Below are 215,344 nucleotides of genomic sequence, written 5' to 3' on the forward strand. Positions count from 1 at the left end.
TTTACACTCTGATGTGGGGAAACAGGCAAAGGAATATTTACAAAAAAGTGTGAAGAGAAGAACCACATAGCAGCTGAAAATACTGGAATGGGTATAAATGAATATATAAGGACTTGAGTTAACTGGTGGATTGCTACCACTTGGAGTATTGGAAATTAATCAGGAAAGCGTGTTGGAGGAGGTGGAATTTTAGGAGGACAGATGTGTGGGAAATGAGGGATTTATGGTTGGCTGGGAGAACAGCAAAGGAAAGAGTAACTGCTGCTGTGGTCACTATGCTGAGATTTTGGGGATTCCTATAGACTAAACTCCTTGTGGGCAGGGATTGGGTTTACAAATCTAGTGACGTGTATTTTCAGGAACTGAACAGGCTCTCAATATATGAATCTATTGCTTGAGTGCTTACTGTGTGCAGAGCTCTGTACTAAGCACTTGGGAGAGTACAATATAACAGGGTTGGTAGACATTCCCCACCAACCACAAGCTTCTCTGTTGTTATCTGCTCTGTAGCAGAAACTCTGAAGAGGAACAACAGTGGCATCCCCTTCTACAAGGGCAAGGAACCAGGCTACTTGACAGAAATGGGTTAAGGGTGCTCTGCCATGTTTCCCTCCTATTGCTGCAGCTATTTTCAAGAGGAAAATCATCTGGCTAAGTGCTTATATACATGTGTGTCCGAGTTGTGTTTCTGTCTTGTCTGGGCCTCTGTTGGTGCCTGTCTCTGTGCCTCTCCCTCTGTCCTGTTACCTCTTTGTGTCTCTTGTCTGTTTGTCTCATATATATCAGTGTCTCTTTGTCTCTGCCTGGATTCTTCTTCCTCCTGTTCTTGGCTTTCCATCCCAGCCTTAGGCCTGCCCAGCAATATTCTTCCTGCAACACATCAATAGTGATAATTCTACCCACTAATATGATGTCCATTTGTCTACTTAATGATATGTTAGTCTATCTTGCCTTATGCTGTCGAGTCACCTCCGACCCATAGTGGGACACATCTCTCCCAGAACGCCCCATCTCCTTTTGCAATCATTCCAATAGTGTATCCATAGAGGTTTCTTGGTAAAAAGACAGAAGCCTCCCTCCAAGCAGTAAAATTGAGTCTCCGCCCTCGAATCTCTCCCATGCCGCTGCTACCCAGCACAGGTGAGTTTTGACTTTATTACATATTAAGTATTGATATTAAAATATTGCCATCAGTAGTAATTATTATGATTAATAATAATATTTTTGGGTTCTTTGGTTTTTTATGGTATTTGTTAAGCACTTACTATGTATCAAGGAATGTACTAAGCCCTAGGGTAGTTATAAACTAGTCAGATTGAACACAGTCCAAATCCCACATGGGGCTCATGGTCTTAATCCCCCTTTTTCAGATGAGATAACTAAGGCCCAAGGTCACAGAGCAGGCAAGTGGAGGAGGTGGGATTAGAACTCAGGTCCTCTGACTCCCAGGCCTTGCTCTACCCATAAGGCCATACTGCTTCCCTGCTTGTTAACACACTGTTGTTTGTTAACAAACGCATTGGTGTTTGTTAAGCTCTTATTAAGGGCCAAGTACTGTGTTAAATGCTGGGGTAGAGATACAGTACAATCTGATAAGGCACAGTTTCTATACTGCTCAAGGTTCACTGGGTAAGAGGGAGGAAGAGCAGGTATTCAAACACATTTTCCAGGTGAGGAAATGGAGGCACAAAGAAATCAAGTATTTGTCCAAGGTCACACAGCAGTCAAGTGACAGAATCCAGATTCTCAGCCAGGCTGTTTAAAAAGGCTTTTGCAGCTTTTTAAAGGGTGGAACACATTTAAATGTGGAAATATAGGCACAAGATAACATGTCTGCCCTGGACTCTCTGCCTAGAAGTCTGATTTTAATGATGCGGTAGCAATCAGCAAAAGACTGGGAATCAGGCATTCTGGGTTTTCTATCTGGTTCGCCCACTGATCTCTCTGTTGCTTTGAAAAAGTCAGTCTCTTATTCTTTTAGCCCTTCATGGAGAATATGTAGGAATGATGAGCCAGTGATGAAAAGTAAAAAAAAACAACAAAAAACAGGTGACACCTCAGTGTTATAGAATATCCTATTGTGAAAAACTTAATTACAGTGAGCAGAAAGAAAGACACCATGGTAATCTATGGCCTTGGGTTTACCCCTGGATATAATGAACAAGGCGTAGGCTTGTCGAATGTCAGAGGGCCGTAAGGCAGGCAGGGATGGAGATGTGACATTGACAGCTGCGGTGGGCATCAGATGCTGCTGAAGAACAAGGGCAGTGATCTGGCAAAGGAAGTAAGGAAGCCATGAAAGGGTGGGTGGCGTGGGAATTGCTCCGGGTGGAAGAGGGTGGTATCCAGAGCCATGGTGGCCTTCCTAGACTAAGCCTCCCTTTCCTCTTCTACACTCCTCTGTGTCACCCTGACTTGCTCCCTTTATTCATCTCCCCTCCAAGCCCCCCAGCACTTATGTACATATCTGTATTTTATTTATATTAGTGTTTGTCTCCCCCTCTAGACTGTAAGCTTGTTGTGGGTAGGGAATGTGTCTGTTATATAGTACTCTCCCAATTGTTTAGTACAGTGCTCTGCACAGTCACAATAAATATGACTGGTGGGAGCAGGAGGAGAGGTGGCTGGAGTCAGGCGATGTAGAGTATTAGCTCATTGTGGGCAGGGAACGTGTCTATCAACTCTCCCAAGCACTTAATATTCAGTCATTCAGTCAGTCATATTTACTGAGTGCTTACTGTGTGCAGAACACCGTACTAAGTACTTGGGAGAATACAGTGTAACAATAACGGACACATTCTCTACCCACAATGAGCTTAGTCTAGATATTAATATCAATAAATAAATTACAAATATGTACATAAGTGCTGTGGGGCTAGGATGTGGGGAAGAATAAAGGGAGCAGGTCAGGGGGATGCAGAAAGGAGTGTAGAAGAGAAAAGGGGGGCTTAGTCAGAGAAGGCCTCTTGGAGATGTGCTTTCAATAAGGCTTTGAAGGTGGGTAGAGTAATTGTCAGTCGGTCTGAGGAGTAAGCGTGCAATAAACCCAATTGATTCATTAGGGAAGTTGTGGAAAGTAGTATGCGAAATGGCTGTCCAACAATAGACTGGCTTCTGGTTGCTTTTTGTTAACCACAAAACACCCCTCTACCTTCTGAAGCTTTCCAGGATCTGTTGCCTCCTCTCCAGGAAGTAGCAGGATGTGAAATGGCCAGAAATTCCTTCCCAAGTGCATAAATGGCTCATAACCTACATTCTTTAGGCATCAGGGTGGCAAGAGCACGGGCTTGGGTTCCAATCCCAGATCTACCCACTTTGCTGGAGGCCTTGGGCAAATTACTTAACTTCTCTGTGCCTCAGTTACCTCATCTGTAAAATGGGGATTAAAGACTGTGAACCTCAGGTGGGATGGGGACTGTGTCCAACCCGATTAGCTTGTATATACCTCAGCGCTGATGACAGTGAAGCGTACATGGTAAGCATTTAATAAATGCCATTTTTAAAAATGGTATTTTTCTAGGCTGCGATGGATCACCATGCGGTATTGAGAGGTGTACTGTAGATGGCAGTGCAGGATGAAAATTGGGGAAATGCTCGACTTGAAATAAGGGATCAGTGGTGATGTCACACCTGCCAGTCCAATTGCAATAGTTGAGTCTAGCCAGAAACTATGTCTTCGAGTCTCACTCGCATTTCCCTTTCTGTTTAATAAATGTTCCCATCAAATTTGAGGGCCACCATAAAAGCTCACTGCTGTGAAATCATCTGAGTCGTCTCAGAGTGCAATTTAATTGCTACCTTATAAAGAAAAAAAGCTAGAATTTTGAATGTCCTCTACTGTAAGATTCTTTGATTATAATAAAAGACTGGGAGCCCCTTCATAGATTGTGAGGCCTTCGAGAGACAGAGTCCATGTTAATTCCCACCTGTCTACTGTAATAATAATACCACTATTATAATTATTACTCTTTCCCAGTGCTTGGCCTGGAACTCCCTCCCACTTCACGTCTGACTGACCACCAGCCTCCGCACCTTCAAAGCCTTATCAAAATCATATCTCTTCCAAGAGGCTTTTCCCAACTAAGCTCTCATTTCTCCGACTCCCTCTTCCATCTGCGTTGCACTTGGATCTGTACCCTTTGGATCTGTACAACACTTATGTACATATCCATAATTTAATGTCTGTTTCCCCAACCAGACTGTATGCTCACTGTGGTCACGGAATGTGTTTACCAATTCTGTTGTACTGTATTCTCCCAAGCGCTTAGTACAGTGCTCGGTTCAGAGTAAGTGCCCAGTAAATACCATTGAATGAATAGTAGCAATAGTATTTAATATCAATCAATATCTATTCTCCCTCCTACTTAGACTGTGAGGCCCATGTGGGACAGGGACTGTCTGACCTCTATCTACCCCAGCACTTTGAACAGTGCTTCATTCATTCAATCATATTTATTGAGCGCTTACTGTGTGCAGAGCACTGTACTAAGCGCTTGGGAAAGTATTATACAGTAGTATAGAAAGACAATCTCTGCCCGCAATGAGCTCACAGTCTAGAGGGAGGATAATAATGATAATAATTATGGTATTTTCAAGTGCTTACTATTTGCCAGGCTTTGTATTAAGTTCTGGGGTGGATACAAGCAAAGCAAGTTAGGCATAGTTCATGACCCATATGGGGCTCACAGTCTCAATCCCCATTTTACAGATGAGGTAACTGAGGCACAGAGAAATTAAGGAACTTGCCCAAAGTCACACAGCAGACAAGTGGTGGAGCCAGGATTAGAACCCATGACTTGCTGACTCCCAAATATAATCATAATAATGATAATTAATGACAGGGTGGCGGGGAGCAAGAGGATGGCCAGGCCTCATCTCTATTTTATGGAAATAGACAGGAACTGGAATGTACCTGAGATTTAACCACTTTTGTGGTCAATTTCTGCAACTCTATGTTCTCCCTATTTGTGTCACTCTAAAGCTGAGTCAGTGGTTCAGGGACCACTTTCTTTCCTTCAGATCTACAGATCTCCCTCCAACGGCAGAAACTGTGGTGAAAGAAAAAGGTTCTGGGAAAGGCACCTTGTTTAGGTTGTTCAAACTTCAGTGCTTCGGTGTATATCTTTGATGCCTCATTTTATATCACTGCTCTAAGCCTCCATTTCCTCATTGGTTAAATAGGGATTAAATTCCTGCCTCTCTCTTAAATGTTCCTTGTGGAAAAGGGATTTTGCCTAATCTGATTGTGTTGTATCTACCTCTGCATTTGGTACAGTGCTCGACACGCATTAAATGCTTAATAAATACCACAATTATTTTATGATTTGACAATCAAAAATAATTTGAAGCTACTGTTTTTAAAAAATCTTAATTCGCTGAAGCCCATTTAGTTTTTAACCCCATAAAAAGGGATTTTAGTTGTTTCTCTACCTGAAAATTTGCAGTACTCTTAGTTCTGCAGACTTCCCAGGATTGCCACTGAAACCTCACTATGGAAATTCCACCTTCCAAGGCTAGAAAGTATTGAAAAGGACCAACATAAGCAGAGTCCCATGGAATGCCACAGCGGATCTGGACAGATATATGGGATAGAATATTCCCCATTGAGTACTGCATAGAATATTACTGAAAACAACAATAATAGTGGTGTTACGTGCTTATACCATGTCTGATGCTGGATGTTATTAAAAGTAGCTGAAATATTTTATGCATTTCCCATTAGATTAAAGCTCTTTGAGGGTGGGGGCTATGCAGCCTATTTCCTTTGTAACTTCCTGGACTCCTAGCCCAGTTCCATGCATATTGTAGATACAGGATTCTGATGTGATTGATTGTGATGATAATGAAGATAAGGTTCAGGGCTGGCTTGGTCTTAATAGAAAAGGAGGGGGACATCCCTCCTTCTCAATCTCAGTGGATAATTTATAAATGCACTTTATAGACTGTAATGGGGAGAAAAGGAAGAGTGAGAATAGAGTGAGAATCTGAGGGAAAGGGAAAAGGATGGGAGACGGAAAGCTCCTATCTTCATCAAAATTTGTCAGCTGCCACTCACTTTGTCAAGTTTATCTTCAACTATTGTTCCTTGCAGAGAGGAAGGACTCTGCTCATCATAAATAGATCAGCTGGGTTTGGCATGAGAGATTAAAAAAATGTACTTCAACAGATGCCTGTAAATGGAGGTCACCTTGAAGAGGGTATGTGATTTCTGAACTAAGAAAAAGTCTCCATCAACTAATGCAGGAATGTTAGGCATGGGGAGGTGAGTCATGTCAGTAGGAACCTTGGGGGGAAAAAAGAACAGTTGAGGAAACTGAGGCCCAGAGAAGTTAAATGACTTGCCCAATGTCACACAGTGGGCAAGTGTGGACCAGGATTAGAATCCAGGGCTTCCTGACTTCCAAGCCCCCATGCTCTTTCCATGAGGTCACACTGCTTCTATTAAGCTATCTGTTAAATAAATTCTATTAAATCTATCAATTCTATTCACTTCAATTAAATCCAATTATCTGAGCAATTGAGGCAGTGTGACCTAGTGGAAAGAGCACAGGCCTGGGAGTCAGAGGACCCAAGTTCTAATTCCACTTCCTCCACTTACCTGCTGTGTGATCTTGGGCAAGTCACTTAACTTCTCTGTCCCTCAGTTCCCTCATCTGTATAATGGAGATTCAATATCTGCTTCCCTTCCCTCTTAGATGTGATTATCTTGTATCTACCCCAGCACTTAATAGAGTGCTTGGCACAAGATAAGCACTAAATAAATACCCAATTATTATCCTTATTCTTATTGAGACCTCTATAGGTTTGTGTTCTCTGAAGGCGGTGACTCGAGGAAGGTAAACAATATTGAAGTATTTAGAATTTGTTTTGATTGTATTTTTTATAGTGCACATTCTAGAAGCCATTTGGTAGAAAACTTCTTGAACTGGAGCAGCGAGCCTTTTGGGTCACAGCTCCAAAGCTTCACGGAAGAGGGCAAAGGCCAGGGAGAGATATTAGAGAAGGAACAGCTTCATTCACAGAAAGTGTCAGCCTGCATCCTTGAGGCAAGTATTCATTGGATATCAATGGAAATCTGATTTTTGATTGCAAATCAAGTTGCCTTTCACTACCCAAGCAGGCATATCAATCAGTCAGTCAATCATATTTGAGTGCTTACTGTGTGCAGAGCACTGTACTAAGTGCTTGGGAGAGTACAATATAACAATACAAACAACACATTCCTTGCCTAAAAAGAGGTTACAATCTAGAGGGAGAGACAGACCTTAAAATAAATAAATTACAGATATGTACATAAGTGCAATGAGGCTAGGAGGGGGATGAATAAAACAAACAAGTAAGGGTGACACAGAAGGGAACTGAAGATAAGGAAAAGAGGGCTTAGTCAGGGAAGGCCTCTTGGAGGACATGTGCCTTCAATAAGGCTTTGAAGGTGGGGGGAGTGATCGTCTGTCAGATTTCAGGAGGAATGATGTTCTAGGCCAGAGGCAGGGTACAAGCAAGGTGTTGGTGGTGAGATAGATGAGATCGAGGCACTGTGAGAAGGGGAGCATTAGCAGAGCAAAGTGGGTGGGCTATGTTGTAGTAGAAGAATAACAAGGTGAGGTATGAGGAGGCAAAGTGATTGAATGTTTTAAAGCCAATGGTGAGGAGTTTCTGTTTGATCTGGGGGAGGATGGGCAACCACTAGAGGGTCTTGAAATCTCCAGTCTCCAAATGTCAGGAAGTCAGAATGTGACAAAGGAAGGGGCCTGAAAACTCCTGGAAATCAGTGGAATGGATGTGTTCCTGAAAGGGAGAAAAAATAGCTGTTGTTTTTGGAAACTAAGGACTCTTCCTTTAAAATGGGGAAAGTCAATCCATTGTTTGGGAAATTCACTTACTGGAAAAAGTTCCCTTCAGACATCAGAGAGAGTTTATGAGGTTTAAGTGTAAGACAACTCTCCAGTCACCGGATGCTCATAATACCTCAAAGAGAATGAGAATCTCCTCCCCCATCCCACCATGAGTGAGATGCTCATTATGTTAATTTGCTTAGACAAAGTATTTCACATAACGCAAGAGCTGGAAGACCAGTTTGCAGCAACTGGAATGAATATTAACACAGCAGAGATACACATGGTGTAATGACCCTGGCAGGTCTGAGTTTCTCTATATTGCTGATCCAATTTTTTGCTTTCACAGGCTGTTGCTTTACCTTTGTAGTATTTGGTGAATCCCTCCTCACCTACCATGCAAAACTCTTCTCCTGTTTAAAGGTAGTACAAGATTGCCCACAGATCTCAATCTGAGAACAGTTGCCTTCTGAATTTCTGTCTTGGAAATCCAGTTCCCAGGACCTTCAACTATGATCCCAAAGAGCTTGGCGAAGTAGAGGAAGATATGTGACAGGATCACATCTTTGGGGCACCAATGGATAACTGAGGAAACTGCAGTGTTCTGATGTTTAAGGACTTGCTCCTGAACGCCTAGCAGTGTTAGGTTACTCTGAGGACCTCTCTGGGGGTTGGAGACAGCCTTGGGCACTGGAGGCTTGAGTGAAACCTGCTTTGGGCAGCGAGAATAATAATAGTGATGGTATTTGTTAAGTACTTACTATGTGCAAGCACTGTTCTAAGCGCTGGGTTGGTGTCCCAAATCAGTAAGTGTTCAAAAAATACAAAAGATTGATGGATTGATTGAACAGGCTAGGATGGTTCCCAGGTCTCCAGTTAATAATAATAATAATAATAATAATAATTGTGGTATTTCTAAAGTGCTTACTATGTGCCAAGCACCATACTAAGCTCTGGGGTAAATACAATTTAATAATTGCAGTATTTGTTAAGCACTTACTGTGTGCCCAGCACTATACTAAGCACTGGGGTGGATACTAGCAAATCAGGTTGCACACAGTCCCTGTCCCACATAGGGCTCACAGTCTTAATCCCCATTTGACTGATGAGGTAACTGAGGTACAGAGAACTGAACTGACTTGCCCAAGGCCATATAGCAGACAAGTGGCAGAGCCGAGATTAGAACTGACTAATTTAGAACTGATTAGAACAGCCCTTCTGACTCCCAGGCCTGTGCTTTATTTATTAAGCCATGCTGCTGCTCATTCAGGGGTCATAGTTCCAGAAAACGCAGAGCATTTTCCTCCATTTTCTCATCTGTTAAAAGGAGATTAAATATCTACACTTTTGCTGCATTCCCAGGCAGGACCTTGATAGCTCCCAAGGATCTACTTAAGATTTGTTAGACTTAAAAACTAAAGTATGGAAAGTGTTTCTTAGACCCTCAGAAGCAAGTTCTCATAGGTTTGCAAATCCTAAAGCCTAGAGGCATTCAACCTAATCCCACATAACAGAATGGGATTCTCTGGATACTGGAACAAAAGTGATTTTGCTGATTTTGATCATTTATGAATTTTCTACAATGGTAAAGTCTCAGTGAAAATAACATGCAATTCGAATTAATTATTATTCCCCATTTGATTAGAGGCTGCACTGTTTTTCGGTAAAAATATTGGATTATCCTAACCTGGTTAGTTTAGTGCCTTTTTTGAGGGAAGTTCCTGTATTTAAATGGAATAAGGTTTTAAAAATACTGTATTGGGATAAAGCAAGACCATATTGAAGCAAATTAATGTGGTTCCTTGAAAACCCATTTATCCAGTGGGCTTTCAGTGCCTGAAGAGATGGGAGAATCACACAAACCATCTTTAGCTGGAAGTGTATAAAAGTGCTCAGCAAACACAGAGTGGGTTTTAGCAGGACAAGCACGGATTATTTTAAAAAGTCTGTACCTGGAAATTGCACTTGCTGAAGTTGTGGCGGTCTACCATTCCTGATGGGAATCTCTATAATGACTGTCCATCAAAAATAAAATAGGCATTTTTCTCAGCAACATTTGGGTATAATAAAGCAAAGGCCCAAGAAGTTGCCTCAAATACGTTTGTCCTACTTTCATTTAGTGAATGGAAAAAATTATTTGCAGGAATCTCATTACATGACACTATGATGTGACCAGTTATGGCAGTGAAAAGTTGTTTCCAACTGTGGTTATTTTCCTCAACCAATCAATCAATTGTGTCTATGGAGCGCTTACTGTATGCACAGCTTTGTACTAATTACTTGGCAAAGTACAATACAATAGAGTTGCTAAACATGCTCTCTGCCCATAAGGAGCTTACAATCTTCATAGGTAGACAGATGATAAAATAAATCCTCAAATGATCTTTCAAACTAAAATGACTGACTTTTGGTCACCATGTGGTGAAATGTATGGCATTACTGTGAAGTACCTAACTCAAGTTTTGGAAAACAAAATGATCTTAACTGCAAGGTAGTTGTTTTCTGAGGTGCTAACATGAATAACAATTTTAGTAGTGCCACAGATAGTGTTAACACTTTCCAAAAACTAAATTTGTTCTTTGATGGAAATTTGATAAATTTTGAATTTATCAAATAACATTGTCATCCAATGCAATTCATCTTGTCCTTGGCTCTTTACCAGATAACACAGACCATGTCATAAAGTAGAACTAACTAATATTTTTCTGTACTGTTAGAGGACAAGAACTAATGAAATTTTGTGAATTTGTTGGTGTCAAATACTTGCTGGAGTAAATTATAGGTAACACACTTCAGTTGAAGGGATTTTAACATTATATCTTTTGAGATCAATTTTTTCAGTATGGACATCTGTCTAGGGACACTGAAATCTTTTTTTTGAAAACCTACCTTTTGAAATGTATTTCTCTTTGCTCACAGTCAAGCAGCAACATTTGAGCAAGCTGTTTCAAAAACTGAGGTTGAAAACATTTCATTTGTGGAAATGTATGGGGCACTCAAAGATAGAAAAGAAAATCTAATGTACAAAAAATGTATTATGCTCCATTTGGCAAAGTTAAAGTTGCTTATAAACAACTGTAAAAAAGCAAGGTTAGGTGACGAGGCTACAGTAATGAGCAGTCTTAAGTGTTTTTTATAAACTAGCTTGTGAGCATTTTTAGGCATTTTGTGGTCCAGAAACTTTAGAAACCTTGAGACTTCAAAGTGACTTGGCAATAGGGGGATTCTAGTACGGTCAGATGTGGACAAAACTATTGATTTTGTGATAGCAAAAGGTTTTTTTGAGCCAAACAGACATTACCCTGTGCTGTGAGTTTTCAAGTTTCACTAAATACTTTAGTCAAGGGAAAATGCCAGATATGAATGAATCAGAAGTGCTATAAGACAGCCCCTGGGTAGCATTTTAAGTCATAAGGGGCCTAAAGATTGCTTTTTATAAGCAAGACTGGAATAACATAGGGGCTTGGCCGGGTGCGAAGGGGAGGCTGGGGCCCAGGAGCTTTAGGCTAAATGGGGCTCCAAACACTACACGTGCATGCCCAACTTCTCCCCAGTCACTCCCCGCACCCCAGAGGAACTCATTTCCCTCCCTGCAACTTGAGCTGTTTCTGGGGACAGCATGCCAGAGGAGCACTGTGGCCTAGGAATCAGAGGACCAGGCTTCTAATCCTGGCTCTGCCAGTTGTCTGCTGTGTTACCTCAGTCAGAGTCCCTTAACATCTCTGTGTCCCAATTTCCTCATCTAGAAAAGGAGATTTGATGCCTGTTCTCCCTCCCACCTAGACTGTGAGCCCCATGTGGGACAGGTTTCTGACCTGATTAACTTTTATCTAATGGCCTGGAATGCCCTACTCCTCAAAGCTGCCAATTACTCTCCCCACTTCAAAGTCTTATTGAAGGCCCATCTCCTCCAAGAGGCTTTACCAGACTAAGCCCCACTTTTCCTCATCTCCAGCTGCTCCCTATGCCCTTCCCCCTACTCCCAGCACCATAGTGCTTATGTATGTATCTGTAATTTTATTTTTTATATTGATATCTGTTTATTTGTCTTATGTCTCTCTCGCCGCCTCTAGGCTGTGAGCTCATTGTGGGCAGGGACTGTCACTGTTTATTGTTGTATTATACTTTCCCAAGTGCTTAGTACAGTGCTCTGCATACAGTAAGCACTCAATAAATATGACTGACTGAATATCTACACCAATGCTGAGAACAGTGCTTGTAGTATTTCCCCTCTCCCTCTGCCCCTCCTTCCCTCCCCATGGTCCCTACTCCCTCCTTCTGCTCTACCCCCTTCCCCTCCCCATAGCACTTGCATATATTTGTATATATTTATTGCTCTATTTATTTTATTAATGAAGTACATTTGTCTATGGTTCTATTTATCTATCTTGACAGTACTGATGCCTGTTTACTTATTTTGTTTTGTCATCTGTCTCCTCCTTCTAGACTGTGAGTCCGTTGTTGGGTAGGGATTGTCTCTATCCGTTGCCGAATTGTACTTTCCAAGAGCTTGGTACAGTGTTCTGCACACAGTAAGCGCTCAATAAATACAATTGAATGAATGAGTAGTATTTAACAAGTACAATAGTAATAATAATCATTATAAAGGAGATATGCAGGTCATCAGTACCTAGCATTCTGGGGGCAACAGCCTCAGTCAACTTAGCTCAGAAGACCCCAGTTTAGCCTCAGTAAGTTGGGAAAAGGAGAGAGACCCCTGACCCACAGGGAGAGAGAAAGGGGGGTGGGGAATCACCTGGTCATCTGACCTCTCCTTTCTTTCCTCTGACCCCAAAACCCTTGGCTGTGAGGGATTTGACCTGGGCAGACCCGCATTAGCTGTGGCTCTGACAAAGTACTGGCCCTGACCAGTCCCGCCCAGCCCCAAAGGTCAGACTGCCAACTGCCATTGTTAATAGGAGTGACACCTGGAACATACACGGAAGCAATTAATCTCTGCTGAGAGGGGAGACTGCAGCAGAGGAGCTACTGTGGGAGAGCTACTGTGGGAATAGAGGAGGCCTGTCACCAGACTTGAGAGATGTCTCCAATGTCCTCACACACTGATGTAAGAACGTGTATCACGTGGCGACCCTATAAATTCAATTAACTATGGGCCCATGGGAGATTAACCCAGCCCTTTCTCTAAATACTATTGGTTATTTCTTTTCATGCTTATAGGTGGATGGTTAAATTTTAACTCGCTCTAACTGTTGCTTACAAGTTATTCATATTGTTCTGTATGTCTGTTCTCTCCTAATTAGACTGGGAGCTTTTTTGTGGGACAGGGACCATATACCATTCATTGATCTTCTTATATTTATTATTATTAATAAAAATAATAATGGTATTTGTTAAGCACTTATTATGTACCAGGCACTGTACTAAGTGCTGGGGTAGATACAAATTGTGTTGGACATAGTTGCTGTCCCGCACAGGGGTCACACTCTTAATCCCCATTTTATAGGTGAGGTATCTGAGGCACAGAGAAGTTAAATGACTTGCCCAAGGCTGCATCGCAGACAAGTGGTAGAGCCAGGATTAGAACCCATGACCTTCTGACTCGTAGTTACATGATCTATCCACTATGCCACGCTTCTTCCCATGTCCTTAATTAATCCAATATTTAACTTGGTATTTAGTAGGGTATCTGGCACAAAGTATGTTTTAATAAAGGTTACTAATAGTAATAGAAGCAGATAGGGTGCAGGTGTTTCTGTTCATCATGGAAAAACATTTAATTCTCAACTTCTAGACTGTAAGCTCATTTTGGCCAGGGAATGTCTTTAACAACTCTGTCATATAGGACTCTCAAGCTCTTCATACAGTGCTTTGCACACAGTAAGCACTCAATAAATACCACTGATTGATGAAACACTAAAATAGTTCCCAAACATTAGCTAATTTTGGGGGTGGAGCAGAGGTACATTTTTGACAGTTGATGATGTGTCTGTACACTGTCATATTGGACTCTCCCAAGTGCTTAGTACAGTGCTCTGTACACAATAAGCACTCAAAGATATGATTGATTAATTGATGATTCAGAAGAAGAGAAGTGCAGGTGAAGAACCCAAGATAGGGGGGTAAAATAGTGTGAGGGTCTTAGGTGGAGACCACAGTGTTTCATCCCATCATCTCTTGTAGATATGATAAATAGATACTTCTGCAGAGCATCAGTCCTCTGTCAGAAATGCAGAACATCCAATGAAAAAAATCTCTGCTGAGCATCCCAGCTGCACTAGTTTAGTATTGAGTCCCTCCATTGATACAAGAAAGAATAGAAATTGATTTTTTTCCCTCTCTCTACACTCTAGTGCTACAAGATATTGGGACGGGATCCATTTCTCAATGCTGGCTGAAGGAACACTGTCAGCCGTGTTCAGCCATATTATTTTCAACCTCTCAGGCGTATTTCATGCCACATTTAATTTCTACATCAGTTCCCACCTTTCAACTCTCTGGCAGATTCTCTGTACCTTAGCTCTGAGGATAATCAGAGGTGACTCTAACGCCATTTGTGTTACTCAGAGTGTTACAGAATCCTCCTTTTCCTCCAGCTGCTTTCTGTTCATGGATCCCCTCAAGATTTTCACCCAGCTCAGTTGTCTTCTATATTTAGGAGAGGTGTCTTAGCTTCTTTCCTCTTTGTTGCTCCTTGGTTATTTATTTTGGAAAGAAAAGTTGAGTCCAGGGGATATAAGTTAAATTTTGAGGTTTCTCCCTACTTTTTCTTGGTAATATTTTGGAATTCTAAAGTGGCAGGAAGCCTTCGCCTTATGCTAATTTTTTGTTTGTTTGTTTGTTTTGTTTTTACGTTATTTGTCAAGCATTCACTATATGCCAGGTACTGTACTAAGAGCTGAGGTAGATACAAGTTAATCAGGTTGGACACAGTCCCTGTCCCACATGGAGCTTACAGTCTAAATCTCCATTTTACAGATGAGGTAACTGAGGCTCAGAGAAGTCAAGTTACTTGTCCAAGGTCACAGAGCAGGCAGGTGACACAGCAGGGATTAGACCCTAGGTTCTTCTGACCTCCAGGCCCATGTTCTATCCACTAGGCCATGCAAATTTCATCACTGGATTCTCTGGCAATTTCAATTCTCTGGCAAATTCAGTGTTCTGCTCACAGTAAGTGCTCAATAAATACCACTGATGGATTGATTCAAAGCCTTATTAAAATAACATCTCCTCCAAGAGGCCTTCCCCAATTAAACCCTCATTTCCCTTTCTCCCTCTCCCTTCTACACTAACACTACAGTTGACTCTGTACCCTTTAAGCAATTGGTATTCAGCCCACCCTCAGCTCCACAATACAAATGTCTGTATCAGTTATTTAAATATGTCTCTCCTCCTCCAGACTGTAAGTACCTTGTGGGTAGGAAGCAAGTCTACCAATGCTGTTGTACTCCCCCAAGCACTTATTTCAGTGTTCTGCAGATAGTAAGTGCTCAGTAAATACCATTGGTCGATTGGCGTAGATACAAGAGAATCAGATCGGACACAGTCCCTGTTCCACATGTGTTCACAGTCCATGGAGGGAAGGAAAACAGGTATTATAATTCCCATTTACAGAAGAGACAATTAAAGCTCAGAGAAGTTAAGTGACTTTTCCCAGGGCATGCAGCAGACAAGTGGCAGAGGTGATTTAGAAGGAAAGATGCTTTGGGTCACTTGACTTGCTGGGACTCAGAATCTGCAGATCAAAGATGTTAGATGACTAAATAGGTTATTTCTAACAATATAAGAAGCAATTTAGCTGAACACCTGAGATGTTTGCCTCCTCTTAAGTACTGACTGGGATGTCAGCTGCATCATCCACTCAGTGCTCAAAAGAAATTCCTTATTAAGCACTCAATGGCTCTCTCCTGATGAAATTATAAAGTGGTGATAGTGTCCTCAAAGCAGTCAGAATTTACTGAATGAAATCAAAGAGACTTTCCAGAGCTATGATGAGAAAAGACAGAGTTATCTATCTCCTTACACTTATGGAGGGCATCTGTACATCACCTTGCCCCCTCCTACCTCACCTCTCTACTCTCCTACTACAACCCAGCCCTCACACTTTGCTCCTCTAATGCTAACCCTTCTCACTGGGCCTCAATCTTGCCTATCTTGCCCACATCCTGCCTCTGGCCTGGAAAGCCCTCCCTCCTCAAATTTGACAGATGATTACTCTCACCCTGCTTCAAATCCTCAATGAAGGCACATCTCCTCCAGGAGGCCTTCCCTGACTAAGCCTCCCTCTTTCCTTTTACCCCACTCCCTTCTGTGACACCCAAACTTGCTCCCTTTTTTCTTCCCCCCCTCCTGGCTCCACAGCACTTATGTACTTATCTTTAATTTATTTATTTATACTAATGTCTGTCTCTCCTCCTCTATACTGTAAACTTGCTATGGGCAAGGAATGTGTCTGTTTACTGTTGTATTGTACTCTCCCAAAAGCTTAGTACAATGCATTTCACACAGAAAATGCTCAATAAATACAACTGAATGAAATGAATTAATCTATTCACTGTGTATTCATCCAGCTGTCCAGAATTGGTAAACTGAAGCCTTCCTTGGGACAGGGGGTTGAAAAGGATGACCCACAGAAGGCCCTTCCAACCAATGGGTTCTCTATGACTACAGTTCAGTCACCAGCCCCACTGCCATCTTAGCTGGTTATAAATCTTTTTACTTTTTTTTTTGTCATATAAAATGGAACTTGGCCATCACAGGGATCAGCAAGTTTAAATCACCCAAGGGGACTCAGCTCCGTAATGAAGAGGATCATTCACCAAGCTACTAGAGTTACCGGGGTGTTGCCCTAAAATTGACCTATTGGCACCATCCTGCCCAAGATTGTTCTTGTTCAAGTATTGTTTTGTCACAGTGATGATTCTTATGAGCAGAACGATGCTTTAAGTTTGGCTGCATGCTTCCACACAGAAGGCGGAAATTGGGCCGTGGTGATCTCAGACAAGTCCATTCACAACCTCAGTGAGTCAATTCCTTTAACCTGTAAATTGCTTGATGATACTTCCTGTCTTCTATTGATGTTGTCAGGATATATGAGGTCATGCTTCTAAACTCCTAAGACTAAAATGACTAAAAAATAGAAGCAGCTTTGCCCGCTTCTCCTCCTCCCAAGAGGTGAGTTGTCTAGATTAAGAGCTAGAGGAAGTGGATTTGCACGGCAGAAGGACACTAGTGCAGTTATCAAAATACCCTGTCAGTCTATAGCAGGGTCACTCAGTCTTGAAGGTATTTTAGGGAATTAAGAAATGGACAGAATCAATGATGCTATTGGTAGGACTTGATGGGTCTCAGAAAATAGTGGGATTAATAGTAGTGGAGGAGCATTAACCCTTCTTCAGTCAGAGGTTAGAACCTATGGGGAACTTCCTTAAACATCTATAATGTAATTAAAATTAGATTTCACCTTATCGCATGACTTTTAACATTTGTGCTTAGTATCACAAGTAGGGCTAGATTAACTTCTGAAAGGAGCCAGGAAAAATGTTCATGCCTTGGGCAGGAGATTTGCAGGGCTGGGGCTTCCTCAGGTTGGAGCAATGGTCAGTGAATTTCTGGGGTGGGTAAACAGGAGGTGTAAAATGCAGGAAAACAAGGGAGGCACACAAGACAGCTACCCCTGACTCCCTTGCCTGGTGCCTGGTGCTGCTGCTACTTTTTTGCAAGGAGGGAGAAGACTGGCCTAGCTCTGGGAATGGAACTAGGAGAGCTGGTACACAAGAAAAAGTTGGTTCCAGAGAAAAATGGACAAAGAGCTGGGAGGGTGCAGCTGCTTGGCACCACTGAGAGGTTATCTAGCCACAGATGGTTGGGCTCAGCCTCTGAGCAGCAGTCTGGCTTAATGGAAAGAGCATCGGTCTGGGAATCAGGAGACCTGGGTTTTAATTTTGGCTCCACCACTTGCCTGCTGTATGACTACGTAGGGAAATCACTTTACTCGCCCTGACTTGTCTCTTTGTTCTTCCCCAACCCCTCCCCAAGCCCCACGGTACTTATGTACATATCTGTAATTCATTTATATTAATGTCTGGCTCCCTTCTAGACTGTAAGCTTTTGTGGGAAGGGAATGTGCCAGTTACATTTTTATATTATACTCTTCCATGCTTTTAGTTCAGTGCTTTGCACATAGTAAGCTCTCAATAAATACAATTGACTGACTGGTGGTTTTCTCATCTGTAAAATAGAGGTTCACTGCTTATTCTCCTACCTACTTAAACTGTGAGCCCTTGATGGATCAAGGACTGTGTCTGATCTTGCTTGCATTTACACCTAGTAAATACTTAACAAATACTCAAATTATTATTGTATGGCACCTCCGGAGAGCTCAGTTCTCAACTCAGGAAGTAGAAGGGAACGGAAGCCCCAGCCTAAATTCCCAATCATGGTAACCCTCCATCCCCTTCCCCGCCTCTGACCCTTACGACTGCAACGGTTTGGACCAACCTGAGTTGGATAATTTTTTTTAAGGTATTTCTAGAGCACTTACTATGTGTTAAATACTGTTCTAAGCGCTAGGGTAGGTACAAATTAATTAAGTTGGACATAGACCTATCCTACATGATGCTCTCAGTCTAACAGACAATAGAAGAATTTGGAAGAATTACGTGCTGCATAGTTGAGAAAAGAGATAAATTCATAATCAAGTAACGTGAAAAAGGATCTTCAGAGTGGGTCTGAAAAAAGTCTACATTCATAATTTTAAATCACTCCATGCTGCTCATGAACCTACTTCGGTTTTCATAAAGGCTCAGTGACCTTTGGACATAAATGCATAGCAAATTAATACCTAATAGGAGAGGCATGAAGGAATGATCTGTATATATGAGAGACCCAGTTGACTACTTTAAAATGAGCACATTTGTTCCTGGAGAACTTCGAACCCCTGGAGATCATATTAGGCTGTGCCTTTTGTGAAGCGTGTCATAAACTCCCCACCCTGACCAAACAATCCACTGACTGATCACTAAACAGTGTCTACAAGTCTCAGCCAGTCAGTGAGTCATGAGAAGAGGAGAAAGGATGAATCATATGTAAACTTTCACTTCCCCAAACTCAATTAGCCCTGGTATTGCAAGGGAAGCAACAAAAGCAGGAGGCAGGCAGGATATAATCAATCAGTTAAGCAAATACTAGCATTTTTGAGCCCTTACTGCATGCAGACCACTGTACTAAATGCTTGGGAGAGTACAACAGAGTTGGGAGACATTTTCCCTGCCCACACCAAGCTTAGTCTAGAGGGAAAGACACAATCTAGAGGGGGAGATAAGGAAGGGGAAAGTGAGAAAATGAAAATGAGCTTTGATGCAAGTTTTTCCACAGAAACTCTGAGATGGTGCTCTTGCTAGGGTGGCCATGGACGACCCTCGTGGATATCGGATGCAGACACACGTGAATCACATGTTTTATGCCAGGCACACGATGTATCAGGATGATGTCACAAATAATATTTTGCAGAAGTCCGCTTGAGTCTGCCCAAACCTAGAATATTTCTCCAGAGGAGACTCTGACCTGCCCACTTGCTCCATAGCTCTTGTGTTCCTCTCAGAAGTCCTTGTTAACATAGGTGCCACCTCTGGGCCACAGAATTCAGCTTCAGGAGCAGAGGTGGAGAGAGGCTAAAATAAAAATTGCACTTCTAAAGTCATCTAATGTGAAGCAATGTGGCGTAGTGGATAGAGCATGGGCCTGGGAGTCAGAAGGTCATGGGTTCTAATCCTGGCTCTGCCACTTGTCTGCTGTGTGACCTTGGGCAAGTCACTTAACTTCCTTGTGCCTCAGTTACCTCATCTGTAAAATGGGATTATGAATATGAGCCCCATGTAGGACAGGAACTGTGTCCAACCAATTTGCTCATATCTACCCCAGCACTTGGTACAGTGCCTGGTATATATTAAGTGCTTAACAAATACCATAATTATTATTACTGTTATTATTAGTGCCATATCTTTACTGGACAGAGGACAGTCCAATTGACAGCTGGGCTCCTCTCTATAAAACCAGATAGTAAACACAGCTGTTGCCCTCTTTCTCCTTCTCCCATTCAAGGTGAGGGGAGACTTTTTGTTTAGGGAGATGGGTGGGTCAGTGACTAAACTGATATTTTAACAAGACCGTACTTGCTTTAAAAAAAAGATGGCATGCTAAATGCAGCACTTACCAAACATTGCCAAACAACAGCTGGCTGATTGACTCTAAGGTCATAACTTTTTTTTGTTAACAAATTTTGTTTCCACAGCTGCAGTTCAGAAGCAGCACTGAGTAGTGGACACAGCATTGGCCTGGGAGTCAGAGGGTCACGAGTTCCAAACCCAGCTCTGTTACTTGTCTGCGGGGTGTGGCCTTGGGCAAGTCATTTCACTTCTCTGGGCCTCCGTTATATCATCTGTAAAACGAGGATTAAGACTGAGAGCCCCATTCGGGACAGGGACTGCGACCAACCCGTCTTGCTTGTATCCACCCCAGTGCTTAATACAGTACCTGACACACAGTAAGCACTTGACAGATATCACAGTTTTATTTTATTTTAATTTAAGTGCTGCATTCAGAGGCAGAGACAGAAAGACAGGGAGGTAGGACAGGTGGAGAGTCCAATTCCCAGGCCCGGGCTTTTTCCATTATTATTTTGCTGCTCTCTCTCTCTCCCATAGGACACTTGAGGACAGAGAACAAATGCTCCTATAGCACTTCCCCAATTACTTGGGATGTTGTGTTGCATTCAGTAGGTGTTTAAAAAATACCACTGATTGACTTGTAAATTCACCGGCCAGACACTGTAGGCATTACTTGATTTAATATTATAACCAGCACATTGTTGGGCCCCCTCTCAGGATCATACCCAGAGAGTTTCCAGTACTCTACTATGGATACACCACCAGAATGACTGCAGGTGGGGAGTGGGGTGTTCTGGGAGAGATGTGTCTAAGGCATCGCTATGAATCGGACACAACTTGACAACATAAGACAAAAACAACAACCAGTCTCACCTACATGAGGGAGAGTCAAGCAGAGGCATTCCTATTCTATTTCTACCTTGGGCAGTGGCTAGCGAATGGAAGGCAATCTGTTACATGTCAAAACTCACCTGTGCCGGGCAGCAGCAGCATGGGAGAGAGTCGAAGGTGGAGGCTCAAGATTACTGCATGGAAGAAGGAGGTGATAAACCACTTCCGTATTTTTACCAAGAAAACTCTATGGATACACATACCAGAACGATTGCAAATGAAAGTGGGGTGCTCTGGGAGAGATGTGTCAATGGAGTCGCTATGGGTAGGAAACGATCAGACAGCATAAAACAGGACAAGAGATTGTTGGGGTATAAGAACTATTCATACTGTGTTAATATAGTTAACACAGTACTGTAAACGATAAGGTTCATAAGTGGGTAGCTGATCTTTTCAGCATTGTAGGCCTGTGGTTTGTAAAGAGATGACTACATTGGAGAGAGTACCAGACCTGTCGACCAGCATGCCTGCAAAATCATCTGAGCAACCCTGCCCACCCACACTATACTCCTCCAACATGAACCTCTGCCTCCCTCTTGTCTCTCACTGTTGATTCCTCCTGTCTGGCAATCCCTCCCCCTTCACAACTGACGTATCACCAGTCTACCCACCTTCAAAGTCATACTAAACTCACAGCTCCTCCAGGAAGCCTTCCCTGACTAGTCTCTCATCTCTCCATCCTGTTATTCCCCTCTACTGCATTACCTATCCACTTGATTAATTCCATTCCGGCCCCCATCCCAACTGCACTTCTGTAGATATACTTGGTTGCTTCCCCGATTTATTTATTTTAGGGTCTGTTCCCCCCCATCTATATTGTCAGCTCTTTGAGGACTGAGATGTGCCTACTTACTCTATTGTGCTCTCCCAAGCACTTAAGTTCAGTGCTCTGCAAAGAGTAAGCAGTCAACAAATATTACTGATCAATCATTTGCTGCAACAGTCACATCCAATTCTAAGCAGCTCCTTGCTTCTGCTCTTGTTAATAGCTAACTCTCCAGAGAAGAACTTGAGAAGCAGTATGGCCTAGTGGAAAGAGTACAGGTCCGAGATTCTGAGGACCTGGTTTCTAATTCTGGCTCTGCCACCTGCCTTGCTGGGCAAGCCTGGGGTAAGTCACTTCAATTCTATGTGCCTCAGTTTCCTCTAATGTAAAATAGGGATTAAATTCCTGTTCTCCTTCCTACTTAGACTGTGAACACTATGTGGGACAGGAACTATGTCTGACATGATTTTCCTGTGTCTACCCCATTGTTTAGTACAATGCTTGGCACACAGTAAGTGCTTAACAAAAGCACAATTAGGTAGAATGGCAAAATTATTTTGAAGTATTGGGTTCAGGAGGAATTAAAATAGATAGGTGAACAAATATGCTAAAATGAAATTACAATAAACAATTTACATATATACATTTGCGGTGAGGATGAGTATAAATAGGTGAGGGCAAAAGGCAACTTTTGGGTTGATATAACTTGGGGGGTTGGTCTAAATCAAATACACTCTAAATAAAGTATTTATTTTTGGCCCACAGTTTCCACATATTAAGTGCAGTTTAGTTGCTCCTGGCCAACTAAGGCTTTGAGATCCTTTTAGTTGCATCATCTTTGCCACGGCTGTTTGGCTACTTTCCAAATCCTTCTCGACTTTTGCAGACTGCACAGATCCCCAAGGAACTATGGAATCTTGGACAAATCCCTTGCATTTGTTTAGAAACAAGGCTTAACGTATTAGAAAGTGAGTGTGTCAAGATTCCTGCTCCCTCCCAAGCTAAACAATCTCACGTTCTCAGTCCTAATTCTGATTGGGTGGGGCCCTACCTAAACCAATGGGATTACCCATACCAAACTCCTGCACTTCTCGTGCAGGGCACACCTGTGTTCTCCACTCTTCCTCACCTCCCCCAGGCATAGTAATAATAATAATTGAGGCCTTTGTTAAGTGTTTACTATGTTCCGGGCACGGTTTACTATGTTCCGGGCACTGTACTGGGATAGATACAAGATAATTGGGTTGGACACCCAGTACCTGTCCCTCATAAGGCTCAAAGTCTTAATCCTGAATTTAGAGATGAAGTAACTGAGGCACAGAGAAGTGAAGTGACTTGATTTGTTTGTGTGGTGAGCTGAGGCCGGTGATCCGCCCTCTCTGGCATGAAAGCACTAGGGGCCTCGGTTGAAAAAGCCCTCAGTCACATTTCATGTACAAATGACCTCTTTTATTTAACCTTAGCTAGTTACTCAGTCACTGAAAAGCAGTGACTGACAACACTACTTATATTGTCTTTGGTCATTTTCTTTCTGATTTTGGGATTGCATTAAAGCACTTTACATCAAATCTTAAGGCAAACTATTCTTTGTTTAATGTTATTTTTCTAAACACCCAATTTTCATAGACCCAGAATTCAGAATGCTAATTGAGGTAACACTGAATAACCACTGTAGCCTGGAGAACAAAAGGCTGAGGAATGACTTTTGTGTCTACAAAGAATCATTACCTAGAGGCTGTTGACTAATTGTCCTTTACTTTCTTGGAGGTCAATACAGGAAGAAATGAGCTTAACCTGCCTCTAGAGGGGTTTTTAGTCCATTAGGAGATGTCACCCTGGTAGAAGGTCTTCAGATGAGATATTTTATCATCCAAGAAGGTAATCACTCTTTACCAAGTAGCAAGTTTCAACTGTACCTTAGAATGTAATTATTGGTCCCCACTGCTTACAGTTGGAGGGATTGAATTGGGGTTAAACCACAGCATGGTTGTTCAGATCAGACAATTTGGAATTATATGCTCTCCCATAACCTACAGCACTACTTGAGCACCTTCAACATGCAGAGCACAGTTCTAGGTGCTAGGGAACATAAACAGACGTTAAAATCCACAGTTCCAGCCCCTCAAGGAGTTTATAGTCAAATAGTGTAGACAAATGCATATAGATTGACAAATATACACTAAGTAAAAAATTAAAACACAGCATCAAATGATAAAAACAATTTAAGCAGATAAATAAATAAGTAGTAAATAAATAAACACAACACAGCAGTACTAAGGGGTTTAAGAGATGACATGACCAGGAAGATGGGGAATTAGTTAGGGAATGTGTCTTATAGGAGGTTCCTTTTAAAGAAGGCTTTGAAGGTAGGTAAGAATGTGGTTTGGATCTGAGGAGGGTGTGCCATGTACATGAAAGGTGAGAGCACTGGGTCAGAGACGGAAAAATTGTGAGCGAGGTAAAGATCCCAGGTTATCATGGGAAGAGCGAAGAGTGAGAGCAGGGAGGTAGAGGAAGAAAAAAGCCGATAACTATGAAGGAGACAGCTCGTGGAGAGTGATGCAGCCAATGGATAGGGGATTTATTTTTATGCAGGAAAAACTGAGTAGTCATTGAAGATTTTTTAGGTGTTGAAGTAGTGCGTACTCATTGTGTACTCAGTAATGACTGAGTAGTCATTGAAGAAGGAGGGAAATGATGTGCTATAAAGTGTGCTTTCAAAAATGATATGTACAGCTGTATTCAGGAGAGACCAATGAAGGGAGAGGGTTGAGCCAAGCAGATCCATAAGAAGGCTGCTAAGGCAATCTAGTCAAGAGATAATAAAGAGCAAACTAGGGTAAAGATTGCCAACAGTGAAGAGGAAGGAGTGAATCCATGAAACATTACAGAAGAACTGGCAGGATTGAAAGACCATCTGAACATGGCAGGTGAAAGTCAGAGGGGAGTCAATGATGACACCAAGGTTGCAAACTTCTGTACAGGGCAGTGACCCAAGAGTAAATGAAACACAAAAATAATAATAATAATTATAAGCACTTACTATGTGCCAAGCACTGTTCTAAGTGCTGGGGTAGGTAGAGGATAATCAGGTTGTCCCACTCTTAATCCCCATTTTACAGATGAGCTAACTGAGGCACAGAGAAGTTAAGTGGCTTGCCTAAGGTTACACAGCAGACAAGTATCAAAGCCAGGATTAGAACCCACATCCTCTGACTCCCAAGTCTGTGCTCTTTCCACCAAGCCACACTACTTCTCTGATCAGGATGATCAGATCAGGGAAGTTGCTGGCAGCAATAGACAGGCAAGAAGAAGGGTCTTTGAAAGAAAAATGGAATGGACAAGAATGTAAGATGATTAGATCATCTCCCAAAAGAGCATCAAAATCAAGAACATGAGGGAACTAAAGGGAATAATAATAATAATAATAATAATGTTAGTATTTGTTAAGCGCTTACTATGTGCCGAGCACTGTTCTAAGCGCTGGGGTAGACATAGGGGAATCAGGTTGTCCCACGTGGGGCTCACAGTTTTCATCCCCATTTTACAGATGAGGGAACTGAGGCACAGAGAAGTTAAGTGACTTGCCCACAGTCACACAGCCGACAAGAGGCAGAGCTGGGATTCGAACTCATGAGCCCTGACTCCAAAGTCCGTGCTCTTTCCACTGAGCCACGCTGGAATGTGGCGGATCAATCAAAAGTCAAAACTGTGGAATGACAGGGAAAAATAAACCACCGTGAATGGTCAAATATGAGAAGATTTCCAAATATGAACTGGCAGTGACCTATTAAAGACTGGTTTGAACCCAGAATTATCTGGACGTACTTCAGAAACACTCTGGACCACCAGACAAGTGATGTCAGAGATAGGGCAACCCATCTCCTGGATGAAACTGGGGAGAAGCATAAAATATTGGAAGGGGAAAAAGGTAGGCTTGGGGATAGTGAGGGCTACTGACCTCGGATGGATGGCTGTGTTCCAACACCCCATCTTAATCCATCAGTGGTATTTATTGAGCACATTAGAGTTGGTTGATTCCTGTCCTTGAGTCTCCAGTAAATGACACTGTTTCAGACCCCTTGAAATAATAATAATAATATTAAAATGGTATTTGTTAAGTGCTTACTGTGGACCAAACACTGTGCTAAGTAAGCAAAGGGAATATACAAGATAATCAGATTGGACACAGCTGATCAGCTGATGCAGTGTGTTGGCTTCTTCCTTGGGTTACTATGCTGGAATGCTAGACTGGGGGGGGTGTCTTTTTAAGTGGGAGGGGATTTGGTACATTGCTGAAGGAAGGTGTTGGCAACAGGAGGAGAGAAGAAATTTTAAATCAAGGGAAAGGACAGGATTGGAGATATAAATTTGGTTAGTCATCCTTAGGAGATAGTAGCCGAAGTAATGTGAATTATCTCTGAGATAATGAATATGTGGTGAGAACAGGGAAGCCAGAAAAGACGCTGGTGGAACACACACTGTTAAAGAGTGAGGAAAGGATAAGGAGTCTGAAAAGCAAACTGAGAGAGGGCTAGGAAGAGAAGGAAGTAAAGCCAAAGCCAGGGAGAGTTGTCTAGAAGCAATGTCTGCAGTGCCAAAGAAAACTGAGAGATGGGGGGAAATGGATGCTATAGCCAGAAAGGGGCCATTGGAGACCTTGGTGAACATATTCTCAGTAGAATGAAGAGAGCAAAATCCAAATTTCATGGGGTTGGAAAAAAGAATTCAGGGAGAGAAAATGAAGAAAGAGGGGGTATATGTGCATCCATAATTAATCAATCACATTTATTGAGCTCTTACTGTGTGCAGAGCACTATACTAAGCACTTGGAGAGTACAATATAACAGAATCAGTAGAAACGTTCCTTGCCCTCAAGGAGCTTACAGACTAGATACATATGATAAGCAGCTTGTTACTGGCCAATGTCCTAAGATTTCTTCGGCCCCTAATTCAGCAGTCTGAATGTAGCAGGCACTTAATAAATTCTGTTTATGTTGATGATGAGAATGTTAATAATGTCTGAGAAGCTGTTGCACCAAAATTGTTCTCATGTAAAAAGTTGCTATCCGGGCTCCAAGCCATCTCTGCTGGCTGTTTTGTAAAATTGAAAACCTTTAAAGTAAAAAGTTCTCAAAATAGGTGAGTTTTCCTTTGGTTTGAACAGCCCTGATAATAAAATATCTTACAGTGGAGGAACTTGCCTGATGTCATCTATAAATTTTTCCAGAATGCCTTCCATGACCCTCTAGGCTGTCTGATCATAAGGCTTTTCTTCTGTTATTTTCCCATTTCTGGAAAGGAATGGGAGGAAGGTGTTCGGGTGATTATTGGAGGGTGTGGTGAGGGTTGAGGGACTTTTTCTGTGGGAGAAACTTAGGCATGTTTTAAGGCTTGGGGGAAAGGGTCAGAGAATATGAAAGGGGAAGAGGATGATTGTCAAGTATTTTTAAGAGATGAGCGGGGAAGGGGTCCAAGGCACAGGAAAAGGAGTTAGGATTCAAAATAAGCAATAGAACTCCTCTTGAGTGATGACTGAGAAGGGGGAGAATGAGGGTAATGGGGGCAAGAGGGGACACCGAAGAGGTGAAGATGTTTTTCAGGGAAGCTGGGGAAGTTAGGGAAGGGATGTTGGAGAGTGCAGTGCCAATGAGCTAAGGGAGCAGAAACTAGATTATATCCATCAAGAAGGAAGTTACAGGAGAGGAATTGGAGACAGCCGGTCGATGTGGGAGGAGAACAAATTCCAGAAAACTCTCAGTCAAGCAACCCCAACGGATCCTCGCCATTTGAAATCTCTGTCCATTTTGTAATATTCCAGAATAGAACTGGCGTGAAGTTAAAAGGTCTTCTGGATAGATTCAGAGATTAGAGCCTTTGGAGTTGGATGTTTCCATCCCACTCTGACTTGATCTGATCTTAAATTGTACTTTCTAAGTGTTTTGCACAGTGCTCTGCACACAATAAGTGCTCAATAAATACGATAGAATGAATGATATCAGTGCTGGTCATGTTGGCTTGACCAGTATGACCCCTGGCACCATTTATCTATGACCTGATTCCAGATGGGCCTAGAAAAGGTTATATGTTTCAGAAATGTGACCTTGTGGAATGTACTAGGAGTCAGGAGAAACTGGGTTCTAGTCCCGGCTTGGCGACTTGCCTGCTGTGTAGCCTCAGGCAAATCATCTAACCTCTCTGTGTCTCGATTTTCTCATCTCTAAAAGGGGGATAAAATACATGTTCTCCCTTCCCTGGTGTTCCATCTGGTTATCTTGCACTTATCCAGCCCTTAGGACAGTGCTTGGGAAATTGTAGGGACTTAATGGATACCACAATTTTATCTGGAGTCTTATTCTTATCTCTATTAGCAGCCCACAGGGGGACTATTGTGCAGGTCTGCTGACCCATTCTTGTCTCTGGAGGAAGTGCTCCTCAGGTTGTTGTTTTTTTTTAAATGACATTTGTTAATCTCACTATATGTGCCAATCACTGTACTAAGCACTAGGGTAGAAACAAGATAATCAGGTCAGACACAATCCCTGTTCCACAACAGGCTCACATTCTAAATAGGAGGAAGGAACAGGTATTGATTGCTGATTGTACAGATGAAGAAACTGAGGCACAGAAATTAAGTGACTTGCTCAAGGTCACACAGCAGGCAAGTTGCAGAGCCAAGATTAAAATCCAGGTCCTCTGATTTTCAGGCCTGTGCGCTTTCCATTAGGCCACACGCCTTCTCAGCGCTCGTCCTCTAGACTGTCAGGTCATTTTGGGCAGGGAATGTGTCTACCAACTCTTTTATATTTTACTAACCCAAGTGCTTAATACAATGCTCTGCACAAAGTAAGCACTCAGTATATTGATCGATTGATTGATTGCTGCCTTCTTGCTCTAAACTGAGGGCAAAAGTCATTGGTTAGGACTTCTCTGCTGCTTTCAGACTTGCCTAGGCCTGCAGTTTAACTCTAGCGGGAGATAAATAGGTTAAATTCCAGTGATCTTGGGAATTCAGTTGGATCTGTCCTAAAAGTGTCTTAACAAGATCTAAATGCAGTTCACTTCTGCTGCACTTGTAGTGTAGATGGACTATGGATAAGCTAGTCTCACAGTCAGAAAAGATGAAAGCAGCTTGGATGAGTCACTGAAAGGGATTGGAATGAGGACACAGAGGTCACAACAACACTGGGAAGCAGCATGGCTAAGTATATAGAGCACAGGCCCGTGAGTCAGAAGGACCTGGGTTCTAATCCTGGCTCCTCCACATGCCTGCTCTATGACCTTGGGCAAGTCACAAAACTACTAAGGGTCTCAGTTACCTCATCTGTAAAATGGGGATTAAGACTGTGAGCCCCATATGGGATAGGGACTATGTCCAACCTGATTAACTTGTATCTACCCCAGTGCTTAGAACAGCGCTTGGCACATAGTAAGCGTTTAACAAGTACAATAATAAAAGCAATAATAATTTCAAGAGATTGGTAAATGGGGCAACTCTAAGCTCCTTGTGGTCAGGGATCATGTCCACCAACTCCACTGCATTGTACTCTCCCAAGCACTTCACACAGTACTCTGCACATAGTAAGTACGCAATAAAAAACATTGATTGAGATCAGAGGAAGGGAGAGATGGGAGAACAAGACAGAGTAGAAACCTTGCACTAAGTGGAAGTTCAATAAATAGCATTTCTAGTCAATCATATTTACTGAACACTTACTGTGTACTAAGCACTTGAGAGAGTACATTATCACAACAGAACAGACATATTCCCTGCTCACAGTGAGCTTACAGTCTAGAGTTCGAGCTAGAAAACTAAAAAGGATGTGGCTGCAGTGGTATCGAGAATTCCTCAGGTACAGATAGAGGCCATTGTTATCACACAGCATACAACGCCATGTTGATAACATTAAATGATCTGATTGCTTTTCCACCTTACATACTCCCCAGGTTGACTCTCTAAAATGTTAAACAAGGAACAAAAATGCTCAAGTTCAACAGCAATTTGCTTCACAATCATGTGGCTTGATGAATATGTGTGAAAACAGGGAAGAAAATAAACTCAGCAAATTCCAGAAGCACATGCTAAGGTTTGACTGACAAAGCTGGTCATGAGAAGCAGCACGGCCTAGTGGAAAGAGCATGGACTTGGGAGGCGGAGGATGTGGATACTAATTCCAACTCCGCCACTTGTCTTCTGTGTGACCTTGGGCAAGCCACTTAACTTCTCTGTGCCTCAGTTATCTCCTCTGTAAAGTGGGGATTAAGACTGTGAACCCCACGTGGGACAATGTGATTACCTTATATCTACCCCAGATCTGAGTACAGTGCTTGGCACATAGTAAGCGCTTAACAAATACCATTATTATTATTTTTATTATGTCCATCATTTAATTTAGGGAATGAAAAGAATGTTGCCTGAAGATACTACCCCAGCAGATAATAATAATAATGATAATAATCATGGCATTTGTTAAGCACTTACTATGTGACAAACACTCTTCTAAGCACTGGGGGGGATACAAAGTAATCAGGTTGTCCCACATGGGGCTCACGGTCTTAGTCCCCATTTTACAGATGAGGTAACTGAGGCACAGAGAAGTTAAGTGACTTGCCCAAAGTCACACAGCTGACAAGTGGCAGAGCTGGGATTAGAATCCATGACCTCTGATTCCCAAGCCCGGGCTCTTTCCACCAAGCCACACTTCCTCTCTCCTTACCTTCCCCAGTTGCTGTTCTGCAAGAGAAAATGCATCCATAAAAGCTTGTGAAATTACCGACAAACAGTCATCTATGTGAGGAGTCTTTTAATATCAAAAACAAACTGAGGGTTCTTCAGAATGTTTACCCAGAAACGAAGGGGAAGACTATGGGTTGAGATGATCCTAATGGGGATGTTGGAAACAGCTTTAGATATGGAAGATTTCCATACTTACTGTGCAGGGGAGACACCACGATCATATAAGTGCTTTACCCAGGGTGAGGCTAATCCATTGCACCCCGAATGAGCTGACCCCTGTGACTCCCCCAAATATGGGAAACTCATCTGCAAAATCTGTGGTAGTGGGGGACTGTGTAGAGAAGCTGGATGGCCTAGTGAATAAAGCCTAGGCTCTGGAGTCAGAAAGAGCTGAGTTCTAATACCAGTTCTGCCACTTGTTGGTTTGTGTGAACATGGGCAAGTCGCTTAACTTCTCTGTGCCTCAGTTACCTGATCTGCAATGTGGGGAATAAGACTGTGAGCAACACATGGGATATGGACTGTGTCCAACCTGATTAGCTTGTACCTACCCCAGCACTTAGTATAGGGCCTGGCACATAGTAAACACCTAACAAAAACCACTAAATAGGGATCCATTCAGTTAAGTATCAGTGAGATCATGGTAATTTTGGGGGGTGGGGTGATGCTAGGTTTGATTACTATCTATCCAGGTGTCACTGGGATTGGAGCTAGGTGGAATGAGCCCTGGATGGTGAGGATTAGGATTTAAATGATATTATATATATAGCCTGCAGTCAGCTGTGAAAACTCCTTCTTCGACTTTAACCCGATGACAAATTAATTGGTGCGGTTCCTAGATTTTGTGAACATAGGTGATAAATTGTGGGTCCCCAGGAGGTCCTGGGCCCTTCATTCATCAGTCAGAAATTTTCTCTGAGTATAATGAACAAGAATCTCCTTGCAAATTTAGGGATATCTTCCTAATCTATAGGTGGAATTTAAGGGAACGGCTATGGAGCCCATCTAAACCCACCCTCAGAGTTAATCATGAAACACTTCTTATGGCACTATGTGACAGAAACAGACAGCTTGAACACAGACTGTCCCACAGAGCTCACAGTTCTAAAATACAAAACTCTCCCCATTCCTCTCCTTGTGCAGCCCTCAGATTCTAAGCCCATAAGGAGGCCTAGTTCATAGACTTCCCTTCCCCAGAATCCATATCTGGTTCACATCTCAATCAAGAAATGTTTGATGAACCCCTTCCCTTCCTCCCTTCCCATTCCTAGAAGGGAATGTAAAGGATAACAGGGAGCCCAATGGCCTGTTCCGAGGTAAACAGTTCTCTACCCAATAGACAAGCATCCCTGAGGAGTACGCAGCGGTTTGGGGAAGGAAAGTCTCAAAGAGTCTTTTAGGTGCTTCTCCCTAAATTAATATCCAACACCGTAGCCAATCTGGTCAGGAAGAATGGAAGGTGATCTAGAGAGACACACCCACCAAGAACCAGGATAGAGACCCTATCTCCCCAGGATCCTATGCTTTTTATTGTTGACCAGGCCTGAAGTCGCAATACCCAAGGCATTGTAGAATTTTTTTTGCTTATTGCTTATTTGCTTTCTGGTAATGGCTCCCTGGTAGGGAGCCATGAAAGGGTGTATAGTCTCCGCCAGTTCTCTCAGTCCCTAAACTACTGCATGGCTACTGGTGGCAAAACTATGACCGCATTGAGTAAACCAGCAAGAAGCTCCTCACTTCGACAAGCTGAGGGTTAATGCATTTTCATTCTCCAAAACTTCCAACAGCCCATTTTCCCAAGTCCGCATTTTGATAACAACAACTTCATATCACAGAATGATTGTCCACACATCGGAATTAGTTGTTTACAGGTCCACCTCCATCTCTCATTATTTACTTGGACTCAGTCTGTTTTCTCCAATTATCTTGCCAGTTTGGCTCTATGTTGCCAGCCTCTACCTCTTGGGAATGTGGTTCACTTCTCAGCATATGGCTCAGGCTTTTATATTTTAGCCATTTTAACCATTATATTTTAAGGAGAAACAGTGTGGTCTAGTAGATAGAACACAGACGTGGGAGTCAAAAGGAGCTGGGTTTTACTTCCAGCTCCTCCACTTGTCTGCTGAGTGATCTCTGTCAAATCACTTAACTTCCCTGTGCTTCAGTTACCTCATCAATCAATCAATTGTATTTATTGAGCACTTACTGTATGCAGACCACTGTACTAAGTGCTTGGGAAAGTACATATAACAGAGTTGCTAGACACATACCTTGCCCACAATTAATCTGTAAAATGGGGATTAAGACAGGAATCTGCATAAGCGACAGATTTTATCTAACCTGATTAGCTTGTATCTACCCCAGCACTTAGTAAACACTTAACAAATACCATAACAATAATAATTATCATTATTTGTGTATGAATGCCACTGAAGTGTCTTGGAAAAACAAAGAGATTCATTTACATTATTTTGAATTGTCTAAATGGCATACTGATAGGGTCTGCCTTTCCCCTGAGGTTTATTTATTAGGAAATATGTAACAGTGAACTGTGTGGTTACTTGCTGAACTTGTTTCATCTTGAGAGAAACTAACGAATATTACAAGTGCAGTGTTTGAACTAGGTCCTGAGTTTATGCTCTTAGAATTTTGTGCCAGTGGGAATAATGAGATTCGATGTCTCAAATGCGGGAGATGAGCAGTGGATAAGGATTCAGATTGTGCTGTCTCTGACCTTCACCAGTGGGAAATCAAAGAGGTAAAATACAGGAATTTGGTGCAAAACACTCCTGGAGTTTATCACTGGGGAAATTGACTCCTTTGGTTTCTCTGTTAAAATATAATTATCAGTCAAATGAATTTGAAATACCTATAACAAGGAGAGATTTTTTTTCCCCTTTCAATCCCAGAAAGAGGAAGAAGCTTTGTTTATAAATATGCACATGTGTCTCAGGAGAAACCAGACTATTTGAAGCCAACAATCCTCACACTTATCTTCTGAATTCTGGTTTGGTTTTCAGATGTTTCCCATTATAAAGAGATATGAGAATGTTTGAGTGCAAAATGTTCGCAAGGAAGCAGACAAGGGAGAGCTTGTGTCAGTGAAAGAGTAAGTATCTGTCAGATTCACTCGGGCTCAGCCGGCTTGGATATTTGAAGGGTGAAGGCCAAGCCAGGCAAGAGGGAATCTAACAAGAAACTAAAGAAAGTTTCTGCAGACGTTTTAATGGACATGGTTGTTACTCACAGTTTTGAAATCTGATCCAGATCCTGGGTGATATTGAAAATATGCAACTCTGTTCTTTCCTCCACGGGCTTGGGAAGTGACCCTCGGATTTTCTGATAATGGGTCCTGGAGCAGCCTGGAGACCCAAGACTAGGAATAACTACCAATTCCTTTTCCTCCTTTCTCTCAGTGACTTGGGTGCTTTCAGCATAGATGTGATCACCACCACTTCATGTGGAGTAAATATCGACTCCTTGAACAACCCAAATGATCCGTTTTTTAAGGAGATCAAGAAGATTGTGGAAGATCAATTTGCCCTTTTCTTGATATGAATATTCAATACAATTTAGATTTAGATTGTGGTTTTGCTATTAGCCACAGAGGATGGTAATTAATTAATGTGTCAGAAGAATAATGAATTTGACTCTGAATTTCTCTCAATCATATGGAACACGTCAACAGGACTGCTGTTGGCATCTTCCCTGCCACTGACTTTTAACTCCAGTAACTCATTATTTTTCTGGAAGAGTGAGGAAATGAGGCCCCTGGGGTTTTAGTGAGGAATGCTCAGGCCATCTAGTAATGCCTCGCTCCTCCAGCCAAATTCTAAAATTCCAAACCTACACTTTCTTCTCCAATTTACCAGTCATTTACATTCCAAAAACGTTCCTATTTGCCAACTAGGGGACTCCGGAGACTGCACTCCTGGCAGGTTCTGAAGCTGAAGCAATTGATGTGACTCAAAGTTCCAGCTCTAGTCATCTGCTGGCAATGGTTGAGCAGATCACTTACCACACTGATGCCAAGTGCAATGTGCTTTCTCTGCCTTTCAGTTGTGTTCCTGTGCCTGGAAATTTTTGGATTGTTCAGTTCATGATTCTAAATCAATATTTAATAGTTTTCATTACAAAATCTAGAAAAGTAATCTCCACCCCTACAAACTTTTGGACTAGAATTTGTCTCTGATATAGAGTATGGGGATTGCGGTGCCTTTCACAGTCTTGGGGCTCTTTGCCCAGTTTTAATAAAGCCATCAAACTCAACTCCTGAAACATGCAAACCTTGGCCCCGCTGACAGTCCACCTGCCTTTTTGACCTCTGAACTCTAATAGGTCATCTGGGAATCTAGGGCATTTGCCACATTTTAATGTTAAATTTATTTTCTCTTTTTTCCTCCCAGTTGTATTTTCATTCCTTTCTCCTCTTGACAAGTTCAATATATCTCTGTTCCCTGAATTATTCACAAAAACAATAAGCAAAATAAAGAAGAATTGAAAGAAGGGCAACCAAATGGTAAGGAGGATTTCCCACTGTTTAAGACCAATATATTCTACATTTGATGTTTCAGTCTTGGTGATTTAAGACACATCCAAAATCTGTTTCAAGTGGATTCAACAACTTGTAAAGTAGTGAGTTGAGGCGGTCTCACAAAACCTTTTAAAGTTGTAGCATTATCTTTATAAAGGTTGGAGCTGACATCAAGTCCTCTGAACCTTGAAAGTTCGGATAGCAGACTTAATTCTCTAGATATTTCTTTGTTTGGGCCAAAGACATATGTTAGCCTTAGTCCTGAGTGGTGCAAATTGTGTTGAACTCAGAGCTATATGTTTTGGCTTCCTCCCAATTTAAAATTATTGGAGCACTTTCCTTTCCTCACCTTTTTAATATGTGAGCACTCTTAAAAAGTACAGTGAGAAGCAGTGTGGGAAAGAACATGGGCCTAAGAGTCAGGGGACTTGGGTTCTAATCTTGGCTCAACCATCTGCTGTGTGACCTTGGGCAAATCATTTAACTTCTTTGTGCCTCAGTTTCCTAATCTAAAAAATGGGGATGTGGGGACTATGTTTGACCTGTCTTGAATCTACCTCAGCACTAGGCACAGTACTTATCACAGAGGAAAGCACTTAACAAATGACACAATTATCATTACAGGTATCATTTCAATTATTTTATCAGAGCAATAATTCAGTTTCCCCTCAAATCATCATCATCTTTTCCCTTAAATTTTGCCCCTTTGAGGAATCAAGGGAACTCCAGCACCTGGTTTTAAATAGCTTCATGAGCCAATGAGGCTGAAGCTTCTGGTACTGGCCCATCCTTGGGAGAAGTGGTGCCACACTGGACTCTGACCCTGCTCTAGGCAGGTGGTCCCTGAGTATCTCTGCGAATATTAAGTGCTGGTTGCTCTATCTTGCCCTGACAGATTCAGCTGCCATGTACTACTCCCAGGGTAATGAGCTTCCATCACAGGAATTCTCAATCAGCGGCATCTTAAGTTCACTTAGGCAGGCCGTGGTGCAGGAGGCATGCTGGGAGCGGAACTCCAAGAACTGCAGTGGACCATCTCTGTGTGTGCCCAGTGTTTTATCATTAACTCTCTCTAAACAAATCCAAAGAAAACAAACCAACCAAAACAACCACTTTTGTTGCTCATTTGTTGGCCATCTTGTTGAACCTTTTCAAAATCACTGGAAAGATACTAGAATAAACGATCTGACTGATCAGACAATTTGCCATCCCCAGAAAAGCATAAAACCACTGGTCCCTCTAGACTATAGGCTCGTTATGGGCAGGGAACGTGAATGCTAATTCAGTGGTACTCTCCCAAGTGCTTATTCAAGTCCTCTGCACACAGTAAGCGCTCAATAAATACGACTGATTGATTGGGTGATCATCAGCCAACATGTTTTGGTTGAGCACAGAGAGTCAGAATTTCATTTCCTTCTATGATAGCTGGCAAGGGGCTGGCAAACCATGGAGAAACAAGAGCTGTAATTGATCTGGACACATGGGAGTCTGGACAAGTTGGGAAAAGAGGTAATAACAATAATAATAATAGTGGTGTTCGTTAAGTGCTTACTAGGTGCCAGGCATTGTACTGAGGCTGGGGTGGAGACCAGAAATTGAGTTGGACACAGTCCCTTGTCCCACGTGGGGCTCACAGTCTCAATCCCCATTTTACAGATGAGGTAACTGAGGCCCAAAGAAGTGAAGTGATTTGCTCAAGTTAATAACAATAATAATAATAAAGGTATTTCTTAAGTCCTTACTAAGGGCCGGGCACTGTTCTAAGCACTGGGGTAGTTACAAGGTAATCACGTTGTCCCATATGGGGCTCACACTCTTAATACCCATTTTACAGATGAGGTAACTGAGGCACAAAGAAGTTAAGTGACTTGCCCAAGGTCATATAGTAGACAAGTGGCGGAGCGGGGATTAGAACACATCTCCTCTGACTCCCAAGCCTGTACCGTTTCCACTAGGCCATGCCGATTCTCTATCACTCAGCAAACAAGTGGCAGAGATGGAATTTAAACCCATGACCTTCTGACTCCCAGGCCCTTGCTCTATCCACTATATCATGCTGTACGAGTGGACAGTAAACATTTTCAGCAGTCAATCGCTGGCACCTCCTCCCTGGATTGGCATCCCCACCTTTGAAGAGGAATGTACTGCAGTGATCTTCAAAAGTGTTTTGCCACAGAGACTGCAGGCCCTTTAGGTAGTGGCTCTCCCCATCATAAGTAGGTATGGGGAGTTAGAACTTGGGGAAACAGCAGCAATTTAAAGAGGGTCACCGCCCATTGAGATGGCCCTTTTGAATAGCCACTGACAGTTGGATAGGAGAAGCAGCACGGCCTAGTGGAAAGGGCATGAGTCTGGGAGTGAGACTAGAGAACCTGCAGTGAGCCCTTGGGCAAGTCATCCCTAGTCTGTAAACTTAATGTGGGCAAGGCACTTGTCTACCAACTCTGTTGTGTAGTACTCTCCCAAGCCCCTAGGACAGTGCTCTGCCCATAGTAAATGCTCAGTAAATATTACTGATTAACTTCTCTGTGCCTCAATTTCCTCACATAATAATAATAAAAATAATGTTGGTATTTGTTAAGCGCTTACTATGTGCTGAGCACTGTTCTAAGCGCTGGAGTAGATACAGGGTAATCAGGTTGTCCCATGTGAGGCTCACAGTTAATTCCCATTCTACAGATGAGGTCACTGAGGCACAGAGAAGTGAAGTGACTTGCCCACAGAGCTGACAAGTGGCAGAGCCAGCATTCGAACCCATGGCTTCTGACTCCCATGTCAGATGGAGATTCAGTACCTTTTCTCCTTACTACTTAGATTGTGAGCCCCATGTGGAACAGGGACTGTGTCCAATTTGACTGTCTTGCACCTACCCCAGCTCTTAGCTCAGTGAGTGCTCAACGAACATTATTATTATTATTTCTACTTGGCCCCATGGCAGTCGTTGGGTACTATTGCAGCATCCTGGGATCCTCTGGTAACTAATTTTGGGCCTGTTCCCATTGGGTGGTTATCACAGTAGAAGCTGCGTGGCTTAGTGGAAAGAGCACAGGCTTGGGAGTCAGAGGTCACGGGTTCTAATCCCAGCTCCGCCACTTGTCAGCTGTGTGACTTTGGCCAAGTCATTTAACTTCTCTGTGCCTCAGTTACATCATCTGGAAAGTGGGGATTAAGACTGCAAGCCCCACTTGAGACAATCTGATAACCTTGTATCTATCCCAGCACTTAAAACAGAGCTCGGGACATAGTAAGCACTTAACAAATACCATCATCATTATTACAGCTCAGCACCAATCTAGGTGGATGTATTATAGTCTCTTTCAACGACTGGGCCTGGGGCTGTTACCATCTAATATCTTTATCAATGGTTTGGGTGGAAGTAATTGAGTGTGTGCTTATTAAACCTTCATATAACACTAAATTGATTTGGGTTGCCTAGAAAGACACAAATCCAGTTGATAAATTAGGGAAATATCTATAAGAGGATGAGACAATAGAGACAAATGGATTGCAGTAAAGTACACTTAGGGACAAAAAAGAAAATGGTACAAATATGGACTGGAGAATGACTAGTTAAGCCCTAGCCTTCAAGATCAAAGACCAAACAAAGAATTTGACTTCAAATTGCAGTGAGAAAAAGTTTGATTATGACTAGGATACAAACTGCTCAAAGAATACCCTTGATTGAGAGATAGAACATCTTGATTGTAAGATTGTTAAAACACAGAGTGGATTATTGAGGAAGTTATAATAATAATAATAATTGTGGTATTTGCTAAGCACTTACTACTTATCAAGCACTGTACTAAGCACTAGGGTATACTCAAAATAATCAGGTCCCACATGGGGGTCATAGACGAAGTAGGAGGGAGGACAGGTATTTAATCCCCATTTTGCAGATGAGGGAACTGAGGCCCAGAGAAGTTAAGTGACTTGCCCTCTTTTCCTGGGCTCCCTCTCCCTTTTGTCTCATGTAGGAGCTGGGATCTGTGACCTTAGAGCATTTGGTATTCGCCCCACCCTCAGCCCCATGGCACTTATTACCCATCTACAGATTACATATTAATTATTTATTTCTATTAATGTCTGTCTCCCCCTTTAGACTGTAAGTTCAGTAGTAGCAAAGGAAAGTGTCTACCAACTCTGTTGTAATGTCCTCTCCCAAGCGCTTTAGTAGAGTGGTTTGCAGCTGTGGCTGATGCTCTTAGATGCTCTTGTCATTGGTCCGCTCCATCAGGGCTATGATGGCTCTAAAGAGAATGGGCCTTTGTGTGTCTGAGCCTGAATGAGAAGAGGCAGGGAGCTGAGTGAAGCGTGTATGTGTCAGTGCATACCTATTTGTGTAGCTGAACGACGTGGGTGTGCGTGTGAGTGTACCTGGAGTGTGTGCTGGCTGAGTGAGGTGTGTCTTGTTTGGGGTGGGAAGGCTGTCTTCGTTCTATCTTCCTCATCCTGGGTTAGACAGTTCTGTTAATATATTTATATAACAGTTATCACGGTAGAGACTGCTCACCTTTAATCAACCTGCTCTTAGTAATTACTCCAGTATATATCATGTTTTGACCAAGACACTAACTTCTTGCTTTCCATTAGTTTTGGTATCTGTTAAATCTGGAAAGCATAGTGCTAAATGCTGGAGTTAATAAAGGATTTTCCCCATTAATTAGACTTAATTTTTCAGTGGCAATTCTTGAGCACTTATTGTGTTCAGGGCAGTATTTATTGATAAATTGATTATATATATAAATTGTGAATCTTGTTACTCCAATCTGTAATTCAAACATGTAAATTCAAATGTGGTATATACAAATTTGATGAAAAAAATTGAATGGTAAAATGCATGCATTCCCTGGGTAATCAGATTTCCAGGAGCAAAATGAGGCAGAAAAAAGAAACAGTTATCAGGAAAATTCAGGTAAAATGCTGTTGCACTTCAGTTATCCAGATTAAGGTGATATTAACTTTTTCCCTTGATTTACATACAAGATCAATGTAGCCCAAGTGTTGGTTAGTGATTATGAACATGTGAATAAACATGTCTAATTAGTTCTCTTTTGGCTACTCAGAGCCTGTGAGGGCTCTGGCCCTAGCAAACTACAGGGAGGAGCTGTTCCTCCTGCCTGTTCTCTTCAGGTTCTTCTAGTCCTCTGTCCTCACTGCAGTTTCCACCACTGCCTCCAAAGTCCTTTCTCAGCCCCAGTGTCACCTGACCTCACCAGCCTCCTCTCTTACCCTCTCCAGTCATTTCTGCCAATGTCCCACAGTTCCCAAACTTCATTCATTCATTTAATAGTATTTATTGAGCGCTTATTGTGTGCAGAGCACTTTATTAAGAGCTTGGGAGAGTACAATATAGCAAGAAACTTGGCCACCCCTATCTCTCCCTGCCCTCTCCACCCACTTCTTCCACCTTTTATCATTGTCTGTTAGACCAGACCATTCTGTAGCTCCTATTACTGCCCTCAAACCTCTATCTCATTTAACCCCTAGCAATCTTGTAAATTTTTCTTTGACCAAGTGGGACATGCTATAGTAGTGGGGAACACTGATGCTTATGGTATCAAATGCACCCATTTAATGGATGAGCTTTCCTGGAGTCAGGGAATGGTTGTGCTTAGAATGTTTTTCTTTGCCAATACAAATTGTATAGTATTTTTTAAAAGAAGATTCATTATAAGGACACAGCAGAACAGAACTTCAGGCAATGCTCCTCAGATGAAAACTGGGGGTCAGTTGCTGAGAATAGACCTGAATGGCAGAACATTATCAAGGAGGGAGTGGCTCTCTTTTAGTGAAACCTTGGCATGGAAAAAGAGACAAGGAGGCAAAAGAGAAAACCAAACAGGCACTGTAAGCATTAAGAACACCACCAAAATACGAGACCACCTTTTTTGTGCTTATTGTCGCTGGGACTGAGGATTCTACATTGGCCTTGTCAGCCACACTTGCCCACAAAGATGAATTTCGCCATCAGGAGTGTCTTCTTCAAATATGAAAGATGACTCTACCTATATGTGTGTATTATATATATATATATATATAACAAATTTCAGGTCCATAAAGGATTATTTGGGAGAATTTTAAGAGATCGTAAGAGGTACCTATTAGCCATCAGGATGGATGTGAGGAAAATAGCTCTCACTCTTTCTCTTCTTTGTTGCCATAGTCAAGATGGAATACTGGAATTAATGGACCGTTAGACCGAGATGGCTTTTTTATGATTTTTGTTAGGTGCATACTCTGTGCCAGGTAGTATTCTACGTACCGGGGTAGATACAACCTAATCAAGTTGGACACAGTCCATGTCCCACATGGGGCTCACAGTCTTAATTCCTGTTTTACAGATGAAGTGACTGAGGCACAGAGAATAATAATAATGTGTGGTATTTGCTAAGCACTTACTGTGTGCCAAGTACTGTTCTAAGTACTGGGGTAGATACAAGGTAATAATGTTGGACACAGTTCCTGCCCACATGGAACTCACACTTTCAATCCCCATTTTACAGATGAGGAAACTGAGGCAGAGAGAAGTGAAGTGACTTGCCCAAGGTCACACAGCAGACATGTGGCAGAGTTGGGATTAGAACACAGGTCCTTCTGACTCCCAGGCTCATGTTCTATCCACTAGGCTATGCTGCTTCTTTTCTTTTCTTGTGTTATTTTTTTTTGGAGGTTCTCTGTTCTTAGAAACAAGAACCCTGCATTTCCACCTCATAGTCTCTTTGTCTCATACATAGATTTGAACGCTGAGGCCTGGGCTACTTCATGTGTGCAATTCAGCCAGTGTGGAAGCCATTACAATTTGGTCATTCATGTGTATTTACATCTTCTATAGAAGCAACATGCTGGGTGGCCAAGCTTCATAAAGTGTAAAGTTTTCAGGAAGAGTTCCCCAAGGAAGAGTATGTGTTCTGTCACCCAGAATTAACTAGGTGACCAACCTTGCTAGATCACTGTAAGTCTACTCTCATACGTGCTCTGCAATTACAGTTGGGAAAGGGAATTCTTTGTGTTTTACTCCTTCTTGCTGGCCTCAAAACTTTCATTTTCTCTCTGGGCCCTGGAGATTAATTTTCAGAGACTGCCTGATAGGCTTCATGAACCAAAAGAGAACGTTGAACCCACTCTATTTAAATGCTTCTTTTCCTTGGATTAAAGGGGGTGGATTTAGTGTTTTGGTTAGATTCCAATTAGGTTGACTGTGTTCTGTGGCCTCCATGAAACTGAAGTTTGTCAAAGTTAAACGGATTATTTAATTTTTCATCCAAAGAGTGGTGAGCCATTGCTCAGAGGGGCTAAGTCTCAGGCAGTTGTGGGTGACTGGCTTTCTATAATAATAATAAAAATAACAACAACAATAATTATGGTATTTGTTAAGTGCTTACTCTGAGCCAGGCACTATTCTAAATGCTGTGGTAGATACAAGCTAAATAGATTGGACATAGTCCTTGTCTCATATGCAGTTCACAGTTTTAATCCCCATTTTACAGATGAAGTAATTGAAGCACAGAAAAGTGAAGTGATTTGCCCAAGGCCAAATAGCAGACAAGTGTCAGAACCAGAATTGGAACCCATGACCTATACAGTTTTTTTAAGAGCAGTTGATTTCCCTCTGCCCAAGTATAGAAAACCTTTTTCTATACCTTGAAATGATTATAATAATTGCTATGACAGGCTGGGATGACGATGGCTACATGAGCTTATTGTCCGTACAAAGTGTCGAACTTATTGGCTCAGGCATTTTAGTAGATACAAGATAACCAGGTCTTCCTATTCAAACCCTTTTGCCCTGAATTGACTTGGAGGTGATTTCTACCATAAAACATTATGTAGAGGTTTCAAAATAGAAGATTCAGAAGGAAGTGGAAAAGGGTAAGACTGTGACCATGAAAGAATAGGTTGTGGCACAAAACCTACGGAGCAGGAGGACACAAAGTGGAAGGGATGGGGCCAAACCATGTTTTTTCTGGTTGATTCCTTTCTAAGGAAATTTCTATTTCATATTGAATCTCCTTTGTTACACCACAGGTTGCCTATAGGCTGATCTAGAAGACATTGATTCTGAGGTCTGAATTTGTCCCAGTAAATGATTTTTGAAAATTTCCAACAGTGTTGAGTGAGTACTCACCTTACCCATAAAACACTTAAGTACATATCTTCAAACTCTGTTCTTTCCCCCTATCTGTAATTTTTTTTGGGGGTCTATTTCTCCTGCTAGATTGGAAGCTCCTTGAAGGCAGGGATTCATTATTGCAGTCTCCCAAGTCCTTGGTACAATGCTCTGCACAGAGTAAGAACTCAAGGAATGCTATTGATTGATTTACTATTTTTTGTTTTAAGAATTTTGGAACCAGGCTAAGGAAAGACAGCGGACACAATTAAAACGCACACACACGTCTGCCTTTTGGCGCTTCTGCCAGACTCTTGGTTGGCATAAAGTTTGCTCTTCTGACTATGAAATTTGCCATCACACCTTGCCTGCAGAACTTCTCCTCCAGTTTTGTAGAGAGACTTAGGTCAGAAAGCAAACTGTATGCCTAAATAAATATTCTATCTGCACTTGAAAGTGATTTTCATTTTAATTTGGGTACATTTACTGCTCTGAATAAGTATGTAGCTTTCCTTTATTCTCAAACATGATGCTTCTTATGGCAAGATCCTTTCCTTGCAGGTGAGTGTGATAGCAAAGACTCCTGCCCAATTGACACCCACTCATTGTTTGCACGTAAAAGTACATCTTTCCTAAGTTAATGGTTCTCAGTCAATCAGTGCTATTTATTGAGCTCTTGCTGTGTGCAAATGTTGTTTCCAACCTGTTTTGATTCTGTTTTCGAGTTTGTCTCTTGACATTCCAATCTTCATAAAGTATTTCCACAAGGAGAGAAACTCCTCTCCTATTTCTGCCTGGTCTATCTGCTATAGTGATCATCCATTACTGGATTTCACTGTTAGAGAATAGGCTTCACCATGTCTTCATTCTTTCCTCCCCACTCGCATACGAACCCCTGAAATTCACCAGATACCGACTGCTTGGCTATACCCCTCTAGATTGGAAGCTCCCTGTGGGCAGGGAATGTGTCTATCAACTCTGCTATATTGTACTCTCCCAAGCATTTAGTACAGTGCTTTTTGTACTTTAAGCAATAAATGCCATTGATTGATTGATTGACCTCTTCTTCTCAAATACCCCGTCCCGTGTTGCTGTGAGCACTATTTCAATTCTACCTATATTCCACTTATTGTATCCTCCCCTTGACTATTAGAGACTCTCTCCTGGCTCTCTCCTCCCAAGTTCATTCTTTGCTCTGCTGCCTGGATCTTTTTCCTAAAAATATCATCTAGCCCATGACTCCCTACTCCTCAAAAACCTCCAGTGGTTGTCGATCCTCACCTGCAGCAAGCAGAAACTCCTTACCCTACCTCCTATCCAACTTGCTGGTCTCCTACTACAACCAAACCAGCTCTAACATCAACCTACTCACTAACCTCAATCTCATCTACCTCCCCAACATGTCCTTGTTTATGTACCCCCTTTCCTGGAACTTCCTTCCCCTTCATATCTGCCAGACCACCACACTCCCCACCTTTAAAGCCTTAAAATCAAATCTCCTCCAAGAGGCCTTCCCTGCCTAAGTTTTTATATCCCCTATCCACCCTCCCATTTGTGTTGCCTATGAAATTGTATCTGTACCCCTTAAACATTTTATATTCATCCCATCCATGCCCCAAAGCACTAATGTACATATACTTTCCCATTTCACCCATTCATAATTTAATTTAATAGCTGTCTTCCCATGTACACTCCCCAACCAACCACCTCTGCATCAAACAGAAATTCCTTACCATAGGCTTTAAAGTACTCAATCCCCTAGCTCCCTCCTACCTCTCCTCTCGGATTTCTTACTAAAGACGAGGCTGCACACTTCACTCCTCTAATGCTAACCTATTCACTGTATTTTGATCTCATCTATCTTGCCTCCGACCTGCCCACATCTTGCCTCTGGCCTGGAACACCCTCCCCCTTCATATCTGACAAACATTCTGCCCACCTTCAAAGCCTTATTAAAAACACATTTTCTCCAAGAGGCCTTTGCTGACCAAACCCTCATTTTCTTTTCTCCCACTCCCTTCTGTGTCACCATTGCACTTTGATTTGTACCCTGTATTCACCCCTCCCTCAGCCCCACAGCACTTATGTACCTATCTGTAATTTATTTTTATGAAGGTCTGTCTCCCTGTCTAGACTATAAGCTTGTGGTGGGCAGGGAATGTGTCTACCAACTCTGTTATATTGTACTCTACCAAGTGCTTTGTACATAAATACATACATAAATATGATAGATTGATTGACTGCTCTGTGTGTGTAGACTGCTCCTTGTGTGTAGGGATCGGTTCTATCAACTATTTTGCATTATACTTTTCCAAGTGCTTACTACAGTGTACTGTACACAGTAAACACTCAATAAATACAATCCCGATTAGACTGTAAGCCCGTCAATGGGCAGGGACTGTCTCTATCTGTTGCCGATTTGTACGTTCGAAGTGCTTAGTACAGTGCTCTGCACATAGTAAGTGCTCAATAAATACTATTGAATGAATAAATACCTGGAAACCTGGTCGGTGGTCTGGGGGTGAAGTGGTTGTGTAACCTGTCCCAAATTGGCCAGGCAGTTGGTAGGAGAGGCAGTGTGGCTTAGTGGATACAGCATGGGTCTGGGAGTCAGAAGGACCTGGGTTCTAATCCCGGCTCCACCACGTCTGCTGTGTGACCTTGGGCAAGTCACTTAACTTCTCTGTGCCTCAGTTACCTCATCTGTAATATGGGGAAAGGAGTTTGTGCCTCATGTGGGACAGGGACTGTGTCCAACCTGATGAACTTGTATCTACCCCAGAGCTTAGAACAGTGCTTGGCACATAGTAAGTGCTTAACACGTAGCATAATTATTAAGTATTGTTATTATGTGGCTTAGGGTTAAAATGGAGACCTATTTCATCCCCAACCTGATCAATCTGTCTAGAGTGGCCTCTGGGGCTCCTCTCCCCTTGGCCTAGGTGTGAAATCCAGGGACAAGTATGATTTCACTATCATATTTGTGCAGGGGAACTAATTTTACATTTTGAGCATGAGTGTAAACTGAAGATGGGGGGAGTCGGTGGATAGGGAGCTTGGAGGTGGAGAGCAGCAGTGCTGACCCCTCCTCCAGAGATTCCATTAGGAAGGTAGGATTACTCTGGAACCAAGGCAGTAGGGCCACAGTGAGGCAATATCAAGAAAGTTCAACAAGGAAAGTATTGCTGCCTTGTCAAATCCAATAGTTCATCAGATATATGTGTGTTTAGAACTTCGTCAAGCATGTGAGTACTTCTGTTTATATTTCTGGAGCTGCATGGTATGGACTACTTTGCCCTTCTAAGAATTCCATGGTGAATCAATAGATACGTATGCACTTGGGAAACAACGCTTCTGTGCAAACTTGTCCGTGAACTTATGATAAATATATTTGTGCATTTATGGCTTTACTGTATTTGCGAGCACCCTCTGTCCCATTCATTTTTGAGCTACTGAAATTGAACCTGCTCTAGGACCCAAATGGGAGGAAAGGAAGTACACTGAATCAAGGGCCAAATTGAAAGAGGAAAGAGCGTGGGAGATTGCATGTAGTAAGAGCGTTTTTGACAGGATTTTTCCAATGAATGACCCTTCTCTAACCGGAATCTAACCCTAACCACCAGACCAATGACTGAGGAAAGAACTCCAGTAAGGCAGGGGTGATGTTTATAGAACCATCTATGACTGGTTCTGCTCTAGAATTGCCCTCCCTGTCCCCAAAAAAGCATGTCATCAGCACCCCACCTGATGGCTAAAGAGCAATTTGGGTTTTACCAGCCTAAAGCCTTATTTACCTCCCCAGTATGTTGGAAAGGATTGGGAGGATCGTGATGGTTCCAGATTCCAGAAAGACTGATAACTGAATGGGGGAAGCTCTGAAGACTGCAGCACCCTAAAGTGGTGGCTGTCAGTCAAGTGGACTCCTGGACCAATTTAAAGAAGGGCTGAGAAGAAGCGTGGCCTAGTGGATAAAGCATGTGCCTGGGAGTCTGAAGGACCTGGGTTCTGGTCCCAGGTTTGCCACTTGTCTGCTGTGTGACATTGGGCAAATCACTTAGCTTCTCTGTACTTCAGTTACCTTATCTGTAAAATAGGGATTAAGACTGTGAGCCCATGTAGGACATGGACTGTGTCCAACCTAATTACCTGGTATCTACCCCAGTGCTTAAAACAGTGCCTGGCACATAAGTATGCGCTTAACCAAAAGCATAAAACAAAATAAACATATGGTCAAAATTCCACATTGGGCTCAATCAGTTTTCAGCAATCTGGAAAAATGAAGACAAAAACCACTAGTTGTAAATTCTCCTTTTGCTGGACTGAAAATGGGGCTACTTCCATTTACTATTAAGAAATGTAGGTGTGAGATTTCCTTATTTCCACATGAGGATTGGTTTTGCTTTCTTAAGGCTTAATTAATAGTTCTTTGGAGGATCTTCAAATCTTTCTCTGACACCTACAATTATTTGAGATAAAGCCCTAATTCCCTTACCCTGTAGCCAAGAGAATAAAGTTGTTTTTAAAGAACCTGCTGCCCAGGGTTTGATGTGAATGATTGATCTTAGTCACGTCCAAAGTGGAACATGAAAATCATTACCACACTCTATGAGTGTCTATTTTCCTCCCTTAATAAATCTTTTGGGGTTTAGGTTTTGAGCAGAGAGCTTGGATTATATATTTTCCTTCAACAAAAAAGGAGAGTCAGTATTATTAACTCCAATTCTGCAGGGGTTAACCCCTCAGATCGCTTATTCTTTCCATTTGGGGATTTCAGGTGGAAGATAGACAGAAAGTTTAAGTTGTTCCCAGTTTCCCAAACATAACTCTAACTCTGGAAAAGGAAACATCTCTGAGTTATTACTTGCAGATGAAATATGTTATTCTTGTGGGAATTTTGGCCTCAAAAGGATTAGGGTTTTATAATATAAATGTTCTTTTGCATATACCCTTTGCATATAGTTTTTTTCAGTTGGGCTTCGTGGGTTGTCATAACCTCATGGAAGAATAGAAATTAACTGTAATGCTCATTCTCCTCCCCTTTCTGGTAATAAAGTCCAATTTCACAGAAAACCTTGTTCTCAAAATAATAATAATAACTGTGGTATTTGTTAAATACTTACTATGTGCCAGGCATTGTACTGGGGTGGATACAAGCAAATTGGGTTGGACACAATCCCTGTCCCATGTGGGGCTCAGAGTCTCAATCCCCATTTTACAGATGAGAGAACTGAGGCACTGAGAAATGAAGTGACTTGCCCAAGGTCAAACAGCAGACAAGTGAGAGCTACGATTACAGCCCATGACTTTCTTACTTCTCGGTCCATACTCTATTCACTATGCCATGCTGCTTCCCCAGAAGGGCTTTTGGCCTCTGCTGTTGTCACTGTTTCACAAATCAATACAGCTATTGATAATAATGATGGTATTTGTTAAGTGCTCACTATGTGCCAAGCACTGTTCTAAGCACTGGGGTAGATACAAGGTCATCAGGTTGTCCCAGGTGGGGCTCACAGTCTTAATCCCTATTTTAGACGAGGTAACTGAGGTCCAGAGAAGTGCAGTGACTTGCCCTAAGTCACACAGCTGACAAGTTGCGGAGCCGCGATTAGAACCCATGACCTCTGACTCCCAAGGCCCAGGCTCTTTCCACTTGAGCCTTTTCTTACTCAGGTGTTGCTGTCTATACAATCCAGCAATGAACCTGCTGATGGTAATTTTTCATCCCTGGGTGGATGTGGTGGGGGGTTGGGGAAAAGAGACTCTTCCTCACTGAATTTCAGCTGGACATGCATTCAGTTGTTTTCCTGGTGGTGTTGATGAGAAATGTGGAGCTCTATCCAGGTTATCTCTCTCTGTCCTTGCGACAATAATAGCACACATTGTGAAATAGCTGGCTGGAGGAGTAGGTGAAGAACAGAAGAGCTCTGTGTGACCTCCATAGGATCAAAGATAGCTAAACGATTACCTATTTACAAAGCCATTATCGAAGGTGGTTCTTACCTGGCTCTTAGAAAAAGCTAGGGATTTACTTCTTACTGAATTCCACTGGTTTTAACATTTGAAGTCACTAGGCAGAACAATAGGACACAGGGATTGAGAAGGACTTCAGCTATTCATGATATCAGTTATTTGGAGAATTTGAGAAATGAGCAAAAGATCCAAGAGAAGAAAATAATAGAAAAGGAAAAAATAATAATAATAATGATGGTATTTGTTAAGCGCTTACTATGTGCCGAGTACTGTTCTAATTGCTGAAGTCTCATAGGATTCAAAAGGATGGGTTTCCCTACCAAAATCTCCCTTCCCATACAGTCAGGCCATTCGGACTTCCTTCCACCCACCCCAAAGAAACAAACAAATCCTTTTGGAGGAGACTTTCACAGAGACACAGACCAACATTATCCACTGTGGAGGACACCAGGAAAATGTCTGCTCTCTGGGGCTCCATTAATTATTGATGACCTCTGCAGTGATTAGGAAATTGCTTTTCTTTGCACTGATTTTCAGCAGGAAGGGTACACCCCACCAAAAGCAATCTCTCAACTCCCACATCTTGTCCAATACTCTCTCCTAGCTTTGAAGAGCTACTTAAAAGGAGCAGATTGGCTGCAGCTGCTGAATGTTCACTTAGGGAAAGGTAAAAAGGTTTTTTGGAGCCAGAGAATGTGGCCACAGGAAGCAGCATGACCTAGTGGAAAGAGCATGGACCTAAGAATCAGAGGACCTGGGTTCTAATCCTTACTCTGGCACTTGTCTGCTGTGCAACCCTGGTCAAGTTACTTAACTTCTCTGGGCCTCACTTACCTCAGCTGTAAAATGGGGATTGAATCCTCCTCCCTCTGACTTATATTGTGAATCCCATGCGAGACAGGGACTATACCCAACCTGATTATCTTTTATCTACCCTAGAGCTTAGTACAACTTAAAACATATCATTTAAAAAAAAATGAACCTAGAAATCAGGCCTCATTAGTCTCTTCTCATGCAGATTGCTTTCCTTCTGTTGCCCAAACTGGAAACTGAAGAAGAGGAAAGGAAATAAAAGTTGGCAAAAAACAGAAGTTAGAGTTGTGAATCAACTGTCCGGAGCTGAGCTGCCAAAATCATATTGTGACTGCTGGTGCCAATGACAAAATACTCATGTTCAAGCCAGTCATTGATATGAAAAATAAAATAATTAATTCCTGATCTCTTGCACATGTTACCCTCCCCCTTAAGAAGCAGTGTGGTCTAATGGATAGAGCATTGGCCTGGGCATCAGAAGGACCTGGGTTCTAATCCTGCCACCTGTTTGCTCTGTGACCTTGGACAAGTGACTTAACTTCTCTGTGTCTCATTCATTCATTCAACAGTATTTATTGAGCACTTACTATGTGCAGAGCACTGTACTAAATGCTTGGAGTGTACAATTTGGCAACAGATAGAGATGATCCCTGCCCAATAACGAGTTCACAGTCTAAACAGTTACCTGATCTATAAAATGAGGATTAAGACTGTGAGCCCCATGTGGGTCAGGGACTGTGTCCAACCTGATTATCTTGTAATCTACCCCTGCGCTTAGTACAGAGCTTGGTACATAGTAAGTGCTTAACAAATACCATTTAACAAAAACAAAAATCCCTCTCTAGCAGGAAAGACTGGGTACATTAGCTGAGGAGTTTTTCTTAATATGGTACAACCTCTCCCCAAGCCTTTCCAATCACAAGCATGAGATAAGATTTGAGATTTTAGCAGGGTCTCCAGGGTTCACATCCTTCATGTTCAGGGATCACCCTGGAGAAACAACAAAAGACAACAGTCACCCTCCATGTCTCCGTCCAGGGTGCAATCCTTTGGGGAACTTACTCTCCCACAGTTTTAATCACCACCTTCATGTAGATGACTCCCACATTTACCAAGTTTGCTCTGACCTCTCTCCTTCTCTACATTTCCTCCCTATCTCCTGGACACTTCTGGTTGAATGCATTGGCAGCACCTCAAGATCAATATGCCCCAACTGAACTCCTCATCTTCCCTCCCTACTGCAACTCTGCTCTCTTCCGCTTCCCCATCAACCACCATCTTCCCCATTCCTCAGCCTTAGTATTATCCCTGACTCCTTCCTCTCTTTCACCCTCGTATTCAGTTTGTCATTAAATCCAATTGCTTCTTCCTCCTCAGCGTTTCCAGGATTGGTTCCTTATCTCTATCCAATCTGCCACCAAATCAGTTCAGGAACTTGCGTACCAACTCAACTACTGCATCAGCTCTGCCTTCTGTCTCTCCCCTCTCCAGTCCAGATTTCAATCTGCCACCTGGATCAATTTCCTGAAACATGTTCGGGGCATGCCACTCCTCAAAAACCTTCACTGCATCAAGCAGAAACTCTTCATCATTAGCTTTCAAATCCTGTCATCTATATTCCTCCTCCTTTTAAGCAGTCTTCTCTCACAAGTCAGCTCTCACTGTTGCTTTCAAGCTAATCTACTCACTGAGCCTCATTTCCTTTCTCCTGCCACAGATCTTTTGTTCCCATCCTCCTTCCTGCCCTGAACTACCTCCCTTTTCATAGGCAACAGGGCAGAGCTCTCCCTGTCTCCAGAGCTGTTCTAGGATTACACTCCTCCTCCTTCTCTAAGTAATCACTAGATTGTAAGGTTTTTAAAGGTAGGGCTTTTGTTGACCAATTCTATTGTATTGTCCCTATGGGCAGAGACTGTCTTTTTTTATTGCTGAATTGTACTTTCCAAGCCCTTAGTACAGTGCTCTGCACACAGTAAGCACTCAATAAATACGATTGAATGAAAGGATTTAATATAGGGCTCTGCCATCAATGAACCATTCAATCAATGGTATTTCGTGGCTTTGTGGATAGAGCATAGGCCTGGGAGTCAGAAGGAACTGGGTTCTAATTTTGGCTCTGCCATAGCTCTGCTGTGTGACCTTTGGCAAGTCACTTAACTTTTCTGTGCCTCAGTTACCTCATCTGTAAAATGGGGATAAGAGCATGAGCCCCATGTGGGAAAGGGACTGTGTCCAACCAGATTCACTTGTATCTACCCCAGGGCTTAGAACAGTGCTTGGCACATTGAAGCGCTTAATCAGTACCACACTTATTATTAATATTATTATTATTGTTATTTACTGAGTGCAAACTGTGTACAGAACACTGTACTAAATACTGGGGAGAGTAAAATACAACAGACTTGGTAGACACATTTCCTGCCCACATGGAGCTTACCATCTAAAGAGGGAGACAGGCATTAATATAAATTACAGATATGTACATAAGTGCCATGGGGCTGTTGGGGGAAGTATCAAGTGCTTAAAGGATACAGATCCAAGTGCATAGGTGATACAGTAGGGAGACGGAGTAGGGGAAATGAGAGCTTAGTTGGGGAAGGCCTCTTGGAGGAAATGTGATTTTAATAAGACTTTGAAGGCTGGAAAAGTGGGTCTGTTGTACATGAAGGGAGAAGGAGTCTTAGGCCAGGAGCAAGACGTGTAGGTCGGTGTTAGAGGATAAAATGTGTGGGTTCGGTTGTAGTAGAAAAGCAAAGGTACAGTGAGTAGGTTGGTGTTAGAGAAACAAAGTGGGTGGAAGTAGTAATAATAATAATAATGATGATGGTATTTGTTAAGCGCTTACTATGTGCAAAGCACTGTTCTAAGTGCTGAGGGGATACAAGGTGATCAGGTTCTCCCATGTGGGTCTCACAGTCATAATCCCCATTTTACAGATGAGGGAACTGAGGCAGAGAGAAGTTAATTGACTTGCCCACACAGCTGACAAGCAGCAGAGCCGGGATTAGAACCCATGACCTCTGACTCTCAAGCCCGGGCTCTTTCCACTGAGCCACGGTAGTAGGAAGTAGTAGTAGAAAGTCAGCAATTTAATGTAGGATGGGGAGAGCTGAATGAAGTGTTCAATAATCAATCAAGAGACAGGAGGTAGGAAGTTCAACAAGGAGACTGATAATCATAATCAAGGAAGGATAGGATAAGTGTTTGGGTCAACATGGTAGCAGTTTGGATGGAGAGGAAAGAGGAGATTTTAATAATGCTGTGAAGAGTGAATTGACAAAATTTGGTGTCAGACTGAATATGTGGGTTGAATGAAAGAGTCGAGTTGAGGACAATGTCATTGTTAAGCACTTGTGAGACAGGGAGGATGATGGTGCTGTCCACAGTGATGGGAAAGACAAGGGGAGGACAGACGATCGGGTGGGAATATGTGGAGTCCTGTTTTGACATATTAAGTTTGAGGGGTCAACAAGACATTCAAATAGAGATGTCCTGAAGACAGGAGGAAATACGAGATTTAAAGAAGGAGAAAGAACAGAGCTGTAGATGTAGATTTAGGATCATCCGCATAAAGATGGTAGTTGAAGTCATGGAAGCAAATGAGTTCTTCAAGAGAGTGGGTACAGATGAAGAATAGAGTAAGCATCATGGCCTAGTGGCTAGTTCATAGGCCTGGAAGTCATAAGGACTGGTTCTAATCCCGGTTCCTTTGCTTGTCTGCTTTGTGACCTTGGGTAAGTCACTTAACTTCTCTGTGCCTCAGTTACCTCAACTCTAAAATGGGGATTAAGACTGTGATGTAGGGCAGGGGCTGGGTCCAACCCGATTTGCTTGTATCCAGTCCAGCACTTCGTACAGTTCTTGGCACATAGTAAGCACTTAACAAATACCACAATTATTTTTATTATTACTTTTATTATTATTAGAATAGAAGGGGACCAGAACTGAGTCTTGAGGGATTCCCATAGGGGGTGGAAAACAGGGGAGGAGCCCATGAAAGAGACTTAGAATGAGCAATCAGAGAGATAGGAAGAGAAACAGGAATGGACAGTGTCAGTGAAGCCAAGGTTGGGTAATGTTTCCAGGAGAAGGGAGTGATTGACAATATCGAAGGCAACCGAGAGAGGTTGAGGAGGATTAGGATGGATTAGAGGCCACTGGTTTTGGCAAGAAGGAGATCATTGGTGACCTCTGAGAGGGCAGTTTCATGGAGTGAAGGGGAAGGAAGCCAGGTTGGAGGGGTCAGGGATAGAATTCATGATTGATTTTCACTTTAATTTAACATTTGTTACTTTAGAATTTCCTCTTGCCTGGACTTAGTAGCAGGGTTTAGGGGAGTCCCAAAAGGGACCTTTCCCAAGGGGAAGGGGAATTAGGAGGCCCCAAAGTCTTGGGGGTGGGAGGGGTCCCTCCGGTCAGGTCTTAAAGGGGAAAGTCTCATGGGACTTCATGTCTGAGTGTGCAGTGTAGGACATAACCAACATTGAGATAGGAGTTGTGGGTTCTGAAATTGAACCTAGACCGTACTTGCTGAGATTCTGTACTGGTCTGGTCTCTTGGGAGTTGAAATATCAAAAGTTTTTCACAGAGATCTGCACCTAAATGGTTGCAGTCTGGAAAGATTGAGCAATATTTTGCCATTAATAGGAAAAAAAGGAATCATATCCAGTAACCTCGTACAAGGGCATTTGAAGATAAAGATTGGGGCCATTAAACCATAACCAGAAAAGACAAGTTAAGGTCTTTCCCTTTTAGAGGGTCAGAGGGTCAGAAAATATGAACCATTATTAAAAATAATAAATCCAGTTATCATCTTGATTTTTGAAACCAAAATACCTGGTGCACTTTGAGTTCTAAGAGATAAGACTAATTATCAGAAAATAAGTGCACATTAGCTTGCCTTTTTGTCTTCTAATTTCACTATTATGAAAATTCCTTCTTTACTGAAAATATAAACAATCAGTAATTCAATAGTTTTAGCCACTTTCCAGAGTGCTGACCATAAAACAAAGAGCAATGTACAAGAATGAAGAACACCAGACAGTGAGTAAGAGGAGAGAAGGTAAGGAATAAGTACAGGAAGGAGCAAAGATGAACATAACTCTCAATTTTATTATGGAAACCTGGATTTTTCTTGGTTCCTTCCTGGCTCACCTGATACTGTAAGTTAAGCTCTGTCTTTTAATATGTTCTTTTCCCCACAGGAATTTGGGAAGAATGGATATTTAGCATGCATATTTAGCAGTCTACCTCTCCCCACTGCTCAAGAACTTCCACTGGTAGCCCATCTACCTCAGTGTTAAACAGAAACTCCTTCCCATCAGGTTTAAAGCATTCAGTCAGCTCACTCCTTCCTACCTTCACTTGTTTATTTCTTCCTACAGCCCAATCCACACATTTGGCTGCTTTGGCAGCACCTTGCTCACAGTTTGTCACTCAACTCTCTCACCACCCATTCCTTTCTTGCCCCCTCTGACCTGGAATTCACTCTCCACAGCTTCAAAGCCTTAGTAAAATTGTACCTCCTCCAAAAAACCTTCCCCAATTAAACCCTCTTTCCCTCTACTCCTTTTGCTTCTGCACTGTCTGAGCATTTGGATCTGTACCCTGTATTTACATACATACCCATAATTTATTTATTTATATTAATTAGGATTAGGAAGTTGAATAAAGTGAAATGAGGACTTTGTCAGGGAAGGCCTCTTGGAAGAGGTGTACTTATAATTAGGCTTTTAAGGTGGGATGAGTGAGTGACTGTCATATTTGAAGGGGGAAGGTGTTCCAGGCCAGACACAGGATGTGGCTGAGGTATAAGATTGATGTACAGTGAATAGGTTGGCATTAGATGAGCAAAGTGTGCAGGTTGGGCTGTACCAGGAGGGGGCAAGGTGATTGAGTGGCATAATGGAGCTGGATAGACAACCACTGGAGGTTCTTGAGGAGTGGGGAAACATGGACTGAATGATTTGGTAGAAGAATGATCCAGGAAGCATAGTGAAGTATGGACTGAAGTGGGGAAAGACAGAAGGCTGGGAGGTCAGCAAGAAGGCTTATTGCAGTAATCAAGGTGGGATAGGATATGTGCTTGGATCAGTGTGGAAGCAGTTTGGCTAGAAAGGAAAGAACACATTTTAGCAATGTTGTGAAGTCTGAATTCATTCATTCAATAGTATTTATTGAGCGCTTACTATGTGCAGAGCACTGTACTAAGCGCTTGGGATGAACAAGTCATCAACAGATAGAGACAGTCCCTGCCGTTTGACGGGCTTACAGTCTAATCGGGGGAGACGGACAGACAAGAACAATGGCAATAGAGTCAAGGGGAAGAAGTATGAACCGACAGGTAATTTCCAAAACAAACTTTTCTGCTTGCTAAGAGAAATCCCGTTGGCTGGCTGAGGCTGGGCAACTTAAGTCACTCCTTTCTGATAGCAAGACTGGATAAGGGAGAAAGAATGATGGTTCAGGCAGACTTCTAATTCCTGTGCATTCTTATGTGGTTTTTTGAGGGGTAAGAGGAGGGTGGAGGCAGAAGAAAGAGATAGGAAGGATTCTGCTGGGTCTGAGCCCCACACTCCACTCATCTGGAATCAAAATTAATCTCTTTCCCTGGCACCCAACTTTTCAACCCCAAGGGAGTAAATTAATTTACAACAGATGTGGAATCTGCCGTGGCCATTTTTGAAAATCGCTGCTTGTTAGACATCTCAAGGACAGGAAAAGGACAGAAAAAAACTTAAAGCTGATGGGAAGAAATTTCAGAAACTAAACATTCCATTCCAAGGGCAGCAATTTTTTAAAATTTACTATAGAACACTAAATTTTTTTTTTCTCATGGAATTCTGGAAAAATTAATTACCATCAAACCCAAATGTAAACCAGAAATATTTCTCTCTCCTGCCTCCCATCCAGAGGAGTAGTGAGATCAGAGTGAGAAATAGAGGATCTAAATAACAGGGTTGTAATTCATTATAAGGGTAATCTTTAGGGGAACCTAAACAGGCTTTCCCTCTTAATATAAAAGGGAGAAAAACAACTCTAGTTGAAGAAATGTAATTGTAACATTTGGTAAAATCATAAGCAGTATTGAACGGGCTTAGAGTAGATATAAAGCAGTAGTAGTTTAAATTGGTTATAAAGAGGTTAAAATCAAATCCAGGCCCCAACATCAATCTCTCCTCAAATTTAATCCAGACCTAGAGCCCGGGGTTCTAAGTCTTTCCAAGTCACTTCTCCATCCATAGCATTAACTGGCTCTTTTCCATTTGCCATCTGTCCCTCTCCACAAGGCTGCCATTAGCAACCCCAAAGCTGATAATCTTAGTCAATCAATCATATATATTGAGTGCTTACTATATGCAGATCATTGTACTACGAGCTTGGGAGAGTACATTATAATAGAGTTGATAGCCCACAAAGAGCTTGCAGTCTAGAGAAGGAGACAAACATTAGTAAAAATAAGTAAATTGTGGATATGTAAATAAGTGTTGGGCTGAAGGTGGGGGGAATAAAGGGTGCCCAAGCACAAGGGTAACTCAGAAAGGAGTAGGAGAAGAGAAAATGAGGGCTTAAATCAGGGAAAGCCTCTTGGAAGATATGTGCTTTCAATAAGGCTTTGAAGGCAGAGAGAGTAATCGTCTGTCAGATATGAAGAGGGAAGACCTTTCAGGTCGGCGGCAAGATGGATGAGCTTGAAGTACAGTAGGTTGGCACTGGAGGAGCGAAGTGTGTGGGCTGGGCTGTAGTTGGAAATCAGGGAGGTAAGGTAGGAGGGGGCAAGGTGGTTGAGTGCTTTAAAGCTACTGGTAAGTAGTTTCTGCTTAATGCAGAGGTGGATGGGCAACCACTGGAGGTTCTTGAGGAGTGGGAAGATCCCATTATGAAGATCAAGAAACTAACAGAAACTAACTTTTCTTCTCCACTTTTTAAATGTATAAGTATTTAGGAGGATGGCTCCATCAATACTGTTATTAGAGATGGCAGTGGGTTTTACTCTTTGAACCAGTAGGGTCAGAGTGTCTTTTTCTAAGGGATTTAACCCTTTCAGTTGCGTGTTGACAGAGTCCTTTCCCCCAGTAAATTCATGTACCTACTCCCTTTATCACAACTGTTGGCTTGGATTCTATCTTTTTTTAAACCTAGGGAAAATGAATTTGAAATCTTCCACATAGAATATTTTTGGACCATTCTGGGATGTGGTGGTAAATCATGACTCTAGTTGATTTTCATTTCCAGGAATTTTACCTCTGCTCATATTAACCTCACAATACTTCTGGGAGCTTCAGGAGAGGATTCAGAACCTGTACAGAGGTACAACCATAAGAGCAGTCTGCAGCTAAATATCAGGAAAAGAGCATCCGTTCCTCCTCCTTGTATTCTCCCAGAAACATGGGAGATTTTTTCATTGAGTTTGAGAGCATTCTCCCTCCCCACTCTTCTTACTCAGGTGGCAGTTTCCATTTATGACCTTTCCTGCAACATTGTCCCATAGGTCATAGTAACAGATGGCCTTTGTAAAAGGCCTTTGGGAAGCAGGCCTTTGGGAAGCAGCGTGGCTCAGTGGAAAGAGCCCAGGCTTGGGGGTCAGAGGTCATGGGTTCAAATCCAGGCTCTGCCATTTGACAGCTGTGTGACTGTGGGCAAGTCACTTAACTTCTCTGTGCCTCAGTTACCTCATCTGTAAAATGGGGGTTAACTGTGAGCCTCACGTGAGACAACCTGATTACCCTATATCTACCCCAGTGCTTAGAACAGTGCTCTGCACATAGTAAGTGCTTAACAAATACCAACATTATTATTATTATTAAAATAGAACATCAATCATTTCATGTGAGGGTTGTTTGCAGTTTGCTGAAAATATTGTAATATAACTCCAATACCATGAATGGCATTAAGTGATAAAGTATTGTTATCCAGGCCTTAAAGAATGTATGTTGAAGAGGCAGCCTGCTAAATAATGAGTTCTAAGCTCTCGTCAAAGGAACAGCCTAAATTCCACCTCCTATCCCGCTACTTTGGTTCCCTTTCTCCTGGCGTCTCAGAAGGATTTACATTGGTCATAAGAAATTGCTCATCATCGAACCAATAATCAATTAATCAATCAGTGGTATTTATTGAGCACTTACTGTGTGAAGAGTACTGTACTAAGAGCATGGGAGGGTACAACAGAGTTGGTAGACATGTTCCCTGCCCACAACTGTATTATTTTTATCTAATCCTGCTCTTGAAAAATTAAAGCCATATCCATTAGTTTTTAGAAGGCAGTAGAAAACAACATTTGGCAGCTTTCATTTGGAATAACTTTATTTGGGCATAGAAAATAAGGGAGCTTTCTTGACTAGTCTATTTAGCGTTAAAGGCTGTCCAGTCAAATTCTACTAGTTCTGATGATGCAACTAAAGTTTTTGTCTTTCTCCAGTTGCCTCTCACCTATGATGCCTTAGTAAAGATGGAGTATCTCGACATGGTTATAAATGAAACTCTAAGATTGTAACCAGTTGGACCTCAACTTGAAAGGGTTTGCAAGAAAACCACGGAGATAAATGGATTGACCATCCCTAAAGGGATGTGTGTTATAATCTCATTTTCTATCCTATAGCATGATCCAAATTACTGGCCAGATCCTGATGAGTTTTGTACTGAAAGGTACAGAATGATTTTGTCTGCAAAGGACAAGTATATTTTGTAGAGGACATAATTTTCTCTATAGAGAATTCTTTTTTTTTGTTTTGCCTTAATCTGCACAGGGCAAGTCCAAGTTTAGGTGGCAATCTAAAATTTGTAGGAATTTTAATGTTCAGTTGTGTTTTTGGAGTCACAGTTCTGCCTTCGAATAGGTCCTGGGAATCATGGCCTCTTCCTGAAGACTTTTTCATTTCCACAGCTTTACCTTTCCACATTCTTCCTCCCCTTGTATAATGGGTAAGGGAGGGGACAGGGAAATCCCCTGAGTTCCAGCAGGCTGGAGATAGACTGAGGAGTGCTTTAGCACTACCGGGTAACATCTATTCAAGTGTCTCCCAGGCAATCTGGAGGCACTCTTAAGAACACACTTTCAGAGCAAAAAATACCCTATGTCCACCAGCTTAGTCTAATGCTTTTGAGTCTTACCATGCTGACTTGTCACAAAGAAATGCTAGAGTCAAGTCCTCCTCCTAATTTGTGTGATGTGGGTATGTTTGCTAAGATTTTTTTCAATCTGAATCTATTTTCAACCTGCCACTAGACTTGCCTTTAAAACTTAGCCAATTTATTAGTTGGTCTGCTCATTATGTAACCTTCCTCATTTACACCTGGGCTTGGGAGTCAGAGGTCATGGGTTCTGATCCCAGTTCCGCCACTTGTCAGCTGTGTGACTTTGGGCAAATCATTTAACTTCTCTGTGCCTCAATTACCTCCTCTGTAAAATGCGAATTAAGACTGTGAGCCCCACTTGGGACAATCTGATAACCTTGTATCTAACCCAGTGCTTAGAACAGTGCTCTGCACATAGTAAGCACTTAACAAATACCACAGTAATAATAATAATTTGCCCAAGAGTTAAAGCCTCAGCCATCCCTGAGCTTTATTTTATCCAATCTCATTCTGGTTTCACTTGATTACCAGGATTATAGTTCACCAAGAGGGGAAAGATATCTTTTTACATTGGTAGGAGTTTTCTCGACCCTGTGACTAAATACAGTGACAGTTTGCTTTACATGATGATAATAATGATAATAGTCTTTTTGTGGGGCTGGTTAACCAGTATGTGCTTATCTAGGTGTCTTGCTTTGCCTCCTTAAGCTAGCTTCTGAACATTTCACTTCTGAACATCTCACTAGCCCAGTAGCTAGCAATGGTGGTATTTATTGATCGCTTATTATATGGTAAACACTGAGATAAATAAGTTATAGAATCAGATTGGAAACAGCCTCTACCCCACAAGGGGTTCACAGTTCAAGAGTTAAGGAGATGCAGATGAAGAAGGGAGTGGAAGAAAAGGAAAATAGGGTTTAGTCAGGGAAGGCCTTTTGGAGGAGGTGTAGAGGCTTTGAAGAGGGGGAGGATAATTATCTGTCGGCTATAAGATGGTCAAAAAATAAACAGTAATGAAATGTTCAAAAGATAAATAGCAAGAGGAGGTGAAGTCAGGCACTTGGATATCTACCTGGTGGTTAATCAACGCCACAAAATTAAGGTTTAATTAAATTGCCATAGATACATGTCAGCCTCATTTTTCAGTCTCCATGAGAATGCACTTGGTGAAAGGTATTTCAGTCCGAGTATTTATTTGCAAGCTAATTTTCCTTTTCAATCGATTAAATGAAAAACAGGTTTATTAAAGAAATGGGAGAGAAGGGGGATATCTACACTTTCATGCCCTTTGGTGTTGGCCCCAGGAACTGCATTGGAATGAGATTTGTGCTCCTCAACATGAAAGCACTGGGGTAGATTCCTGTCCCACCTGGTGCTCACAGTCTAAGTAGGAATTTGTGGCTTGTGCTATACCAAGCAAACAATTGTATTTATTGAGTACTTACTCCGTGCAGAAGACTGGGAGAGTACAATAAAGTAAATAAGATCCCTGCCCTCAAGGAGCTTGCAATCTGGAGGGGGAGACTGACATTGAAATCACAACTAGAGGAAGCTGATGAAAACAAAAACCTGTTCATAAATGCTGTAGGGGTGGGGTGAATAAGTACTTAAGTATAACTGAATAAGTGGGTAAGGACTCAAGTGCATAGGTAATACAATAGGGAGGGGAGATGAAAGATTAATTAGTGAAGAGTTCCTGCAGCAGATGAAATTTCAATAGGATTAGAAGAATGGGATAATTGTGGTCTGCTGCATGTGAAGGATGAGGGAGTTCCAGGCAGGAGGGAGGGTATTAGCAGGCATGACAGTGAGGCACAGGAAATCAGTTGGTATTCAAATGATGATGATAATAATAATAAAGAAAATAATGTGCTTACTATGGGCCAAAGACTATTAAACACTGTGGTTTAATAAGTGCCTAAATAGTAGAGTATATAAGTCTATATGCACAGAAGTGCTATCTGTAATTGTGAATGCATAAGTGCAAAGTGTCAAAGTGACACTTGGGAGGTTGTGGGAAAATGAAAAATGAATTAGGGAGAGCCTCACAGAGGAGGTGGGCTTTCAGTAGGGCTTTGGAGATAGGCAAAACTGTGCTGAGGTGGATTTGAATGGGGAAGAAGTTCTAGACAGGGGGAAGAGCATGAGCTTGGTTAGAAGCAAGGCTTGGTCAGAAGTGGGAGAAACAAGAAGAGACAGTAAGTTAGCATGTGAAGAGTGAAGAGTAGAGCTGAGGTATATGGGAGAAGAGACTCCTTGAGCTCTTTGAGCACAGGAAATACGTCTACTTACTCTATTCTACTCTTCCAAGCACTTAGCATATTGCTTTGCACAGAGTAAGTGCTCAATAAATACCACTGATTGAGAGGAGGGAGAGAACCCGAGTTCTCTGAAGTCAGTAGTCAGGAGTTTCTGTTTGATGTGGAAAAGAATGGATAACAGGCTGAATATGGGCGTTGAAAGAGAGTGATACATCAAGAACCAGGGTTGCAGGTTTCAGAGACAGAAAAGATGGAAGTATTATCAAGTGGGAAGGGAAAGTTAGGCGGAGGTGAGAATTGAGTATATGAGCATTCTCAATCATATTTTTTAGCCACTGCCATCAGTGGTCTTAAGTAAGTAGTAGTTATAGAGAGATGTTAAGTCTTCATGCCTCTCCCACGTTTTCATGCAATTGTATTTACTGGGTGCTAACTGTGTGCAAAGTCCTGTATTAAGCGCGTACATACCTTGTGTATGTATTCTCACTTTACTGGCCCACCCAAGACTGTACTGTTATATAGAGCACATCTGTCACTCTCAGAAAACCGACATCTGCTAATATGTCATACTTGGGCATCCTTAGTGCAAATTTTTTTGTTCTAAAATTTGTATGAAGTATACTTTGTCCCTTTTCTTCTTAATATGTTTGCTTTTAAATATTATCCCTCTTACCATAGATTCCTCTGGAACTGTTAACAAAGGGACTTTTAATTCCTGAAAAAACCCATCGTTCTGTGGTTCATCCCTAGAGCTGGCACCACGAGTGACGACTGAAATAGAAAAATTTCCCCTCGGGTCTTCACAGAATCCTGCATCCGATGCTATCAGAAATCTAAAACCCCACATAGAGCTACACAAAAATGGCATGATCTTTTTTAATGTCTCGATTGTTGAGGAATGAATAGTAATATTGTACTAGCCAATAAATACCTTATTGTTATCGAAGAAAAACATGACAATAACTGTTGAGTGGCATATTTCCAACTTATCAAGTTCTTGCACTAAAATTGCCTAGTTCTTTTATTGAAAAAACTCATTTTTGAAATACTAATTGTAATTTTTTTTTGCCATTTTACAACCTGATTATCGTGTATCTACTCCAGCCCATAGTACATTGCTTGGTAAATAGAAAGCACTTAAATACCATAATAAATGAAATACATAATTCCAGTTCTGCCTCTGGTGTGCTGTGGAATTTTGGGCATATCATTTAACTACAAAGGGCCTCAGTTTCTTCATCTTTAAAATGGGGGGGGGGGAGGGTAGATACTTACTCTCCCTACCCCTTGATCTTGAGCCCTGTTTGACCTGGATTGGGTCCAAACTGATTCTCTTGTATCTACCTCAGCTCTCAGAACCAAGTAAGCCCTGAATGAATGCTGGTAAAAAGAAATATTCTCTACTATCTAGGGAAGTGATAATTGTTGATTTTAATACAAGAGAAGTGATATTGATGAGGAAAATGTTCCTAGACTAGAACTTTTACAAATGAAGTTTTCATTGTTCAAATATACTCATCACTCACCTCCAGCTACCTCAGAATGTTTTCTTTGTTGGTTCCTATTTCCCCTACCGGTAATTTTTTTTTAATGTGTGTTTACCCCTGTAGACTGTAAACTCTCTGTAGGCGAGGATCACGTCCACCAGCTCTATTGATATTTCCCCTATCCGTAACTTTTTTTGATGTCTGTCACTCCGTTTGGCCTATAAGCTTTTTGTGAGCAGGGATTTTGAGTACAACTTTATTGAACTGTACTTACCCAAGCACTTAGATCAGTACTCAGTACCCAATAAGCACTCTATAGATGCCATTGATTGATTGGGCCTATCTTGATAACCAGGAGTGTCTTGTTGCTGCCCCTGACATCCTGAACAAAACCTAGAAAGATGCAATCTAAACTACGTAATTATTAAGCTGGTAAATTCCCAACAGTGTCAAGCATTCAGACACAGTTGGAACAATTTAAAGCAGCACTTTTTCCCAGAGATATTCATTAACAGCACACATTCCAGATTATTACCCTTCCGTGGTTATTTCCCTCATTCATAGGATCAGAGCCCTAGATTGTTCCTCAGTCTCTTTAAAAGAAAAAAAACCTAATTGTAAAGATTAATACCATCTAGACCATTTTTCTTATTTACATATGTCCTACCCATAATTTGTAGTGCTCAACAATTAAATCTCTCCCTTGTGATCCATCTGCCTAACACCTCTTGGGTAAACGCTGACTCTGTAATCAATCAATGGTATTTATTGAACATTTGCTATGTGCAGAGCACTGTACAAAGCACTTAGGAGAGTACAATAAACAGAATTAGCAGGCACATTCTCTGCCCATAATGAGAAGATTAAGAATTTAATAGAAATTCAATCAACGGTACTTAGAGTGCTTACTGGGGGCAGACCACTGAAATAAATGCTTGGGAAAGCACAATGTAACAGAAGTTAGACATATTCTGTGTCCACAAGGACCTTACATTCCAGAGGAGGAGCTTACAGTCTAGAGCAATTAAAATATTCATTCTGCTCTTCCTTTTTGTGGATATGTTGTGCATGTAAAATGGGGATTGAGATTTTGAGCCCCATGTGGAATGGGGACTGTGTCAAACTCAATTTGCTTGTATTCACCCCAGTATTTAGTACAGTGCCTGGCATATTGTAAGCACTTAACAAATACCATAATGTATATCACTGAACAATATAGAAAGGGGAACAGTTTTCCGGTGTTGGTTTGTAGCACTAAATAAAACTGGCAGTTTGAGATTCCTGCCTTTTGTACCTCAACCAATCAAAGACACAGTTGCAATCTAAATTTTTTCATGTGGCCTGAGTTCAGGGGACCACATGGTCCTGTGATGTTGAGCAAGGGAAGTTGAAGTCTTGTTTCCTGTGCTGACTTCCATCTATCACAGCACTGGAAGTAATTTTGGTCCTGCTGCCTCTCTCCTTCTATCCCATCTTCTTTCAAGCGGTTGTGAGGGATTAAAGCTTCATGTGGCTCTGGGCATCGAGTATTAAATGACTCTTGGAATGTTAGTGTTAGGACAGAAGAGGAATTGTTCCTAAATTCCACTCCATGATACCAAAGAAGGATTGCTGAAGCTTACTATTTTGAGGACTAATCCCTCACTGTGGTAATAAACTGCTGCTTATATGGTTCTGGAATAATTACTTCCCTTTCATTATTTTTTCTTGGATGTCTCTGCTTTCCCTGTCTTTTAGACTGGGAAACTCCTGTGGACCAGAGACTAGATTTGACACTGGCCTGAGAGTTAAAGCAGGATTCTTCTGATCCTCTCAGTTTTGGTCTTGAGGAGATGGGGGAATCAAATTGACTATATAATAACTGAAGGGTTAAGTGCTTACTGAGTGCCAAGATGCACTAAACAGTGGGGTAGATACAATTTAAACAGATCAGAAATACATACATACATATATATATATATATATGCTATTGAGAAGAACATAGGTTCCTCCTCCCCCATTTACCTGGAGCAAAAAGAAAAACAAAAACCCATGACATATCAATGAACTCTGAACCCCAGAGATGAGATTAGTTTTATCTTCCAGATCATTTCACAAGCACTAAGTGAAAATAGAATTAGTCTAACCTCAAATTTCACTGGTTATTCTGGGTATACTCTAACTTTCTTACGCTATAATTCATTAATGAGATTGCCAACATCAAGCCAAAGAGTCGATGAACCCTAAGAATTTTGTACCTTATAAATCACGTCAAGTGAGAGAAACCAACGGAAAAGGCAAAGACACCACAGGGGCAATGATTAAAAGTAAGAAGTAGCAGAAAGCAACATAGCCAAGATGAGGGGCATACTAAATTTCTCCATAGAAACCTGGATCCTTCTTGGCAGTTTCCTGACTCTGGTGATACTGTAAGTAAAACTCTGACCTCAGCTTTTTCCCTATAGTCAATTCTTCTCCACCTTTTCATCTTGATATTTAATAGGCCTCTTGATTCTCTATATAAATTCATCTTAAGACAGAGTGACGAACATGCAAAGTTCATGGTTTAAGACTTCTTCTTGCCCCCAGTTTGGTAGCAGAGGGGCCGGAAAAAGTAGCTGATATCTAACATGGTTAGAAGGGGCACCCACTGGGTGGTAGGATCCTAAGGCTCAGGGAATCCAGTGCAAACACCTCCGCTCCTCTAGGGTGAACTAAATATTCTGACTTCCAGGAACAAAGCAAGAGAAAACAGGAGCTAGTCCACAACACCTTTATTTTCATAAACATAGGTTGGGATACATGGCATGAGTGGGAAAAATGAGTTCCTCTTATCAATCAAAGGTATTTACTGAGCACTCACAACAGTTACAGAGCACTGAACTAAGTGCTTAGGAGAGTACAATAGAGCAGAGTAGCATCTCCAGCCCTGATTTCTCTCCCTCTCTGCCATCTCGCATTTCCTCCTGCTCTCAAGACAGCTCTACTTGGCTGTGCTCCCCTCACCTCAAGCTTCACAGGTCCAAAACAGAACTCCTTTTCTCCCTCCCAAACCTGGTCCTCCCCCTGAATATCCCATCACTGTAGACGGCACCACAATCTTTCCTGTCTCACAAGCCCATAACCTTGGCATTATCCTTGACTCCTCTCTCTCATCCAACTCACATAGTCAATCCATCACTAAATCCTGCCGGTTCCACCTTCACAACATCATTAAAATCTGCCCTTTCCTCTCCCTCCAAACTGCTATTATGTTAATACAATCACTAATTTATGCATTCTGGATTACTGTATCAGCCTCTTTGCTGACCTCACAGTCTCCTGTCTCTTCCCACTCCAGTCCATACTTCACTCTGCAGCCTGGATCATTTTTCTACAAAAACATTCAGGGCATGCTCCCCACTCCTCAAGAAACTCCAGTGGTTGCCCTTCACCTCCACATCAAACAAAACCCTCACCTTTGGCTTTAAAGCACTCTTTCACCTTGCCTCTTCCTACCTCACCTCGCTACTCTCCTACTACAATCCAGCCCACACACTTGGCTTCCTCTAATGCTAACTTTCTCACTGTACCCCAATCTTTTTTATCTTACCTCCGATCTCTCACCCATGTTCTCCCTCTGGCCTCCTTAAATCCAACAGACAATTACTCTCCCCTTCCTTCAAAGCATTATTGAAGCCACAGCTCCTTCAAGAGGCCTTCCCTGACTAAGCCCCCCTTTCCTCTTCTCCCACTCCCTTCTATGTCACCCTGGCACAGCCCCACAGCACTTATGTACTTATCTGTAATTTATTTATTTATATTAATGTCTGTCTACCTGCTAGACTGTAAGCTCGTTGTAGGCACAGAATGTGTCTGTTTATTGTTATAGTGTACTCTCCCAAGCGCATAGTACAATGTTTTGCACACAGTAAGCACTCAGTAAACACGACTCAATGAATGAATGAGCTTACAGTATAGAAGGGGAGACTGGGTCCTCAGCTCCTTCATTTTTCCTCCAAGTTGGTTGCTTTTGTCTCAGGACCAGGGCAGAGAAGGACTATCATATTTATCCACACAATTACTCCATTTTTATTTTTTAACAAAATCTGTTTGGTGGGGGTAGAAATCGTGTTGGGGGGCGTGGGGGAGGGGGGCAAATATGTGAAAAAATACAGTAGGTGGCTCTTCTTTGAATCTTGTTATTGTGTTTCTCAAGCCCATTTTCAAAATGAGCATCACTGCTCCCAGCTACTCAGGTGAATTTTTGGTCTGTATTGATATCCAATGTCTTTGTAATACCTCTTTCATCACTTTCCAGTTCTTATGGTAGTTTCTGAGTAAGAGATGGGAGAGTCACAGGAAAAAGGTCTATGCTCTAGGTCAGCAGCATATGTTTTTTCTCCTCTAGCAACTCCATGTTTGGATCAGGAGTGGGCTCAAATACCCCGACACTTCTCTGAATCCTTCAGCTCCCAGTCTGGATCTGGCAGATATTACAGTATTAGCCACCCGACAAGATGGATGGAAAGTCAGATGAGCCTGGGATCTAACAAATACTCTTTATAAGCATTTTTCAGGACTTAATGATCTGTTATATTGGGTTTCACTGTACAAATTTACCATTCCCAAGATAATCAACTTTATCCAATTTTACCGGGGCTGATCTCTTGCTATCTTTATTCTTCTGCAAAATGTTTAGGCAACAAAAAATTCCAAACAATTAGGACAGTAGCCAAGCATTCTTAATGTCCTTTGCAGTGCCATTTTAACACAGTGAATAGGAGATTAGCGGGGCAATTTCTGTTGCAATTTCTATAGGCAAATTGAACTCCAGTGATTGAGGAACTAAAATGCCAGCTTCTTTCCTCCTATAAGAGGAAGTTGTGATTCCCATTTGGCCTGGGAGTCTGTTTGACTGAATCTCTCCTGGAATGCTAATTCTTTCTTACCTTATTTTCATTTGTGATTTTCCAGGGTCCTAATTCTTCTTATAATAATAATAATAATAATAACAGTGGCATCTGTTAAGCATTTACAATATGCTAGGCACTTCATTAAGCACTAAGGTAGATACAAGATAATTGGGTTGGATACAGTCCCTGTCCCACAGAAGTCTACAGTTTTCATCCCTATTTTACAGATGAGGTAATTGATAAGTGACTTGCCCAAGTTCTCCCAGAAAATACATGATGGAGGCTGGATTAGAACCCAGGTCCTCCATGATTTTTCCATCAGGCCAAACTGCTTATCTGCTCTCATTTGCTTTTTCCTGGATTCTACCAAGCCATGGACAATTTGCTTTTGTGGAAGTTCTTTCCCTTCCTTTTCCCTTCCCGTCATTTTCTCTTCCTTGATTTATTTTTAACAGTATTTGTTGAGCACTTGCTATGTTACAGGCACTATACTAAGTGCTGGGGTAGATGCTACACTGGACACACAGTCCATGTCCTATATGGAGCTCACAGTCCTCATTTTACATGTCAACTGAGGCAGAGAGAAGTTTTATGACCTACCTAAGGTCACACAGCAGACAAGTGAAGGAGGCCAGAATTAGTACCCAGGACCCCTGACTCCCAGGCCTGTGTTCTTTCCACTAGGCCATTTCATTCCATTTCCATTAGTCTACTTAAAAATATTCAGAGACATTCTCAGTGTCTCAGGGAATGTTCTCAACTTAGAGAAAGTTGAAAGTAAAATAACCACCACTACCAATTAGCCACAACTAGACAGTCCACTTCAATTTGAAGTTTCAGGAGAATGAGCTATTGCAAATATCAACCTACACCCTTTAGTGTATCCCTACTTTAAATGCTAGACTTTATTGGGGCTCATCAATGCCTCTACATATATGAAATATGTTGCATTTAACATTGAAGTCATGATTCTATGGTTGATAAAAATGATGGACTTTCATAGTGTGAACCTACCACTCAAGGGTTTCCGATTGCTCAGCACCCCATCTTTTCTGCAGGAGATGTCCTTAGATCTCCTAAAGGCCAGAAACTATGCTTCATTATTGGACCACCCTCCACCACAGGAATCCCAAATCTATGCGGGGAGAAAGGGCCTATCGCCCCCATGGAACTGGCACCAGCATTGAATTGGCCTCTACAACTTTTCGAGATGGTCAGCTCGAATATCTTTTCTGACCTCAGAGATCAGCCTGGAAACCTGGTGGGTGTTCCTAGGGGGAGGTGGATGCCTAAATTGCCCCAGACTGGCCAGGAAGTTGATAGGTAATCTAGGGTCCAAGTGAAGGCCTATTTCATCCCCAGCCTGGCCAAGAAGTCCAGGTTGGCCTTTGGGGCTCTTCTCCCCTTAGCCTGGCAGCAAAACCCAGGAACAAGTACTGTTTAACTAGAGTGTTATAGACCTCGATCACCTTGTTCCCTTTTACTTCACCTCACTGCTCTCCTACTACAACCCAGCTTCACACTTCGCTTCTCTGGTGCCAACTTACCCTCTGTACCTGGATCTCATAATAATAATAATAATAATAATGTTGGTATTTGTTAAGCGCTTACTATGTGCAGAGCACTGTTCTCAGCGCTGGGGTAGACACAGGGTAATCAAGTTGTCCCACGTGAGATGCACAGTCTTCATCCCCATTTTACAGATGAGGTAACTGAGGCACAGAGAATTTAAGTGACTCACCCACAGTCACACAGCTGACAAGTGGCAGAGCCGGGATTCAAACCCATGACCTCTGACTCCCAAGCCCAGGCTCTTTCCACTGAGCCACGCTGCTATCTTGCCACTGACCTCTACCCCATGTCTAAACTCTGGCCTGGAATTCCCTACCTTCTTCATACCCAATAGACAATTATTCTCCCCACCTTCAAAGCCTTATTGAAGGCACTTCTCCTCCAAGAGGCATTCCCTGCCTAAGCCCTCCCTTGTTTTCTCCCACTCCCTTCTGCATCACCCTGATTTGCTCCTTTTATTCACCACCCCCCTCAGCCCCACAGCACTTATGTACATATTTGAAATAAATTTATATTAATGCCTGTTCATTCATTCATTTAATCATATTTATTGAGCGTTTACTGTGTGCAAAGCACTGTACTAAGCACTTGGGAGAGTTCAACTGAACAACAGACACATCCCTGCCCACAACAAGCTCACAGTCTAGAAGGGGAAACAGACATTAATATAAATAGATTAAATAAATAAATTACAGATATATACAGATGTATACATATGTGCTGTGGGCATGGGAGGGAGGATCAATGAAGAAGTAAGCAAAAGTGATGCAGAAGGGAGTTCACTCATTCATTCATTCATTCATTCAATCATATTTATTGAGCACTTACTGTGCGCAAAGCACTGTAGTAAGCGCTTGGAAAGTACAGTTCAGCAATAAAGAGAGACAATCCTTATCCACATTGGGCTTACTGTCTAGGAAATAATGATGGTATTTGTTAAGCGTTGACTATGTGCCAAGCACTGTTCTAGGCACTGATACAAGGTAATCAGGTTGTCCCACATGAGGCTCACAGTCTTAATTCCCATTTTACAGATGAGGTAACTGAGGTACAGAGAAGTTAAGTGACTTGCCCAAAGTCACACAACTGACAAGTAACAGAGTCAGGATTAGAACCCATGACCTCTGATTCCCAAGCCCATGCTCTTTCCACTAAGCCACACAGTGGGAGAAGAGGAGAGGAGGACTTAGTCAGAGAAGGCTTCTAGGAAGAGATGTGCCTTCAATAAGGTTTTGAAGTGGGGGAGAGCAATTATCTGTCTGATATGAGGAGGGAGGGCATTCCAGGACAGAGGTAGGATGTGGGCGAGAGGTTGGTGGCAAGATAGACAAGATCGAGATACAGTGAGGTTAGCATAAGAGGAACAAAGTGCGGGGGCTGAGTTGTAGTAGGAGAGTAGGGAGGTGAGGTAGGAGGGGGTGAGGTGATTAAGTCCTTTAAAGCCAATGGTGAGGAATTTTTGTTTGTGCAGAGATGATTGAGCAACAATTAGAATTCCTTGAGAAGTGGGGAAACATGACCTGAATGTTTTTGAAGGAAAATAATTTGGGCAGCAGAATGAGTATGGACTGGAGTGGGAAGAGACTGGAGGCAAGGAGGTCAGCAAGGAGACCTATACAATAATCGAGGCGGGATAGGATAAGTGCTCGCATTAATAGGGTAGCCGTTTGAATGGAGAGGGAAGGATGGATTTTGGTGATGTTGTGAAGGTAGACTGACAGGATTTGGTGATGTTTTGAAAATGTGGGTGGACTAAGAGAGTGGAGTCCCGAATAATGCCAAGGTTATAGGCTTGGGAGACAGGAAGGATGGTGGGGCCATCAAAAGTGATGGGTGAGTGGGAGAACAGAGTTTGGGGTGTGAAGATAAGAAATTCAGTTTTAGCCATATTAAGTTTGAGGTGATGGGAGGACATCCAAGTAGAGATATCTTGAAGGCAGGAGGAAATGCGAAAGTGCAGAGAGAGCGAGAGGTCAGGGTTGGAGATATAGATTTGGGTCTCATCAGCATAGAGGTGATAGTTGAAGCTGTTTGAGTGAATGAGTTTTCCAAGCGAGTGGGTGTAGATGCAGAACGGAAGGGGACACAGAATTGAACCTTGAGGGACACCCACAGTTAGGGAATGGAAGGCAGAGGAGGATCGTTCCTCTGTCTTCCCCTCTAGACTGTAAACTCACTGTGGGCAGGGACCATGTCCACCAACTCTGTTATACTGTATTCTCCCAAGTGCTCAGTACAGTACTCAATAAATATAATTGATTGATTGATGGTGCAGAGACTAACATTTTACTTCAAGCCCAAGGGTAAACTGGGGGCAGTTGAAGAGGTGTTGGGAGTAAAGTGTCTGGAGGTAGAGGTGTGGTTTCAGCTTCCAGAGCAGCACTGCTGAAATTCCCTCCAGAGATAATTCCTGCTTGGTTTGGGATCCCTTTAGGGAGGTAACATTGCTCTGGAACCAAGTCACTAGATTCATGTGGGGAGGGGATGTATCTAACTAGGCCCACCAGAATGACACTACTGCCTTGTCAAATCCACTACTTTGTCAAGTATTTGTAATAATAATAATAATGTTGGTATTTGTTAAGCACTTACTATGTGCCGAGCACTCTTCTAAGCGCTGGGGTAGACATAGGGGAATCAGGTTGTCCCACGTGGGGCTCACAGTCTTAATCCCCATTTTACAGATGAGGGAACTGAGGCACGGAGAAGTTAAGTAACTTGCCCACAGTCACACAGCCGACAAGTGGCAGAGCTGGGATTCGAACTCATGAGCCCTGACTCCAAAGCCCGTGCTCTTTCCACTGAGCCACGCTGCTTCTCCTTTGTGTGTGTGTGTGTGTGTGTTTTCAAAGGTTTGTCAAGTATCTGCATACTTGTATTCATACTTCTAGACTTGGACTACTTTGCCTTTCTAAGAATGCTGAGGTGCATCAGTGGATGGGGGTGCTTGGGGAACAATGCTCATCAATCAATCAGTGGTATTTATTGTGCGCTTACTGAGTGCAGATCACCGTACTAAGCCCTTGGGAGAGACAACAGATTTGGTAGACATGTCCCCTTCCCACAAGAAGTCTTGTCCATAAGCCTGTAATAAGTGTATTTGTGCATTTGTGGGTGTACTATATTTACAAGCACTCTCAGCCCCATCCAACTTGAGCTCTTGAAATTATCAGGTTGAAATGGCTTAATTGGGAGAATGTTTGCCTGAAGATCTAAAGGTCTCTAGTTCAATCCTGGATTTCAGCAAGTTGTTGGGAAGCAGCATGGCCTAGTGGAAGGAGCACAGGCCTGGGAGTTAGAAGACCTGGGTTCTTATCACAGCTTAGACACTTACCTGCTCTGTGACCTTGATCCAACCATGTAACTTCTCTGTGCCTCAGTTCCCTCATCTGTACAATGGGGATTAAGACTGTGAGGCCCAGGTGGGACACAGGCTGTAACCAACTTGATTATCTTGTTTCTACCCTCGATCTTAGAATAGTGCCTGGCACACAGTACGTCCTTAACAAATACCATAAAAGGCCACTATTATTATCATCATTATTATTAAGAAACCTGCTGTAGGACCTATATAGGAAAAGAGGAAGTCACTGAATCAGTGGCAGAAGCAAAAAAAGGAATGAAAGCATTGTAGTCTGCATTAGGCAAGAGGGTTTTTGAAGGGATTTTTTTCAATGGCATGACCCATTTCTGACCTGAATCTAAGCCTATGCATCAGACCAGTGATTGAAGAAAGAACTCCAGGCAGTCAGAGGTGTTGTTTATGGAGCCATCTAAGACTAATTCTGTTCTAGACCTTTCCTCCCTGCCCCTGAAGAAACATATTTTGGGCTTTTCCGGCCTATACCCCTATACCCTTCATCCCTGCTTTGAAAGGAGCTGGGAGCATCATCATGGTCCCCAGAGTCCAGGCAGACTGGCAGTGCATACCTTCATACTCTCAGGTGATGGCTGTCAATCAACCAGACCCCTGGGCCAATTTGAGGTGGTCTTAGAAGGCAATCTCATGGACAAAAATTCACACTAGTTTGGTCTTATGCAGCTTTCAGCAGATCTGGAAAAATGAAGGCAAGAAGAGATAGTTGTAAATTCCCTCTTTGCTGGATTGAAAATGGGATTACTTCATTTTAAGATGAAGAAATGTGGGTTTGAGATTTCTTTTTTTTCCACACGAGGATTGGTTTGACTTCATTAAAACTTAACTAGTAAGTATTTGGAAGGTCTTCAAATCTTTCTGTGTCACCTACAATTATTTTAGATAAAACCCCAATTCCTTTACACTGCAGCCAAGAGAATAAAGTTGGTTTTTAAGACCCTGCCGCCTAGAGTTGATGTAAATGATTGATCTTAGTCATGTCCAGAAAGGAACATGAAAATCATTACCGCACTCTATGAATGCCTCTTTTCATCCTTTAATAAATCTTTTGGGGATCAGGTTTTGAGCATAGATCTTAGATTGTTTATTTTCCTTCACCAAGCCAGAAAAATTGTTTTTGCTAACTCCAGGTCTGCAGGGGGTATCCTCTCAGATCTCATATTTTTCCATTTTGGGATTTAACGGGGAAGGTGGACTGAGAACTCAAGCTATTTTTCAGTTTCCCCACGATAAATATAACTCTAGAAAAGGAAACATCACCGAGATTTTATTTGCAGATGAAATGTGCTATTCTTTTGGGTATTTTGGCCTCAAAAAAGTTACGGTTTTAAAACGTAAATGTAATTCTCTGTTTTAGCTATTTTCATTCTCTTTTGCAGTGTCTCTAGTTTTTGTCAAATTGGCTTTGTGGATTGGAATAATCCCAAGAAAGAATGCAAATTATCTATATTTCCTATTCTCCCTCATTTTCTGGTAATAAAGTCAGATTTCACAGAAGAGCTTGTCTACACAAGGGGTGCCTAAGTGGCATAGACCTAAATTTACAGTTGTACCCAGCTTATTGGCTTCTGCTGTTATAAATCAATACAGCTACTAATCCTGGGTACTTTTTCTAACTTGGTCTTGACCCTTTACCTATACGATCCAGCTCCTGTTGGATTTAAAGTGATTTTGTCAGTGATTTTTCATCACTGTGTGGAAGCTGCACTATCCACATTCTGTTACTTTATCCTTGTGATAGCAACAGCACACACTGTAAGGCTGGGGAAGCAAGGGATGAACCAAAAAGATTCTGTTTGCTGTGGAGGTTGTTGGGAACCTATTGGAAGTTCTGGAAGAATGGGAATACATCGATTGATTTTTTTTTAAATTATCTGGTTAATAGAGTGAATTAAGGACTGGAGTTGGGAGAGACAAGAGGCAAGGAGGTCAGAGAGGAGGCTGATGGAGTAATTAAGGTGGGATAGGATAAGCACATGTATCAGCATGGTAGCATTTTGGTTGGAGAGGAATGGTGGGATCTTAGAGATGTTCTGAAGATAGAACCAACAGGATTCATGATAGATTGAATGTACGGGTTGAATAGGAAAAAAGAGTTGAGGATATGGGCTTGTGGGAGAGGGAGGATGGTAGTGTTGTCTATGGGGAAAGGAAAGTCAGTGGAAGGATGGGGTTTGGGTGAGAGATGAGGAGTTCTGTTTTGGACATGTTAATCTTGAGATGTCAGTGGGATGCCCAAATAAGGTGTCTTTAAGGCAGGAGGAAATGTGAGAATATATAGAAGAAGAGAAGTCAGAGACGGAGAGGTAGATTTGGATGTCTTCCAAATAGAGATGGTAGTTAAATCCATGGGAGCGAATGAGTCCTCCAAGGAAGTGGGTATAGATGAGGAAGAGAAGTAGATTCAGTACTGAGCACTGAGGGAGGGATTCCCAAAGTTAGAAGGTTGGAGTCAAAGGAAGAAGCTGCTACAGAGAATCAATTTGTAGAAATCTGGATTTTTTTGGTACCTTTCTTGCTCTCCTGACACTGTAAATTCAGCTCTCTTGTAATATGCTCTTTTCCCTATAGGACAGGAATTTAGGTGGAATTGATAGCATACTTTGGTTTGTGCTGTAGGTCTTAACAAAAGTTTGTCTGAAAATTGGTCTGCTTAGGAAAAATACAATTAAGAAAAAATTAACTGCATTTAAATCATTATTAATCATTATTTCCTCTGTGCTTGCAGTGTGAAGATAATTTATGGTGTCAAAAAAAAACTAATCCCCAACCTAGAGGAGATGACAATCTAAGAATTCTTTCCCAAAATTAAGTTTCTGAGATTCAATCTTGGACAAATTTCTAGTTGGGTGATACTTTTCTCATTCCTCAACTCTCTCCAATCCCTTAAAGTATCTAAATTCTTCACTTTCCCTAGAACAACTGGGTGTCACCTCTCAGAAGGGACTGCTTCTCCACTGTGGGGAGTGGACACTGACTTTTTCAACAGTCACTGAGACTTTAAAGCCCTTCCTAGCATAACAATTCCAAACACTGGTCATTTCTGCCCTGGGGAAGCATACTCTCTGAAGCAAATGTCTAGACCCAGATTTGTATAGGGCAAACCCCAGTTTAGTATGCCTTAAAGACAGGCCCACAGGTTTTGGACTTTTACATATCAGTAGTCTGAGCCCGCAGTATGAATATTGAAATCTTTGTGTTTGTCCCCTTCAGGCATTTCCTCTTCCCAGCTTTGGACACCTTGTCTTGTGTGGGGGCTGGGATGGCACAATGGCTCCCCAAGAGATCACCTGACCTGTACCAACAGGTAGGAATTTCCCTAACCCTAACTTCTGCAGATAATTATGATTTCAGGGGTCCTTAGCCTTTCACTTCCCCAGGGAAGACTTCCCAACTGGAGCACCAAGAGTTAATCAGGTAAGTCACCACCATCATTCTGGTATTTAGAGATTTTCCTTAGGATTCATAGGGGTTGGTTGGGATTCTGCTAGGGCAGATGGCTTGGGGAAGTTCTCTGAATCCCTCTCTTGTTAGAGTGGATCTGTATGGGGCTGCCGTGAAAATAAGACACTCAGATTTCCCCTCTTTATATAAAGGTGATTGAAACAATTCAACTAAAGATAAAGGACGTGTAAGTAGTAAATAAAATCATAAACAATATTGTACAGACTTAAGGAAGATATAATTGGTTATGAAGAGATACAAACATAAATCTCTCTGGCCAATTCTGTACAACTCTAGAACTAGAATCCAGGTTCCTAAATATTTTAAAATTACTTCTCCATCCATGGCATTAACTGGCTCTTTATTCATCATCTTTACCTCTCCAAAGGGCTTTCCTCAGCTCCTCTAAAGTGGAGAGTCATGGTAGTTTGTCCTTATGATACTGAGACAGTCATGACAAAATGCACCTCTTTTCCTACTTGGGTCTTTTTTGCCCTCACTATCCCTTTCCTCTTTGACTGGTACTGGTTCAGTGATGTAATTAGATCCCGCCAGGGGAGAAGACACCTATCTACTTTGCCTGCTTTAATCCTTATTCAGTGACAGGAGGTGGCCTGAAAACTGTGAATATGCAGGAGTTGCTATTCCATGGACAGAGAACATTGGTCCTAAGAGACTTGACCAGCCAGGTGGTCTTAAAGAAGGTTCCAGAGCCCGGGCAGACTGGCAAAGGGAACACTGGGGAGGAAAAGGCTAAAGCAGCTGTCAATCAGGAGGACTCCGCATGGCCTAATGGTTAGATTCTAGTCCCAGTCTGACACTAGTCTGGAATATGACCTAGGGCAATATGCTTCTTTTTTCTGTGCCTCAGTTTCCTCATTTGTAAAATGGGGATTCATTAGTCGTTCTCCTTCCCCTTTAGATTGTGAGGCCCATGTTGGCCAGAGATTGGGTCTGATCTGATTATACCATATCAATCCCAGCATTTAGCATATATTAAGTGCTTAACAAATGACACAATTATTATTATTACCTGGTGAATGAAGGCCCCGTGGGGTATAAAAGATGGTCCGACAGCGCAGCTCTTCTTAGCTAAATTGGACAAAAATTTCTAGTTATAAATCCCCTTCTCATTGGCTTTCTCAGAAGTCTGGAGCAGAATGGAGCCGTGAGGTGAGGTGGGCTCCCCATTAAAGATGGGTTAGCTCCCTTCCACCCCTTCTCTTCCACTGCCTCCCCTCCAATCACTCCTCTCCTTTAAAGCAGCACTTAGGGAGTGCAGTCTAAGAATTCACCCATAGATGCGAGGATAAATTCCTATTCTAACCCTGAGGCAGAATTATAAACTGGGGGTAGACTGCAGTGGCCACTTCACTCTCTAGGCTAGAAGAAGTGTGCCCTCGTTAAAACAGCATGGGCCTAGGAGGCAGAGAATCTGGATTCTAATCCTTCGCCCCACTTGTCTGCTAACTTTGGGCAAATCACTTAACCTCTCTGTGCCTTAGTTACCTCATCTGTAAAACGGACTGCGAGCCCCATATGGAACAAGGACTGTGCCCACCCTTATTTTCTTGTATCTCTACCCACCACTTAGTAGAGTGACACACACCTAGTAAGCACTTAGCAAATTCCATTGGTTTGACATCAATCCTACATGGGAGCCCAAAGGTAGAGCTAAGACTGTCTTTGGGAATTTGGGGAAAGAGGGACTGAGGTTGCTTCAAATCTCTGAAACCTGGTGAATCTGTCCCCTCACTCCTTAGAGATCCTGAGACTGGAGCTGTGAGCTTCAGCTACCATCTCTTTGTGGATAATACCCAAATCAACATCTCCAGCCCTGATCTCTCTCCCTGTCTGCAGTCTTGCATTTCCTCATGCTTTCAAGACATCTCTACTCGGATGCCCTCCCATCACCTTAAGCTTAACATATCTAAAACAGAACTCCTTATCTTTCCACTCAAACCCTGTCCTCTCCCTGACTTTCCCATCACTGTAGAAGGCACCACCACACTTCCCATCTCTCAAGCTCATAACCTTGGCATTATCCTTGACTCCTCTCTCTCATTCAACCCACATATTCAATCCATCACTAAATCCTGTCAGTCCCACCTTCACAACATCACTAAAATCTGCCCTTTCCACGCTTCCCCTTTTGTTAAAATAACCTGTCCATGAGTTACCTTATTAGACTGAACCTTTTGCCAATATCATCATCTTTTTAGTAGCTCATTTGTAATCTGAGACCTACTTTAACTTTGCAGATATGGGATTTGGCCGTTTGGAGTCTTCACGAAATTGGGGATTCCTGGGCCAAGGCCCATTCCTTTCTTTGGAAACATTCTGGAGTATGCCCAAGTAAGTGTTTGAGGGTTCCTAGGGACGCTCAAAGTATATTAGCACACTACAAGTGCTCTTCTAATCTTCAAATTCTGCTCAAAGGCCAGTTATTCCCAGAACAGTAAAGACTGGCCTAAATGCTCTGCCATGAATTGTACCCAGTAAGTACTCAATAAATACAACTGAACGAATGAATGAATCTTTAGGATTCTGTCCTTGCCCGTGAGAAGACTGGAGCCCTCTTCACGCATCACATTTGTATTCATTTTCCCAACTCCCATTTTAATCAGCTAGGGCAAAACAGAGGGATGATTAATATATTTGGGGAAGGGCTTGTAGTATGACCTCCATGAATTCTCATTTTGCTACAAATTTACGGTGTAATAGAAATCACTCCAATTTGAAATAGTTTCTATGCAGGGTTGCAAGTAGGTGGGGCAGCAGCAGGGAGGGCACCCAGGATGTGAGTCGAGTGGCTTAGAAATATTGGTGGCTCTGGGCTGGAACAAACAGACTAGGTTTATAGAGCCAATCTAATTGCTGTTGCAGGAGTTCTGTCCTTTTAGAAAACTTCATCGCAGACCAAATCTGGATCAGTGTAGGACAACCCACCCTAGGTATCATGGGCTTAGTCTGCAGAAAAGGCAGTTTAAGGAGGAGAGCTAAAGCTGCTCTTTGATTCCTCTTTTCCCCATCTCTCCTTTTCACAAAACGCTAGCTCTGGTTTCTAAAACTGGCTCTGGAAGCAAGCACTAGTTTTCTTTCTTGACCTCAAAAGCTAAGAGCTCTAGTTGAGGCCTTGCTTATGGGGGAACCTTACTTATAACAGTGAAGATAAGCTTGTTTACATCTCCCCTCTATCAAAGCTTCACTGAGGTGATTGATCACTAAGAGCTCTTTTGCCACAGGCCTGTCAGACTACTCACTCAGTTAGAATTGCCCCTGTTCTCCCAGGACTTTGGGGATCAACCAATATGTCAATCCATCAAATTTATTGAGCACTTGCTATGTGCACAGCACTGTACTAAGTGCTTGGGAGAGTACAGTATAACAGACTTGGTAGACACATTCCCTGCCCCAACAAGCTTACAGTCTAGAGGGTGAGACAGACATTAATATAAGTATGTAAATTACAGATAGGTACATAAGTGCTGTGGGGCTGAGGGAGAGGTGAATAAAGGGTGCAAATCCAAGTGCAGGGATGGATTGTATCACACTGAAGTATTTGGTAAACAGGAATTTGTGGCAGGTGAAGCGGACTGTCCCCAGACACTATAATCTCCAAACTGAAATCTGCCCATCTTTCTCTAATATTGCTTTGTTAATCAATCATAGAATTCTCAAGCAGGAATAGACCTCAGGAGGCAGTCTAGTCCAGCAGCCTTGAACCTTCAAGAATTACTGAAATATAACCACACATCACAGAGGATTGTTCTATTCAGTTTTTCAACTTGACCCGTCCCATTTCTGAAGAATGGTGCAGGTTGAGAATATTAACGTTTGTCAGAGAAGGCTTGAAATTCCAGAGTCCTACTTTAGAATTTGTCATTTTCCAGGCATGTCCACTCTGTCAGTCAATTAGATTTATTGAGCACTTACTGTTTGCAGAGCACTGTACGAAGCACTGGGGAGATACAATATAACAATAAACAGACACATTCCCTGCCCACAATAAGCTCACGGATACTTCAGCCAAAGAAAGATAAATTTGATCTACTTCATCCATTTTATCCAGTCCCTGGTTTGATTCCACTGGAAAAATCTCTTTTTACAGGGTACGATGCACTTTGACAAGAAATGCTTTCAGAAATATGGAAAAATATGGGGGTGAGTGTTATACCCAAAGTTCATATTTGTGTCCCAAGTCAATCCTCAGGAAGTGCATTAAGAAGACTATAGTTAGTGGTTTGAGCTGCTTGCCATTTTTATAGTACCACTATTGAAATTTTGCTCCCACACACTCAAAGATGCCAGTTCAGACAATCATTGTTCTATAGATTCCAATAACTTAGGGTAGCCATCTCCCATATCCAGAAAATCCCTGCAAAACAATCCATAGAAGAAAATAGTTTCTCCAAGGTGTGATTTAAATTTGGAGAATTGCAAAAAATCCTGCAATTTTGGATATAGGTTGCTACAGAAAAGAAAACTCTCAGTCTCAAAAGCTGATTCATGCAAGACCAATATCACCGCATTCACAGAGCCCAGTATTCACTTTTCTCCAAAACTCAAATTCTGTTGAGTTCAAATAAGGAAAGAGCCTACCAATTCCCTTTGCCACACTCCTGCCCTTTAAGATACTGAGAAACTTGAATGAACCATTTCTTCTCAGATTCTTGTATTTTCTAACTTCCTGCAACTATGAATCTCTTCAAATTGGGACATAGGTTTTATGAAGGCTGGAAAGCCAAAATAGCTGTCCTGGACCTAGACATCATTAAAAGGGTACTGGTGAAAGAAGTGTTCACTAACTTCACCAATCGGCAGGTAAGTTCCTTATATGAAATAACCATTTGGTAATTTAAAGAACTGAGTCAACTTCATTCATTCATTCAATCATATTTATTGAGCGCTTACTGTGTGCAGAGCACTGAACTAAGTGCTTGGAATGTACAATTCGGCAACAGATAGAGACAATTCCTGCCCAACAAGTCTCACAGTCTAAAAGGGATTACTCTTAAGGAACTTTCGAAATGGAAATACATTTCTTCAAACTTTTAATATCCCCAGGACAGAGTTAGAAAGTATCCTGGCTTTGTTTGAAAAATTGTTCAAACAAGCCACAGCTAACAAACAGCAGAAAGACCCTGCAGGCTTGTTCAATAGCACTTGTATTGCTTTTAGCAACACAACTCACCATATAACTCATAAGGCAATTATGCAACCGAATGTCTCCGAGGGATTGATCCGACCACCCCCCAATCCCATAGGGACTGTTAACTGCCTGAAGAGAGGGGGTTTCCTCATTTCTAAAAATGCCATAAGTGTAGTCATGACTGAAATCAGAAGGATGGGTTAAGTGGTCATTGGATATTACTTCAGCCCTATCATTTATTCTGTTACTTTAAGGGTGAAATAGATCCCAGTGGTAATATCTGTTCCCTAAACTAAAATTACAGACTATAGGTGAAGCCTTTCCCTCCAATGTTTGGCTCTACTGCTATTATGACTAATTATCATTATGTGGATTGAATGTGGACCTGGACTTCTACTTTTCAGAATTCAGGTATTGAAGAGATACTGAAGCATTCTGTTTTCGCTGCTAAGGACAAACACTGGAAGAAATTACGCACATTGATATCATCCACCTTCACCAGTGGAAAACTAAAGGAGGTAAAAACCAGGAGGTCTGGGACAGCCCAAAAGAAGGAATGGCCAAGGGGAGAAGAGAGAGTGGGGCTAGAGAATAAACCCATTTAGGTTATTTTTATTTTCCCCATCAGTCAATCAATCCAATTTAGTCAGTCAAATCAATTAGGAGCAGCATGGCCTAATCGATAGAGCATGGGCCTGGGAGTCAGAAGGTCCTGGGTCCTAATACCCGCTCAGCAGCTTGTCTGTTGTGTGACCCTGGGCAAGTCACTAAACTTCTCTGTGCCTCATTTTCCTCATCTGTAAAAGGGGGAATAAGACTGTGAGCTCCAAATGGGACATGGACTGTGTCCAGCCTAATTAATTTGTACCTATCCCAAAGCTTAGTACAGTGCCTGATGCATATTATGTGCTAAACAAAAGTCATAAAAAATAGTACTGGCTGAGGGCTTATTCTGTGTAGAGAATCAGTTAAAATCCAGTAATACGACAGACTGAAATTTCTTAATATGACATGAGACCAAGACTCTATGTTTTTAAAACTTAGAAACAGGAATGTATTTGGCTATTAAAACACCTTTCCTAGGATGGGAAAAACTATGATTACTAAATAGAATTTATATCAGGTGTTTTCATTTGGGTTTCAGATGGTACCAACGATGATCCACTATGGGGAGATTTTAGTGAAAAACATCTGGTATAAAGCAGAAAAGAACCAGAATGTGACCGTCAAAGAGTAAGTACTGCTTATATACTTTACATGTCTGTCTAAGCAGCAGATTTATTTCCTATGAAAAATAGGGGAACCATAGAACAACCAATAAATCACATTTATTGATCACTTACTGTGTGCAGAGCACTGTATTAAGCACTTGGGAAGGTACAATAACAGAGGTGATAGAAACATGAAGTCACTAGTGTTGCCTAATGGAAAGAGGAGTCAGAGGAACTGGGTTCTAATTCCACCTTTGATACTTGTCTGCTGTTTGAACATGGTCAAGTCATTTAACTTCTTTGGGCCTCAGTTTCTTGGCCTAGAGCCTCCTGTTTATACTGAGCACCATATGGGACAGGGACTATATCCAACCTATTTTGTATCTACCCCAGTGCTTAGTAAAATGGTTGGCACATAACAAGCACATAAAAATAAGAATAAGAATAGCAATAATTAGGCCATTACTAGGCTTTCAATCAGTCCAGTTTTTTTTTTCGATTTACCTTGACTAGCTTCACTTCAGTGTATTTACTTACTATTTGCATCTGTTTTCATGTTCTTTTAACGGCTGCATTTTCAGCAGTAGATGAATCCTTGTTACTGTGATTAGATTATAAATTCCCGAGGGCAGGCATTGCATGATATATTCTTCTGCAAGTCATCCACTAGCTATTAGCATGCTCTTCTTAGAGTGTGCACCCAGTAAATACCAGTTTTGATTATATCCGATATTTGCATCAGTGGTTCTCATGCAATAATGCAAAGGATTCTAGAGCCTGAAGAACATCAATTTTGATTCTGTTTGCTTTCTCTTCTCAGTTACTTCGGGGCCTACAGTCTGGATGTGATCACCAGTACTTCATTTGGTGTGGATGTTGACTCCTTGAACTAAATGAATGACAGATTTGTGAAGGAGATCAGGAAGTTATCATCAGTTGATTTTTTTCCTCCCATTTTTGTTTTGATAAGTATGTGGAGGAACAGCTCCATCAGTAATAATCTTAGAGATGGTACTGGGTTGGCTTTCTGAATTATTAGGGTCAGATTGACTTTTTCTAAGGGAGCATAGTGTGTGCTGACAAAGTCCTTTCCTAAATGAATTCACATAATTATTTGCTATACGACGCCTCTATTAGGCTAGAGGTCTGCCCTTTTTCTAAGCCTAGTGTATGTGAATTTGAACTTCTTCAGGTAGATCAATTTTGAGCCATTCTGGGATGTGGTGGTAAACCATGCCTCTTCAGTTGATTTTCATTTAAAGGAAATTCACATTTGCTCACATTAACCTCACAATACCTTCGGAAGCTTCAGGAGAGAGTTCAGAGTCTATAGAGTCGTGCAACCGTAGGAGCACTCTAAGCCTAAATATTCAGGAAAAGAGTACGATTGGTGTTCCTGCCAGTTTTTTCATTCATCACCTACCTCTTTTACCCATTTTCCAACCTTTCTGTTCATCCTTCACCTTCTAAGGGGGAAGAAAGAAAGATGGCTTTTTCTGATGCCATAGTTTGAGGAACGGGCCACTCATACTTTTCTTCTATTCTGCTTCCATCATTTGGATTGTAGGAGCCCAGGTTTCATAATGGACCTGAGCTTGAAACAGGGCTGGTGTTGGAGAGGGAGGGGAGCCAGCAAAGTGATTTCCCAGGGCTCTAACAATGGCGGGGACCCCTCACTTTGTGCTCCCAATTTTATCTTGTCTTATGCTGTTGAGTCATCTCCAAACCATAGCGATGTCATGAACACATCTCTCCCAGAACATCACACCCTCCATCTACAGTCTTTCTGGTAGTGTAACCATAGAGGTTTCTTGGTAAAAATATGGAAGTGGTTTACCATTGCCCCCTTCCACACAGTAAACTTTAGTCTCCGCTCTCGACTTTCTCCCATGCCACTGCTGCCCAGCACAGGTGAGTTTTGACTGCCCAAGCTAGGAATGAATGGATATGCCTCTGCTTGACTGTCCCTCCCATAGTTAAGACTGGTAGAGTACTGGAAACTCTCCAGGTGCGACCCTGAGAGGGGGCTCCCAATTTTGGAGTGTGGCTAATTGGAGAAAAATCTCATTTGGGACCCCTGTGGTTTCAGCTGGGTAGATTATAGTGGAGAACTCCGTTCTGCACTTTTTCAGTTAAGAGTGGCTCCTTTGGCATTAAGACTGGGAGATCCAACTTTACAATTGCAACTGGTAAATTGCTCTGTACTTATCTGCAAAGCTACAAATAGTTTAAGAAGTGCACTGAAAGACAACATATTTCTAATAGACAACCTCAGAATCCACTGTGTATCAGTGCCAAAACCTATTTTGTTTAGAGGCTGGCCTAGATAAGACACAAACATTATTTTGTACATTTTGAATAGAAGAAATTAATCAGTTTCCAGTTTGGTAAGGCATGTCCTTTCATTGACAAACAGAAGCAGCATGGTCTACTGGATAGAGCACGGGACTGGGAGTCAGAAGGACCTGTGTTCTAATCTCAGCTCTGCCTCTTGTCTGCTGTGACCCTGAGCAAGTCGCTTAACTTCTCTGTGCCTCAGTTACCTCATCTGTAAAATGGGGATTTAAACTGTGAGCTCTGTGTGGGACAGGGACTGTGTCCAACCTGATTAGCTTGTATTTGTCCCAACACTTAGAACAGTGCATGACGCATAGTGAGTACTTAACAAATACCATTACCATGATCATTGATTTCCAAAAATCTCTTGCCATGATGATAGAAAACTGATCTTCTGATTCATGGATAGCTTTGTGATATCTGGTTACCTGAGTCCAAGCTAGTTAGGATGAACTGAATTTATGTGCAGAATTAGCCTTCGTTTTTAAGTTCAAAGAGTTAACTTTAAAACTGCAGTTCTATATTCATGACCTTTGTTCTTTTTCCCTTCCAGGTGTACTTCCATTTATTACACCTCTTCTTAAGCTTCTAAATATTAATATATTCCCCAATGATTCTGTGGAATACTTTAAAAGATTTATGGATAACATAAAGGGAACGCACCATCAAGGCAATCAACAAGTAAGTTAAGGACTCTCAGAGGATGAAAAGAAAATGTTCTTCATCCAGGGGATTCATATGAGAGTGTCATTTTCTTATTAAGACTGAAAACCTAGTCAAGAAAATGACTAAAGAAAAATATGTGTGAGGTTATCCATGAATATTTGATTTCATGACTTCAAACTGGGAAATAAAGTCTATCACAGTTGGGATTGCCAAATCAAAGCCAATGCTATGAAATGAAGGTTTTATTCTCAAGACGTCTAATCTCATTATTCAACCAAAACCTTAGGTACAACTAGCAGAGGTTGGGGCAACTCCAGAATAAAGCCCCATGTGGTCCAAAACTGTGAATTTGCAGGTTGGAGGGAAGAAGGAGTAAAGATCCTGGTGCACAGTTCAAATCGGATTCAATTCATGATGATATGAAATTCAGAAGTGAGGCTCGATTTTGCAATAAACAGAAATCTAATATGTGAAATGGAAATGAATGTAAACTTTATTCTTTCCCAAATGGTCTCCTACTGTATGACTTTGTCCTTTCTAGTGCCCACCCACCCCCAGCCCTCCTTCGGTAACTGTGATTCAGGCACTGTTCTGACACCAATCTCTTAACTTTCAGGGAGCCTCGGGTCAAAGATGGGTTTTAGCATGATCTCAGAAAGGGAGCTTCTTTAAGCTGAGTATATAATTTCACCCAGGGCTCCCCTTACCAGATTAAATTGTTTGTCTAGGATTACTAGCTCTGCGATAAAAAAATAATGAGCAAGGAAACTCTTGTAACCGCCCAGAAGTAATCATCAGATAATGTTTTCTCTCCTGGGGAACCTAACTTAGAAGTAATACTGGTCTTCCTGAATGTCATCTCCTCTCAAAAACCCTCAACTTCTCTTTCATTTCCAGCAGCAGGTGAATTTTTTGCAAATGATGCTTGATACCCAAAACCCAAAGGAGGGTTCAAAGGCCAAAGGAGGCGTTAGCTTTGGAAAAGGTAGCCCAGGAGTTCCTCATTGGCTTGTTGAATTCCTGAAACATGGGGGAAAACAATCAGGGGAATTTGGGGAGGATATATGAATAATATAAGTATTAGTAGAGGTATTTGTTAAGCTCTTACTATGTGTCAAGCAATGTACTAAGCCCTAGGGTAGACACAACATAATCACGTCATATGGGACTTTCTGGCTTTTTACGTGTTCTCCTTGTAAAACTTCCTTAGCCCAAACTGAAACACAATGGAAAATCCTTATTTTCTGTGATGTCTTTTTTTGGGTGAATACTTCACAGTAGTTTCTTTGGATTGTTGTTCACAGAAATTGACCTAAAATTTTCCATTATTCATGAAAAACAAAGCCAAATAAGCCAACAAATATTGTTTTAACTTGGAAAATACTTTTCCTAGATCACTTGGTTTAAGTTCAAAAGCAATGTTTCCCCAGCCTGGGGACAAGCTCTGAGATTTTCTCTATGAGAAGATGTTTTCACTGCCTGCAACTTACCCAAGCAACACAATGGTTGGAGGGCTCAGAAAAAATTGATGCCAGTCTAAATGTGTTATTTCCTCAGTATTTCTGGCTTCCTTAAACCAAGGATTGGGACCAAAGATACCCTGAAAGATTTAATCTCAAATCTATTTGGAGCATAGTTGTCTCTGCAGATTACAGAAAGTTGTCCCAACTTCTGTAATCCCAAATGGAACAGGGGGTTGGGCTTCCAGAAGGCAGAATCAGTGCTTGCTGGTGTTTGCTGGTGGTGTAAGATGCTGAGAAGTAGCATGGACTAGTGGATAGAACATGGCTTTGGGATTCAGAAGGACCTGGGTCCTAATCCCAGCTCCACCCCTGTCTGCTGTAAGATTTGGGGCAAGTCACTTAAAGTCTCTGTGCCTCAGTTACCTCATCTGAATAAGGGGGATTAAGACTGTGAGCCCTATTTGGGACAGGGACTGTGTCCAACATGATGAACCTATATCCACCCAAGCACTGTTCTAACAGAAAAGTGCCTGGCACATAGTAAGCACTTAAGTCATGATGATCATAAGCTGTCTGATTCTAATTCATAGTGACCCCATGGCCACATCTTCTCCAGAACATCCTATCTTCAGTAGTCATCCTGGTATGTTTATCCAAAGAGGTTTTTTGGGTAAAAAATACAGCTGTGGTTTACCCTTGCCATCTTATCGGCAGTAAAAAAAACTTGACTCTCTGCCACTATCTTTGATCAACATTTTGATCACTTGATCATGCAATTTTGACTGTTCCCAGGCTGCTACTGCCCAGCACAGGCTAATAACTTTGTCTGATGCTTTGGCTTAGACCTTTCCATTATGGCTAACCCTAGCAAAAGAATATCTCTCAGTGGCAAAGCTCTAAGCTTCATTGGCATTTGCAAACTCTCCTGCCACCATAAGGTGTTGATTCAGAGGAGAGATTTAAATGCCATTAAAAACAAAAACAAACAACCCCCCCCAACATACAGTTTTTTTAAAAAAGAGGAAAACGTGGCAGAGAGGGAGGGAGAGAGAATGAGAGAGCAAGAATGAGTGAGGGAATGTGATGGAAAAAAGGGAAAGAAGAGAGAAGAAAGAGGGAGACAGAGAAGACTTATAGACCTACAGAAGGGGCTTTAAGACACGAAGGCAGGGACAATTGATGACACTATGGCAACAATTTGAAGTTTAGAAAGAAAGTCAACCCTTGCTATGTTGTTTCTGGGGGACGGGGGTGGGTGAATAATAGGGAGGAGAAAGCTTTCCTGATTGAACTGGTAAAGTCAAAGTTGCTTTTCAGTATTTTCTCCAGATAGAATCATCTGTTTGTTAGCTAGCATTTATACTCCAGGTAGCATTTATACTCTATTACTCCCCCTAATTTAAGTGTCTGCCTCCCACACTAGATGTTAAGCTTCTTGAAGGCAAATATCATGTCTTCTAATCCTTTTCTACTCTCTCAAGAGGTTACTACAGTGCTCTGAATCAGTGGGGGCTCAATACATGCTAATGATAGATTGGTTTTCTTGTGTTTGTGCATCTAAAGCAGAGGCATCATATATCCTGATAAAAAATCTCACCATTAGTAATAGGATTTTTGCACTCTAAAGCTCACAAGTGCATATACAAAACAAAATAGAAAACATATTTCTATTTCAATTCATTCAATATATCTTTTGAATTTTGGGGGATGACCTATTAGATTTCTGATTATGATCATTATAATTAATAGTATTTATTAGCCCCCTTTTTAATAAATATTACGAACAAATATTAATCAGTGGTATTTACTGAGCACTTACTGTGTTCAGAAGGAATGTATTCAGAGCACAATACAACGGTCAGTAGACATGTTCCTTGCCCATGATGAGCTCACAGTCTAGAGATAGGAACCAAAGTTCCAAAGGATGGCCAGTGAAGACATGCTGTGAGGACCAACAAGATGTGTATTCAAGAGTTAATGTTATTATGCCACCTCTGTATTTCCTCTTCAAATAGGTCTGAGTGATGCTGAGTGATGCTGAGATCCTGACACAAGCATTTGCCTTTATTTTTGCGGGCTATGAGAGCTCCAGCAGTGTCCTTTCTTTCATTGCTTATAACCTTGCCACCCATCCTGATGTCCAGCAGAAATTGCAGGAGGAGATAGATACAGTTCTACCCAATAAAGTGAGCTGCTTCTTGACGCTCAGGGAGAGGGGTGGAGCCACAAATGTCATAGCTCATTTGTTAACATCCCTGAAAGTTGCACTATGTCTTCTTTCAAAAAAGCTTTCAAGACTGTTAATGAAATAAAGCTCAGAGGATAAGACTGTACTTTTACAGGGATATGGGGGGCCTTTTAATTGACAAATTTCAATTCCTAGTTGAGTTTGAGAGCATGCACTTCTCCCCTTTTCTCTCAGAAGGCAGTTTCCATTTTTGACTTTTTCTTTATTGTCCTATAGGTTATTGAAACACATGGTTTTTGTAAAATTGAATATCAATCATTGTTGATTTTTTAATGGTATTTTCTAGGCGCTTTCTATGTGCCAGGCTCTGTACTAATTTCTGGGGTTCATATAAGGTAATCATATTGGACATAGTCCCTATCTCACATGGGGTTAGCAGTGTAAACTGGAGGATTAATCCCCATTTTACAAGAAATGTAATGTCATTCTAATATCATGAATGTCATTCAGAGACAAAACCAATACAGTGTTCTGCATATAATAATGCTCAATTAATACCACTGATTAACTGATCAAGGCTTCATAGAACGTAGGCCAAAGAAGCAGGAAAGTCTGCTAGTGTTCCAAACTCTAGTCTAAGCAATAGCCTTTACTGCAAGTTCATCTTCCCTCCTACCTTCCTTCGAGTGTGCTTATCTTTCTCCTTTGTGTCTCAGAAGGATTTATGTTGGTCATAGGAAATTTCACATTTGTCAAACCAATAATGATTTCAAATTAATTCAATCTCATGAAAAATTAAAGAAATGTTCACTAATTTTCAGATGTTTTCAGTTGAACTGTGGAGAACACTGTAAGGGTAGCTTTCATTTGGAATAACATTTTTTGGAAATGTAAAATAAAGGAGCTTTCTTGACCAGTCTCTGTAGTCAATTAAAGACTGTCCAGATAAATTTTACTGGTTTTGATGATGCACTGAAAATTTTCGTCTTTTCCTAGTCGCCTCTCACCTATGAAGCCTTAGTGCAGATGGAGTACCTCGACATGGTTATAAATGAAACTCTAAGGTTATACAGTGTTGGACCTCGACTTCAAAGGGTGAGCAAGAAAACCACGGTGATAAATGGACTGACCATCCCCAAAGGGATGACTGTTATGATCCCTCTTACTTGCCTACATAGAGAGCCAAAATACTGGCTAGAACCTGACGAGTTTCATCCTGAAAGGTACAAAATGACCTTGTCTGCATGGGGAAGGTATAACTGGGAGCTGATGCTTTTCTGTAAAATGTTTCTTTTTTTTCTTTGCCAGAATTTGCACAAAATAAATCTAACTTTAGGTGGCAACCTAAAATTTTTGAGGATGCATTTTTGGAGTTGTTTTGCAATTCTGCCTCTGAGTGGGTCTTGGGAATCCTGAAATCTTCTTGATGAATTTTCCAACTCCACAGCCCTATCCTTCCATAATCTTTCTTCCCTTGTGTAAGGGGCAAGGGAGGGAAGAGGGAAGCTCCCTGAGTTCCAGCAGGATGGAGGTGGAATGAGGAGTGCATTAGCACTCCTGAGCAAACTCTATTCACCAAGGGTCTCCCAGACAATCTGGAGGCCCACATGAAAGTATAGTTAGGCATAACTATCCCATGCCCCTTTTTGCCCACCCTGGGCTGATGTCCTGGGTGACAGAAACTGTGCAATATCCCAGGTTAATCCTCAGTCACAAAACTTGTGAAGGGCTAATAGGGAAGTGAGAAAGAGTAACCATGTCAAAGGAAGGGGACAGGTTGATGGCTATGGAGTGAGGGAAACAGAACAAGGAAAAAGGACAGGATTTTCCCAAACACTATTCTTCCACAAACATTTTGTGTTAAGTACTATGCTTATGAAATACTGAGACTGTGAGAATATAACCCTATATTTCTTTTTTGACTTCATGACACAAAATGTGCAATTTCATCAGAAATGAAGTTTTCACAGAATGCATCTGGCCTAATGGACAACAGATGGGCCTAGGAGCCTGGGTGTCTGGGTTCTAATTCCTGCTCTGCCACTTGCCTGCTGTGTGACTTTGGGCCTTCTCTGTACCTCACTTTCTTCATTGGTAAAATGAAGACTAAACATACCTTCTCCCTCTTGTGAACCCTATGTGGGACAGAGACTATGTCTGACCTGATTGTCTTCTTTCTACTACAGTGCTCATTTCAATGCTTGGCACATAGTAAGTGATTAACAAATACCAAAGTTATGTTTAGAGCTAAGCGAGGTTTCAGTAATGTTCAAAAGATAAACAGCAAGAGGAGGTGAAGCCAGGCACCTATCTACCTGCCACCTAATCAGCTGGTAGGTAGATATTCAGGTGTCTGGCTTATTAACCTTACAAAATTAAGGCTTGTTTTAATTGTCAGAGAAATTCCATATCAATCTTCCCTAATAAGAGATCTCATTTTTTAATCCTTGTGGGAATACATTTGCTAAAAGAAAGCTATTTCAGTTTATTTACTTGAAGGTTAATTTTCCCTTTCAATTGATTAACTGAAAAACAGTGCAGTGGTGGATACAAGCAAATCGGGTTGGACACAGTCCCTGTCCCAAGTGGGGCTCACAGTTTCAATCCCCAATTTACAGATGGAGTAACTGAGGCCCAGAGAAATGAAGTGACTTGCCCAAGGTCATTTGGCAGACAAGTGGTGGAGCCGGGATTACAACTCATGACCTTCTGACTCCCAGTCCCAAGCTCTATCCACTATGCCATGCTGCTACTTACCCTGCTCTCTCAAACCCCTTAGCACATGATTCTGCAAACAGTAATTGCTCAAGAAATACCACTAATTGGTTGAAAGAAGGGAAGGACATTTGATGGAGTTCCTCTAAATCAATGATCAGGAGAGGAATGTGTATCAGGATTCTGCAACGGACTGACTATGGGGGTTGAAAGGTCAATTAGTCTAGAATAACATCAAGGTCATGGACTTGAGAGACAGAATGAAAATATTGTCAACTGTGATGGGAAAGTTAGGTGGAGGAGAGAATTAGGAGGTATGAAAGTTCTCATACATGTAATATTTTAACCATTGTTTTAGGTAAGTAGGAGCAAAGGGATGTTTGCGTGGCTGTTGCCAACCTTTTGTGCCTCTTCCTCCTTGTGTTTGGACCCTCACTTTACCCTGATTTTCTGGCCCACCTAGCAGAGAAAGGGATGCCATGACTGTAGCAATTGGGTATTGTATAGTGCACATCTCTTACTCTTGGCATACCAATGTAAAGCAGATGCACTGGGGCATCTTTGTTGCTAAGCCTTTTTGTTCTTGAAATTGAAATATATATATTTTATCCCTTCCCATCTACATGTATTTGCTTCTAAAAGTTAGTGTTCTCCTCTTCCAACAGATTCCTCTGGAGTTGACGGCAAGGGGATTTTTAATCCCCCAAAAACCTATTGTTCTGCAGTTCATCCCTAGAGTTGAAATCAAGAAGGGCTGACATCAAAGCACTATGTATATTTCTTCAAAGGATCCTGCCCAGAACCTTAGCCTTATCCTTCACTCCTCTTTCTCATTCAATCCATTTTTTCAATTCACTAAATCCTCACAGTTCCACCCTCACAGTGTCACTAAAATCTGCCCTTTCTTCTCCATCCAAACTGCTACTACTTAATCCAGTCACTTACCCTATCCCGCCTTAATTACTCTATCAGTCTCCTCTCTGACCTTCCCCCCTCCTGTCTCTCCCCACTCCAGTCCATATTTCATTCTGCTGCCTGGATCATTTCACTAGAAAAATGTACAGGCCATGTTTATACCTCGTTCAGTAATAGCTAGAAGGAGAAGTGGAGGTGGCAGAGGAGAATGTTGAGGAGGTGATGGTGTTTCTTGAGGAAGCTCATATCTGATGGCTTCCTGGCTGCCAACAAAGTCATTAGACAGGTCACTGGGGTTTGGGACAGAGGAGGTGAGGCCAGTAGAGGCTTCAAGAGGGAGTTAAAGGTTGGAATGGTAGGTGAGGCTTTGGGGGAGGGGGTCAGTGTGGTGGGTAGAGTTGCTAAGCGGATGAAAGTGAAGAATTATAGCAAGGAGGATAATTTGAAAGGGCAGTGGTACACTTGGTTTCTGAATTTATATCACCAGTGCTCAGCTACATGGGTGCAAAGTGGAGGAGGTGGAGTGTGGATGTGAACTGGGTAGGAGATTTAGAGTGTAGGAGTGACACAGGGGCAAAGACCGTGTTTAATTTTGTTGAGAGAACAGTGCTGAAGGAAAGGACCTATGCTCTAGGAAAGAGAGGATATCAAAGAGTTCAGCAGAGACATAATAGCTAGGGACAGGTGGAAAGGTTCCTGAGGAGGTTGGGGCAGAGGAAGGTTGGGGCAGAGGACAGTTTTGGAGGGTATGGAGAGGGGGTGAGTATTAGAAGGTTAAACTAAGGTTGAAAAGGTACAAATGTACATAACATAAACAGTACATTAAGTCTAATGGCCAAAACTAATTATATTACCATGGGATCAGCAAACGTTTTTGCAAAAGAATCCAACACCAGCCACTCCACCTGGGGACCTCTATGTGAAGAAAGTAGAGGCTCATGTCCAGAAGACCACTGACCCAGTCCTCTGCCTCAGGGTCCCCTGGGAGGCTGGAGAGGCCCCAGACTACTCTGAGGAATCTCCTGTCCCTTCCCTGGATTCCCTCCCCTAGGGAAGGGGTGTATCCCCCTCCACTCAGCCAGCAGGAGGAGAATCCCTGGTCCACCCAGGATGCACCTGTCTGTGCTCAGCAGGCCCTGCTGCACCTATTCCCACTCCTGCACACAGGCCCTTAATTCTTCCCTTTTCCCCAGATCAGGACTAGCAGTCAAGTAGGCAGGCTGGTACAAAAATGGGTTTGAGCGTATGTTGCTATCCCTGCTCCCACCCCCCACTGCTCCTACCTGACCCCCAGGACCATTTGGGGGGAAACCTCCCCTCCTTGACATTAGCGGCAGCAGTAGAAACTGGTGAGAAGTGGGGTTTGGTATGGCTAATGTCGATCTAGCCCTGCTAATGAAAAGGATAACAGAGGAGAGAATTAAAGGGGGAAAAAGAGATAGAGAAGTGAACTTACACCTGGTTGTTTCCTTCCACCTCTTCTTCCCCCTCCTCCTTCACAGCAGCCACCACTGTCATGTAGCTTAGCTACCCCCAGACCTGGCAATTTTGGAAGCCTACGATAAGTGTTCATGATGCTCCACACAGCAGCTGAAATCATCCCCTGCGCTGACACTTACTGCTCAGTGTTTAGCTCACTCAAGGTCATTATTCCAAGCGCTTAATACAGTGCTCTTCATCCAGTAACACTCAATAAATACGAGTGAATGAATGTCAGCATGTGTGGTATCCAGTGCTTATCAGGAGAACTGCTCTTGGCCCCTGCTTATTCAGTAGATGCCTGGTCCCCATCCCTGCCTGGCCTGGCCATCCTGCTTCATCACCATTGCTGTTTGCTTCAGGTGGGTGGGCAGCCCACACAGCGAACCAGGGTGAAAGAATTGTTGCTTGAGCTCACCTTCCCATCTGGGTGAGATATGGTCCTGCCACCTTGCCTCCTCCTCAGCCTCTTTTTGGTTTTATTCACTCAATAGTATTTATTGAGAGCTTACTATGTGCAGAGCACTGTACTAAGCACTTGGAATGTACAATTTGGCCAGAGAGTGACAATCCCTGCCCATTGACGGGCTTACAGTCTATACAGGGGAGGGCACCCAGCTATTTCCTGCCCAGGTTCCTGGATTGTTATTTGAGGTAGATTTCACGCTGATTAGGTTGTAGTCATAATGTTGAGTACACAGGTGGGCTCCTATGATTGCGAACCATATTCACTACCAAGAAAAGCCTTAGTTTAGACGAGTGCTGGACCCAAAGATCCCAGCTCTGCCACTTGTCAGCTGTGTGACTGTGGGCAAGTCACTTCACTTCTCTGTGCCTCAGTTCCCTCATCTGTAAAATGGGGATTAAGACTGTGAGCCCCACGTGGGACGACCTGATTCCCCTGTGTCTACCCCAGCGCTTAGAACAGTGCTCGGCACATAGTAAGCGCTTAACAAATACCAACATTATTATTATTATTAAGGCTCTAAACAAATACCACAATTATCATTCTTACAATCACTATCATCATTCATCTAGAAGGGCACGAGAAATTCATTCGGTTGTATTTATTGAGCTCTTATTGTGTGCAGAGCACTGTACTAAGCACTTGGAAAAGAAGGATATAACAATAAACAGTGACATTCCCTGCCCACAGCAACTTTCTGTACCTGATTCAACATTCGGATAGCCATGCATGATCCAGGGATAAAGGGTGGCAAGTTTAAATGAATGGAGAAAAGGGGACAAGTGGCCATTCCCCAAAAGATTCTTGAGACGCTGAGTCAAAATGATAAAAAGAAGTCAGTCCATTAAAATGGGAAGGGGCATCTGATCCTTTTTATCTGTTGTCATTTGAATATTTCTTGGAAAGATGAAAAGGAAGGATTTTTATCTCGAATTTAATTTGGTATTTGAACTTGCAATCAAAGTAAGGCCTGAATCATCAGTGCATAAATAATGGAATAAACATAATAATTGTGGGATTCCTTAAATACTTACTTTGTGCCAAGCCTTGAGCTACAAACAATTAACTTGTACTTACCCCAGCACTGGGAACGGTACTTGACACATAGTAAATCCTCAACGCCATACTTAAAGTTAAATTAAGCAATTAAATCAACCACTGTTATTTACTGAGCATTTATTGTGTGCAGGGTGTTACACTAAGCACTTGAGAGAGTACAATGGAGTAAGTACATAGGATGCCTGCCCACAAGGAATTTACAACCAGTGTGGAGGACAAACATTAAACATGGCTTAGTGGAAAGAGCCTGGGCTTGGGAGTCTGGGAGTCAGAAAGAGCTGGGATCTAATCCGGCCTCTGCCACTTGTCTGCTGGGTGACCTTGGGCACTTAAGTTCTCTGTGCCTCAGTTATCTGTAAAATGGGGATTAAGACTGTACATTGTATATTACCCTTCTGTGGCTAATTCCCTCATTCTTAGGATCAGAGTCCTAGAGCTTTCCTTGGTCTCACTAAAAGAAAAAACACAATCGCAAAGGTTAACACATATCGAGACCTTTTTTCTTATTTACATATGTCCTATCTGTAATTTGTAGAATTTAGCAATTAAATTTCTCCCTTGTATTCCACCTAACACCTCTTATGGGTAAATGTTGACCCCCAAATCAATCCATGGCCTCTATTGAGCACTCATTATGTACACAGCACTACAACAGAATTAGCAGACACAGTCCCTGCTTATAAAGAGATTAAGAATTTATTAGAAATTCAATCAATCAGTGGTACTTACTGAGCACTTACTGTGGACAGAGCACTTAACTAAAAGCTTGGGGAAATATAATACTACAGAGTTATTAGACATGTTTCCTGCCCACCAGGAGCTTATAGTCTAGACGAGGATCTTACAGACTAGAGTATTTAAAATATTTCTACTGGCTTCCTTTCTGTGGGTATGTTGTGCATGTGTATTACTGAACTGTATGGATGGGGAGCTGTTTCCTGGTTTTGGTTTGAAGGACTAATAGAACTGCCAGTTGAGATTCCTGTCTTTTGAACCTCAACCATTCAAAGCCTAGGTTGCAATCTAAATTTTTTCATGTGGCCTGAGTTCAGGGGACTACACGGTCCTGTGATGTTGAGCAGGGGAAGTTGAGGTTTTGCTTCCTGTACTGACTTCCATCTGTCACAGCACTGGAAGTAGTTTTGGTCCTGCTGCTTCTCTCTTTCTTTTATCACACGCACCTCTAAGCGGTTGTAAGAGAGTAAAGCTTTATATGGCCCTGGGCATCGAGCACTAACTGACCCTTGGAATGTTAGTTTTAGTGTTGGAACATAAGAGGGATTTTCCCTAAATTCCACTCTATGAGACCAAAGAGCAGAAACCAAGGAAGGATTGCTGAAGCTTATTGTTTTGAGGACCAATGCCTCCCCATGATAGTGAACTGCTGCTTATAAGGTTTTTGAATTATTATTTCCCTTTCATTGCTGTTTCCTGGATGTCTCTCCTCTCCCTATCATTTAGATTAGGAAGCCCCGTGATCAGAGACTAGATTTACTCCTGGCCTGAGAGTCAAGCAGGTTTCTCCTGATCCTCTCAGTTTTGGTCTTGAGGAGATGAGGGAATCAAACTGATTACATAATAACTGAAGTATTGGTTAAGTGCTTACTATGTGCCAAGTGCTGCACTAAACACGGGGAAGGTACAATTTAAGCAGATCAGAAGCAGATAAATATCTATATCTATCTACCTTTGTAGATATCTACAAAGGTAGATAGATAGATATAGATATTTGCTATCAAGAAAAACCATAGGTTCCTGATCCTTAGTTTATCTGGAGAAAAAAAACAACAAACCTGTAACAAAAACCCACCATATATCAGTTAACTCTAAACTCCAGAGATTAAATTAGTTTTAACTTCCAGGCCATTTCACAAGCATTTAGTCAAAGTTGAACCAGCCTGACCTCAAATTTCACTACAAATTCACATGACTTTCTTGGGCAATAACTCATCAATGAGAATGTCGACATCAAGCCAAAAAGTCAATAAACTCTGCCAATTTTGTTCTCTGTAAACCTCACATCGAGTGAGAGAAAAGGCAAAGACAACACAGGGGCAAGAAGAAAAAGTAAGAAGTAGCAGAAAGCAACAAAGCCAAGATGAGCAGCATTCTCAGTTTCTCCATAGAAACCTGGATCCTTCTTGGCACTTTTCTGGCTCTGATGATACTGTAAGTAAAACTCTGGCCTCTGCTTTCTCCCTATAATCAATTCTTTTACACCTTTTCATCTTGATTTCAACTGGCCTCTTGATTCTAAATATAAATTCATCTTAAAACAGAGTGGCAAACATGCTAAGTTACTGGTTTAAGAACTCTTCTTGCCCCTAAATTGGTAGCAGAGGGGTGAGACAAAAGTAGCTGAAATTCAGCTTGTCTAGAAGGGGCACCTATTGGGTGGCAGAATCCCAAGGCTCAGGGATTCCAGTGCAAAGACCCCCACTCTCTAGGGTACATCTGATATTCTGACTTCCAGGAACAAAAAATGATAAAACAGGAGCTAATCCAAAACACCTTCAGTAACTTTATTTTTATGTACATAGGATGGGATACATTACATCAGTGGGAAATGAGATTTTCTCTTATCAGTCAATGGTATTTATTGGGAGAGTACAACACAACAGAATTCAATCTCCAGCCCTGATCTCTCTCCCCTCTGCAGTCTCACATTTCCTCCTGCCTTTAAAACATCTCTACAGGGATGTCCTCCCATCACTTCAAGCTTAACGTATCCAAAACAGACTTTCTCATCACTGTAGTGGCACCACCATCCTTCCTGTCTTACAGACCATAACGTTGGCATTATCCTTGGCTCCTCTCTCTCATTCAACCCACATATTCAGTCCACCACTAAATCCTGTCAGTTCCACCTTCACAACATCACTAAAATTTGTCCTTTCCTCTCCACCCAAACTATCATGTTAATACAATCACTAACCTAACCCACCTGGATTATTGCATCAGCCTCCTTGCTGATACTCCCTCCAAAACAGGAGCCCCATATCAATGGGGGTGGGGGGGAGAGGAGAAAGGGCCTATTAACCCCATGGACCTGGCACCAGCACTGCATTGGCCTCTCCAACTTTTCAAGGAGGATGATCAGCTCCTGTACCTTTTCTGATCTCAGAGATCATCCTGGAAACCTGGTGGGTGGTCTGGGGGTGAAGTGGGTGCCTAACTTGCTCCAGACTGACCAGGAAGTTGATAGGTGGTTTAGGGTTAAAATGGAAGTCTATTTCATCCCCAGCCTGGCCGAGAAGTCCAGGTTGAACGACGGGGCTCCTCTCCCTCAGCCTGGCCACAGAACCCAGGAATGAATATGATTTAACTAGCATGTTAGAGCACTTGATCACCTTGCCCCCTCCTTTCTCACCTTGCTGCTCTCCTACTACAACCCAGCCTGCACACTTTGCTCCTCTGGTGCCAACCTATTCTTTGTATCTTGATCTTGTCTATCTTGCCCTCGCCCAACCTCTGGTTTGGAATGCCCTCCCTCTCATATAATAATAATAATGATGATGATAGTATTTGTTAAGGGCTTACTATGTGCCAGTCGCTGTTCTAAGCTCTAGGGTAGATACAAGGTAATCAGGTTGGACACAGTCCCTGTCCCACATGGGGCTTACAGTCTTAATCCCCATTGTACAGATGAGGGAAGTGAGACCCAGAGAAGTGTAGTGTCTTGCCCAGAGTCACACAGCGGACAAGTGGCAGAGTTGGGATTAGAATAATAATATATAGTAGTAATAACAATGATGGTATTTGTTATGCACTTACTAGATGCCCAAGCACTGTTCTAAGCACTGGGGTAGATACAAGGTAATCAGGTTGCCCCACGTGGGGCTCACAGTCTTAATCTCCATTTTACAGATGAGGTAACAGACACAGAGAAATGAAGTGGCATACCCAAGGTCACACAGCAGACAAGTGGCAGAGCCAGGGTTAGAACCCATGTCCTCTGACTCGCATGCCTGAGGGGTTGCCACTAAGCCACTTGCCACTAAGTCACACTGCTTAGAATTCATGACTTTCTGACTCCCAGGCCCATGCTCTATCCACTGCACCATGCTGCTTCTCATCAGGGAGGGTGTAGTCAGGGAGGGCTCTTGGTGAAGTGATTTTAATTAATTTAATTTTAATGGGGAAAGTGGTGGTCTGTTGAATATGAGGGGGGAGGGTGACTTCAAGAGTTAACAAGTCATCTTCAGAAAGCCTAAGAATGGTCCTGGTCATCGCCATCGTCCCCATCAACTCAATCAATCAATCAAGCAATCACATTTAGTGCTTATCGTGTGAGTGGCACTAAGCGCTTGAACTCTATACTACATTTAGAGGAGAAGCATCACAGTGCATCGAACAGCATGAAACCATAGTTCTGGCTCTCATTCTCTTGCCTTTAGAGAAAACTGCTGGTATAAAACAAGCTTCTTCCTTTTCCTCTTCACCTCAAGCTAGAGGTTAATCACTTTGCTCTGGTCCTGACATCCATCCAACCAAACCACATTCTTACAGTCTCTGAGTCCTCCCAAGTTCACTCATTTTTCCAGACCAGGGCTTGATCTCCAAAATCCTGAGAAATTCAGCAGATATAACTCATCTTCTGGAGCTACAAAGCCACTGCTTCAATTAAAGTCAGAATCTCACAGAGCATAGCCAGTTTAAAAGGAAAAGGACTTAGCAGGCTTCCGATCAGATAGAAATGGGAGAAAGAGGGGGACGTTTTAAAGTTTGAACTCCTAGCAACTGAGAGACCTGGTAAAGCTAAGGGAAGTTACCTGGTTCTTCTGAATATGCCCCCGGAAACTAAGGTAAGACCAGTCGGCACCCATTCGTCTCAAAGCAAACCGGTCAGAAATTCCCAGCGCAAACCCTTCTATTCACACATCAGTGAGCAGGAGAGCCACCCTCAAACTGTCTATCTGCCTAAGATGGAAACCACTCCCCCACAGCAGCACAGAATGAAGGAACTTGTATACAGTTGCTTTTTTTCTGCTTTCTGGCCTGGGGTTGTGGTGGAGGCAAGGAGGAGCAGACAGCAGGGGAATCACTCCACTGTTTTGAGCCTTCTTCCAAGTTCTTTCCCCTTTAGATTCTGAATTCCTTATGGGCAGTGCCTGCCTTTCATTAAATTTTCTAGGGATTATACATTGCCAAAGGCCTAGTACCTTGAGTGGTTGCTTGGCAAAACACTAGCATGCTAATCAATTCCTCTGTGCAAGCCTGAAGCTGTCTCATCCTTCATTCTCAACAGGGTACTCCCATGGGCACCCCATGACATCTGTGGAGGGCAGTCGATCAATCAATCGATAAATGTAAGAGGAAAGTGAATGCCTGCCACTCTAGGGAGAATGCCAGCTCCTTGGAAGAGGTGTTTCAGCTGACCCATCCCTAATCTATTTTAATCTTTGCCTCCCTTTTAAGACTGTAGGTTCCTTATAGGCAGAGATCACATCTACCAATTCTGTTCTGTACTTTGCCAAATGCTGAGGAGTACTCTCCCCACCTGCTACAGTCCTCTAGACTGAAAGCTCACAGTGGGCAGGGAATGTGTTTGTTTATAGTTATTCTCCCAAGAACTTAGTACAGTGCTCTGCACACAGTAAGTGCTCAATAAATATGATGACTTCAAGGCCTTATTGAAGGCACACCTCCTCCAATAGGCCTTCCCTTACTAAGTCCTCTTTTCCCTTTTTCAATTCCCTTCTGCATCACCCTGACTTGCTCCCTTTATTCACCACGCCCCCCCTTCCCAGCCCCACAGCACTTTAGTACATATCTGTAATTATTTATATTGATGTTTGTCTCCCCTTCTAGACTGTATGCTCCTGTGGGCAGGGAATATTACATTGTACTTTCCCTAGCGCTCAGCATCCAACCAATTACTTTCCCCACCTTCAAAGTCTTATTGAAGGCACATCTCCCCCAAGAGGCCTTACCTGCCTAAGCCCTCCCTCTTTTCCTCTCCTCCCACTCCCTTCTGTGCCCCCATGATTTGCTCCCTTTATTCACCACCTCTCAACCCCACAGCACTTATGTATATATTTATAATAAATGTATATTAATCCCTGCCTCCCCCTCTAGACTGTAAACTCATTGTGGGCAGGGATCAAGTCTACCATCTCTGTTACACTGTATTCTCCCAAGCGCTTAGTACAGTGCTCTGCACACAGTAAGCACTCAAAAAATATGACCGATTGATGGTGCAGAGGGACTAACATTTTACTTCAAGCACAAGGGTAAACTGGGGGTGGTTGAAGGGGTGTTGGTGGCAGGGGGTTTGGAGGTGGAGGCGTGGTTTTCAGTTTCCAGAGTGGCATTGCTGAAACCCCCTCCAGAGATCACTTCTGCATAGTTTGGCTCTCCATAGGGAGGTAGCATTGCTCTGGAAACCAAGGCTGTAGATTCACAGGAGCAGGGTGGTAGAGGGGAATGTATCTAGCTTGACCACCTAGAATGGCACTACTGCCTTGTCAAATCCAATACTTTGTCAAGTACGTGTGTGTGTTTTTCCAAAGCTTTGTCAAATATGTGCATGCTTAGATCTATACTCTGGGACTTGGACTACTTTGCCTAAGAATGCTGTGGTGTACCAATAGATGTGTATGTTTGGGAAACAATGCTTATCAATAAATCAATGGTATTTATTGTGTGCTTACTGAGTGCAGATAACTGTCCTAAATACTTGACAGAGTACAATGGAGTTAGTAGACATGTTCCCTGCCTACGAGGAGACTTGTCCATGAACATGTTGTAAGTATATTTTTGCATTTGTGGGTGTATTGTATTTACAAGCACTCAGCCTCATCCAACTTGAGCTCTTGAAATTGATGGGTCAAAACAGCTCAGCTGGGAGAATGTTAGCCTGAAGATCTTAAGGTCCCTAGTAGAATCCCGGGTTTTGGCAATCTGTGGGAAGCCATGGAGCCTAGTGGAAAGAGTATAGGCCTGGGAATCAGAGGACCTGGGTTCTTATCCCAGCTCAGCCACTTACCTGCTGTTTGACCTTGGGCTAACTTCACTGTGCCTCAGTTTCCTCTTTTGTAAAGTGGGGATTCAAACCTGTTCTCCCTACTTAGACTATGAGCCCATGTGGGAGCTGATTATTTTGGATCTATCCCAGCATTTAGTCCAGTCCTTGGCACATAGCAAATACTTGAAAAATACCACTATTATTGTCATCATTATTAAGATATCTGCTGTAGGATCTAAACAGGAAAAAAAGGAAGTCACTGAATCAATGACAGAAACAAAAAAAGGAAAGAGAGCATTAGCTTCTGCATGGGGCAAGCGAACTTTTCAATGGCATGATCCATTTATGACTTAAATCTAAGCCTATGCACCAAAGCAGTGACTGAAGAAAGAACTCCAGGCAGTCAGGGGTGATGTTTTTGGAGCCATCTATGACAAATTCTGCTCTAGACCTTTCCTCCCTGTCCCTGAAGAAATATTAATTCACTCATTATTCAATCATATTTATTGAGCGCTACCATATGTACTGTACTAAGGCTTGGAAAGTACATTTCAGCAATAAAGCAATAAAGAGAGACAATCCCTGCCCATGTCATCAGCATCCCAATTAATGGCTAAATAACATTTTGAACTTTTCTGGCCCACAGGCCTATACCCTTCATTCCTACATTGGAAGGAATTCCTACCGCTGTCTTGGAATGCCCTCTCTCCTCAGGTCCGCCAAACTAACTCTCTTCCCCTCTTCAAAGCCCTACTGAGAGCTCACCTCATCCAAGAGGCCTTCCCAGACCGAGCTCTCCCTTTTTCCCTCTGCTCCCCCTCCACCCTATGCTCTTCCCCCTTCCCCCTTCACCTCCCCTCAGCTGAGCCCCCTTTTCCTCTGCTCCCCCTCCCCTCCCCACCCTCTGCTCCTCCCCCTCCCCCATTCCCCTCCCCTCAGCACTGTGCTCATTTGTATATATTATTTATTACCCTATTTATTTTGTTAATGATGTGTATATATCTATGATTCTATTTATCTTGATGATATTGACGCCAGGCTACTTGTTTTGTTCTGTTTTGCTTTTCTGTCTGTCTCCCCCATTTAGACTGTGAGCCTCTCGTTGGGCAGGGATTGTCTCTATCTGTTGTCGAATTGTTCATTCCAAGTGCTTAGAACAGTGCTCTACAGAGAGTAAGCGCTCAATAAATACAGTCTAAGTAGGGTATTGAATTCAATAGTATTTATTGAGCGCTTACTCTCTGCAGAGCACTGTTCTAAGTGCTTGGAATGAACAAGTCAGCAACAGATAGAGACAGTCCCTGCCGTTTGACGGGTTTACAGTCTAATCGGGGGAGACAGACAGACAAGAACAATGGCAATAAATAGAGTCAAGGGGAAGAACATTTCGTAAAAACAATGGCAACTAAATAGAATCAAGGTGATGTACATTTCATTAACAAAATAAATAGGGTAATGAATGAGCATTAACCCGGTCCCCAGCATCCAGGCAGACTGGCAGTGAAGACCTGATTTGAGAGGTGGTGGCTGTCAATCAACCATAGTCTTGGGCAAATTAAGAGGTGGCCTGAGAAGACAATCACCTGGCAACAATTCACACCTCTCTGGTCTTAAACAGCTTTCAGCAAATCTGGAAAAATGAAGACAAGAAGAGCTAGTTGTAAATTCCCTCTTTGCTGGATTGAAAATGTATGTTTGGGATTTTTTTTTTTCCACATAAGGGAAGACTTTAGACTTTCCATTAAAACTTAACTAGTATATCTTTGGAGGGTCTTCAAATCTTTCCCTGTCACCTACAATTATTTGAGATAAAGCCCCAAATCCCTTACCCTGCAGCCAAGAGAATAAAGGCGGTATAAATGATTGATCTTAGTTATGTCCAGAGAGGAACATAAAAATCATTTACCGCACTCTTTGAGTGTCTCTTTTCCTCCTTTAATAAATCTTTTGGAGTTCAGGTTTTGAGCAGAGAGCTTGGATTGTTTATTTTCCTTCAACAACCCAGGAAAGCTGGTGTTGCTAACTTCAGGTCTGCAGGGGGGGGACCTCTCAGATCTCATATTATTTCCATTTTGGGACTTGAAGGGGAAGGTGGATTGAGAACTCAAGATATTATTCAGTTTCCCCAAGATAAATCTAACTCTGGAAAAGGAAACATCACTGAGATTGTATTTGCAGATGAAATGTGCTATTCTGTTGGGTATTTTGGCCTCAAAAGAGTTACGGTTTTAAAATGTAAAGGTTCTTCTCTGTTTCGGCTATTTTCATTCTCTTTGCAGTGTCTCTAGTTTTTGTCAGTTTGGCTTTGTGGGTTGTCATAATCCCAAGGAAGAATACAAATTATCTGTATTTCCTATTCTCCCTCCTTTCTGGTGGTAAAGTCCGATTTCACAGAAGAGCTTGCTTACACAAGGAGTACCTAAGTGGGCACAGACCTAGTTGTACCCAGTTTATTGGCTTCGGCTGTTATAAATCAATACAGCTACTAATCCCTGGTATTATTTCTAACTTGGTCTTGTCCCTTTACCTATACAATGCAGCTGCCTGTTGGATTTAAAGTGATTTTGTTGGTGATTTTTCATCACCGTGTGGAAGCTGCACTATTCACATTCTGTTACTGTATCCTTGTGATGCCTTCAGCACATATTGTAAGGTTGGGGAAGCAAGGGATGAACAGAAAAGGTTCTGTTTGTTGTGAAGGTAGTTGGGAAACTATTGGAGGTTCCGGAGGAATGGGGGACATGGATTGATTTTTTTAAAATCATCTGGGTAATAGAGTGAATTAAGGACTTGAGTGGGGAAAGACAGGTGGCAGGGGGATCAGAGAGGAGACTGATGGAATTATTAGGGCGGGATAAGATAAGAATAGTGCTTGGCACATAGTAAGGACTTAAAAAATACCATCGTCGTTATTATTATAATAAGTGCTTGGATCAGGACGGTAGCATTTTGGATGGAGAAGAATGGTTGGCTCTTAGAGATGTTCTGAAGATGGAACCAACAGGATTCATGACAGATTCAACGTTTGGATTGAATGAGAGAAATGAGTTGAGAATATGGGCTTGTGGGAGAGGCAGGATGGTGGTGTTGTCTATGGTGGTAAGAAAATTAGTGGAAGGACAGGATTTGGGTGGGAGGTGAGGAGTTCCATTTTGGATATGTTAAACTTGAAATGTTGGTGGGAAAACCAAGTAAGGTGTCCTAAGTGCAGGAGGGAATGTGAGACTGTAGAAAAGAAGAGAAGTCACAGAATGGAGAGGTAGATTTGGGAATCATCCACATAGAGATGGTAATTGAATCCATGGGAGTGAATGAGTCCTCCAAGGAAGTGGGTATAGTTAGAGAATAGAAGTAGATCCAGGACTGAGCCTTGAAAGAGGGATTCCCAAAGTTAGAAGGTTGAAGGCAGAGGAAAAACTTGCTAAAGAGAATCAAATTTTTTTGTGGAAATCTGGATATTTTTAGTACATTCCTGGCTCTCCTGATACTGTAAATTAAGCTGTTTTATAATACGCTCTTTTCCCTACAGGAATTTGTATAGGATCAATAGTTAGCATATATTGGTTTGTGCCCCAATTCTGAACAAAAATGTGTCTGAAAAATAATCTGCTTAGGGAAAGCACAAAGAGAAAAAGTTGAGAGTACTTAAATCATTATTAATCATGGTTTCCTCCATGCTTGCAGTGTGAAGATAATTTATGGTGTCAAAAAGAACTAATCCCCAATCTTGAGGAGTTTACAGTCTAAGAATTGCTTTCCCAAAATTAAGATTGTGTGATTCAGTTTTGGACAAGTTTCTAGTTGGATGATAACTTTCTCATTCCTCAACTCTCTCCAGTTCCTTAAAGTACCTAAATTCTTCCCTTTCCCTCCAACAGCGGGGTGTCATCGCTCAGAAGGGATTGCCTCTCCACTGTGGGGCGTGGGCACTGACGTGGGCACTGACTTTTTTTAAGTCATTGAGACTTTAAAGCCCTTCCTATCATAATAATTCCACTCACTGGTCATTTCTGCATGGGAAAAGCATACACTGAAGTGAATATCTAGGCCCAGGTGTGCATAGGGCAAACCCAAGGTTTATATGCTAAACTGAGCCATACAGATAGGACCACAAGTTTTGGAATTACATATCAGTAGTCTGAGCCTGCCCTATGAACACTGAAATCTGTGTGTTTGTCCCTTCAGGCATTTCCTCTCCTATGCTTTGGGCACCTTGCCTTGTGTGGGTGCTGGAATGGCACAATGGTTCCCCAAGAGATCACCTGCCCTTTACCAAGGCTCCCTACCAATAGGTAGGAATTTCCCTAATCCTAACATCCGGAGATAATTATGATTTCAGAGGTCCTTAGCCTTTCACTTTTCTCTGGGAAGATACCCCAGCTGGGGCATTCTGAGGTTAATCAGGTTAATTACCACTACCAATCTGGTATTGAGAGCTTTTTCCCTAGGATTCATAGGGATTGGATGGACTTCTGCTAGGGCAGATACCTTGGAGGAGGTTCTCTGAATTCCTCCCTTGTTAGGGTGGATCTGAATATAAGTATCCCTGATATAGGACACTCAGACTTTCCCTCTTTAAATAAAGGGGATTCAAACAATTTAACTAAAGATAAAGAAAGGAAGTGTAAGTAGTAAATAAATCATAAACAAGATTAAACAGACTTAAAGAAAATATAATTGGTTATGAAGAGGCTAAAATCAAAATCCAGATCCAAGCATAATTCTCTCTAGTCAATTCTGTACAACTCCAGAACTAGAATCCAGGTTCCTAAATCCTTTTAAGTTACTTCTCCATCCATGACATTAACTGGCTCTTCCTCTATTCATCATCTTTACCTTTCCACAGGGCTTCCCTCAGCTCCTCCAAAGTGGAGAGTCATGGTAGTTTGTCCTTATGATACTGAGACAGTCATGACAAAATGCCCCTCTTTTCCTAGTTGGGTCTTTTATGCCCTCACTACCCCTTTCCTCTTTAACTGGTATTAGTTCAGTGATGTAATTAGATGTTGCCAGCGGAGAAGACATCTCTCTGCTTTGCCTGCTTTAATCCTTATTTGGTGCCAGGAGGTGGCCTGAAAACTGTGAATATGCAGGAGTTGTTATCCCATGGACAGAGAACATTGGTCCTAAGAGACCTGACCAGCCAGGTGGCCCTAAAGAAGGTCCCAGAGCCCAGGCAGACTGGCAAAGGGAACACTGGGGAGGAAAAGGCTAAAGCAGCTGTCAATCAGGAGGATTCAGCATGGCCTAATGGGCAGATCTTAGTACCAGTCTGACTCTAGTCTGGAATATGACCTAGGGCAATGTGCTTCATTTCTCTGTGCCTCTATTTCTTTATTTGTAATATGGAGCTCAATTAGCTGTTCTCCTTCCCCTTTAGACTGTGAGCCCCGTGTTGGATAGAGACCATGTCCCAACTGATTATATCATATCTACCCCAACACTTTGCATGTATTAAGTGCTTAACAAATGAATTATTATTATTGGGTGGGTGAAGGCCCTGTAGTGCCGAAAAGATGGTCTGACAGCACAGCCTATCACATATCAGTCCTTGTTTGCTAAAATGGACAAAAAATTATAGTCATAAATCCACTTCTTATTAGCTTTCTCAGAAGTCTGGAGCAGACTGGTGCTGTGAGGAGAGACGGGTTCCCCTATCTCTCCAAAGTAAGGGTTCTCTTCTTCCATCCTTTCCCTTCCTCTGTTACCCCTCCCCACACTCCTCTTCTTTAAAACAGAGTTTAGGGAATGCAGTCTGAGAAATCAGCCACAGATGTTAAGATAAATTCCTATTTTAACCCAGAGGCAGAATTATAAGCTGTGGATAGACTGCAGTGGCCACTTCACTCTCTAGGCTAGAAGCAATGTGGCCTAGTTGAAAGGCCTGAGAATCAGAGAACCTGGGTTCTAATCTCGGCTTTGCCACTTGTCTGTTGTGCGACTTGGGGCAAATCACTTAACTTCTTTGTGCCTTAGTTACCTCACCTGTAAAAGGAGGATTATGATGGTATTTTCCATATGGAACAGGGCCTGAGCCCAACCTTATTATCTTGTATTAACTCCAGCACTTAGTAGAGTGCCAGGCACACAGTAAGTGCCTAGCAAATTCCAATGGTCTGACACCAATCCCACATGGAAGCCAAATGGTTAAGCTAAGACTATCTTTGGGAAACTGGAGAAAGAGGGACTAAGGTTGCTCCAGGTCTTTGACACTTTGTAAATCTCCTATCCCCTCACTCCTTAGAGATGCTGAGAGATTACAGACTGTAGCTGTGAGGTGAGGTGGGCTCGCCGATCCCTCCAGGGTAAGGGTTCTCTTCCTTTCATCCCTTCTCTTTCACTGTCTCCCCAACCCACTCCTCTCCTTTAACCAGACTTCAGGGAGTGCAATCTCATAATTCCCCCACAGGTGCTAGGATAAATTTCTATTATAACCCCAAGGCAGAAGCATAAATTGGGGTAGACTGCAGGGGCACGCCAAGGCTTAAATGTGGAAACCTCTGCCTGGTTAGAGTTAAACTCCATGTATAGTGCTGCCCTGGCTAGTCTGAACCAAGCCACTTTGCTTCTTAAATGCCTATATCAAACTCTGTATTTTGCGACCACACCTTCCCACAGGTAAAGTTACATGTCCCTGAATTACAGTTGTTATTAGACTAAACCTCCTTGCCAGAATTGTGAGATCCTTCAACATCATCATTGTTTTAATAGCTCATTTGTAATCCAAGACCTGCTTTAACTTTGCAGATATGGGATCTGGCCGTATGGAGTCTTCACGAAATTGAGGATTCCTGGGCCAAGGCCCATTCCTTTCTTGGGAAACATTCTGGATTATTCTCAAGTAAGTTTTTGAGGGTGCTTGGGCACTCTCCAAATATATTAGTCCACTATAAGTGTTCTTCTAATCTCACAAATTCTGCTCAAAGGCCAGGTCATTCCTGGAACAGTAATGGTTGGCCTAATCGCTCAGGTAATTCAGCAAATAAATTATGCTCAATGTTTACAGCTCCTAGTTTTGCTTTCTCATTTACCTCCTAGTCTTTCCTTTTGAAGATTTTCCTTCCAGAGAACCATTCCATTCTAGAAAAGGATATTGAAATGTTCTTGCCATCTCTTTAGGATTCCCTCCTTGTCTGTGATGAGACTGGAGCCATATTTACACTTCACATTTTTATTCATTTTTCTAGCTCCCAGTTTATTTAGCTATGGCAAAACAGGGATGGTTAATATATTTGGGGAAGGGCTTGTAGTGTGACCTCCATGAATTCTCATTTTGCTACAAATTTAGGATGTAATAGAAGTCACTCAATTTTGAAATGGCTTCTATGGACAGTTGCAACTAGGGTGGGTGGAAGCAGGGAAGGCAGCCAGGATGTCAATCAAGGGGCTTAGAAAAATTGGTGGCTCTGAGCTGGTAAAGATGAAGTGGGATTAAAGAGCCAATCTAATTGCTGTTGCAGGAGTTCTGCCTTTAAAAATCTCCATCCCAGACCAAACCTGGATCAGTGTGGGACACCCGACCCTTGGTATCATGGGCTTAGTCTGCAGAGAAGGCAGTTTAAGGAGGAAGGCTACACTGTTTTTTGATTCCTCTTCTCCCCATCTCTCCTTGTCACCAAATGCTAGCTCTGGTTCCTAAAACTGGCTCTGGAAGGAGGCACAAGTTTTCTTTCTTGACCACAGAAGGTAAAAGATCTAGTTGAGCCTTGTTTATGGGGTAACCTTACTTATAACAGTGAAGATAAGCTTGTTTACATCTCCCCTCTACCAAAGCTTCCCTGTGGTGACTGATCACTAAAAGCTCCTTTGCCATGGGCCTGCCAGACAACTCAGTCAGAATTGTGCCTGTTCTCCAAGGACTTTAGGAATCAACCAATAAATCAATCAACTGTATTTTATTAAGCACTTGTTGTGTGCAGAGCACTATCCTAAGTGCTTGAGAGAGTACAATAAAACAGAATCGGGTTCCCTGCCCACAACAAGCTTACACCTAGAGGGCAAGAATAGACATTAACATAAGTATATAAATTACAGATAGGTACATAAGTGCTGTGGGGGCTGAGGGAGGGGTGAATAAAGGATGAAAATAATCTCCAAACTGAAATCTGCCCATCTTCCCCTAATATTGTCTTGATCAATCATAGAATTACTGAGGAGGAATAGACTTCAGGAGGCAGCCTAATCCAGCAACCTTGAACAATCAACAGTTACTAGCTAGAACCATACATCACAGAGGATTCTCCTATTCAGTTTTTCAACTTGACCTGTCCCGTTTCTGAGGGGTGATGGGGGTTGAGGGTGTAAAGTTTGTCAGAGGAGGCTTGAAAACCCAGAGTCCTACTTTAGAACTTGCCATTTTCTAGGCAGGTCCACTCTGTCAGTCAATTATATTTATTGAGTGCTTACTGTGCGCAGAGCACTGTACGAAGTTCTCGGAAGAGTACGATATAAAAATGAACAGACACATTCCCTGCCCACAGTGAGCTTTCAGATACTTGAGCCAAAGTAAGAGTAAGATCACCTCGATCTACTTCAACCCTTTTAGCCAGTCCCTGGTTTAATCCCATTTTAAAACCTCTTTTCACAGGGTATGGATGAGTTTGACAAGAAATGTTTTCAGAAATATGGGAAAATATGGGGGTGAGTATTATACCCAAAGTTCATATTTGTCACCCAGTCAATCCTCATGAGGTGCAATAAAAAGAATATATTTACAGTTGGGTTGAGCTGCTTGCTGTTTTTATAGTACCACTACTGATATTTTGCTCCCAAATGCTCAAAGATGCCACTTCAGACAAGGACAGTTCTCTAGGTTTCAATAACTTGGAGAAGCCAACTCCCATATCCAGAGAATCCCTAAGAAACAATCCAGAGAAGCAAAGTAGTCCCTCAAGGTGTGATTTAAATTTGGACAATTGCAAAAAATCCTGCAATTTTGGATATAGGTTACTATAGGAAAGAAAACTCCGTCTCAAAAGTTGATTCATGCAAGACTAGTATCAATCCAGTCACAGAGCTCAGGGTTCCTGTCTTGTCTTACACCGTAAAGTCGTTTCCAACCCATAACTACACCATGGGCACATCTCTCCCAGAACGCACTGCTCTCCATCTGCAATTGTCCTGGTAGTATATTCATAGAGTTTTATTGGTAAAAATACGGAAGTGGTTTACCATTGCCACCTTTCATGCAGTAAACTCGAGCCTCCTCCATCAACTCTCTCCCATGCCGCTGTTGCCCAGCATGGGTGAGTTTTGACTTGTAGCAGATTGCCTTCCGTTCGCTAGCCACTGCCAAGCTAGGAATGGAATGGATAGGCCTCTGCTTGACTCTCCCGCCAGTAGCTGAGACTGGTAGAGTACTGGAAACTCTCCAGGTGTGACCCTGAGAGGAGACCCAGCATTCACTTTACTCCAAAACTCAAATTCTGTTGAGTTCAAATGAAGAATTCATTCATTCAATCATATTTATTGAGCACTTACTCTGTGCAGAGCACTGTAGTAAGCGCTTGGGAAGTACAATCAGCAACAGAGACAAGCCCTGCCCACAACAGCCTCATAGTCTAGAAGTGATCCTAGCATTTCCCTTAGCCTCACCTCTGCCCTTTAAGATGCTGAGAAACTTGAATGAACCATTTCTTTTCAAATCCTTGTATTTTCTAACTTCCTGCCACTATGAATCTCTTCAAATTGGGGCACAGGTTATATGAAGGCCGGAAAGCCAAAATTGCTGTCCTGGACCTAGACATCATTAAAAGTGTACTCGTGAAAGAAGTGTTCACTAACTTCACTAATCGGCAGGTAAGTTTCTGATATGAAATAACCATTTGGTAATTTAAAGAACTGAGTCAACATATGAAAATGGAAATGCATCTCTTTAAACTTTAAATGTCCAAAGGACAGGGCTAGGAAGTGTCCTGGCTTTGCTTGAAAAATTGTTCAAACTAGCCCCAGCTACCAAATAACAGAAGGTCCCTGCAGGCTTGTTCAGTTGCACTTGTATTGCCTTTGGGAACACAATTCACCATGCAACTCATAGGCAATTATACAAATGAATGTCTCAGTGGGATTGATCCAGCCACCACACAATCCCATAGGGACCATTAATTGTCTGAAGAGAGGGGGTTTCTTCTTATTTCTAAAAATACCATTAGTGCAGCCCTGACTGAAATGAAGAGGATAGGCCAATCGATATTCCTTCAGACCTGGAACAGTGCTTAGAATGGTGCTTGGCACATAGTAGGTGCTTAACAAATACCATCATTATTATTATCAATTATTTTGCTACTTTAGTGGAGAAACAGAACCCAATGGTAATTTCTCCTCCCTAAACCAAAATTACAGGATATAAATGAAGACTTTCCCTCCGATGTTTGACTGGCTCTATTATTATGACTAATAATTATGTGGATTGAATGTGGACCCGGATTTCTACTTTTCAGATGGCAGGTATTGAGGGGATAATGTCAGAGTCAATTTTCAGTGCCAAGGACGAACGCTGGAAAGAATTACGCACATTGGTGTCACCTACATTCACCAGTGGAAAACTAAAGGAGGTAAAAACCAGGAAGTCTGGAACTGCCTAAAATAAGAAGCAGTCAAGGAGAGGGGAAAGAGTGGCATTAGAGAATAAACCCATTAAGGTTATTTTACATTTACCCTTCAGTCAATCAATCAACAAATTAATCCACCAATTAGAAGCAGTGTGGACTAGTGGATAGTTCACGGGCCTAGGACTCAGAACGACCTGGGTTCTGACACCGGCTCAGCTGCTTGTCTGTGGTGTGATTTCGGGTAAGTCAGTTAACTTCTCTGAACCTCAGTTTCTTCATCTGTTAAATGGGGAATAAGACTGCACACAGTAAGTGCTCAATAAATACTATCGAATGAATGAATGACTGTGACTTTCATGTGGAACATGAACTGTGTCCAACCTAATTAGGGAAGCAGCGTGGCTCAGTGGAATGAGCCTGGGCTTCGGAGTCAGAGGTTATGGGTTCGACTCCCGGCTCTGCCACTTGTCAGCTGTGTGACTTTGGGCAAGTCACTTAACTTCTCTGTGCCTCAGTTACCTCATCTGTAAAATGGGGACTAACTGTGAGCCTCACGTGGGACAACCTGATTACCCTGTATCACCCCCAGCGCTTAGAACAGTGCTCTGCACATAGTAAGCACTTAACAAATACCAACATTAATTAGTTTGTATCTATCCCAGCACTTAGTTCAGTGCCTGGCACATAGTAAGTCTTTAACAAATGTCATCAAAAAATAGTATTGGCTGAGGGCTTATTCTGTGTAGAGCATCAAATAAAACCATAAGACAGATTGTTTGGAATTTCTTAATGTGAAATGAGACAAAAAATTTGTGTCTTTGAAATTTGGAAAGAGTAATATATTTGGCTATTTAAACAGACCTTTCCTGGGATGGGAAAAACTATGATAGTTAAAAGGAATTTATGCCAGGTGCTTTCATTTGGTTTCAGATGGTGCCCATGATGATCCAATATGGGGAGGTTTTAGTAAAAAACCTCCAGAATAAAGTAGAAAAGAACCAGAATGTGACCATCAAGGAGTAAGTACTGCTTATACACTTTACACATCTGTCTTAGCAGCAGACTTATTTCCTATCAAAAATAGGGGAACCATAGAAAAACCAATAAATCACACTTATTGAGCACTTACTGTGTGCAGAGCACTGTACTAAGCACTTGGGAGAGTACAATAATGGAGGTGGTAGGAATGTTCCCACCCACAGCTTACAGCTGGGTTTTAACACTGGCTCAACTGCTTGTCTGCTGTATGATCTTGGGTCAGTTAACGTCACTGTATCTCATTTTCCTCATCTGTTAAATGGGGAAATGGAATTCAAATGTTAGATTTAAGCTTCCAAGGTTACAGTCTGAATATACAATGCTTCGAACACTGAGACCTTACTAAAGAGAAGCAACATGGCTCAGTGGAAAGAGCCCAGGCTTGGGACTCAGAGGTCATGGGTTTGAATCCCGGCTCTGCCACTTAACTGTGACTATGGACAAGTCACTTAACTTCTCTGTGCCTCAGTTATCTCATCTGTAAAATGGGGATGAAGACTGTGAGCCTCATATGGGACAACCTGATTACCCTGTATCTACCCCAGCGCTTAGAACAGTGCTCTGCACATAGTAAGCGCTTAACAAATACCAACATTACTATTATTATTAAGAAACAAATACTTCATGGAATAGATTTCTTCTTTCTCTATACATATTTTCAGGTTTGTTTGGACCTCCATAAATTATAGGTATAAATAGGAATACACTGGAAAACCCCACAAAATTTAGATTAAGGCACTTTGCTGTCTTTTCTTATGAGAAGTTCCTGGAATATCATTTGTCTCAGCTTTGTGAGTCATAGAGTTGAACATGTAGTAGGGAAAGCAGATTCAAAGCCTAGTTCATTCATTTATTCATTCAATCGTATTTATTGAGCACTTACTGCGCAAAGAGTACTGTACTAAGTACTTGGGAGAATACAATAGAACAATAAACAGATCCATTCCCTGCCCATAACAAGGTTACATTCTAGAGGGGGAGACAGGCATTAATATACATAAACAAACTACAGATATGTACATAGTCCTCTGGGACTGGGAGGGGGGAATGAATAAATGGAGAAGTCAGGGTGATGACAAAGGGAGTGGGAGATGAGAAAAAGTGGAGTTTAATCAGGGAAGACCTCTTGGAGGAGATGTGCTTTCAAATTAGGCTATGAAGGAGGGGGGGAGAATAATTGCCTGTTGGATTTGAGGATGGAGGGCGTTCGAGGCCAGAGGGAGGATGTGGGCTAGAGGTCAGTGGCGAGAGAGACAAGATCAAAGAACAGTGAGAAGGTTAGCATTAGAGGAGCAGAGTTTGTGGGCTGGGTTGTAGTAGGATAGTAGCAATGTGAGGTAGGAGGGGGCAAGGTGATTGAGTGTTTTAAAGTCAAGGGTGAAGAGTTTTTGTTTGATGCAGTAAGGATGGGTTACCACTGGAGCTTCTTGAATCGTGAAACATGTCCTGAACATTTTTGTAGAAAAACAATCTGGGCAGTAGTGTGACGTATGGGAGTTGGGAGAGACAGGAGGCTGGGAGGTCAACAAGGAGGCTGCTAAAGTAATCAAGGCAGGATAGGATAAGTGATTGTATTAATGTTGTAGCTGTTTGGAAGGAGAAAAAAATGATGTGCAGTTCCTTTTTCCCTGTAAAATTTGTCACCAAACTTGCTGTCCATCTAGATCATTCAGGCCAAAATATTCCTCCTCTGAGCCGATTAATATCCCAAAGGATCTGCTACCTTTCATTCAGTTTTAGCTCAACAGACAACTACTACTATGACCTGATCTTGAAATTAAATCACAAATAAGATTCTTAAACATGGGAGCTACAAGTATGGCCTAGTGGAAAGAGCACAGGCCTGGGAGTCAGGAGACCTGGGTTCTAATCCCACCTCTTCCACTTGCCTGCTATATGACTGTGGACAAGTCATGAAGTTCTTTGGGCCTCAGTTACTTCATCTATAAAATGGGATTTAAGAATTCTATCCTCCTAAGTAGATTGAGCCCCATGAGGGGCAGGGACTGTGTCCAACCTGAGTGTTTAGTGTGTAGTAAGTACATATAATAACAACAATTATACCATTACTAGGCTTTCAATCTGTATATCTTTTTTCTGATTTACCTTGACTAGCTTCACTTCAGTGTATTTATTTATTATTTGCATTACTTTTCCTGCTCTTTTTACTACTGCATTTTCATCAGTACTTGAGTCCTTGTTATCACCATTAGATTATAAATTCCTGAGGGCAGGGATTGCATTGTATATTCTTCTGCATGTCCCCCAGCAGCAATTAGCATACACTTCATAGAGTAGGCACTCAGTAAATACTGTTGTTGATTATATCTGATATTTGCATTAGTGCCACTAATGCAATAATGCAAAGGAGTCTAGAGCCTGAAGAACATCAGTTTTAATCCTGTTTTCTTTCTCTTCTCAGTTACTTTGGGGCCTACAATCTGGATGTGATCACCAGTACTTCATTTGGTGTGGACATTGATAACTTGAACAAAATGAATAACACATTTGTGAAGGAGATCAAGAAGTTAACATCAATTAATTTTTTTTCTCCACTTTTTGCTTTGATAAGTATGTGGGGGAATAGTTCCATTGATAATAATGTTAGAGATGGCACTGGGTTGACTCTATGATCTATTACGGTCAGATTCACGTTTTCTAAGGGAGTATAACTGTGTGCAGACAAAGTCCTTTCCTAGGGGAATTCACATTTCTATTTGCTATACTATACCTCTCTTAGGTTGAGGTCTGTCCTTTTTCTAAGTCTAGTGTATGTGAATTTGAGCTTTTTCAGGTAGAATATTTTTGAGCAATTCTGGGATATAGTGCAAATCATGCCTCTTCGGTTGATTTTCGTTTCCAGGAAATTGACATTTGCTCACATTATTCTTCTGGAAGCTTCAGGAAAGAGGTCAGAGTCTGTAGAGAGGTGCAACTACAGCAGAATTCTGAGGCTAAATATTCAGGAAAAACTGCTTCTGCCAGTTTTTTCAGTCATCACCCACCTCTAGTATCCATCAACCCTTATACTCATTTTCCCATTTTTACATTCCATCCTTCACCTTGTAAGGTTTTTTTCTAATGACATGGCCTGAATTTTGGGCCACTCATACTTTTCTTCTACTCAGCTTCCAACATTTAGGTTGTAGGAGCCCAGGTTTCTTAATGGATCTGAGCATTAAACAGGGCTGGCATTGGAGAGGAAGGGGAACCAGCAGGCAAAGTGATTTCCCAGGTTTCTAACTATGGTGGGGCCCCCTCACTTTGTGATCCCAATTTTGGGGAGTGGCCAATTGGTGAAAAATCCACTGTGGGACTCCTGTGGTTTCAGCAGCGTAGTTTATGGTAAAGAACCTTGTCCTGCATTTCTGCAGTTAATAGTGCCTCCTAGTGCAACCCAGAAGTCTGCCCAGGACCTCTAATTGCCTTACAGCAGATTGGGTTTGAAGCTTTATGTGTGTGGTTGACCAGAAGCTAGAGTTTACCTATATTGGTCAGGCCAAATATGTCAATTCCTCAGATTTTTAACAGAGAAGGGATGATAATGTCTGGTTCTTTTGACTGGTCCTCATGGATACCAAGAAGCCACAGTACTTCAGGGATGAATTTTGTCACCCAGAAAACAGATCACCCTTGAGATCTGAAGTTTCTGAAAGTTCATAAGTGCACCCCTAAAATGGCTAGTGCTATCTTATTTACTGTTGGTTCTCTCCCCTTTTCCTCCAGTCTGCTTGGACGAAGTCTTCTGAGAGAAAATGTTGTAGAGTCTCTGACTTTCCCTTTTGGTGAATCAGCCAAGGTGTCATGGAAAATCATAGTAGTGGGGTTGTGATTAATCTAAATAGGAATGAAATATAGTCTCACAGTAACTGTTAGGTTAATAGCTTGGGCCTGGAAAATATTGGGCTGCATTTACAGAGCGAAAGATTTTTGATAAAATTAGAAAATATGACCCTCAGAGGTAGTCCAATATTCTTTAGCCTACTGCTGTTTTATTTTCAGCTGATGCATTAAAATACCATTAAGACTGGGAGATACCAGTTAAAAATTGCAGGCTAGTAAATTGTTATGCACCTATCTGCAAAGGGAAAAATAGTTTAAGTGCACTCGAAGACAACATATTTCTCATAGACAACTACAGAGCCCAATGTGTGTCAGTGCCAAAATTGTCAGTGCCAAAACCTATTTTGTTTAGAGGCTGGCCTAGATAAGACACAACCATTATTTGTACATTTTCAATACATGAAATTAATCGGTTTCCAGTTTGGTAAGGCATGTCATTTCATTGACAAAAAGAAGCAGCATGGCCTACTGGATAGAGCACGGGACTGGGAGTCAGAAGGAACTGGGTTCTAAACTCAGCTCTGTCACTTGTCTGATCCTGGGTGAATCACTTAACTTCTTTGTGTATCAGTTATCTCATCTGTAAAATGGGGGTTAAAACTGTGAGCCCTATGTAAGACAGGGCCTGTGTCCATCCTGATTACCTTGTATCTACCCCAGCACTTAGAACAGTACTTGACACACAGTAGGCACTAAACAGATACCATAATCATTATCATCATTGATTTTCAAAAAAACTTGACATAATGATAGAAAACTGATCTTCTGATTCGTGGATAGTTATGTGATATCTGGTTACCCAATCCAAGCTAGTTAGGATAAACTGAATTTATTAACAGATTTAGCCTTCATACTTAAGTTCAAAGAGTTGACTTTTAAACTGCAGTTCCATATTCATGACCTTGGTTCTCTTTCCCTTCCAGGTGTACTTCCATTTATGATACCTCTTCTTAAGCTTCTAAATATTAATACATTCCCCAACGATTCTGTAGAATACTTTAAAAGATTTATGGATAAAATAAAGGAAAGGACCCAGCAAGGCAATCCACAAGTAAGTTAAGGATTCTCAGAGGATGAAAAGAAAATATTCTTCATCCAGGAGATTTGGATGTGAGTGCCATTGTTTAATTAAGATTGAAAACCTAGTCAAGAAAATGTTTAAAGAAAAGTATGTGTGAGGCCATCCATGAATACTTGATTTCATTACTTCAAGAATGGGAAATAAAGACTATCAGCGTTGGGATTGCTGAATCAAAGCTAATGCTGCTAAATTGAGAAGCAGCATGGCTCAGTGAAAAGAGCATGGGCTTGGGAGTCAGAGGCTGTGGATTCTAAGTCTGGCTCTGCCACTTATTGGCTGTGTGACGTTGGGCAAGCCACTTAACTTCTCTGTGCCTCAGTTACCTCATCTGGAAAATGGGGATTAAGACTGTGAGTCCCACGTGGGACAACCCGATTACCTTGTATCTATCCAGCACTTAGTACAGTGCTTGGCACATAGTAAGCACTTAACAAATACCAAAATTATTATTATTACTCAATGGCTTTATATGCCAGACATGGAATCTCACAACTCATCTAAATACCTTAATTACAACCACCAAAGGTTGGGGCAACTCCAGAATCAAACGTGAAGTGGCCTCTTTCTGTGAGTTTGCAGGTTGGAGGGAGGAAAGAGTGAAGATCCTGATGCATAGTTCAAATTGAATTCAATTCATGGTGATAAGCAATTCAGAAGTGAGCATCCATTTTGCATTTAACAGAAATCAAAGATGTGAAATGGAAATGAATGTACACTTTCTTCTCTCCAAAATGGTCTGTGTGACTAGATCCTTTCTTCTGCCCACACCTTTGGTAACTAAGATTCAGCCACTATTCTGTCACCAATCTCTTACTTTTCATGGGGCCTCATATGAAGGAAGGGCTTTAGCATGATCTCAGAAGGGGAACCTCTTTAATTTGAGCATATACATAATTTCACAGAGGGTTCCCTTTACCAAGTTTAAATCATTTGTCCCTGACTACTAGCTCTGTGATTAAAAAAAATTATGAGCAAGGAAACTTTTGTAACCACCCAGAAGTAATCATTAGATAATGTTTTCTCTCCTGGGGAGCCAACTAGAGGTAATTCTGGTCAACCTGAATGTCTTCTCCTCAAAAATCCTCGTAATGTCTCTTTCATTTCCAGCAACGAATGAATTTTTTGCAGTTGATGCTTGATACCCAAAACCCAAAGGAGGGTTTGAAGAACAAAGGAGGCATTATCTCCCAAAAAGGTAGCCCAGGAGTTTCTCTCTGGTTTGTTGAATTCCTGACACATGGAGGAAAACAATCAGGGGACCTCGGGGAGGGTGTTCAAGTAATAGCAGTGTTAACAGAGGTATTTGTTAAGCTCTTTCTATTTGCCAAGCACTGTACTAAACCTTGGGGTAGATACAAGATAATCAATTCAGATGGGGCTTTTTGGTTTTTGCATGTCCATGTTGTACAGTATCCTTAGCCTAAAACTAAAATACGAGGAAAAATGTGATGTCTTTTTCTGGGTGAATACTTCACAGCAGTTTCTTTGGATTATTGTTCACAGAAACTGACCTAGAATCTTCCCTTATTCATGGAAACCAAATCCAAACAGCCCAAGAAAGATTCTTCTAACTTGGAAAATACCTTTCCAAGATCACTTGATTTCAGATGTAAAGCAGTGTTTCCCCAAGCCTGGGGACATGCTTTGAGATTTTCTCTATGAAAAGAAGTTTTCACTGTGCCCAATTTACCCAGGCAACACAATGGTTGGAGGGCTCAGACAAAATTGACTCCCAGCTTGAATGTGTTATTGCCTCAGTACTACTGGTTTCTTTCAACCAAGAACTGGGACCAAGGATAGCCTTAGAGATTTAATAATAATGTTGGCATTTGTTAAGCGCTTTCTATGTGCACAGCACTGTTCTAAGCGCTGGGGTAGATGCAGGGTAATCAGGTTGTCCCACATGAGGCTCACAGTTAATCCCCATTTTACAGATGAGGTAACTAAGGCACAGAGAGGTTAAGTGACTTGCCCACAGTCACAAAGCTGACAAGTGGCAGAGCCGGGATTCAAACCCATGACCTCTGGCTCCCAAACCCGGGCTCTTTCAACTGAGCCACGCTGCTTCTCTCAAACCTATTCAGAGCATAGGTGACACTGCAGATTACAGAAATTAGTTTCAACTTCTGTAATGTGAAATGCAACAGGGGGTTGGGCTTCCAGGAGGCAGGGTCCTCCCAGCTTGTGCTGGGAGTGGAAAATCATGAGAAGCAGCATGGCCTAGTGGATAGAGCATGGGCTTGGGATTCAGAAGGACCTGGGTTCTAGTCCCAGCTCTGCCACTTGTCTGCTGTAGGACCTTGGGCAGGTCACTTACATTCTCTGTGCCTCAGTTGTCTTACCTGTATAATGGGGATTAAGACTGTGAGCCCTATGTGGGACAGGGATTGTGTCCAACCTGATGAACTTATATCTACCCAAGTGCTTAGAACAGTGCCTGGCACATAGTAAGCACTTAACAAATCATGATTATCAAGTACCTTCCAGTCATTTCTGATTCATAACGATCTCATGGACACATCTCCAGAACATTCTATCTTCAATAATTATTCTGGTATGTGTATCCATGGAGATTTTTGGTAAAAAATACAGAAGTGGTTTACCATTGCTTTCTTCCATGCAGTAAAAAAAACAGAGTTTCTGTTGTTGTCCTTGATCAACATTTTGATCACTTGATCAAACACCTCTGACTCTTCCCTCACTGCTGCTGCCCAGTACTGGAAAATCAACTTTGATGCTTTGGCTTAGACCTTTCCATTATTGGTAACCCTAGCAAGAGAATATCTCTCAGTGGCATATTTCTAAGCTTCACTGGCGTATGCAAACTCTCCTGCCACGGTAAGGCATTAATAGGAGAGACTTAACAAATGCCATTAAAAAAGAAAAAACAAATACCATTTTAAAAAAAGGAAATGGTGGCAGAGAGGGAGGGAGAAAGAGTTAGAGAGCAAGGATAAGTGAGGGAATGTGAGGGGGAGAAAAGAGAAAGGAGAGAGGGGAAGAAAGTGGAAGAAGGACAGAGAAGAACTATAGACCTAAAGAAGAGGTTTAAGACACACAGGCAGGGGCCAAAGATGATGCTATGGCAACAACTTGACATTAGGAAAGCGTCAACCCTTGCTATGTGATATCTGGGGGACGGGGGGTGGGTGGACAATAGGGAGGAGGAGGAGGCTTTCCTGTATGTACTGGTAAAGTCAAAGTTGCTTCTCAGTGATTTTCTCCAGATAAAATTATCTGTTTGTTGCCACAATCCCTGTAGCATTTATACTCTATTATTCCCCCTATCTAATTTATTTAAGTGTCTGTCTCCCATAGTAGATATTCAGCTCCTTGAAGGCAAAGATCATGTATTCTAATCCTTTTCTACTCCCCAGTAGCTTAGTACATTATTCTGAATCTGTGGGGTCTCAATAAGTGCTAATGATAGATTGACTGATTGGTTTTCTTGAGTATATGCCTCTAAAGCAGACACATCACATACACTGATAAAAATCTCACCATTAGTAACAGGTTTTTTGTACTTCAAAGCCCTCCCCACCCCCTCCTCCCCCCTCCAGTCCCACCCCCTCAGCACTGTACTCATCGGCTCAACTGTATTTATCTCATCACCCTATTTATTTTGTTTAATGAGATGTACATCACCCTGATTCTATTTGCCATTGTTTTTATGAGATGTTCTTCCCCTTGACTCTATTTATTGCCATTGTTCTTGTCTGCCTGTCCCCCCCCCCATTAGACTATAAGCCCGTCAAAGGGCAGGGACTGTCTCTATCTGTTGCCAATTTGTACATTCCAAGCGCTTAGTACAGTGCTCTGCACATAGTAAGCGCTCAATAAATACGATTGAATGAATATACAAAACAAAAATAGAAGACGACAACATGAAAACATTTCTTTTGAACTTTGGGGGATGACCCATCAGATTTCTGATTATGATTTCTACAATTAAAAGTATTTCTGACCCCCTTTTTACTAAATACTATGAACAAATATCAATCAGTGGTATTCACTGAGCATTCACTGTGTTCAGAAGGACTGTACTCAGAGCACTTGGGAGAGTACAATGCAACAGTTGGTAGACATGTTACCTGCCCACGATGAGTCTAGAGACAGGAAACAAAGTCCAAAAGATTGGCCAATGAAGACAAGCTGTGAGCACCCTTAATGTGTGTTTTCAAGAGTCATTATTATTGTGCCACCTCCATATTTCCTCTTCATATAGGTCTGAGTGATGCTGAGATCCTGGCACAAGCATTTTCCTTCATTTTTGCTGGCTATGAGACCTCCAGCACAACACTTTCTTTCATTTCTTATAACCTGGCCACCCACCTTGATGTCCAGAAGAAATTGCAGGAGGAGATAGACGAAGTTCTACCCAATAAGGTGAGCCGCCTTTTAACACTCAGGGAAAGGGGTGAAGCCACAAATGGCATAACTCATTCATTAACACCCCTGAAAATTTCTCAATGCCTTCTTTCAAAAGTGTTTTCAAGACTGTTAATGAAATGAAGTTCACTTAATAAGACTGTACTTTCACAAGGGCATGGGAGGTTCTTCAGTTGAGAAATTTCAATACCCAGTGAATTTGAGGGCATTCTACTCTCCCCTCTTCTCTCAGATGGCAGTTTGCACACTGACCTTTTCTACACTATTGTTCTATATGGAACACATGGTATTTGTAAAATTGAATATCAATCATTGTTGATTTTTTTAAATGGTACTTGCTAAGTGCTTTCTATGTACCAGGCTCTATATATTAAGCACTGCGGTAGATACAAGATAATCAGATTGGACATAGTCCCTCTCTCATATGGGGCTCACAGTGTAAACCGGGAGGGAGGAAAATTTAACTCCTATTTTACAAGTAATGTCATTCTAATATCATGAATCTCATTCAGAGATAAAACAATACAGTATTCTGCATACAATTAGTGCTCAATCAATACAACTGATTAATTGATCAAGGCTTCACAGAATCTAAGTCAAAGAGGCAGGAGAGCCTGCTAAATTAGAGTTCCAAACTCCAGTCTAAGCAATGGCCTAAACAGCCAGTTCATCGTTCCTCCTCCCTTCCTAGGAATGTGTTCATCTTTCTCCTGGTGTCTCAGAAGAATTTATGTTGGTCATGGGAAATTTCACATTTGTCCAACAAATAATGATTTCAAATTAATTCCATCTTATGAATAATTAAATGTCCATTAATTTTCAGATGTTTTCAGATGACAGTAGAGAATATTACAGGGGCAGCTTTCATTTGGAATAACATTATTTGGGTGTTTAAAATAAAGGAGTTTTCTTGACCAGTCTCTCTAGTGAATTAAAGACTGTCCAGAGAAATTTCACTAGTTTTGTTGTTGCGCCTAAAATTTGTCTTTTCCTAGGCACCTCTCACCTATGATGCCTTAGTACAGATGGAGTATTTAGACATGATTATAAATGAAACTCTAAGGTTATACACTGTTGGATCTCGACTTGAAAGGATCTGCAAGAAAACCATGAAGATAAATGGACTGACCATCCCCAAAGGGATGACTGTTGTGATCCCTGTTTCTTGCCTACATAACGATCCAAATTACTGGGTAAACCCTGATGAGTTTCATCCTGAAAGGTACAGAATGATTTTGTCTGCATGGGAAAAGTATTACTGCGGGCAGATATTTTTCTGTAAAATGCTTATTTTTTTTTTTGGTCTGAATTTGAACAAGTCAAATCTAACTTTAGGTGGCAACCTAAAATTTGTGAGGATGCATTTTTGGAGTTGTTTGGCAATTCTGCCTCTGAGTGGGTCCTGGGAATCCTAGAATCTTCTTGATGACTCTTCCATATCCACATCCCTGTCCTTCCATCCTCTTTCTTCCCTTGTGTAAGGGACGAGGTAGGGAAAAGGGAAGTACCCTGAGTCCCAACATGATGGAGATGGACTGAGGAGTGCATTACCACTACTGAGCAACATCTATTCACCACGTGTCTCCCAGATATTCTGGAGGCCCACCTGAAAGCACTGTAGGGTATAACTATCCTTTTTGCCCACCCCTAGCTGATGTCCTTGGGAATGCAATATCCCAGTTTGATCCTCAGTCACGCCAACTTGGGAATGGCTAATAGGGGACTGAAAAAGAGTAACCAAGTCAAAGGAAGGAGACAGAGTGATGGCCATGGAGTGAGGGAAACAGATCCAGGAGAAAAGATAGGATTCTCCCAAACACCATTCTTTCACAGATATTTTGCATTCAGTAATGAGTTTATAAAACAAACATCTGAAACTCTGAGAACATATCCCTTTATTTCCTTTTAGACTTCATGATACAAAATTAGTAATTTCATAAGAAATGAAGCTTTTACAGAATGCATCTAGCCTAACAGGCAGTGCACGGGTCTAGGAGTCAGGGGATTTTTCTTTTAATTCCTGCTCTGCCACTTGCCTTCTCTGTGACTTTAGGTCTTTTATTGGCCTCAGTTTTCTCATCAGTAAAATGGATACTAAGCACCCGTTCTCCCTCTTGTGACCCCTACATGGGACAGAGAGTGTGTCTGACCTGGTTGTCTTCTTTCTACTACAGTGCTGAGTATATTGCTTGGCACGTAGTAAGTGATTAACAAATATCACAGTTATGTATAGAGCAGTGGGGTTTCCACTAATGAAATGCTCAAAAGATAAACAACAAGAGGTATAACCACGTCAACCTACCAGGTAATCAGCCCTAAAAAATTAAAGTCTAGTTAAATTAAGTCAGAGAAATTCTGTATGAGTCTTTCCTGATGACAGATCTGATTTTTTTAGTCCCCATGGGAATGCACTTGGTAAAAGTAAGCTACTGCAGTTTATTTATTTACTTGCAGGCTAATTTTCCCTATCAATTAATGGAAAAACAGGTTCAGCAAAGAAATGAGAGACAAGAGGGATCCCTACACTTTCATGCCCTTTGGCGCTGGCCCCAGGAACTGCATTGGAATGAGATTCGCGCTCCTCAACATCAAAGTGGCCATAATCGGGCTGCTGCAGAACTTCTCGCTCAGGACTTGCCAAGAGACCCAGGTCAAAATCAAATTCAGTGTACAAATATCATCCAATCTTTATCCTGCCAAGGCCCCAAAGCCTCCAGGAGAGAGTTGGGACCCTGCCGTAGTTGGGAATGGGGCCCGACTAGGATCTGGCCTGGGATGCGTGCTTGAGTCTGGGAGGAAAGGGTGTTTGTGGTCCAGGGAGCAGTGGGCTGGAGGCTGATGGAGCGGGAACTGAGGATGATGATGGGGAGAAGCTTCACATTTCGTGGAGGGCCAACACTAGTTCTCATACTTGTCATTTTAACCATTGTCCCCACTAGTTTTAGGTAAGTAGGAGCTCAGTGATGTTCATGTGGCTGTTGATAACTTTTTGTGCCTCTTCTTCCTTGTGTTTGCATTCTCACTTTACCCTGGTTTCTTGGCCCATCCAGCAGAGAAAGGGATGCCATGACTGTAGCTGTAGGGTATTTTATAGAGCACATCTCTTACTCTTGGCATACCAGTGTACAGCAGATGCACTGGGGTTTCTTTGTTGCTAAGCTCTTTTTGTTGAAATTGTAATAAGTATGCTTTATCCCTTTCCATCTTAATATGTTTGCTTCTAAATGTTAGTATTCTCCCTTTTCCAGATTCCTCTGGAGGTGAATTCATTTGGATTGTTAACCACCAAAAAACCCATTGTTCTGAGGTTCATCCCTAGAGCTGAAATCAAGAGTAAGGACTGACATCAAAGGACTGTCCACATTTCTTCAAAGGATCCTGCATTCTGGGCCATCAGAAATCTATAACCCCATTTCGAATTACACAAAAATGGCATGATGTTTTTCAGTGTCTTAATAATAATGTTGGTATTTGTTAAGCGCTTACTATGTGCCGAGCACTGTTCTAAGCGCTGGGGTAGACACAGGGGAATCAGGTTGTCCCACGTGGGGCTCACAGTCTTAATCCCCATTTTACAGATGAGGTAACTGAGGCACCGAGAAGTCAAGTGACTTGCCCAAAGTCACACAGCTGACAAATGGCCGAGCCGGGATTCGAACCCATGACCTCTGACTCCAAAGCCCGTGCTTAATTGTTGAGGAATGCCTAATATAATATCCTAGACAATAAATAGCCCAATGTCTTATTGTTGAATAATGAAGAAAAACATGACAATAACTGATGAGTTGGATATTGTCAACAAGTTTGTGCACTAGAATTTCCTAGTTCTTTTGTTGAAAAACCTTGTTTTTTCAATACTAATCACAGTACTAATACCTTTTGCCATTCACTGCTTGGGTTAATTTGATGTATATATACATGATCAATATTATAGTTAGTAAAGATTGAGGAAATCACATCATTGAAGTTTCATATTTCCAGTTTCTCATTTCCTCCTGCTTTCAAGACATCTCTACTTGAATGTCTTCCTGCCATCTCCATCTTAACTTGTCTAAAACAGAGCTTCCTATCTTCCCACACAAACCCTGTCCTCCCCCTGACTTTCCCATCACTGTAGACGGCACCACCATTCTTTTTGTCTCACAAGCCCATCACCTTGGCATTACCCTCAACTCTTCTCTCTCATTCAACCCACATATTCCATTCTTCACAAAATTCTGTCAGTTCGACCTTCACAACTTCACTAAAATCCATCCTTTCCTCTCCACCCAAACTGCTACCACGTTAAACCAAACATTCTATCCCACCTGGATTACTATATCAGCCTCCTGCTGATACAATTTAAGCAAATCAGAAACATACATATTTTATATATATATATACACACAGTTGCTATCAAGAAGAACCTTAAGTTCCTGATCCCTGGTTTACCTATAACAAAATAACTAAACAAACCCACCACGAATCAGTGAACTCAATCCCACAGATGAGATTAGTTTTATCTTCCAGATCATTTCACAAACACTGTCAAAATTGACCTCAAATTTCACTGTTTTTTCTGGGTATACTCCCATGACTTTCTTGATGTTGAATGTCAACATCAAACCAAAAAGTCAAGAACTCTGACAATTTTATACCTTTAAACATACATCAAGTGAGAGATGCCAAGAGAAAAGGCAAAGACAACAAAGGGGCAAGAAGAAAAAGTACAAAGTAGCAAAAATCAACAAAGCCAAGATGAGTAGTATTCTCAGTTTCTCTATAGAAACCTGAATCCTCCTTGGCACTATGCTGGCTCTGATGATACTGTAAGTAAAACTCTGGACTCTGCTTTCTCCCTATAGTCAATTCTTTTCCACCTTTTGATCTTGATATTGGCCTCTTGCTTCCAAATATAAATTCACCTTACAACAGAGTTGGTAGACTTGTTGCTTGCCTACAAGGATCTTAACAGTCTAGAAGGGGAGACTGGGCCTTCAGATCCCTCATTTTGCCTCCAAGTAGGTTGTGTTTCCCCTTTGGACCAGGGTGGAAATGGATTACCATATTTACTCATACAATTGCTCCACTTTTATTTCATAAAAAAATCGGGGGTGGGGAGGTTGGGGAGAGGGGAGGGTGGAAATCTTGCAGGAGGGAATTATGTGAGTAAATCTAGTAGGTGGCTTTAATTTGAAACTTGTCACTGTGCTTCTCAAACCCATTTTCCAAATGAACATCACTGCTCCCAACTAGTCAAGTAAACTTTGGGTCTACCATGTTATCCAGTGTTTTTGCAATAACTCTTTGATCACTTTCTAGATCTCGTGGTCATCACTATGTGGGAGATGGGAGAATCATAGCAATGTACTCTCTGCTCTAGGTCAGCAAGAGCACCTAGATATGCTTTTTCTCTCTAGCAATTCCATGTTTGGAGCAGGAGTACACTCAAAATAACCTGGCACTTCTCTGAATCCTAAAGCTACCAGCCTGGATTTGGCAGATAGTCCAGTGTTAGCTACCCCAGTGTTAGCTGGAAAGTCAGATGAGCCTAGAATCTAGCATGTACTCCTTATAAGCTATTTTTAGGAATTAATGATCTGTTATATTGAAATCTCACTTGTAATCTGAGGCCTATTTTAACTTTGTAGATATGGGATCTGGCCATATGGAGTCTTCACGAAATTGGGGATTCCTGGGCAAAGGCCCGTTCCTTTCTTGGGAAACATTCTGGAGTATTCTCAAGTGTTTGAGGGTTCTTGGGGACTCTCAAAGTGTATTAGTCCACTACAAGTGCTCTTCAAATTTCACAAATTCTGCTCAAAGGCTGGGTCATTCCCAGAACAGTACGGCTGGCCTAAATGATCAGTTAATTCAGCAAAAAACTGTGCTTAATGTATAGAGTGCCTGGCACTGCTTTTTCTTTTACCTCCTTGTCTTTCCTTGAAAAGATTTTCCTCGAAGAAGACCATTCTCTTCTAGAGGAAGATTCCCTGTTTGTCTGTGATGAGACTGGTGTCATCTTCACTAGTCACAGTTTTATTCATTTTTCACCTCCCATTTTAATTAGCTCTGGAAAAAACAGAGATGATTAATATATTTGGGGAAGGGCTTATAGTGTGACCTCCCCCTGCTACAGTTAGGACATCAAATCAGTCACTTGGTTTTGAAATGGTTTCTATGCATGGGTGCAACTGGGGGGTGGGGAGGTGGCAGCAGGGAGGGCACCTAGGGTGTGAGTCAAGGGACTTAGAAAAATTGGTGCTACGGGGCTGGCAGAGAGGGAGTAGGTTTAAAGAGCCAATCTAATTGCTGTTGCAGGATTTCTGCGCTTTAAATCTCACCATCCCAGGCCAAACCTGGATCAGTGTAGAATACCCAAGCCAAGGTATCATGGGCTTAGTCTGCTGAGAAAGCTGTTTGAGGACAGGGGCTACAGATGCTCTCTGGTTCCTTTTCTCCCCATATCTCTCTTGTCCCAAAATGCCAGCTCTGGTTTCTAAAGTTAGCTCTGGAAGGGGACACATACGTTCTTTCTTGACCACAGAAACTAAATGCTCTAATTGAGGCCTTGTTTATGGTGAGAACTTGCCATGAAAAAGCCTCTTGTCATAAGTAACAGGAAAAATAAGCTTGTTCACATCTGCCCTATACCAAAGCCTCACTGTTCTAATCAGTCATTAAGAAGTCTTTGATACTGGCCTGCAAGACTACCCAATCAGGATTGTCACTGTTCTCCCAGGACTTTGGGGGATCCACCAATAAATCAGTCAATATTATCTAATGAGAACTTGCTGAGTGCAGAGCACTGTACTAAGTGTTTGGGAGAGTACAATAAAACAGAGTTGGTAAACATGTTTCCTGCCCACCAAAAGCTTACAGTCTAGAGGGTGAGAAAGATATTAGTGACAGTATAGAGGGTGAGACAGACATTAATGCATACATTATGGATATGAACATAAGTGCCGTGGGGCTGAGGGAGGGGTGAATAAAGAGTGCAAATCCAAGTGCAGGAATGAATTGCATCACACTATAGTTTTTAGTGAACTGGAATTTGAGGCAGATGAAGCAAGCTGCCCTGAGACACTATAATGTCCAAGCTGAAATCTAACTTTCTTTCTCTAATATTGAATTGTTGATCATTCCTAAAATTATTGAGCATGAATAGACTTCAGGAGCCATTCTAGTCCAGCAGCCTTGAACCTTCAAGAATTACTGAACTAGAACCATCCATCACCGAGGATTGTCCTATTCAGTTTTTTTAATTTGACCCATCCCATTTTCTGAAGAGAGGGTTAATGTTTGTCATATGAGGCTTGAAAACATGGAGTCCTAATTTAGAACTTGGCATTTTCCAGGCATGTCCGCTCTTTGACTCAGATACTTGAGGCCAAAGAAAGAGTAAGCTAAACTCAGCAATTAGAACAGTACCTAGCACATAGCATTTAACAAATAACATCATTATTATTATTATTACTTCATCCCTTTTATCCAATCCTTGGTTTGATCCCATTTTAAATTCTTTTTTTATAGGGTATTGTGGAGTTTGATGAGACATGTTTTCAGAAATATGGGAAAATATGGGGGCATGTGTCATATCCAAAGTTCATATTTGTGTCCCAGCCAATCCTCATAAGGAGCAATAGGAAGACTATATTTATTGCTGAGTCGAGCTGCTTGCTGTTTTTGTAGTACCACTGCTATTTTGCTCCCACACAAAGATGCCACTTCAGACAAGGACAGATCTATAGGTTCCAATAACTTGGAGTAGCCATCTCCCATATCCACAGAAACTTTAAGATACAATCCAGAGAAGCAAGTAGCCCTGCCAAGGTGTGATGGAAATTTGGAGACTGCAAAAAAATCCTGCAATCTTTGGATATCAGTTGTTACAGGTAAGAAAACTCAATCTCTAAGAGTTATTCATACAAGACTAATATTACCTCAGACATAGAATCCAGCATTCACTTTACTCCAAAACTCAAATTCTATTGAGCACCAATGAAGAATGATCCTAACACTTCCTTTTGCCTCCCTCCTGCCTTGTAAGACACTGAGAAACTTGAATGAACAATTTCTTGTTAAATTATTGAATTTTCTAACTTCCTGCAACTATGAATCTCTTCAAATTGGGGCATAGGCTATATGAAGGCTGGCAAGCCATTACAGCTATCCTGAACCTAGACATCATTAAAATGATACTGTTGAAAGAAATGTTCAGTAACTTCACCAATTGGCTGGTAAGTTTCTGCTTTGAAATAATGTACACACTGAGACATTACTTAATTACAGATATTTCATGTAATAGATTTCTTCTATCTCTATGTATATTTTCAGGTTTGTTTGGAGCTCCATAAATGGCAAGTATACACAAGAATATGTTGGAAAACTCCACAGTATTTAGATTAAGGCTGTTCTTTCTTAGAAGTTCTTGGAATATCATTTGTTCCAGTTTTGTGAGTGGTAAAGAGTTGAACATGTAGTAGGAAAAGCAGATGCAAAGCCTAGTGCTTTTCCCTGTAAAATCTGTCACTAAAACTACTGTCAATTTACATCATCAGGCCAAAATATTCTTCCTCTGAACCTATAAATATAGGCTTGGCTCAACAGCCACAACTCCTGCGATATGATCTTAAAATTGAATCACAAATAAGATCCTTAAACATGGAGCCACTAGTGTGGCCTAGTGGTAGGAGCACAGGCCTGGGAGTTAGAGGACCAGGGTTTTAATCCTACCTCTTCCACTTGCTTGCTATGTAACTGTGGTCAAGTCATTTACAGTTTCTTCATCTGTAAAATTGGAGTAAAACCTGAGCGTCTGATATCCACCTCAGTGCTTAGTAGAGTGGTTGGCACATAAAAAACAAAACAATAATAATAATGCAATACTAGGCCTTAGATCTGTCTAGTTTTTTCTGATTTATCTTAACTAGTTTTACTTCAGTGTATTTATTCATTATTTGCCTCTGTTTTCATGCTCTTATAACTACTGCATTTTCAGCAGTAGATAAGTCCTTGTTCTCACCATTAACTTACATATTCCTGAGGGCAGGGACTGCATTTTATATTCTTCTGCATGTTTCTTTGCAGCTATGCTCTTCATAAAGTAGGCATCCAATAAATACCTATGCTGATTATATCCGATATGTGCATCAGTGGCTTCCATACATTAGGAAGGACTCTAGAGCCTGAAGAACATTAACTTTTAGAGAAGCAGCGTGGCTCAGTGGAAGGAGCATGGGCTTGGGAGTCAGAGGTCATGGGTTCAAATCCCAGTTCAGTCACTAGTCAGCTGTGTGACTTTGGACAAGTCATTTCACTGTGCCACAGTTTCCTCATCTGTAAAATGGGGATTAAGACTGTGAGCCCACGTGGGACAACCTGAACACCTTGTATCCTCCCCAGCACTTAGAACAGTGCTTTGCACATAGTAAGCGCTTAACAAATGCCATAATTATTATATTATTATTTTTAACTTTGATCCTGGTTTCTTTCTCTTCTCAGTTACTTTGGGGTCTACAGTCTGGATGTGATCACTAGTACTTCATTTGGTATGGATGTTGACTGGAACAAAATGAATGACACATTTGTGAAGGAGATCAAGAAGATATCATCAGTTAATTTATTTTCTCCACTTTTTGCTTGGAAAAGTATGTGGAGTATGTATCTCCACCCATAATAATGTTAGAGATGGCACTGGGTTGGCTCTGAACTATTAGAGTCTGACTGACTTCTTCTAAGGAAGTATAGCTGTTTGCTAATTGAATTCACAAATATGTGCAATACCACACTTCTACTAGGTTTGAGGTCTGTCCTTTTTCTAAGTCTAGTTTTTCAGGTAGATTTTTGAGCCATTCTGGGATTTAGTGGTAAACCATGCCACTAAAGTTGATGTAAATTTCCAGAAAGTTCATATTTGCTCACATTAACTTCATAATACTTCTGGAAGCTTCAGGAGAGTTCAGAATATGCAGAAAGGTGTGACCATGGGAGCATTCTAAAGCTAAGTATTCAGGAAAAGAATACCGTTGGTGTTTTTGCCAGTTTTTTTTTTACACTTATCACCCACCTCCAGTATTCATCAACTCTTTTGCACATTTTCACATCTTTCTCTTCATCCTTTACTTTCTGAGGGGTAAGAAAGGAAAGTGGGTTTTTATATTGCCATGGCCTGAGTTCTGGGACACTCATATTTTCTTCTACTCAGCTTCCATCATTTGGGTTGTAGGAGCCCAGGTATTCATTCAATAGTATTTATTGAGCGCTTACTATGTGCAGAGCACTGTACTAAGCGCTTGGGATGAACAAGTCGGCAACAGATAGAGACAGTCCCTGCCGTTTGACGGGCTTACAGTCTAATCGTATCATAGTGGACCTGGCTTGGAACAGAGCTGGTGTTGGAGAGAGAGGTGAGCCAGTAAGCAAAGTAATTTCCCAGGGGTCTAACTATGGTGGGGACCCCTTACTTTGTGCTCCAAATTTTGGGGAGTTGTCAGTTGGAGAAAAATCCAATGTGGGACCCTTGAGGTTTCAGAAGGGTAGTTTATGGTGGAGAACTCTGTCCTGTACTTCTGCAGTTAAAAGTGGCTCCCAGTCCAACCCAGAGGTCTCCCCAGGGCCCCAGAGCTTAGAACAGAGATAGCCATATAGTAAGCACTTAAGAAATATCATAATTACTCTAACTGTCTTACAGCAGAATAAGTTTGATACAATATGAGAGTGGTAAAGCAATAGCTAGAGTTTAGCTATATTGGTCAGGCCAAATGTGTCAATTCCTCAGGTTTTCAGCAGGGAAGGAATGGTACTTTCAACTGGTCCTAATGGACACCAAGAAACCACAGTATTTCGGGATGAATTTCATCACCCAAGAAAGTGATCACCCTTGAGACTGAGAGTCTCTGAAATTCTGGAAGTACAGGCTCCGAAATGGCTCGTGCCAGCTCACTTACTGTTGGTTCTCTCCCCTCTTCGTCCAGTCTGCTTGGAAGAAGTCTTCTGAGAGAAAATGTTGTGGAGTCTCTGTCTTCCATTTTTTGTGAATCAGCCAAGGTGTCTTGGAAAATCACAGTAGTCTGGAGGTGATTGATCTAAAAAATAATGAAACATAGTCATGTAGTAATTGTTAGCTTAATAGCCTGGCCCTGAAAAGATTGTGCCAAATTTATTAAGGGAAAGATTTTTGATAAAATTAGAAAATATGACCCTCAGAGGTAGTCCAATTCTTTAGCTTACTTATATTTTCAGTAGATGCATTAAAATACCATTAACACTGGGAGATACCAGTTAAAAATTGCAGGCTGGTAGATTGTTCTGCTCCTATCTGCAAAGCTAAAAATAGTTAAAGAAGTTAGCTGAAAGATAATGTAGTTATCTTAGGCCACTACAGAGCCCAATTTGTCTCAGTACTAAAATCTGTTTTGTTTAGAGGCTTGCCTAGATAAGACACAGCCATTATTTTGTGCATTTTGAATAAATTCAATTAATCAGTTTCCAGTTTGGTAAGACATGTCCTATCATTGACATAGACAAGCAGCATGGCCTAGTGGATACAGCAAGGGCCTGAGAGTCGGAAGGACCTGGGTTCTAATCCCAGCTCCCTCATTTGTCTGCTCTGTGGCCCTGGGCAAGTCACTTCACTTCTCTGTGCCTAAATTACCTCATCTGTAAAATGGGGATTAACACTGGGAGCACTATGCAGCACAATGACTGGGTTCAACCTGATTAGCTTGTAACTACCCCAGTGCTTAGAACACAAAGTAAGCACTTAACAAATACCATCATCATCATCATCAATTTCCAAAAATGCTCTTGACACAATGTTAGGAAACTGATCTTCTGATTCTTGGATAGCTATGTGATATCTGCTTAACTAAATCAAAGCTAGTTAGAAAAAGCTGAAATTATCAGATTTAGCCTCAATCTTTAAGTTTAAAGCGTTAACTTTTAAACTGCAGTTCCATATTCATCACCTTTGTTCTCTTTCCCTTCCAGGTGTACTTCCATTTATCATACCTGCTATTAAGCTTATAAATATTAATTTATTCCCCAGTGATCCTGTGGAATACTTTAAAAGATTTGTGTTTAAAGTACAGGCGACATCGAGACGATCAACAAGTAAGAACTCTTTTAAAGGATGAAAAGTAAATATTCTTAATCCAGGGGATTCATAAAAGAGTGCCATTTTCTTATTAAGACTGCAAACCTAGACATGAGAATTAAAAAAAAAAATATGCATGAGGCCCATCCATGAACATTTGATTTCATGACTTCAAGACCGGTAAATAAAGACCATCACAGTTGGGATTGCCAAATTCAAAGTCATTGCTGTTAAATGGAGGCTTTATACTCCAGACATAGAATCTCATTACTCACCCAAAAATATCAGTTACAACCAGCATAGTTTGGGGCAACTCCAGAATAAAAACTGAAGTGGCCCCATGCTGTAAGTTTGCAGGTTGGAGAGAGGAAGAAGTAAAGATCCTGGTATAGAGGTCAAGTTGAATTCAATTCATGGTGACATGGAATTCAGAAGTGAGACTTCATTTTTCATTTAACAGAAATTAAATATGTGAAATGAAAATGATTGTACACTTTCTTCTCTCCCAAATGGTCTCCTCCTGGATAACTTCGTCCTTTCTGCCCAACCAACATTCAGGCACTCTTCTGACACCAATCTCTTAACTTTCACTGGGCCTCATGTTGAAGATTGGCTTTAGCATGATCTCAGAAGGAGAACCTCTAACTTTAGTAAACACGTAATTTCAAAGAGGGCTCCCCTTGCCAGGCTTAAATCATTTATCCATGACTACTAGCTCTGTGATAAAAAATAATGAGCAAGGAAACTTTTGTAAACACCCAGAAGTAATAATCAGATAACTTTTTCTCCTCTGGGGATTATAACCAGATGTAATATTGTTTTCCCTGCATTTCTTCTCCTCTCAAAAACAGTTTAAAATTCTCTTTCATTTCCAGCACCGGGTGGACTTATTGCAGTTGCTGCTTGATAGCCAAGACCCAAAGGAGGACTCTAAGGGCAAAGGAGGCAGTAGCTCTCGGAAAGGTAGCCCCAGAGCTTCTCTCCAGCTTGTTGAATCTCTGACGCATGGGGGAAAACAGACAAACTCAGGAGGATATATGAATAATAGACATATTAATAGAGGTATTTGTTAAGCTCTTTGTGGCAAGCACTGTTCTAAACACTGGGGTAGATACAAGATAATCAAGTCAGGAGGGGCTTTCTGATCTTTGAATGTCCTCCTTGTAAAGGTTCCTTTAGCCTAAACTGAAGCACAAAGAACAACCCTCACTTTCTGAGATGTCATTATCTGGGTGAATACTTCATAGTAGTTTCTTTGGATTGTTGCTCATACAAATTGATCTAGAATCTTCCATTATTCTTGGAAACCAATCCAAGCAATCCAATATTGATTCTTTTAATGTAAAAAGTAGTTTTCCTAGATCACTTTGTCTAGGTTGAAAAACAATGTTTCCCCAGACCTGGGGATGTGCTCTAAGATTTTCTCTAGGAGATGATGTTTTCACTGCCCCACCTTGCCCAAGCAAAACAACAGGTGGAGGGGTCAAACAAAACTGATGCCAACCTGAATGTGTTATTTCCTTAGTATTTCTGGCTTTTTAAAACCAAGAATTGGGACCAAAGATACCCTTAGAATTTTAATCTCAAATCTATTCAGCACATGTGACCCTACGGGTTACAGTCACGGGTTTCTGTTACCCTACGGGTTACAGAAAGTTGCCTCCACTCCTCTACTGCCAAATGAAACAAGAGGAATTCCAGGAGGAGTTTCCAGGAGGCAGGATCAGTACTCTAAGCATTTGCTGGGATGAATGATGCTGAGAAGCAGTGTGGCCTAGTGGATAGAATATGGACCTGGGAGTCAGAAGGAGATGGAACGCCACTCCCCTGCCGCTAACCTCCTCAAGGTCCCTTGTTTGTGCCTGTCCTGCCATCGACCCCTGGCCCACGTCCTACCACTGACCTGCATTGCCCTCCCTCTTCACATCCGCCAAACTCTCTTCTCTTCAAAGCCCTACTGAGAGCTCACCTCCTCCAGGAGGCCTTCCCAGACTGAGTCCTCCCTTTCCCTCTGCCCCTCTTCCCCTCCCCATTCCCCCTCCTCCCTCCCTCTGCTCTTCCCCCTTCCCCTCCCCATAGCACTTGTGCATATTTGTATATATTTATTACTCTATGTTGTTAATGATGTGAAGATATCTATGATTCTATTTATCTTGATGATATTGACACCAGACTACTTGTTATGTTGTCTGTCTCCTCCGTTTAGACTGTGAGCCTGTTGTTGGGCACGAATTGTATCTATCTGTTGCCAAACTGTACATTCCAAGTGCTTAGTACAGTGCTCTGCACATAGTAAGTGCTCAGTAATTAAAATTGAATGGTGAATATTAATCACATCCTCCAGACAGTACACTCATTGGGGGCAGGGAATGTGTCTGTTTATTGTAATATTGTACTCTCCCAAGTATTCAGTACAGTGCTTTGCACACACAGTAAGTGCTCAATAAATACAATTTAATGAATGAATCACTTCACAGGAGTCTCACATTTCCTCCTGTTTTCATGACATCTCTACATGGATAGTCTCCCATCAGCTCAAACTTAACACGTTTAATACAGAACTTCTTATCTTCCCACCCAAACCCTGTCCTCCCCTTGCCTTTCCCATCTCAGTAGACAGTGAAACCATCCTTCCTCTTTCACAAGCCTTTAAATTTGGCCTTTGTTTAATTCTTGTCTGTCCGTCTCCCCCGATTAGACTGTAAGCCCGTCAAACGGCAGGGACTGTCTCTATCTGTTGCCGACTTGTTCATCCCAAGCGCTTAGTACAGTGCTCTGCACATAGTAAGCGCTTAATAAATACTATTGAATGAATGAATATAATCCTTTGCCCCTTCCTTACCTTTGCTTCCTGCACGTGAGTGGCTGAGGACTGAGCAAAAAGGAGGGTCGCCCCCTCCCCCAGCCACACCCAGCCCGGAGAGAAGAGACCCCGGCTCTCCAAAGCCCTCCCCACCCCCCACCTTCTCAGCATTGTACAGCGGGAGGGAGGGGACCCCAACACCCTCATTCCCAGCTTCCTCCATCAGTGTGCCGAGGACTTGGGCCTGCACGAGGAAAGAATGGCCAACCCACCCCTCTGCACACTGGGACCCAGACCCCCTCCAAAGAAGGACAGTGACTCACTAAGGAGATACCGTGTCAATAGCCAGCCATCCACAACTAAAAACTTGGTAACACTCGACCACACCCTCCGGCCAGACCCTTTAATGACTTGCTAATTACACGTCAAAGTTGATTCACCTGTGCTGAGCAGCAGCTGCTTGGGAGAGAGTCAAAGTAATTTCCCATCCTTCCCTATTGCCACCTTTGTCATCTCACCCCCCCAATATTACCTGTGCCGCTTATTCATGTCAGGACCTCCCAACTCCCATTAGCCTACTTTCTGGACCAAATTATCATAAAATGGAAGTTCGGCTGCTGGGGTTTTAGCTAACTTGTTGGAGCCGTAACATATGGCAGGTGGAGTGCGGGGAAGAAAAGAGGATTGAAATAGCTCTTAAGGTGATAGTGGGGCAGAAACATTCACAATGAGTAAATGGAATGCAGCGTAGGTGCTTAAGTAGTGAGAGAGGTTTAGATAAAGTAGGCCCTTTGATCAATTAATCAGTCACTACTATTTAGTGTGTGCTTACATTGTGAGAGGGTTTTGCTGAGTGCCTGGGAGAGTGCAGTGGACATGGTGGATTCTGGTGGACATGATCCCTGTTCTCAAGGAATTTACAACCTAGGCAGAAAGCACACTAAAATAAACAGGGGGAATGCCAAAGAGTATAAAGGTGTTTACAAAAGGGCAGCTGTGGGGTGGAATATCCACATATGTAGGTTTTGCCTATGCGCTCAAGTGGCAGTAGGGGAAATAGGGTAGATCTCCCACTCAGGTTTAAGCACTGCAAGTATGCATCATTCACCTGGATAGAGGGATTATTATAATGATCTGCCCCTTCCTCTCTAACAAACATGCTACCATGTTGATCCAAGCACATATATCCTGCCTTGACTACTTCATCTGCCTCCTCCGTGATTTCCCTGCCTCCAGACCACACTTCACTCTGCTACCTGTATCATTTTTTTAAAACTTCATTCAGTCCACATTTCCCCAAAACACTTCTTAAAAACCTCCAATTGTCAAGGTCTCAGTCACATCTTTCTCACCACAAATCCATCCCTATGGCTTGGTGCTCCCTACCCGAATTTGAGGTCTTGCTGGCCTATCTCCTCCAGGAGGACTTCCCTGACTAGACTCTCATTTCCCCTTTGTGCTCTTCCTTCTGCATCCCTTATGTACTTGGGTCCGTACCCCTTAAACACTTGGATAGTCACAGCAACCTCTCCAAGGGCAACCTCCAGCCCCACAGCACCTAAGTACATATCCTTAAATAATGATAGTTCCCCTATTTCCCCTATCTGTACCTTTTTTGATGTCTGTCTCACTCTTTGGTCTGTAAACTTTTTGTGGGCAGGATTTTGAGAACAAATTTATTGTGTTGTACTCACCCAAGCAGTTATTCCATTGTTTGGTACACAGTAAGCACTCTATAAGTACCATTGACTGATGGGGCCTATCCTGATAACCCAGAGTGCCCTGTTGCTTCCCCAACACCCTGAACAAACCTAGAAAGAGGCAATCTAAACTATACTAATCTAAACTATATAATTATTAAGTTGATTAATTCCCAGTAGGGGCAAATATACTAACACATTTGGTTTAATTTGAAATAACTTTTTTTCCCAGTGATATTCAATAACAGCACACATTATAGATTATTACCCTTCTTTGATTATTTCCCTCATTCCTGGGATCAGAGCCCTAGCTCTTTTTTCAGTCTCTTTAAAAGAAGAAAACACAACTGCAATGGTTAACAGGTCTCAAGACCATTTTTCTTCTTTACATATGTCCTCACAGTAATCTGTAGTGGTCAGCAAATAAATCTCTCCCTCATGATTCATCTAACACTTCTTTTGGGTAAGTGTTGACGCTGTAATCAATCAGTGGTATTTACTGAGCACTTACTCTGTTTGGGAGAGTACAATGCAACAGAATTAGCAAATGCATTACCAACCCGTAAGGAGGAGATTAAGAATTTATTAAAGATTCACTCGATCACTGATACTTATTGAGCACTGACCTAAATGCTTGTGAAAGCACATTATAACAAAACTGTTAGACAAGTTCCCTTCCCACAAAGGGTTTACAGTCTAGAGGAGGCGTTTACAGTCTAGAGCAATTAAAATATTTCTTCTGCTCTTCCTTTTTGTGCTTATGTGTGTATGTATATCACTGAATAATATGGATGGGGTACCATTTTCTGGTATTGGTTTGAAGGACTAATAGAACTGACAGTTTAAGAATCCTATCTTTTGTACCTTATCCAATCAAAGCCTAGGTTACAATTTACATTTTTTTAAGGACTTGAGTTCATGGGACCACATGGTGATACAATGTGGTGCAGGAGAAGTTGAGGTCTTGTTTTCTATGCTGACTTCCATCTGTCGCAGCACTGGAAATAGTTTTGATCCTTCCGCCTCTCTTTTTCTTTTATCCCATCATTCTCTATGCAGTTGTGAGGGAGTAAAGCTTTATGTCTCCCTGGGCATCGAGCACTAACTGACCCTTGGAATGTTAGGGTTAGTATTGGGTCAGAAGAGGGATTTTCCCTAAATTCCACTCTATGAGTCCAAAGAGCAGAAACCAAGGAAAGATTGCTGAAGTTTACTTTTTTGAAGGCCAATTCTTCCCCTTGGTAGTGAACTGCTGCTTATTTTACTTTCACTGTTTTTTCCCTGGATGACTCTCCTTTCCCTGCCTTTTAGATTGGGAACACCCTGTGGACCAGAGACTAGATTTGATCCTGGCCTGAGAGTCAAGCAGGATTCTCCTGATTCTCTCAGTTTTGGTCTTGAGGAGATGGGGGTATCAAACTGACGACACAATAACTGAAGTATTAGTTAAGCGCTTACTATGTGCCAAGCACTGAATTTAACACTGGGGTAGATGTAATTCAAGCAGATCAGAAACCCTGATCCCTGGTTTACCTGGAGCCAAAAGCCCCCAAAACCCACTTCATGTCAGTGAACTCTGAACCCCAGAGATGAGATTAGTTTTATCTTCTGGATCATTTCACAAACACTAAGTCAAAATTGAACCAGTCTGACCTCAAAGTTCACTCGTTTTTCTGGGTGTACTCCCATGACTTTCTTGGACTATAACTCATCAGTGACAATGTCAACAACAAGCCAAAAAGTCAATGAACTCTGACAGTTTTGTTCCCTGTAAACCTTACTTCGAGAGAGAGAAACCAATAGAAAAGCCAAAGACAACATAGGGGAAAAAAGAAAAAGTGAGAGGTAGTAGAAAGCAATGAACTCAGGATGAGCAGCATTTTCAGTTTCTCCATAGAAACCTGGATACTTCTTGGCACTTTCCTGACTCTGATGATACTGTGAGTAAAACTCTGGCCCCTGCTTTCTCCCTTTAGTCAATTCTTCTCCACCTTTTCATCTTGCTATTTATTTGACCTCTTGATTCTACATAGAAATTCTTCTTGAGACAGAGTGGCAAACCTGATAAGTTACTGGTTTATGATCTCTTCTTGCCACTAAATTGGTAGTAGAGGGGCAGGACAAAGGACAACAGGCAAGGCTGGAAGGGGCACCCACTGGGTGATAGAACTCTGAAGCTTAGGGATTCCAGTGCAAACACCCAAACTCTTCTAGGGTGAACTATATATTTTGATTTCCAGGAACAAAGGAAGGATAAAAGAGAAGCTGGTCGACAACACCGTCAGTACTTTATTTTCAAAAATGTAGGATGGGATACATGGCTCTAGTGGGAAAAATTAGACTTCCTCTTAGCAGTCAAGTAATGCAGCATGGCTCAGTGGCAAGAGCATGGGCTTAGGAGTCAGAGGTTGTGGGTTCGAATCCCAACTCCAGCACTTATCAGCTGTGTGACTTTGGGCAAGTCACTTGACTTCTCTGTGCCTCAGTTACCTCATCTGGTAAAATGGGGATGAAGACTGTGAGCGCCACGTGGGACCACCTGATGACCTTGTATCTACCCCAGTGCTTAGAACAGTGCTTGATGCATAGTAAGTGCTTAACAAATACCATTATTAGAGAAGCAGTGTGGCTCAGTGGAAAGATCCCGGGCTTGGTAGTCAGAGGTCGTGGGTTCTAATCCAGGCTCCGCCACTTGTCAGCTGTGTGACTTTGGGCAAGTCACTTCACTCCTCTGGGCCTCAGTTACCTCATCTGGAAAATGGGGATTAAGACTGTGAGCCCCATGTAGGACAACCTGATTACCTTGTACCCTTGAAGTGCTTAGAACAGTGCTTGGCACATAGTAAGTGCTTAACAAATGCCATTATTATTATTATTAATGGTGTTTATTGAGCATGTACTGTGTACAGAACACTGTTCTAAGAACTTGGGAGAATACAATACAACAGATTTGGTAGACTTATTCCTTGCCTACAATGAGCTAACAGTCTAGAAGGGGAGACTGGGTCTTCAGATCCATCCTTATTCCTCCAAGTTGATTATTTTTGTCTCAGGACCAGGGTGGAGATGGATTACCATATTTATCCATACAATTGCTCCACTTTTATTTCTTCAAAAAATCTGTGTGGCAGGGGTGGTGGAAATCATGCACAGGGGCAATTATGCGAGTAAATACAATTGGTGGCTTTACTTTGAACTTTGTCACTGTGCTTCTCAAACCCATTTTTAAAAGGAACATCACTGCTCCCAACTGGTCAAGTGAAAGGATCTTGGTCTACCCTGATATCCAGGATCTTTGCAATACCTCTTTGATCATTTTCCAGAACTCGTCATCATCCCCAAGTGGGAGATAGGAGAATCATAGCAATGTGGTCTCTGCTCTGGGACAGCAAGAGCACCTAGATATGTTTTTCCTCTCTAGCAACTCCATGTGTGGAATATTAGCCCCCCTCACGGGGTTGCACCTGGAGAGTTTCCAGTGCTTTACCAGTCTTGACTTTGGGAGGGAGAGTCAAGCAGAGGCATACCCATTCCATTCCTAGCTTGGGCAGTGGTTAGTGAGTGGAATGTAATCTGCTAGAAGTAAAAACTCACCTGCGCTGGGCAGCAATGGCATGGGAGAGAGCTAAGGGTGGAGACTCAAGCTTTCTATGTGGAAGGAGGCAATGGTGAACAACTTCCATATTTTTACCAAGAAAATTCTATGGATACACTAGCAGAACAATTGCAGATAGAGGTGGGGCATTCTGGGAAAGATATGTCCATGGTGTTGCTGTGGGTTGGAGACAAATCAACAGAATAAGACAAGACAGTATTAGCTATCTGATAAGGTGGTTAAGGTGGCTCAGATGTGCTTGGAATCTAGCAAGTATTCCTTATAAGCAATGTTCATTATGAGTAATTTATATTGAGGTCTCATATGCAATCTGAGGCTTACTTTAACTTTGCAGATATGGGATCTGGCCATATGGAGTCTTCACAAAACGGAACATTCCTGGGCCATGGCCTGTTCCTTTCTTGGGAAACATTCAGGAGTATTCTCAAGTAAGTGTTTGAGGGTTCTTGGGGACTCTTAAAGTATATTAGCCTACAACAAGTACTCTTCAAATTTCACAAACTCTGTGTAAAGGATGGGTCATTCCCAGAACAGTAACTCTTGGCCTAAATGGTGAGTTAATTCAGCAAAAAACTGTGCTTAATGTATACAATGCCTGGAGTTGTTTTCTCTTTTACCTCCTCTTTCCTTGTGAAGATTTTCCTCGAAGGGAATAATTATCTTCTAGAGGAGGATTCCCTGTTTGTCTGTGATGAAACTGGTGCCATCTTCACTAGTCACAGTTTTATTCATTTTTTCCATCTCCAGTTTTAATTAGCTTTGGAAAAAAACAGAGGGATGATTAATTTAAGCACTCAGTACAGTGCTCTACACACTGTAAGTGCTCAGTAAATATGATTGAATGAATATTTGAGGCTTATTGTGTGATCTCCATGAATTCTCCACTTGCTACAGACTTAGGACATAAAATCAGCCACTTGATTTTGAAATGGTTTCTATGCACGGTTCATTCATTCATTCATTCAATAGTATTTATTGAGCGCTTACTATGTGCAGAGCACTGTACTGAGCACTTGGAATGTACAAATCGGCAACAGATAGAGTCCCTGCCCTTTGACGGGCTTACAGTCTAATCGGGAGAGACAGACAGACAAGAACAATGGCAATAGAGTCAAGGGGAAGAACATCTCATTAAAACAATAGCAAATAAGGTTGCAACTGGGGGAGGTGGTGAGGGGCGGTGGCAGCAGGGGGGGGCACCCAGGATGTGAGTCAAGGGGAGTAGAAAATTGGTGGTACTGAACTGGTGGAGAGGGAGTATGTTTAAAGAGCCAATCTAATTGCTGCTGCAGGACTTCTGCCCTTTAAACGTCTCCATTCCAGACCAAACCTGGAACCATGTAAGACACCCAACCCTAGGTATCATGGGCTTAGTCCGCAGAGAAGGCAGTTTAAGGAGGTGGGCTACAGCTGCTTTTTGATTCCTCTTCTCCCCATCTCTCTTTTGTCACAAAATACTAGCTCTGGCTTCTAAAATTGGGTCTGGAAGGGGGAAAAAGTTTCTTCTTGACCACAGAAGTTAAAAGATCTAGTTGAGGCCTTGTTTATGGGGGAAATCTTACTGTAAAAAACCTCTTGTCATAAGTAACAGTGAAGATAAGCTTGTTCACATCTGCCCTATACCAAAGCCTCACTTTGCTGACCCATCATTGAGCTCCTCTGCCATAGGCCTACCAGACTACCTGCCCAGTCAGGACTGCCTCTGTTCTCCCATGACTTTGGGTATCCACCGATAAATTAATCAGTCATATTAATTGAGCTCTTGTGTTGTGCAGAGCAGAGTTGGTATTTAACAAAGTTGTATACATGTTCCCTGCCCCCCACAAGCGTACAGTCTAGAGACCGAGACAGACATTAATGCACATATTATGAATATGGACATATGTGCTGTGGGGCTGATTAGAGGTGAATAAAGGATACAAATCCAAGTACAGGGATGGATTGTATTGCACTGTAGTTTTTGGTAAATGGGAATTTGGGGCAGGTGAAGTAGGTTGCTCCCAGACACTATAATCTGCAATCTGACATCTGCTAATCTTTCTCTAACATTGAACTGTTGATCAATCCTAAAATTCTTGAGCAGGAATAGACCTCAGGAGGCATTCTAGTCCAGCAGTCTTGAACCTTCAAAAATTATTGAATTAGAACCATTCATCACAGAGGATTATCCTTTTCAGCTTTTCAGTGACCCATCCCATTTTCTGAGGGGTGGTGAGGGTTGAGGAGAGGGTTAATGTTTGTCAAAGGAGGCTTGAAAACCAAGAGTCCTACTTTAGAACTTGCTATTTTCCAAGACATGCCTGCTCTTTGACTCAGATACTTGTGACCAAAGAAAGAAACTCAAATAAACTCAATCTACTTGATCCCTTTTATCCAATCCTTGTTTTTATCCCATTTTAAAATCTCTTTTCACAGGGTTTGATGGTGTTTGACAAGAAATGTTCTGAGAAATATGGGAAAATATGGGGGTGAGTGTTATATCCAAAGTTAATTTTGTGTTCCAGTCAATCCTCTTGAGGTGCATTGGGTTCAGCTGCTTGCTGTTGTTATTGTACCACTATTGTTATTTTGCTCCCACATACTCGAGATGTCAGTTCAGACAAGGACAGATCTTTAGGTTCCAATATGGTGTAGCCATCTCCCACATCCAGAGAATCCCTGAAAAACAATCCAGAGAAGAAAGTAGTCCCCCCAAGGTGTGATTCAAATTTTTAGAATAGCAAAAATTCTTACAATCTTTGAATATGTTGTTATAGAAAAGAAAACATTTAATTTCAAAATTTGGTTCATATAAGGCTAATATCACCCTAATCATAGAATCCAGCATTCACTTTACTCCAAAACTCAAATTCTGTTGCGTTCAAATGAGGAATGATTCTAACATTTCCCTTCACCTAACTTTTGCCCTATAAGATGCCAAGAATGAAGTATTTCCTCTTAAATTCTTGTATTTTCTAACTTCCTGCAACTATGAATCTCTTCAAATTGGGGTATAGGCTATATGAAGGCCGGCAAGCCATTATAGCTGTCCTGGACCTTGACATCATTAAAAAGGTACTGGTGAAAGAAGTGTTCAGCAGCTTCACCAATAGGCGGGTAAGTTCCTAATAGGAAATAAGAATTTGGTAATTTATAGAGCTGAGAGAAGATATGAAATGGAAATACATCTCTTTATACTTTAAATGCCCCCAGGACAGAGCTAGAAATTGTCCTGGCTGTGCTGGAAAAATTGTTTAAACTAGCCACAGATAACAAATAGCAGAGGGTCCTTGGGGCTTCAATTCCACTTGTATTGCTTCAAGCAACACAACTCACCGTACAACTCATAAGTCAATTATACAACTGTAAATGTTTCTTCTTATTTCTAAAAATGCTGTAAGTGTAGTCCTGACTGAAATCAGGAGGATGGACTAAATAGCCATTCGATATTCCTTCAGCCCTAACCATTATTCTGTTAAGGGTGAAATAGATCCCAGTGGTAATTTCTGTTCCCTACACTAAACTTTCAAGATATAAGTGAAGCCTTCCCCTCCAATGTTTGGCTCTACTGCTATTATGAGTAATAATTATTATGTGGGTTGAATGTGGACTTGAATTTCTACCTTCCAGAATACAGGAATTGAAGGGATACTGGAGCTAGCTGTCTCCTCTGCTGAGGACGAGCACTGGAAGGAATTGCGCACACTGATGTCACGCACATTCACCAGTGGAAAACTAAAAGAGGTGAAAAGCAGGAGGTCTGAAACAGCCCGAAATAAGGAGCTGCCAAGGAGAGGGGAGAGAGTGAGGCTACAGAATAAACCCATTTAGATTATTTTAAATTTTCCCCTTTCAGTCAATCAATTCAGTTCAATCAATCAATCAATTTGACAGAGCATAGCTTAGTGGAGAGAGCATGGGCCTGGAAGTCAGAAGGACCTGGACTCTAATCCTTTGCTCCACCGCTGGTCTGCTATGTGATCTTGGGCTAGTCAGTTAACTTCTCTGTTCCTCAGTTACCTTATCTGTAAAATGGGAAATAAGGCAATGAACTCCATGTGGGAAATGTAATTGTATCTACCCCATCGCTTAGTACAGTACCTAGAACATAGGAAGTGTTTAACAAATGTCATAAAAAAATAGTGTTTGCTGAGAGCTTATTCTGTGAAGCACATCAATTAAAATCCAGTAATAAGACAGATTGTAGTTTCTCAATGTGAAATGAGACAAATAATTTATTTTTTAAAAATCTAGAAACAGCAGTATATTTGGCTAAAAAACAAAACTTTCCTAGGATGGGAAAAACTATGATCATTCAAAGGAATTTATACCAGGTGTTTTCATTTGGGTTTCAGATGCTACCCATTATGACCCACTATGGGGAGGTTTTAGTGAGAAACATCTGGCGTAAAGCAGAAAAGAACGAGAATGTAACCGTCAAGGAGTAAGTATTGCATATATACTATACACATCTGTCTTAGCAGCAGACATTTCCTATCAAAAATAGGGGAACCCTAGATCAATAAGTCAATTGTATTTATTGAGCACTTACTGTATGCAGAGCACTGTACTAACTCTATACTAACAGAGTTGATAGAACTGTTCCCTGCCCACACTGAGCTTAAATTCAGAATATCCAATGCTTGTAGCAGTGAGATATTACTTAAGAAACAGATACTTCATGGAATAGATTTCTTCTATCTCTACCTAAACATATTGTCAGGTTTGTTTGGAGCTCCATAAATTATATGTATACACAAGAATATGTTGGAAAACCCCACAACATTTAGATCAAGGCATTTTGCTGTGCTTTTCATTTCATTCATTTGCTGTGCTTTTCATGAATTGATACAATTTCATTAAATCGTATTTATTGAGCGCTTACTGTGTGCAGAGCACTGTACTAAGTGCTTGGAAAGTACAATTCAGCAACAAATACAGACAATCCCTACCCAACAACAGGCTCACAGTCTAGAAGGAGGGAGACAGACTTCAAAACAAATAAACAGGCATCAATAACATCAATATAAATAAATAGAATTATACATATATATACACATTAATAAAATAAATAGAATAAATATGTACATGAATACACAAGTGCTGTGGGATGGGGGGGTAGAGCAAAGGGAGCAAGTCGGGGTGATGGGGAGGAGAGGATGAGCAGTGGAGAAAGGGAGCTTAGTCTGAGAAGGCTTCCTGAAGGAGGTGAGCTTTCAGTAGGGCTTTACAGGGGGGAAGTGTGCTAGTTTGGCAGATGTGAGGAGGGAGGGCATTCCAGGCTAGAGGTAGGACTTGGGCCAGGTGTCGATGGCAAGACAGACAAGAACTAGGCACAGTGAGAAGGTTAGCGGCAGAGGAGCGGAGTGTGTGGACTGGATTGTAGGAGAGAAGGGAGGTGAGGTAGGAGGGAGCAAGGTGATGGAGAGCTTTGAAGCCAATAGTGTGGAGTTTTTGCTTGATATGGACGTTGATGGGCAATGACTGGAGATTTTTGAGGAGGGGGGTGACATGCCCAGAGAGTTTCTGTAGAAAAATAATCTGGGCAGCAGAGTGAAGTATAGACTGAAGCAGGGAGAGACAGGAGGTTGGGAGATCAGAAAGGGTTCTGATTCTTAGGAAACGTTCCTGGAATATTATTTGTCCCAGTTTTATGAGTGGCAAACAGTTGGATATGTAGTAGAAAAAGTAGAGGCAAAGCCTAGTGTTTTTCCCTATAAAATTTGTCACCCAACCTACTGTCAATTTAGATCATTCAGGCCAAAATATTTTTCCTCTGAACCTATAAATATTCCAAAGGTTTTGCTGACTTACATTCAGGTTTGGCTCAGTAGACCCAGTGCCTGAGACATGATTTTAAAATTAAATCTCAAATAAGATCCTTGAACATGGAGCCACTACTGTAGCCCAGTGAAAGGAGCACAGGCCTGGGAGTCAGAGAACCTGGGTTCTAATCCCACTTCTTCCACTTGCCTGCTGGGTAACTGTGGTCAAGTCATTTAACTTCTTTGGGTCTCAGTTTCTTCATCTGTAAAATGGGATTAAAACCTACACCCTCCTATTTAGACTGAGCCCGATGTGGGACAGGGACTGTGTTCAACTTGAGTATCTTGTACCTACCACTGTGCTTAGTACAGTATTTGACACATAAAAAGCAAAATAATAACAATATTGATAATATCAATTATGCCATTACTAAGCTTTCAATCTGTCCAGTTTTTTTCTGATATATCTTGATTAGCTTTACTTCAGTATATTTATTTATTATTTGCATCTGTTTTCATGCTCTTCTAACTACTGCACTTTCAGCAGTAGAGGAGTCCTTACTATTACCATTATATTATATATTCCTGAGGGCAGGGATTTCATTTTTTATTCTTCTGCCAATTTTTTTGCTACTATTAGCATGCTGTTCATAGAGTAGGCACCCATTAAATACCAGGGCTAACTATACCCGATATTTGCCTCAGTGGCACTGTTGTAATAATGCAAAGGATTCTAGAGCCTGAAGAACATCAATTTTGATCCTGTTTTCTTTGTCTTCTCAGTTACTTTGGGGCCTACAGTTTGGATGTGATCACCAGTACTTCATTTGGTGTGGATGTTGACTCTTTGAACAAAATGAATGACACATTTGTGAAGGAGATCAAGAAGATATCATCAATTGATTTTTTCTCTCCACTTTTTGCTTTAATAAGTATGTGGGGAAACAGTTCCATCGATAATAATGTTAGAGATGGCAGTGGGTTGACTCTTCGAACTATTAGGTCCAGATTGACCTTTCTAAGGGACTATAGTTTTGTGCTGAAAAAGTCCTTTCCTAACAGAATTAGCATAACTTTAGTATACCACACCTCTTTTAGGCTTAAAATCTGTCCTTTTTCTAAGCCTAGCATATTTGAATTTCAACTTCTTCAGACTGATTAATTTTGAGGCATTCTTGGATGTGTGGTGAACCATGCCTCTTCAGTTGATTTTCATTTCCAGGAAGTCCATATTTGCTCACATTAACCTCCACAATACTTCTGGAATATTCAGGAGGAAGTTCATAATCTGCAGAGACGTGATTTTGGTTATAGGAGCATTCTAAGTGTAAATATTGAGGAAAAATGTACAGCTGGTGTTTCTGCCAGTTTATTCATTCATCACCCACCTCCAGTATCTATTAATTCTCTTACCCATTTTCTCATCTTTCTGTTCATCTTATACCTTCTGAGAGGGAAGAAAGGATGGTGGCTTTTTCTAATGCCATGGCCTGAGTTCTGGACCACTTATATTTTCTCCTACTCGGCTTCCATCAATTAGGTTGTAGGAGCCCAGGTTTCATAGAGGACCTGAATTTTGAACAGGGCTGGTGTTGGAGAGGGACGGGAGTCAGCAGGCAGAGTGACTTCCCAGGGCTCTAACTGTGGGGTGGACCCCACACTTTGTGTTTCTAATTTTTGGGAGTTGCTATTTGGAGAAAAATCCAGTGTGAGACCCTTGAGGTTTCAGCAGGATAGTTTACGGTGGAAAACTCCGTTCTGCACTTCTGCAGTTAAGAGTGGCTCCCAGTCCAACCCTGAAGACTGCCCAGGGCCCCAGTATTTAGAACAGCACTTGCCACACAGTAAACACTTAGGAAATACCATAATTAATAATAATAATGTTGGTATTTGTTAAGCGTTTACTATGTGCAGAACACTGTTCTAAGCGCTGGGGTAGATACAGGGAAATCAGGTTATCCCACGTGAGGTTCACAGTTAATCCCCATTTTACAGATGAGGTAACTGAGGCACAGAGAAGTTAAGTAATAATAATGTTGGTATTTGTTAAGCGCTTACTATGTGCCAAGCACTGTTCTAAGCGCTGGGGTAGACACAGGGGAATCAGGTTGTCCCACGTGGGACTCACAGTCTTAATCCCCATTTTACAGATGAGGGAACTGAGGCACCGAGAAGTTAAGTGACTTGCCCACAGTCACACAGCTGACAAGTGGCAGAGCTGGGAGTCAAACCCATGACCTCTGACTCCGAAGCCTAGGCTCTTTCCACTGAGCCACGCTGCTTCCCTACTATAATTACTCTAATTGCCTTACAACAGACTAGGTTTGCAGACATATGAGAGTGGTAGAGCAGTAGCTGGAGTTTAGCTATATCGGCCAGGCCCAGTGTGTCAATTCCTCAGGCTTTCAGCAGAGAAGGAATGGGAATTTCTGGTACTTTCAGCTGGTCCTAATGGGCACCAAGAAGCCATAGTACTTCAGGATGAGTTTTCTCATCCAGAAAACAGATCATCCTTGAGAGTTAAAGTTTCTGAAAGTTTGAAAGTGCAGTTCCCGAAATGGTTCGTGCTATCTTACTTACTGTTGAAACACAGGAGACCCTGTTCCTCCAGTCTGCTTGGAAGAAGTCTTCTGAGAGAAAATGTTGTAGAGTCTCGGTCTTTCCCTTTTTGTGAATCAGCCAAGGTGTCATGGAAAATCACAGTCGTGGGGCAGTGACTAATCTAAATAATAATGAAACATAGTCATATAATGATTGTTATCTTAATAGCCTGGTCCTGAAAATATTGTGCCAAATTTATAGTGGGAAAGATTCTTGATAAAATTAGAAAATTTGACCCTCAGAGGTAGTCCAATATTTTTAGCTTACAGCTGTTTTATTTTCAGCAGATGCATTAAAATACCATTAAGACTGGGAGATACAAGTTTACAATCGCAGACTTGTAAATTGTTCTGCACCTATCTGCAAAGCTAAAAATAGTTAGCTAAAGTGAGCTGAAAGGCAATGTATTTCTCAGAGGCAACAAAAGAGCCCAGTGTATGTCAGTGCCTAAGCCTATTTTGTTTAGAGGTTGGCCTAGATAAGACACAGCCATTATTTCATGCATTTTGAGTAAATTCAATGAATCAGTTTCCAGTTTGGTAAGACATGTCCTTTCATTGACATAGAGAAGCAGCATGGCATAGTTGCTAACGCACAGCCCTGAGAGTCAGAAGGACCTGGGCTCTAATCCTAGCTCCCCCTCTCTGTGCCTCAGTTACCTCATCTGTAGATTGGGGATTATGACTGGGAGCCCTATGTGGGACAGGGATGGGTCCAACCTGTTCAGCTTGAACCTACCCCAGAGCTAACACATAGTAAGCACTTAACAAATACCATCATCATCAACGATTTCCAAAAATGCTCTTGACAAAATGATAGAAAACTGATCTTCTGATTCTTGGATAGTTATGTGATATCTGGTTATCTGACTCCAAGCTAGTTAGGAAAAATTGAATTTGTTAGCAGAATTAGCCTTGGTCCTTAAATTCAAAGAGTTAGCATTTAAACTGCAGATCCATATTCATGACCTTTGTTCTCTTTCCCTTCCAGGTACATTTCCATTTATGATACCTCTTCTTAAGCTTCTAAATATTAATTTATTCCCTAATGATTCTGTGGAATACTTTAAAAGATTTTTGCATAAAGTAAAGGAAAGGCGACATCAAGACAATCAACAAGTAAGGACTCTCTTAGAGGATGAAAAGAAAATATTCTTCATCTGTGGGATTCATATGACTGTGATGTTTTCTTATAAAGACTGAAACTCTAGCCAAGAAAATGTTTAAAGAAAAAGATGAATGAGTCCATTCATGAATATTTGCTTTGATGACATCAAGACTGTGAAATAAAGACCATCACAGTCGGTATTGACAAATTCAATAATAATAATAATATTAATTGAGGTATTTATAAAGTACTTACTATGTGCCAGACACTGTACTAAGCGCTGGGGTAAATACAATAAAATCGGGTCACACACTATCCCTGATCCACATAGAGCTCATAGTCTTCAGCGTGGCTCAGTGAAAAGAGCATGGGCTTTGGAGTCGGGGCTCATGAGTTCGAATCCCAGCTCTGCCACTTGTCGGCTGTGTGACTGCGGGCAAGTCATTTAACTTCTCTGTGCCTCAGTTCCCTCATCTGTAAAATGGGGATTAAGACTGTGAGCCCCACATGGGACAACCTGATTCCCCTATGTTTACCCCAGCGCTTAGAACAGTGCTCGGCACATAGTAAACGCTTAACAAATACCAACATGATGATTCATCCCCATTTTACAGATGAGGTAACTAAGGTCTAGAGAATTTAAGTGACTTGTTCAAAGTCACTCAAAAAGACAAGTGGTGGAGCTGGGGTATAACAGAGGTCCTCTGACTTCCTGGCCCATTCAAAGTCAGTGCTGGTAAATGAAGGATTTACTTTCCAAATATAGACTCTCAGTACTTGTTCAAAATCTTATTTACAACTAGCAGAGCTCGGGGCAACTCCAAAGTCAAATCTGAAATGGCCCCATGCTATGAATTTGCAGGTTGGAGGGAATAAAGATTCTGGTGTTGAGTTCAAGTTGGATTCAATTCATGTGATGTCAAATTCAGAAGTGAACCTCCCATTGGCACTTAACAGAAATCAAATATGTGAAATGGAAATGAATGTACACTTTCTTCACTCCTAAATGGTCTCCTACACTAGGACTCTGTCCTTTCTAGTGCCCAACTATGGCAACTATGATTCAGGCACTGTTCTGTCACCAATGGCTTACCTTTACCTGGGCCTCATGTCAAAGAAGGGCTTAATCATGATCTCAGGAAATCATCTTTAACTTGAATATATTCATAATTTCATAGAGTGCTCCCCTTGCCAGATTTAAGTCATTTGTCATTCACTACTAGTTTTGCAATAAAAAACAATGAGCAAGGGAACTTTTGTAGTCACCCAGAAGGAATCATCGGATAACGATTTCTCTCCTGGGGAGCCTAATTAGAGGTAATCCTGGTCACCCTGAATGTCTTCTCCTGTTTTTGTCTTCTCTTTCATTTCCAGCACCGGGTGGACTTCCTGCAGTTGATGCTTGATAGCCAAAACCCAAAGGAGGGCTCGAAGGGCAAAGGAGGTAGTAGCTCCTGGAAAGGTAGCTTAGAAGTTTCTTTCCGGCTTGTTGAATTTCTGACACATAGGGGAAAACAAGTATCTTTAAAGTATATATGAATAACAGCAGTGTTAATAAAGGTATTTGTTAAGCTCTTATTCTGTGCCAAGCACTGGGGTAGATATAAAATAATCAAGACAGATAAGGCTTCCTTGTTTTTGCATGTCCTCTTTGTAAAGGTTCCTTAGCCCTAAACAGAAACACAATTAAAAATCCTCATTTTCTGCGATGTCTTTGTCTGGGTGAATACTTCACAATAGATTCTTTGGATTCTAGATTCTGATCTAGAATCTTCCATTATTCTTGGAAACCAAAGCCAAACAACCCAACATTGTTTCTTTTAACTTGGAAAGTACTTTTCCTAGATCACTTTGTCTAGGTTGAGAAGCAATGTTTCCCCAGGCCTGGGGAGATGCTCTGAGATTTACTCCATGAGATGATGTTTTCACTGCCCCCACATTACCCAAGCAAAATGACAGGTGGAGGACTCATACCAAATTGATGCCAGACTGAATGTATTTCCTCAAAATTTCTGACTTCTTTAATCCAAGGATTGGGACCAAGGATACCCTTAGAGATTTAATCTCAAATCTATTCAGAGCAGAGGTGACTCTGAAGGTTACACAAAGCTGCCTCAACTTCTCTAGTGCCAAATGGAACAGGGGATTGGGGTTCCAGGAGTCAGGGTCAATGGCCTAAACATGGGACAGGGATGGAAGATACTGAGAAGCATTGTCGCCTAGTGGATAGAGCATGGCAATGGGAGTCACAAGGCTCTGGGTTCTAATTCTGACTCCCTCCTCTGTCTGCTGTGTGATTTGGGGCAACTCCCTAAACTTTTCTGGGCCTCAGTTACCCCATCTGTAAGATGGAGAATAAGACTGAGTTTCATGTGGGACAGAAACTGTGTCCAACCTGATTAACTTATAGCTACCACAGCACTTAGAATAGTGCCTGGCACATAATAAGCAATAAACAAATACTATTAAAAATGTAGAAAAAGTGGCAGAGAGGGAGACAGAAAGAGAAAGAGAGCAAGAATGAGTGAGGTAATTTGAGGGAGAGAAAAGGGAAAGGAGAGAGGAATTGAAAAAGAGAGACAGGGCTTTAAGACACAAAGACAGGGGCCAATGATGATGCTAAATCAACAATTTGAGGCTTGGAAACAATAACCTTTACTACCCCATTCTCTGGGGAATGGGGGTAGATGGACAGTAGGGAGGAGGAGAAGACTTTCCTGAGTGTACTGGTAAGGTTAAAAGTTGATTCTCAACGTTTTCTCCAGATAGAATCATCTATTTGTTGCCACAATCCCTGTAGCATTTTTCCTCTATTACCCCCACTATCTGTACTTTATTTAAGTGTCTGTCTCCCACACTAGATGTTAAGCTCCTTGAAAGTATGTCTTCTAATCCTTTTGTACTCTCCCAAGAGCTTAGTATAGTGCTCTGAACCAACAATAAATGCTCAATAAATGCTAATGATAGATTGATTGATTGGCTTTCTTGTAAATGTCCATCTAAAGCAGAGGCATCAGATAAACTGAGAAAAATCTCACCATGAGTAATATTATTTTTGCACTTCAAAGCCCACAAGTGCATATACAAAATAAGTATGGAAAAAAAACAGCAGCGAACTGATAGAAATATTTCTTTCGAATTTTGGGGGATGACATCAGACTTCTGATTATAATAATTACAATTAATATTTCTTTCCCCACCTTTTTACTAAATACTATGAACAAATATCAATCAATGGTATTTACTGAACACTTACCGTGTTCAGAAGCACTGTACTGAGAGCACTTAAGAGAGTACAATACAATAGTTGATAAACAAGTTCCCTGCCCACAATGAGTTCACAGTCTAGAGATAGGAACCAAAGTCCAAAAGGATGGCCAGTGAAGACAGGCTGTGAGGACCAATAAGAAGTGTTTTCAAGAGTCATCATTATTATGCCACCTCTGTATTCCCTCTTCATATAGGTCTGAGTGATGCTGAGCTTCTGGCACAAGCATTTGCCTTTATTTTTGCTGGCTATGAGACCTCCAGTAATACCCTTTCTTTCATCTCTTATAACCTGGCCACCCACCCTGATGTCCAGGAGAAATTACAGGCGGAGATAGACACAGTTCTACCCAATAAGGTGAGCTGCCTCTTGATGCTCAGGGAAAGGGGTGGAGCCACAAATGTCATAGCTCATTCATTAACATCCCTGAAAGTTCTTCTATGTCTTCTTTCAAAAAGGTTTTCAAGACTGATGATGAAATAAAGCTCAGATGATAAGTTTGTCTTTTAATTTGGGAAATTTCAACTCCCAGTGAGTTGGAGGGCATTCTCCCCTCAGGTGGCACTTTCCATTTTTGATGTGCTTTTTTTTTCTGCTATTGTCCCCAAGGTTTTAGAAACACATGCCATTTGTATAATTGAATATCGATCACTTGTTTTTTTTATTGCTGGTACTTGCTAAGCACTTCCTATATGCCATGTACTAAGCATTGGGTTAGATAAAAAATAATATGTTTGGACACAGTCCCTGTCCCACATGGGACTCCCAGTGTAAACCCGAGGGAGGAGGATTTAATCCTCATTTTACCATATTGTAATGTCATTCTAATACCATAAATTGCATTCAGAGATAAAACAATCTTGTGTTCTGTGTACAATAAGTACTCAATAAATACTATTGATCAAAAGATCAGAAGCAGGATAGCCTGCTGAATTAGACTTCCATACTCTAGTCTAAGCAATGGCCTAAATTGCCAGTTCATCCTTCCACCTCCCTTCCTAGGAGAGTGTTTATCTTTCTTCTGGTGTCTTAGAAAGATTTGCACTGGTCATGGGAAATTTCACATTTGTTCAACAAATAATGATTTTAAATTAATTCCATCTTATGAAAAATTAAAGAAATGTCCATTAATTTTTAGATGCTTTCAGATGATGGTAGAGAACACTATAGGGGCAGCTTTCATTTGGAATAAAGTTATTCCAAACAAATAAGTTTATTTGGGTATTTACCATAAAGGATTTTTTTTGACCAGCCTCTGTAATGATTAAAGACTGTCCAAATAAATTTTACCAGTTTTGATGATGAGCCTAAAATTTTTGCCTTTTCCTAGTCGCCTCTCACCTATGATGCCTTAGTACGGATGGAGTATCTAGACATGGTTATAAATGAATCTCTAAGGTTGTATCCGATTTCATCTCGACTTGAAAGGATGTGCAAGAAAACCACGGAGATAAATGGATTGACCATCCCTAAAGGGACGTGTGTTGTGATCCCTCTTTTTATCCTACAAAATGATCCAAATTACTGGCTAGAACCTGATGAGTTTCATCCTGAAAGGTACTGAATGATCTTGTCTGCATGGGGAATGTAATACTGGGGGCAGACTTTTTCTTTAAAAAACTTTTTTTTTTTGCCTGAATTTGCACAAGACAAATCTAACTTTAGGTGGCAACCCAAAATTTGTGGGGATGTATTTTTGGAGTTGTTTTGCAATTCTGCCTCTGAGAGGGTCCCAGGAATCCTCTTGTTGGGCTTTTTCATCTTCACAGCTCTTCCTTTCACCCTCTGTCTTCCCTTGTGTAAGGAGCAAGGGAGGAGACGGGGAATTTCACTGAGTTCCAGAAGGATAAAGATGGACTGAGGAGTCCATTAGTACATCTGAGCAGCATCTATTCCCCAAATGTCTCCCAAACAATCTGGAGGCCCACATGAAAGCACAGTTGGGCATATCTATTCCATACCCATTTTTGCCCACTCCAGGCTGATGTCCTGGGAGATGGAAACTGAGGAATATCCCAAGTTGATCCTCAGTTCCACCAACTGGGGAAAGGCTAATAAGGGACTGAAAAAGAGTACCAACTCAATGGAGGGAGACCTGGGTAACCGCTGTGGAACAAGATAAAAAGACAGGATTCTCCAAAATGCTCTTCTTCCACAAACATTTTGGGTTCAGTACTGTGTTTACAAAATATCTGCGACTCTGAGAATATAACCCTATATTTCCTTTTTGACTTCATGACACAAAATGAGCTAGTTCATAAGAAATGAAGCTTTCATAGAATACATCTGGCCTAATGGGTAATGCATGGGCCTAGGAGTTAAGGGATCTGGGTTCTAATTCCTGCTCTGCCACTTGCATGCTGTGTGACTTTGCACCTTCTCTAGGCCTCAGGTTCCTCACTGGTAAAATGGAAGCTAAAAACCAGTTCTCATTCTTGTAACCCACATGTGGGACAGAGATCGCACCTGACCTGGCTGTCTTCTTTCTATTAAAGTGCTGAGTAGACTGCTTGGCATACTGCAAGTGATTAACAAATACCACAGTTGAGGTTTCCAGTAACGAAATGTTCAAAAGATAAATAGCAAGAGGGGTTGAAGCCAAGCACAGCTATCTTCCTACCAACTAATCAACCTTACATAATTAAGGCTAGGTTAAATTAAGTCAGAGAAATTCTTGTATGAGTCTTTCCTAATGACAGATCTCATTTCTTCAGTCCCTGTGGGAAAGCATTTGGTAAAAGAAATCTATTTCAGTTCACTTCTTTACTTGTAAGCTAATTTTCCCTTTCAATTGATTAATTGAAAAACAGGTTCAGTAAAGAAATGAGAGACAAGAGGGATCCCTACACTTTCATGCCCTTTGGCGCTGGCCCCAGGAACTGCATTGGAATGAGATTTGCGCTCCTCAGCATAAAAGTGGCTATGATTGGGCTGCTGAAGAACTTCTCACTCAGGACCTGCCAAGAGACCCAGGTCAAATTCAAATTCATTGTACAAATATCATCTCATCTTTATTCTGCCAAGGCCCCAAAACTTCCAGGAGAGAGATAGGGTCCTGCTGTAGTCAGGGGAGGGCCCTGGGCTAAGGTCTAGGCTGAGATGAGTGCTTGAACCTTGGGGGAAGGGGTGTTTGTGGTCCAGGGAGTGGTGGGCTGGAGGCTGATGGAGCAGAAACTAAGGACAATGATGGGAAGAAGCCTCACATTTTCTGGTGGGCCAACCTTAGCTGGTTGGCCTTAGTGCTACCATTTTTGTGCCAGTCACTTCCCCTGCCCTGAGATTTTGTAGGAGCCACACAATGTTGAGAAAACTAATGGCAGTCATGCCCACAAAGAGAGCTGCTGCCTGGAGCTGTTGACTAAGATCTTCACCACAGTCTGCCCTGTGCCAGCATATAAGACCTACTGCCCTGAAAGTAGCATTTGGGAAGGTACAACAGAGTTAGAAAGCGTGATCTCTGCCCTAAAGGAACTTACAGTCCAGTGGAAGAGACAGACAAAAAGTAATTACAGAAAGGAGGAAAAGAGGATAGAAAAATGTGTATACAGTTTAAGAGCCTACATAATAGAGTATGAAAGTCTGTGTTTACAAAAGTGTTACGGATAGGTGTGGAGGTGGTAGGGAGGGTGCTGAGGAAATGGAAAATGATTTGGGAAAAGCCTCCTGGGGGAGGTGGGATTCTAAGGAGGGGAAAAAGGTGTGAGCAAGACTTGGTCAGGAGGGCAACAAACCGAGTAGAGGCACATTGAGTAGCTTAGTACATGAAGGATGAAGAGTGGAACTGAGATGTAGTAGGAGAAGAGATTTCAAGTTTCTGGAGGGCAGGGATCATGACTACTTTGCTCTCTCAAACATTTAGCACATGGCACTGCACACAGTATTTGCTTAAGAAATACCTTTGCTTGGTTGAAAGGAGGGAGGAACATTTGATGGAGTGCCTTGAAGCCAATGATCAGGAGAGGAATGGGTAGCAGGATTTGGCAACCAACATACTGTGGGGGTTGAAAGAGCAATGATTCTAGAATAACAAGAAGGTCGTGGGCTTCAGCGACAGGGAGAATGAAAGTGCTGTTAACTGTGATAGGAAAGTTAGGTGGAGGAGAGAATTAGGGGATATGAGAACTCTCATACATGTCATATTTTAACCATGGTCACCACTGTTTGAGGTAAGTAGAAGCTCAAGAATGTTTGTGTGGCTGTTGACAACTTTTTGTGCCTCTTCCCCCTTGTGTTTGAATCCTCACTTTATCCTGGTTTTCAGGTCCACCCAGCAGAGAAAGGGATGTCATGACTATAACTCTAGAGTATTGTATAAAGCTCATCTTTTACTCTTTGGCATATTACTGTACAGCAGATGCACTGGGACATCTTCGTTGTTCTTGAAATTGTAATAAATATGCTTTATGCCTTCCCATCTTCACATGTTTCCTTCTAAATGTCAGTATTCTGGCTCCTTCAACAGATTCCTCCGGAGATTAATTCATTTGGATTGTTAACTGCCAAAAAACCCATTGTTCTGCGGTACATCCCTAGAGCTGATACCAAGATTAAGGACTAACATCAAAGGACTTCCCTCATTTCTTTAAAGGATTCTGCATTGGAAATCTAAAACCCTCTATGGAATTAAACAAAAATGGCATGATATCTTTTAGAATATCTTAAGTGATGAGGAATACCTCATATAAAATGCTAGACAATAAGTAACCTAATGTCTTGTTGATAATGAAGAAAAGCTTAACAATAAATGCTGAGTTGGATATTGTCAACTCAGCAAATTCTTGCACTAGAATTGCCTAGTTATTTTATTGAAAAAGCTTGGTTTATCAATATTAATTACAGTACTAATATATCTCACCATTCATCACTTGGGTTAAATTGATGTAAATAAACATGATCAATATTGTAGTCGGGAAAAATTGAGGTATTAATCACATCATGTTATTGAAATCTCACATTTCAAGCCTTAACATTTCCTACTGCCTTCAAGACATCTCCACTTGGATGGCCTCCCTTCACCTAAAACTAAACATGTCAAAAATAGAATTTATCTTCCCACCCAAACCCCCTCTGACTTTCCCATCACTGTAGACGGCACCACCATCCTTCCCATCTCACAAGCACGCAACCTTGGAGTTACCCTTGACTCCTCTTTCTTATTCAACCCACATATTCAATTCATCACAAATCCTGTCAATTCAACCTTCAAAACATCACTATAATCTGCCCTTTCCTCTCCATCCAAACTGCTACTATGTTAATCTAATCATTTATCCTATCCCGCCTTGTTTACTCTATCGGTCTTCTTTCTGACCATCCAGTCTCCCTTCTCACCCCATACAGTCCATACTCCAGTCTGCTGCCCGGATTATATTTCTTCAAAAATGTGCATACCATGTTTCCCCCCTCCTCAAGAACCTCCAGTGGTTGCCCATCCACCTCCATATCAAACAGAAACTCCTCACCATTGACTTTAAATCGCTCAGTCACTTTGCCCCCTCCTGCCTCACCTCAATAGTGTCCCACTACAACACATTTCACTCCTCTACTGCTAACCTTCTCACTGCAACTCCATCTCATCTATCTCACTACTGACATCTTACCCACATCCTGCATCTGGCCTGGAACACCCTCCCTCCTCATATCTGACAATTATTTTCCCCCACTTCAAAGCCTTATTGAAGGCTCATCTCCTCCTAAAGGCCTTCCCTGACTAAGCCCTCTTTTGCTTTTCTTCAATTCCCTCTGTGTCTCTCTGACTTGCTCCTTTTATCCTTCCCCCGCCTCCCAGGCCCACAGCATTTATGTACATATCTTTAAGCTATATATTTATATTAATGTCTGTGTCTCCTTCTAGACTGCAAACTCGCTGTGGGCAGGGGCTATGTCTGTTATAGTTACATTGTACTCTCCCAAGGGCATAAAGTAAGCACTCTGTACAATTAACTGACTGACCAGAGTATATACATTCAGATTATATAATTACCAAGGAATTTTTCTGGCTTTCCCCCTATTTTGCAAAATTACCCATTTGCAAAAAAAGTAGATAAGATACACTTCCTCATGATCCTTGTCCTCAAGGAACTTCATTCATTCATTCAATCAAATTTATTGAGAGCTTACTGTGTATAAAGCACTGTACTTACAATCAGTGGGGAAGACAGGCATTAAAGTGAATTACTGTTAGGTGAAGAAATCCAGAATGAGGATAAGTGCTACAGGGTGTGGAGGCAGGAAGATATTTAAGTACTAACTCGGTATCCACTCAAATGCATAGGTGATGTAATAGGGAAGAAAAATAGGAGAGGGAGACGAAAGATTGGTTAGGAAAGATTTCCTGGAGGTGATGCGACTTTAGTAGGTCTTTGAGGATGGGGGTGTGATGGTCTGACAGATTTGAAGGGTAAGGGGTATCCAGGTAGTGGGAAGAGTGTGAACAAAAGGTAGTTGGTGAGACAGATGAGTGCATGGCTTTGTGAATAGGCAGGTTTTAGAGAGACAAAATGGGCAGGCTTTGGGTGGATGTAGGGAAAGAGGAGTGAAATTAGGTAAAGTGGTGTAATATCACAGGATCACAATGGCTATTCCCCTCACTTGGGAGGCCTAAAAATCAAGCCAGAGAGAAGGACCACTTGCCAACCCAAAGCCCACTCGGTAAGACAGGCGGCGAAAATTGAGGCAAGGAGAGAGTCTCCCAACACCCCTGCCGATGACTTGGATCTATCCGGGGGAATGGATACCGAGCCCTCTGCCCCCTCCCCTTACAAGAAGGGATACTGAGCCCTCTGCCCCTTCCCCTTACACTGGAGTCTAAGATCGAGCCAGAGAGAAGGACCGCTGAACAACCCATTCATTCATATTTATTGAGCATTTACTTGTGCACAGAACTGTATAGCGCCCACTCTGCAAGACATGGGCCAAAAAAACTGATGCAAGGGAAGGGTCTCCACACCTCTCCCTTCACCCTCAAGGGAAGGGTCTCTCTCTGCATGTGAGGGCTTGAGAACTGAGCAAAAGGGAGCATCGCCCCCCCCAGCCACAACCATGGGACGCCCAGGACTGCCCAGAGAGAAGAGAAAGTGCTCTGCACACAGTAAGCACTCAATAAATACGACTCAATGAATGAATGACCCCGGCTCCCCAGAGCCCTCCTCATGCTCCCTACCTTTCCGGCCCCATGAATTGGGGACCTAGTACCCCACCGAGAGAGGAGACCAAAGCACCCCCATTCCCCGCTCACACCATCCGTGCATCAAGGACTTGGACCTGCACGAGGAAGGAATTGCCAATCCCCACCCCTCTGCACACGGGGATCCAGACCCCTGCCAAAGAAGGACAGTGATTCACTAAGGAGATACCTTGCCAGCAGTCATCAGTCAATAACTAAGAACTTGATAACGCTCACCCATTCACTCCAGACCGATGCTTTAATGATTCACTAATCACAGGTCAAAGTTAATTCACCTGTGCTGGGCCGCAACAGCATGGGGAAGAGTCAAAAGGCCGATGATCGAGGGATCAAAATGTTAATCAAAGACAACAGCAGAGACTTGAGTTTTTACCGCGCAGAAGAAGGCAGTGGTAAATTACAACCATATTTTTTTTACCAAGAAAACTCTATGGATATACATACCCTATTTATTTTGTGAATGAGATGTACATCACCCTGATTCTATTTATTTGCTATTGTTTTAATGAGATGTTTTTCCCCTCGATTCTATTTATTGCCATTGTTCTTGTCTGTCTCCCCTGACTAGACTGTAAGCCTGTAAAAAGGGCAGGGACTGTCTCTATCTGTTACCAGTTTGTACATTCCAAGCGCTTAGTACAGTGCTCTGCACATAGTAAGCACTCAATAAATTATATTGAATGAATACCTAAATGACTACAGATTATGGCAGAAGGTAGGACGTCCTGGAGAAGATATGGCCATAGAGTCGTTAAGGATCAGAAACGATTCAATGGCATTTGATGACGATAAAGTGCAGCTCAGAACTTTGGATTCCCCCCGGGCTGGGAGCTGCTGAATCGACCCCTACTAGAAGAATTTATAAAAGCCCACTGGGTCTACAGATCAGCTGCTGCAGCTCAGAACTTTCTTTTTATGCCCTAGCCCCATAATGTGCCTCCCTCTGGTCTCCCCTGCCTTTTGCCCTGAATTCACCACCCCTCCTCAACCCTCTCCCCAAAGACTGGCCCTCCTCAGTGTACTCCCATCCAACTCCTCACCACCCCTGGCACCGTCCCCACCCCTCTGCGCTGCCTCATCCCTGTCATCCTGTCTCATTGCCACCCTTCATCCCCCTCCCTCTGCACTGGCCCCCACCAGCTCATTCTCATTCAACCCCTTCCTACCAGCTCTATTGTATTGTGCTTTCCTAGGCACCTGTGCAGTGGACACAGTGGACGCTTGATAGGTACCACTGATTGATCAAAGAAAATTATGAGATGGTTCAAATAAAGAAGTTGCCCAACTGATTGGTGAAGAGAATGTCATAACACTGGTGTGCACAAATTCCCTCCCATTTCTTCTCTCTTAGAATTAGACGTCTTTCCATTTCTTTGCCACTCTAATTGCAGAAGTTTCCCATCCTTCCCCACTGCCACCTTTGTCATCTTACCCCTCAATATTACCTTTGTCCCTCATTTATGTCAGTACTTCCCTCCCCACAACTCCCGTTAGCCTTCCTTTGGAACCAAACTACAGAAAGATGTTGCCAACACTCACCTCTTAATAGAATGGAAGTTCTGCTGTTGGGGTTTGAGGTATCTTTTTGGAGGGATGATGTGTGGCAGATGGGATGTGGTGAAGGGAAGAGGGTTGAGAAAGCACTTGAGGAGGTTGTGGGACAGAAACATTTGCACTAGGCAAATAGGATGCCAGGGTCATGCCAAGATATTGAAAAAGGCGTAGACTAGGTAGGCATTTTGGATCAATTAATCTATCACTAGTATTTATTGAGTTTGCACTGTGAGAGTGCTGTGGAGCTGGTGGTCATGTTTCTTGCGGTCAAGGAGTTTATAATCTCTCCAGAAAATACACTAAAATAATTAATGGGGGCTGTGGGTGGGGGAGGAAGCAAAAGAGTAATAATACTAATAATAATAAGGTTGGTATTTGTTAAGTGCTTACTATGTGCAGAGTACTGTTCTAAGCGCTGGGGTAGATAAAGGGTAATCAGGTTGTCCCACGTGAGGCTCACAGTCTTAATCCCCATTTTACAGATGAGGTAACTGAGGCACAGAGAAGTCAAGTGACTTGCCCAGAGTCACACAGCTGACAAGTGGCAGAACTGGAATTCGAAACCATGACCTCTGACTCCCAAGCCCATGCTCTTTCCTCTGAGCCCAAAGTGCACCTGTGGGGTGTGAATATCCAAGTACAGAATTGAAGCATAAGTGCTCAAGTGGCAGTAGGGAAAGAAATAAGGTGGATCTCCCACGCAGGTTTAAGCACTGCAAGCGTGTATCATTCATCTGGCTAGAGGGATTATTATAATGATCTGCCTCTTCCTCTCTTACAAACATGCTACTGTGTTGATCCAAGCACATATATCCGCCTTGACTACTACATCAGCCTCGTCTCTGACTTCCCTGCCTCCAGACCATACTGCACTCTGCTACCTGGATCATTTTTCTAAAACATTATTCAGTCCACATTTCCCCATTCCTCAGAAACCTCCAATTGTTGCCCATCCAGCTTCTCATTTAGCAGGGACTAACTCCTTACCGTCTGCTTTAAGGGATTCATTCAGCTCTCCCCATGCTACCTTCCCTCATTGATCTCCTACTTCAGCATGCCCCACATTGTTTTCTCCTCCGATGCCAACCTACTTACTGTGCCTCAATCTCGCCTGTCTCACCATGATACTATTGCCCATGATTTCCCTATGACTTGGTAGTTCCTCCCCAGATTTGGAGTCTTGCTGGGCTATCTCCTCCAGGAGGACTTCCCTGATTAGAGTCTCATTTTCCCTATGTTCCCCCTCTTCTCCATCCCCTATGCACTTGGGTCTGTACCCCTTAAGCACTTAGATATTCACAACAACCCCAACCCCACAGCACTAAGTACGTAATCTTAAATAATATTTCCCATATCAACAAAAACTCCTCACTCTTGGCTTCAAAGCTCTCCATCATCTTGCCCCCTCCTACCTCACCTCCCTTCTCTCTTTCTACGGCCCACCCCATACACTCCGCTCCTCTGCCGCTCTCCTCCTCACTGTCCCCCGTTCATGCCTATCCTGCCATCGACCCCTGGCCCACGTCCTACTGCTGTCCTGGAATGCCCTTCCTCCTCACATCTGCCAAACTAACTCTCTTCCCCTCTTCAAAGTCCTACTGAGAGTTCACCTCCTGCAGGAGACCTTCCCAGACTGAGCCCCCCTTCCCTCTGCTCCCCCTCCCCTCCTTTACCACCCACTCTCTGCTCTGCCCCCTTCCCCTCCCCTCAGCACTGTGCTCATTTGTATATATTATTTATTACCCTATTTATTTTGTTAATGAGGTGTATATCTTCCTGATTCTATTTATCTTGATGATGTTGTCTTGTTTTGCTTCGTTCTGTGTTGCTTTGCTGTCTGTCTCCCCTGTTTAGACTGTGAGCCCATCTTAGGCAGGGATTATCTCTACCTGTTGCTGAATTGCACATTCCAAGTGCTTAGTACAGTGCTTTGCACATAGTAAGCGCTCAATAAATAAAGACTACTGAATATCTGCATTTTTTTTGATGATTGTCTCTCTCTTTGTTCTGTGAGCTTTTTGCGGGCAGGGATTTTGAGAAAAATCTATTGTGTTGTACTCACCCAAGCATTTAGTTCAGTGCTCGGTATAAAATAAGCACTCTATGAATACCATTGACTGATTGGGCCTATCTTGATAACCCAAAGTGTCCTCTTGCTACCCCTGAAATACTGAACAATACTTAGAAAAATGCAATCTAAACTATTTCATCATTAAACTGATTAATTCACATTACAGTCAAGAATTCAAACACCATTGTTACAATTTTAAATAACACATATTTCTCCAATGATACTCAATAACAACACACATTCTAGATTATTACCTTTCTGTGGTTATTTCCCTCATTTCTGGGATCAGAGCTCTAGATCTTCCCTCAGCCTCTTTAAAAGAAAAAACATAATTGCAAAGGTTAACACATGTTGAGACCAGTTTTCTTACTTGCATATATTTTACCAGTAATTTGTAGTGTTCAGCAATTAAATCTCTCCCTTGTGATCCACCTAACTCCTCTTATGGGTAAATGTTGACTCTGTAAACAATCAGTGGTAATTACCGAGTACTTACTATGTGAAGAGCACTGTACTATGTGCTGGAGAGAGTACAATGTAACAGAATTAGCAGACATGTTCTCTGCTCATAACGAGGTGTTTAAGAATTTATTAGAAGTTCAATCAATCAGTGGTACTTATTAAGTGCCTACTGTGGGCAGAGCACTGACCTAAATGCTTGGGAAAGTACAATATAACAGAGTTGTTAGACATGTTTCCTGCCCACAAGGAGTTTACAGTCTAGAGGAGGAATTTACATTCTAGAGCCCCTAAAATATTTCTTCTGGCTTCCTGTCTGTGAGTATGTTGTGTGTGTATCTCTTGCATCCCTTGTATCTAATCCCAGCTCTTCCACTTAACAGCTGTGTGACTTTGGGCCAGTCCCTTAACTTCTCTGTGCCTCATTTACCTCATCTGTAAAATGGGGATTAAAAGTGTGAGGCCCACGTGGGACAATCTGATTACCTTGTATCTATCCCAGCGCTTAGAACAGTGCTTGGCACATAGTAAGCACTTAAATGCCATCATTATTATTATTATTATTACTACTACTGTATATCATTGAACAATATGGATGGGGAATCGTTTTCTGGCATTGGTTTGAAGCTGACAGTTTGAGATTCCTGTCTTTTGTCCCTCAACTAATCAAAGCCTAGGTTGCAATCTAAACTTTTTCATGTGTCCTGAGTTCAGGGTACTGCATGGTCAAGTAATGTTGGGCAGGGGAAATTGAGGTCTTGCTTCCTGTGCTGACTTCCATCTATCACAGCCCTGGAAGCAGTTTTGTCTGCAGCCTCCTTTTTCTTTTATTCCATCCCCTATAAGTGGTTGAGAGGAAGTAAAGCGTCATGTGGCCCAGGTCACTGTACACTAACTGACCTTTGGAAAGTTAGTTTTAGTGTTGGGACAGAAGAGGAATTGTCCCTAAATTCTACTTTATGAGTCCACAGAGCAGAAACCAAAGAAAGATTGCTGAAGCTTACTGTTTTGAGGACCAATCCCTCCCTGTGGTAGTGAACTGCTGCCTATATGGTTCTTCAATCCTTGTTTCCCTTTCACTGTTTTTTCCTCAATGTCTCTCTTCCTTATCTTTTAGATTGGGAACCCCCTGTGGAGCAGAGACTAGATTTGATCCAGGCCAGATATTCAAGCAGGATTCTTCTAATACTCTTGGTTTTGGTCTTGGTTTTGGTCTTGAGGATATGGGGGAATTAAACTGATTACATAATAACTGAAGTATTGGTTGAGCCAAGCACTGCAGTAAACATGGGGTAGATACAATTTAAGCAGATCAGAAACAAATATATATATATATATATGTTTCTGATCTGCTTAAATTGTATCTACCCCATGTTTATACATACATATATATATATATATTTGCTATCAAGAAGAACCTGGTTCTCCTCTTATCTCTCTGGCTGTTCATTCTCGGGCTCCTCCTCCCCCTCCCATCCTGTAACTGTAGGGGTTCCTCAAGGGTCAATTCTTGGTCCCCTTCTGTTCTCCATCTCTACTCACTCCTTTGGTGAACTCATTCGCTCTCACAGCTTCAACTATCATCACTACTCTGCAGAGGACACCAAATCTACATCTCCTCCCCTGTTCTCTCTATCTCCCTCCAGACTCGTATCTCTTCCTGCTTTCAGGACATCTCCACCTGGATGGGACATCTCCACCTGGATGTCCTCCTGCCACCTAAAACTCAACATGTCCAAGACTGAGCTCCTTATCTTCCCTCCCAAACCCTGTCCTCTCCCTGACTTTCCCAACACTGTGGATGGCACTACCATCCTTCCCATCTCACAGGCCCACAACCTTGGCGACATTCTTGACTCTGCTCTCTCATTCACCCCACACATCCAATCCATCACCAACACCTGCTGGTCTCACCTTCACAACATCGCCAAGATCAGCCTTTTCCTCTCCATCCATACTGCTGCCTTGCTGGTACAATCTCTCATAATATACTGACTGGATTATTGCATCAGCCTCCTCTCTGATCTCCCATCCTCCTGTCTCTCCCTGCTTCAGTCTATACTTCATCCTGCTGCCCAGATTATCTTTCTACTGAAATGCTCTGGACATGTCACTCCCCTCCTCAAAAACCTCCAGTGGTTGCCTATCAATCTTAGCATGAAGCAAAACCTCCTCACTCTTGGCTTCAAAGCTCTCCATCATCTTGCCCCCTGCTACCTCACCTCCCTTCTCTCCTTCTACAGCCCATACCCTACACTCCACTCCCCTGCTGCTAACTTCCTCCCTGTGCCTTGTTCTCACCTGTCCCGCCATCAACCCCTGGCCCACGTCCTACCACTGAGCTGGAATGCCCTCCCTCCTCATATCCTCCAAACTAACTCTCTTCCCCTCTTCAAAGTCCTACTGAGAGTTCACCTCCTCCAGAAGGTCTTTCCAGACTGAGCCCTCCCTTTCCCTCTGCTCCTCCTCCCCTTCCCATTCGCTCTTCTCCTGCCCTCTGCTCTTCCCCTTTCCCTTCCCAGAGCACTTGTGCATATTTGTAGATATTATTTATTATTCTATTTTATTAATGATTCTATTTAACTTGATAATATTTATGCTAGACTACTTATTTTGTTGTCTTTCTCCCCCGTATAGACTGTGAGCCCATTGTTGGGCAGGGATTGTCTCTATCTGTTGCTGAATTGTACATTCCAAGCGCTTAGTACAGTGCTCTGCACAAAGTAAGCGTTCAATAAATACAATTGAATGAATGAATGAGTGAACCATAGGTTCCTGATCCCCAGTTTACCAGCAGCAAAAAAAATAAACAAAAACCTACCACATAAATTAGCTTTATCTTCTAGATCATTTCACAAACACTAAGTCAAAATTGAACCAGTCTGACCTCAAATTTCACTGTTTTTTTTCTGGGTGTACTCCCATGACGTTCTTTAGAATGTCAATATCAAGTCAAAAAGTCAATGAACTCTGACAGTTTTGTTCCCTGTAAACCTCTCATCGAGTGAGAGAAACTAACAGAAAAGGCAAAGACAACACAGTGGCAAGAAGAAACAGTGCAAAGTAGCAAAAAGCAAAAAGCCAAGATGAGCAGCATTCTCAATTTCTCCATAGAAACCTGGATCCTTCTTGGCACTTTCCTGGCTCTGATGATACTGTGAGTAAAACTCTGGCCTCTCCTTTCTCCCTTTAGTCAATTCTTCTCCACCTTTTTATCTTGCTATTTATTTGGCCTCTTGATTCTATATATAAATTCATAAGACAGAGTGGCAAACATGCAGTGTTACTGGTTTATGACTAAATTGGTCTAAATTGGTCTGCTAAATTGGTAGCAGAGGGGTGGGACAAAAGTAGCTGAAAATTGGCATGGCTGAAAGGGATACCCACTTGGTGGTAAAACCCCTTGGCTCAGGGATTCCAGTGTAAACACCCCAGCTCTTTTAATAATGCTGGTATTTTAAGTGCTTACTATGTGCACAGCACTGTTCTAAGCTCTGAGGTAGATACAGGGTAATCAAATTGTCCCACGTGAGGCTCACAGTTAATCCCCATTTTACAGATGAGGGAATTTAGGACCAGAGAAGTTAAGTGACTTGCCCACAGTCACACAGCCGACTTTTAGGATGAACTAGATATTCTGACTTTGAGGGACAAAGAAGAATAAAGCAGAAGCTAGTCAACAATACCTTCAGTGCTTTATTTTCATAAACATAAGATCGGATACATGGCACAAGTGAGAAAAATGAGATTTATTCTTACCAGTCCAGCTATGGTATTTATTGAGCATATATGGTATACAGAGCACTATACTAAGCACTTGTGAGAATGCAATACAACAGAGTTGGTAGACATGTTCCCTGCCTACAGGGAGCTTACCATATAGAAGGGGAGACTGGGTCTTCAGATTCCTCATATTTCTTCCAAGTTGGTTGTTTTTGTCTCAGGACCCCTGGGGAGGTGGTCATCATATTAATCCATACAACTGCTTCACTTTTACTTCTCAAAAAAAAATCTATGTGGCAGAGGTGGTGGAAATCTTGGAAGAGGAAATTATGTGAGTAAATAGAGGTGGCTTTACTTTGAACCTCGTCACTGGGCTTTTCAATCCTATTTTCAAAATGAACATCATTGCTCCCGACTTGTCAAATGAACTTTTGGTCTACCATGATATCCAGTGTCTTTGCAATACCTTCTTGTTCACTTTCCAGATCTTGTGGTCATTGCCAAGTGGGAGATGGGAAAATCACAGGAACAAGATCTATGCTCCAGGTCAGCAAGGGCACCTAAACATGTCTTTCCCCTCAGGCAACACCCTGTGTGGAGCAAGAGCAGGCTTAAAATGCCCCGGCCCTTCTCTGAATCCTGCCGCTGCGAATCTGGATTTGGTGGATAGTACAGTATTAGCCACTTGACAAGGTGGCTAAAAAGTCAGATGAGCCTGGAATTTAGCAAGTACTCCTTAAAAGCAATTTTCAGGACTTAATGATCTGTTATATTGAAGTCTCATTTGTAATCTGATACCTACTTTAACTTTTCAGATATGGCATCTGGCCATTTAGAGTCTTCACAAAATCGGGAATTCCTGGGCCAAGGCCCGTTCCTTTCTTTGGAAACATACTGGAGTATTCTCAAGTAAGTGTTTGAGGGTTCTTGGGGAATCTCAAAGTATATTAGCCCATTTCAAGTGCTCTTCAAATTTCACAAATTCTGCTCAAAGGCCAGGTCACTCTCAGAACAGTAACGGTTCTCCTAAATGCTCAGTTAATTCAGCCAAATAATTGTGCTTAATGACTACAGTGCCTGATTTTGTTTTCCTTTTTATCTCCTTGTCTTTCCCTGTGAAGATTTTCCTCAAAGAAAACCATTCCCTTTACAGGAGGATTCCCTCCTTGTCTATGATGAGACTGGTACCATCTTCACACTTGACAAATCTATTCATTTTCTCATCTCCTATTTCTGTTAGCTATGGAAAAAACAGAGGGATAATTAATACATAGGGGAAGGGCTTATAGTGTGACCTCTCTGAATTCTCCTCATGCTACAGAGTGAGGACATGAGATCAGTCACTTGATTTTGAAATGTTTTCTATGCATCGTTGCAACTAGAGGGGTGGTGGCAACAGGGAGAGCATCCGGGATGTGAGTCGAGCGGCGTCAAAAAATTGGTGGTACTGGCCTGGCAGAGAGGAAGTAGGTTTAAAGATCCAATCTAATTGCTGTTGCAGGAGTTCAGCCCTATAAACGTCTCCATCCCAGACCAACCTGGATCAGTTTAGGACGCCCTCAACTCTGAGCTTTGTCTGCAGAAAAGGCAGTTTAAGGAGGAGGGCTACAGCTGCTCTTTGATTCCTCTTTTCCCCATCTCGCTCTTGTCACAAAATGCTAGCTCTGTCTTCTAGAACTTGCTCTGTAAGGGGGAAAACATTTTCTTTCTTAAACACAGAAGATAAAAAACCTAGTTGAGGCCCTATTTATGGAACTTTGCTGTAAAAAACCTCTTGTCATAAGTATCAGTGAAGATAAGCTTATTCCTATCTGCCCTATACCAAAGCCTCACTGAGCTGATTAATCATTAAGAGCTCCTTTGCCAAACACCTGCCAGACTACCCACCCCATCTGGATTGTCCCTATTCTCCCAGGATTTTGGGGATCCACCAATAAATTAATCGTATTTATGAGCACTTTTTGTGTGCAAAGCACTGTACTGAGATTGGGAGAATACAGTATAACAGAGTTGGTAGACTCATTCTCTGCCCACAACAAGCTTACAATCTAGAGGATGAGACAGACAATATAAGTATATTCATTACAGATATATACATAAGATTTGTGGGGTTGAGGATGGGGTGAATAAAGAGTGCAAATCCAAGCGCAGGGATGGGTTGTAGCATTCTGTAGTTTTTGGTAAAGAAGAATTTGGGGCAGGTGAAGCAGATTGTCCAGCAGCCTTGAGTCTTTTAGACTTACTGACCTAGAACCACTCATTACAGAGGATTGTCCTATTCAATTTTTCAACTCAAACCATCTCATTTCCGAGGGGTTGTGGGGTTGAAGGAAGGGTTTAAAGCTTGTCAGAGGAGGCTTGAAAGCCAAAAGTCATACTTTAGAACTTACCATTTTCCATTCATGTCTGCTCTTTGATTTAGATACTTGAAGCCAAAGAATGAGTAAGATAAACTCGATTTACATCATCCCTTTCATCCAATCCTGGGATTGACCCCAATTTAAAATCTCTTTTTACAGGGAATCATTGAGTTTGACAAGAAATGTTTTCAGAAATATGGAAAAATATGGCGGTGAGTGTTGAGAAGCAACACGGCTTAGTGGATAGATCATGGGCCTGGAAATACAAAGGATCTGGGTTCTAATCTTCCCCTTTTGGACTGTGAGCCCATTGTTGGACAGGGATTCTCTCTATCTGTTGCCAAATTGTACATTCCAAACGCTTAGTACAGTGCTCTGCACACAGTAAGCACTCAATAAATACGATTGAATGAATTAATGAATAATCCTAGCTCAACCACATGTCTACTGGATGACCTTGAGCAAGTAACCAACTTCTCTGGGCCTCAGATATACCTCATCTATAAAATGGAGATTGAGACTGTGAGTCCCACATGGGACAGGGACAGAGTCCAACCCCATTTGCTTGTATCCACCCCAGCACTTAGAATAGTGCTTGGCATATAGTAAGTGCTTAACAAGTACCATAATTATTAATTATTATTATGCCCAAAGTTCATATTTGTATCCCAGTCAATCCTCATGAGGTACATTATTTGTTTATTTATTATGAGGTCTGTATTTCATTGCGGGGGCGAGCTCCTAGCTCTCTTTATGGTACCACTATTGATATTTTGCTCCCACACACTCAAAGATCCCAATTCATCAAGGACAGATCTGTAGGTTCCAATAATTTGGGGTAGCCATCTCCCATATCCAGAGACTCCCTGAGAAACAATTCAGAGAAGCAAGTCCTTCCAAGGTGTGATTTAAATTTTGAGAATTGCAAAAAACCCTGCAATATTTGGATGTAAGTTATTACAGGAGAGAAAACTCTCAGCCTTAGCAGTTGATTCATACAAGACAAATATCACCTCAGACACAAAATCCAGCATTCACTTTATTCCAAAACTCATATTCTGTGGAGTTCAATTGAGGAATGATTTCCCTTCACCGCATTTCTGCTCTTTGAGATGCTGAGAAATGAATGATTTCTTCTTAAATTATTGTATTTTCTAACTTCCTGCAACTACAAATCCATTCAAATTGGGACATAGGCTATTCGAAGGCCGGCAAGCCATGGTAGCTGTCCTGGACCTTGAGATCATTAAAACGGTACTGGTGAAAGAAGTGTTCAGCAGCTTTACCAATAGGCGGGTAAGTTCCTGATAGGAAATAAAGATTTGGTAATTTATATAAAATGGAAATACATCTCTTTATATTTTAAATGCCCCTAGGACAAAGCTAGAAAGTGTCTTGGCTTTGCTTGAAAAAATTGTTCAAACTAATAAATAGCAGAGGGTCTTTAGGGGCTTGTTTAGATGCACTGGTATTGTTTTGAGCTACACAACTCACCAGACAACTCATAAGGCAATTATACAACTGAATGTGTCAGTGAGATTGGTTCAACCCACCACAATCTCACAGGGATCACTAATTGTCTGAAGAGAGGGTGTGTTTCTTTGTATTTCTAAAAATGCCGTAAGTACTGTCCTGACTGAAATCAGAAGGAGGGGCTAAGTGGCCAGGCGATATTCTTTTGGCCTTATCCATTATTCTGTTACATTAAGGGTGAAAGAGATCCCAATGCTAAGTTTTGTACCCAAACTAAAATTACAGGATATAAGTGAAGCCTTCCTCTCTAATGTTTGACTGTCTTTATAGCTATTAGGACTAATAATTATTATATGGATTGAATGGGACCTGGATTTCTACCTTTCAGAGAATAGGCATTGAAGGGATAATGGAAGAATCTATTATCGGTGCTGAGGATGAACAATGGAAGGAATTACGCATACTGATATCACCCACATTCTCCAGTGGAAAACTAAAAGAGGTAAAAACCAGGAGGTCAGGAACAACCCAAAAGAAGGAGCTACCAAGGAGAGGGGAGAGAGAGGGGCTAGAGAATAAACCCATTTAGGTTATTTTAATTTCCACCTTCAATCAGTCAATTCAAGCAATCAATCAATCCATTAGAAGCAGCAGGGCCTAGCACGGATAGACCACAGGCCTGGGAGTCAGAAGAACCAAGATTCTAATCCCGGCTCTGCCACATGTCTACTGTATGTCCTTGGACAAATCACTTAACTTCTCCGTGCCTCAGTTACCTCATCCGAAGATGGGGAATAAGACTGTGAACTCAATTTGGGACATGGACTGTGTCCAACCTAATTAGTTTGTATCCACCCAGCACTTAGTACAGTGCCTGGAACACAGTAAATGCTTAACAGATGTCATAAATAAATAGTATTTGCTGAGTGAGTATTCTGTGTAAAGTATCCATTAAAATTCTGTAATAAGACTGATTGGAGTTTCTCACTGTGAAATGAGACAGAGTTGTTTTTTTTTTTTAAAAAAAAACAGAAACAGGATATAATAATAATAATGATGATGGTATTTGCTAAGCACTGTTCTAAGTGCTGGGGGGAATGCAAGGTGATCAGGTTGTCCCACGTGGGGCTCACAGTCTTAATCCCCATTTTACAGATAAGGGAACTGAGGCACAGAGAAAGTAAGTGACTTGCCCAAAGTCACACAGCTGACAAGCAACAGAGCCAGGATTAGAACCTCTTACTCCCAAGCCCATGCTCTTTCCACTGAGCTACGCTGCTTCTCGTGGCTATTAAAACACACCTTTCCTAGGATGGGAAAAACTATGATCGTTAAAAGGGATTTATTCCAGATGTTTTCATTTGGGTTTCAGATGTTACGCATAATGATCCACTATGGGGAGATTTTAGTAAAAACCATCTGGAAGAAAGCAGAAAAGAACCAGAATGTGATTGTCAAGGAGTAAGTATTGCTTATACACTTTACACATCTGTTTTAGCAGCAGACATTTCCTATCAAAAATAGGGGAACCCTAGCTTAATCAATCAAATGTATTTATTGAGCACTTCCCGTGTGAAGAGCACTGTACTAAGTACTTGGGTGAATACAACATAACAGAGTTGGTAAAAATGTTCCCTGCCCACAGTGAGTTTACGGTCTGAATATGCAATGTTTCTAACACTGTGACCTTACTTAAGAAACAGATACTTAATAATAATGTTGGTATTTGTTAAGCGCTTACTATGTGCAGAGCACTGTTCTAAGCGCTGAGCTAGACACAGGGGAATCAGGTTGTCCCACGTGGGGTTCACAGTCTTAATCCCCATTTTACAGATGAGGTAACTGAGGCACAGAGAAGCTAAGTGACTTGCCCAGTCACACAGCTGACAAGTGGCAGAGCTGGGATGCGAACTCATGACCTCTGACTCCAAAGCCCATGCTCTTTCCACTGAGCCACGCTGCTTCTCATGGATACTTCATGGAATAGATTTCTTCTGTCTCTATATATACATTTTTCAGGTTTGTTTGAAGTTCCGTAAGTTACATGTATACACAGGAATATGTTGGAAAAACCTAAAACATTTAGATTAAGGCACTATGTTGTGCTTTCTTAGGAGAAGTTCCTGGAATATCATTTGTCCCCGTTTTGTGAGTGGGAAAGATTTGAACATGGAGTAGGAAAAGCAGATGCAAAGCCTAGTGTTTTTCCCTGTAAAATTTGTCATCAAACCTACTGTCAATTTAGATCATTCAGGCCAAAATATTCTTCCTCTGAATCTATAAATTCCAAAGGCTTTGCCACCTTCCACTGAGGTTAGTCTCAACAGCCACAACTCCTGCAACATGATCTTAAAACTATATTACAAATAAGATCCTTAAACATGGAGCCACAAGTACAGCCTAGTGGAAAGAGCACAGACTTGGGAGTCAGAGGACCTGTGTTCTAATCCCACCTCTTCCACTTGCCTGCTGTGTAACCATGGTCAAGTCATTTAACTTCTTTGGTCTTCAATTTCTTCATCTGTAAAATGGGATTAAAACCTGTCCCTACTTCTTAGATTGAGCCCCATGTGAGACAGGAATTGTGTCCAACCTGAGTATCTTGCATTTAGCCCAGTGCTTAGTACAGTGGTTGGCACATAATTAGCTAATAATGATAATAATAACAACAATAATTAGGCCATTGCTAGGTTTTCGATCTATTTTTTTTCTGATTTATTTTGACCAGTTTCACTTCAGTGTATTTATCATTTGTATCTTTTTTCATGTTCTTTTAATGACTGTATTTCCATTAGTAAATGAGTCCTTGTTATCATCATTAGATTAGAAATTTGCGAGGGCAGCGATTGCATTTTATATTATTCTGCATGTCCCCCAGGAGTTATTAGAATGTTCTTCATAGAGTAGGTACTCAATTAAGACTAGTGCTGATTATATCCAGTAGCTGCATCAATGGTGCTAATGAAATAACACAAAGGTCCAGCCCTTAGTACAGTGCCTGGCACATAGTAAATGTGTAACAAATACCATTATTATTATCATTATTGTTATTAGAGCCTGAAGAACATCAACTTTGATACTTTTTCTTTCTCTTCTCAGTTACTATGGGGCCTACAGTCTAGATGTGATCACCAGTACTTCATTTGGTGTGGATGTTAACTCCTTAAACAAAATGAATGACACATATTTTAAGGAAGTCAAGAAGCTATCATCAGTTGATTTTTTTTCTCCACTTCTTGCTTTGACAAGTATGTCGGGGAACAGCACCAATGATAATAATGGTAGAGTTGGCACTGGGTTGGCTCTTTGAACTATTAGGGTCAGATTGACTTTTTCTAAGGGAGTATAATTGTTGACTGACAAAGTCCTTTCCTAAGTGAATTCACATAAATATTTGCTACACTGCACCTCTATCAGACTTGAAGTCTGTCCTTTTCTAAGCTCATGACCTTTATTCTCTTTCCCTCCTAGGTATATTTCCATTTATCACACCTCTTCTTAATCTTCTAGATATTAGTCTATTCCCCAGTGATTCTGTGGAATACATTAAAAGATTTGTGCATAAAATAAGGGAAAGCCGCCATCAAGACAATCAACAAGTAAGTTAAGAACTCTCTTAGAGGATGAAAAGAAAATATTCTCCATCCAGGGGATTCATAAGAGAGTGCCATTTTCTTATTAAGACTGAAAACCTAGTCATGAAAATGTTTACAGAAAAATAGGCGAGGCCATCCGTAAATATTTGATTTCATGACTTCAAGACTGGGAAATGAACACCATCACAGTTGGGATTGCCGAATTCAAAGCTATTGCTGCTAAATGGAGGCTTTATACTCCAGACAGGATTCTCAAGATTCATACAAAAATATCAGTTACAACCAGCAGAGTTTGGGGCAACTCCATGATAAAAAGTGAAGTGGCCCCATCTGTGAGTGTGCAGGTTGGAGGGAGGAAGGAGTAAAGATCCTGATGTAGAGTTCAAATTGGATTCAATTCACGATGATATGGAATTCAGAAGCGAGCCTCCATTTTACATTTAAGAGAAATCAAATACGTGAAATGGAAATGAATGTACACTTTCTCTGCTCCCATATGGCCTCCTACTGTAGGACTTTGTCCTTTCTGGTGGCCAACTAAGATTCAGGTACTGTTCTGACACCAATCTCTTACCTTTCACTAGGCCTCATGTCAAAGATGGACTTTAGCATGATCTCCGAAGAGGAACTTCTTTAACTTCAGTATATACCTAATTTCACAGAGGCTTCCCTTGCCAGGTTTATATCATATGTCCATGATTACTAACTCTGTGATCTAAAAATAGTGAACAAGGGAACTTTTGTAATCACCCAGAAGTACTAATCAGATAATGTTTTCTCTCCTGGGGAGTCTAATTAGAGATAATCCTGGTCTCCCTGATGTCTTCTCTTCTCAAAAAACCCTCTTAACTTCTCTTTCATTTTCAGCACCGGGCAGACTTACTGAAGTTGCTGCTTGATAGCCAAAACCCAAAGGAGGGCTTGAAGGGCAAAAAAGGTACTAGCTCCCGGAAAGGTAGCCCAGGACTTTTTTTCTGGCTTGTTGCATTTCTGACACGTGGAGGAAAATGATCAGGGAACATGGAGGATATATGAATAATAGCGGTATTAATAGAGGCATTTTTAAGTGCTTACTATGCGCCAAGCACTGTACTAAACACTGAGATAGATACAAGATAATCTAGTTAGATGGGCCTTTCTGGTTTTTGCACATCCTCCTGGTAAAAAATAATGTTGGTATTTGTTAAGCACTTACTATGTGCCAAGCACTGTTCTAAGAGCTGGGGTAGATACAGGAAAATCAGGTTGTCCTACGTGAGGCTCACAGTCTTAATCTCCATTTTACAGATAAGGTCACCGAGGCCCAGAGAAGTTAAGTGACTTGCCCAAAGTCACACAGCTGACAGGTGGCGGAGCTGGGATTAGAACCCATGACCTCTGACTCCTAAACCTGTGCTCTTCACGGAGCCATGCTGTAAAGTGTCCTTTACTCCTTTTCTCCTAGTAGAGAAGCAGTGTGACTCAGTTGCAAGAGCCTGGGCTTGGAAGTCAAAGGATGTGGGTTCTAATTCAGGCTCTGCCACTTGTCAGCTGTGTGACTTTGGGCAAGTCACTTCACTAATCTGGGCCTCGGCTACTGCTTCTGGAAAATGGGGATTAGGACTGTGACAACATGGAAACATTTCTTTTGAATTTTGGGGGATAATAATAATGTTAATGTTGGTATTTGTTAAGCGCTTACTATGTGCAGAGCACTGTTCTAAGCGCTGGGGTAGACACAGGGGAATCAGGTTGTCCCACGTGGGGCTCACAGTCTTCATCCCCATTTTACAGATGAGGTAACTGAGGCCCAGAGAAGTTAAGTGACTTGCCCACAGTCACACAGCTGACAAGTGGCAGAGCTGGGATTCGAACTCATGACCTCTGACTCCAAAGCCCAGGCTCTTTCCACTGAGCCATGCTGCTCCTCCAGATTTCTGATTGGAATAATTACAATTAATAGGATTTCTTACCCTCCTTTTTACTAAATACTATGAACAAATATCAATCAGTGGTATTTATTATTTACTTTGTTCAGAAGCACTGCACTGAAAGCACTTGGGAGAGTACAATACAGTTGGTAGACAAGTTCCCTGCCCACGATGAGTTTACAGTCTAGAGACAGGAACCAAAGATCAAAAAGATGGCCAGTGAAGATATGCTGTGAGGACCATTAAGATGTGTTTTGAAGAGTCATTATTATTATGCTACCTCCATATTTCCTCTTCATATAGGTCTGAGTGATACTGGGATCCTGGCACAAGCAGTTGCCTTTGTTTTTGCGGGCTATGAGACCACCAGCAGTGCCCTTTCTTTTATTTCTTATAATCTGGCCACCCACCCTGATGTCCAGCAGAAATTGCAGGAGGAAATAGACAAAGTTCTACCCAATAAGGTGAGCTGCCTCTTGATACTTAGGAAAATGGGTGGAGTCACAAATGCCATAGCTCATTCACTAATATCCCTGAATGTTTCTCTATGACTTCTTTCAAAAACCTTTCAAGACTGTTAATGAAGCAAAGCTCAGATGATAAGATCTTACTTTCACAGGGACGTTGGAAGTCCTTCATTTGAGAAATTTCAATTCCCAGTGAGTTTGAAGACATTCCCCTTTCCTTTTCTCAGGTGGCACTTTTCATTTTTGACCTTTTCTACACCACTGTCCCATAGGTTATAGAAACACATGGTATTTGTACAGTTGAATATTAATCACTGTTGATTTTTTTTTGTTGGTACTTGCCAAGCACTTTCTACATGCCAGGCACTATACTAAACTCTGGGTTAGAAACAAGGAAATCAGTTTGGACACAGTCCCTGTCCCACAGTGTAACCAGAGGAAGAGTTAATCCCCATTTTGCAAGTATTATAATGCTATTTTAATACCATGAATGGCATTCAGAGATAATACGATACAGTGCTCTCATATGTGTTCAATAAATATCATTGATTAATTGATCAAGGCTTTACAGAACCTAGGTTGAAGAGGCAGTCCAGCCTGCTGAATTAGGATTCCAAACTCTATTCATTCATTCAATAGTATTTATTGAGCGCTTACTATGTGCAGAGCACTGTACTAAGCGCTTGGGATGAACAAGTCGGCAACAGATAGAGACAGTCCCTGCCGTTTGACGGGCTTACAGTCTAATCGGGGGAGACGGACAGACAAGAACAATGGCACTAAACAGCGTCAAGGGGAAGAACATCTCGTAAAAACAATGGCAACTAAATAGAATCAAGGCGATGTACAATTCATTAACAAAATAAATAGGGTAACGAAAATATATACAGTTGAGCGGACGGGTACAGTGCTGTGGGGATGGGAAGGGAGAGGTGGAGGAGCAGAGGGAAAAGGGGAAAATGAGGCTTTAGCTGCGGAGAGGTAAAGGGGGGATGGCAGAGGGAGTAGAGGGGGAAGAGGAGCTCAGTCTGGGAAGGCCTCTTGGAGGAGGTGATTTTTAAGTAAGGTTTTGAAGAGGGAAAGAGAATCAGTTTGGCGGAGGTGAGGAGGGAGGGCGTTCCAGGACCCGCGGGAGGACGTGACCCAGGGGTCGACGGCGGGATAGGCGAGACCGAGGGACGGCGAGGAGGTGGGCGGCAGAGGAGCGGAGCGTGCGGGGTGGGCGGTAGAAAGAGAGAAGGGAGGAGAGGTAGGAAGGGGCAAGGTGATGGAGAGCCTTGAAGCCTAGAGTGAGGAGTTTTTGTTTGGAGCGGAGGTCGATAGGCAACCACTGGAGTTGTTTAAGAAGGGGAGTGACATGCCCAGATCGTTTCTGCAGGAAGATGAGCCGGGCAGCGGAGTGAAGAATAGACCGGAGCGGGGCGAGAGAGGAGGAAGGGAGGTCAGAGAGAAGGCTGACACAGTAGTCTAGCCGGGATATAACGAGAGCCCGTAATAGTAAGGTAGCCGTTTGGGTGGAGAGGAAAGGGCGGATCTTGGCGATATTGTAGAGGTGAAACCGGCAGGTCTTGGTAACGGATAGGATGTGTGGGGTGAACGAGAGGGACGAGTCAAGGATGACACCGAGATTGCGGGCCTGCGGGACGGGAAGGATGGTCGTGCCATCCACGGTGATGGAGAAGTCTGGGAGCGGACCGGGCTTGGGAGGGAAGATGAGGAGCTCAGTCTTGCTCATGTTGAGTTTTAGGTGGCGGGCAGACATCCAGGTGGAGACGTCCCGGAGGCAGGAGGAGATGCGAGCCTGAAGGGAGGGGGAGAGGACAGGGGCGGAGATGTAGATCTGCGTGTCATCTGCGTAGAGATGGTAGTCAAAGCCGTGAGAGCGGATGAGTTCACCGAGGGAGTGAGTGTAAATGGAGAACAGAAGAGGGCCAAGAACTGACCCTTGAGGAACTCCAACAGTTAAAGGATGGGAGGGGGAGGAGGCTCCAGCGTAGGAGACCGAGAATGATCGGCCAGAGAGGTAAGAGGAGAACCAGGAGAGGACAGAGTCCGTGAAGCCAAGGTGAGATAAGGTACGGAGGAGGAGGGGATGGTCGACAGTGTCAAAGGCAGCAGAGAGGTCAAGGAGGATCAGAATGGAGTAGGAGCCATTGGATTTGGCAAGAAGGAGGTCATGGGTGACCTTAGAGAGAGCAGTCTCGGTAGAGTGGAGGGGACGGAAGCCAGATTGGAGGGGGTCTAGGAGAGAATGGGAGTTAAGGAATTCTAGGCATCGATTGTAGACGACTCGTTCTAAGATTTTGGAAAGGAAGGGTAGTAGGGAGATAGGACGATAACTGGAGGGGGAAGTGGGGTCAAGAGCGGGTTTTTTTAGGATGGGGGAGACGTGGGCGTGTTTGAAGGCAGAGGGGAAGGAGCCCTTGGAGACTGAGTGGTTAAAAATAGAAGTTAAGGAAGGGAGGAGGGCAGGGGCGATGGTTTTAAGAAGGTGAGAGGGAATGGGGTCCGAGGCGCAGGTGGAGGGGGTGGCACTTGCGAGGAGGGAGGAGATCTCCTCTGAGGATACTGCAGGGAAGGATGGGAAAGTAGGGGAGGGGGTTGTTGGGGGGGAGGGGAGAGGCGGAGGGGTGACTTTGGGGAGCTCAGACCTGATCGTGTTGATTTTCGTGAGGAAATAGGTGGCCAGATCATTAGGGGTGAGAGATGGGGGAGGGGGAGGAACAGGGGGCCTAAGGAGAGAGTTAAAGGTCCGGAACAATCGGTGGGGGTGACGGGCATGGGTGTCGATGAGGGAGGAGAAGAAGCTTTGCCTGGCGGAGGAGAGGGCAGAGTTAAGGCAGGAAAGGATAAATTTGAAGTGTGTGAGGTCGGCTTGGTGCTTGGACTTTCGCCAGCGGCGCTCAGCAGCTCGAGCATAGGAGCGTAGGAGGCGGACGGAGGAGGTGATCCAGGGCTGTGGGTTAGTGGCGCGAGAGCGGCGGAGGGAAAGGGGGGCGAGAGAGTCGAGATGAGTAGTGAGGGTGGAGTTGAGAGCGGAGACCTGATCGTCGAGAGTGGGAAGAGAGGACAGGGCGGCAAGGTGAGGCGAGATGCTATTGGAAAGACGGATAAGCGATGGCCTAAACCGCCAGTTCAGCCTTTCTCCTGCCTTTCTATTAGTATGCTTATCTTTCTCCTGGTGTCTCAGAAGGATTTATGTTGGCCATGGGAAATTTCAATGATTTCAACTTAATTCACTCTTATGAAAAATTAAAGAAGTGTCCATTAATTTTCAGATAGTTTTGGATGACAATAGAGAGCAGCTTTAATTTGGAATAATATCATTTGGGTGTTCAAAACAAAAGAGTTTTCTTGACCAGTCCCTTTAGTGAATTAAACACTGTCCAGAGAAATTTTACTAGTTTGGATGATGAACCTAAAATTTTTGTCTTTTTATAGTCACCTCTCACCTATGATGCCATAGTACAGATGGAGTATCTAGACATGGTTATAAATGAAACTCTAAGGCTGTACCCGATTGGACCTCGACTTGAAAGGATGTGCAAGAAAACCCTGGAAATAAATGGACTGACCATCCATAAAGGGACATGTGTTGTAATCCCAATTGCTGTCCTACAACATGATCCGAATTACTGGACAGAACCTGATGAGTTTCGTCCTGAAAGGTAGAGAATGATTTATCTGCTGGGGGAAGGTATTACTGGGGGGAGACATTTTTCTGTAAAATACTTTTTTTTTTTTTTGCCTAAATTTGCACAAGACAAATTTAACTTTAGATGGCAACCCAGCATTTGTGAGGATGCATTTTTGGAGCTGTTTTGCAATTCTGCCTCTGAGTGGGTCCTGGGAATCCTGAAATCTTCTTGATGACTTTTCCATCTCCACAGCTCTGCCCTTCCACCCTCTTTCTTCCCTTATTTAAGGGGCTAGAGAGGGAAAAGGGAAGTTCCCTGAGTCTCAACAGGATGGAGGTGGACTGAGGAGTGCATTACCAGTACTGAACAATATTTATTCACCAAGGGTCTCCCAGACAATCTGGAGGCCCACATGAAATCACAGTTGGGCATAACTATCCCATAGTCCTTTTTGCCTATCCCAGGCTGATGTCCTGGGAGATAGAGACTGTGCAATATCCCAGGTTGATCCTCAGTCACACCAACTTGGGAAGGACTAACAGGGGACTGAAAAGGAAGATCAGGGTGACGGCCATGGAGTGAGGGAAAGAACCAGGAGAAAAGACAGGATTCTCCCAAACACTATATTTCCCCATACATTTTGTGTTCAGTACTGTGTTTATGAAATATCTGAGACTTTGAGAACACAATCCTATATTTCCTTTTTTACTTCGTGATACAAAAAGAGCAATTTCATAAGAAATGAAGCTTTCACAGAATGCATCTAGCCTAATGGATGCATGATCCTAGGAGTTAGGGGATCCGGGTTCTAATTCCTGCTCTGCCACTTGACTGCTGTGTGACTTTAGGCTTTCTCTGTACCTCAGTTTCCTCCTTGGTCACATGAAGACTAAACACCAGCTCTTCCTCTTGGGAAACCCATGTGGGACAGAGGTTGTGTCTGACTTGATTGTCTTCTTTCTACTACAGTGCTTAGTACAGTGCTTGGTATCCAGTAAGTGATTAACAAATAACACAACTATGTATAGAGCTAAGTGAGGTTTCCAGTAATGAAATGTTCAAAAGCTAAACAGCAAGAGGAGAGGAAGCCAGGTGCTTGAATATCTACCATCCAGTTAATCAGACTTACAAAATTAAGGCTTGGTTAAATTAAGTCAGAGAAATTCTGTATGAGTCTTTCCTAATGACAGGTCTCATTTCTTCAGTTCCTGTGGGAAAGTATTTGGTAAAAGAAATCTATTTCAGTTCACCTATTTACTTGCAGACTAATTTTCCCTTTCAATTAATTAATTGAAAACCAGGTTCAGCAAAGAAATGAGAGAGAAGAGGGATCCCTACACTTTCATACCCTTTGGCGTTGGCCCCAGGAACTGCATTGGAATGAGATTTGCACTCCTCAACATGAAAGTGGCTATAATCGGGCTGCTGCAGAACTTCTCGCTCAGGACCTGCCAAGAGACCCAGGTCAAATTCAAATTCAGTGTACAAATATCATCCAATCTTTATTCTGCTGAGCCCCAAAGCTTCCAGGAGAGAGTTGGGGCCCTGCTGTAGTTGGGAATGGGGCCCGAGTAGGGGTCTGGGCTGGGATGTGTGCTTGAGTCTGGGGGAAAGCATGTTTGTGGTCGAGGGAGTGGTGGGCTGGAGGCTGATGGAGCAGGAACTGAGGATGATGATGGGGAGAAGCCTCACATTTTGTGGGGGGCCAACACTAGCAGTTTGGCCTTATAGCTGCCACTTTTGTGCCAGTCAGGCCTTATAGCTGCCACTTTTGTGCCAGTCAGTTCCCCTGCCCTGAGCTTTTGAAGGAGCCACCCAATGGTGAGGAAATCAATGGCAGTAGTGCCTACAATGAGGGCTGCTGCCTGGAGCTGTAGACCAAGCTCTTGACCACAGTCAGCCCTGTGCCAACATACAGGACCCATTGCCCTATAACTGGCACTTGGAAGGGTACAAGAGAGTTAAAAAAAATAGAGTTAAAAAAACAAGAGCCCTGCTCTAAAGGAACTTGCAGACCAGTGGAAGAGACAGAAATAAAGTAATTACTGATAGCAGGAAAAGAGTATAGAAAAATGGATATAGGGTTTAATGAGAGCCTAAATAGTAGATTATGTAAGTCTGTGTATATAAAAGTGCTATGGATAGTTCTGAATGTAGAAATGTGGAGATAGTTCAAAAGTATCTAAGTGGTACTTGGGAGCGTGATGAAGAAATGGAAAATGAATTGGGAAAAGCCTCCTGGGGGAAGTGGGATTTCAAAGTGCTTTGGAGATAGACAATGCTGTATTGTGGTGAATTTGAATGGGAAAGGAATTCTAAGCAGGGGAAAAGGTGTTAAGCAAGACTTGGTCAGGAGGGGGAAGAATCGAGTAGAGACACATTGAGTAGTTTAGTATGGAAAGGATGAAGAGTGGAACTGAAATGTAGTGGCAGAAGAGATTGCAAGGTCCTGGAGGGGAGGGATCATGACTACTTACTCACTTAGCACATTGCTCTGCACACACTCATTGGTCAAGAAATACCATTGATTGGTTGATAGGCGGGAAGGACAGTTGATGGAGCCCTTGAAACCAATGATCAGTAGAGGAATGGGTAATAGGATTTGGCAACCGACTGACTATGGGGGTTGAAAGAGCAGTGAGTCTAGAATAACAACAAGGTTGTGGGTTTCAGAGACAGGGAGAATGAAAGAACTGTCAACTGTGATGGGAAAGTTAGGTGGAGGAGAGAATTAGGGATATGAGAATTCTCATTCATACCATGTTTTAACACTGTCGCCACTGGTCTTACTAAGTAGGAGCGCAGGGCTCTTTGTGTGGCTGTAGACAAGATTTTGTGCCTCTTCCTCCTTGTGTTTGCATCCTCACTTTACCCTGGTTGCCAGGCCCACCCAGAAGAGAAAGGGATGCTATGACTGTAGCTGTATTGTATGAAGACTGTGAGCCCCATGTGGGACAGGGACTGTGTCCAAACCAATTTGCTTGTAACCACCTCAGTGCTTAGTACAGTGCCTGGCACACAGTAAGTGCTTAACAAATACCACAATTATTATTATTGTTGTATAGAGCACATCTCACTATTTGTATACCAGTGTACAGCGACTGTACTGGGGCATCTTTGTTGCAAAGCTTTTTTGCTCTGGAAATTATAAGTACACTTAATCCCTTCCCATCTTAATGTATTTGCTTCTAAGTGTTTGTATTCTCCCTCTTCCAATAGATTCCTCTGGAGCTGAATTCAATGGGATTCTTAACTCCCAAAAAACCCATTGTTCTGCAGTTCATCCCTAGAGCTGATACCAAGAGTCAGGACTGACACCAAAGGACTTTCGTCATTTCTTCAAATGATTCTGCATCCTAGGCCATTGCAAATCTAAAACCCCCTATAGAATTATGCAAAAATGGTATGATCTTTTAAAATATCTTAAGTGATGAGGAATGCCTCCAATAAAATGCTAGACAATAAATAACCCAGTATCTTATTGATAATGAATAAAAGCTTGACAATAAATGTTGATTTGCCTAGTTCTTTCATTGAAATAACTTGGTTTTTCAATACTAATTACAGTACTAGTATATCTCATCATTCATCTCTTTGGTTAAGTTGATGTAAATATACATTATCAATATTGTAGTCAGGAAAGATTGAGCTATTAATCACACCCTCTAGACTGTATGCTCACTGTGGGCAGGGAATGTGTCTTATTGTAATATTGTACTCTCCCAAATGCTTAGTACAGCGCTTTGCACACAGTAAGTGCTCAGTAAATATGATTGAATGAATAAATGAACAAATGAATCACCTCATTGGAGTCTCACATTTCCAGTCTCGCTTTTCCTCCTGTTTCCCCGTTTGCGGTTTTCTTCAGACCCTTACCCACCACCCCCTGACTTTCCCATCACTGTACACAGAACCACCATCCTTCCTGTTTCACAAGCCCTGGACCTTGGCATTATCCTTGACTCCTCTCTCTCATTCAACCCGCATATTCAATCCATCATTAAATCCTGTCAGTTCCATCTTCACAACATCGCTAAAATCCACCCTTTCCTTTCCATCAAAACTGCTACCCTATTAATCCAATCACCTATCATAACCCACCTTGATTAGTGTATCAGCCTCCTTGCTAATCCCCCAGCCTCCTGTCTCTTCCCACTCCAGTCCATATGTCACTCTGTTGCCTGGATCATTTTCCTATAAAAACGTTCAAGCCTTGTTTTCCCACTCCCCAAGGACCTCCAGTGGTTGCCCACCCACCTCAACATTAAACAGAAACTCCTCACCAGTGACTTTAAAGCAGTCAATCATCTTGCCCCCTACCTCACCTCACTACTCTTCTACTACAACCCAGCTCACAGACTTTGCTCCTTTAATGCTAAACTTCTCATTGTCCCTTAATCTCATCTTTCTTGCTGTCAAACTCTGGCCCATGTCCTGTCTCTGGCCTGGAATATGCCAGAAGCAGCATGGCATAGTGGATAGAGCATTGGCCTGGCAGTCAGAATGTCATGGGTTTGAATCCTGCCTGCACCATTTGTGTGCTTTGTGATCTTGGGCAAGTCATTTAACTTCTCTGGGCCTCAGTTATCTCATCTGTAAAATGGGGATTGACATTCTGGGTCAAGGAACTTTGTCCAACCTGACTTGCTTATATCCATCCCAGTGTTTAGTACAGTACTTGGAACATAGTAGGTGCTTAACAAATGACATAAAAAAAGCCTTCTCTCCTCATATCAAACAATTACTTTTCCCCCACCCCCCTCAAATCCTCAATGAAGGCACATCTCCTCCAAGTGGCCTTCCCTGACTAAGCCCCCTTTTCCTTTTCTTCAACTCCTTTCTGCATCACCCTGGCTTTCTCCCTTTCTTCAGACCCTTCCTCCCAACTCCGTCCACTGCAAGCCCCACAGCACTTATGTACATACGTGGAACTTAATTATTTATATTAATGTCTGCTTCCCCTTCTAGACTAAGCTCACTTAGGGCAGGTAATGTGTCTGTTGTAGCATTATATTGTACTTTCCTAAGTGCTTGGTACACACAGTAAGTTCTCAACAAATACCACTGACTGACTGGAGTATATATACTCCGATCTATAATTACCAAGGAATTTTTCTGGTTTTTTTCCTTATTTTGTAAAATTGCCCATTTGCAAAAGTAGACAAGATACACTTCATCTCCTCAAACTCCCTTTTCCTGACCTTCACTCTGGTTTCCACCATTTTCATCCCACCAAGGTCAACAGAAAGCCTACTTTGAACAAAACTACTGTATCCTAACCCCTCTCAGGATCACACCTGGAGAGTTTCCAGTACTCTACCAGTCCCGACTATGGGAAGGAGAGGCGAGCAGAGGCCTGTCCATTCCATTCCTAGCTTGGGCAGTGGCTAGAGTGGAAGGCAATCTGCTCCATGTCAAAGCTCACCTTTTCTGGGCAGCAGTGGTATGGGAGAGAGTCGAGAACAAGATGCGTTTACTGCATGGAAGCAATGGCAAACCACTTCTGGATTTTTACCAAGATAACTCTATGGATTCACTACCAGAATGACTGCAGATGGAGGTGGACCTGTCTGGGAGAGAAGCATCCATGTAGTCGCTATGGGTCGGAGACAGTTTGACAGCATAGACAAGACCACACTGTATCCTAATCATTCTTGACACCTCAGCTTTGTGGACTGCTCTTTTTTCTCTCCTGGAAACACTATCTAACCTTGGTTTTACTTGGAAATACTTCTTGGTTCTCTTACTTCTCTGGCTGCTCCTCGGTTTTTTCACCACTCTCTCAGCCTTTCGCCCTCTAACTTTGGGTGTCTCTAAAGGCTCTGTTCTGGATCCCTTTTTCTTCTCACTTTACCCTTACTCTTTTGGGGCACCCAACTGCTTCCATGGCTTCAACTACCCACCTCTAGGCAGATAACTCTCAACCCTTCCTCCCTAGTCCTGACCTCTCACTTCCTCTGCAATTTTTCATTTCTTCTTGCCTTCAGGACATCTCTACATCAACTTTTCACAGACACCTCAAGGTCAGTTTGCCCCAAACTGAAATCCTCATCTTCCCCCTACCCCATATTCTGTCCTCCAACTAAGTTTTTCATCTCAGACTTCAGTACTACAGTGCTCTCCACGGGAGGCAGGGTAGCTTGAGCGTGTTTGAGGGAAGAAGGTAAGGAGCAAAGGAGAGTGGAAGGTTGATGCTAACAGTAAGGGGAGAGAGATCGGAGCAAACATTTTCAAGAGGCAAGAGGGGATGAGGTATATGGCAGAGGTAGAGGGGATTGATTGTAAGAGCAAGCAGGAAACATTTCTTGAGATCCATATATATACTGTCTTTCGATTTCAAAAAAAGATACCACTGATGGAGAAAGTCACCAGTCGATGTGTGTGCATTTAGCTCTGTGTGTGTGTGTGTGTGTGTGTGTGTGTGTCTGAAAAGCCTAATGTGGAGTCCTTTAGTCCTGCCCTCTGACCTCATTCTGTAATAGCTGGAAGGAGAATGCGGAGGTGGAGGCAGGAGAGTGTTGAGGAGGTGACGGTGGCCCTTAGGGAAGCTCACATATGATGGCTTCTTGTCTGCCAAACAAGTCGCTAGCCAGGTCACTGGGGTTTGAGACAGAGGAGATGAGGCCAGTAGGGGCTTCAGGAGGGAGTTAAAGGTTGGAATAGTAGGTGAGGCTGTACGAGAGGGAGGTCAGTGTCCTCCAGGAGGCCTTCCCAGACTGAGCACCCCCTTTCCCTGTGCTCCTCCCCCGCCATTCTCCCCTCTCCCGCCCTTTGCTCTTCCCCCTTAATAATAATAATAATGTTGGTATTTGTTAAGCGCTTACTATGTGCCGAGCACTGTTCTAAGCGCTGGGGTAGACATAGGGGAATCAGGTTGTCCCACGTGGGGCTCACAGTTTTCATCCCCATTTTACAGATGAGGGAACTGAGGCACAGAGAAGTGAAGTGACTTGCCCACAGTCACACAGCCGACAAGTGGCAGAGCTGGGATTCGAACTCATGAGCCCTGACTCCAAAGCCCGTGCTCTTTCCACTGAGCCACGCTGCTTCCCCTCCTCTCAGCACTCTGCATATTTGTATATATTATTGATTACCCTATTTATTTTGTTTATGATGTGTATATCTCTATGAGTCTATTTATCTTGATGATGTCTGCACTAGACTGCTTGTTTTGTTTCGTTCCACTTTGCTTGCTTTCTGACTTTCCCGTTTAGACCGTGAGCCCGTTACTGGGCAGGGACTGTCTCTATCTGTTGCCGAATTGTACACTTCAAGCTCTTAGTACAGTGCTCTGCACATAGTCGGCGCTCAATAAATATTGAATGAATGAATGAATGAATGAAGTTGATTTGCTAAATAGGAGAAAGGGAAAAATTATAGTGAGAGGAATAATTAGAAGGGGTAGTGGTGCACCTGGCTTCTGAATTTCTATCAAGAGTGCTCAGTTATATGGGTGCAAAGTAGAGGAGGTGGACTGTGAATGTGATTCGCGAGAAGCAGCGAGGCTCAGTGGAAAGAGCACAGGCTTGGGAGTCAGAGGTCATAGGTTCTAATCCCCGATCTGCCACTTATCAGCTATGTGACTTTGGGCAAGTCACTTAACTTCTCGGTGCCTCAGTTACCTCATCTGGAAAATGGGGATTATGACTGTGAGCCCCACGTGGGACATCCGGATTACCTTGTATCGACCCCAGCCCTTAGAACAGTGCTTGGCACATAGTAAGCGCTTAAAAAATACCACCATTATCATTATTATTATTATTCTCTGTGCCTCAGTTACCTCATCTGTAAAATAGGGATTCTGAATGTAAGCCCCACGTGGGACAATCTAATTACCTTGTATCTACCCCAGTGCTTAGAACAGTGCTTGGCACATAGTAAGTACTTAACAAATACCAACATTATTATTATTTTTCAGGTAGGGTATTTGCACACTCTTGAGTGCAAGAGTGACACAGGGACAAAGGTTGTATTTAGTTATGTTGGAAGAGCAATGACCCATGCATTTAGGTAAGAGAGGTTATCAAGGAGTTCAGCAGAAGCAAAATAGCTGGAAAGGTTCCTGAGATGGAAGTCAGGGACGAGGATAGTTTGGGAGGGGGATGGGGAAGAGCTATTAATTAGAAGGTTAGAATAAGGTACAATTGGCACAAATATGAAGACAACATAAACAGTACAGTAAGCCTAATGGACAAAATTAATTAAATTACCACAGCATCAGCAAACTTTTTTGCCAAAGAACAAACACCAGGAAGCCTCCCGGGAACCACTACAAGTGAAGAAAGTGGAGGCTCATGTCCAGAAGGCCACTAACCAAATCCTTCACCTTAGGGTCCCTTGGGGGGCTGGGAGGTCCCAGGCTACTCTGTCTGAGGTATCCCCATCCCTCCTCCATATCCCCTCCGGGAGGAAAGGAGTGTTTCCCCTTCCCCTCAGGTAATAATAACAATGTTACTATTTTTGAAGCATTTACTATGTGCCAAGCACTGTGGCAGATATAAGGGAATCAGGTTGTCCCACATAAGGCTCACAGTGCTCATCCCAATTTTACAGATGAGGAAACTAAGGCACAGAGAAGTTAAGTGACTTGCCCAAGGTCACAGCTGACAAGCAGCGGAGTCAGAATTAGAACCCATGACCTCAGAATCCCAAGCCCGGCCGCTTTCCACTGAGTCCTGCTGCTTCTCAAAGGTTGTATTTGCTCAGAGAGCAGGAGGAGAATCCCTGGTCCATCCAAGATGCACCTCTGCTCGGCTGGCCCTGCTGCACCTACTCCCAATCCCAAAAACAAGCCCCCTAATTTTCCCCTTTTACCCAGCTCAGAACTGGCAGTGAAGTAGTCAGGCTAATGCAAGAACAGGGTTGAGCTCACATTCCTTCCCCTGCTCCCACCCTCCCTTACTCCTGCCTGGTCCCCTTTTTTGGGGAACCCTCTCACCACCCCTACATTAGTGCCAGTAGCAGAAACTGGTGAGGGGCAGGGTTTAGTATGGCTCATATTGACCTAGCCCTGCTAATGAGAAGGAGATCAGGGGAGTAAATAAAAAGTGGAGATAGAGGTAGAGAAGTGAACATATATCGGGTTGTTTTTCTTCCTCCTCCCCCTCCTCCTTCACTACAGCCACCACTGCCACATAGTTTGAGAAGCAGCGTGACTCAGTGGAAAGAGCACACAGGCTTGGGAGTCAGAGGTCATGGGTTCAAATCCCCACTATGCCACTCATCAGTTGTGCGACTGTGGACAAGTCACTTAACTTCTCTGTACCTCAGTTACCTCATCTGTAAAATGAGGATTAAGACTGCGAGCCTCACGTGGGACAACCCGATTACCCTTTATCTACCCCGGCACTTAGAACAGTGCTCTGCACATAGTAAGCGCTTAACAAATACCAACATTATTTTATTATTTTAGTTTGGCTACCTACCCCCAGACTGGGCAATGTTGGAGGTCCACAGTAAGTGCTAACGGTGCCCCATGCAGCAGCTGAACTCATCCCCTGCCATGGCACTTCCTGCCCAGGGATTAACTCACCCAAGGTGATTGTCAGTGTATGTGGTACCCAGTGATTGTCAGGAAAACTGCTCTTGGCCACTGCTCATTCACTGAATGACTGGTCCCCACTCTTGCCTGGACTGGTCATCCTGCCTTGACACCGCTGCTCTTTACTTCAGGTGGGTGGGCAGCCCATACAGAGGGCCAGGGTGAAAGAAAAGCAGCCTGAGTTCACCTTGCCATGTGATGAGATATGAATCTACCATCTTGGCTCTTCCTCTGCCCTTTTTTGGTTCATAGGGGTGGAGCCACCCAGCTACTTCCTGCCCAGCTTCCTTCATTGTTGTTATCTGAGGTAAATTTCACCCTGATTAGGTCACACTCATGGTCTTGAGTCCCCAGATGGGTTCTGATGATTGAGAACCATCTTTATTACCAAGAAAAGCCTTGGGTGCCTGATCCCTGACTTAGAATAATTGATAATTTTTTGAATAATGGTATGTTATTGTTTATCTTAAAATTCAAAGGTCATTTTTCACCATTTATAAAGTAGAGTTTTCTTAAATTTAGACTTTTTTATTTTTAATAATATTTGTTAAGGGCTTACAATGTGCCAGGTACTGTTCTAAGCACTGGGGGAGATACATGATAATCAGGTTGGGGCTCATAGCCTTAATCTGCATTTTATAGATGAGGTCACTAGAGGCCCAGAGACGTTAAATGCCTTGCCCAAAGCCACACAGATGAGTGCCAGAGCCAGAATTAGAACCCAGGTTCTCTGACTCCCAGGCCTATGCCCTATTCATTAGGACATGCTACTTCTTATGTCAATTATTGTGTTTAATGCACTTTTTCTCTCAACTCTGTTCAGTTAATGGACAAAATGGATTTTTTTCAGAGAATTGTAAAATATAATTCATTTCTTTGATAAAACACAGATTCCATTTACAACCCTCTCAACGAAAGTCACAGGTTGTCTGAAGAACATTCCCTAATTCTGCCTTTACGGTTTATTTAAACACATAGTAAAAGGACGGGATCTGGTGCAACTGAGTTTATCCATTTTTTTAGCCATATCCACACAATCATTGTCAGCGTATCATCTTCAAATATGTACTGAATTAATAGAGTAGCTTCAATCCTTTTGAACACCTCTGGGGTGAGTAGTGACAAGTTTCAACCCATTATAAGATGACTAGATTCACAAAATGAAAGAGGGAACATAGAGTATTGCCTCTCTGGATCTCTTTTTTGGAGCAATAATACTAAAAAATCAGTAGGAGACAACAAAAATTGGATGTCTGCTCACCTCAGCCTGGAAGTGGTGCAAATAAAAGGGGCCATTTTACAGATCCACAGAACTAGACACTTGATAGACAGTATAAAGATTCCTCTAAATGGTTAAACCACAAGGAGAAAAAACATATAAACATGGCGATGCTAGAGATGATTACGGTACTTGTTAAACACTGACCAAGTGTCAAGTACCGTTTTAGGCTTTGGGTAAATACCAGATAATTAGGTTGGACTCAGTCTCTGTCCCAAATGAAGCTCACAGTTTTAAGTAGAAGGGAGTACAGGTATGGCGACACTTTCTATTCCTGTGCTTACAGTTGGTAAAACAGAGCAAATTGTTAACCCCAAAAGACTTCTTAGAACACTGACTGAGTCATGAAGTTTAAAACTAAAAACTGTCTATCCACGGGGGGCTGGAGAACTGATCACTCAAATTCTGTCACTTTGAAAACTGATGAAAAGACCAACACCAAGATTTTAACCTCATATTTCATTTCATATGGGATCAGGCCTTTAGTCAAAAATGGGGCTGATTCATTGATCAAAAAGAATGGAAAAAACATTGAGAGCTGTTTTAGAGCCAGGGATAGGGTTAGGGCAATGTTAGACTTTTGTGGTATAGATAAATAATAGGTGTCAGTGGTAGTTTTGCCAAGAAATGGACTGTCAGTGATGGAATAACTAACACTGATTTTGGGTCCTCCACAGTGGTTAAGATATTTAGGAGGACTCAGTGGTTTTGTCTTTCCATGGAGCTCCAGTTTCCCTTAAGCCCCCAAAGCAATGTTCCATGTCTTCCTAGAAGGCCCAGAACCTAGGTTTTTTCCCTTCAGTCAGGGGTGATTTAGACCAATATAGACTTCAAGGTCCAAATTCCAGGGACTGGATATTCAGTTGCAGTTAAGAAAGTGTAGAAATCCTTCGATATAAGAATTTTCGGTTTCTGTAATAATAATGCTGGTATTTGTTAAACGCTTACTATGTGCAGAGCACTGTTCTAAGTGCTGAGGTAGATACAGGGTAATCAAGTTGTCCCACGTGAGGCTTACAGTTAATCCCCATGTTACAGATGAGGGAACTTAGGCCCAGAGAAGTTAAGTGACTTGCCCATAGTCACACAGCTGACAAGTGGTGGGGCCGGGATTCGAACCCATGACCTCTGACTCCCAAGCTCAGGCTCTTTCCACTGAGCCACGCTTCTTATCCATCCAATCCTGCCCATTTAATATGAACTTATATGTGTTTCACACATCTTGTCTATCTTTCCAATTGTTCCTCTTTCTGTGAGGAAAAACAACTATGCCGCTTCCCGTTCTTATCTTGATTTATTTGCATTCTGGAGAAGGATTTATCAAGTCTTCCTGATTTTTCAATTCACTGTCAGTACTAGAAGTTGACCTTCAACATGCTTTGTGCCTAGATTTTATTAAGGTTATTATTCCTGTCTAGCCATCAGGGACCCAGTCGCATTATTAAACTGTTCTAGTAAAATATTTTTTTCAGTACCTTCTTCAGTTGGCAGGAACATTTTCAACCTAATTGGCTAGAGGGTTGGACTTAGCCCCTGTCCTACATGGGGCTCCCAATCTGACCTATCTGATTAACATGTATCTACACCAGTGCTTAGAATAGTGCTTGGCACAGTAAACATTATCATAATAATGAAGTCAGCCAACAGTCATATTAATACACAAGTCATTACGCATGGATTATTTTGTGGGGTTTAAGTGGGTACAGTTTGCACCCAGAGAACCTCAGACAGGGTTCTTAGAGCAGATGCGAGATCTAAAGTGAACCTTAGAAGGTTTTGTTCGTTTTGCAAAGAATGCAAGTAGCAGAGCATTTCTGACAAGCCCTCTCTGGAAGCAGATTTCCAATTTGACTGATCACTTTCTCCCAGCAAGGAACCCTTTCCTTCTTGCTCCCTGATGGGCTATGTCATGATCTACACTGAAGCCTACCTGTACTTGGCTCGCTTCTTTTGCATTAGGCTTTCTCTGCTCCTAATTAAACACATCTGGGTGCATAATTAATCAAGCCATCTCCTGAAGGCCTCCTCTCCCTGACCAGGCAAGGGCAGGCATTAGCATTGGCTTGGGCAATATGCCTGCACAGTGTGATCATTTTTCATCATAAAGATAAGCGGCTCTCAACCTTTTTATCCCTCAAGGCACACCTGTGGTTGTATTTTCCTCTGAGCACTCCAGTACACTCTGCTAATGCTTCACAGGTGTCAGTTCTTAATTCATAATAAATTCCTCAGTCCCTTATCTTCAGAAATATAGAAACCTTAGAAAAAATATTCACAGCAAGTGAAAAATTAAAGCAAATCTTGAGCTTAGTGGTGCTGAAGGGTTAGAAAGGGAAAAAAATAAAGTGAGACAGAGTTTCAGTGGGGAAGACTGGGAAAGGTAAAAGCATTCTCTTGGTGTTACAGGCACTCAAAGGCACATTGACATAGTGCCTACAAACTACCTCTAATGGAAAGACTGCTGTACCCAGTTGCATTCATAATTAGTTCCATAAAAATAGAGTGTTTTGCCAAGAAATGGACTGTCAGTGATTGAATAACACTGATTTTGGGTCCTCTGCAGTGGTTAAGATGTTTAGGAGGACTCAGTGGCTTTGAGTGAAAGAGTGAAAAACAAAGTATGAATTCCCATAAGATATAATATGAAGTACATTAATGTGTGCACCATATACAAAAATTGGACCAGAATAATATAAGTAGAATGTTATTAAAATACCATGATTAGAAACCACAATGAGTGGAGGCATATAATCAGATAGCAATATAGATACTGTAACAATAACAGAATTTCCTGTTGAGGTGGCACAGATGATATTTGAAGGGAGAATATGGACCCATTCATACAGTCCCAGCACCAAAGAGCATAAAAAGTGCCAGCTTTATGATAGACATGCTGAGAACAGTAAATACAGCAAAACCCTTTTCTCATGGTATTTTTAAAGTGCTTACTATATGCTAAACACTGTTCTAAGTACTGGCATAGAGTAAATTATATTCGACCCCCTCCCTGTCCCACATGTGGCTTACAGTCCAAGTAGGAGGGAAAACAGATATTAAATCCCCATTTTACAGTTGAGGAAACTGAGGCAAGAGAAGTGTCTTGCCCAAGGTCACACAGCAAACATTTGGCAGAGCTGGGATTAGAACCCAGATTTTCTGACTTCCAAAGTCTGTGCTCTTTCCAATAGGCTACGCTGCTTCTAAATTACCTCAACATACCTCTGTCTCTGAGAATGAGCCCCTTCCAGACAAGTGAACCTACCAGTCTGTGAAAATTTGGCCTTCATTCCAACATGTAACAAAGTTGGTAGCACAGTGTATCACTAAAGAGAGATACAAAGAACCAGGGAAAGAGACAGACACACCCAGAGATCCAGTGCTATATGGGCATGTCACCCCCACCCCTGGCTTGATGTGGGGATGATGATTTTCATCTTCCAAGAAAAAGGCAAAGTCACGGGGATGGGGAGGATGGGGTTGGGAATATAAGGAGTTCCATTTTGGACATGTTAAATTTGAGGCGATGGCAGGACATCCAAGTAGAGATGTCTTGAAGACAGGAGGAAATGTGAGACTGGAGAAAGGGAGAGAGATGCTGGCTGAAGATGTAGATTTGGGAATCATCAGCATAGAGGTGGTAGCTGAAGCCATGTGAGTAAATGAGTTCTCCAAGGAGTGGGTGTAGATGGAGAATTGAAGATGACCCGGAACTGAAACTTGAGGGACACCTACAGTTAGGTGGGGGGAAAAAGAGCCCATGAAAGAAACTTAGAATGAGGAGCCAGGGAGATAGGAGGAGAACTAGGAGAGGACAGTGTCAGTGAAGCTGAGGTTGGATAATGTTTCCAGGAGAATAATAATAATGTTGGTATTTGTTAAGCGCTTACTATGTGCCGAGCACTGTTCTAAGCGCTGGGGTAGACATAGGGGAATCAGGTTGTCCCACGTGGGGGTCACAGTCTTAATCCCCATTTTACAGATGAGGGAACTGAGGCACAGAGAAGTTAAGTGACTTGCCCACAGTCACACAGCCGACAAGTGGCAGAGCTGGGATTCGAACTCATGAGCCCTGATTCCAAAGCCCGTGCTCTTTCCACTGAGCCACGCTGCTTCTCACGGTGGTCAACAGTGTTAAAGGCAGCTGAGAACAGCTGAATTATAATATTTAGAGAAAGAGAACAACTTCCCCCATGGGCTCAAGTGCTTGAACCCAAATTTAAGTTTTTCCATTTTCTTCTGGGAAAATAGGACTTTTAGTTAACATGGGTCAATATGGCTGATTCTGAAAAAAATAGATACAGTATTTTGCACTATCATCGATATATAGCAACTTAAGGATGGTTAATGATGCCATACTTTCTACCTAGTAACTTAATTAGCTCCATGTTTGCCCCTTCTCCTTGTCAAGAAGTCCCCAATGGATTACTGCAGGAGGAAATATTAGCAATATCAGATGGTATCATCCTAGCTATATAAGTCAAACCAGCCATCATCACACTGATCCTCAAAGCATCCGATTGTCACCATCAAAAGTAAATTGGTTGGTTGATTCGATAATAAAGACATTGCTCAAGTTCTTGTACTGATAGGAGATGATGAGAGTGATCTGATCAGTTGATCAGTTGATGTAATTCAGCCAGTAATAATTTTCCACTGTGAAGGAAATTACTGGAATCCAATTTTTTAGTCAGCATCATTGGGTCTTGAAGACATAAGGGGTTTAAAACTAGAACTGAGGTAGGAATTTCTCATCCCCTGTGAAGTTAAAATCCAGTTACCCAGAATAGAAGCAGCATGGCCTGGTAGTTGTAACACAGACTTGAGAATCAGAAGGACCTGGATTCTAATCCTGACTCCTCCACTTCTCTGCTGTGTGACCTTGGGCAAGCCACTTGACTTCTCTGTGCTTCAGTCATCTCATCTGTAAAATGGGGATTAAGACTGTGATACTTTATGTGAGACATGGATTGTGCCCAACGTGATTACCTTGTATCTACTCCAACACTTAGTACAGTACCTGGCACATAGTGAGCGCTTAACAGAAACCATTAAAAAAAGATCCTGTTAACTGAGTCATTTCTTAGCATAAGGACCAATTGACTAGGACTTTCAAATCATTAATATCAAGAAAAAATTGTACATCTGGGCACACAGGGATTCTCATTCCTGAAATGTGGAAATAGACCCTATTTATAATCATTAATTTACTTAATGATTTACTAAATCATTAATTTACTATTAATTAAAAGGCTGCTGATGGCCGGGAGCCATGAAGTGTATCTCAGGATGCCTCTGCCACCTCCCTGACTCTCCATTTTTAGCAAGCTCAGGACAAATTGTAAATACTCCTATCACTGTGTCCCCAATCAGAGTGGTAGCTCCATGTGGGCAGAGAATGGACTACTTATATTGTTATATTTTATTCTCCCAAATGCTTAGTACAGTGCTCAGCACACAGTAAGCGCTCAATAAATATTATTGACTGATTGGTACCACTTGCTTGTTTTGTACTTCTCAAGAACTTATTACATTACATTATGCCCAATGGGCACTCAGTACATGTCATTACCACCTTCAAAACCATTAATGGTATGTCTCCTCCAAGAGGCCTTCCCTGACTAAGCCCTCATTTCCTCTTTTCCCACTCCCCACTGGCCATCCTGATTTGCTCTCTCCATTCATCACCCCCAACCCAAGCCCCACAGCACTTATGTACATAGCGGTAATTTGTTTATTTATATTAATAGCTACCCCCCCCCCCCGCCCAGACTGTAAGGTTGTTATGGGCAGGAAATGTGTCTACCAACTCAATTGTATTCCCCCAAACACTTAGTACAGTGTTTTGCACACAGTAAGCACTCAGTAAATGTGATTGATTGTCTAAATGGTTTTATAATAGTCTGGTAAATTGTGGGACAACATAAATTCGGATGATATGAATGCAGGGTTTCAACGCATGTTATCCATTGGTCTGGTGTAAAGAGCACTATTTTGGGAGTCAGGAGCCCTGGGTTCTGCCTATAGCTGGTTAATGTGGGAGAAGGCCACAGGTGTACTTTGCAGTGCTGCACCCGTCTGCTTATTGGCCTGTGGCACTCCCTACCCCAGGGGGAACATGACTGGCAGGATCGAGAGTGGACGTGGTTCTGAGCAAATAACTAGTACTTCGATCAATTCCTCTGCTTGCGTTCTTGGGCCTGAAGGCTCAGAATCGAAGCTCATTTGTCATTCCTGATTAAATATTTTATCATTTCATAATTAAAGTGCATTACAATGCCTTGTTCATAAAATAGAAGAGAAACAGCCTCAAACAATCGACATGGCAGTCAAAATGCTTCGGAGCTATGAATACCATAAATATCTGACTGTTCTTTCAGATATTTTTAGCATCTGACTGCCCATCTTTATTATCTGATCATTTTTCAAAGGGAATAACTGATGGAATCCTAATAAATGGTTTAGTTTTAACATCCAATCCCCAAGCAAATAATGATAAATCATTGACCCGCTGAATGTCTCGCACACCCATTATCAAACAGGGTTGATAGAGAAGGCATGACAAGACAGAGACCATCTTCTTCAGATGGCAAGAACCTCTTCTCCCTCTCATCCCGCTAATTTGACTAGTCATCGACTTCTTTGGGCTGATACATGATATGCAGTCCCTGAATTTTATTGTTGGTTCCATGCCTTTTTAAGGCTGAAGGTAGCAATCCTAAAGGGACAGTATATCAAGTACTAAAAACGCTAAGCCCTTAGTGTGACTGGTTTGTCCTTCTCAGGATAAAAAATATGCCCACTTCCCCAGGCAAGGCTAATTATGACCTGCCATGCTGGGCACATGGAGTTCTATTTATTATGGGTTCCATGGGAACATTAACAAGAGGCGGCAAAAGAAAATGAGAGACTCAGCAGCTAAACTGCTTGTCCTGGACCTCTTTTTACATTCTTCATGTCCTCTTGATGGGAGATGAGCAAGATCATTTAGGGTTGAAGGGAATGGAGGAAGCAGAGAGCTGCTAGAGGCATTTTGGAGTGAGAAGGTTTTCTTTGCAATCTTAGTGAGCACTTACTAAATGCTGTGTTCTGTATCCAGTGCCTGGAAAATAAAAGACATACTCCTTGCCAACAAGGAGTTGATACCCTAATGGGAAAGATGGACAGAGAAATGTTCACAGGCAGCCAAAACAATAAGTAAAATTAAACGTTCAATTGAATATACATATGTACACAAGGGCTGAGAATGGGTGTAATAAATGCATAGGTGCCAGGGGCTGCAGAAGTGTTGATAAAGCTTGGGGTAATTGATAATACTCCAAAGTATTACCCCAAGGAGAAGCAGCATGGTCTGGTGGATAGAGCATGGGGCTGGGAGTCAAAAAGTCATGGGTTCTAATCCCAGATGTGCTACTTGTCTGCCGTGTGACCTTGGGTAAGTCACTTAACTTCTCTGTGTCTCAGTTACCTAACGTGTAGAATGGGGATTAGGACTGTGAGCCCTGTTTGGAACAAGGACTGTGTCCAACCTAACTTATTTCTACCCCCATGCTTAGTACAGTGTCTGGTACATAGTAAGTGCTTAAAAAATACCATTAAACAAAGGCCACAGTAGTGGAGAATAACAGAGGCTGTGCAATTCTGGGAACCTTCTGGAAACTTCAAGGGTGACCCTGTTCAATCAGTTGCCTCCATGCAACTAGGGAGATAGTTTCTATCGCCACCAGATTGTAAATTTCTTGAGAATAGGGGATGTGTTTACGAACGCTATTATATTCTTCCAAATGCTTAGTACAGTGCTCTGCACTGAGGAAGTGGTCAAATACCATTGGCCAGGAATGACTGCTTTGAGCTTGCTGTTCAGATATGTTTTATGACATTACCCTGTATCAAAAGCAGCAAGCATGGCCTAGTGGAAAGAGCATGGGCCTGGGAGTCAGAGAACCTAGGTTCTAATCCTGATCCAGCACTTGTCTGCAGTGTGACCTTAGGCAAGTCAACTTAACTTCTCTGAGTTTCATTTTCCTCATCTGTAAAATGGGAATTCAATATGTGTACTCCCTCTTACTTAGACTGTGAGCACCATGTGGAACCTGATTACGTCACACCGACCCCAGTGCTGAGTACACTGCTTGGCACTTAAAAATTACCACAGTTAATGAATTGTAACACTCAGTACTGTGCTTCATCACCCTGGCAGATGCTTAGGCCCACTGACCTAGGGACTCCTTCTGGCACTTGATTTTGGGCCCCATTCAGAAACCCAGAACACTGAGGGATGCTGGCAGTTTTCAGTGGGTACATTTACTTTCAAATCTGAAACAAGACTGGTTTTTTCCATAGCAAATTCCATAGAATAATCACTAATTATTAATTACTTAATTACTTAATTAATTACTAATTGGAGAAGCAGCATGGCTCAGTGGAAAGAGCATGGGCTTTGGAGTCAGGGCTCATGAGTTCGAATCCCAGCTCTGCCACTTGTTGGCTGTGTGACTGTGGGCAAGTCACTTAACTTCTCTGTGCCTCAGTTCCCTCATCTGTAAAATGGAAATTAAGACTGTGAGCCCCACGTGGGACAACCTGATTCCCCTATGTCTACCCCAGCGCTTAGAACAGTGCTCGGCACATAGTAAGTGCTTAACAAATACCAACATTATTATTACTATTATTAATTCCACACCACCATAATAATAATAATAATAATGGCATTTGTTAACACTTACTCTGTGTCATGCTCTGTTCTAAGCCCTGGAGTAGATAGAAGATAATCAGGTTCGACACAGCTCCTGTCCCAGCTGGGGTTCACAGTCTTAATCCCCATTAAGATAAATGAGGCACAGAGAAGTCAAGTGACTTGTCCAAAGACACACAGCAGACCAGTGGAGGAGCTAGGGCCATGCTCTATCCACTAGGCCAAGCTGCTTCTCTAGGCAACATCCTACCCAAGACAAATATGTCTCCAACAACCCTCCAATTATCTGGCAGGGCCACCCTTTGATCCTGAAATCAGCTGAAACCTATAAGCAGCCCCAACAAACAGTGCTGCGTTGGGGTGAGAGAGGAAAGGCTTTGCCACAAGGTGTCGCAGGGTCGGTATCAGAGCTGCAGTGTGGATCTGTCTAATATCACAAACAGCAGCTCCTCTCCGAGGCTTAGTGGCTCACTTCTGCAGTTTAGAAACCTCTCACCACGTGGGACAGGTCTAAATATCTTTTCCCACTGCTGCTGCTACTTTCTGGGAGTGTGACCAGGGTCCTCAATTTGTTTCACCCCATCAGTGAAGTTTACTGCATGGCTCAGTGGAAAGAGCTTGGACTTGGGAGTCAGAGGGCGTGGGTTCGACTTCCGGCTCAGCCACTTGTCAGCTGTGTGATTGTGGGCAAGTCACTTCACTTGTCTGTGCCTCAGTTACCTCATCTGTAAAATGGGGATTACCTGTGAGCCTCACGTAGGACAACCTGATTACCCTGTATCTACCCCAGCACTTAGAACAGTGCTCTGCACATAGTAAGCGCTTAACAAAAACCAACATTATTATTATTATTACTGGACCTGACACTATTAACCAGGGATCAGGAGGGTGATAAACTTTTTCTATGTGGCCTTCTATTTAAGGACTTCTGGGGAAGACTGTTCCCCCTGCTCCTTGCTGGGGCGATGCACTGAGTCCATGGGTAACTTTAAGTGTTATTTCCACATTGTACTCTGACCAGGACATTGTTTGACCATGAGAATTCCTTGCTCAGAAAGCAAGGCATCATCTGTATCTGGGAACTGAGAAGCAGCAGTAGGCCATGCTGGGAAGCAGCGTGGCCTAGTGGAAAGAGCATGGGCCTGAGAGGCAGAAGACCTGCGTGCTAATCCCGACTCCTCCACTTTTCTGCTGGCCTAGTGGAACGAGCACGGGCCTGGGAGTCAGAAAACCTGGGTTCTAATCCCAGTTCAGCCATACATCTGCTGTGTGACCTTAGTCAAGTCACTTAACTTCTCTGTGCCTGAGTTACTTCATCAGTTAAATGAGGATTAAGACTGTCCCACGAGGGACATGGACTTTAGCCAACTTGACTATCTTGTCTTTGCCCCAGCGCTCAGTACAGTGCCTGACACAGGCAACCACTTATCCGATACCATTAAAAAAAACCAAAAGCCTTACCAGCTGGTTCTCATAACATGCTGCTGGGCATAGGGGAACCCAGTGAGGGAGTGGGGATGGTTCAGTGCAAACCATCACCACTACTTCTAAAGCCGATTTGTACATTCCAAGCGCTTAGTACAGTGCTCTGCACATAGTAAGCGCTCAATAAATACTACTGAATAAAGCGATTTAAGCTCAGACTGTGGTGCTGGTGACAGGACCTTCCTTTACCTTCAATGACTGGCATCTGAGCGATGTTCACCCAAACGGCAAGTGGCCAGTAAAATTTCACTGCATTTTCTTGGACAGCAGTTTTCTGCAAGAGGTTTTATATTCAAAGACTCTCATAGTCAACAATGCAGTCTCTCTGTCTGCTGGTTCATCTTTTTACTCCTCCCTAAAAGACTTTACAAAGAGAATATTATGCAAATCACTGGGTGGTTTGAAAGCTGGTCAGTGTTCAATTTAGTCACTAGGTGGCAGCAATAACCCTCTTATCCAGGTTAGCGATAAGAGTAACTTGCCTAAAATACTTCAACTTTCCAAAAAACGGTCTGGAAATAAAGTGACCATTTCTTCTTTTTATCCTAGGCAGTCTAGACAGTTCCCAGTTTGATTCAGGCACACCCCAGTAGGACTTTATGTTCTCTTTAAAACCTTTCGGTGTTGGCTCCTGTGGCCAAGTTCTGCAGCTCAGCCATCTGCTGTTCCTACTGACCTGGGAGGGGAATGTGAAGCTTCTGGAGCGAATAGAGAATTCAGTCCTTCTTCCTTCCCCTCCACCACACCTTTCAGAATGCTGAAAAAATGCTCTAGGATTATGCAAAATCTTCCTTCTTTGCAAAATAGGTGCTATAACATCAGGTTGCTTGTGTGTCCGCCATCACAAGTAAAGGCAGCTAAGCTTTCCCCTATCACTTCTGTTTGCTTGCTTTTGGTTTTAGGAAGGTGAAACTAACTTCGTCTCCAATGTGAAGGGAGTGGTAGGGCAGGGGATGAGTGAAACAGAACATTTTTCTTGGACAATTGATGCAGAGGGAGTTTCCCTCTTGATACTTCATCTTTTGTTTTTACTGTGAAAACTGAAATTTGCTTGCCCATGCCCAGTTCAAATGGTGAAAAGAACAGGCTGGCGTCCCAAGAACCCATGGCTGGTGCTGTGAGGAAGATGGGGGTGGCTGTCATTATGATATCCATAGGTAGCAACTTCCCCCTTCCAGGGGCTCTCAAAGGTGGCAAGCAGGCGGGGGGAAAGAGGCTGCAACAAGACAGCAAACCTTGGCTTGCTTTCTCCATCTCCTTTTCTACTGTGATGTCTGGGATGACGTTAGATGCAGTTCCAATGTTCCACAGACTTCCTGACTGATCTCTTGGTGGCTGGGTATGGAATTTGGGGATGAAAAGTGGATTTTACATCCAGGGATGGAGGACTGGGCCAGGTTGAGAAAGCTCCCATGACACTCCAAGACCCTTCAGGTTCAACCTGTGCTCTGAACTCCAGCAAGGGTAGCCTCTAGCTGACTCAGGCTGGCTTGTTCCACTTGTCATGTTGAGGAAAGCAAGGATCTTTTCCCCCTCTACAGAAAATAAGGTGATATAAAATCTAAATTTATCATCAGTGCAGCCATCCCCCTCCATGTCTTATCTTTGGAATATAATAATTTGCTGGAACAATGGTCTCCATCCGAAGGAAGAAGCCCTAGAACATTCCGATATCTGAAGAAGAGATGAGGCTCAATTTATTCTGCCTTTGTCTCTGATATTGGAGCTGGTAGTCATTCTTTCTTATTACTACTACTGTTAATAATAGTAATAGTGATACTTGTTAAGCGCTTACTTTCTGCCAGGCATTGAATTAAGTGCTGTGGTGGATCCAAGCAAATCTAGTTGGTCACAGTCCCTGTCCCATGTGAGGCTCACAGTCTCAATCCCCAGTTTACAGATGAGGTAACTGAGGCACAGAGAAGTGAAGTGATTTGCCCAAGGTCACACATTGGATTTTAATCCTAGCTCTTTCACTAGTCTGCTGAGACACCCTGGACAAGTCACTTAACTCCTTTGGATCTCAGTTTCCTCATCAGTTAAAAAGGCACAAGATACCTGCTCTTCTTCCCGCTTAGATTTTTGAGTCCAATGGGACAGAGACTATGTCTAACCTGATTGTATATCCCGTATCTATTACAGTTCTGGGGATATCGTAAGTGATTAATAAATACCATTATTATTAATGCTAAATACCTTAGGGTCAGTGATTTGTCCATCCAGAAGAAGAAATGTCACCTTAATCCCATCTCTTCAGACAGGCACCTATGTTGTCCCCCACTAGAACAAGATCAATCCATCTGATTGGAATTTATGAATTGGGATTTATTGGAATTGATCATTTATTTATCCCTAATTTATTTGTTATTATTAATGTCTGCATCCCTCTCTAGACTGAAGCTCATTGTGGGCAGGGAATGTACCTACCAACTTTGTCATACTGTACTCTCCCAAATGCTTAGTACAGTGCAATGCACATGGTAAGCGCTCAATAAATATGATTGATTGATTGGACAGATATTCATTCATTCATTCAATAGTATTTATTGAGTGCTTACTATGTGCAGAGCACTGTACTAAATGCTTGGAATGTACAATTCGGCAACAGATAGAGACAATCCCTGCCCAATGACAGGCTCACAGTTTATATGGGGGAGACAGACAGCAAAGCAAAACAGAACAAAACAAAACAAGACAACATCATCAAGATAAATAGAATCAAAGAGATATACACCTCATTAACAAAATAAATAGGGTAATAATATATACAAATAAGTGCAGTGCTGAGGGGAGGGGAAGAGGGAAGAGCAGAGGGTCGGGGGGGAGGGGAAGCAGAGGGAAAAGGGGGGCTCAGTCTGGGAAGGCCTCCTGGAGCAGGTGAGCTCTCGGTAGGGAGGAGGTAAGATATCAGAAAGAGAGCCTCTGTTTGGCTGAAAAGGTGTCAGCAGAAGAAAAGCATTCCTGTCGAGTTGGACCCAGGTTCCTTAGAAGCAGCAGTCTGGCTAAAGAGGTTGGGTTGCTAATCCATCAACTTTCTGGTTTATGGAAGAGTTGCTGACTGAAATTGTGTTGAAATAAAGAATCAGCATGGCTTAGTAGAGAAGCAGCATGGCCTAATGGATAGAGCATGGGTCTAGGAATCAGAAGGACTTGGGTTCTAATTCCGGCTCTGTCATTTGTCTGCTGTATGGCCTTGGACAAGTCACTTCACTTCTCTGTGCCTCAGTTACCTCATCTGTAAAATGGGTAGTAAAACTATGAATCCCAGGTGGGACAAGGCCTGTGTCCAATCTAATTAGCTTGTATCTTACCACAGTAAGTTCCACAATGTTCCACAGTTCCACAGTTCCACTGTATCTTACACAGTTCCACAGTACTTGGAACAGTGCCTGGCACATAGTAAGCACCTAACAAATACCATAAAAAAAGAGTCACCATCCATTTGTTATGGACTGATCCAAGTCTCCATCGGGCTGATTGTGCTGGTCTGTAGCTATCAGTCAAGACTGATTCAGTGATTTGCTGACAATTGATATTTTGTCATGTTTTCTAAACATGTTTTCTCTAAACAAACTTTGATTTTTGACCTCTATCACATACTCTGGTGATCATTTTGTTCTGGCAGTGATTTACCACCGAAAGATGATTCAAGTCAGAATCTACTCATCTTTGTGAACATGTCTTGTTGGATCTTTTTGGGGCCAACCTCATACCTTCCTAGGAAACCAAAGAATTCAGACTGCTTTTTTAATGGTATTTGTTTAGTGCTTACTATGTGCTAGACACCATTCTAAGCACTGGGGTAGATACAAGATAATCAGGCTGGACACAGCCCCTGTCGCACATAGGGCTCACACTCTTACTCCCCATTTTACAGATGGGGTAACTGAGACACAGAGAAGTGCCCAAGGCCACACAGCAGAAAAGTGGTGGAGCCAGAATAAGAACCCAGGTCCTTCTGACTCCCAGGCCCAATCTATCCACTAAGCCATGCTGTTTTACTTTTTTGGGTACAATTTGACTAGTATCTTCCACCTGAAAAGCTGAGTGTCTTCAGTCATCATCTAAACAATGTTCACAGAAACTATGAAAGTAAGAAAGGTGCCAAGCAATCTCGTTATGACTTCACAGTCATAAGAGATGGGCGACGACAGCGGGATGGGTAGGAACTCTGTGGATGTTTGCACCAACTGCTGTAGGGCTGGTGTTCGTCCCTGGGAATGAAGGAAAATCAAGAAAGACTGTAGCTGTAAAGCTGAGATGAAACTGTTTTCAGTTTATTCTTTCACAGTGGTGGTGAGCAAATGTCCATTCTCCCTTCTTGGAATGTTTCATGTGGCCAGTCAGTTAATTGTATTTACTGAGTGCTCACTGTGTGCAGAACACTGTACTAAGCTTTTGGGAGAGGACAATGTAACAATATAACAGAGGCATTCCCTCTGTTTGGTTTTGTTTTGCTGTCTCCCCCTTTTAGACTGTGAACCCGTTGTTGGGCAGGGATTGTCTCTATCTGTTACCGAATTGTACATTCCAAGCACTTAGTACAGTGCTCTGCACACAGTAAGCCCTCAATAAATACGATTGAATGAATGAATGAATGAATGAATGAATGAATTCCCTGCTCACAATGATCTCACAGTCAAGAGGTTGTAAGCTCTTCCTGAAGCCTGAGATACCATAACTGGCCAGGACCTCACTACAAGATTTTTTTTTTAATTTTACTTAGATCACCCTTAAAAGGCATTTGTAAGTATCTACTGGGTGCAGAGCACTATATAAAACACTTGGAAGTAGGCAAGTAGAAAGTAGAACTAGAAACTGTCTTTGTTCTCAAGGAGTTTATGATTTTAATGGGAGGGTCAGTTAACCTAGACTGCCAAATGTAAAAAAAATGATAAGAGAATGACTGAACATTAATGACAAAAATGAAGAAAAAGCAAAACTGTAGACTGTAAAATTCTCGAAGGAGAGAATCATGTCTACCAACTCCATTCATTCATTCATTCAATAGTATTTACTGAGCGCTTACTATGTGCAGAGCACTGTACTAAGCGCTTGGAATGTACAAATCGGCAACAGATAGAGACAGTCCCTGACCACTGACGAGTTTACAGTCTAATCCGGGGAGACAGACAGACAAAAACAATAGCAATAATTTGCCAAGTGCTTAGTACTGTGTTCTGCGCACAGTAAGCACTCAATAATGACCACTGATTGATTTGATTTGAAATAGATATGAAGCAGTGCTAAAGTGATTGTGGAATGGGATGACTAGGAAGGTGGAGATTAATTAGATTGGATTCTTCATGCTCCTTTCCCCAACCTCCTTCCTCCAAGCTTCACTATGGAGGAGCCTGCTTCCTGTCCCTCCTCCAGCCCCACAAAACATATAATCAGTCCTGTGTTTGGGTTAGTGAGGGGCCTGCCATGAGATATGCATTAGAACTATGTGGCAGAAGAAAGATCCAGGAGGTTCCTGAAGTGTCAGTGGTTAAGGATATGGGCCCCTACCTTTTATGGCCCCGGGGATTTGCAAGATGATGGTAGAAGAAAGGGAAAGCCTAATCTGAATGTCAACTCCCTCCCTCCACCTCACCTCCCGCTTAGTCAGCTGGGAGCAACCTCTAACCCTGCCTTAGGGAGGGAAGGGAGACAGTATGATCTAATTGAAAGTTCATGAGCTTGGGAGTCAAAGGACTTAGGTCCAAATCCCAACTCTGCCACTGGTCTGCTGTGTGATCTTGGGCCTTAACTGTCTCAGTCTTAAGTTCCTCAGTCAGTTGCTTCATCTGTGAAATGGGAGTTAAATACTTGTTCTCTCTTCTGCTTGGACTGTGAGCCCCATGTGGGACAGGGATTTGGTCCCACCAGATTGACTTATCTGCACTATCTCCTCCCTTACCAACTCTGAAATCCCTCTCTCTGACCATAACCTTCTCATCTGTCTCATCTCTCACACTCCCTCCCCCTGCAAATCTTTGCTACTCCCACACAGAGACCTCTGCTCTCTTGATCCCATCCGTCTTTCCAAAAGCATCTCTCCCCACCTTGCCCCGCTGTCCTCACTTCCCACTCTCGATGATCAGGTCTCCACTCTCAACTCCACCCTCTCTACTCATCTCGACTCTCTCGCCCCCCTTTCCCTCCGCCACTCTCGCTCCACTAACCCACAGCCCTGGATCACCTCCTCTGTCCGCCTCCTACGCTCCTATGCTCGAGCTGCCGAGCGCTGCTGGCAAAAGTCCAAGCACCAAGCCGACATCATACATTTCAAGTTTATCCTTTCCTGCCTGTACTCTGCCCTCTCCTCCGCCAGGCAAAACCTCTTCTCCTCCCTCATCGACACCCATGCCCGTCACCCTGCCGATTGTTCTGGACCTTTAACTCTCTCCTGAGGCCCCCTGCTCCTCCCCCTCCCCCATCTCTCACCCCCAATGATCTGGCCACCCACTTCATCACAAAAATCAACACAATCAGGTCTGAGCTCCCCAAAGTCACCCCTCCCTTCTCCCCTCCCCCCCACCAACCTTCTCCCCTACTTTCCCATCCTTCCCTGCAGTATCCTCAGAGGAGATCTCCCTCCTCCCTCCTTGCAAGTGCCACCCCCTCCACCTGTGCCTTGGACCCCATTCCCTCTCACCTTATAAAAACCATCGCCCCTTCCCCCCTCCCTTCCTTAACTTCTATCTTTAACCACTCAATCTCCAATGGCTCCTTCCCCTCTGCCTTCAACCATGCCCATGTCTCCCCCATCCTAAAAAAAACCTTCTCTCGACCCCACTTCCCCTTCCAGTTATCGCCCTATCTCCCTACTACCCTTCCTTTCCAAAATCCTAGAACGAGTCATCTACACTCGCTGCTTAGAATTCCTTAACTCCCATTCTCTCCTGGACGCCCTCCAATCTGGCTTCTGTCCCCTCCACTCTACCGAGACTGCTCTCTCTAAGGTCACCCATGACCTCCTTCTTGCCAAATCCAATAGCTCCTACTCTATTCTAATCCTCCTTGACTTCTCTGCTGCCTTTGACACTGTCGACCATCCCCTCCTCCTCCACACCTTATCTCACCTTGGCTTCACGGACTCCGTCCTCCCCTGGTTCTCCTCTTATCTCACTGGCCTGTCATTCTTGGTCTCCTTCGCAGGCACCTCCTCCCTTTCCCATCAGGCTCGCATCTCCTCCTGTTGGAGTTCCTCAAGGGTCAGTGCTTGGCCCTCTTCTGTTCTCCATTTACACTCAATCCCTCGGTGAACTCATTCGCTCTCACGGCTTTGACTACTATCTCTACGCAGATGACACGCAAATCGACATCTTTGCCCCTGTCCTCTCCCCCTCCGTGAAGGCTCGCATCTCCTCCTGCCTCCAGGACGTCTCCACCTGGATGTCTGCCCGCCATCTAAAACTCAACATGAGCAAGACTGAGCTCCTCATCTTCCCTCCCAAGCCCAGTCCTCTCCCAGACTTCCCTATCACCGTGGATGGTCTCTCAGACCCACAACCTCGGTGTCATCTTTGACTCGTCTCTCTCATTCACCGCACACATCCGATCCATTACCGAGATCTGCCGGTCTCACCTTTACAATATCGCCAAGATCCGCCCTTTCCTCTCCATCCAAACGGCTACCTTACTGCTACGGGCTCTTGTTATATCCCGGCTAGACTACCGTGTCAGCCTTCTCTCTGATCTCCCTTCCTCCTCTCTCGCCCCGCTCCAGTCTATAATTCACTCCGCTGCCCGGCTCATCTTCCTGCAGAAACGTTCTGGGCATGTCACTCCCCTTCTTAAACACCTCCAGTGGTTGCCTATCAACCTCCGCTCAAAACAAAAACTCCTCACTCTAGGCTTCAGGGCTCTCCATCACCTTGGCCCTTCCTACCTCTCCTCCCTTCTGTCTTTCTACCGCCCACCCCGCACGCTCCGCTCCTCTGCCGCCCACCTCCTCACCATCCCTCGGTCTCGCCTATACCGCCGTCGACCCCTGGGCCACATCCTCCCATGTTCCTGGAATGCCCTCCCTCCTCACCTCAGACAGTCTAATTCTCTTCCCCTCTTCAAATCCCTACTTAAAACTCACCTCCTCCAAGAGGCCTTCCCAGACTGTGCCCCCCCCCCTTGTCCCTCTGTTTCCTCTACCCCCCCTTCACCTCTCCGCAGCTAAACCCTCTTCTCCCCCCTTTCCCTCTTCTCCTCCCCCTCTCCCCTCCCACCCCCTCAGCACTGTACTCATCTCCTCGACTGTACATATCTTCATCACCCTATCTATTTTGTTTATTTTGTTTAATGGTATGTACATCACCCTGATTCTATTTAGTTGCCATTGTTTTTATGAGATGTTCTTCCCCTTGACTCTATTTATTGCCATTGTTCTTGTCTGCCTGTCTCCCCCGATTAGACTGTAAGCCCGTCAAAGGGCAGGGACTGTCTCTATCTGTTGCCAACTTGTACATTCCAAGCACTTAGTACAGTGATCTGCACATAGTAAGCGCTCAATAAATATTATTGAATGAAATGAATGAATGAATTGACTTGCATCTGCCCCAGTGCTCAGCACAGTATTTGACACAAAGTAAGGGCTTAACAAATGCCACAAATAAAGAGGTAGGTAGG

General features: G+C 42.3%; 3 protein-coding genes, 1 long non-coding RNA gene, 2 other non-coding genes and 1 pseudogene across 8 annotated transcripts; 5 read left to right on the forward strand and 2 right to left on the reverse strand.

Moving 5' to 3' along the window:
- Positions 1–2,119: 2,119 nt before the first annotated feature.
- On the forward strand, positions 2,120–91,302 carry LOC100082164 (annotated as a pseudogene).
- On the forward strand, positions 30,546–30,714 carry LOC114809760. Its single transcript, XR_003757538.1, has one exon. It is a non-coding gene; the product is annotated as a U1 spliceosomal RNA (small nuclear RNA).
- Positions 91,303–96,855: 5,553 nt separating the features above from the next.
- On the forward strand, positions 96,856–127,911 carry LOC100082190 (cytochrome P450 3A21-like). The gene is made up of 13 exons (XM_007656887.3): positions 96,856–98,689; positions 110,235–110,328; positions 112,075–112,127; positions 113,186–113,285; positions 113,927–114,040; positions 114,968–115,056; positions 117,498–117,646; positions 119,842–119,969; positions 121,107–121,194; positions 124,225–124,385; positions 125,384–125,610; positions 126,876–127,038; positions 127,637–127,911. Exons 1-13 carry the CDS (start codon positions 98,619–98,621, stop codon positions 127,730–127,732), a joined length of 1,533 nt encoding a protein of 510 aa, XP_007655077.2. The 5' UTR covers positions 96,856–98,618; the 3' UTR covers positions 127,733–127,911.
- LOC114809269 lies at positions 112,743–112,879 on the reverse strand. Its single transcript, XR_003757057.1, has one exon. It is a non-coding gene; the product is annotated as a small nucleolar RNA SNORA7 (small nucleolar RNA).
- Positions 127,912–142,749: 14,838 nt separating the features above from the next.
- On the forward strand, positions 142,750–162,092 carry LOC100082218 (cytochrome P450 3A4-like). Its single transcript, XM_001512859.5, has 13 exons — positions 142,750–142,907; positions 144,918–145,011; positions 146,999–147,051; positions 147,580–147,679; positions 148,193–148,306; positions 148,918–149,006; positions 151,111–151,259; positions 153,919–154,046; positions 155,410–155,497; positions 157,500–157,660; positions 158,634–158,860; positions 160,114–160,276; positions 161,766–162,092. Exons 1-13 carry the CDS (start codon positions 142,837–142,839, stop codon positions 161,859–161,861), a joined length of 1,533 nt encoding a protein of 510 aa, XP_001512909.3. The 5' UTR covers positions 142,750–142,836; the 3' UTR covers positions 161,862–162,092.
- On the reverse strand, positions 146,938–156,243 carry LOC114809229. Of its 2 annotated transcripts, none has more exons than XR_005659744.1 (3): positions 156,010–156,243; positions 152,908–153,049; positions 146,938–147,241 (listed from the first exon to the last, which is right to left on the reverse strand). It is a non-coding gene; the product is annotated as an uncharacterized LOC114809229 (long non-coding RNA). The 2 variants fall into 2 exon arrangements; XR_003757004.2 differs by lacking the exon at positions 156,010–156,243 and adding an exon at positions 155,129–155,413.
- Positions 162,093–171,558: 9,466 nt separating the features above from the next.
- LOC100082250 (cytochrome P450 3A29-like) lies at positions 171,559–189,256 on the forward strand. 2 transcript variants are annotated; one of them, XM_001512886.5, is made up of 13 exons: positions 171,559–171,730; positions 173,112–173,205; positions 174,816–174,868; positions 175,853–175,952; positions 176,518–176,631; positions 177,502–177,590; positions 179,229–179,377; positions 179,601–179,728; positions 180,593–180,662; positions 181,939–182,099; positions 185,544–185,770; positions 187,042–187,204; positions 188,960–189,256. In XM_001512886.5, the coding sequence occupies exons 1-13, from the start codon at positions 171,660–171,662 to the stop codon at positions 189,053–189,055; spliced, it is 1,515 nt and encodes a 504-aa protein (XP_001512936.1). In that variant the 5' UTR covers positions 171,559–171,659; the 3' UTR covers positions 189,056–189,256. The 2 variants fall into 2 exon arrangements, with proteins under 2 accessions (XP_001512936.1, XP_016081152.1); XM_016225666.3 differs by lacking the exon at positions 171,559–171,730 and adding an exon at positions 172,875–173,025.
- The last annotated feature ends 26,088 nt before the right edge of the window (positions 189,257–215,344 follow it).

Source organism: Ornithorhynchus anatinus, chromosome 2, assembly GCF_004115215.2.
Source record: "Ornithorhynchus anatinus isolate Pmale09 chromosome 2, mOrnAna1.pri.v4, whole genome shotgun sequence".
Classification (NCBI taxonomy): Eukaryota; Metazoa; Chordata; class Mammalia; order Monotremata; family Ornithorhynchidae; genus Ornithorhynchus; species Ornithorhynchus anatinus.

What these genes read in the sequence shown, in the direction of transcription:
- LOC100082190 (XM_007656887.3), top strand. Translation starts at nt 98,619, where the DNA reads ATGAGCAGCATTCTCAGTTTCTCCATAGAAACCTGGATCCTTCTTGGC. An exon ending in CCCAGCAAGGCAATCCACAA is followed by an intron (nt 119,970 to 121,106) that starts GTAAGTTAAGGA and finishes TTTCATTTCCAG; the next exon opens with CAACGAATGAATTTTTTGCA. An exon ending in ACGAAGTTCTACCCAATAAG is followed by an intron (nt 124,386 to 125,383) that starts GTGAGCCGCCTT and finishes GTCTTTTCCTAG; the next exon opens with GCACCTCTCACCTATGATGC.
- LOC100082218 (XM_001512859.5), top strand. Translation starts at nt 142,837, where the DNA reads ATGAGCAGCATTTTCAGTTTCTCCATAGAAACCTGGATACTTCTTGGC. An exon ending in GAGAATGTAACCGTCAAGGA is followed by an intron (nt 149,007 to 151,110) that starts GTAAGTATTGCA and finishes TTGTCTTCTCAG; the next exon opens with TTACTTTGGGGCCTACAGTT. An exon ending in ACACAGTTCTACCCAATAAG is followed by an intron (nt 157,661 to 158,633) that starts GTGAGCTGCCTC and finishes GCCTTTTCCTAG; the next exon opens with TCGCCTCTCACCTATGATGC.
- LOC100082250 (XM_001512886.5), top strand. Translation starts at nt 171,660, where the DNA reads ATGAGCAGCATTCTCAATTTCTCCATAGAAACCTGGATCCTTCTTGGC. An exon ending in CCAGTGGAAAACTAAAAGAG is followed by an intron (nt 176,632 to 177,501) that starts GTAAAAACCAGG and finishes TTTGGGTTTCAG; the next exon opens with ATGTTACGCATAATGATCCA. An exon ending in CAGAATGTGATTGTCAAGGA is followed by an intron (nt 177,591 to 179,228) that starts GTAAGTATTGCT and finishes TTCTCTTCTCAG; the next exon opens with TTACTATGGGGCCTACAGTC.